Source organism: Trichosurus vulpecula, chromosome 6 (assembly GCF_011100635.1).
Source record: "Trichosurus vulpecula isolate mTriVul1 chromosome 6, mTriVul1.pri, whole genome shotgun sequence".
Lineage (NCBI taxonomy): Eukaryota > Metazoa > Chordata > Mammalia > Diprotodontia > Phalangeridae > Trichosurus > Trichosurus vulpecula.
In genome coordinates, this window is record NC_050578.1 from 73538061 (window position 1) to 73826418 (window position 288358).

The following is a 288358-nucleotide window of genomic DNA, read 5'->3' on the forward strand; positions in this document are numbered from 1 at the left end:
ATACCTACATCATTCTCCTGATCCAGAAATGCTTTCAAAAAAGGATACTCAATTAGTGCATTTTCATTTGTTCTTAATAAATTCACTCTGGTTCTTTGCCAATAAATCAATCAACATGCATTTATCAATTTTCTACCATGTGCCAGCCACTGTGCTAGGTGCTGCAGATACAAAGGAAGAAACGAAACAGTCCCTCCTCTCTGGGTTTATATTCTGTCAAGCAGAAAATATGTACATGCATAAGTATAAACAAAATATATAAAATAGATACACAATGATTTTGATGGAGGGGACTGAAATCTGTGGGGATCAAGAAAGGCCTCATAGAGAAGGTAGCCCTTAGGCTATGTTTTGAGGAGACTAGGGATTCCTGCAGCCTTTCCTAGGTGTTTCCTAATCATTTCTTTAAAAACACATTATTGATCAGAATTGGGGGTGGAACTGAAGTCAGAAAGGCTTATCCCCATGAGTTCAAATCTGGCCACAGACAACTTACTAGCTGTGTGACCGTGGGCAAGTCACTTAACTTTGCCTCAGTTCTTCATCTGTAAAATGAACTGGAGAAGGAAATGGCAAACTTCTCTAGTATCTTTGCTAAGAAAACTCCAAATGGAGTCACAAAGAGGGAGACATGACTGAAATGACTCAACAACAACAATTGTCATAAAACTTCAGTTGAGACCACTATGAGTCCCACATATATAGTAAAAGTGCATTAAATGTAGTGGACCTTAGTAATGACTCCAGAATCAGAGAACTTGGGTTGAAAACCTGCCCCTAAAGCTTGCCACTTGTGTGACTTTGGTTAAGTCACTTAATGTCCTAGGACCATGGTTTCCTCCTACATAAAATGAAGGTTTTGGACAAAATTACATCTTCATCTCCTTTTGGATCAAGTCTATGGCCCTGCGAGCTATGTGCTTTTAGGAAATGTTTTCTTTTTTCTGGCAACCCCAAAGCTTAGGAGTCCTGTTAAAGTAATGTTAGGAGGCTAAAGGTTTCCAGATTCATTGGCATGTGCTTTGCAGTCGGAACTCAGAGGCTATTCCTAAAGGCCCAATTAGGTTAGTCACATGGAAGAATTTTCTGAGAGTGAAAGATCATGGTGTAATACTAAGGTGATCTGGGAGCTGGCCCAGATACGCTCTCTTCTACCAATGTGGCCTTGAACAATGGCTTCACCTCTGTGGGCCTTAGTTTCTTCATCTGAGGATAGAACTAAGGTATCTTCTTGTTCTAAATCTGTGAAGTTACATTTGTGTGTATGAATAAAGAGGGCAGGGTTTTATAAAGCAATGAACCAGATCACGGCAAGGGAAACAGAAATACTTTTTATTTGACTATCTGAATATTTCAGGTGAAAATGTTTTTGAAAGGTACTATCTTTTTTTCTGTTTGTTTCTTTTTGTCTATGTATTCCAGGAGCCTAGTTCAGTGGTTAGCACAATATAAGTGCCTGATAAATACTTGGTTAATTTAACTGAAAGATTCTTTGTGTGCAGCACGTTCTAGAATTTCCATTAAGAATTGAGTCTTAAACACAGGCAAAGTAGTATCTAAAAGCTAAAAGTTCTTGATATTGATTTCACGGTTAGACCTTCATTCTTTCAATATTGTACAGGGATACTCCATGTTAGAAACAGGTTGTATAGCAAACGTTCACTTTTAAGGCAGTTATTTGGAAATTGGAACACATCTTCCCTTAGAAATACTATTACAAATGTTTATAAATCAGGCTACCTAGCAGGGCAGTATCTGAAGGGCCTGGGATGATTTGATTTTTGTCATTTTTATCTGCACAGACCTGGCACAGTACCTAATGCACATTTACCAAATTCTTGATAGTTGCCTAATAGCATCCAGAAGTCCATTTAACCCAAACTGTATCTAAAGTATTTGTATGAGAAGATGCATGAGGAGTTGGCAGTTAGAATGCTGGGAGCCCATGGCAGGGATGGAGAGTCAAGAAGGGTCAGGGAAAGGGACAATAAGGGGGCTGGGAGCATTTAGGACAAACTTTCCCTTTTTTTTTTTCAAAAATTTATCTCCCTATTAGAATGGCCTTGAGGATAGGGATTATTTCCACTTCATCCCTGTATGCCCAGCAAGCTGTTGTAAACACCATTCATCTTTAAGGAAGGCTAGACACGCTGCACAAAGCTAGTTAAAGCTTAAGAGCTATAACTTTTTATCCTAACTATCCCTCCTCCGTCACCCTCCAAAGAAAAGTCTTCTCTTGGCTCATTCCAAAGAATTTGTAAAATTAAGACTTCTTTCAAAAGAAATGTGGCCTGAATATCAGTGGAACAATGAGCATGTGTATGTGCGTGTGCATGTGCATATGTATGTGCGTGTGCGTGTGCGTGTGCGTGTGTGTGTGTGTGTGTGTGTGTGTGTGTGTGTGTGTGTAGCTTTGCCATGAGCTCTCTTTTGTAAAGTAGTAGTGTACTCTACATATGGTAAACAGGCTAGCTAGAGGATCAGCTATATTATTGTTCCATCTTTTGTTTTAGAAGAGGATCAATGACATCACAGGGTGATGTCTTGACTTTCCACTGAGTTGGATTTAAGTGAGGCAGTTATACAATGTCAGTAGAATCACTCTCTCTTCCAGAGTCAATGAAGTCCAGTGGTAAGACAAAAGTCAGGATGACTGGGACACAGTAGATGACCTTGTAGTTTTCCATGTCTGACCAAGTGCCAACAACTGCTTCATGGCCTTCTTGTGGTTAGGAACAACTGGTAAGGGTAGGGGTGGGAAGTCTTCACATGCCTGGAATAGACATCCCCTTAACTCATTCGTGGGTTTTAAGACCATTGATTATCCTGAATCCAGTTTAGCCTTTCTGACAAGATAGTTTTACAGGGGTGTGGCTGCCTCACATAGTACAGCTTCTTGGAGCCACAGATGAGAATATATAGCTACATAGGATATCTCTCTATAATTTAGCCAGGTCATTGTTTGTCCTTTTGCTCTTAAAGAGGACCATGGCATCAGGAAGGTGATGTCATGAAGTGAATTGGATTTAAGTGAGGAAGGGTCGTGCAAAGATAACAACCTCCCTTTCTCCTCTGGAGCCATCTGGGTCCAGTGGCCAGATATAGATCAGGAGGACTGGAGATGGCGATTATGCATAATAGAAGCATCATATTTTGCACAGTTGTTGTGAACATCACATGAGTGTTAGATACAATTTCATTGGCCTAAGAAGGGGATGCTCCTTCTACCAAAGCAGGTCTCTATCTTCTCTGCAACTTATAGACTTGTCTAGGGCCCCTAGTGGTCAAGTGACTTTCCCAGGGTCACCAGGCCAGTATCTGTCAGAAGCAAAACTTGAAGCCTTAGCACTCTCCGAAGCATGCAACGCTACCACTTTTCGGGTTCCCCTGGTTAACTTTGGAGGTTTCAGTACCTCCTCTGAGCTTCAGTTTTCTCATCTGCCTGAATACCAGCTGTCCCCCTGAAGTCCGTCCAGGCTCTCCATTCATGGCATTTAATGGTCCCTAGCACTCTTTCTCACCTCTCTCTAGCCCGGCCGATTTCTAACGCCTAGCCCAGAGGGCCCTCGCGGGGCTCAGTTTCGGGGCTCCAGGACATCCCTTCTACGCTCCCTTGGTAGCGCACATAAGCTAGTCGAATCCCTTTGGAGGGCGGGGACGGGGACAGGGGGTGGGGATTAGCGGTGCCCCTTCTCCCTAAAGCCGGACAGCTGTCACTGCCTCAGAAGCCTCCTCCCACCGAGGGGCCCCGGGGAGGAGCGCAGCGCAACGGTCTAGAAAAGTTGGAGTGCGCGGACGGGGCGGGGCAGCAGCCTGGGCCCAGCTGTAGGAGCAGTCCCAGGACCCGGCGCAGCTGTATCCCGTGCAGCAGCCCGGGCCGGGCCGCCCGGGCAGCCCGCCTTCGCGGTTGGCAGAACTCCTCTGGGGCGGAGGGCGTGGGCTTCTCCGCGGCCCGTCCGCCCGGATTTGGGACGAGGGCGGGGACTGGGCCAGGGGCGGCCCCGGCTCCCTTTGTCCTGCGGCAGAGCTCCTCCCGGGCCCGAGGAGAAGCCGGGCTCGGCTGGGCTGGGCTGTCCTAAGCTACGCTGCTGCGCCTGGGCTGAGCTGAGCTGAGCTGAGCTTCCGAGGCCGGAGCGGAGCGGCGGCGGCGTCCCAGGCTGGCCGGGATGGGGGCCCGTGGCCGTCCGCTCTGCTTTTGGCTTTGGCTCTGGTTGCTGCGGGGCCCCGGAGGGCCACTGACCGCCGGGCCGACCCGAGCCCAAGCCGAGGAGCAACCCTCCTGCAGCGGCGCCTTTGACCTCTACTTCGTGCTGGACAAGTCAGTGCCAACGCCAATGCCATTGCCAATGTCAATGCCGCTGCGGTTCGGAGGCGGGGGGGGCGGGGGAGCTGGGGAGAGGTGCGGGGAGCGGTTTGCGCGTGGTCAAGTGTGCGTGAATGAGTGCTGCGATGCAAACGGACTGTTGCATTTTCCTGGATGCTCTCTTAACTGCCTCTGTTAGTCCTAAGTGCTCTCCGGGTCTATGGAGGGCGGGGCAGGGAGCAGTACTTGGCCGGGTCGGTTCTGCCACCTTATCCTGGGGCCAACTTTCTGACCCTGAGATCATTGGGAAAGTGTGGGGTGCTCTTTGGCTGACCTATTGGGTCTCCTTGCCAGCAAGCGTGGAGTCAAGGTGGGGGTGGGGTGGGGACTCTCCGCTTCCTCCCTTCCTGGTACAACCCCTTAAAGTTGATCAGTTTGTAAATTCTTAGCACGGAATCTTCTCTAGAGATACATTAAAATCCAAACCCAAAGTGTTTCTCGTCTCCTAGAGAAGAAGCAAGAAGATAGATGGGTTGATAAGAGATAAAAGGGACCCGGGTCAGTACCGTTACTGGACAAGTCTGTCTGCTGGGAAGAGGAACTAGCAAGTTTCTCCCCACTTATCAAATCCCCTGCTAAGCACCCAAGGGAAAAGTCCCTCACAAATTGAAAGGCTGGGGTTTTGAAGCAACAACCAATTTGAAATGTCAACATGACAAACCTATGTTTTGATTTCTTCAAGGTCACATTCTAACTGGTTCAATTTGTATATTTTCAGATCTGGAAGCGTTGCACAAAACTGGATTGAGATCTACGATTTTGTTAAACAGCTTACTGAAAGATTTGTGAGGTATTTCCATTTCCCTCTCTCCAAAGAAAATAGAAATAGAAAGTTGCTGGAAAGAAATAGTTAAAAGGATGTGCGAAGTAGAACTTTATCTAAAGGAATCGATGACAACCCTCTTTCAGAATATTTATTTATATTGATTTCCAGAATCCTTAAGACATATTTGAACTGGATCCACTGATCACTTTCCCTGACGTTCACTAAAGAGATGGAGAGGGAAAACGAAATCAGTTTATCAATGCTTTTTATTAAGATTTAATGGGTCTTTGGTTGTTCAAGATTTTCCACTGGGTATCAGAAACTTGGCTAAGACTTTTGTAGCAGCATCTTCAATGCTACCTCAAATGTCTTTTCCTTTCCTAGTTTCCCTTTGTTTTATATTTCATTTACATGTTTTAAAATATTTTATCATTTAATACTTTCTTTTATCCAGTTTTTAGCATATTAGAGTTTCTAGATTAAAAGAAAAAGAATGTTGAAACATGTGTTGCTAAACAAATACCAAAAAAGGCCCTTTTTTTTGTGTCTGTTGAAAGAAAAGATTTATGTTTACTTAATGTGTGGGTGTGTTTAACTCTTAAAATTTAACTCCTCTGTATATGCCAGTAAACTGCACTTGTAAGGAATGACTTCTATAATAAGCATTGCTATTAAACTCAGCTTATTCTTTAGCTAAAATGTAGTTGCCTTTAAAGAAGGTAACTTCCTAGTACCATTCCTTCTTTAAAAGTAACCAACAAAACATATTTGATTTGGTTAGGTTTTCCCCCCACCCACTACTATGTTAAGTAAAATGCAATAGGCAGCTGGAACTTTAACCATCTAATGGAAAGGACATGAAGAGGAGCTGTATCATTAAATATTACTTCCTTCATTCTTGTTAGTCCAAATGTTTTCTGTAAAGCAGGCTTGGATGATCAAAACATTTTGAAAGTCATTTTGCAAGTAACTTCAAACAATCTGTAGAAGCCTAGGAAATCTATGCTTTCAGTTATTGGCAGCAGATCAGCCTGTCCCTGTTAAACAATGTATGCTTGTTGCTTGTCCATGAAAAGTCTTCCACACTTCTGCTTTGGAAAGCCAAACTTAATACTTTTTTTTAAATCAATTTCTGGAATACAATAAGGTGGCCTTGTGGAAATGCTTGAGAAAATAAAATAAATGGATATTTCTTTCAAAAAAGAAATCTAAAAAACAGGTCTATTGACTCATGTGAAAGGGACAAGGGACAGTTCCTGGGATCATAGATGTAGAACTAGCAGGGACCTCGGGACCTAGAAGGGAGCAAGAACGTGATCTAGTCCGAAACTGTCATTTTCAGATGAGGAAACTGGGGCCCTGGGAGCATCAATGACTTACTCAAAGTAATCCAGACAAGGAAACAATAGAAGCAAAATTTAAGCTCTGACTGCAAATCCAACATTCTTTCAATTGTACCGGACCTGATTCTATTCCATAATAATAACAGATTTGTTTAGTACTCTAAACAGGAAGAGCATTTTCCTTCCCATTAGCCTGGGAGGATTAAAATTCAAGACTTCTGCCTCCAAATCTAATATTTTCCACCATAGCAAGCTTTGATCCCCTTTAAGGAGCAGCCAAAAGTAAGCACCCGAGGAAAGGATTGAATGAGAATCAGACCACTTCAATCTAATCCCCAGTCTTCTTCAAAACATGCAACTGAGGTGCCACCTTCTAAATAAGGGCTTTCCAAATCTCCCCAGTTTTTTTTTAGCGTTCTTCCTCTTGAAATGACGTCAGATATACTTTGTAGTAACTTAACATATGTGTTGCAACACCTGGAATCAGAGGACCTGTATTTGAATCCCACTTCTAAAATGTATCACACATTGGCCCAATTAATTGCTTAATATCTGGGCATCAATTTCTTCATCTCCAAATGAGGGGTTGGACTATATCGCTTCTAAGGTGTCTTTCAGTTTTAAATCGATGATCTTATGTTGTATCCCTCCCTCCCCTCACAATAAAATGAAAGTTCTTTGAAGGGAACATCTTTTTTTTTTGGTCATTGTATTCCTAATGCCCAGCACTGTGTCCTTACTTGCAATAACTGCTTGTTGAATTGAAATGAATACTTTTTGTAAGAGGATGTTCTTTTCTGGTTTGAATTGGTCTGGAAATCAAACATAGAGTCTTTTATGCAATAGTCACTTCCTTAGCTCTAACTTTCTGTTGTAGAAAGGGGATGGGAACAGACTATACTAAAGAGATAAAAGATTGCTGAAGGGCATATCTTAATAATTAAAATGAGTTATTGAATCAGTTCACCACTTCCGATTTTCAGTAATGGTTTCATGGAGTCTCTCAGACGTAAGAATCATTCTATGAAATGTGGTTCCTATTGTTGGCTAGATGTAATTGACAGCAAGAATTGTTTCCTATGGGAAGCATAATTGCTGGGGATCATGAAGACTGGAAGAGTGTAATTAAAAATGTGTTTTGCACTTTTCTCTCATATTTTTCATTGTAGTATTTAAATGTTGGATTTCAATGTTCACTTGAATGTGAACAATTCAGGGAGGATTTTGTGAGGGTATTTGTTAGCATTTTAACAGTTTAGTCCAATTTGTTGGTCAGGGTTGAGTATTACTGGTAATAATTTGTCAGATGAAACAGACAGATTATTGTTAAAAGAACTCAGAGAAGAAAGAATTTCCTGCAAAAGAATTTGATGTTGGCTTGGAATTTTTTCTGGTGTAATATATTTCTGAGTTCAAGACTATGTGTCATAGAGAAATACTGGTTACAGAGAAAAATAAAACCACATAACTTAGGTAATGATAGTAACACAGTTTAAAAGTATACTTGGGGGAAGGGGAAGGATATAGGGTTGGGAGTCATCCATAGAGAGACTTCTCTACTGACAGAATTCAGCAACTCTCTAGACCTTAGACTCTTAGAGATTTGCCTGGGGCCACTGGGAGGTTGAGTGACTGTGAGCTAGCTCATGGTTAGGCAGCTAGTACATGTCAGAGGCAAGCCTTGAACCCACATCTTCCTGTTTTTAAGTCTAGTGCCATGTCTCTTCAATGTCCATTTACAAGACCCAAATCATTCAAGAAAGCATGTTTAAATGTAAATAGGTATATATATACATATATATATACATATATGCATATATGTATACACCCACTGTGAATGTCTGTACTATATTATTACCTCTTTTTCAAATATCTAACCATCTGTATTCTTATTTTTCAGCCCTCGAATGAGATTATCTTTCATAGTGTTTTCTTCCCAAGCGACCACTATTTTGCCATTAACAGGAGACAGGTTAGTATACTACCATTTCACTAGAAATCTTTTTAGTAAGGAATGATCTTAGTAGAATGATTGATGTCTCTAAATAATAATGTAAGTCTCTCAATGGAGTCAAGAAAATGTACACTCATGCCAATTATCTGTACTAATGGAGAAGAAAAGAAGTATGGATGATAATGAAATAACAAATAATCTCAAAATCATGTATTTAGTTTTGGAATTTTGTCTGAGATGTTGTATCATTGGCTATTTTTCCTTTCCTGTATCTTACCCTGTCTTGTCACACACACACACACACAGATGCACACGCAGACGACAACCCCCATGTACTCCTTAGTCATACCTTTCCTCTTTTCTCCTTAAAAAACCAGTAAACCAGACCCAGAAGGATGTTGGTAGAAACCAATCCATAGGTCATTTTGGATAATCCATTGTTAATCTAAACCAAATAGGTAATAAATTTTGAGCTAATTGAGTTGATTGCAATCATTTCAGAAAAAAAGATTGTGAATCAGTGAACATTATCTTACATTTAACCCAACTTATGCTGGTTGTAATCTTATTTATGTGTATGATACATTAGGAAGAGCTTAGTTGCTATTTTTAAAAAGTACAAGGAAAAATTCTGCATGACATTTAAAAGGTATGACTTTGATATAAACCATAGGCATAAGTTTTTTTTTTACTTCATTATGTTTCCAGGCCAATTGATCCATTTGAAGCATTCTAGAATTGGTTATTCATATTCTTTGAGTTCAAAATGTGTTTATAATACACTTTTCTATATGACTCATTAACTTATTAGTATAGCTTTATTTTTATTTTTTAACTTTTATATTACCATAATTTTCTCAATCAACAAGCATTTGTCTTCTCACCCTCCCACATCCCACCTCTTCCCAACAGAACAACAAAAATAGAAAAAGAAAATCCTTTTAACAAATGTGTGCCATCAAACCAAATTCCCACATTGGCCATAGCCAAAAAAAATCTGTCTCATTCTGCATTATGAGTTCCTCATTGTCAGGAGATGGGTAGAATGTTTCATCTTCTGACTTCTGGTATTGTGTTTGGTCAATATATTGATCAGAATTTTCAAGTCTTTCAAAGTTGTCTTTTTTAAAAATTGTGTTGGTCTTATATAAATTGTTCTCTTAGTTCTACTCAATTCAGCCTACTTCAGTTTGTATAGATCTTCCCAAGATTTCTCTGAAAATATATATTTTGTTTTTTCTCATGGCACAATAATAGAACATTCCATTCATCTATCATCATTTGTTCAGTCATTCCTAATTGGTGGGTACTTTTCTTTCTAGATGTTTGCTTTTAGAGAAAGAGCTGCTATAAACATTTCTTTGTTCTTTGATCTCTTTTGGGATATCAGCCTACAAGGAGCAGTTTCTCTGGGGCAATTCATAACTTCATCAGCCTTTTCTTAGTTTTTCTGTTTTCCCGTAACCTCTCTAGCAATTGTTATCGTTCTTTGTCACTTTGCTAACCTGAATGGTGTGAGGTGGAAACTCAGAGTGGCTGTAATTCGCATTTCTCTATTGTACATTTGTAGTGGTTTTTTCATATGGTTGTAGATATCTTTGGAACATATTCTTCGTTAATATTCTTTGACTACTTTTGGGGGAATGTCTTTTTCTTATAAATTTGTATCAGTTCTTTAAGTATGCGTGTTTGTTTATACACCCAATGTGAGACCTTACATACACATATGATATAAGAAACTTACCGTAAATATTTTCCCCAGTTACCTGTTTACTATATAATTTTAACTACATTGGTTTTCTTTGTGCAAAAAATTTCTTGGGTTTATATAATCCAAAATCTTCATTTTGTCACTTATGATTCTTTAAGTATCTTGTTTGGTCACAAACTCTTCTCCTATTTGTAGATCTGAAAAGTAATTTCTTCCTTGATTCTCTAATTTGCTTAAATTGTCACCTTTTAAGTCTAAGCGATGTAGCCATTTGAAGTTTATTTTGTTAAATTATGTGAAAGATTTGTGTAGTTGTAGAGGGACAATTTCCTAACCTGCAGGCTCAATGAAGAAAGGCATGTACATTCCAATTTGGACAGTATAAATGTCCTTGAAAAAAATGCATGTACATAAAATTTTTAATAGATTGATTTTTTTCAAAACATTCCAAGGAAGATTAATGGATAAAATAAACCCTGGAGTGGAACTTTGTATGGACCAAAGACTCATGTTTTAATACACCATCAGCCATTCCTGAATTTATCTATTTTGTTTTTACAAAGTAGGTGCTTGTCTTACCATGGACAAAGAACTTCTGCTGGTTTGCATGGTGCCCAAATCCTCAAGCTCTTGCCCTGGTACTCTGTCATTATATTGCCTTTCAGATTTCTTGGGACTATAGGTGCTCCCTGGTATTGGTCAGTCCATCTTAAATGAAAATTTAATTCATCTTTTGACTTGCATTCTAGGTCCTTATGTGAAGCCACTCTTTACAATTTTGACACAGTATAAATGGTAGGGAATTTAGACAATAACATAGAAGCCCTTATATTTATAACTTGCTAGAAGAAAACTACTACATAGCTTTAGAAACTTTGTTTTTTGCAAATTCTTAACTTCTACTTATAAAGAAACTGAGTGCAAAGAGAAACAATACTGATTAAATAGATCAGATTTAATCATTTCAGTTCTATAACTGGTATTTCTCAAGTGCTTTTTCAGATACAAGAAGCACTATTTTTACATTTCGCAATATAGCTACAGATAGTCAATAAAGACAAAGCAAAGTTAAGAAACTATAAATCCTTGTGGCAGGCCTTTGTCTCCCATCATGAATCAGTATACCATTGTCTGCTACAGAAGTACTCAAAATATCATATTAAACATAGAAAGAAGCCATAAGGAATGATATTTATATCATTTAGTAGTGTTTCAAATTCTATTCTCAGATATCTCCATTTGAATGTCCATATTTAGTGGGTGTTGGAAAGACCCTCATAAGAATTTGAGGTTATTGCCTGCACGGCAGTCCTTTTTAGCAACATTTTAATATAATTTTAGAAGTGATGAATTCTGTTTAGTACCTTTCAAATTTCCTTACCTTCTTTTCCTCCCTTTGCCCCTCTCCTGTACCAGCTCTAGCTAGGTAAGTGAGGCTACTTTTCCAACTCTTTGTCTCATAATATTCAACTAAACCAAGAGTGGGGAACTAACAGTCTTAAGGCCACACTGAAATTGGACTCAGCCAAAAGGCCACACTTAAGGACCTAGAAGGCCACATGTGGTCTTAAGGCAGTCAGTTCCCCACCCCTGGACTAAGCAGCAACACTAAACAAGTTCATAGATTCGAGATTCTCTTCTAATTTGTCTGACTTAAGCCCAGTGATTTAGGCCAACAGTTCTCAGAGTGGACATCTGCCAGACTCTCTCAGGATGTTTATGGGATCAAAACTATTTTCATAATAATACTAAAATGTTATCTTTCTCCCTCAGCCCACACCTCTTCTGAACTTCTCTATTTCTGTCATACAATTACATCAGAGCTAAAATCTTAGTATTCACCCTTCACTCTTACTCATCTCTCTTCTCTAATCAGTCACCAGATCTTGTTGCTTCTACCTCCACATTTCTTGTAGCTGATCTCCTTTCTGCATACATGGTCCCCATCCTAGTTCAGTTTCACATTACCTCTGGCTGAGGTACAGTTAATGCTTTAAGTGTTTCCCTACATCAAACCATCTTTCTGAAAGTTTAGGTCTGATTGTGTCATTTGTCTACTCAATAAACTTCCCTCCCTTTTTATTGCCTTGAGCATCAAATATCAACTCTGGTGTTTGGTGTTTAAAGCCCCAACCTGCCTTTCCAAGTCTTGCTACGCATTAGTTAAGTTCCTACCCTCCACATTTCAGGTAGAGTGCCTTTCTTCTTCCTCACAAACAGATACTTTATTTGCCATCTTTGTGTCTGTGCATTAGGTGGAACTTACTTCCACTTCACCTTCGCCTCTTAGAAACCTTTGTTTCCTTCCAAAAGCAGCTAAATTTATGCAACATTCAGTTTCAACAGTTAGTTCTATCCTCTTTGCTCCTCCCTTTGTTTCCTGCTCCCTCTCTTACCCCTACCCCCTGTCACCACACATATCATTAACATCACTGCTTGAACTGGGGAGAGGCCCTACTGTATTTGTAGACTAGCTGCCTTTCCCTAGATAAACTGTGAAATTTATAAACTCATGCTACTGGTGACAGGCATGACTTGTTTTGCTTCCATGGTTATGCAGCAGCAAAAGAAGCCACAGATGCAGGATCTTACCATGTTAACAGTTCTGTAAACAGTGAAGCCCTATGCAGGTATTTCACCACTTAGCTTTGTGGAAAAGCTTCTAAAGAATGACCAGTGGAAGACCCATCCACTTCTCCTCCTATTGCATTAATCTACAATATTTCATTTTAGTTGAATAGGATGCAAACATGAATTTCATTCCAAAAAGGATGTCATAATGATGAAAACTCAAAAGAACCCTTCAGTGGTTGATGCAATATTAAGTTCTGACTGTGCCAAGAGTTAAAAGCAAAGAATTCTTGCTAAGTGGAATTACCTTCAAGATGATCTGCCCATTGGCTCTGACTTACATTTTTGTTAAGTTTCTCTAGAATCAGTGATGGAAGTACACTTTACGTACTGATGATGTCTGGTCATAAGATGTATTGGTGAACTGACTAAGGAAGGTTATTTTTACATTGTGAAATCCGTTTATGTAAACTTGAATTTCAGTTGTCTTTTTTTTTCCCCTCTTTTGGCAGCAAAACATTAGTGCTTGAGGACACGCTGCCACTCATTTCTGGCAAGCACCAAATATTTGGTTTATAATCTGCATTCAGACATAGTCAGTTTCAAGTTGTTTCTGTAGATGCTGAACATAAATATTTAGATAAAACAAAATCCTACTGTATGTAATTGACTACTTCATCTGTGGAATAATGAATTTCTTCTTTTGTGGATTGTACTATTTAATGAACAAGTATTTGTCCTGTACTAGGGAGTGCATTATGATAGATTTTGGTGGATAACTGGAAGGAAGACAGAAGAAATAAAACATGGTCTCTCTGATTAGGAACTTAATATGAGGATAGGAAAAAGCAAAAAACAAAACAAACGAAAAACAAAAAACAACCCAGCAATTTGCAGAGAAGTTTCAGAGTGGAATATCAATAATGGCAAAATGATATCCTGAAGTAGAAGGTGAATAGAGAGAGGCTACAGTTACATAGAACCTTGATGGGGAGTTAGGGAAGGACTTAATGTAGAGAATAAAGTTTTAGGTCCACCTTAGTAGAAGTCTGCTACTTACTATCTGTGTTACTTGGATAACTCACTTAACCACATTTCCATTTCCTGCTTTGTAAAATGAAGAAGTTGTGGAGTACGTGATCTCTTAAATTTAACTCTGAATCTGATGATATTGTGTGTGTGTGTGTGTGTGTGTGTGTGTAATTAGAGAAAGTCAAAAGAAATTAGAAAGTTAACTTCATAGAACAGAATAGACTTTGGAATCAGCTTCTGTACATCTTCGGTGGAGAGAGGATGACAAGGGAGGTTTGCACTTCTCAGTCTTGTATTTGTTCCCCCAAATTGAGCATCAGCAGCCATTCTCCCATTCTTCCTGTGCTCAGTGTTCTAGGAGCATCCAAACTGCTGTACTCAGAGCTCAGTCAGTATCCTACATGTTGTTTGGATACCCTTGAAACTACTTTGCCCTGATGCTTAGCTTCCCATTCTCCGCTTTCCCTCTTCAGTTACCATTCCATCTCCTCCTCTCTTGAAATGTGTTTAGCCTCTGCTGTCACCCCTACATCCTGTTCCTGCTTCTGCCTCAGGACTCACTGAGCAAACTCCTGGTGCTGCAGCTAGATTTGATTGTTCTGTGCTATTTCTACTTCCTCCACACATATAGATACAACAGATTCAGTCCACAGATCATTTGTAATGAAAATAGATTATTTTAGAAATGTTGGAAAATCTATGTCATCTTTTATGTATTTGTTCTCTCTTTAGTTACCATCAGGACTGTTCTGATGTAGTTGTCCAGCACTCCAACTTTTTCTGCAGATTAATTTTCTTCTTCAATGCTTTTGATTAAAAAAATTGGATGGGCTACTGCTCATAAATCATCTTCATGGGTGTCTTTTTGCTTAGAGTTATAGTTAGGGAGTTAAGAAGATTGAGTTTGCTATGAAACGTTTTTTTGTTGGCTTTGACTATATGATAATTTTTGGCGACTTTCCTCAATTATTTTTGGAGATCTAACTGTTAAAATCCTTTATTCACCTCTTCAAGTAGAGCCTGTGAGCTGTGGGCCCCTAAATGGTGCAGTGGGTAGTGTGTTGGGCTTAGAATCAGGAAATCTAGCCTCAGACACTTACTAGCTGTGTGTCCCTGGCCAAGTACTTCACCTTTGTTTGCCTCAGTTTTCTTGTTTGCAAAATGAGAATAAAAATACCATCTGCCTCCCAAGGTTGTTGTGAAGATCTAATGAGACAATAATTGTAAAGCACAGTGCCTGGCACATAGTAAACAGTAAATAAATGTTTTTGTTCTTTTCAGTTTAGCTATAAATTATTTATACCTTCCTGTTTCATTTATACATCAATATGGAAGTGGTTCTTTTTTGTGATAGTGTATCAACTCATTCACTGGTCATTGGTAAAGGTACTAAAAGTTGAATCAATGCTTATATATATTAAAGGGAAAAAACCCACCATGATACTTAACGCTCTTTGCTTTTTTTTCTGCCCTTCTGCCACCATCACTGTTGAGGCTGCAGATATCACAGAACTTTGAGCCTTTTATAGTTTTTCTTTGTTTCATATGTTGTGATCCCCTGGTTGGCAGCTTGATGATTGATGAGCCTCTCAGTACTCAGTTATAATGCTCTTCAGATAGTAAATACTGTCTGTGGCCAGGGCTTCTAACTCTGTAGAGCCTTCTAGAGTGTTCCTTTGGCCTAGCCTTTGAAAAGCAGAGTGGTAGATATGAAATAAGGAAGACTGGGTCTCCAGTTCTGTGTCTGGCATTTGCTAGCTCTATAACTGTGGGGCAAGTCACTTGTTCTCTAAATCCTAGTTAGTTTATTTGTAAAATGAGGATAATAAAAAGGTAGCACATCAAATCATGTGCCTTTAAGATATGCAAGTCTACAATCTGAAAAAAACAAAACACTAAGTACTAGCAAGGAGAACATTGCCTCCATATCTCTGAGACCATAAGAGACAATTGGGGAGTGAAGGAGGTTAGGGAAATATTCCCCTCATGGGGACAAAGGGAAAGTGACATTTTTCCTGGTGGACCCCCAGCTGCCATAGCCCTCTTTGCTATTCCCTCTACCTTTTCCTTGCTTTATCTTCTGTGATTCTTTTTATCCCTTGGTCATGTTTCATCCTCAGCTCTTCCTTCCTCCACAGATCTGAAAGGCAAATTCTTCCCTTTTTTAAGCCATATATCCTGATGAGCTGCTCTGGAATTTAGAGAATTGTCAAGGCCCTAAGAGCTTAAATGACTTGTCTAGGTCTTCAATCTTTAACCTTGTTTGGGTCAAGGACTTCTTTGCCAAGCTAGCGAAACCTATGAACCCCTTTTCAGAATGTTTTAAATGCGCAATAAGTAAACAGTGAAATTTTCATAAGAAACCAATTATGTTGAAATATAGTTTTCAGATTATTAAAACAGACTCCTGACTAAGAACTCTTGCCCTTTGGTAACACAGCTATTATGTATCAGAGTCAGAACTCCAACCCAGGCCTTCCTGACTCCAAGGCCCATTCTCTCTCCATTGCACTATGGCTACCTCTTCTGTCAAGACTTTAATGTCCCATGTCTCACGGACATATAACTGTAATTTCTTCCATAATCATTATAATACTAATTTTAGAGATGAGCAAACAGTCCACATGGCTGCTTCTTAAGGTACTATATCAATGTTAATTATTATTATTATTATTATTAAATATCTATATAATTCAGCAGCTAGTACATTTATTGCAGGTGTTTGCAAATGCTAATAATAAGTTGAATATTTAGAATATATTATATAAATATTTATAAAAGCTATACAAAAATGAACAAGTTATATTTCTTTTGAAAATGTATTGTGTAGTTCAATTTATAAATTTCATTTATGTGATTTTAAAAATATATATTCACAGAACAAAAATCACTGAAGGCTTAAAAAATTTAAAAAATGTCAAGCCAGCAGGAGAGACATATATCTATGAAGGATTAAGACTGGTAAGTATGTTATATTTAAGATGATGGGAAAATGTGCTTTCTTCCTTTATCCAAAGTAAAACTTTTTTTTTCAAGGTGAAGGGAACAGACTTGTGATTTCATTGATTTAGGGAACTTCTGAAAAAAATTGAAAAGATACCACCAGATTGGATATGGACAAATATTGTCTTAATTTCCTGATTTTCAAAAAAGACAAAAAGAACAGAATCTGCAGACTCTTGGCCAGTGAGCTTGTCTTCAGTTCCTGGGGAAATTCCAAAAAGTAATATTAAGGAGATATTTGATTAATGTCTAGTTAGGGAAACAGGGGTCACAACGAACCAGCATAGCTTCTGGAATAGTTCATGCCAGACAAAGAATATGATGAATATAATTTAGCTAAATGTTAGCAATTTTTGGATAAACTTTCATAATTTTATTGTGGAGACGATAGAGAGATAATGATTGAATGCACAACTGCTTAGACAACCAAACTCCAAAAGAAGTCATCCATGGTTCAGGGTCAGCATGGCAAGAGGTATCCAGTAAAGTACCCTGGAAGTTTGTAGTTGGCCCTGTGTTATTCTAACATTTTTTCCCCAATGACTTAGAAAAAGGTCTAAGATGACATGTTCAACTTTGCAGATGCCATAAAGCAAGGAGAGAAAACTACCCCAGTGTTCAGCTCTTAGGGTCCAAAATAACCATGACAAGATGATGATCGTCCATTGGCCTGAATCTTTTTAAAACAATGAAGTTCCCTAGGGATAAATATAGTCTTGTATTTGAAATGCAAATAGGTGTTGTTTTATTCATTGTCCTTGCATTCTTAAGCACATAGTAGGTACTCAATAAATATGTGGTGATTTGTTAATACCAAAAAATATATTGCATTTATTCTGAAAAAGAGCTGGGGCTTTTAGTGGGCTTATGAGCCCAATATGCCATGTGGCAGCCAAAGTAGCTAATGCCATCTTGGTCTGCATTAAGAGGGGCATAGTGTCCAGAAATAGGGTGGTGATAATCCCAATATTGTGTTTAGTTCTGGGAACCAAAGTTTGAGGATATTGATAATCTGGAGAATTTTGTGAAGCAGGGAACCTCAGTGGTGAAGGGATTTGAGTTTGTGACATATGAGCTTGGGCTGAAGGAACTGGGCATGTTGAGCATGGAGAAGAGAGGTCTCAGTGTGGACATCATAGCTGGCTTCTAGTATTGGAAGGGCTGTCTTGTGAAGGAGCGTTTTGATGTGTTCTGTTTCAAAACAGTGGAACCAGAGGCAATAAGTGGAATTTGGAAAAAAAAAAGCTAATTTAGGTTTGGTATTTGGGGTATGTGTGGGAGACCCAAATGACCTCCTAACCATTCTCACCATGAGAGCTGTCCAAAAGTGGAATGGGTGGCCTTTAGAGGTGATGAATTTCCTCCCTGGAGGTCTTTAAGATGTGACTGGAGAACCACTTATCAGTTATTTTATAGGGACTTCTTTGTGTCGAGGTTTCTAACTTTTTGATTTGATGATTCTGTGGAACTCCCTCTACCAATATAGATCAGCACCAGTGCCTCTGGGTGCTGAGGAGTTAAATGATTTGCTCAGCATCATGTAGTCACCATGTCAAAGAAGGAGACCTGAACACAGGCTTTTCTGACTCTGGCGCTGACTGTCTATCTCAGGGGTGGGGTACCTGTGGTCTTGAGGCCACATGTGGCTCTCTAGATCCTCAAGTATGGCCCTTTGACTGAACCCAAACCTCACAGACCAAATCCCCTTAATAAAGGGATTTGTTCTGTAAAATTTGGACTCAGTCAAAGGCCACACCCAATGACCTAGAAGGCCACATGTGGCCTTGAGGCTACAAGTTCCCCATCCCTGGTATCCACTCTACCACATTACCCCTTAGGAAGGTAATAGTATTATGAATATTGTAGTTGAAAGTTACTTTGTACATAGTAGGGGCTTAAGGAATGGTTACTGAATGGATGGATGGATGGATAAAAAGTCTACTGTACTAGAAGTCAGAAGACCTAACCATGTAACCTGGCCAATGACCTAACTTCTCTGAATCTCACTTGTCAAAAGTGGAGATAGTAATACTTTTATTACCTTCCTCGTGGGGCTGGTTGTGAGGAAATCATTTCTAAATCATAAGCAATGTATAAATGTAAGTTATCCATTTTGTGATTGCTGTCACTTCTAAAGTTCAGAATATTTATTACATTGCAGAGTATTCCTTCTCTCATTGGTACCATAGGATAATTTTGAATTAGTTGTGATAATCTACGGTGGATCTAATTGTAGACTTAAATTGTGGAAGTGACAAAAAAAGTTCAGTTGGAAGAGCATTAACCCTGGAATTAGGAGAATGGGGACAGATCTACTTCTGGTGCTCACTATCTGTGTGACCTTGGCCAGATTGTTTCACTTCCCTGGGGTTTGGTTTCCTCATCTATAAAATAAGGGAGTTAGACTCTGAGGTCCCTTTCATCTCTATTTCTATGATTCTATAATCTGTGATCATTAAAGAGTTTTTCATTTTGTTAGGCACTTTATTCATAATAGCAAAACATGACACATACGCACATATGTAATAAGCATATGAAAACATATATTTATATATATACATTATATATAATGTGGTTATCTAATTAAATGTATATTAAATATATGCATCAAAAATAGAAAGGACATGATTTAAACTTTCAGCCATTTTCATTTTGATTTTGTCGAATTTTTGAGAATTCACTATAAAGGACCATTGGTAAAGAGTAAGTATTCAGTTATGAGCTGGAAATTTTTCTTTTCTTTTCATTTCCAGGCCAATGAACAAATTAAGGATGCAGGGGGCTTGAAAACCTCAAGTATAGTAATTGCACTGACTGATGGCAAGTTGGATGGCTTGGTGCCCATTTATGCAGCCAAAGAGGTGAGTCTGGAACTGAGATCCTGAAATATGTTCTGTTGCATTTTGTCATGGAGCTTTAACTGTGTAACCCAGTGTTTAAATAATGGTTTTCTTTGATAGGCAAACCTATCAAGGACCCTCGGGGCTAGAGTTTATTGTGTTGGAGTTCTTGATTTTGATCAAGCCCAGGTAAGTCTATCAGATTTATAGCTTTTTCTCAGTTCAGAGAGATGTCTCCCAGAATAACTGAATACTGAAGTATGGTGAAAACAGAATTCATGGAGATTCCTATTAAGATATTTTATCTCCTATGCCATAAATCACCGAACCCAGTGAACAGGGTCAGTGATTTAGAATGTATCCATTATTGAAGAACAAAAGAACTCAGAAATCATCCTTTCACCAACTGATGAGGCCAATCTAAAACATAAATTTGTTCATTTTGTTGTTGTTGCTGGATTTAAAATTTTTCTCCTTAAAATAAACTTTGACTCATATGGGTTTTGGAAAGAGCAGGGTTTTCCCAAATTTTCTGAGCTTTATTATCTTTTAATTTTCTTTTCCTTTTTTGAGTTTTGTAAGTTTGCACATTTGCAATAAACAAACCCAAACTTATCAATCTCAAAAGCACTTTATATTTAATTTTACAGCAAGGCTTGGCTATGACTCACATAATTTGATATGTCTGAGTCCTTCCTTAGTTTAGGGAGGGTAGTTGACCTAAATCATCTTGGTTTACAAACCAATTTTATGCCCATCTGTTGCATTCCACTCTTAATAAGTATACCATATCACTATCAGTGAATTGTGACTTTCTCTTATCTTAGAATCATGGCTTAAAACTTACTAGGCATTAAGTACATTTCTGTGCCCGCAGCCCTATCATATTTTTTTCCTACCTTTTCTTAAAGCTCGAAAAAATTGCTGATGCCAAAGATCAAGTATTCCCTGTCAAAGGAGGATTTCAAGCACTTAAAGGAATAATTAACTCTGTGAGTAATTCAACTGTGGGGAGAAAACTTTCATAATCATATGTATATTTTGAACTGGCATGAGGTGATCTGAAAAACAGTCATATTGCTTTTGTCTTGAAGAGGAGTTATATGGAAAGATCACTATTTATTGGTCATAGTTTAATACAATATTAAATTTCTGAGTTTCAGTTTGAAATGAGACTCTGATAATTAAGGCACAGTCTTTAGAGAAGTCGGTGATTTGATTTTGTGTTTTCAATTGTAAAATTTTTTGGGAGTCTTTGTTACTAATCATTGAGTATGAAACTCAAATAGAAAAGGGCCACTGCTCTGTGCACGAGTGTCCCTGCAGGCTGCATATTGAATTAGGTTTGCAATCTAATGTTATCTATGTTTTATTGTTCTTTGGTTTATTTTGTTAAATAGATCCCAATTAGCTTTTAATCTTATTGTAGTCACACTAGGCAGTGTTGTGGGGCCCTTATGGACCCGGCCATTGCTTGACACTTCTGAATCGCTAGATAGTTACATTAGATGATAGGGAGGGTAACGTGGAGAAGGTGGAATAATACTGTTTTGAACCTCAAAAGGAAAGAGTTTGTTGATAGAATGGATAAATCATTTATTAAGCTCTCACTGTATACAACTACTATGCTAAATGCTGGGTATACAAACAGAAAAGACAGTTCTTCCCCTCCAAGGGCTCGCATTTTAATGCAAAGAGGCAGAGCATGTGGAATGTTACAGCTGCAAATCATACATAAAGGTCCCATAATCCTTAAGGTGCAATGCCAAAGCACATGTTAATGCTTCTCCTTCAATGTCATTTGTCATGAGACAATGGCATCAGTTTCTGAAGTTGAACATTTTACAGTGCCAAGGACTTTGGAGGCAAGAATTTTGTTTTCTATGTCTTGGGTAGCTGTGATTGTAGCACCTGCTGGAGCTGTAGCAAGGCTACATCTATGCAGAGGGTTGTCCCCAGAGGCTAGAGCATTACTATTCCCAAGGCTTTTGGGTACAGGGTCCTGAGCTGTCTCCATCAGAGTCTGAGGGGAGATGGTGATCAAGACAGTGGTTGTCATGTGCCTGGCACATACTGCTTCCTGTCTCTCTCATCTTTGTTCTGCTCGTCTGACCTGTTGAATGACGGTAGTAGAACATTGGTTTGGAAGAAACTAGTCAGTAAGCATTTATAAATTGTCTTTTATACTCCTGGCACTATATTAAGCCCTGGAAATAAAACGACAAAAAAGGAAACAGTCCCCATTTTCATGTAGTTTACGTTCTTATGACACACATAACAGGTATATATGTCAAATATATACAAATACATAGAAGTATCTTTGTATTTTGAGTAAGGTTTGGCTTGCAGAGCTTCTTTTAGAAAGCATCATTTTCTTAAAAGTTTTCAGGGATGTATGAGAATGATGTAAGATAAAAATTGTTTTTTTACTGTGATTAATGATGTTGTCTTCTTAACGTCGAACTAACCTCGTGTCCCTGATATAAATACAACTAAGTCATAATAAGTGATTTCTTAGATGACTTGCTACTGTAGTCTGGTTGATAAGATTTTATTTAAAATTTTACTTATTAAGACAAATTTAATACAAAGGAGTTTGGTAGAGAGTCCTTTTTTCAGTTTTGAGAATAATTTATATATTATTGGTTTTATTGTTCTTTAAAAGTTTGATAGAGTTCTCCTGTAAATATATTAGGAGCATCAGACTGTTCTCCCCCTCCCTACCCTCTTTCCCCAGCCTCTTCCCTCTCCATGTCAACACACATGTAGTTATTTTACAACTAGTCGTATTTTCTTTTTTGAGATTGGATTATTCAAGCTATTTGATCTTCTGTTAGTTTAGATATTTCATATTTTTGAAAGTAATCCTCTATTTATTTTGTGTTCTCAGTTTTGTTCACATATAATTATTCTCTAGTATTCTCATTTTTTCTGCTTTTCTTGTGACTTTTCCTTGTTCAGTTGATATTTTGTTGATTTGATTGCCTGCTGTCTTCTTTTTAATCAAGTTTGCTAAAGTTTAATCAATTTTGTTAATTTTCAAAAAATGAACTTCTAGTTTCATTGATCATTTTTATAGTCTTTTTAGTTTCCAATTTATTTTTTTGTCTTTAATTTTCCAAATCTTTTCTTTTGTGGAACATAAAACATTAGGAATGTGTGGTTCCTCCCCACCCCCTAACTGTAAAAAAAATTGCCAGTGATGTGGGAATAAGAAACAAGGGGCTCAACTTTTTCCACTATTCATGTGCTTCTTATTTTAAGAATAATTTTATGGATCCCAGAGCTTTTTTGATTTGAAATTAAATCTCTCAATCTCTCTCTCTCTCTCTCTCTCTCTCTCTCTCTCTCTCTCTCTCTCTCTCTCTCTCTCTCTCTCTCTCTCTCCCCTCGTTCATTAGATGTACCTCCCTAAACAAAGGGAGGAACAATTTTGAAATAAAAAGCAGAACTCTCAGGCTTTTCTCAATAGAGGTTTTTTGTTTGTTTGTTTGTTTTACTATACTTATCTGTAAACGTTAGCAAAATTTCGTGTTACATATTTGTGACATCACTGTAACCATGAAACCAAAACACGAGTAAATATTGTGTATCTTTTAAGGCAGAACTTTTCCTTTAACCATTAATTCTTCAAGGAGCAACAATCTTACTTTCATCTGACCCTTAATTATGACATTAGAAAATTCCCTTATATAAACATTTGAAAGATCCTCCCCCCCAAACAAACATTATTCAGAGTGAGTTTTATTAAAGTAGATTTTTTGTAACTTTCGAAATGTATTTTTAAGTGGAAAGTATACGTTTCCTTTCTTATTTAGAGGAGACTTTTCATTGGTTTAAATAATTGGTTCCATTATTAAACAGTGCTTCTAGTGGAATAGGCAAGATATATTCACTAGGCAAAAGAGTATTGTGTGGTTGATAGGGATAATTAGTATCTAAAAGTCTTTAACCCTTGCTACTGTATTCATTGGGGAACAACAATGTGGCCATAGCATGGTTTTAATAGGATGGGCATTGCATTTGAGGCCAGTGCATAGTCTGAATCCTTGCTCTGGGACTTACTGCAAATGTATTATTGGGAAAATTGCTTACTTCTCTACATTTCAATTTCCTCATCTCTAAAAGGAGGAACATGAACTAGATGATCCACGAGGTATCTTTCAATTATCAGTCTTGTTGTCATAGAATGAGTTGAATACAGTACAATTCTTAGAAAATATTCCTAGGTAATTAGAAGGTTGTATCGACTAATCAGGAACACACACTTGCCATGTGCCATGCGCCGTGCATTGTGCTCAATGCTGACGATGTAAGCTAAGGCAAAATAAATAAACAAGCATACCACCACCAAAAGAGGCACCACTTAAGGAGCTTACATACCAATGGGGAAGACAACATGTAAATAACTTGTTGTTTTTGTTGCTGTTGCTTGTCCTTCATAGTTGAAGAGGACCAATGACCTTATGATGCTGAGGTCAAGTTATACAGTGTTTTCCACTGTGACCGATCAGTCCAATAAGACCTCAGAAGGCTCTACCACAGATTGGGCATTTGAATGTCCATTTGAACATTTGAGATGGAGATGTCTTTAGATTTGTGCATCTCACAGTTCCTTTGTGCTACTTTGATTTTACTTTGCTCATAGAGCACAGAATCTTCTTTGATGCAGGCATGCCATTCTGGATAGTCCTGTGCCAGCATCTCCCATGTCTCACAATCAGTTCTTCTGAGAGACCTTGAGAGTATCCTCGTATCACTTCTTTTGACCTCTGTGTGAGCACTTGCCTTGTGTGAGTTCTCCATAAAATAGTCTTTTAAATAAAAAGGTTTGGCATTCAAGGTACATGGCCAGTCCATCAGAGTTGTGCTTTCTGAAGTAGAGTACCTATAAAATATATACAGAGGTGAAGGTAGGGAAACTCAAATGGGAAGTTTCAGGTGACCAAGGGACTAAGAACTCTTGCAAAAGTTGATGTTTAATTGGAGTTTTAGAAGCCGGGGATGTACAGATTTTAAGGGAGAGGCATGGAAACATTTTAGGTATAGGGAGGGGGCCAGCTAAAGCAAATTCATGAAGACAGAAGACAGAGTATCATGAATGAGGAATGGCAAGTTGTCTGGTGTTGATGAGCCTTAGAATGTACAGAGGGCAGTACAGTGGGAGAATGCAGGTAGGAAGGGGCCAGCCAGGTTGTGAAGAGCTTGACAACAAAGAGGAGTTTCTATTCCCTCTTGGAAGTATTCAGAAGACAATGGAATTTATTGGGCAGGGGTTGACATGGTCAGAACTACACTAGCAAAATGACCATGGACAATGCACAAGAAGGATATAGTTTTCCCTGCAGTATAACTTCCTATGCATAATATACACTAACAGTTAAAATTATATTAGAAAGGTTCAAAAAAAAGAAATCCTTCCCAAGCTTGCCTTTAACATTCCACTGTTTCTCTCAATATAACATTGTTGTTTGACTGTTTAGAGGTTTACTTTTTAAAATTCCCACTGTCTTTGACAATAATTAAGCCTTCTTCCCTCCTCCCCTTCCCTGGTCAGCCTTTTCCTACCCTCCTAGATTTGTAGTCTTGAGTCTTCCCTTTCTACTGTTCCCTGGTCCAGTTGCCCAGTTTAAGTCATTTCTGTGACCACACCTCTTCTCTCATTTGTCCTTAGTTCAGCCACAGCTCTAGTTCAGGCCATCGTCACATATGTTCTGGATGGTGGCCTGATTGGTTTCCCAGTTTTAGTTGACACCCTCTCTAATATGTCCTTCCTATAGCTGCCAACGTCCTCTTCAACAATATTCTTAATTTTCCATGTTCTTTCCTCTCACTATAATGTGATGGGTTTGAGGTCCTAGTCAATATACAGATGCATGTTTGGTGAATTGTTTCTGCAAATAGCTGATGGAGAATTGTTTCAGAGCAAGTGTAGGTATCTTCTGATTCTTTTCAATAGGTTTATTCTGTGGTGATGTTAAACCTTTTAACTGGTGGCTGAGCCAGAACTGAATATGTGTACAAGAGTTTGGAATGGACAAACTCTTCCTCTCTTGCCTGGTAGCATTTGGGTCAGGAGGAGGAAATGCCATGGGTCTCAGGATTGGGGGTAGGGGGAAGGGGAGAGAGCCACTGCCTGCTTCAGCTGCTTTATTTCCCCAACTGGCTTCCATGTGTCCGCGAACATATGGCACCACTGTTTCTTTTGTCTCTTTGTATTTACCAGACTTGGCTACTGCTGCTACCAGCTCCAGTTGCTGGGGGACTTTTGATGGCTTTTAAGATGTTTCCTATGACTACAGGAAAGGACTTCCCTCCCCATGCCATTTATACCAAAGAAATCCCTTAGATGAATTCTACCCCCTCCCTTTTCCACCTTTTCCTTTTCATCTCATTTGAAATTCATGAGAGAAATGTAAGCTGTTTTCCTTCACTCTGGGAACTCTGACCAGGCCTTCTCCTCTTTCTATCACAGTTGTTGATAATATTTTATACTTTTACATTCCTTTGGAGTTCTTTGTTGAGTGTATGCTATGGTCTGCTCACACTTACCATGTGCCTTCTGTGTGACACTTATCTTTGGTTCTTCCCAGGCAGGGGTGTTTCAGGCAGCACTGTGGGTGAAACACCCTGTTGAAAAGACAGGCCTTGGCTCTTATGGGGGTGGAGTGAGAGTCAGAAAAAGTGCTTTGCAGCTTCCGAAAACTAACCTAGCCCACTCTTCTTTTGAGCTCATATTTCTATCGTGCTTTAAGATTTACAAAATGTTTTCCTCACAAAAACCGTCTCTAAGGTAGGCAGTGTAAATGTTAGCATCTCTATTTTAGAGCTGAGGGCATGGAGCCTAGGAGGGTTTGACGTGCCCTCAGCACCACAGCTAGCATATTAAAGAGCTGGGACTTTGGATTCAGATCTTCAGGGGTAAGTTCATGGTTCTTTCCACTGTTCCACACTGCCTCTGAAAAACCCAGCACAGTCTGGTGGCCTAACCTGCAAGGTTCTCTCTATTGTTATAATATAGTTTGTACAAAAATAATTTCTTGGTGCACCAGAGACAGGAGTTTTAAATTAAACCTGGTATCTTTCCAAACTATGTTTTAAAAAAAGAAAACCAAATAATAGCACTGGTTTGTCTAAATTAAAAGCAAGGGACTGAAAAACCCACAGTTATGAACATCTTGGCTTTTACAAATTTAGTTCCTTTTTCTGAATTTTAGTTGATTCAGAAGACTTTTAGATTTCAATTTCTTTTTTAACATTTATGTATATGTGTATGTGTAAATAACTATAAATGGCTATTTCATTCATTGTTAAAGGTTCTCTCCTGTGCTTTTGGTCATCATCTCTCTTCCTGGGACCACAATTTTTGGAAGGACCCCAGTAATGCTTCACTTTCCTTGTCCTCAGACTCATTCACCATGTCCTCCTCTGTGATGTACCTCTCCTTCCCAAAGCCCCACCTCTGGATTAGTTACCCCTTCCATGGGACTACCATTTTGGGAAGGACCACAGCTAAACTTTATCTCACCTATGTCTGGACTCACTCTCCAGTATTTTCCCCTCTATCTCCTTTCCTGCTGCATTGTCCCCTTTGAGAAAACCTCCGGCGAGAGGCCCTGCTCTCCTTTGCTCTTCTTTGAACCACCATTTTGTCCCTACATAGATGCCCTTTCCTTCTAAAAAAGTTTTCTAGGTCCCCTAGATTGGAATATGTGTTAGATTCCTTAATGTCTTCTTCATTCTTGAAAATCCTTGTTTGATCTCACCTTTACCACTATCTTGTGTCCTAGCCAGCTCATCTTTGTGGCTTAAATGCTTGAGAAACTAGTCCACAATGGCTTCTTCTTCTCTTACTCTCTTCTTAACTCTCTGCAGTCTAGCTTCCGATCTCCACTCTGCAGTGGAGATCTGCAGTCTTTGACACTGTGAATCTCTAGCATTTCATGACAGTTCATTGTCTTGGTTCTCCTCCTTCTCTGTTTTCATTGCTGACTCTCTATTCAAGCCATACCCACCAAGCATGTTATTCATCACCCATGGCTCTCTTCTGGGTCCCCTTCTCTATTTACTCTTTATTGCCTATCTTGGTCATGTTTTTGCATCTGGTATAATGGATTATGCAGATTCTGGAGGTTCACATAATCACTCCATTATCTATTTGTCTGTCTATGTGTACACACACACACACACACACACACACATACACAAACAAAGATCTTTATATCTCCCTACCCCTTGCCTCCCAGGTAAAAGCAGCTTCTCAAGGCAGTTGAAAAGCAGTTCATGAAACTAAGACCACTAGCAAGGAGATGAAAAAGTGAGCAGTAAATAAATGCCTTATATATCTAAATATCAATCCAGTAGAGTTAGTATATCAAGGTATATAGAAGACTGGTTCATTTTCCATTTATCTTACCCATTTGTGAATTTCCTTTGGAATTTCATGTCAATGAACTAATTAGGAACATTCTTTCCTACTAAGAAGTAATTGGTTGAAAATACTCTGCTTCCTCAGTTCTCTGCTAGGCACTGTGATAGAAGTACATTTTGTAGTTGAAGAAACTGAGGCATTTAGAGGCTGTGACTTGTCCAGGGTCATACAGCTACTAAGTGTTTGAGGCCAAATTTGAACCTAGGTCTCCTTGATTCTAGGTCCAGTCCTTCATCTATTGTACCTTCTAGCTGAGAGAGTCTTAAATACCAGGACTGAAATACTGAGATTTTATCTTGTAGGGACTGGAAAGACATTGATGTGTGTGTTTTTTAATAGCAAAGTGTCTAAGGCTGAATTAATAGAAATATAGGAGGATTATAATCTGCTGTGGTCAGACCCTTTTTGGAATCTTGTACCCAGTAGTGGTGTGGAATTTTAGGAAGAATGTTGACAATGTGGCAAGTGACTTGAGGAGAACAATTATGGCGGGGTATGTATGAGTGTATGGTGATGGTGGGGAACAGGGAATGTTAAGGTTTTGAAGGCATGGCATAGACGAGTTAGCTGAAGGAACTGAGGACATTTGACCTTGGAAAAGTGAAGATTTAGAGAACTTTCTCTAAGTTTTTGAAGAATTGTCATGTGGAAAAGTGGTTAGATTTGTTTTGCTTGGCCTCAGAAAATAGAATTAAGACAAGTGAATAGCTTTTTTTTATGGGGAAATAGATCTTGGCCTAATCCAAGGAAAATCTTCCTAACAATTAGAAATGTCCAAAAATGGAGTGGGCTGGTTCATGAGGTAATGAGTTCCTTGTCACTCTAGGTAGTATAGTTCCTTGGAATTTGCAGCAGCGGCCGAAGCAAAAAAAAAATATATCCTAAAAGACAAAACCCCTCAAAAAACAAAATTAGAAGGAATCTCACTGGTCATCTAGTGCAACCTATTAACTGTCCCCTCCCCCCTACAAGAAGTAGTAACTCAGCATTTGTTGGGAGACCAGAAACCAGGGGAAACCCACTATTTCCCAAGGAAAGCCTATTCCAATTACGAATGTAGAACTTATTGCTGACAATAAACCTGAATTTTTGTATCTTTGAAACTTCCCATTCTTTTTTCTTAACTTCTGGGCCCAAGTAGAGCGAGTATGAATTCCTCCTCCTCATGATGACCTTTCAAGTATTTGCCAATTAACATGTTTCCTCTGCGTCTTCTTTCTTCCCTAAGCTAAACATCTCTAGTTCTTCAACCACTCCTCCAAACTCAAATCTCTTCACTATTCTGGTTCTTTTGGCACATTCTCTAGTTAAAGATGTACTTATGAGAATCAGACACAATACTACAGATGTGGCCTGAGCAGGAGAAAATCCAGTGATACTGTCATCTCCTTGCTTTTTAAGCTGCTGTGTCACAGTTACATGTTAACTCATTCAAGATTGAAAATTACTGAAATACCTACCTTTTATGTCTTTTTTTAAAATTTTTGGAGACATTCGGGGGTAAATGACTTGCCCAGGGTCACACAGCTAGTAAGTGTCTGAAGTTGGATTTGTACTCAGATCCTTCTGATTCCAGGGCTGGTTCTCTATCCACTATGCCATCTAGCAGCCCCTATATTTTTTTTTCAGAGAACATAGCATTATAGCTTTGGAGAGCATAACATTATAGCTGTGGAGCAGGAAAAGACCTCAGAGGCTGTCTGGTCCAGCTCTTCATTTTATAGATGAGGAAACTGATACAGAGGGAGGTTAAGTGACATTTGTAACATGTGCTAGTGGGCAGCATCAGAACTGGGATCTGAATCCAGATCCTCTGATTTCAGAATTGGTGTTCTTTCCACTGTACTATTTTGTGTAATCAACTTCTGAAACCCAAGTATAAAACTTTATATTTATCCCTACTTAATTTTATTCGGTTCAGCCTAGTCTGTTAATGTCTCAACAACTTACTGGGTTCTGATTCAGTCAATCTTTGCCCTCTCCCCACCCCTACCTCCCCAGACTGTTCTCCTATGCAGATTTGATAAGAATGTCAGCTATATCTTTAGCTAAGTCGTTGATAAAAGGGACAAATATCATGGGACCAAGTCCAGTCCCACTGTAGATTTCAAGTTGGCTTTGAACAATGTGAACATTCACCTATTTCTATACAAATCCATCTAATTATACTATCAACTAGCCCACATTACCATTTTAAAAATATGAATTGTAGGAGATACTTTATTGGACACTTTGCTAAAATCTAGGTCAGCTCTAAGCACTTAGCTGATATGCCACTTAGTAACACAGTCAAAGAAGGAAATAAAGTTAGTGTGGCATGACCTGTTCAATGAATGCATTCTGGCTCTTTGTGATTTTTGCTTCCTTATCTAGATGTTTGCTAACCGTATCTATATGTTTTGAATCTTGTCAGGAATTTTCATCAAGCTTATTGACTTTTTTCATTTTCCTTCCTTCTTTCTTTCTTTCCTTCCTTCCTTCCCCCCTCCCTCCCTCCTTCCCTCTCTCTCTTCCCTCTCTCTCTTTCCCCCCTCTCCCCTTCCTTTCCCCTCCCTCCCTCTTTCTTTCTTTCTTTCTTTCTTTCTTTCTTTCTTAAAATCAGGACATGTCCTCTAGTTTTTTAGCTCCTCTCCCATTCTCAACAACCTTTCAAACATCACTGAGAGTGGTTCAAAAATTACATTCACCAATTCTTTCAGTATACAGAATTGTAGTTCTCAGAGGCAAGTAAGTTGAATTCAGCAAGAACAGCTAGGTGCTACTCTCAAATTATTCATTTTGGATGATTCCCTCTTGTCGATGTTGTAGGTGTTCTGCCTGTGGGTTAGACAATATGGCTTCTGAAGTCCACTTCAACCAAGGTTTATTTTTTTTTTATCCAAGTGCTGGTTTAAGATAAGAAATATAGAAATAGGGTTTGAGTTGGAGCAAAATGGAAAGAGGGTGTTAGTGGGAGACCATGTAGGAGTTTATTGCAGTGATGTCGGTGAGAGCTGATGGAAGCCTAAACTACAATGATGGCAATGAGATCATAAAGGAAGGGATGAAAATAAGATATTTGAAAGAAAAATTTACAAGGTTTATTAAGTAATGGAGGGTGGAAGAGAAACATCAGAGATTCTGAGTTTGGGTGGCATTGAGAGAAAGAGGATAGTGAGAAAGAAATAAGGTTTGGGTAAAGGGGAGATGACTAGGTATCTTCTTTAGAGTGAATTTGAAGTGATGATGAGGTGTCCTTTATAGAGTTAGAGATATGGGGCTGGAGCTTAGAAGACAAGTCCAAGGTTGATGAATTTGAGAACTGATACTTGCTACCCCCTTTTCCCACTTCATGTTTCCTGAATATGAAACTTAGGCAGCTGCTGAAGATGACTCAGGAGAAAATAGATTTTTTGAGGGTGGGAGAGGCAGTAATACACATACATACATATGTGTAAATATATATGTTTACAATCATAGGATTATAATGTCTTTGACAATGCCATTTTTTTTCATTTGAATCCTTATAGACTTAGTTGATATGTGAATACACCTTAGTTCCTTTCCATTCTTTATCAACAAATATTAGATAAATTTAAAAAGGGCAAAAATATGAGAGATTGTTGAATAACAATGAAAAATTAAATCAAAACCTGCCAATTTTTTAAAAAAGAAAATGAGAATGAAATGATTTATTATTTGGATCTATTTCCAGAAAATTATCATTTTTAAAGGGAGAATGAATAAATAAAGAATACTTAGAGGGAGATGAACCAAAAACAATTAAGTCTCTACAAAGCCTAGTCAAAATGAATTTTAGAATTTACCTATTCAGTGTATCACAGATGATGGCAGCCAACCCTGAGGCAAGTTAAGCATGAGTGGATTAAGTGTAATTAAAAAAAAGAACAAAACATGCTGATGAATATCAAGTAAGCAAAACAGCTAACCTTAGATAATTCTGTTTGTTTTAAAAAATATATTGAACATTTTTCCTTGACATATCATCACTTTTCAGTCAACACTACCTTTAAAGGTAAATAAAATTGTGTAAGTTAGTGATTAGAACTGACCATGTAATTTAGCATTTTTATAGTTTGCCCTGTGTTAGCAGGAAAGGTAGGGTGTTTGTTTGGAACTCCCATTGTCCTTAGAATTTGACCTGCTGTCTTGTTGTCCATTAATGTTGTCTTTATTTATATGGCAGAAATCATGTCTAATTTTCTTTTGATTTGGCTTTCTTTCCACTGCCTCAGTTCATCATGTAGGTAAACTTATTACTAAAAATGCTGAATTTAAATTAACATTCCAAAAAGAAAATTTTCATATACACAGCAGAATGCTAAGCAAATTTTATATGAAACTATGTATCTCCATTTTATACTACTTCCTTTTTAAAAAGAATTAATAAATCCTACACATTATTTTCAAAATTATCCTTCTGGCCTATGCTACCTTCTGAATTTCCTTCTGTTCTCTTATGGGCATAAACAGAAAAAGGTCATAATGTTCCTCTTTTTTGGCATCACTTTTGTCAATCTTGTTTACCCCCTCACTCCAATGAACAGAAAGAAGATATATACAGAATAAATTTTATGGAGATAATAAATAGAAGGAAGACAGTAGAATTAAGGAGGATCAGGAAAGGCTCTCTGCAGAAGGTGGAATTTTAGCTGAAACTTGAAGGAAGCCAGAGAAGCCAAGAGGAAGAGATGAGGTGGGAGAGAATTGGGAGACAATCAGTAAAAAGACTCAGATTCTAGAGATGGAATATCTTGTTAGATGAACAGCAAGGAGACCAGAGTAAATGGGGAAGGGAGGGGAATATGAGGTATGAGAAGATTGGAAAGGTAGGAGTTGGGCAGGCTGTAAAAGATTTTGAATTCCAAAGGATTTTATATTTAATCCTAAAGGTGAGAGAGAACGACTGGAGTTTATTGAAATGAGCTGGGGGTGGGGGATGCGGTAGGGTGACATGGTCAGATTTGCACATTAGGAAAATTCATTTGATGGCTGAGTAGAGAATTGTCTAGAGTGAGGAGTGAATGAGACTTGAAAATCAACCAGTGGGCTATTTCCATAGTACAGTTGTGAGATGATGGAAGCTTGCACCGGGCTGGTGGCAGTTTCAGAGGCTAGAATGGGGTCTATATGGGAGATATTATAAAGTTTAAAAGGGTGAGACTTGACCTTTGACCAGATACAGCCTTCACTATCATTTTTTAATTTGATATTGCTTGACATGATGGACATCATGGCTTAATCAAGTATTAATAACTTACCATTCAGTCTTAAAGGATTTATATGAAAACATACTCTGTTTAAGTCAGCAAGCATTTATTAAGTGCATACTATATGTGAGACACCGTGCTAGGTATTGAGGGTACAAAGTTGCCCATGAAGAGGTCTTCTATGTTCTAATGGGGAGAAAACCCAAATCACTGTGGCTCTCAATGACTGGCCAATAATAGGTCCCAGGCCAAGCCCTACTTGGTCATTGTTTGGGCCTTGATTGTCTCAGAGGAAATATAAATAGCAGTTGTTTCTGTTTTGTCCAGAAACCCTGAGTGTCTTCCTCTCCTAGACTGATTTTTTCTGACTAGGTAAAGAGGGCATTCTCTGCTTCATTTCTTGCCTAGCCTTAGTCAGTTGTCCTTCGTTCTTGAAGAGGACCAAAATGACATTACTATGTTAGAATCAAGTTACGGTGCATCTGATGGCTGATCAGACCAATATGAGCTTGGAATTCTCTACCACAGATCGGGCACAAATAGTCCATATGAACCTTTGGAGGGAGTTCCCTAAGTTTGTGCATCTCCTCTTTCTTTTGAGCTATTTTAGTTCTACTTTGCTCATAAAGCACAGCACCTTTTCTGATGAGGGCATGCCATACTGGGCAGTTCTGTGTCAGTGTCTCCCATGTCGTAAAATCAATTCCAAAGTTCTTAAAAGAGACCTAAAAAGTGTCTTTGTATTGCTTCTTCTGACCACCATGTGAGTGCTTGCCCTGTGTGAGTTCTCCATAAAATAGTCTTTTAGGCAAGCATATGTTTAGCATTTGAACAACATGGCCAGCCCATTGGAGTTGCACTCTCTGCAGGAGAGTTCACTGAGTGGGTACTGCCCTAGTCAAACAGATCTGTTAAAGACCTTAAATTAAAAAGGCCAAGGTCTCCTACTGCATCCAGGGCCATCTCCAGTTCTCCTGATGTGTATCTCTCCACTAGTCTCAGAAGGCTCTGGAGGAAAAACTGGGGCTGGTGACTTTGCACAGCCCTCCCCCATTTAAATCCAATTCACTTGCATATCATGGCATCACCTCCCTAATGTCATGGTCCCCTTCAAGAAGGTAGGACAAACAAACAACAGCAACAGCAGTAGCAGCAACTACTGAGGAGAAAACTATAGGTTAAGTATAGTATATACAATTAAATGCGAAGCAGTTTTAAGTGGAAGGGCAGAGCTAGCAACTTGAGGAATCTGAAGAGACCTGGGGCTGAGTAGTTTATCTGAAGCTTGAAGGGAGGTTGTCATTCCTTAGGGAAGAGGTAAGGAGAGGGATGTGAGTGACAGATATGAGTGACAGATATGAATGATAAGCCCATTTGCAAAGGCACCAAAGTGGAGAATTCTGTGTAGTGAACAACAAATGGGCCACTTTGGTTGGAACATACAATGCTTGATGGAAAGAAATATAAGTTCAGTTTCCAAAGATATATTCATGGGTTATTGGAATTAAATGTTAAGCAAAAAACTTAGGATTTTAACCTACAGGCAATTGGTAGACCCTGAAGCTGCCTGAGTCAAGGAGTATCATGGTTGGAGCTGTGTTTTATGAATTGCAATGTATAAGATGTGTTTAGGATGGATCAGAGAGGGAAGAGACTTTAGACAGGGAAACCTATTGAGAACCTAATGTAAGAATCTAGGGAAGAGTGTGAAATCCCCAAATTACTATGGTGTGTGAGAGGTTTTTTTTTCACTTGTTAAATAGTTTTTTACCTGTTGTCAGTAATATTCCATAACAGACTCTGATGTTAGAAAATCAGTGATGGAGGGAATATCTGTTATTCCTAATAGAAATTCTAAGGGTTAAGGCAGTTGAATAGGATATATGAAGAAAGAAATATTCTATCTTTTGAGAAAGCCATAATTATCAGGAGCTAAATGTAGAATGAGGTTGTAGGGGTAGTCTGTACCAATCAGTGCTTCAGATTCAAGTGAGCCCCTTTCTTTTGCACAGCCTCCTTGGAGCCAGAAAGTTTTGGGTGGAGATAGGGTCCTTCCCCAAGATCCCTTATTGTTGGGCTTCCTTTTCTAGCCCTCCCTCTCTGTGCTCTTTTGGCATGTAGACTTGTGGCATATGGATGCCATCAGCCACTACAGCCTGAACTTGTGGGAAGAACTCCCTACACTGTTTGTAACTAAAGCTGGAGCCTGGTGGTATTATGTGATTAATTAGGATAAGACCTCATTAAAATCTATGTTTTTATGCATGCCATAAAAGAAAAACAATGCCATACATTTACATCCCTTTTGCTTTATTTTTACATTTTAATGATTATTATAAATAGTATTAAACACCAATACAATCAAACATGTTTTATGACTATTTACATGTAATTAAATGAGTTTCAGCATGTAAAATGTCATAACCTTTTAGTAACTCTCTCCAAGCTTCTTTCACTTTATTCATTACCATTCCCTGTCCTGTATGTGACTGTAATTAGTGTTAACCTAGTTTTTTCTTATTCCTGTTTTATGGTCTCACATTATTTCCTAAAGTTCTTTCCATATTCATTTATATTCCTCACATTTGTCCATCTTAATTGTGGTGCATAATGCTAATGTACTGCAATTTGTCCAACTATTCATTTGTTGTTGGATATTTTTGTTGCTTCTGGGGTTTTACAATGTTAGATAACCCTATGAAAATCTTTCAACAGATAGTTTTAAAAATTTGGTGTGTGTGCACACATGCAGGCATGCATGAATGTATGTGTGAGATAATACTTTCAGGATTCATAGGCTCATAGATCTAGAACTGAAAGAGAGCTCAGTGGTCTTATAATCTAACCATCACAATTTACAGATGCTGAAATTGAGACTGAGTGAGATAGTAAGTGACTGATGCAGGATATGACCTTATCTTCCTGACTTTTAGTCCCATGCTCTACCCACTCTATCCCCTCCTCTAACTCTAGAGACAGTTTTTTTTCCAATGTACCAGGTCATAATTTTCAGCTAAGATGAAATCATTACGTCAATGTATGTGATTATTTTGGTAGCTCTCATTTTTTTTACTACTAGATTATTCTCTTAAGAAATACTGCTAATTTGCAGTTCCACCGGCAATAAATGCATTCCACTACAGCCTCACCAGAATTATTCGCTTATTATTTTTGCTAATTTGAAGAGAAAATTGTATCACAAAGTTGTTTTAATTTTGAACTTTTTGATTATTAGTGTTGCTGAAACTTTTCAAGTGATTATTGACTCTATTATTAACTCTAGTGAAAATTATCTGTTCATATTTTCGACCATTTGAAAAATTTTAGGAGTTCTTATGTATTTCAGATGTTAAGTTTGTTTTCCCTGAATTGATTATTTGTGTTGCACACTCAAAATTTTTATTTTAATTAAGTATTCTGTTTTGTCCTTAATGAACCTTTCTACTTAGCAGATCATCTTTCCATTATTAAGCTAAGTGAATTATTACATTTTCTTTTATCATTTTTATGACTATCTGTCATACAACTGGAATTCACTAAGATATATTGTGTGAAATGTGGGTCTAAATTGTTCTCCTGCCAATTTGTCAACCAATTTTCCCGGTACATTTCTTAAATAATTAATCCTTTCCCCAGGTTTGGTTTCTACATAGATTTGGCAAGCTGTAACATTTTATCAATGAATCTGGTATCTCTAGACTCTTCCATTGATTTATTTCTGTATTTTTTGGTCTACTACTAGATAGTTCTTCTTTTAAAAATTAAAAGTTGGCTGATTCTTTTTGTTTTTATATTACTATCATTTCTGTATTCCCTCCCTTCCCACCCTTATTTCCCCCCTCCAGTGAGCATTCCCTTTAAACAAAAAAGCAGTAAAACATCTAAGCCAGTCAATACAGGGCCTGTGTCTAATAGTGCCAAGTTTTGTTGATAACTGTTTTGTAATATGTTTTAAAGTCAGGGACATCCAGTTTCACTAAAATGGTCGTACTTTTTATTGATCAAGTTTTGAGATTGAGTTGAATATCCCATACAAAGTGTTCTTCAGCATTAAATGAGAGTTTATTTATTTACCCTAGGTCAAGTACTATTCTCATATCTAAACACTACATCTCTCAGCTCTCTCTTATAAATAGAAGTTTCCTTCTCTCTCACTTAAAGGCTGGATAATCTCTATGAGTTACCTGGTAATCTCAGCCTTAATTTAGCTTTATTGTAAAGCAGTAGGAATAGGAGATATTTGAACTATAATTTATAAATCTTAACCTTTTAATTTCATTGTGCTTCTTAACTTGGACTTTGTCCAATTTTACCTTGAATGGACTTTTTTCCACCATAGAGTACTCGGAGGAAAGGTGTTCAGTTTGACTACAGGGAGTAATCTTTAGGCAGTACCAGCATCACCAGCCATTCTCATTTCTAAACATACATGATTGTGCTATATCCTAGGTCATCTAGCCTTAAGTACAGTTAAGTACAGTATGGTCAGGTTTAGAGTTTCACGTCTGCTCATTTAAATATGACTTGATTTGGGTCCTACATTTTCAAAAGGAAAAAGGCTGTATTTACAGAATAAATAAATCACTTAATGGTAGCCAAATTCCTATGTAGATATAAGCTGTTAATTTCCATTTTAGGGCCTACTTCTTCAGTCATTTGGGTAGCACAGCTCTTTTGTTACAATCTGGTTACCTAATAAAGATGGTCCCTTTACAATCTGTCATTTGACAAAAAAAATAGTCACCTATTTACAATCCTGTAGTCAAAGTCCCCAACTGGAGAAATACATCATGATGCAGTCCAAAATCATGGCTGAAAGAGCAAAGCAAGAAATATGTTTGGAATCAGAGCCAACATGAGATTCTCTTTCATAGATTTTGTCGAATAATTTCATCCCTGACTTAATAGCGATTCTCAGACTTGTACAAATTTGACCAGTTTTGGCTCTAAGGTACCTCACTGCCACTTGTTGCCTAGTATGCAATTAAGGCATGTGATATAATCACACAACATGACTACATCACAGGAGATTACAGTTAGACTCAATCCAAATTAATTTGAAATGTGTCAAGTGTATCCATTGTGAAACTCCATTTTGGTCCTATGCTCAAGTCAAGCTACAGCAAAGGAACAACAAAATTTGCATCAACAGTGAGATTCACTTTCATGTTTTGCCAAACATCTGCACTCAACATGTGACACAATGACAGCTGGTTCTTGAGATTATATTCATGGTTAATGCTAACCAAAAGCAAATAGAGAATAGGGAACAACCATCTTTTCTTGTCTGGTCCCCTTGTGAAAGAAGTTTTGTGAAGTTATATACGGAAACTCTAATGGGTAAGAACATTTGAAATATTTTAGTATCAGAGAGAATATTCTGATTAAAATATATAATAATTGGCTCTGAATTAATAACATCTGATTAAAAGTGGAGAATATATAATCCTAATCTGTAAAGGATGAATGTTGTATTTCTATTAACATATTGAGACAAATACTTGTTTTTTGCACCTGTAAATTAATTAATTGAGATTTCCTTTCTACCATAAACTTTTTGGGGCTTTATTCAGTAAGAATAAGTTTTAATAACAACAAATAATTTCTATTATAAGAGAATTATACATCTTCTGAAAGAAATATAAAATGTAGTGGTTATGAGGTTAATGTCAGATATTTTTGTGGAATTTGGGACTCATAGCCATGAGTTACAAGTAATGAATGAATAAAAAATAATTTTAAATGCTTACTATCAGACTTTTCATGACATGGGGCAGCCTCCAAACTTCATAAGTACCCTACCTACAAATTATCCATATAATACAAATGGCTCTTCCAAGCAACCCCCAACTACTATTGCCATGAGAGGCAATTGAAGCTCATATAGAGCTTTGTAGTTGGATGAAAGAAAGACATTTTGGCATATTTTGACAACTAAAAGTAGCTAAGCCTTGAATAGGAATGCCAGTTAGATGGGACTTGAATACAGCATGTTTAATGACCCAAAATATCTTCCATGACTTCAAAAATTTTCCCTTTTTTTTTTAAAAATACCTTTGTTGATATCTTATGATTTAACATCATCTACATTTCCCATTGTGTCTCTTCCCTTCCCCCTTCTACTTCCCATTGAACCATTGCTTTTGATGATGAAGAAAAAAAAGAGGAAAAAAGGGAAAAAAAGTTCTACAAAACTAATCAGCAAATGAAAAATGTGATATTATATTTAGTATTCCAAACTCATGATCCCCATTTCTGCAAAGAAGCAGGGGAAGGTGTCTTCTCCTATTTCTTCTTTGGGGCCAACCTTGGTCATTATAATTTCACAACACTCAGTTTCAATAACTTCATTGTTGGGATTCTTTCTGACTACATTTTGTAAACATTCTGTATGTTATTTTCCCAATTCTGCTTACCTTTACTTTGTATCAGTTTGAATAAGTCTTTTCATACTTCCCTGTGTTCTTTATATTCATCGTTCCATTATATTTGTGTGTCACTATTTATTTAGTCAATTCCCAAGTCAATATAAATCTAATTTGTCTCCATTTCTTTGCTTACACAAAAGCTCTTCTATAAATATTTTTGGTATGGATGTAACCTTTCTTACTGTCACTGACCTCCATTGGAGTATATTCTTCTTAACAAAATCTCTGGGTCAGTGCATTTTGGTCACTCTATTTCCATAGTTCTAAATTTCTTTACTGAATGATTTTACTAATTCAGAACTACACAATCATAGCAGTATTCATTAAACTGGGATTCTGCATACCCATAAATCTGTGTTTCTCTGCTGGTTTTTCTTCCTTAGGGACACTAGTAAGCACAGGTTCACAAGCCACCCACTGCAGCTGGTGTTGGAGTAACAGATGAAGGAGTAGTGTGGGAGCAGGGGAAAGAGATGGGGCTTGAGTTACAGCTGCTGCTGTAGATAAACTTACTGTAGTAGTGGCAGTAAGGTTTGATTTTTGAGTTGTAGCTGGTGATGGTGCTGAAGTGCTTGAGATGGGTTTTGTCACCATGACCACCACAAAGGTTTCTTCCTCAAGTTTGTATTTTTTGAGAGTGGTATCATCATTGAGGATTTTGCCTGCACAAACTAGTTTTTGACCTGCTACTGGAAAGGCATCTTCCCCTTTTTCAGATTCAGTCTTCTCTTTCAATGCCTTAACTATCTCCTCAGGGTTGGTGCCAGTTTTGAAGGTCTTTTGTTGGCTTGTCTTCAGGTGATCTTTATGGCGTCTCTGCTGCCTCCAGACTTCAGGGCTCCTATGGGCTCAGTTGGCTGTAGTCCCCCTGGAAGGAATTTTTAAACAGGAATGAAGGAGATGGATGATGGGAGTAATCCAGGGTTGGAGTTTGGCAAGACATGATCAGCAATAGGACAAATGAACAAGAGATTCAGGAATAGAGGATAGTATAGAGTTGACCTGGCTTACTAGTGAGTCAAGATTGGAAGAAAGGGAAGAGGGTGTAGCCAGAGCAAAGGTGACAGTCTGGAAAAGCACTAAGGCATGGAGGAATTGGGAATCATTGTGAGGATGAAGAGTAGGTTCAGGAGTAATAAGGAATGGGGAGGGATGGAATGATACAAGATAGGTCAGATATAGAAATTTGGAACTCCAGAGAATAGAAGGGGAACATTTGTGCAACATCAATATGATCGTCACTGTGTGTAGCTAAGATTGAGGGGAGGAGTTGGGAGTAGATTAAGGAACTGGCAAGTTTGGGTATTCAAGGGCACCTTAATATGCATGGAGTCCCCTAATATAAGGCAGAATTTGGAGTGGAGACTGTGAGGCAAACACTGAGCTCATTGAGAAAGGAGAACGAATATTGGGGGATGGGAGGGTTGATTGGGAACAATGATCAGAATACGGACTGGGTTTATTGAACCTCAGAGGAGAAAATTGAATGATGCTGATAGAGGGAGAGTCTGGAAGTAGTCATTGGAAGTAACACGTATTGTGACTTATCACAGGTATCCCTCCATGGGGAGGGAATGAGAGAAAGCTCACCTGGTATTTGGATGAACAGTGATGAATTGTCTTTCAGGGGGACATGGACTCAACACGTGCCGGAAGACGTAAAGCACATGAGAGAAAAAGAAAAGGGTGTCAAGAATGAAAGAAATTTTGTTACCAGAGATTGGGAGTCCCAGTGGGCACAGTGGAGGGCACAGTGGAGGGGCCAGGCAGCTCTGAAGTGGGGCATCGGTAAGAAAAGGACTGATATGGATAGGGATGAAGCATTAAACAGCTGGTGTTGGGGAGAAGAGTTTGGTTTTTTGGCAGTCAGGCTCAGCTTCCCTGGGACAGGGAAAATAAGAGGAGGTGGGAGCATGTAAACTATTGGGGAATGAGTTCAAGTAGAGCATCTGCATATGGGAGGAACTCACCGACTGAAGACAGGTCATTAGAATTTTGAAGCACTTTGAAGACGCTTACTCCTGGCAGGCAAAAACAGGGCCTGGCAGGGTCATGTACTTGCATGTTTGGAAGCCCAGTCTTGATGGCAGTGTTGCTTTGTGGCAAATACAAGGTGAGCCTGGAAGGACTGGATTCTAGGGCATCTCAGAGTCAGCCTTAGGGGTGAGGGAGTGGGGTGTATTATTAGGTACCCATTTATGTCTTTGGGTTTGTTGGTAAAATTGAATCTTAGTAGAGTGCTGATCAAAATTCATCACTGATCAACCAACAGGCATTTATTAAATGCCTACTATGTACCTACTTAGTATTTATTAAGTGCCTATGTGGCTACTTAGCACTGCAGTAAGTACTGAGTAATAAATGCACAAAAATGAAAAAAGTCCCTGCCCTCAAGGAGCTTATATCTGAACACAGGAAACAACATGTACATATATAAATGTATACAAAATGCATACAAAACATTTGTTGTTGGGAAAAGCACCTGTAGCTGGAGGGATCAGGAAAGGCTTCATTGAGGAAATTTTGTGGTTTTAAACTTTGATGGAAGCTAGGCTTTCTAATAGGTGGGGATGAGGAGGGAGTACGTTCTGGACATTGGAGAGAATGAAAACAGAAGTCCAACAAAAGAGCCATGCTTCCTTTGGGGGGAATGGGGAAGAAATACAACAATTCTGTTTAGTTCAGGACTTGTGTTTTATGTCCCCAGCCCCAGGCAGGGAATGCTGACTCACACATGCTTAAGAGGCATGGTGAGGCAACAGACAGCAATAAGAGAGACAGCCAACTAGACACCAAATACGAATTTACAATGAAAGCATTTAGAGACTTACTGATAAGCCCAGGACATCTGTAATGGAAAAAAAAACTCAACAAGTATGGAGGCCTTATATCAAAAGAGGCGAGTTGATGGGGAGATTTCCCAAGTGGTTATTTATAGTGTCTGTTACTGTATGGACAGACAGCTGTGCCAGTGGTCTTCAGTGGTCCATTCATGGCCCTAGTAAACTCAACATGCCCATGTACTGCCTTTCTTGCAGTGTTGCTACTTAGATTCTGGTACACATCAGTATGAATTAGTTCAGTCAGATACTTTCCTCAGCTGAGACTGACAATAATGAATTGGTAGAATTTTTCATTTGGGGGAACTGGAGGTTAATGCTTTTGGTATGCATAATAGAAAATAAGCTTTAATAGTATTTGAAATCAACAGTAACAATATCCTTTTCCCTCTTCCTCTGACTCGGACAACCCCTTTGTCATCTTGCCTCATCCCATCCCTTCTGCAAAAATAAGAACACATATCATAATGAGATTTCTTTTTAAGTGGTCTGGTCATACGTTCAGCCTGTAGCTTTAGCAAAATGTAGTGCTGGGAAAAGTTGGTGACATAAATTGAAGCTGGGGTTACTCTTCTACATCTATAGGGGAGGCATCACAGTGCAATGGAAAGCACTCAATGTGGAGTCAAAGGGTCTGAGTTGGAATCCCAGCTTTTCCACTGGGTGTTCTTGGGAAAATCCCTTAAACTCTCTGGGTTACCGTTTTCCGTTTTGTTATATGATGGGGTTGGACTAGATGACTTTTAAGGTTCGTTCTGGTGCTAACAAATATCAGAATATTTAAATATATGTTAGGCTGTACAGCAAAGGAGAGCAGAGAGACACTTGAGTATCTTATTTATTTTTTCTTCTCTCCAATTGTCCATTGCACTTCATGAAAGAAAATAAAGTTGAATCTTGCTCAATTTTGTACGCCCTTTTTTGCTTCTTCCAAGATGGTATGGAGTATCAGAAAAAGGTACAGATGATGCTAAGAATTACAATTTTTAGACCATCTTTAAACATTAACTTATCTGTTAGTATTCTGAATATGAACTGTTTATACAGTAAATAGTGAATTAACACACTATTGGAAGAACTAAACCACACCTTTATTGATATTCTCACAATACATGAAACCAGAAGCCCAGAAAATGTTGCAGCTAAATGAAAGGATGATCCACAGGTTCTCCTTGGAGGGTCACACAAAGTAGTCGGCAGAGTTAGTTTCATTGTGTACCCAAAGGAAACAAGAAACATAATTTCATGGGACAGTTAATCATTTAATTTTGAAGTACATAATCATGAGCAAAAAGGATTACCAAAAAGATAATTTCTCAGTGCATGCATCAAACAGCTTAATAGCAATGATGAGGTAGAGAAATTCTATGTGGAAGTAGATAAGATATTACAAAGCGTCTCATTGATTAGAGAGAGAGAGATTTTTGTTTGAGATCAACCCTGATTTAGAATACAAGCACATTTGTAAAATACAGTAGAGGAGAAGGGTGGATTATTGCTAGCGTTATTATTTTATTAAAACAGCTAAAGCAGAGGAGGTGAAAATAAATCTATGGAAAACTTGGCTTGAGATTTAATTAAACAACATCATCCTACGAGTATTCACAGTTGAAGATGGAAGGAGGCCAAAAAATACATGGAAACTGGACATTTGTCAGGATTTCTAGAAACTTTTAGGGCAACTAGGTGGCACAGTGGATAAAGTGCCAGGCCTGGAATGAGGAAGTTCAAATCCAGCCTCAGATACTTATTAGTTATGTGACCCTGGGCAGGTCACTTGACCCTGTTTTCCTCAGTTTCCTCATCTGTAAAATGAGCTGGAGAAGGAAATGGCAAACCACTCCAGTATCTTTGCCAAGAAAACCCCAAATGGGGCCATGAAGAGTTGGACACAACTGAAAAATGACTGAACAGCAACAAGTATAAACATTTATTTCCATCAGTGACAATAGAACCATCACATTTTACCCTAAAACCTCAGTCCTTGGCACCTTAGAGCTATGAGATCAATGCCATCTAAGAAGATGAAGTCAAGAAAAGTAGCCTGACCAAATTAGATCCACACTGAAGATATTCGAAGGAAAAAAGAAAAATCATAGAAGACATTGCTATCCCAAAGGATGACTAATACAAACTGATGTGGATAATCAATAGCTACTCATCAGGAAGCATGTGCCTTGGTGCTCCTTCTTTGCTATGAAGCAAGACCTATTGGATATTAGAGGACAGAATATCACCATGTGATAGGAGTCTGAACCTCAGGGGAAGATCTGCCTTCTCCAGTGAACTTCGTTTCAGTCACTGATACTTTGCCTTGACCAATTTCTCAATGGTTCGCATACTGCCATCACTCAATAATAACTTTATACTCCCAGTAAACTTGAACTCCTGGCTGCTGCTGCTGAACAAACCCCATTCCAGATGCTAGACTCACCACTCCCATTAGCCCATTTACCCCAACCCTACCCCCACCCACAATCCTGCCCCAATGTCAAACTCCATATTGTCATTGTCAAACTCCTTGCATTGTATGCTTTGGATGCCTGCTCCAAAATTAAACTTTCCTTTATCTTAAACCTCTATCCTTCTTCACTCCTTCCATCTTCTGGCCCTTACTGAGACAATATAACTTCCCTTTACACTGTTTTCAGTCCTAGCTAGACTTTCTCTCATGCTGTATTATCCATTGATTGTGGTAGAGGAGTTGCAATATTCCTTGAACAGAATTGTCACTTCTAGAACCACCCTAGAACACCTTCATTCCCTTCTTCTTTGAGGTTCATCCTATTCAAAATCATCACTCAGCTCAGATCCTGATAGCCATTATCTATAGACCACCAAAGCATTCAATCTCCTTTCTTCTTCAAAGAGTCCAGGACCTGACTCAAAGTATTTCTCTTTTTCTCATCTTCTGCCCTTAAACATAAAAGTTAATATTCTCTCAATTATCCTAACTTCCTAATTCCTTTCTTACTTCATTCCCATGACCAACTCTTCCATTCAACCTTACTTATACACAGAGATGGTCACACCCATGACCTTGCCATTATCCATAAGTTCCAAGTTCATAAATACTGATACTTCCAAGTTTATAAATTCTGAAATTCCTTTTTATGATCATAATATTTTGTCATTTGATCTTTCCCTATGCCTTAAGAACCCTAACTCTGGCCTATGCTCTAGACATAACCTCCAATTCCTCTACCTCTTGGTTCTTTCCAAGGCTATCACTTGCACTGGCCACATTCTTTTTGAATCAACTCAACTCAATACCAACTCTACAACCTTTGCCCTCTTGTTCTTTTGCTGTTCACACCTTGATTAGCACCAATCCTGGATTCTTCCCTACTCTCCTTCTTTTGTTCCTACTCACATGCTTTTGAATGGAGCTGGAGAAAGTCACCTAACCATTCTTACTGGATTTATTACAAGTTTCTGTTAGCTCAGCTCACCTGGCCCTTATTGTTGCAAGGCAGTCAGTTTAATCCTCTTGAATTGATTTGCTCTCTCACTTTCCATGATGGCTTTTCCAAACCTTTTTGTCTCTCTTTAAGTCTATGTCAACCCTCTTCCAACCCTTTTCAGCTAAGGACTTTGCCTCATATTACATTAAAAATATTCAGACCATTCTTGGAGATATCTTCTTTTTCTCCTCCTTATCTCGCATCACATTGAATTTCCTTTCATTTTCTTCCATCCTAATGTCACCCTAGTGTCTTTCTCCTTGCCAAGGCCAACCTCTCACATGCACCCTTGGTCCCACCCCTTCTTGACTTCTACAGCAAGTTGACCTTGCTATCATTTCCATTCTGTCACTTAGTTTCTACCAAGTGAGGAATATTGAGTCATCAGCTATTCTAATTCAGCAACAAATCGTCGGGGGTGGGTGGATAGGATTCAATCTGGCAAGTTGTCCTGCTAGCCAAAGTAGATAGAAAATGTCTGTGAATATTCTGTTTATATGTTTATATGTTTGTGTGATTTGTTAACGGTATATACACGGTAATTTAAGCACAGAAAGAACTCTAATAACTAAAGGGATCAGCTGAGCCCTAAGTGAAGCTAGGGATACTAAGTGGGGGCATATATAGTGGTGGGGGAAAGAGAATGTATCCTAGCTATGAGGGAAAGCATTTACAAAGTCATAGGGCTGAGAGATGGAATATCACATTTGGGGAACATGTATGTGAGTTTGGCTGGAATGTAGAATACATGAAAGAAAGTCATTTGTACAAAGACCAGAAAAAGAAACTTTATCCAGACTCCAAATGATTTTATATGGCTAACCGAAGAGTTTACATTTTTGGTTTACATGCCAGAGACTATAGGGTGTGTTTGCATGATGATATGGTCAAATGTGTCTGGTTTTAGCTTGTTCACATCTGAAGAAAAGGGTATAGAGAATAGGCTACACATGAACCCCATTTCCATCTGAACTGGACAAAGGAGGATTGAATACATACATGCATACACTCACTGTTGGATATAGAAATACTTAAATTCAACAGAGACTCAGGTGGGGGCAAGAGAGAGGAGAGAGTAATATTAAAGGGGAGGATAGGTGAAGTGGACTAAATTAGTGTAAGCAAAATAAACTCCCATCTTCCAAGGAGAACTCATGAAAGGAGAAATAAAATGAGAAAGCAAAGGAGAGCAGGAAAAGGAGCAAGGGACTTATGAGTAGTAGTATAGAGTTGAACTGACCTGGTTTTCTAAGGATTCAGGGTTGAGAAGAGAGGAGAGGATACCCAGAAAATGGGTGATAGTCTAGAAAACTACTAAGAGGGAAAGAATTGGAGGTAACTCTGTGGTACAGTGGATAAAGTGCTGGTCCTGGAGTCAGGAAAACTCATCTTTCTGAGTTCAAATCCAGTGTCAGATACTCGCTAGCTGTGTGACCCTGGACAAGTCATTTAACCCTGTTTGCCTTAGTATCTCATCTATAAAATGCAGCCAGGAAAACCCCAAATGGGGTCACAAAGTTGGACTCAAAATGACTCAACAAGTGAGGATAAAAATAGGTTCAAGAGTAAAAAAAACATGGAGGGAGATGGAATGGATGATAGAAAATTATGATCAGAGAAAACAGTAGTACCAGCATATGGAAGTGCGTGATTGCAAGATCAAAAATATGACCATCACTGTCTATAGCCACCTTAGATTAGGTGATGGGAGTTGAGTTGATTGAGAAACCATATTGTTTATAAGAAATAAACTTGAAGTGGAAAGATTATAGCGTAGCAAAATCTATTTTCCATCAGCTCAACTTACAAAACAGGTGTAGAAATCATAATTTCAGACAAGGAAATAATAACATAGACTTGATTAAGAGAAATAAACCTAGAAACTACATTATACTTAAAGGCATTTTAGACAGCAATATAATATCATTGCTTAATACATAGGCACTAAATGACAGAATCTAAATATTTGAAGGAAAAGTTACCTAAATTATGGTTTTTCTAAACAATAAAATTATAATAATGGTGAACTCGAATACTCCCTCTGAGACAAGTCCAACCAAATATAAACAAGAAAGTCATAGATTTTTTTAAAACAAATTCTATTCAGTAAGGGGCTTTTGAAGAAAGAATTAACAATTATTTTGAGGTCAAAGAATTTAGTCCTAAAGAATTTGCTAGTCAAAGAAAAAAATCATAGAAGTGACAGTTAATGAGAATAATGGAACCATATTCCAAAGTGTTTGAGAAGCAGCCAAAGCAGTCCTGAATTGAAGATCCATTTCCAAGCACTTTAATCAACAGAAAAGGTAAAAGAATAGATCAAGAAATTAGGTATACAACTAAATTAGCAAATCAAAACGGTATAGGTAAATACCAAAATAGAAATTCTGAAAATCAGAGATTAACAAAATGGAATGCAAAAATACCATTGACTTGCTAAATAAAACTAGAAGCTTTAAAATTAATAAATCTAAAAATATCAATAAACCCTTAGCTAGTCTGATTTATTTTTTAAAAAAAGGAAAACCAAATTATCACTTTGAAGAAGAAGTGGAAAAAATATTAAAATTATTTTGCCTAACTATATTCCAACAAAAATGATACCTAATAAATAGATAGCTTCATATATGTATATGTATGAATATGTGTGTAATACATTTATAGAAATTCTTTTATTTAAAAAATCATAGATATTCAGAAAGATTGAAATCTTTCAAGTAAATTTTTACCAATTCCAACAAACACAATTGTACTACTCTTGGCCCAGGTATTATTTGAAGTGCTTGATAGATTTGTTGTTCTGTTAGACACATAGATTTAGTTAAATGCTTATTTAAAAGTAATCCAGCTGAGTATTTGTCAAGAACTGGTTTATTATACTTTCTATTGCCCCCCAAATTTAAACTCAGGCTCAGCAGGCTCACTTGAACCTTTGCAACAAATTAACATTTGACCCATTTTATTATTTGCTTAACAACATCTCATTATTATTGTTGTTAGTTGTTGGTAATGTACGTTTTTTTCTTCACTCTATGAATATGGTATAAATATAATGAACTATTACAAAACATATGAATACAAAATGAATTAGAACAGCTGAGAAGTAAAAATATTGACTACTTTTGGATGAATAAGCATCATGGTAAACAGTTAATTTTTTTCTTAATGTAATAAAAGGCTGATAAAGTATAAATGGAAAACATGGAATTATGAAACTGATGTTTAGTTACTAATAATGCATGAGTTGTCTCATATCTCTTTGGATTTCTTTGCACTAGAAAACATATTTGGCCATCTGTATTTGTCCCAAACTGTGGGTTTTTGTATTTTCAGCATTTATAATTAATTGCAAGGCTAGATGTTTTTTCATGCAAGGATAGCTTCTTTTCTACTTTTCTAAATCCTGATATGATAATTGAATTAGCAACTGTATAGCCCTTTCAATTTATTCAGCTGTTAAAAAGAGTTTAAGGACAGGAGTCATAATCTTATTACTTCACAAGCATTTTCAGACAGTAATTTCAGGATGCATATTTTAGATGCTGGCTGCCCAGGTCCGAAAGGTTGGTGAACCAATGCAATTAATTTCAATTCATTTAGCATTTATTAAATACCTGCTATTTCCCAGGCATTACATATACAGAGATAAAAAGAACAAGACCCTGCTCTCAATGAGCAGCTTATATTCTGCAGCAAAAGTGTCAAACTTGTGGTCAGATTGAGACCGCTGTTCCATAGCACCAGGGAAACCAACATGTATACATATAAACAAATACAAAACATATGCAAAGTATTTTTTTGTGTGTGAGTGTGCACAGGTCTAATATGAAGAGTAGTTCGTTAACAGTAGAACATGGGTTCCAGAAAGTACAATGGAAGGGTAGAGAAGAGAGGAAAGATCTTAGATGACATTAAATTTTATTCATGGTTTCTCATACAACCAAGACAGATTATCAATAAAGTTCCTTGAGTTTACATATGTATATATAAATATATAGATAGATATAGATATCTCTATATATCCACATATATCTATCTATATCTCTATATCCCCATATATACATATGTGTATATATATATACACAAATATGTAAACACACACACACACACATATATATGTATGCATATATATATATGTATATATATATTCTCTCTCTCTCCCCTCCTCTCCTCATCACCCCTGTCTCTCTTCTCTACTCTTCTCTCCTTTCTCCTCCTCTCCCTTTACCTCTATCTTCCATCATAGGTTAGAGTAAGGTATGTCATCCTCTTACCCCCACCCTCATCTATTCTTCTATTTCAGTAACTTTAATTCATAATGAATCTTTCTAATAAATTCTCTTTGAGTTCTTCTCTTCTTATTACTCCTTCCATGTTCTAGGATACTCTAGAATCCATTCTTAAAACTGCTAATTCCTGAAGGTGTAGTGAGAAGTGCTCTGTAATCAACGTCCATGGGTTCGGATCCCATTCTTTGCCTTTTCCCCATCTCTTGCCTTGTTGATGTCATTCCCTCCTCCATTTGAACCTCTGGTTCCCTGTTCATTCACCTCTGAGTTCAATTCTCTGCTTACCTCTGGGTTCTTTTGAAGGAATGACTCAAATTCTTTCCCATTACTGGATATCCAATTATTTTCTTTCATACATAGGCTCTGATTTGCACAATATCTTATTTTTGGGTGTAGCTGATCTTCTTTGTTTTTTGAAATGTTATATTACAAATTTTTATTTTATTTCATGGAAAAAAGCTCAATCCTGTGGTATTTTGATTATGCTTCCTTTGAAAGTGAAAATTTTTTCTTCTGCTTTACAAAATTTGTTTGATGTTATAGATCTAAAATCTGATTATAATTTTCTGTGATGAATTGAATGTAGGTTTTTTCACTGTTGTGTGAATTCCCTTGATATATATTTTGCCAATCACCTTAAATATTTCTGAAGAATTTTCATGCCTGTTTCCCTGAAGTATCATATCAGGGGTGTTTTGTGTGTGTGTGTGTGTGTGTGTGTGTGTGTGTGACTTCTTTCCCTCTGCAACCTGTAATTCAGAACTTATCTTTTCACAGTCTCTCTTCAATTTATGTTCTTAATTTGTAGAGTTCTCATGAGCTCTTTCAATCTTGCTGTGTTTTGGTTTTATTAAATTAATTTTCTTTCTGCATTTGCATTTTGCATAGACATAAATTATTTTTTTCTTTATCAGAGAATCTATTGTTTTAGAGATATTCTGTCTTGTTTTTTCCTCTAAATTTCCTACTCTTTTAAAAATTTCTTATTTGTCTCTTGTGAGGCAGTGTGATGTAGTGGATAGGAGCTGGGCAGCAGTCAGGAAAACATAAGTTCAAGTCCTATCTCTGGCAACATAGTGGCCTTGTGACTCTGAGTAAATCACGTAACCTCTCATGGGCCTATGCAACCCTCGAAAAAGTTGGAAAGCAGCTTTTGGCTTGCTCTGGCAGAGGAAGCTCCTCATTGATTTTATGCTAGACAGTGAAATCACAGGTCCAGTAAGGAAAAAAAAAAACATGTGTGCCAATTTCTTCTGATTTCATTTCTTTGATACTTTCACTTAATTTTTGATTGCTCATATGAACCATTCTGTAGATTCTTAGAGTTTTACTCCATTGTCATTTGAGGGGAGTTTACCCTTCCTTGACTGATTTTGACTGTGACTCTTGGTGTGAATACTTGTTCATTGAGATCACTTTTTTCTTTGAATGTTGGTTCATTTCTTCTCCTCCTTTAACTTTATCCCTATCAGTCACTCTGCTGATTTATCTATGGTGTCTTTCTTGCAAACATGTTTTTTAACCTCAGTTTTCTTTTCCTGGAATCTTTTTATTTTAATTTCTTGCTTAGAAAACTTACCTGTTCAATGGATTCTTTCCTTCTAGCTTTTTCCTAATGTTGTGCTAGCTGTTATGTTTAAATCAACTTGTCTTAAGGTATTAGATGATGGTAATGTGTTAAGATGTTGTCTCTCCCAGAAAACATGCTTGCATTTTAAGAGGGGTATTCAATTACAGGAATTAACATCCTATGATAGGTGGCCTTTTGTGTTCCTTAAATCACACTTATCACTTTTGTGTACAGGTAGAACCGGTATTGTTTCTTAGGTACAGAAGCATATTCATTTAATGTTTTAAAAAATCTTAATCATTTAATCTTCATTTGAAAAATATGAAGGATGAACTAGAGAGAAACTCTAAATGGTGTTATTTTGGCAAATAAATATATGTTTACAGACATAACTCCACGCAGTTTCTTTGGGGGTAAATGATTGTTTCCACTTGTGTCAAAGGAAACACTTTACTATGTTAATACACTTTTCCTACTTTAATTCTCTCCTCATTCCCAGTTTTATGCATGAAAAACTTGGAAACTACTCTAGATTATGTCTTATGGCAAGAAGAGATCATCATCTGGAATTTATGAACCTATGACGCTGGAGTACAGAGCAATCCCAGCAATAAAGCAAGGATTCTTGCATTCTTTCCAAACAGCTTGCTTCATCATGTGTTGTTGCTGGTTTTCCTTTTTTTTTTTCATTTGGATCCTTGTATAGTGGGTCCCTGTTTCCCTGAAGGAACTCTGTTGAGTCATTCTCCTGCCCTGATCTTGTTTGGGAGAGGATACAAGTGTACAAGATGCAGGGTCTGTGTTTTGTGAGAGTCATGTTTGGATCATGACTCAGGACTAGTATCCAAGGAATTAAGCCTGGAAAGTAGAATATAAACTCTATGGCCAAGATAATAGTCATTAATTTATTGGATTTAGGCTTCATCTGTAAGTGGAAAACAATCTGTTTGGATTGTGACTGGTTTGCTAGAGTTTGTTGACCCGACAATTCTGGGGACGGCTGGCACTGTTCTTACTGCTGATATTGACCAGGTAGAGTGTAATTGTATGCTTTCTTTTGGTTATATTAGCCATAGAGTATAAGAACATAAAATGTATCTTAACAGAACAAAGAGTGTTAGTGAAAGCATCATAAATATGTCTAAAGTAAACATTTTTAGCTGCTAGGTGGTCTTGGAATCAGGAATACCTAAGTTCAAATGTTGCCTCAGATACTTAGTAGCTATTTAACCCTTGGCAAGTTACTAAACCCTGCCTATCTCAATATCTTCAGTTGTAAAATGTTTGGCATAGCTTAATAAATGTTTGTTTCCTTCCTTTCCTTTATGAAATCAAAAGTCCAAGTGTTATCTGTCATGTTAAAACTCCCTGATCATTATGCAGTTTAATCTATATATCACTTCCCTTTTCTCCTTTGTAGATACTAGAAAAATCATGCACAGAAATACTGGACCTGAGACCATCAAGTGTCTGTGTGGGCCGTAAGTATCTTTTTTATTTGAATTAAAATAAAAAATTTAAAACATGTTGGAAATAAAAAATAACTGAGTTCCATTTCATAATTTTGCTATCATACTCAACAGTTTGGATAGCTATAGTGTTCACAGTCACAAAATTTTGGAGTTACATAGGACTTAGCTGGCATCTAGTCCAACTCATTCCATAAAAGATTTTTGCCTTTGCTTGGAGAGCTCCAATGAGGGGGAATCCACTGCTTTTTGCAATAGCTTAGTCTGCTTTTAGGCCAGCTAGGCAGCATTGTGGATAAAGTGCTGTGCTTGGAGTTAGGAAGACTCGTCTTCCTGAGTTCAAACCCAGCCTCAAACATTTCCTAGCTGTATGACCCTGGGCAAGCCGCTTAACCCTGTTTGCTTCCGTTTCCTCATCTTTAAAATGAGCTAGAGAAGGAAATGGCAAACCACTCCACTGTCTTTGCCAAGAAAACCCCAAATGGGGTCATGAATAGTCAGACATGACTGAACAACAAGTCAACTTTTGGAGAACTTTGATTGTCACGAAGTTTTTCCTTCTATTAATCTTAAGCCTTCCTCTTTGTAGCTTCCACCCATTGTTCCAGGTTCTGCCTTCTGAAGTCAAGCAAAACAAGTTAAATCTCTTTTTCACATAATATCCTTTCAGATACATATAGACAGATGACCTTTATGTTCCTCGAGTCTTTATATGTTAAACATTTGCAGCATCTTTAATTGATCCTCATATAGCATAGACATGAAGCCCTTCACCAAACTGGTTGCCTTGACACTCTCTAAAGACAAAAAGGCAAAACTCCTAAATATTTATTATTTTACACATCATTTTGGTACTCATATTAAAAGATGCCTGTCTTGATATCTGGAGAATTACTACTTTTGATTAATAATGGAAACAGTGGTCCCTCCTGCCAGTTTCATAGAACCTGGATAGATCAAATAATTACTATTTCTATTGGCATCATGAAATTCTCTAACTATTAAAGTAAAATTAGTTTTAATTGTCTGCAATTTAAAAAGTAAACATGTGCCTTATGATATTCCATGACACTGGAAGGTGCACATATACCATCTTTGAGTTGGCTGGTGATTCGTTCTCTGGCTTTTATCTTCCAACAACATGGGAAGAATCCATTTGAGTCTACCAACTTTTTCTATGCTGGTTTTTCCTAGGGAAATTTCTATGAATTCAAGCATTAAAAATTTGGTTTATATTTTAGAGAATGTGCTAAATAAATAAAAGAATGCACAGTGGAAATAATATCAGATTTGGAGGCATAAGACCTGAGTTCAAATTCCAGCTCTATTGGAGGAGTGATACATGAGGTTTACCCATATCATCTTATACAAATTACCTTCTAGGTACAGGTGTCCTTATATGAAAATGAGGTAGTTGGATTAGAAAAGGAAAGTCTCCTTGAGCTCTAAATAATATGTTCCTAAAGTGGTGTGTTAGATTTTTTTTTCTTTTTACGGGTATTTGGTGGGTTTTAAAGAATTTTTCTATGGCTCAACATATTTTTTTTCATAAAGTGACTTCTTTTTGCACAAACAAAACTAATGCAGCTAAAATTAGAGGGGAAAATGGTAACTTGGAAAAAAAATCTTTGCAGCAAACTTCTTTGAAAACGATTTCATTTCCAATGGTGAATCCAGTACAAAAATTAATACCAGAGCTTAATAATTATAAATGCTTATTCAAACAAGAATCAAATCTCAGTCTAAGCCATTGCACATACACATTGAAACAGAAAAGATAAGTCCTGAAAAATTGATCAGTGGCTTCTTTGGGCTAAATATAATATTAAACTTTTTGGTATAGTTTTGTAAAATAGCCATGGAAATCACAATCATTTGTAGGATGCTGTAGCAAATCAGGGCAGTTCTCTTGGACCCCAAGCTTTGAGAGCTTCTGAACGTTTATGATTGACATTTCAGCAGTAATTCAGTGAGGCATCCTGTGAGGGAAAAGGAAGTATGCCTCATATTTACATTTCTACTCTCAGTTTAGACCCTTACCCTTCCATCATTCAGGAAAGATTTTTGGGACTATCCTTCCTCTATTTTGTGAATTCTTGCCTTCTTGAAGTATACCTCAAATATTTTTTAACCTTATATCATATGTATGTAAATAGGAAGTAGGTTTCAGCATACAAGTGTGATTTTCCATTGGCTGCCTCCTCCTTCCTTCCTATCCTCCAGCTCTTTAGCGAATGATAATTAGTAGGAAACTTTTTGTTAAAGAATAAGATTAAGATAGAGTATTAAGTATATGGCTTATAGAAAAAATAATTAAAACTTAGAGTGAATAGTATTTGATAGCAATCACATATGTTTTATGTAAGTACGGAGAGGCAAGAGGTACTGTTGACAAGGTTATAGTCTTTAATATTTTCCCAGGGTTAGAGAATAAATTTCAGGTTATACTGAAATTAAAAAACTAAAAATTAAAAATAAAAAATTTAAAATAAAATTAAAATTAATGATTAATAACTAAATTTAAAAATTAAAAAAAAAACTGTTTGCTCTATCTTTAGTGTTCAGGGAGTATAAAGTATTGGTGGAAAGAGGGAAAGCATTATTTTTTTTTCCTTGGAGTTTTCCAGGTAATTTCCTGTGCTATCCAACTTAATTAGATTGTCTGCTGTTTCTTATCTGTGACACTTGTAGCAACTTCATTGCATAAATCATATCCCTGGAATCATTTCCTAGTTGAAAAATGTTTACTAATAGCCACATGTATAATTCCTGAAGGAAACTTTGGAGATCAACCAGGTCATCAACCACCTTATTTTGCAGATAAAGAAAGTAGCAGTGAAGTGATAAGCCACCCCTCCTTATGGTTAAGGAGTTCAAACATAAGTCTTCGATTACTAGTCCATATAATTAGAGTTAACAACACTTCAGATTTTTTAAAATTTAAAATATTGCTTTTATTTATTTTACTACCTACCTTATACAAGTTAGAATAGTAATTTTTACACAGAGGCAGTCAGTAGAAATGGATTGATAGTCCACAGTTGGATGATGAAAAGGTAAAGGAATCACATGTGTTCCTGTGTTTCTTGACTAGAAGCTGATGGTATTTTGAACACTTCTCACAGGGGATCTACATTGGTCCAAAGTAGTTTTACTTGTGTGGAAACAGTCCCCACTAGTGCAAATGAGTAGTTCACCTGTAAATTATAGTCTTAAAGAACTTGAGTCCCTGATGTATTATGTAACTTGCTTATTGTCCCACACCTAATACATGTCCAGTAAGGACTCAAAGCCAGGTCTTTGGAATTCCTAATCTAGCTCTCTGCATACTATTGCCTACTGTGCTCCCTCTCTGAATCCAACCTAGGAGGGAGAATATTAGTCCCCTGAAGCAGGGATTCTTGACTTGGTATCCATGAACTTGGTATTTTAAAACATAACCATATAATTAGTTTCCTGTTTAATTGGATATATTTTATTTTGTACATTAAAAAAAGACATTCTTAGAAGGGCTTCACCAAATTACCCAAGGTGCCCATGACAAAAAGAAAAGAAAAAAAAAATAGTAAAGAACTCCTGCTCCAAATGATTGAATGAGACAATGTAGGTTAGCAAAAATCATTTCAAACCATGAATCACTATATGAATCCCAGATGTTATTATTTAGAAGGGGACCCAGAGAAGTTCATTTCCTCTCGGCTAATATTTGATGCTTTGATGACTTCAGTTCAGTTCTATTAACCAGTCAACACTTGAAAATTACTTTTAAGTATTTCAAGGGTATGTAACTTCTCTGGTGTAGGCAATTCCTCCATGGACATTTCTGGCAGTATCATTCTGTGGCTCACCTGGTAATGAGCTTGTTTGGGTTTAGGTTGGCTTGTGTACAAATAACAGAAGTCTAGTTGATCATTTAACCAGTATTCAGTCGCTGCTTTTCAGCTTCCAGATCTTGGATTCTGTTGTCAAGAGTCCCAGGTCACTTCTACTCAACAACTCCACAAATATTTTCAAGTTTGTTTTTTTTTTTTTGCCTGGTGAAATTATTGGCTACTTCACTGAGAATATAAGGACTTTGTTAAGACAGAAATGGAACTATTTTGATATTGCTAATTATTATGGGGCAACTAGGTGGCATAGTAGCCTGGAATCAGTAAGATCTGAGTTCAAATTGGCTTCAGACACTTACTAGCTGTGTGACCTTGGGCAAGTCACTAAACTTTTGGGCCTCAGTTTCCTTAACTGTAAAATGGAGATATTGATAGTACCTACCTCCCAGGGCTATTGTGAAGATTGAATAAGATAATATTTGTAAGCACTTAACAATGCCTGGCACTTACTAGGCATCATTATCATCACCATCATCATCACATGAGGACATTTAAAACTGCTTACTTGATACTTTCAGGGTCTTTAACTATTATTAAATTTTAAAAAATATTAAAGTAAATATTTATTTTCCTTTTGCTTTTTTAGAGGAATTTCAAATTGTGCTGACAGGAAGAGGGTTTGTAGTGGGCAGAAGTGAAAACAGTGCTTCATGTACCTTTACTGTGAATGAAACATACACCATCAGTAAGTATTCCCATCATCGAAGAATTACTTCCATATTAGCAGAATAAAGGAGAATGATATGTCACAAAAGGTTTCCTATTTATTAAAAAGAAATGCTATACTGATTTTTCCCCTCACTTATGAAGGAAAAGGAGAATTTCTCCCTTGACTCCAATGCAGCAATTCCTGTAATTGATGGTTGTACAAGGTGATCTGTAGCATACCTTCTATTTTTAAGATTCAGATACTTAAAGCTGGTTTCAAAGGGCAGGCATAAATAAATTCTATTTATTATATTTGCTTTTTCATTTCAAGTTCAGAGCTGCAGTTGATCCCATCTCCTGCCTTTTCCAGCAAATTGCGACTTTAATCATTAAGCCTCCCCCTCAAGTGCTCACACCTCTCTCTAGCTTCTTTAGACATTGCTTCTACCTCCTACACTCTATGGTCTCACTAGATTGGCCTTCTCTCTTTCTTCCCCACACATGACACTCCTGCTCCAATCAATCAATAAATATTTATTAAGGGCCTATTTACTGAATGCCAGATACTGTGCTAAGGGTTGGTATACAAAAAGGGGGAGGGGGCAAGAAGCAATCCCTGTCCTCAAGGAGCTCACAATCTAAAGGGGAAGACAATATGCAAACAACTACATGCAAAGCAAACTATATACAGGATAAATAGGGAATAATTAATAAAAGGAAGGCACTAGAATGAAGAGGCATTGGGAAAGGTTTCCTGTAAAAGTGGAATGTTAGGTGGAACAAATAAATACATATATATCTATATATATACACATAAATAATATAAAAAGAAAATATAAATAATATAAAATAATAAAATGAAATATATGTGTATGTGATGTAATAAAGGAAGCCAGTGAAGTCATCTCCAGTTGCCCTGGCTGTCTCCCATGCTTGTAGAATGTATTCCTTCCTCTGCTTCCTAGAATTTCACTTTTCCTTTAAGATGTAGCTCACCTGCTTTCATGGACCTCCTTATTTCTAGTGCCCTTCTTCCAAACTCCTTTTTATATATCTACCTCATATTTATTTATATTCTCTTTATATATACTGATATATTTTTTGCCTTTGTATTAGAATGTAAACTCCCTGGGAGTAGGGAGTGTTTAATTCTTTGTATGCTTAGCACAGTGCTTGAACTATAGTAGATGATTAGTCTACTGGTTTTTGATTGATTAATGCTGATTTTCATATATATATATATATATGTATATATATATATTATATACACACATACACTTTATGTATGTATATATACATATCCAAAAACATACATATATACATATGTGTATATGTATGTGTCACAAGAACTACCTTGATCTAATTTTTTATGCATGTTATTTTCATTTATCATCACCAGAAGTGGTCTCTTATTTGTATTTGAATATATGGCAAAATATGAGGCATTGCTTTCAGAAAGAATTTCATGTACATCAGACAAGGGAGACCTCTAAATTCTGGCAGAATCTAGCCTTTGATTTAATTTCTTGCAGCCCTTGTAAAAATCACTCAGGTATTTATATCTATAGGTACAGAAACATAGCATAGCTTTGACATTCTTAAGTGACAGTACTTAAAAAGCCTTAGGGGTACCATGCTTTCTGTTAACTTTTCTTTGTCCTTTTAGAGAGAGAGAAGGAGAAAGAGAGAGACAGAGACAGAGAGACAGACAGAGAGACAGAGAGAGAGAGACAGAGAAAGAGACGGAGGGAGGAAGAGAGGGAAGGAGGGAGGGAGGGAGGGGAGAGAGAGAGAGAGAGAAAGAGAGAGAAAGGGGGAGAGAGAGAGAGAGAGAAAGAGAGAGAGAGAGAGAGAGAGAGAGAGAGAGAGAGAGAGAGAGAGAGAGAGAGAGAGAGAGAGGTATATCTCAAAAGATGTTTCGATTAAATTAAGATTTAAAAAAACTCATGTGACCCTTGATTGACTTTTCCTGTGGGTCAGTGACCCTTAAAAACATTTTTCCATATCTGGCTTCTTCTCTCTTGAAGTTTATGCTTTGTGTCAGCTGGGTTACTTTTGCTGTCTGGCACAGGTTTTTGAAAATGTCCAGACAGAATGTTTCTGTTTCTCTCTGTTGGTACTAATTGGTGGCTGGTGAAAGCTCGAGAATATTAAAGTTGATGCTTATTTCATTCCTTACCATCACCGTTTTGGTTGTAAAGAATCAGTACTAACATTACATTGAATAGTCACTTATTTAGATGAATTAGACATAAAATAGGCATGTTCTTTTCATAGGATTTGAAGAATGTTGAGAAAATCGTCTTTGTATAGCATTAAACAACTCAGCTTTAAATGAGATTGTGAACAGATCCAACTTTTAAACCCTCAGCCAAATGCTGCTTTCTCTGGTCTACTAGACTGAAAATAATTCCTTTCTCCTTGAAACTCTTTGTAAGGCTCTTAGGTAAATAGTTCTATTTTTATTATGATGATGACTGCTTGTTTGAGCTATGATGTAGACTATGTTGCAGGACCATGTGTCCCTCACTCATTCAACATGCCAAAAATATTTCTTCAGTAAACTTCTATGTATTAGTAATGGGAACAGAAATCCCAAACCAGAATAATTCCTGCCCTCCAGAAAGTTACTTATATACATGAAAGTAAATACAAAACATATTCAAGGTAAATGCATAGTAATTTTGGAGCAGCAGCTGGGGGATGGAGATAGGCCTTATGTAGGAGGTGAGATGTCGAGAAAGTAAAAGGCTTTCAGGAGGCAGAGGTAAGCATAGCATTCAAAGTCATGGAGACAAGGGATGAATGTCACAGATGGGACAATTAGTAGGCTAGTTTATCTGGAACACAGAACATGGAAGAGAGACTAATATGGAATAAGTCTGGAAACATTCCTGGAGCCAGACTGTCAAGAGGGTTTAAATGGTTAACACAAGAGTTCGTATTTTATTCAGGAATCAAAACATATTGGGACTGGTTCTGCCTATCTTGTCCAGGCTGGAAGTTCAGTGGCCACTCATGGGCTAGTTCTCACTAGTGATTTGTGACCTGGTCATTCTGGCCTTCCTTAGGCAGCCTGGTGATGCTCCATTCTTGGGGAATCACCATGTTGGTAAAAGACTCTGTACGGATTCCTGATTTACTTAGCCCACTTCAGCTTGGAACTTCTGAATTCAAGCAATGTACCAGTTTTATCCCCTTTAGCAACAGAGACTACAGATGTGGACCACCACACCAGGCCTGGGGAGCTTTTTAAGCAAGGGCTGGTTGTCAGACCTTTGCTTTGAAATCTCAGTGTGGCAGCTGTGTGAAGGATTGCTTAAAGGTGGGAGAGACAAGGCAAGGAGATCAATTAGGTGGCTACTGTGGTAGTAATGGTGAGAAGTGATGAGGATTTGAACTAGGGTGATGACTGTGTGAGTAGAGACTGGGGGTACACACACATATATGTACATATATGTGTAAATAAAGGAGGAAGCGTGCAAAGAAGGAAGAAAGTGAAGGAAGGAAGGGAGGAAGGAAGAAGGAAATAAGGGAGAAAGGAAAAAAGGGAAAGGAAGGAAGGAAATAAGCATTTATTAAGCACCTACTACGTGCCAGGCAATATCCTAAGCACCTTACAAATATTATGTCATTTAATCCTCATCATAACCCTGAGATGGGTTATCTCCATTTTATTATAATGATTTATTATAATTACAATTGAAAATATTGAGATAGAGGATAATTGACTTACCCAGGGTCACTGAGTTTTTAAGTGTCTGAGGCTAAATTTGAACTTGGGTCTTCCTGCTTCTAGGCCTAACTTTCTATTCACTGTACCACCTAGTGACCTCTAAGAAGTGGAATCAGTAGTATTTAGTAATTCATTGGATATGAGAAATAGGAAAAATCGTAAAGCCCTGTGATTATGAATATGAGAGAATGGTATATGGTGGTACCCTAGGTAAACATGGTGTTTCAACAATCTGGCTAGCAGCTGTTGTGGGGGTGAAAGACCAACACAAGCCCAACAACAAGCATGCTACCAGCACGCTTCAAAAGCGCAGGTTCTTTTGATCTGCTTTACTAAGGAAAGCAACATTAAGGGGTTGACAAGTTTACTTTAATTCGGCATACAAATACCATTCACTTAGTTAAGGGGAAAAAGCCAGCATCCTGAACTTCGGAGCAAATACTAACAAATTACAAACATCAACAGACAGACCAAATACAGATTCATAGTTACCAACATCTAGATTCAGCCTAGGAGCTCATAACAAGGGCTGGCCCAGAGTTATGCGTGCCACCACTGCTGTGGGTAAGAACTCCAAAAAAGAGAAAGCTAGCCCTGGTTTTATATCTTTTTTCAGGGTCAAGGGTGAGTCACACATGTGACTCATCCACATGACCTGGAATCATCACAAAGAGGCAACTTAAAGCCATGTGGCCTAAAAGTCTCTGATGTCCGAAACATGTCACTCAAACTCATGTGTAAACTCGGCCCTCCCCTGAGGCGAGGAGGCCACCAAGGACTGCCAAATCTAATCAAGGAAACAAAGGCCAAACTCTTCAAGGACACTTGGTTGAACTGAGTGCTAAGAGCCTATTTTGTTTACCAACACACATGCTGAAGGTAGGAGACTTAGGGGAATAGATATTTTGATTTTTCAATTTTCTGAACTTGGAGTACTGAGGGGTTATTTAGGTGAGATGTCCTATAACCAGTTGGCAATGTGAATGAGGTAAGAAAATATTCAGTACTAGTCCTATAAATTTATAAGCCATCTGCTTAGTTGAAGTAGTTAAAATGTTCTGAGTGAATGAAAGTATCAAGTGAGAGTGTAAGGAGGAAGGAAGTGAGCTGAGGACAGCCTCTTGAGGAAGTGTTAAGTGGTCAGGAAGATGTTGAGAAGACTTTGAAGAAGACAAAGGAATGGCTAGAGAGAAAGGAGATAGACCAGGAGAGGCTTTCTCATAAGTCAAGCCAGTGATTATCTAGTAACAGGGAGTGGTCAGTCATACCAACAACTGTAGGAAGACAAGTACTAGGGGGAAAAAAGCCCTTGTATTTCATGATTAGGACATCCTTGATGATCATAGCATGGTTCTACTAGAGTGTTAGAGGCTCATGATCAATTGAGGAGGACTAAAGAGAAAATGGAAAGTGAGGAAGTAAAGAAAACAGGTATATATGATTTTTTTAAAAAGAAGTTTTTCTGTGAAATGAAAGAGAGATCAGCAGTAACTAGATCAGGTATAAGAGAAAGTCTTTTTTTTAGGTTTGTGGAGACCTCAGTCTTAGACAAATTCAAAAGATGCAATGAAGAGGGAATGATGAAAGATACATGAGAGAAGGGTGATTGTTGATGGAGGATCATCTTGGGGAAAGTTGAAGGCCCGTGGGATCAGGTATGTGGGTATAGAGGAATTAAGATGTACCTCATCTGTAATAAGAGGAAATCAGGAGAAGGTCATCAATGATGTTGAGAAGTTTTGAAGCATGGAGGAAGGAGTTGAGAGTGATTATATTGGGTGTCACCAATCTCAGTGAAGTAGGTGGCTGAGTCACCTGGTGTGAGTGGGTAGGAGAAAGTAGAGATTTATAGGGACAGGGAAAATAAAAGGGAAGAAAAGTTTAGTGTTGATAAAATTTTTTTTAAATCTTAACTAAATTTTAAATTAAAATTTTTTCTCTTAGGTCATTTGCCCTCTTTTTCCTTTCTATCACTATTTTCATGTTATAAAAATATGTGTTATGGAAAACATTGGGCTCTCATCTCAAAATTAAAGAGAAAAAACACATGTAATTCATATAATTTCACATTTTCAGAAATTATGTATCAATTTTATCTTATAGAAACAGGATAATGAATAATCTACTGGTGCTGTTTATTGATCATATGATATATTATCTCTCTCTCTCTCTCTCTCTCTCTCTCACTCTCTCTCTCTCTCTCTCTCTCTCTCCCCCTCTTTCTGTTTCTCCCCCTCTGGCCCTTTTCTATTATTTTCTTACTATTTCCTTTTCCAAAAGCACTTCTTTTTTTGGAATAAACTGGTCTACCCACATTTCTGCTGGAACATTTATATTTTCCAACAAATTTGACCCTGTTTGCATCATGCCTTGCACGTGAATTCATGAGATTGTACCACATAGTTATTTATTAATTTAGCAATACCTTATTTTCTAGGTGTAAAACCAGTAAGTGTGCAGTCGAACTCTATGCTCTGTCCAGCACCTGTCCTGCATGAAGTTGGAGAGTAAGTCTTCTGTAAAAAAAAATAAAAAAAATATATACACACACACACACACACACACATATATGTAAATGTCTATGTGTATATATACTCCCACACATATATATGTACATACACATGTATATATACATATCCCTCATATGTATGTATATATATATGTATGTGTGTATATATCATATATGCATATATTTTTGTAGTCATATTTGGTAAAAATAATTATGCCAAATGATAAAGATGGAATTTTGGTTAAAATATTTCCTTTATTCCTCATGTAAATCCTTTGATGTATATTAAACAGCTCTCTCTGAGTAAAATACTTTGATTGCACCTGAAACACCCATTCACTTGTTAAAAATGGAAATGTCTGTGTAAATTGGTCAATGGGGCATAAACAGATTTTTTTTTAAATTTTGGGGCAAGATTTTGACTTATTTCAAGTTCATATACACTTATAGTCATAGATGTTTTAAAAAAGAATTCCCAGTGCAGATAAGTATAATTGCGATTCTGCAATGAGATCTGATTTGGTATCTTCTATAACATCTTAGAAATATTAGGGCTAATGGGCAATGTGTGAGCCAGAAGGCACTTACTTAGGCTAGGAATCCCATGGGCCACCATGAGCCAGCCCAGTGTTGATAATGTCTATGTGGCTGTATGGTTCTAGATGCTGAGATGTTATAGGACAAGAACTTCAGTTGTTTCAAATATGATGTGGTTGTAGTTTTCTCTCTTACTAGAACAATGGCTTTTTGCTGACTCTCTCTTCATGTAGAGAATTTAGTACTTTCTGAGCTGTGAAATTCTGCATAATGAACCAATCTCATGACTTTATCTTGGTATAGGAGAACCTTTAAGGGAAAACATTGAAAAGATATCACTCTTTAATGGTTTCATGTATTAAAATTCAGGATAAAATACAAACATCTGTTTGGCATCCAAAACCCTTCATATCCTAGCCTTATCTTACCTTTCCAGTTTTCTTACACCTTACACCTTACACACACACACACACACACACACACACACACACACACACTCCAGTGATACCACCCTCTTTGCTCTGGGCATTTTCTCTGGCTGTCTCCCATGCCTGGAATACTCTTGCTCCTCATCTCTACCTTCTGGCTTCTTTCAAGTCCCAATTAAAATTCCATCTTTTACAGGAAGCCTTCCCCATCCCCTCTTAATTCTAGTGCCTTCCCTCTGTTCATTATTTCCTATTTTTCATCTGGTATGTAGCATGTCTGTGTGTATTTGTTCGCTTGTTGTCTCCTCTGTTAGACTTTGAGCTCTTGGAGGGCAGGGACCGGCTTTTGTCTCTTTGTATCCCTAGTGTTTTAGCACAGTGCCTGGCACATAGTAGGAGTGTTTATTGACTGACTAACTGTACAGTTTCTTCAGAGATGGGAAAAGTAAAAAAATAACGTATTAATTGTATAACTACGAATTAGATATGCAATGAGCCTATTCCCAAACAGAAAAATGATTTCAGAGCTTAGAAGATTCATAACGTATATGAATAGTTACCTTACCGGTACTAGTACAGTCAGTTGGGAAGGCTAAATTTGAGTTTGGTTAGGACATAAATAGTTTTGGAAACATTGTTAGTCATTTTACATTTCATTTCAATTGAAAAGTCAAAAGTGAGAAAGAATTCCATTGGCCATTTTTTGAGGTTGCTTCCTCATTTGGCACAAGTCTTCTCCTACTGTTGCTGTTGCAATTATAATGACTGAATTGCCTGATTCAGTCATGTCCCCCTTTCTCTCCACCATGGACATTTGAGCAGGGGATGTCCCTGACTCTGACTTGCTCATGAGAGATGCTATCACTGAGATTGTGAGCCTTCAGGACTTCCAAGTTCTTACAGGGCCCTGTTACAACAGAAAGAACACAGAAGAGGAGGCAGCCCTTACCCAGGAGCAGGCTTGCTTAGGCAGGATATGTGCTCACAGCTTGTAGTTGAGTATCCAGGAAGGGCATCCCCTTTCTGACCTTCTGGAAACCTCAGAGTCATCCTGATTTATTGAAGTTGGAAGGAAGAGTAACAGCCACAGGATGAGTTCCATCTTTAGCATACTCACAGAATATTGTGTCAGTAGCCTGTCATGTGGACTCAACCCAGCTATGAGTCACACCTTTCAATAACCCTTCCTTTTATTAGGGTATTTCCTGGTCTAAATAAATAAGTGATTTGGGAGGAGGGATGATTTCTGATGAAGTGTGTTAAATAATGTTTCAGCTTGCTATTTTTACTTCCCTTTGCCTCAAATAATCCTTAACCAGTCTGCTTCTCCTCACTTCACTAGGTTAGAGGTTGGTTTTGGAGTCTCAGGAAAGGATGGCCAGAGCCAGGGTGAAATATGGATGGGGAAGAGTTGGGTGACAGTAGAACTAGAGGAGTGTTATATAGGGTGGGTCTTTGCCTAGAGTAGTGGTGGCTTTGGATGACGGTGATTAGGGAAGCAGGGTATGTCTAACATCTTGTATACATTAATATTTTTAGAAAACTTTTATGCTAAATTTATAGGTATCACAAACACAGATATATATATATATAGTTTCAATAAATATTAGTATGAAAAAATATTTCCCACTAAGTAGGAAATCACTGTGGGGATCCTTCTGCAAATAAAGCAAATTAACTTACTTTGGGAGGCCCTTTTGGCTTCCTATCAGAGTAGCTTTTGAGGCCTTAAGTAAATTTTTACATCCCAGGGGACAGTTTTCAGCCAACTCAATAGCTTCTTCAATAAGAGAAGTAACCCTGAAACCCAAACAATAAGAATTCACAAAAGAAAATAAAAATTCTGATAATATTGGTTTAAACCTTAATGGAGATGAGTCAATATTTGGAATATGTAGACATTCATACACACACACACACACACACACACACATATATGCATATACACACATATTTTATATATATATATATATACATACATATACATATATTTAGTAGATAGCAGTGGGGAGTAAGAAAAGGGAGCTATGTACTGTTCTCAAAATGTCTTATTTTTTTAAAAAATAAGAAATAACTGTAACTTGAGCCTTTATTTACATTTGCTTGGTTGTCACACACACACAAACTAAACTGTAACAAAACTTTAACCTTCATAATTCATCATCTTGATAGCCAAATTCAAAAGCTCTTGTTAGAAGTGTTATATTTGAATGATAATTTTTAAAATAAAAGTCAAAAAATGAAGTTGTCCTAATGAATTGAATTGCTAGTAAAATAGGTTCCCTGAACATTTGCTTATTTAGAAGCCACGCTAGGTAGAGCTTAGAATGTATTCAACTATAGTGTTTACACTTTATCCCTTACTCTCGCAAAGGAGAAAAAGGATATTCAACCTAGCATATACATGTATGCATGTTTATATGTATTCACATACCCTTGTGTATATGTATGTATGCATGTATGTGTATACACACATATATGCATGCATATACAAATGCACACACTTTGTAGGGTAGCTAGGTGGTGCAGTGGATAGAGCTACAGGCCTGGAGTCAGGAAAACCTGTATTCAGATCTGACCTCAGACATTTAACTAGTTGTATGACCCTGGGCAAGTCACTTAACCCTGTTTACTTTGATTTTTTCATCTTAAAATTAGCTAGAGAAGGAAATGGAAAGCTACTTCAATATCTTGGCCAAGATAACCTGAAATGATGTCACAAAGAGTTGTACATGTTTGAAATGAAAAACAGAAGTACTTTCCATGCACACAACTGTTGTCATTGGCTAATTTTTCTGTATGATATTTTCAGAAAGGTAACATGATCTCAAACTCAGAGTCTAAAATGGTTTAATATCCATCCTGTTTTATTCAAATATATTTTCATATTTATCATTTCAGCAACAATTAAGTAGCTCCCTCATTGAAGCTCATGGTACTGTGTTGCGAATGAAAATCACAAAGTAATTAAAAAGCAGAGTAACTTGGGATCTGAAGCAGAAAACGAGTTCAGACTTAATGAAAAGACATAAAAACACTCAGGACTTAAACATCAGACCAAATATATAACTGGCTATAATTACACGGTTAAGTATGTCATTATAGTCACTGAATGCTGAGTAAGTTCCAAGTTCTCTACTGTTCTCAGTCATCGACTGTTTCTCCATCAGTTTTGACTCTCTAGTCTACAGGGTATTATGGATTTGCCTTGTTCTTGAGCTTCTGCCTGCTGATTCACCATTACCATTTTGAACTTGATGAAGAGCGGTGAGACCTAATTCACTACTCAGCATAGTCCGAGTGGTTGCACACAGAAATGCAAACAAATATATTTTGATACTGCATAGAGTTGCTTTTCCTCTCAGCCTAGAACCAAATAAGTAAATTAACAGTACATAATAATGAAAATGCATCAAAATTCTCAAATAAAAATGAATCTAATACTGTCTTAGATTCTAGAATCATTGCCTTTATCTTAAATAGTATTTTGAGCCTGATCTTGTGAACCGAGGCATACTGAGGAAAAAAAAAACACATGCGCAAACTTTCTATTTTATTTTTTTTTATTTTTTATTTTTAGTTTATAACACTCAGTTCCACAAGTTTTTGAGTTCCAAAGTTTCTCTCCCTCCCTGTCCTCTCCACTGCCCCCACCAAGATGGCATGTAATCCAACATAGGTTCTACATATGCCTTCACATTAAACTTATTTACATAATAGTCAAGTTGAAAAGAAGAATCATAACCAATGGAATAAATCATGAGAAAGAAGAAACTAAACTAAAGACGAAGGAAAAAAAAAGGAGAGCAAACAGTTTGCCTCAATCAGCATTCAGACTCCATAATTCTTTCGCTGGATGTGCATAGCTTTTTCCATCATAAATCTTTTGGAGTGGTCTTTGAACCTTGCATTGATGAGAAGAGCCAACTCTATCAAAGTTAATCCTTACAGATACCTTATATACTCTATATAATCCTATATAATGTTCTCCTGTTTCTGCTCCTGTCACTCAGCATCAGTTCATATAAGTCTTTCCAGGTAATAATCGAGTCTGTCTGCTCCTCATTTCTTATAGCACAGTAATATTCCATTACATTCATATACCACAATTTGTTTAGCCATTCCCCAATTGATGAGCATCCTCTTGAATTCCAATTCTTTGCCACCACAAAAAGAGCTGCTATAAATATTTTTGTACATATTGGTACATTTCCCACTTGATGCACAAAACTTTCATAGGATATTTATTTGACTTATAATTCTAATAGGATTAGTTATCTTGGAAACTCTGGGCTTAGAATTTTGGCCTAGCACAAGGCATGAATTCGGTGAAAATTGATGCTTATGGGTACCCTAAGACCTTTTGGGTTTTAGCTATCCCTTTATGAATTAGAATTAATACTCATTGGCTGGCCCCAGCAAGTAAGTGCCTGCCACTACTGTCATTGGCCAGTCTCTTTCTCCAAACTCTAGTGTTATTTTGGCTTTTGTATACTTCTTCTTTAACCTCCTGTATGAAAGCCCTTGCCACTGCATGTAGCAGGAGGAAGGGCGGCTCCAGAGCAAAAGATGTAGAAAATAGCTTGCTTTCTAGTAGCCTGTAACCCTTAGATTATAGTATGCTCTTATATTACTCTTGACTGGGCCTTCCACCACACATATCTTATTGATTCCAAGCCTTTCCTGTGCTTTCTTTATCTAATGAAGGATGAAGAAAGGATGTGGGGATTTTGAATACATAGATTATTAAAAGTTTCTCATTTTGAATTTATTGATTTATTGGTTCATCTTTGTTAAGGCACAACTTGATGAAAACACAGATCCACTCAGTAGGAAGATTTTCTACATATTCCTCCAGTGAAATCCAATTCTGGTGCCCCAGTGGCACCAGTTTGGGTCATTATTGCAATATGTAAACTTAGAAGAACAGGCTTGAATCGATTAATTTTTCTCGTGTCTCCAAACTAATTTTAAGCAGCTCTAGGATCGGGCTCCATTTTAACTAGAAAATTAAACACAGATTTTCCTTTTTCCCACTTCCTTGAGGCCTTAATCCTTTTCTGTCTTATCTGATTGCCACCCATCACTTCCTGCTCCAAATTGATAATGATTCACTTTCTCTTCTCTTACTCATATGTGTATATGTTGTTTTGTCCAATAAAATGTAAGCTCTTTGAGAGCTTGGACTGTTTCATTTTTGTCTATAAAGTCCCAGACACAGTGTTTGGCATACGACAAACATCTAGTAAATGTTTGTTTGGTTTACTGAATAATCAGAGGCAGTGTGGTGAGCACAGAAGTTGTTTTCTGAGCATGATAAAATCCCATTACTTTCTAGTCCTTACTTTTACTTTCATTATGCCACACTTAAGTATCATATATACTTCAGTACCATATTTACTCAAATAGCATATTTGCCTAAAAATAAAATCAATAATTGCAAAGTTCTTTGTGACAATGTAGTCATCAGTAGATTTGATATATTGGCCACTCTGAATTGAATAGAATTCTTCAGTATCACTTCGTCCTGATTTTATACCTTCAATGTAGATGAAGTACATAGTAATACAGTCCATGTTTCTGCACTGGTAGTTAGAGAGCAAAATTAGTTTTTACCTCTATGGATGCTGAGAAAATAATTTTTGGAACGTTGAGTTGATCCACATATTTGAACATTGGTGGTTGTTTAAATAGTTCCAGTTGTCTTTGGGACACTGAGTTATTTTATTCACCTATAGCATCTTGCAACAATAACAGCTTTTCATTTCAAAGGGATCGGGAGGGGCATCATTTTATGACAATTTTTTTGCATAAATGCTATTTCTTCTTCTATTCTTCCAGGAAATACCTCCCCCATTTATTTTTGGATCTACTGTATGCTCTCTATGAGCAGCTAGGTGCTACAGCAGATAGAGTGCTGGGCCTAGAGTCAGGAAGACTCATCTTCATGAGTTGAAATCTGGCCTCAGACTCTTACTAGCTGTGTGATCCTGGGCAAGTCACTTAACCCTATTTGTCTCAGTTCATTATCTGTAAAATGAGCTGGAGAAGGAAATGGCAAACCACTCTAGTATCTGTGCCAAGAAGACCCCAAATGGGGTCATGGAGAGTCAGACACAACTGAAAAGATGACTTAACAACAACAAATATTCTAACTATATGGCTATGACTAAATTAAATATGAACTTGAACAGCACATGTAACCCCCAAAATGGAGCCATCTTGGAACACAGGCAGAATCAGATCACAGATTTTAGAGTTTGAAAGAGAGTATTTAGTACAAACTCCTCATTTTAAACTTGAGTAAATAATAAACTAATATGCTTGACTCCTTGCCTCATAGACAAGCCATATTGAATCAGTTGAATGTTTTAATATCCATACTTACATAAACATGACCATTAACATTTTTATTGTGACTTTCATGCATTTATTTGGATAAATCAGTGGAAACCAGGAAAAACAAGAATTAAAGAAAAGCATGAATGACATGTAGAAGTGTGAATACTAGATAAAGTATGTAGCAGACACTCCATTCAAGCTATAGGTTAAATCTTCAAAATCAGATAGTCTTCAGGCACATAGTTAGAAATAGTCTCTTGGGGTGATGAAGATATTTGTTAATGGAGGAAAGCTGTCTTTATTTGTCATCAGTTTAAGCAGCGAATTGACTACTCTGTCAATGATTTCCCTTGGCACTTGGTTTGATATTAAGGGCTTTATCTAGGGGATTCAGTTGTAGAACATTGCTTAGCTGGAGAATTCCCAGAGGAAGACAGCCAGAATGGTGAAGGGCCTTAAGTTCAGGTCAAGATGAATTTGTGAATCTTGGAATGGTTTGCTTGGAGTAGAAAAGGCCGAAAGGGGAATATGATAGCTCTCTCCAAATATCTGAATGACTATAATTTGGAGGAAGGGTTGTCTCTAGAGGGCAAAATCAGGAGTGATTAGTGTGAGTTGCAGAAAGACCAATTTAAGCTTGAAATCATTATGAAAATAAAAACAAATCAAATCAGCCAACCAAACAAAAAACACATTAACAGTTAGAGCAGACCGAAAGTGGAATGCACTACTTTGAGAAATGGTGTCTTACCCCTTTTTGGAGGTCTTCAAGCAGAGGCTAGATGACCAGTTGGGGATTGCTTTTGGATGTGGGTTGGACTGGATGTCTACTTAGGTCCCCTTAAACCCTCAGTTTCCAAGATTCCAATTCTTACTGAACAATCTGCATAGTAGTTCATTGCATTAAAATTTATCTATATCTATATGTATATTTATATCTATATCTATCTGTCTATCAGCAAGCCTTTGTGAAGTGCCTACTATACACTCCAGTTACTGTGCTAAGTACTGAGTTAAAAGTCCATCAGTTCCTATTCTCAAAACCCATACATCCTCTCAGAGGAAGCATCAACCCAGGACAGGTAACCTCTTTCCCACTGACAAAAAGCTCAGCCTTGTTTCTAGCTCTAGGTTCCTACACACAGACCACGTTTATATCCTGGTGAAATCTGACCTTTTAAGGGAAGGAAGGACTGCTGAAGAGATAGTGCACTTTCATCTCTGACCTACACCGTCTGTACAATTCAAGTCTAGAGATCCTGGCTTGCCAAGACAGAGCTTGGGTATTTTTAGTTCTTCCTTCTGTGATGTCTTTTTGGTGATGGCCATCCTCTTCCCCCAGAGGCTGTCGTAGCCATTACCTCCTGATAGAAAATCAGTTTAACTTTAACTTTCACACATGAGATTGCTACCAAGGCCAGAAATATCCATCTTAGGCTCACTTCTCAGTCACCAGTGCTCAGGAAAAAGGAACACAATGCAGAAAAGGCAGTCAGTTAAATTAGGAAGCATTTGTTAAATGCTTACTATGTGCCAGGCATGGGAGTATGTATGTATATATGTGTATATATGTATATGTACATATATACACATACATATACATAAATATACACACATACATATACATTCACACACACATATACATATACACACACATGCACACACACACACATATATACACATATACACAGTAACTTACTCTGGAATGGGGGAAGACACCACATAAAAGATAATTGAAAAGTGGGGAGAGGATAAAGGTATCTGCTATGGGGAAATGTGGAGAAAATCTTATGGAGATGTGTCAGCAGCACAACCTGGAAAGGAATGGCATGGCTAGTTTGAACCCTCTCCTTAAAGTCAAGGTTCTAGCAGGAACCAGCCAAGAATTTGAGCTTCAGTATCTAGCTTGTCCAGGCAAGCACATGTACTTATTGCCATGTGCATACATTCAGCATTGCTGCTGGGAGATGGGCTGCTGGAAGTTGATGGGATAGGGAGAGAGTGATTCTTTTCTGGCTAGAAATCTAAGAGAGATGTGCTTAATTCCTAAGCTTCAGCTGTAGGGGGAAAAAAGACTAGAGATAATTACAAGAAAATCTATTCAATGGACTGTTCCCCCTGGCTAAGTGGTCAATTCTCTTTGGCACAGTGGTCCCCCTTCCCACTCAGCTGGAGCCTAGCTGTATTCTGAAAGCCAGAATAATGGTCTGTGAGACAATGAGAGGCAGTGGAAAGAATGTTGAATTTGGACTCCTATTGAAAAAGGAGTCAAGAACCTTAGACACATCACTTAATCTCTCTGGGCCTCAGTTTTCATATTTGTCAAATGAGCAGATTGGATTAACTGCCCTATGTCAGTTAGGCCTTTGAAAGGACCTTACAGCCTCTGATCTAGTTTCCTATCTATGATAAGAAAGAGGAAGGAATTTGGAGTCAGAAGACATGGGTTCAGATTGCAGCTCCTCTGCTCTCCGTGTGACTACAGACCAGCCTTTTAATTTCTCTGGGCCTCTCTTTCTTTATCTATTAAATTATCTATTGTCTATTAAAGGATTAGGTGACTTCCAAGTTCTTTTCAAGCTCTTAAGTCTATGATCCTCTAATCTTCTCTTTAGATTATATGAAATGCAATGAATGATTATTTTTAAGGCTTCCCCCACCCCATAATCCTTCACTTGCTATCTCAGAAAAAAAAATTAGGAAGGAGACATAGCAGTGATGAGTTGAATCTTTTCTTTGCAGGTAATTTGAAGAACCTCACTGAGTCAAAGCACTTAGCAAATGAGATTTCTATGTTTGTGTATGTTTAATGTGATATTTCTAAATAGCTGATGGTTTTGACTTTTTAAATTAGTTCAGTGCATAGGGACATTATTTTTCATTGCAACTAACACTGGCTTTAACTAATCAAGCTTCATCCTTTGTGGTGAATTTATATTCTTTAGTGGTTTTTTTGTATAGATGACAAGATCTCTTATGAGATTTGATTAAAGTCAATGAAACTATACTAGTTTATACTTGTAAGGTGATGGCTATTTAATGTCTGCTTAATTAGCTTTTGGCCAAGGATTCCAGCCCATTAAGTAGCTAGTTAGTATATGTTCCACATAAACACATCTGGCTCAACATTCAATGAAAGTTTTTCTTGTGTGAGGGTAACAGATGTGGTGATCATTCCTCCTTTCACTTAAATAATTAGCAGCACTCTAGTGAAATAACCCTAGACAGCCTGCCACAGAGCCAACTGCATGGTCTCAGAGCTGTCTCTGTGGACATGTGCCTCTTATTCCATCAGTCTGGTCCACTGATAGCACTCCCTCCTTTGTGATGTTTCCTCAGTTGGTTTTAGTTCTATCATATAATCTCCTAAATTAACTTTGGAGTCTTGCCTTTCATCTAAAAACAGGTTTGATAAGAAGAGAGTAGAAAAGGGACATAAGGATCATGTATTGTATCAGGTTACTACCCCTGATGTGAGGTCTGCCTGAGACATTTTCAGGGCTGCTTATCCACCTTTGGTGTCCACCTGGCACTTAATGTTCTCCTGTGGCTTCAAAAAATTGTATCATGCACAGTGGCCATACCCTGGTAAAAACCATATTGACAGATAAGCTAAACCAGGTTGAAGGTAACCGGCAGGCTTCAAACCCATCAGTGAGTTAGGGGGATGTGTACCCCAAGCATGTGAAGACTTCCTCTGGCAGAAAGGGCAGATGAGAACAACCGTTCCAATGGTCATGAAGGTGGCTGAAGCAGATTCTGTGGAGCTCTTAAAACTTGGCTAGACATCAAAGCCAAGGTTATCCATTGCATCCTAGGCCATCACCAGTCTTTTTGACTTTTGTTATACTAATATACATGATAGGGGGTCTAAAGGATGGATACCGATATTGTGAACTTGGGGGATTATAAGGATGGCAGTGCCTTTGATAAAGGTAGAGAAGTTCAGAAGAGTTTTTGAGGAAAAATCTGAATCCTGTGATTTATGATCTTATTCAAGAATGAGACCTGTGCAGTCAGGAGGCAGGGTAAGCTGTAAACCCTTAGCTACTGTCAGTGAATACAGAGCTATGACCACCAGATGATGGAGTGCAGGGTGTGGCTACCCTTGGGCAATTCAGTTATAACTTCCCGGAGGAGAAAGGGACATTTTGAGAGTTTGCTTTGGGTGGAGAGGGCTGAGAATAGGGGTGTGGGGTGGTATTGGAGACAAGCACTGGGACTGGTATTTGGAGGAAGGTAGTATGTGAATTCCCCACCTCTGATTCCTGTACATCTCTATGAGTCATCACAAAGCCCTTCTGAAGGGGGGAGGTGTCTCATGCTCCTTACATTGTAGACCATTGTTCTAGACTAAGGCTCTTAGAAATTTTTAGCATTTACTGCAGGAGACAATCATTTTCAATATTACAGGAGAGATTTTTTTCTTCTCTATTCTTCTCATCATATATTCTACACCTAAAAAAAAGTCTAGATTATTTGGAGGTTCATTATTTTATGAGGCTTGTTTCCATATGAATTAAGTTGATGGTTCTTTTTAAATTTATTTTTTATATTTAATTTATTTATTTTCACTTTTTAACATTCACTTTCATAAGTTTTAAATAGTCTCCTACTCCCTCCCCCCTCCCTCCCTAAGATGGCATGCAATCTGATATGGGCTCTACACATACATTCCTATTAAACACATTTTCACATTAGTCATGTTGCACAGAAAAATTATAATGCATAGGAGAAACCATGAGAAACAAAACAAAACCAAAGAAAAAAGAGTCTGCTTTGCTCTGTATTCAAACCCCATAGTTCTTTGAATGTGGATGGCATTTTCCATCATGAGTCTTTTGAAAAAGTTTTAGGTACTTGCATTGCTGAGAAGGGCTAAGTCTATCAAAATCAGTCCTCACATACTGTGGCTGTTACTGTGTATAATGTTCCCTTGGTTCTGCTGACTTCACTCAGCATCAGTTCATATACGTCTTTCCAGATTTTCCTGAAGTCCACTTGCTCGTCATTTCTTATAGCACAATAGTATTCCATTACTTTCATATAACACAACTTGTTCAGCCATTCCCCAATTGATTATCATCCCCTCAATTTCCATTTCTTAGTGGCCACAAAAGAGCTACTTTTCCCAATTTTATGGTCTCTTTGGGATACAGCCCTAGAAGTGATATTGCTGGGTCAAAAGGTATGCAAATTTTTATAGCCCTTTGGGTATAGTTCCAAATTACTCTCCAGAATGGTTGGATCAGCTCATAGCTCCAACAGCAATGAATTAGTGTTCCATAAGTTGGAGGTTATTAAGAGAGGTGATAAAGTTGTTTAGACTTTTGTAGGTCCAAGACTCCACCTTCTTTTCTGGTCATTACTCACAGTTAATATGCAGCTGTTATTAGTCTTTATAAGAGGGGCTTATTCTGTGACCTTTGGTTGATAAGCCATCCACAGCTGCCCCTGCATAGTTGACATCTAAACCTGTAACTTGGCGAGCAGAACAGAGCAAATCAGATAAATATACTTAAACATGTTTCAAAGAAAGAGAAGCAGAACAGAATGATCCAATTGCCTCATCCTACAGCTTGTTTTATAGAGATAATTTTAGTAGGCATATGGTATAGTAAAATGTGCTTTCAAAAACATTGGCCACAACCTTCTGGCAAAAGTGGAATAAATATCTAAATAAAATGATAGCTGGTAATATAATTTCTTATAAAAGGCAAGATTGGAAGGCTTTTTGTCTTCGTGTTTGGGGTAGAAAGTAGGACATTGGTATATGTTGACAGTTTTGTGGTTTTGATCATTGAGATGAAAAAAAAAATCAAGGCAAGCAGCTTATGGTTAATTAGAGTAAGAAACCTTTTCATCATCCCCCTCCCCTACTTTGGCTAGTCATCCTGAATCTGTTTTCCTTAAAATGAAGTTTTGCTTAAAATCAGATTGGTAGGTTGATTGAATGCTTCTGTTTCTATTTCTCAGGCTAAAAAAAATGTGACTTTAATTTGCACATCCTTTCAAATAAAAAAAAAGAGATAATCCACACGACAGTTACAGATTCCATTATCAAGAGAGCAAGTGACACATCTCTAATATTTAATTATTTCTTCTGATTTTTGCATTTAGATAGGCTTGGAAACGTATTTTTAGGATGCTAGAGTCCTATGATAAAACAATAAATTGAATAGGTGCATTGGAACATTGGGTTAAATGTTACTGCTTTGTAAATGCAAAGTAGGGATTTGTTACAACAATGTGACAAATTGAATTCTAATGGCTTGAAAGAGCTAATGTGTCTCCCTAGTGCCCAATACACAAAAGAGATTGGAGAGACTGGAGCCCATAATATTGAGCTAGTTAGGTAATAATCACTTGTAAGTATAAATCACTTTTCACATGATATTGTCAGGATGTGTCAGCACTATTGATGGCTACATTTTCACATCATCCCTGATTGGCAGCATGCATCCATCTTGTAGTTAGGGGTCCTAATGCTCTAAGTAAACACTGAGAGGCACACAAGGTCCCAGGGTAATAGAATTGAAAACTGTTGCTCAAAAATATTATTATTATTCTCAAGCTCTTTAATACATTTCAATATCTATTTGCATTTTCTAGGAATATTTAATTGATATGTTGGTTGTTTTATGTTCCTCAGTGTTGGACATTCTTGTTTGGGAAAAAAGGCTGAGTCTATAAAATGAGATTACAATTGAAAATAGAAGAGTTTGGAAAAAATCCAAAGTTTGAAACTGTATAGTAGTCAATGTAAATTTGAAAACAGTAATTTTCAAGAAAGGTTAATTTCAATGTAATGAAATTGTTTACTGACAGAAGCAATATAAAAAAATCTCTGAACCTGATGTAATTTTTTCTTCTTCTAAAGTTACTGTATCATAGAGGACCAGAAGAGTACTTTGTTTATCTTCTCACTCCTGGCATTGTGGAAGACATGCCACTTAGAAATGTATTTGTTTGATTTTTGAACTCTGAATGCAGTGAATTTCTGATGATGTGATAGCCAATTGATTACTTGAGCACTGCAAAATTTGCATTTTACATTCTAGTGTATATCTCTATGCTCATAAGCTTTTCTTTCATTTTTCTCCCATCATGACATTTTATGTTCCTGAGGTATCATAACTTTTGGGGAGCTCTGTTTTAATGAAGAGGCGTTTTTGACAATAGCACATTAAAAAGCTGAATTTTCTCAAATGAAATTTGGTGAAATTGAACAGACCCACTCTTTGGCACTGAAGGCATCACCTTTTTTGTTAAGTTCTCTATTGATTTATAATGCAAGTCTGCTCTTCTCTCAGTGTTCCCTACATTAGGAAAGACTGCAGGAACAGAGGAAAGGTGTGAGCATTATGCAGTGACTGCAGGATCTTACACTGAATTGATAGACTCATTTAACATCATTGTGACATTTTGTGGTGGTACTGCAGTTTTAGCTCCATGTGCCAGGTCAGTGAGACACATTCAATTTTGGATGTGTTTCTTTATTTCACTCCATAAATAGTGCAAACACAAGAGAACAGATTTGCACAGAGATTGAAAATTTATTGTTTTAAATTTTAGAAATGAATGTTGTTAATAATAATGAACCATAAATAAAACTAACAAGTAACAAGCATGAATTAAGCACCAATTTTTGGCAATTACTGTCCAAGTAATTGCACAGGGACAAAAAGACAAGAGCAAAATAATCCCTACTACCCTTGATGCTCAGATAGGGAGTCATGAAACTCTTAATGCAGTGTTAAGTCTTTTAAAGATATTCTGTTGTTGGAAACAGAGTGCTAGATTTGGAGTCAGGAAGACTTCAGTTCAAATACTGCCTAAGACACTTATTAACAGGATGACCCTGAGCAAGTCACTTAATTTCTCTGTGAGAGGTTTTCTTTGTTGTCTGCAAACCTTTACCTTCCCTTCTTTCTTCCTCCTGAACCAGAGTTCCTGAGTTGGCATTGACTCATCAATGATTATTCATTGGTTCTGGCCATTCAATCAATTCCAAATAAATCTAACTGATTTCAGCAAAATATTTGATGAAGCCTCTGGTAGGCTAGATAGGAGTACAAAGTAGATCGTTTCTGCAAGCATTCTTTACTTCCCTCAGTTTATTTACCATGAATAAAGAAAGGAAATGAGGCTACAATGGCAAAATCTATTCTTGATTAAGCTGTGAGGATGCTTAATAATCACTACTTCCTTTGTCTTCTTCTTTGTCCGATCTTCAGTACATTTTCCCAGCATTAAAAGAAAGGAAGTTTATTTTCCCAATACAATGTCATATTTATAGAGATATTCTCTACTGTCTTTTCGAAGAAGTGTCCGCTAAAATAGATATACTGATTGTTACTAAGAAGTGATATGACCTACTACCATGTCAGTGAAACTGTGGTTTAAAAAAAATTCATACACTGTGAAATATTGCTTGCATTTCAACTCACAGTAACCAATGTGCAAAATATTAATTTGCTCCTTACTTTGTGAATATCTAATAAAATATTTCCACTTTATGATCCATTAAAAAATGAAAAAAATTAAGTAAAACTGTGAAAGACATTTGCTGGAAGTAATAAATAATTTACCTCCAGTTTTCACAGACTGAAAATTAAACTGGCAACTACTCAAAAAGTTATTAAAATTATGGTGACTAAAGATATTTTGAAATCAAGTGCTGGTATTTAATACTAAGCATAGCTTTTAAAAAGTTAGTTTTATGAACAATAAAGGGCATAAATTGTTATAAAGGGGTTTTATATTTGTTCATGTTTCAACATTTTACTTCAAGTTTGGCATATGTAAATTTTCATCCCACAAATCTGTATTTTGCCTATCATCATGCTACCAAAGTGTTTAAATATATACTCTAATACATTAGTCTATTATAGATGGAAATTAATATATAAATTAATTCAGTGTTATACTGGAAGTCACCATTTTTGTAACTGCTTTTATATGAGTCAACAAATACAAAACATGTCAACAGAATAAATTCTATGTAACAAAGTGGAATCTTAAGATTTTACAGAAAGAAGTGTCTTTTAAAGTCATCTAGTCCAATCACCTAGCTACTAAAAAGGATTTTTCTTCAGCCTTCTTGACACATGGTCATCTATTGTTTTTTTTAATTTTTAAACTTCCAGTGATAGGGAGTTCATTGTTTCAGATGGAAGCCATGTTCACTTTTGAAATAGCTTAGCTGTGAGAAAGGTTCTTGTTTACAGTAAGCTGAAATCTGCATTCCTATAACATCTACCACTGATTCCAAGTCTGTTCTTAGGAGGCACATGGGCAAAATATAATCATTATACAGTCTAGCAACCATTCAAGTAGTTAAAGACTGGTTTCATGTCTTCCTAAAGTCTTAAGTGATTATAAGGTACTTATGGTCAGTTACTATATACATATACATATGTACATACACACACACATATACACACACATATACATATATATATATATATGTTCACCCATAGATACATACACATACATATTTCTTTGTATTCCAGAACTTCCTCCATGGGGTGCTCACAGAAGGTATTTAACAAATATTTGTTGAATTTAATGACTTCTTGAATTCAAGGCAAAAAATGCCCTTAGGTCTTTTACTATATTGATTTCATATAATTTTAGATTCATAGATTTGGAGCTGGAAGGGAAGATAAAGCTCATCTTCTCTAGCCCTTTCACTTTATAGACACTTCCCAATCATAACCTACTCTGGATATATTCTGGTTTCTAAATATAACTCTGAAATATATGAGCCTTAGGACTAGTTAAAATATTCTAGATGTGTCTTGGTCTATACATTGTCCAGTAAATCATACTCTCATAAATTTATATAGTGTTGGGAAATAATTCCCATTTATAAAAATGTAAATTACTTAATTCCCTCTCTTGGACAGAAAAAAAAAACTTACGAATAGTGTTTAACTAAACTAACAGTTTTTTAATCAGAGATGCTTTAACTTTGGTAAAGCCAGAACTAAAACTCAAGTTCTCCAAATCACTGATTTCCTACTGTGTTTCAGGGTTCCATAAGGTGGACTTTTTATTCCTTTAAAGAAATAATATTTTTTTCCAGTTACATCTAAAGATAATTTTTAATACTCATTTAAAACATTTTGAGTTCCAAATTCTCTCCTGATATAGTCTATACGTGTATAATCATGCAAAAGATATTTCCAAATTAGTCATACTGTAAAAGACACAGACCAAAAAAATCCACATAAAAAATAAAGTATGCTTTGATTTGCATTCAGACTCTATCATCTGAATGTGGATAACATTTTTCATCATGTGCTCTTTGGAATTTTCTTGGATGATTGTGTTGCTGAGAATAGCTAAGTCATTCATAGTTGATGATCATACAGTATTGCTTTTACTGTGTACAATGTTCGTTTGGTTCTGCTCACCTCATTTTGCATCAGTTCATGTATGTCTTTCTGGGATTTTCTGAAATCATGCTGCTTGTCATTTCTTATAGCACAGTAGTATTCCATTACAATCATATGCCATAATTTGTTCAGCTGTTCCTCAATTGATGGGCATACCCTCAGTTTCTAATTCTTTGCCACCACTAAATGAGGGGCTTTAAATACTTTTTTGTAGAACTAGGCCCTTTCCCTTTTACAAGAAATTTCTTTTGGATACAGACCAAGTAGTGGTATTGTTGGATCAAAGGGCATATGCATAGTTTTATAGCCTTTTGGTCGTAGTTCCAAATTTCTCTCCAGAATGGTTGAATCAGTTTATAACTCCACCAACAGTGTATTAGTGTCCCAATTTTCTCACATTCCTCCAACATCATAGACTTCTCCTGCTGATCTCTCAAGCTTTCTTAGACCAAAAAAGTCTCTCTTCAACCTTTTTTTTCACTCTGAAACTCCAAAATTTGATATGAAGCTTTATTTTGAAGTTGTTTGGAGGAGAATGTTGGGAGAGTTCACTGAATGGCTGCCCCTAATCTGCTGTTTTGGCTCCACCTTTCCATGATTTTGCTTCCGAAAAGAACTTGTTATACAAGAGAAAGAAGACCTTCCACTTCCAGTTTCTGGGGTGAAGACTTTAAGAACCTCAGTGAAGCCAAGCTCTTATTTTTCTTCTCTAAAGGAACATCTACAAGTGCTGGAAGGGGGAGATCATGGATCATTTCTTTTGACCACTTGTCCCACCTCCCTTCAATTTTTCTGTGAAATAAAAAAAAATCTTTTTTTATTTACCTATTTAGCCATGTAGGCCTACTGTGTTTTTAGGGCTTGGTTGTCAGAAAAATCAAAACCTAAAAGTAACTGAACGAAGTTAAAAAAAAACTCTCCACCTGCTTACATCCTGTTTCCTTCTGCAGCACACCCTGAGTGGTGTGATGGGATGTGGGTTGCTGCTAATGGGGGTTAGAGGAAGATGCAGAAAGAGGAACCTGAAGATAGAGATGCTGAAGTATTGTGTCAGCTTCCTGGCTGACTTCACAATGTTGCTTAGCATCAGTCCTGTTTACCTCTAACGAGGCAGGGACAGGAAGAAACTGTGCCAGGAGATACACTTGTCACGTAGTTGCGCACTGGCTGCACTGCTTCATGGATTCTGGACTTTTTTTTTCTTTTTGAAACATGGCCAACTTCATATAAAGGAGATTGTTCTCCAGGGGATATGTTAATCAAGGTATCACTGTGTTGTAACTAAGCTTGGTCATCTTATGTCAGGGCAGAAGATAAGTGAGAAGTAATTATTAGTTCATGATTTTTGCCTCTTTCCATACTCTTTCTCCTAGTAAATAAAAAGAGTTTATGGATTTCTTAAATTTCTTTGTATTTTTATTTCTATGACCCTTTTCTCCTTTCCCTGCCTCCTCACAATCATATTGAGGTTAAAAGAATTTTTTAGCAAACTATCTCTGAGAGTGCACTTTTGCCAGAGAGGTAAATACTTTTTTTTTTCATAGACCACTTTTGCCTTGTATCTTCCAAAAAAAATCAATCAAAAATATCATAGTGATATCTAAAGTTTGTTTCCAAAAGTTTAGTCTCATTCCTTTTACTCACAATATTATAGATGTAAAAATATTTTTGTCTAGGGAAGTCTCAGTCAATTAATAGACATTTATTAGGTACTTGCTATGTGCCAGACCAGGAACTAAACCCTGGGGACACAAAGACACAAGCTTCATTCTGTTGGAAGTCAATAACCAGTTTCATTAATAATAAAATATAGCTATGATTGAAGGTTTGTTTGTCCTAGAATCTCATCATGGACTTAGCTTACTATTGTTCTTAAGTCTGATGTTGTACTTTCTTTGAAAACTTTAATTAAATGCTACCTTTACTTGGCCCCTTTTTTCTGTGTGTACCCACTCACACATCTATGTAATTCACTACCAAAAAAATCAAGAAAAAACACCAAAAGGAAGCAGGTCTGTGCTTTTTTCCAGTTTTTTTAGTCCATCTACAGAGAAAAAGATGCTTCACTGACCCAATATGAAATATTTTGGGAGTTGAGGTAGGCACAGAGTGCAGATTTTATTGACCTTTTTAACCTATATATAAGAAAGAGCTGCTGGTTTGTTAATATGAAATGGGCTTTATATCTTCCCACTTGGATATGTATTTATACAAATGTGAATAGTTTTAGAGAAACTATTATTTTAAAACAACAGATAGTATTGGAAATTAGGTATAATTGACTCAGTTATTCAGAGCCAGAGCTTTCATTCCATGGATTATGGGATCATGCTTAAGGCCTCTTCTTAGATACCAGGGAACATGTATATATTTTAAAATTTTTGGTAAACTAATGATAATTAGGACCCTAAACTTATAAAAGTTACATAATACATTCCAAAGCCACATAGAAATTACTTTCGAATTATCTATTGTTCGTGGATATGTCATGTGTTTTCCCACCTTGATGCCTTTGGTTATTCTACTGGGAAAGCCTTTTCCCACTCCTGAGCCATCTAAATCTCACTTCTTCGTTAAGACCCTAACTCTTCTACAGAAACCTTCCTTTCATCAGGCTAGTCTGATTTTCTCTTTAGTCTTCAGAGTCTTTCCTCTGCCAGGACTGGCTGAGGCTGTTTTGGATTAGAAGAAAGGAGACACCTGTAGATCGAGTATTAACAAAATAAAGCTTACTTAGCAATTACATGAAAAAGCTATTCAGCAAAGATGTCACATTGATTAGTGTGGGCACAGCTTCTCTTCCTCCACATTTGCCACAGTGGCGTGCCTGATCAGAAGGTTGTGTTTGGTCTGAGGAGCCCCCAACTGCTTATGCACTGGGCTTTTATTCAAAGGTGACCACCTCAATAATCCAGGCCTTAATCCCTGAACTTATTAAGACTCAAGGATGGTTTCATTTACATTTTAAGGGGGAAAAATAGCCTGGCCTGTAGGGAGTAGATGTTGCTCCCATAATATCCCACCTTTTGGTGGAAAGGTCCTAAAAGCCTTGTAGGGTACCCACCACCACTTTAGTAATCATAAGTACTGGAAAACCCTGACTTTAGGGTTGTAAGAAGTCTGGAATAGGCTTCCATGGAGCAGAAGCTTCATTCAGGTAAAGGAAAAACAGAAAACAAAAAAAGACAACAAGCAATGTAATGACCCTTTCAAAGAGCACAGACCAAGTGTTGGTGGTGGGCAGGGGTGATTTCAGGAGAAGTTCACAGAGGGTTTCCATACACATAAAGGGAAGATGATTAGCTGGAGCAGTACTAGGAACATCAGGGATTTTCACTGGCTATACTATGCCTAGAATGGCACACAATGACACTTCTGATTTGGCCATTGATCCTTATCACAAGTCAGGGACATTTATAGTTAGGTACAGAAAAGGTCATTACCATCTCGAATGTGATATATCTCAGGGCTATGGTATATAACAAAATGGCACCCTGTACCACTACCCTCTCAGTGTTTCCCAGCCCACCAGGCTGGACTTTCCTTGGAAGCCCCAAGGGGTAGCAAGGACCCCTTTGTACCTTTAGAGGTCTCTGCTGAGGGATTTCCTTCTTCTTACTGGAACTGGGTGGTTACGCGGATGTTTTGTCAACAATCATTTATCAAGGTTTACTATGTGTCAGGCACTATGCTAAGCACTGAGGCTACAAAGAAATGAGAAAGAATAGTCCCTACTCTCAAGGAGCTCACAGTCCAATGGGAGAGAAAACAGAAAGAGGCATTTACAAACAAGTTACAGATACGATCAGTCAGAGATTACCAAAAGACAACAGGCACCATTATTAAGGGGGATAGCAAAATGCTTCCTGCAGAAAGTGAGATTTTAGCAGGGTCTTGAAGGAAGGCAGGGAGAGCTGCTAGGAAGGAGGCTAGAGGAAAGGGAATTCTAGGCATGGACTATACCCAGTGAAAATCCTGGAGTCAAAAGAGTGTCTTGCTCAAGGAACAGAAATGAGGTCACTGTCCTTGGGTCACAGAGAGCATGGGGGTAAGGTGGAAGAAGATACTAAGCGGGGAGAGCATTGATCATAAAACAGAGGATTTTATATTTGATCTTGGTGGTGCTAGGGAGTTACTCTAGCTTACTGAATAGGGGTCACACCTCCACTGAGAGAACAGTCTGATAGCTGAGCAGAGATTAGACTAGAATGGGGAGAGACCTGAGGTTAAGGAGGACAATCAGTGAGTTATTGCAGTAGTCCAAGTGTATGAGGTGAGGACAGTTTGCATCAGGGTGTTGCCAGTATCAAAGGAGGGAAGGGCATCTTATACAAGATATGTTAGAAAGGTAAAAATGGGCAGGACTTGGCAGTGGATTGGATATGAGTGGGGAGAGAGAGAGAAAGACAGAGAGAGAGAGAGAGAGAGAGAGAGGCAGAGAGGCAGATAGACACAGAGAGGCAGATACAGAAAGAGACAGAGACAGAGAGAGATGGAGAGAGACAGAGAAAGAGGGAGGGAAGGAGATAGAGAGAGCAAGAGAAACAGAGAGAGATGCAGGAAGACACACAGAGAGAGACAGAGACAGAGAGATGTAGAGAGACACAGAGAGACAGACAGACACGGAAGGAGAAAGAGACACAGACAGAGATAGAGAGAAACGAGGAGAGACAGAGAAAGAGGGAATGAGATGTGAGAGAGAGACAGAGTCGGAGACAGAGAGAGGCAGAGAAAGAGGGAGGGAGGGAGATAAAGAGAGAGACAGAGAGACCAGACAGACAGAAAAAGGAGAGACAGAGATAGAGAGGATGACAACCAGGTGGTGAGCCTGGCAGACTGGGAGGATGGAGGTGCCCTCAACAATAATAGGGAATATAGGAAAAGGGATATTTGGGGGGAGGATGAGTTCAGGCCTGGATCTGTTAAGTCTAACATTTCTGGGTAAAGGCAATTTGAGATGTCCAATAGACAGTTTTACCACTCTGCTGTTAGAAAGCAAGGTATCTTGCAACAATTTTACCTTTTGTTCCCCAAAGACTGCCTATCCCCTCTAGCTGTCTTTTGACCCCAGGGTACTTTAGTGATGGGCATGTACAGGGACCTTCCCAATTCCAGATTACATTAAGGGAAGGGCAATTACAGATTTGTTATCTAAGCCTTTGCCACTCTTCCTCCGCTGGTGCCTGCGAATTGCCCTTTCTACTGGGCCTGCTGCCATCCTGTGCTGGAGCCATGCTATTCTACCCACTGCACATTCCTTTAAGCCAGGATATCACACTACCCCTGGCTGGCTCACTATGTTGATGAGATTAGGAATGGCTCCACTGAATTGCTAAGACAACTGTATCCAGCCAAGCCAGGGCTCTGGCTTTTCTTCCCATTACAGTGGTCAACTCTGTCAATACAGAAACTCTTTTTTTTTTTTCTAGTTATGTCTGTCTGAAGGATCCAGGAACTTCTAACCTCTCAAACTCATGAGGCTTCTTTCAGAGCTAGGGATGGCCCTTTTAGAATTTCTATTCTGCATCTGTGCTTGGGGAAAGAGGCAAAAACCAGAAGAGGCAGACAAGTCTCAGGCTCATTTAGGCTAGTACGTGTGTTCTAACAACAAGTAGTCTGTTTCTGCTGGGGTGGCGGAAGGCATCGGGGCCCTCACTGGGGCCCTGCACTAGAAGTCTGAGAAAGAGAAAGTTATATACCACATGTTCAGGACTGAAAATGGAATGTCTCTCCTTAGACTCAATCTCACCCACCCCTCATCCTCAGCAAATTAACTGGGGTATGTTTGCCATACTTCTCTATATATTCATTTTTGGAAAATTCTCTAGGTTTCTGGGGTGGTTAAAAACATTGTCCTTTCCAGATGTTCCCCCAGTGCCTTGTATTAAAGTCTCAAAAATCCATATGGTACAGTTCTTAAAGGCCTCCTAAATACCATATTAAGTCCCAAGCAGTTTATTTAATAAAGTTCTTAGAAAGTTGCAAAGTCACCACTCTTCTGTGAGAACTGAGGCCTTTGATAGCTGGTAGACCTGGAGATCACAGTCATACAAAGTTTCCCAAATTCAACAAATGATATTTTACAATGTTTATCACAGAGAAGATTCACAGAAATCTCTCATTCCTGAATTCATAGGAACAGCTTACTTGCTAATTCTCACACCCTCTAGTTAGTGGGTTCCTCCATACTGTCCCATTGAGAAAGACTCGTGATATGCCAACAGAAGCATGACCAGGAACATGTTATCCATGAGGTAGGCCAGGCATATGAGGGCATCCAATCATCTTGGTCTCCTTCCCTTCCTACTTCTTTTCCTCCACTTAAGCTATGAGGTCAGCCATGAGGTCATTCCAAGCCAGTCTTGTTGCCTATGCCCAGTTTTCTAGGCCAGGTCTGGTTTGGACTGTTCTGCTATTTCAGGGTTAGGATTGGAACAAAATGAGGCTGTGGTATACCATCTAACTTTTAACAAAAAATAAGTATTTGCTAAGCGTGTGAAAAGAATTTTCAGCAAGGATATGGATGGGGCCAGCTTCCCTGCCTTTACATTTGTGGTGGGAGTGTACCTGGCCGGGAAGGTACTCCTTACTTCTTGTCCTGGCTCCACATAAGTAGTTTGAGGAATAGAGGGTGTTTTTATTGCTTTTTATGGAAAAGCTTGCCTGGTCTCTACAGAGGAGATATTGTTCCTACTCATGGTCTCTGTCACACTTACAGTTTGTAATATTAATCTAGTACTTACTATGTGATATTTTATACTGCTCGCTATCTTTTTCATGTATGTGTATGTGTGATCATAAGTTCCTTGAGAAGAGAGCCCACATTTTTAATGTCTCTGTAGCTTGGCATAATGTCTTGCTCACAGGCAGAATTCACTATTTGCTAATCGATTGTTCTGCTCCTTTGGAAACCCACAACATTCCTACTCTGTGTAAAAGATATATATTTATTGTATATAATATATGCGACACACCTATATGCTATGCTTTTATGCATATAATTCATATGTATGCAGCTGTATATATTTTCAGTTCAATTAAATATTGAATTAAATTATTCAATTAAATGATTCATTTAATTCATTTCAATTAAATAATTAAACTACAATATACACAGTGCTTATTCTATGAAAAAGATGAAAAAACATTCACTGGGCTCAAATAGCTTATAGTCTATCAGATTGGATATAATGTGCTTATATGTTATCAAAAGAAAGTATATATAAAGCAATACAATATGATTTCAAGAAGGAGAGGGGCTTGTTGAAATGGGAAATCAGAAAGGGGACCATGTAGAGGGTAGTACCTGAGAATTTTTTTAAAGGAATCCAGGGATTCTGTCAGGAGGAAGTGAGGAGGAAGTGCATTGGAGGCATGTCTTTCTCGCACAAAGGCAGAGAGATGGTGGTAACATATATGGGGAACAGCTAATAAGCTAATACAGAGACAGCTCAGAACTCCTCAACCCAATAGCAGGTACCCCAGAGGAGGACTTTTCAGTCCAGCTCCATGAAACCATCATCCTAGCACATGATCTGATAATTGCTTCTGTAGGTATGCAGCTATTGAAGATCCAGAAAGGAAGTCATTGGTCCTCGTGAAGTTCTCTGCATCAGAAATTGGTGTGATTTTGTCAATATTAGTGACATAAAAGAAGACACATTACCATTTTCTTTGTCACTACAGTCTAAGAACTATGGGACCTTTCACCTAATTTTTTTTAAGGTTCAAATTATTAGCCAGTGGCAGTTTCCAAGGGCAAAGAAAAAGACAGTTGTTGAAGAGATACTGACGATGCTTGACTTTTAGGAAACTACAGTAGCCTACCTTTACCAATACTTTCCTCACAGCAACCATACGAGATAGGCAGGACTAATATCCTCATTTTATGGGTGAAGAAATGGAGATGCAGACAGATTATGGTTCCTCAGGGGCAAAACACAGACCTTTCAAATGTCATATTGATTTTCAGTCCCAAATTTATTCTCTCTGCATGTGCACTGCTCCACACTAATTTGGTCTCTCTGTCTGTCTGTCTCTCTTTTAACTGATTCAAAAGCAGTCAAGCAGTCAGTTGATTTTTGTGGAATCATCATAGATTAGGAGGTTGTTCTGAAGCACAGATCTATGCTCAAAAATCTTCAGTGGTTTCCTATTGGTTCTAGAATGAAATATAAATTCCTCACCTTGATAGTTATGGCCCATGACAATCTGTACTGACTCTCCCGGATTTCTGTCTGCATAGTCCTCGTCACACATTTGACTTTCTAGCCAAAATGACCTATGTATTGTTTCTTGAATTCACTATTCTATCTCCCTACTCCATCTTTGCATGTTCCTTGTGTAACCTCCTACACTTCCACCTCTCTCAGAAACTGACTTCTTTAAAGGTTTAGCTGGGCTGACTCTTCCTACTAGAAGCCTTTTGTGATTCCCCCTAGCAATAAGTTCTTCCTTCCTATTAAAAATATTTAGGTACATGTGGTATCCTCCAGTAGAATATAAGCTCTTTAAGGTCAGAGACTACGTATACATATTTGTATATGTGTGTATCTTTGTACCTCCAGTAATTAATCACATTGAAAACAAAATACATGTATTTTGCTTTAATTAAAAACAAAATAAAACATTTTCGATAATCCCATTTTGAAAATATTTTCAGAGAGTAACACAAGAGAAGCAATGTTGTTGCTATTATCAGCACTATAGGCATTTTATAAATGTTTGCTAAACTGAATCGAAGTTTTTAAAGTTGAGAATCCTTGGCATTTTCTTCTTTCTCAATGCCACTGATTAAACCTGTTTAGCCTATATTCTCTTTATAAGTAGAATAATTGCTTTATTATTTCATTTATTATTTGACCTTTGCTTCTGTGTATTTGCATTCTCAAACAGTTCTCTCTTTGTTTCTCATGTAAGGTTTGTCATTGTAGAATCATGGTTTTCTAGCCTTCAGATTATTTATGCTGTGTAGGCCACATATTCTGCTTTCACAATTCCTACTTCTCTTTTAAGCCATTCAGGAACATCTGCTGTGGTTTCATGCTCTTGGGAATTCACAAGGTCCTTTGCCTCATCTGGTTTTGATTAATTTTCCTGTATCTTGCAATATTTATTCTTAGATGTCTGGACTCATTTAGCTTAGGTGGAGGGTATCTTTCCTTCTGTTATTAATATCTTCTGTATTCATTTATCTGCTTGTGCTCAAGGTCTGTAAATTAGTTTTCTTCCTTTTGATATCTTTGGCAGTTTCAGTCCTTTTCTCTATATTTCCCTATCACTCACTTTTTGACTCCTTCCTCTTTGATGAGGCAGAGTCAAAGTTGGAAAGCTGTCACTTTGTGGTTGCTCTTCAAATTAGAGCGTCTGGGGATAAAATAGCCATTAATTGCTGATGAAAAACCTTGATCTATATGCAAAATAAAATTTCTGATTCAATGTAACCTATATCAGTTTATAACTTTGTCACAAAGTTAATAGAGTTTTATTTAAAATGCTTTCTCATTTTCTTTCAGAACTCTTGAGGTTTCTGTGAGTTTGAATGAAGGGAAATCTGTCCTCTACAGCTCGTTGACAGTCACAGCTACAGAATGTGTAAGTAAGCAAGAGAATACTGTAGAACTTCCCTTTGGGGATCTGGATATTATGCTAGATTCATCAAGTCCTAGAACGTGGCAGAGACAACTAAATTAGATGTGAATTACGCCAAACTCTTGTTTCATGTCTTCTAGGAATTCTAGTTGAATTTGTGCTCAGGATATTTATTTCATATATGTGTATATGTATGTATGTATATATATATATATAATATATGTATGTATACACACAAATATATATATATATATGTGTGTATGTGTATATATATTTTTTTTCTTTCAGATTTTACTTAGGGATGTTCTAGTGTCATTCTTTTCTTCTGTGTGTCTGTCATCACTGTCACCATAATAGCTTTTTATGATAGGATTATTTTTTGTTCATTCTTCGAGCCTTTCTTCCCAACTTGCCTTGTTTGGTCCTGTTATCTATGCCTTTGGTTTCTGCTGCTGCTGCTTTCTCTAGTTATTGATAATTGTGTTTTTCAAGGATTTCAGTGCCAATTCAAGCTGGAGTCTTTCAATGCTCCCAAACCTGTCTGATCTAGGGCAAAGTCTTCTTACTGCAACCCTCATGATCTGAACTTTATAAATACTTCAACTGGTGTTCAGTCCAAGAAATACGACTGTGGTCTTTGCTCTTGGTTCATGCTCCAGTAGAATGTTGCTTGACTCAACTAACATTAACTAGCTGGAAAACTCCAAAGCTTTATATCCAAAAATGGTAGGCTACCTCTTAATCTAAGCTTCCTGCTTTTGTTGTTTTTCTTTAGGCTTCAGATTGGCCTGAAGCCTGGAACTGAAATCTTGTTCTACTCCAAGGATCAGAGCCTCATAGCTATTATTTTTTTCTGGTACACTTCAGTTTTATTTCACATACATATGTACACAGGGACATTTAGTACACAGATAATCTATGAAGTGAACCGAGGTGGACATTTCTGCTCATTTGTGACCCACATCAATTTTAATCATCACAACATTTTCATACAGGTGTCCCATCATGTCATCTTTTGCTTGTAAGCTGCCAGTGAAGTCACAGATGTCTCTACATTTACAAGGACAAGTACAAATACAGTACTAACAAATCAATAAAACCCTAAAAGCTTACACTGGAGTGACAATATGAAGTTTACAGCACTACTGAGAGATCTAAACTGCGATGAATTTTGGGTCTATGGTTGGCAAAGTGATGAGGAGGTTTATTTTTAACTAATAGCCCAATTTTAGTTTAGTAGTTAGGTCTAACAACTAACATTACTCCACTCCAGAATTTAGTAATGGCAACCTGCTTCTGGCCCATAACTGACTGTCTTCTTGGCCAGAGATTGTGAGAGATGAAAAGATGTTAACCTCTGGAGCATTTTTACTCATTTTAGCTTTCCCAATTTAATTAATATCTTCCCTACACCACAACTGTGTCTGGAAGAGATTTTCATTGCCCAGTACATTGTCTCTGGCCTATGATCACTCCTTCCCTAGTTTGCATGAGATCAGCAATCCTGCTTAGAGGTGTCATCTCCTTCTGTTCATTGCATAGTGTTTTGCCCCTTTTCTTGTATCCAGGATGTCTTACTGCCCTGGTGCCTAACCAAAAGCCCTATTTAGAACAGTGCCTTCGTAGCTAAACTGACTCCATTGTTTATAGACTGCTGTCTCCCTATGCTACTCTGGGGCTGTGGGTGGAAAAAAAACTGTGAATTTTCCTTGGATTTCCTCATCAAGACTTATTGTCCATTTTCTAGGTCTTTGTGGAGTAATTGTAAAGGGTATCTGGGCTGTATTGCTTCCTCCTATTGTGCCAGCTTGGTTGGTTTCCTCCAAGGCATTGTTAGTTAGCAAATTTTGCCTAGTTATTTTCCTGTCTTTAGTTTGCTGAAAAGTTGATTCCCATTTGCACCCAGATTTCTCCTTTCTGTTTTCAGCAATCATTATCATAAAATGAATTGGTATATCACTTTGTATTTCCTTTATTGCATTTTCACATTATACTTAGTATGATAGGGGATTTTTGTGTATATTTTTTCTCTCCTCTAGACCAAAAATTTTATGACTTCAAATACTGTATCATCTTTTCATTCATCCATTCCTCCATCCATTCATCCATTCATCTATCCATTTATCTATCCATCCATCCATCCATTCATTCATTCATTCAATCTCTCAACTCCTTGTTGCTATTGAGCACTCAACAAATATTTGTGTAATGAAGATATGCCAGGTGTCTTCACATTGAGTACTGTTTTTGTCCCTATAGTCACAGTGAATTGTTAGCTGTGATTTCATCATGTCTGTTCTTCATTACCAGGCCCCAGTGGTTCTATTTTCTCCTACATTTCAACATATTTTTTAGAAGATCTATGGCACATGCCCGGAAGATAAAATTAACTTCTAAAAGTTAAATCAGAGTTGGGTTCTCAGATTTCATTTCCTTCTTAGTATACAAAGCCTGGATTTTCAGAAAAGAGGAAATGTGAATGTTCTGCAAGCTTTGAAAATCTTCATTGTTGTTTCAGTTCCTACATTTAGGAAGTTAAGTAGAATATATATATATATATATATATATATATATATATATATATATATATACACATTTGTTTGAATGGTCAGTGCAATTCAGTTCTGCAAACATTAATTTAAGCTATTACTATTTGTTGTGTTGTGTAAATGGAGCACTGAGTTATTAAGTGACTGCTAATTCCAGTAATAAATTTTGTTGTACAGTAGCATTCAATATTTGTGTCCTTGAGTTCTTGAATATTTATATATTCTTAAGGTATTTTATCTCTTTGACAAGTCCTTTAGATCTTATTTGTTCTTGGAGTGGAAGAACTTAAGTTCAGCTACCATTTAGTAAGCAGTCTTTGAGGCTATGTAGCTTACTGATTATTTGACAAAATTCTCATGGCTAAGAGAAAGCAAGCCATTATAGGTATTCCATATGAAGATAGACTAATACAGGGGTGGGGAACCTGCTGCCTCAAGGCCACATGTGGCCCTGCAGGTCCTCAAGTGTGGAATCAAAGGTCCTCGAGGCTGTAGGTTCACCACTCCTGGACTAAAACAAAATTCCAACTTCATGCAGAAAGCTAAGGGCTGAGAAAGCTTAACAAAACATCATATAACCTTAAAAAGCAATATTGACTGGCTTGTTTATTAACCATAAAGAATAGTACTTAGAGGAGTTCCTTGAAGCTTCAAAAAAGTTTTAATTTTAGGGATAAGTATCAGGCCTCTGATTTAACTGAAATAGACAAATCCCCAGTGAAGTTTCCTACTCTGCTAAGCAGGTTGGAACTTTTTCTGCAGTTTATAATCCTAAAAGATTATCTAGATCACAGGTGTCAAACTTGCAGCAGCTGGCAAAACTTCCGAGTGAGGCTTGAACCAGGTTAAATGTTTAACAAATTAAAAATACAATGGACATAGATGATGCTAATCTGTGATTTTCTAAGTCAGTAAGCAGCCAGCAGGGATCTAGTTCTATTTGAGTTGGATACCACTGGTCTACTCACCGAGAAGTTGTGCTTGCTGAGGGTCACACAACTCATATGTGTTTGGTGGGGGGTTTTAAACTCATCTTTCCAAGTCCTAGGCCACTTCTACCACTAATATTGAATTTGGGGTCAGGGTACTTTGGTTCAAATCTCAGTTCATCATATAACACTTTGTGAGCTTGGGACAGTGTGTAAGGCGCTGTGTAACACTGTACCTTACTTATTGCACATCTTCACGTGTCATTTATCTGGGAGAAGAAAAGGGTTTGGATGGAAAGTAACAACAAAAGAGAAATGCAGTTTGGAGACAGTTACACTTTTGCGTTGCACTTTGCTCCTTCCTTTAAAATAAGTCTATGCTTGGATTTGGATTTCTGTCTTGCTGAACACAGACTTTTCTCTTGCAGTCCAATGGAATCGCAGCAGTCATTGCTATCTTGGTGCTACTACTTCTGGTGGGCATTGGCTTAATGTGGTGGTTCTGGCCCCTTTGCTGCAAAGTGGTAAGTAAGAAGAAATCAAGAACACCATTCTCTTATGAAAAAACGTCGGAAAATATAGGCTAAAAAGATATTCTTGAATGGTATCAAAATGACCAACTGGAAAAAACCTTAGTTTTCTTAGTCATTATTGTAGTTGGTCGTTAATACCTCCATGTGTCAATAAGAGTTAATGACTGAGTTTTCTATGTCACTTGATTTTGAAAATTTGGTTGGTAAGGACGGGTAAAGTTGGAAGGCACAAGGAAGCACAAGGAAAATTGAGAGTTTAAAAGAAATGGGATGATGGCAGGTCCATCAGGAAAGCTTGGTAATCTCTTCAATATTACTGTTGAAGGTTTATAAGGTTTATGTTTTCTCTTTATGAGGTTTATAAGGTTTATGTTTTCTCTTTAACGAGTCAAGCATGTTTACTGTATCAGGGCCACTTTCCCCTTTAATTTGGCATTTTACAAATACACCGTGGAGTTGACATAAGTCTCCCAGAAGCTCCCAGATAGGCTCTTGAGGTATCAGAATATCTATGAATCCATTAGGGGATAGTTTCACTTTGCATCATTTAAATAGCATTCATGCAAGCATTCTGTGCTAAGTAACGTTGGGGCAAAAAAAAGAAGCAAAAGGAAAGAACCTTTTTTTTTCAGAGGTATCCAGCCTATTTTGGATTCTCTTTTGTTTCCATAAATACCAATATATAAATGATTTCATGTAAAAGCATTCCTTCAGTGTCCATACTGCTAAATTTGGGAAAATGGTTATTGAGTCAGAAGAACACCATGTAATGCTCCATAGTAGATCATGTTTCCCTCACCTTTGATGACTGGTCTGAGATTTGTTTTATTTTAAATTATCCTTTTTAAAACTCCACTTTGGATTTCAATAGTGTGCTCATGGTTTCATAAGGCTAAGAGTTTTAGCTGTCAGAACTGTGGAATAGAAGCAGATAACGGTGGAGATAGTAAACATCCTGAACTAATCCATTTCCTGCTTTACTGTTTCATATTTAGTTTCCTGTCTCAGGCCTCTTGAGTACTTTCATTGTAAGTACTGACTAAAGTTCTGAGATTCTTAGTTCAAGAAGAAATAACAGGTGCTCTGATACCATACTCTTATAAAGACAAGATTTTTTTACCCTAATAAATCGTGTTGCTGAGCAGTGGGTTTCCTGTTCTTCAATATCACAGTTGAATGACTGCAGTGCTCAAAAATGTCATTAATGCCAGACTTCTGGGCACCACAGCTTAAAAGGACCTTCTTAAGCCAGATTGCATAGAGAGGAGGGCAGCCAAGACTTTAAAGAGATTTGAGTCCTTGTTGGATGCTCTGTAAGGAAATGATCATATTTAGCCTGGAGAAGAGAATGCCCAGGTGGACCATGAAAGCTATGTCCAAGTATTTGAAGAACTATAGAATGGAAAAGAAGGGTGACACATTTTCTGCTTGTCCTCAGAGAGCAGAACCAGGAACAGTGGGTGGAAGTTTTGAAGAGGCAAATTTAGGCCCTTTGTCAGGAAAATTTTGCTAATAATTATATTTGCCTAAAAGTAAAAGGAGTTGCCTTTGGAGGAAGTGGGATTCCCCCTCCCTGGAGGTCTCCAAGCAAAACCTGGACAACTACTTGTCATGCATGTGGTCATGGCTATTCTTTTCCTGTTTATGTTGGATTCAGTGGCCTCTGAGGTCTTTTCTGTTGCAAAAATTCTATGATTCTGAGTTGTTTTGTCATTTTTCCTGGAAAAAATATTTTAGTGTTGGAATCAGTATAGAGGCAAGATGGTTGCCTATGCTAGACCTGCCAGACATGTAACTGGCAGATCACATGTGACCCACAACACTCCTGAGTGTGGCCTGAACCAGATTAAAATGTAATTGGGACATATTTAACAAAATATATGAAAACAGAATATAACATTGATGATGTCAAGATGTGGCTTAATAAGTCAAACTCCTGTGGCCTGCAGGATTCCTTATGTGTAGTTTATTAGCCTCCATTTCTATTTGAGTTTGACATTGCTTGGCCTACACTAATTTCAGTGATGCCAGGAAAGACCACCACCTTTCAAAAGATGTTTTCCACCTGCTTGCTAGTACCTGAAATTCCTTCAACTGAGAACAAAACTCATTAATTTTAAGGCTGAAAAAATGAAGTACATCCTTGGGGAGATAAGATATTGATTGAAGTGAATGATACCAGTCTTCTTTTCCTCGAGAGGATTTTGGCAAGAATTGGGGGAAAAACATTAAAACATTGGAAGTTTTAAGGTTATAAAAAAAAGGGAAGCCATGGAAGTAGGAGAGAGGGATTTTGGAACAACTAAAAAGATGTATTTTTCCATAGATCTTGTCCTGACTAGACTGCAAAGGCTTCTTTCCATTGTAGTCCCAAGTACAAATGAATTAGAAGGCTAACAGCATGCAATGGATGTAGCTGAACTTGAATCCTTACACAGGCTGGAGAACTAGAATCTCAATTATGTTTCTAATTGAGTACATGGGAAAAGAAGACTATTTGGAAAGAGGCTGAAAAGGCCAAAAAGAAGGGGTTTAATGTGATATCTAGGGGAAAGAGAAAGGAAATAAGCATTGTGGTATAAATTAAACAGATCTTGGATATGATATACCTATCCATATTATAGAGATAACTGAAAATGTGTTCTTTGCTCACATGCAGAATACTGATCCTGGTGTTTTAACTATCGCATTTAAATTGAGATGACCTTAGACAATGCAACATTTATTAAGTTCAGGCCTTTACAGAAGCCCAACTCTGATGCTTCATCGATTGATTGATTCATTGATAATTCATTCTCAAAGAGACTTTTGACTCCCAGAGCCTAGTTTTCAAAAGACTTTGAGTATGATTGTTTGCTGTCTAAATCTTTGTAGCTAATGCTAGAGAAATTTGTCATCATTTCTTTGGGCATAGGAGTTTTGGCCATAGTGACACTTAAAATAGGTTTCAAATGCATGTTCGCTAAGGCCTGTGTGGTAATTTTCTTTTTCTGCAGGGACAGCACTAGTAGAAAAGGTGGGGAAGAGAATAGTAAAAATCATATCATTCTTAAATTATTTAAAAACTTTGACTTATTTTCAAGTACTTTCTAATGTGTGATTTTGCTCAATGATGAATAACTATTAGAGGAGTTAAACCACATCCATAAAGACATTCTTGCTATAAATAAATCCAAATGACGCCAAGAAGTTATGGATAAATGGAAAATAATCCTGAGGTTCTCCTTAAACATATTAATGAAAGAGTTCATCATGTATTCAAAGACACCAAGAAAAAAACATTTCTCGGAACACTTGGTCCTTCTGTGTTTCAGGGCTGATGTTGAGTAGAGCAGAGATGTCACCACGAAGATATTTGAGGCTTTGAGCCTAGCATCTGTTACAGGGGATAGAAAATCAGAAATTTTGTTGAAAAGTTTGCAAGTTGGGAAAGAAATAATTCTGTAGGGGCAGCTAGGTGGCGCAGTGAATAGAGCACCGGCCCTGGAGTCAGGAGGACCTGAGTTCAAATCCAACTTCAGACACTTGACACATTTACTAGCTGTGTGCCCTTGGGCAAGTCACTTACCCCAATTGCCCTGCCAAAACAAAAACAAAAAAAAAAGAATATATAAAGTGAAAAAAAGAAATAATTCTGTAAAGGTTTCAGTTTATCCAGAGAGCACGTACAGATTAAAATGGCAGAAGGTTATAGAGTGGAGTGGATGTGCTATAGTTCTATGGGATTCTGTTTCCACCAGTGAATAATAGTGTAATCACCACTTTTGGATCCCTCCACTTTGGTATCCAAAGTACTGTGCTAGGAAGTTGCCATGATATATAAAGATGTTAAGAAGGAAGAATAGCTGAATCTGACCAGAAACATACTGAAGAAAACTTTGCTCTAAGCAGAACAATCTTAAAGGCAACCTGCACTGATTTTTAAGATATTTCAAGAAGGGTGATATTAAAAGCAAGGAAAACATTACAGACAAAGGGAAAAAAGAAGGTAACTGGAAGATATTGGCAGCTATTAACTTTTCTCTAAACAATCTTCATGACAATGGTCCAAGCATTTGTTGAGAATACTCTTGGTGAAAATGTGGAAAGGGAATGGGCAGGCTTTTGCAGATGGTTTTTCTACGTCAGACCACATCTTCATAATCACTGAGTTTATTGAGAAGTATGCAGAAAATAAGACCCCACTGTATCTGTTGTTTTGTTGTTCAGGTATTTATGTTCAACTCTCTGTGACCCCATTTGGGGTTTTCTTGGCTGAAGTACTAGACTGATTTGCCATTTCCTTCTCCAGTTCATTTTATGGCTGAGGAAACTGAAGCAGACAAGGTTAAGTGACTTGCTCAGGGTCATACAGCTAATACATGTCTGAGGCTGGATTTGAACTCAGGTCTTCCTGATGCCAGGCCACCACTCTGTCTACTGTGCTTAGCATAGTAAGATTTCTTTTGTTTGCTGATTAAGTATATAAGATGTCTATTGCTTGCTGATTAGCAAAAAAGAAAAAAAAGATATACATTAAGATTATACAAAATTACATGACAGATACAACTCGATGTATTGATTACTGTCTTCATATATTTTCTCAGACATCTCCCCTGGCTGCACTCATTTTGGACTATTCTGGCTTCATTATGCCTCTGCATTGGCTATCTCTGACCATCCCCAGTCCTTACAAGTGCTCTGATACCATGCCCTTCTAAAGACAAGATTTTTTTACCCTAATAAATCATGTTGCCAAGCAGTGAGTTTCCTCTTCAAATATCACAGTTGAGTGACTGCATTTAGTGGCTGACATAGTGGCTCCTTTATAAAACTTTATTGACTATTGCCTTTTACTGGGGACATTATGAGCAAAGTTCAAACAAAAGAGAAATTCCCTATTGATGGATATACTATTCAAATACACTGGTTGCATATAATACTCTGTTGATTGCTGGATACTGTAGACCACTTCAGGGAATTTTCAGTGAGATTCATTGTCAATCAAACTGGTCCTAGCCATCAATTGGGGAACAAACAAACAAACAACTTAAGTGATAAGGAAATATTACTCAGATATGACATGCAGTTGAATGGACATCCTGTTAGTACATATGAACCAGCCTCAGAATTTAATAGAAAGAGGAAGATTCAACCCTACCACATTTTGGTGATTGTGATCCTTTCAGTGGCCTTAAGTTTTTCACTACCCTGGAAGTTGACTTTTTTTTTTATTTTTTAAACACCAGTGTACTCCGGTGTTGCTACACAGCTATGAATTGCAGAATACCAGGATCTCAAAAGAAGTGAAATTACCAAAGAATGAATGAATAATAAATACAGCATTCAAATGCTTACTACTTAGCAAAGTCACTGTGCTAGGGATACAAGTGCAAAGTTGTATCTAGCAAAGGGAATTTTGGTGTGGGGATTTACAAGGGTGGTGAGTTGATTCATAGAGTAGTGAGTTGACATCTTTCTAGAAGCAGTGGTACTATTGATTTGCTTACTATGCTAAGATTGAGAGGTAGAAATTAACTGGCTGGAGTATGAAGGTAAAACCTGAATTGGTCTGGGGCCTGATAGCGATAATGGACTAGTAAGTTTAGAGGCACTCATCCACCAATAAAAATGATTAGGAGCCAGGATAGGAGTTCCAATGAGAAATTGATTTACTTCTCCAGGATCTGAGGGCATGGATTCTGGAATATGTTGGAAAGATGAATGATGGGTACAACATTTTACCAAGGATTAATGTAAGCAGTAGTGTAAAAGACATCACAAAGGATTCATAGGGTTCGACAAATAGACAAATAAGTGTATTGGTCATGTATTAAAAGTATAATGAAGGGACCAACTGCTGCATTGTAGTTATGAAATATCAGAAGAACCAAAGGAAACATTGTGGTTTACCAAATAGATAATCTTAGGGGGACTAATCGAGAAAGGAATAAGACAGGATGAGAATACATGAATGAATTATGATTTATACTCACACAGTAATGCTAACATCAAAGAGATTATGGAATCATTACAATATATTGTGAAATACTGTATTAGGTGTCACTCTTTCTTCTGTGGAAATTTTGCCAATACAAGCCCATGATATATAGAAACTATGTGAGATATTAGAAAGAACATTAGAATTATAGTTGAAAGAATTAGGCTCTGCATGTGAGATATTAAAAAGAATATTAGAACTACAGTCAAAATAATGGGGTTAAAGTTTTTCTTTCAGACCTGCTCCACTATTAACTATCTATCTTGGGCAACTCATGTTAAATTTTTGACCCTCAATTTCCTGATCTTTAAAGGAATACTTGTACTTCCTACTTGATTGAGTAAATCAAATGAGTAATATATGAAATGAATTTGTAACTATGAACTGTATATATGTATTTGTTGTTAGTGTTATATTTCTATAAAAAGAGGTAACCAAATGACTTGAATCCCCAATCCTATTCTTAGCATTCCAGTCATGCACTGTGCTAAGTATTGGGGATACAAAAACAAAAATGAGACAGTCCCAGTTCTTAGGAGAATTCCCACTTTCCTAGAATTCTTATGTTTGAAGAAATTATCATTTTGGCATCTTTGCTTAAAGGAATTGGTCAGACAAAAAGAATGATAAATTCCTTCAAAGTTATCTGATTGGCATTGGAAAATAAATCATAAGAAAACATTATAATGAGTTAAAGTTCCTGTAGTCAAAACAAATGAGGGTAGAGAGTAGCTTGGTGCTCTGATTAGTTTAAATGAGAGCTTGTTGGAAGTCAGACACAGGTATTGTGAGTGGAATCACAGGGCAATAGGTTGTTGCATTCTTTATAGCACCAATAAGAATTTGATTTGAAGTTGAAAGAGGAGGATGGCACTTGGGGGAGAAGGTAGTTGCTGAATTCTTATGCTGATTCTTTTCCTATACTTCTTCATGACAACTCTAAAAATCCTGCTCACCCCAGATCTTCTGACAACTTCCCCACCTTTCTTATTAACATCTTCCTCCTTTTATTTTTCATGAGAGCTGGAAGGAGGGGTCATTTGGTTTCACTCTTTCATTTTACTTGTAAGTAGACCGATAGCCATAAAAATCAAATGACATAGATCCTGGTTTCAAAGGGACACACCAACAAATTCCTTCTTCCAGTCCAAGAGTGCAGAAGAAGATCAGAAGCCTTTGTAAACTCTGATTGGGGGATCTGAAGCAATGTGATCTTTGGTAAATAGAGCTCATAGCATTCAGGATCTACAGAATGGAACAAAGTCAGTTCTCTGTGGCCTTGTGCAAAAAAGAAGGTAAAGATGAGTTGGATGCTGTGTCTTTGCTTTGGGGCCATTCAAGAGGCACAATTGCCACTATCCTGTCTGGGTTGTTTCAGGGAGCATAGTCAGCTTTCAGTTGATGAATGTACAAGGAAAAAACCATGGAGACAATAGAATTGAGACATTTCAAGCATTCTTAGTGAAAAAAACCTGAATCAGGTTGAATTTTTGAAATATAAATGCAGGAGAAAAGAAGAGCATTTGGAAGGAGTTAAATAATTTTTAAATACTAATTGGAGGGAAGGAGGCTAGGGCTCTTTGAGAATTCCATAGTCTTCAAGGGTCTCAGAGGGAATAAAGAAAATCACATAGGGCATGGAAGTGGATTTATTCTGTTTATTGTTTTTAAGAGAAGAAAGTAAAAAAAAAATAGGAAAGAGGAATACTCTACAGAAGGAGGAGGTACTTACTTTTTGTCATTTTCGTGCTCCAGAAAGTTATATAGATAACTTGTCTTGGAAGTTTGAATTAAAAGGGAAGACACTGATTGGTTGATTACTTGATAGTATGACACAATCAAATGAAGGTTATTTTGTATTTATTTTTTAAATACTTGACTCGTTGACTCCATGATAGGGGAGACCTGGAGGTATTTTTATGTGGCAGAGAATAAACCAGTAGATAAGGAGATATTGAAAACCAGAGATGGGGAATGGTTAAAGAAAGCAAGCTCCAGAGGGTTATGGGAGGGGATAGCATGAAGAGCACAGATAGAAGCTTTTGTCTTGGCAAGGAGATGAGCCATCCCTTTCCCCGTGATCAGAATAAAGGAGAAGAGATTGAGAAAATGTGTTTAAAGAAATGATTAAAAAGATGATTTCATATAATTCTGGGAAAACTTGTATGAGTTAAGGCAGAATAAAATGCACAGAACCAGGGAGAATAATTTAGACAATAAAAATATCGCAAAGAAAAACAACTTTGAAAGATTCAAAAACTCTAATCAGAGCCATGACCAATAAAGAACCTAGAAGACCAGTGAAGAATCATGTTACCCGTTTTCTGACAGAGAAGAAAGGGATTCAAGAGGCAGAAAAAAAGCATACATTGTTAGATGTGGTTTCTGCATTGATTTGTTTTACTTATTCATTGTAAGGGATTTTTTCTTCCTTTTTTTTTAGTTGGAGGAGACTTGGGAAGGGTAGCTGTAAAAATGCCAAAAACAAAAAGGCGGGAAAAAAGAGGGTCATTGAAATATTCTAAATGGAACAGAAGAGAAGAGAAGGAAGTTTAGAAAGAAGCATAAACAAGCAGGATGGTTTTCAAAGTAACCTGTCGAATTAATTATATACTGTAAAAGAAAATTGACCTGTATTGAAATTTATAGTTTCGTCTAAAATTTATGTCCTTTTAATACTTAAATTTAAATTCATGGTTTTAATGTTTACAATTAAGAAGTAAGGAAGAGGAAAGAGAAGAAAGGTGGAAAGAAAAAAAAGAAAAGGAAGAAAGAAAGGAAAGATGAATGATATAGAGGGATTTTGTTTTATGGAACAGGGGAAAAAGTAAGACTCATAGCAGATGATTTGTATTTGTGATGAGCACAAAGGGGAAGGGAGGAGAAATGTTGTAGGAGGCTTTGAGAGAAGTTTTTGACTAGCTGCTGTTGAGAGTGTGACAGTACATCAGGTAAGAACGGAAGGTTTGCTTTAAAGCATTGAGGGTCCAGTTGAAATTAGATAACATAACTTTGTTGTTGGCCAGTTTGGAACTTTATTCAGTAACCATTTACAGCATATGAGTAACAGCAGAGAAGGTCAATGGTAGAGGTAACCTACAATTGGGGATATGACAAAGAGGCAAGGAATTTAAAGTAGAGGTGTAAGACTGTGAAAGGAGGAAAGTGAATTTATACTTAGTTCTTTTCACTAGGTATACAAAAGAGCAGTCTCCGTATGGACTATCTTACCCCTCCTCCCTCTTCCTCTTTTACCCTTTTCCATAACCCAAGCTATCTCATAACTCATAACCTATCATAGACTGCTGGACTTTGTGAAGAGTTGCTTTCTTCTTGGGCTACTTATCTGTTCACAGTATTTTAATGAAATGGAAGACAACAGCTCCATTCCTTCTGATGACAAGTACGGGCATCAGGCCATGCTATTTGCCCCAGCCTTGTCATCTTCATGACTTAAATAACTTAAGGGTCTCTGAGCCATGCAGTCAGTCACGCTCAGGTACTCAGGAATTTGGGGCCTCTCCATACACCCTGCAGCTGAGTATTATTTGGTGTTTTCTCCCCCAATTAGAATGTGAATCTCTTGAAAGTGGGGAGTTTCGTTTTCCTATTTTCATCCCATGTGCTTAGCACAATATATGGCACCTAGTAAGCCATTACCTTAATGCATGCTTTGTCATTAATTCTTATTCATTTATGATCAAACAGCTTCAAACAAACACATGGGTACAGAGCTTCAACTCTTTTATTTTACAGGTTAAGAAACTGAGGCTCACAGATGCTACCTGACTTGTTCTTTAGTATACAGGTAATAAGTGCCAGAGCCAGGCTTGGAACCAAGATATTCTGCCTCCCAATCAAACACTGCCCTGCACCATGCTTCTTACATAAATGTATTAGAATGATAGAGAGCTACTTTCCTCTAATTTACTTTCCCAGAGTTGCTCAGTCTTTAGCAAAAATCAGTAGTCTCTTCCTGCTCAGGGAATTTTAGGTATTGCATATACAATACATTTTAATTTGAGAGTCCATTCTAAAAGTTGTCATTTGGAAGCTGAATTTACTTATTTTAAGTGGAGCTTTCACAGGAGGAACTATCTTATCATGGCTCTATAGAATCATTTCTTTGGCTAGCAACAGCTGTGCTGCGTTTTCCAAATAGCAATAATGATTCTACATTACACTTCCTTTTATTGTTGAAGAGGGCTTATGGTGCCTTTATTGAGTTACATAGAAATCAGCCTGATTTTTTGAATGAGCAATAAAACATAAGTATTTAAATTTTTAATATGCTATCTTTGCACCATTAATTAAAATAATTTATGTTCTGTTACTTCTTGAAACAGAGTGTTATCTTAGGACCTATTGCTTCCATGTTGCTGACTTTGAACAAGCTCTCATTTAAACTGAACAGAGCACCACATACTTTCTACCCTAGTTTTTTTTTTTTTTGATTACAGGAACCTTAACTCATTATAAAGTTTTTTATGATTTATTTTTCAATCCCCATCAGATATTTTGAAGGAATTAATTATTCTTTTTTTCTGACCAATTCCTTACTTTAAGCAAAGATGTCTAAATAATTATTTCTTCAAAGATATAGGAAAAGAAAGGGAGCATGTGAGATAACCCATTGTTTACTTTGGTCTTGGAAACATCTAATTTCATTTGATTCAGAAAAAATAGCACTTCCTAAGTATTAGTCATTATAGAATTTTGTGTTTATATAGTGCTCTTCCTCTTCAAGGCACAAATGCTGCATCTTAATTTTTTAAAAAAAGATAAAAGGGATATAAAATAAGCCCACATAAATAATTACCATTTCTATAAATTACCAACGAAGCTCAACAAGGAGAGATAGAAATAGAAATTCTATTAAAATGAATATAGACAATATATGTAGACAATGTAGACAATGGGAGTTTACTTGCCAAGAAAAACCCAGGAACTATATGAACACAATTACAAAACACTTTTGGCACAAATAAAGTCAAATCTCAGCAACTGGAAAAATATCAATTGCTCATGGGTAGGCTGAGCTAATATAAAAATGCCAATTCTACCTAACTTAGTTTACTAATTCAGTGCCGTATCAACCAAACATTATTTTATAGAGCTAGAAAAAAATAATAACAAAATTCATCTGGAAGAACAAAAGGTCAGGAATATCAGGGGAATTAATGAAAAAAATGCAAAGGAAGGCGGCCTACCCATAGCAGGTCAAAACTACATTTTAAAGAAGCAATCATCAAAACTATTTGGTACTGGCTAAGAAATAGAGTGGTTGATCAGTGGAATAGATTAGGTGCACCAGATACAGTAGTAAATAATTATAGTAATCTACTGTTTGATAAACCCAAAGACTCCAGCTTCTGGGATAAGAGCTCACTATTTGACAAAAACTACTGGGAAAACTGGAAAATAGTATGGAAGAAACTAGGCATAGACCAATAGCTTACACCTTATACTAAGATAAGGTCAAAATGGGTTCATGATTTAGATAAAAAGACTGATACCATAAGCAAATTAGGAAAACAAGGAATAGTTTGACTGTCAGATCTATGGAGAAGGGAAGAATGTATAACCACACAAGAGATAGAGAACATTATGAAATGTAAAATGGATTATTTTGATTATATTAAATTTAAAAGGTTTTGTACAAACAAAGCCAATGCAACCAAGATTAGAAAGGAAGCAGAAAGCTTTATAGAGAACTGAGTCAAATTTATTGGACTACAAGTCACTTCCCAGTTGATAAGTGGTCAAAGGAAATGAACAGGCAGTTTTCTGATGAAGAAATTAAAGCTATCTATAGTCATATGAAAAAATGCTCTAAATCACTATAGATTAGAGAAATGCAAATTAAAACAACTCTGAAGTACCACTTCACACCTATCAGATTAGCTAATATGAAAGAAAAGGAAAATGATAAATGAAGAAGATGTGGGAAAATTGGGACACTAATGCATTGTTGGTGGAGTTGTGAACTGATCCAGCTATTCTGGGGAGCAATTTGAAATCATGCCCAAATGGCTATAAAACTGCATATCCTTGGATCCAGCAATACCACTAGGTTTGTATCCCAAAGAGATAATAAAAAAGGAAAAGGAACTTCATGTACAAAAACATTTATAGCAGCTCTCTTTGCGGTGGCCAAGAATTGGAAATTGAGGGGATGCCAATCAATTAGGGAATGGCTCAACAAGTTGTGGTATATGAATATAATTGAATACTATTGTGCTATAAGAAATGATGAGCAGGCAGATTTCAGAAAAAAAAACCTGGAAAGGCTTACATGAACTGATGCTGGTAAAATGAGCAGAACCAAGAGAACATTGTATACAGTAACAGCAACATCGTGCGATGATCAACTATGATTCACTTAGCTCTTCTCAGCAATACAATGATCCAACGCAACTCCAAAAGACTCATGATGGCAAATGCTATCCACGTCCAGAGAAAGAACTATGGAGTCTGAACGCAGATAGAAGCATACTATTTTCACTTTTTGTGGCTTTTCCCTTTTGTTCTGTTTCTTCTTTCATGACATAACTAATGTCGAAATATGTTTACATGATTATACATGTATAACCTATATCAGATTGCTTGCCATCTTGGGGAGGAGGGAATAGGAGGGAGAAAAAATTGAAACTCAAAATCTTATAAAAACGAATGCTGAAAATTATCTTTACATATAATTGGAAAAATGAAGTGCTATTTACCAAAAAAAAAAGAAAAAAAGGGGGAGAAATATTTTTTAACAATTTTATGTGCATTCAGAGATAGCTGTTTTATTGGCTTACGACACTTGCTGATGGCTTGGGCAGTCTTTTTAGTTACTGGCAAGAATCAATTCTGAAATCCTACTTCATCTGCAGCCCTTGTAGAGTATCTTTATTTTTTTTCCTCCAAGGCAGTTCACTGTTGACAGTTCTTTTCACTCTTCTCCCAATATCAGAACATATGATTGTATCAAGCTGGCTCCAGGCTCGAGTGCTGACATTTTCTAGCGCAAAGAATGCCCACATCACTCGAACATTTGAAAAGTGTTAATGAGCAGATCAAAAGGACTGTTGCCTGAAGCAACTGACTTTTTTTTTTAAAGAAATCGGCTCTCCTCCAAACTGAAATCTTCATTCTTTCAGCTAAATAGATGAGATGTGATTCTCCCTGATGATGATAATAACAAATAAAAAAAAATTGGAGAAGAATCAAACTCTACATATGGTTTATAAAGTGGTGGAAGTATTTTCCAGAATCTTCAATGCAACACTAAAGTATGCTAAGTGGAAAAAAAATACTGGCAATGTTGCAATATTATGCCTTTTAAAATCTCCAAATTCTCATAAATTATAGTACATATGAATACATGTATTTTTGAATTACCAGTGTCCTTATATTACTCTATAACATAAGAGTAACATTCTTACTGATTTTTTTCTTTTACAATTCATCAGGATTTAGTACTGAAATTTCACTTTCTTCTGAATAATTTTTTTTAATAAAGAAAGGGGGCACTTTTTACCTTTCTTTGGCAATATTTTTAATGTCTCTGTTCCTAGAAGTGTAAGATTTAGGAGTGGAAATACCTTAGAAATCATGTACTCAACCCTTGTGTTTTACAGATGAGGAAACTAAAGCCAAAGGGGTTAATCATGTGACCTGAGATCACATAGGTCTGGGGTCTGCAAATCCAGGAACATTACAATTGGGATTCAGATCAGATCCTTGAGTTCTAAGTCATTATTATCCAACGATTAACAAACTCTTACCTCCTCTTCCTACTTTCCTAGTCCCTGTGATACTGTGATACTGAATCCCAAACTCCTGAAGAATAAACCTTCTCCAAACCCCGCTACTCTTCTCTCATCTCAAACTTCTCTTTCTTACTGTCCCAATTTCTATCTGTTTGCTCCTTCCACTGTGCCTTCTGGAACTCCTCTGTTGTAAATGAATAAGTTTTCTTTTAAACCTCTTTTTGTCATGTTCTTTCCATCTTCTGGCAGTCCCTGAGACTTTACTCCACATACGTGAAAACTGCATCCCTGGCCAGTTTTTCTAGTCCTCTATTTCATTGTTTCCAGAGGGAGTCAGAATATTCTTTGCTTCCCATCGCCTCTTTCAGACTCTGCGTCTTTCAGACTCACCTTCTTCCACCATCACTCAGCAGGCCCTTGCTCCTTAGTGGTTCACTCTATCCAAATTTGTCACACAATCTAAATCCCTCTGGCTCTTACCTATTGACCACCAGCAGGAAATTCTTCTTCCTGTATCAGTGAAGGCAGCGCCTGGCTTTTTCTCTACCCTATCACCCATCAAGAGGGTGTCAGCCTGCATTTCAGCCTGCATTTCAATGTTTCCTCGAGTGCCTTAAGCTCCCAGGTCCTCAGTTTTCTCAACTCCCAAGACTTATTTTTCAATTTGCATGGGATGGATAATTGTGAAGACTTCACAGGGTGTGTCTAATGGAGAGGTTTTGGGATTTGGCCTTGTAATTTTGGAAGGCATGCCCTTCCCTCTCTCTCTCCCAGATGTTAGAAGATAATGAAGTTCCTGTGAGCTATTTGTTCTCTGCTCCAGGAAGGGTCTCCCCTTCCCCCACCTAGACTTTCAGACGTCACCTTGGCAGTTGAGTTCTGATAGGGAAAAACCTGAACGAACCGGATCAATCTTGGTCCTCTGTGTAGTTTTCGGGCCTAGACTGTAAGCCCGCCTCCCAGCCAATGGTGAGAAGGGAAAGAGGTGGGTGGGAATCTTTTTCATTAAGACTATAAATTAAGGCAGGTTCCCTTTTACCTCACCTCCTCCCTTATGGAGGTGTGCCCGAATCTTGCAAGGTTTGTAGAATAAACTTACTTTGTTTCTCTTAAAGATATCTCTCCTATTATTTAAAAATTCTGTCCCATACAAATTCCACCTCAGAATCCCACAGAGATGGGCTTGCTTTTGATCTCACCATCAACCAGAAGTGGTGTTCTACTTCATGATCAAGAACTCTGAAAGAACCAATTGCAATCCATCTAGTCTCTGCCAAGGGCAAGGCTAGAAGGGAAAAGAATAAGAACAGGGGCTATGATGAGCATTGGAAACTGGAACAGGTGGTCAGGTTTATCCTTTTACTCTTCCCCCTGGTATACCACTTTCAGCTGAGTAGCTTCTGACCTAAGGGAATCAGAAGATAGGGAAGTTTTTACCCACCAAGGAATTGGGAAGATTTCAGGAGATATTTAAGCAGTAAATTAATGAATCATTAATGAACACTGGCTATTGTCAAATGGGGGCAACTCAGAACTTCTGGCAGTTTCAGAGTTCTGTCATCTTCAGTGGCTTACAGAGGATTTGCTCTTCCAAAGGCAGCTGAACTAATTACAAGCCCATGATGTCTCCTGTTAGGTGGATTAAATGGGAAATCCTACTCAACCCATAAAAATGAATTCCCTCTGAAGCCAGTTCCTCAATGGGTAACAGCACGGAAGAGGGTAATTTTTTAAAGAGATGGCTTTATTGGACTGGGCTGGGTTTATTCTTCTTCACCATGGCCTTCCTCTCTCCTTCCCATCTACTTTAGTTACATAGATAGCCTGCCTGCTCGGTACAGTAATCCCTAATCTTTGGGCTTCCCCGATCACACTCTCTTATAGGTCTGGACAGATTAACTGATGAAGTTTGAACAGGAGATTGGAGCAGCTGTCAGTTCAGACAGGCACTAAGTAACTGACCTGATGCAAAATGATGGGTATAGAGTGATAATATTTTTTGTAAGGAACTTTGAGTATGGCTTTTTAAAGGTCTCATGCTCCAAGATGGGCCTGTTTAATCCTGGTTTTTTTTTTTTTGGCTAAAACTAGGTCCCATCTTCTGGAAGAATTGTCCAGCCTTGCCTCTTGTCCATCCCCAGCTGCCTGGTTCTCTCTCCTGCTAGGGAGGATGAAAAGGTCCACAGGTCACTCCCTGATGTTGTTGGGTGCTGGCCCTGGCCCTTTAGCCTTCATCAGATAGGGAAGAGACCCCCAGGTTACCCCTTGCTATGCTGGGTTCTGGTCTGTCTCTTCCTTTTTCCTATGGAAACTGGAATACTTTGCATGTGACATTCTAGCTTCTCTACAATGCCAGATTCTGCTAGTCCTTTCTGTGCAGCCCTGGACTATTTGAAAAAATTCATAGGTGATTTTTTTTTCTTTTAAAAAATCATTATTTCTGAAGGATTTGTGAAGAAACTAGGCCCTTCTAAGTCCTAGCATGTTGTCATTTCCCCATAAACCCCTGTTCTAAGGTGATAAAAACAGTTTTTAAAAGGAATTTCTGCGTTGTAGTAGTATGTACCATGGATTGAAGACAAATGGCAAGGGCAAAGATGGTTACTATGATCCAGGATGTGAATTGGTGAGGGCCTGGATTAGGGTGGTTACAAGGTGAATAAAACAAAATCAGTATGTTTGCATGAAAGAGAGTTTCAGGTCTTACTGGACTACAAGACAAATGTGAATCTAAAGTATGACATGGTGGGCATAAAAGCTAATGCAATTTTAGTCTAGAATAGGATCAAAATCATGTTTAGGAGTAGAGAAGAGATTTCTTCCTTCTACTCTACCCTGGACAGGCCACATCTGAAGTACTTTTCAGGAATGGACATCACATTTTAGGAAGGACATATATGGGTGGGGGCGGTAAGCATTTATATAGCACCTATAATGTATCTGCTATGTACTGTTCCAAACATTTTACTAATATTATCTCATGTAATCCTCACAACAACCCTTAGGGTAAGTGCTATTATTGTTGTCATTTTATAGTTGAGGAAACTGAGGAAAGTATATAGGTTAACCCATTTGTCCAAGATTACATAACTTGTAAGTGTCCGATGCTAAATTTGAATTCAGGTCTTCCTGACTCCAGGTCTAGTGCGCTATCCATGGTGCCACCTGATACCTCAGCAACATAGATTGGAAGGAGTGTGAAACTTGTCATAAGTCAGCAATACCCACTGCACCACCTAGCTCCCTCATTCTTCACATTTAGGTCTATCCAAAAGTGTAATGAGCTGCCCTGAGAGTAGGAAGCTTCTGCTCACTGACGGATTCGAGTAATGACTTCATTACCACTTGTCTCAGAATATTGTAGAGGGGATTCTGCTTCCATTCTGCTTTGGAGTTGATGGGCTCGGAAATCCCATAGAACTCTGACCATCTGTGATAGATCACAAAGAGAATATATAGGATATGCTGACTGACAAATCAGTCCATCACTAAACATTTATAAAGCATAGTGCCAGCCTCTGTCTTATATGATGGGGATAAAAAGAAAGGTAAAAGACAATCCCTGCTGTCATACAGCTCACAATCTAATGGGAGAGACATCATGCAAATAACCAAGTACAGCTAAGCTATGTACAGGATAAATTGGAGATACTAACAAAGGGAGGGAACTCATATTAAGGGAATCAGGAAAGGCTTCCTTTAGAAGGTGAGATTTTAGCTGAGATTTGAAGGAAGCCAAAGAAAAGAGGCAGAGATGAGAAGAGAAAGCATTCTAGGCATGGGGGACAGCCAGGGAAAATACTCAGAATACGGAGATGGAATGTCTTTTTAGAGGAACAGCAAATGCATCAGTATCATTAGATCAAAGAGTATGTGTGTGTGGGGGGGGTGGGTGGGAGGTAAAGCATAAGAAGACTGGGAAGGTTGGAGGAGGAAGGTTATACAATGAGATTAAGGCCAGGGAAAAATGAAAGTTTATGACTGAGACTGGGGAAATGGTGCCACACAGGTATGTGTGGAAGGAGAACTTCTGGGAAGGAAGATAATGAGGTTGGTTTTGAACATATTTAATTTGTTGTAATAGCAATGATATCCAAGTAGGAAAGACTATAAGTTAGAAGTATAGTCATAGAGTTAAAAGTGTAGAGGTCAGTGCTGAAGATAGAGATTGATAGATGTATTACTACTTCATTTGTAAAGCAAATGTGCAAAACTGAATCTATTTCCATTTTTGCTGAAACAATCTTACATATTTTTGCCTTTTACCCTGATTTTTAATTTCTTTCCAGGCTTTTCCAAAGCTAGTTTGTGACTTATGTTTCTGAGAAAACTGAGTCAATGATCACATGAAATCTTGTCTTATAAGATTGAAAAGAATCTTGACAGGCCTCTATATTGAGATGAACAAATAAGATAAGACTTGATGGTATTGGAGTCAAAATAAGTCAAAGTCTTATACTTGGGTTGAAAAAATCCATCTCATAAATATGAGACAGGGGAAGCATGACTAGACAGGAGTTAATCTGAAAAATGTCTGGAGGTGTTAGTGGACTGCAAAGTAAATATGAACCAGTGGGATGTGGTGCCCAAAAAGTGCATAGTAAGAGAGGCATTACTTTTGGAAAGAAAAACATGATAGTCCTGCTGTGTACTCTGTACAGACCACATCCAGAATATTATTTTCCGTCTTGGACAATGCAATTCATGAGTGAGATTGTCAAGTTAGAAAACATCTAGTGTAGGGCAGCCAGAATGGGGAAGGAGTTTGAATCATTGATATAAGGATAGAGGGATGATTAGCCTGGAGAAGAGAAGATTGGGAGGGGTAGGGGGAAGGCAAGAAAGAAACATTCCTATAGTGCCTACTATGGGCCAAGCACTTCACAAGTATTATCTCATTTGAGCCTCACAAAAACTCTAGGAGTCTAGAATGCTGCTATTATTTCCATTTGACCATCAAAGAAACTAAGGGAAGCAGAGACTAAATAAGTTCCCTGGGTTGTCCTGCCCATCTAGGAAGTATCTGAGGCTGAATTTGAACTCAGGGCTTCCTAACTCCGGGTCCAGCATGCTCTGCACTGAATTGTACCATGATAGCTGTGGTATAGGCATTTGTTCATGTGGATTTGGGATTAGTTTAATCCTGTCTGGCCATAGAGGGCAGCCTTAAGAGCATTGGGAAGAAGTGGCAAAGAGCCAAATTTGTCCAGGAAAAACAGCAGCAAAGACAACAAAACCCTCGGGAGTAATTAGAACCATATCATTAGGTAGAGTCAGCTGTCCTGGGCAGGACATGGCAGCTTTCCCCTTAGTGATTTTCCAGCATAGGCTGGCAATCTCCTTGTCAGGTATGTTATAGTAGGGATTCTTTTGGGGGGTGTATCTGGGATTGGATGACTGCTGAAGTATCTTCCAACCCTGAAAAGCTGTGACTTTGGGAATATGGTTGAAAAGAGGAATTATTTTAAGCTTTTTGATATGACTATTAAAATTGACTTATTAAAGGAATGTCATTATATATATATATATATATATATATATATATATATACATATACATATATGTATATGTATATATATATATATATAAAGATTGTCAGCTAAGCTAAACCTCTGTCTAGTGAGTTGTACATAAATTGCTTTATTTATATTCTTTGCATGTTTCTTGATTTGTAGTATTTGAGAGAGAAGAAAATGTTACCAACTCAGCCAAATCAAAGCTATTTCCCTCAATACATCCATTCACAGTGACATGGAAAATTCAAAACTTCTAAAATTAAAAAAAAATAATAACCTGAGATGGAAGGCATTCTGTGTAATACTCAAGTAAGGAGATATATTTTCAAATCCTATGTCCCAAAATATTAAGACTTAATAAATTAGATTAAATAAATAGCTTAGAAGCCTGGGGAAGGGCATATGAGTTCCTAAAGCTACTTCACACTTGTCACTGGGTAAGGAATTTTCTAGCATCTTAGCATGAAGGTGCAGGAAAAGACAGCTCAATTTAGGCTTCAGGCTGTGTTTCTGCTTATTTATAGTAATTAACTACATATGATTTCATGAATGGAGATGAATAGCAAACTACATCCATTAATTATTTAAAAAGGGCTACTTGCTTTTTTAATACTTGCCCCAAAGAGTCATTGTCAACAGGTTGATTTTGATTGATGGTAAAAGCCAAAAGAAGATAGAGTGTTGACTTCTACATGATCTTAGTTATCAATAGCCAAGGGAGCTGACATCTGTAATTATCATTAATGAACAAACATGGATGAGTCATAGCAGAAGGCTTCTACCAGCAAAAATCTGCAATTGGATCTGAGCATCTATGCTTGCCTTCCCATTTTACTTAAGCTGTCTTTCTGATGTTCTTATCACAGGTTATCAAAGATCCTCCTCGACCACCACCACCACCACCACCACCCAAAGAGGTATGTAGTTATTGGTTATTTTACATGATTTTGTTATTATTGATTATTTTAAATGGCTATATGTGTTATGCCAGGCATTCAGGTACATTATATTCCAGTTTTGTTTTGAGAACCACAATTATATTCATGTCATATAGAAAATGGAACAAATAGTATTAGGTTTCATAGGTCAATTTTTATTTGTCTCAAAAGCGATGATTTCCTACACATAAGGATTTGGAGCTTTATGCAGTGAGAAAATGTAGATTAGGATATTAAATTCAAGCTAATGTAGAGTTTCAACAAATTCTAACGATTCAATGTCAAAGTTTCTGAAATTACTCTTTCAAAATAATAAAACAGAATAAGGCAGTAGCACCTGGAAATCTTTTAAGTCTTACCAGTCATCTTAAAATACTGGCTATTTTAAAATTGGCTTCAGTTGACCCGCAAGCATGTTTTGCAATGTTAATAGGATTAGTGTTGGTGAAACATGTATGCTTTTATTCTCCAAAATTTCCTATCTTTATAGTTCAGTTTCATGAAGTTGTCTTAGATCATTATATTTCCATAATTTAACTCCTTTTTGCTTTAAAATGTAAATTGATTTTAAAAAAGAATTCTGAAAATCAAATTTTATCTTTTTTAATGGCAAAGCAGTGAGGTTAGTATAATAAGGAAAGATGGAATTTGGGGGAAGGGGATAATAATCTTGACCTCTACAACTCACTTGAATGAAGGGGTTATTAACTTTTCTAACATCATGGGTTCCCAGGCAGTCTGGTGAAAGCTATGGCTTAAAAGCAATACTTTGAACCTGGGCCATAGTATAGAGAAGATGGAAGCAGGCTTTCCATTCCTTCTGACCTCCACATCTTCTTTGATATCTTTTAATTGAAAAGTCTTACTATATGTAGAAAGACTTTTATAGCCCATCTCAGAATGACATTTTTTTCCCCATCCATGTTCATGGACCTTGGATTAAGAAATCTGCATTAAAATTTCTGCATTGGTCTCTCTGTCTATTTTTCTCTCTTTGACTGTATTTCTTCTCCATTTCTCCCATTTTTTTCTGTCTTCCTTCTTCCCCCTCTGTGTGTGTGTGCTTGCGTGTGTGCTTGCGTGTGTGTGTGTGTGTGTGTGTGTGTGTGTGTGTGTGTGTGTTGAGAGAGAGAGAGAAAGAGAGAGAGAAAGAGAGAGACAGAGACAGAGAGACAGAGAGGTATGGGTGTGTGTGTGTGCGTAGAAAGATAAGGGTAGGGGAAGACAGTGTGGCATAATGGACAGAGCAAATTTTAAAGCCAAGTGCAAGTGCAAGTCCCACGTAACAACACACACACACACTATACACACACGTGCATACATGTACACACATACATATATTGTATATCTGCATGTATGTATTATATAAGTAATGTAAGTATGTGTGTGTGTGTGTGTAAAATAAGTGTGTATATATGCAGAGACACACAAGCATACCAAAATACTTTAGAGTCTGAGTAATTATGACATATGTACCTGTAACATCTAGCTGTAACATTTCAAACTCATATGGGACTGAATTTGTGAGTAAACTTTTATAAAACTTTTATTATAAGAAATTAAATAAATTCTTTTTCTTTAATGTTTACCTAGGAAGAAGAACCACTGCCTAACAAAAAATGGCCAACAGTAGATGCTTCCTATTATGGAGGTCGAGGAGTTGGAGGAATTAAAAGAATGGAGGTTTGTACTATTCAAAACCAAAAAAAAAAAGAATTAACTGTAGTATGTTTCTGGGACAAAAAAATTCAAAATCTATCCTTCTAATTCTCTTCATTCATGCTATCCCTTTATTAGTTTTAAAACTCTTTATGAAGAAATTAATTTTATTAATAGAAGAACAACATTGCTAATTGCTCTGAACCAAGGACCAAAATGGAGGAAGTCCTTGGGGAGAAATTATCCCATAGTATCAGCTCCTCAACACTGAAGCAGGAAATACTTTGGAAACAAGGACATTGATGAGATACTGAAGGAGCCTGTAACTGTAACACTGCTTCTTATGTGTCTTTTGGAAGGCATGACAGAAAGAAAGAAATGTGGACTCAGAAGCCCAGGGCTTCTTTGTCCCAACTCCCATCTCCATTACCTCTTTTTCTTTATACTGTAGATTGTACATTATATTGTCCAATAGATTATAAACTTCTTGAGGGGAGGGTCTAAATGGATTTAGTATCTTTCCCACAGTTTTTGCTTGCAGTGGAAGTAGGAAAGCAAACAAGGAAAAAGTAAAATTCTCTTTCTTATACCTGTTAGTTCAAATCTGGAAAATATATCACTTGGAAAACATTTAAAATTAAGTCAAATCAATAAAAATTATATCAAGACATAAAGATTAGAAATACTTATGAACTGAAGAACTAAACATAGTAAGGAGCTCCTCAAGCTGAGGTTATGGACTTTGATCTCATGCTGGCTTCTCCCCAGTAATTCCTCCATAACCCTGATTTCTGGCAAGCATCTCACCACTTTTATAATGGCAATTTTCAGGAAAGCAGGATATAAATGTACTATGATGTTATTAACAGCTGTTAAAATAGCTCATCAGCAATACATAATGACTTTAGGTTTATCTCCCACCAAACCACAGGGGGGAAAATGCTTATTTCTTTTCTTCTAACTTTGCAATTACTTCATCTTCAATTATTTCATTTGCCTCCAAATTCTCTACAAATTTTAATGGAAACCAAGTAAAACTGGCAGACCTCAGATTTCAAATTTCTTGTTTCCCTTTATAATCAAAAAGCCAAGTATACCAAATCCCCTAGTCCCCGCCCCCCCTTTTAGGCGGTCTTATTCTTTTCTTCTCTATTTCATCTATTACTGATTTTTGAAAAAATATCTCTTCTCACTCTTACTTCTAAGTTCTCACTAGGAGGTTTTGAATGCAACAGCAAACACTGAACTAAAAAAAGGTGTGAGTGTGTGTGTGTGTTTGTATGTAGAAACTTATGGGTGTGAATGATGCTAGTCTATGAACTGTGTAATCATGTATACACACGTATGTAGAAACCTATGGGTGTGAATGATGCTAGTCTATGAACTGTGTAATCATGTCCAAGCACACCAACCTCCCACCCCTCGATCTGATACTAGTGAATCTCTTTAGATACTTTATCTCAACAGGTTCTTCAGAACCAGTTTAGTGGGTATGATCTGGAATATTTTCAAAATATACAAAAGTTATAAATACTTTCTCTTTAATTGGCTCCCCTAATTTGGAATAAAACAGGGGAGTCTCTTCTTCCATGGGTTAGTTTCCTTTCTCTCAATCTCAAACCACAAAGCTATTGGCTTAGGAAAAACAAAATGTTAATCACCATGTAATTTATTAACAGTATCATATATTAAGCAAATGTACATAAACATTTAAACAAAGCATAGAAGTTGGGATACAGCTCTCAGTCAGAGTTGCATCTGTGTCTTGGGAAAGTAGGGAAAATAAGAGTCACAGACTGAACTTTACTATTTGCAGTTGTCAAAACTGCTGTTTCAGTTTAATCTCACCTCCCATTATCTCTTCTGCCACATTCTCATTTTCTCCTCTCTTATTCACATGCTCTTCTGCTTGCATATTTCTCTCTCTCTCTCTCTCTCTCTTCTTCTCTCCTTTCATTAGTGGACTTTCCTCAAAACCACTGGTTACCATAAAGAAATGTACAGAACTTTCATCCTTGGCTCTCCTTAGAATCTTTATAAACAATCTAGCCCCAAGAATCTCTGCCCTAGCTAAGTTGTCCAAAGGACTCTGTGATCCTATTAAAAGTATAGCATCAGTATCCAGTCACTGTGATCTCATGTTTTGACAACCCAGAGATATGTATATTATATTTATGTAGGTATATTATAAGTATGTATATTATATTTATGTATATGCACATAGGTATATATGCATAGGCTGGACTGGTGATTTCATCAGTGTTTGGAATGCAAGGTAAATAAACTTTCACTTCTATTCAGGAATTGAACCTTGTAACTTAGTAAGCTGGCCAGACTCAGTCAGTCAAAAAACATTTATCAAGTGCTTACTAGGTGCCAGACACTATGCTAAGTGCTAGACATTCAGCGAAAGGCAAATACATTCTCCTTATCTTCGAAGAGTTCACATTCTAATAGAGGAAATAAGCAAATAACTGTACATTCTATCTGTCTATGTATGCATTTTTATGTATGTATGTGTGCATATGTATATATGCGTGTGTGTGTGTGTGTGTGTGTGTGTGTGTGTGTGTGTGTGTGTGTGTGTGTGATGGAAGACTATCTTATAAGGAAGGAACTAGCATTCAGAGCATTTATGAAGGGCCCATTGCAGAAGGTGGAAGTTTAGCCAGGTCTTGAAAGTATCCAGGGCAGATCAGAGGTGGGAATAAGGGGAAGAGCATTCCAGTCATGGAGGAGAGCCTATGCAAACACGCAGCCTCAGGTGGAGAGCCCATGCAAGGAACAGCAAGTTGGCTGCTTAGGCTGGATTGTAAAGTATGCCTAAGGGAGTAACATGTCCAAAGTTTAGAAACAAAGGAAGGGTCTAGGTTGTGAAAGATTTTAAATGTCAAACAGATGACTTTAGATTTAACCTGAAGGGGTGGCAGAGTGACATGGCCAGGTCTACACTTTAGAAAAATCACTTTGGCAGCTGAATCAAGAGAGTCTTCATGCAGAGAGACCAATCAAAATGTATTGTAGTCGTCCAGTTGTAAGATAATGAGGACTTGCATAGGATGGTAGCTACTATAAGTAGAGAAAAACAGAAGAAATGTTGTGAAGGTAGAAATGGCAAGATGTGATAACAGATGGGTTGTGTGAGGTGAGCATGAGTAGAGCTGAGGATGAAATTGAGGTTGTGAGTCTGGGAAAGATGGTGGGACCTTTGACAGTGATATGAAAGTTGGGAAGATGAGAGATTTGAAGGGGGTACTTTCCCTTGGACATATTAACTTTGAGATGCCTATGTATATCCAGTTTGAGATGTGCAATAAGCAATTTGTGAAGCAGAGCTAGAGTTCAGGAGAGAAATTAGGGCTGGATACATAGATGTGGGGATATTTTCCATTGAGATGGTCGTTGAACCTGTGGTTGCTGATAAGATCAGGTGAGATAATATGGAAAAAGAGCAGAGGTCCATTTTCAGACCCTTGGGGGACAGCCATAGTTAGAGGTTGTGATTTAGATGAAGATCCTGCAAAGGAGACTGAGGAGCAGTCAAACAAGTAGAAGAATGAGAAGGGAACAGTGTCATGGAAACGAGAATGTGGCAAGGAGAAAAGGATGATTACGAAAGGCTGCAGAGGTGAAAGTCTGCTGGAGATCAGTGATCTCTCAATTACCAATTCTAATGGCCTCTTCTCAATCATCACCCTTCTTGACCCTTCAGCAATTTTTTTGGGATCATTCTCCAGGTCCTTCCCACTAACCAGGGGAGACTGCCAACATTTGATCCTAAGCACTCTTCTTTTCTCCCTCTATACACTTTTCCTTGTTGATCTTATCAGCTTCCACTGGCAAATGTGTCATCTCTGTGCTGTAGATTTTCAGATCTATTTGTCCAGCCCTAAATTGTCTCTTGACATCCAGTCTCGTATCTTCAACTGCCCTTTGGATATCTTGAGCCAGATGTCCTCTAGATGTTTTAAACTCAACATGTCCAAAACTGAATTTGTAATCTTTCCTACTAAACCTTGATTATCAGAGTTGAGAGCACTACCATCCTCCTAGTCACACAGATTCCCAACCTAGTTGTCATCCTGTTATCCTTGTCTCCTGACTCTCTCTCACTCCCCATATCTAGTTTGCTGTCAATTCTACATTTGTAACATCTCCTCCATGTCCTCCCTTCTATCCTCTGGCACTACCACAACCCTGATCAAAGCCTCCATCACCTCACTCCTGGACTATTGCAACAACCTAGTTGATCTCCCTGCCTCTAGAATCTCCCATCTCCAAACCATTCTCCACTCAGCTGTCTAACTGATCTTCTAAAGACTAGGCATGACTATTTCACCTCCACCTTCATTCAATAAACTGCAGTGGCTCCCTATTTACCTCCAGGATAAGATATAAAATATTTGGTTTGGCTTTTAAAGCCTTTCATCTAATCTTGCCTTTTCAACCTTCTCAGTCTTTTTATACCTTATTCCCCTCTGCTAGCCTTGTAGTTCTTTGCACAAGATATTCCATGCCTTTTCATGCTTGGAATTCTCTTTTTTCTCACGTCTGTCTTTTGTCTTCCCTGACTTCCTTTAGTTCCCACCCAGCAATCATACCATTTTCTTCAAGCAGCCTTTCCTAGTTGCCCTTGATACTAATAACTTTGTTCAAAGATTATCCCCAACTTACTCTGTTTGTATCTTGTTTATACATAGTTGTTTTTACATTATCTCCTCCATAAGACTGTGAGTTTCTTGAGACTAGGGACTTTTTTTTTGCTATTTGCATCCTCACTACTTAGCATAGTGTCTGGAACACAGCCAGTGCTTAATAAATGATCGTTGACTTGGGTTTTCTGAATTCTTTAGGATACATGAGCTAATTTAATCACAAAGCTCCTTAATAGGTAGGCTTCCACTGTTGTTCAGCCATTGTTCAGTCCTGTCTGCCTCTTTATGACCCCGCTTAATGTCTTCTTAGCAAAGATTCTGGAGTGGTTTACCATTTCCTTCTGTGGCTCATTTTACAGATGACGAAGCTGAGGCAAACAGGGGAAAGTGACCTACTCAGAGTCACACAGCTAATAAATGTCCAAGGTCAGATTTGGACTCAGGAAAATGAGTCTTTCTGACTCCACGCCCACCACTCTATCCATCCACCATACCACCTAGCTGTCCTAGGCACCCAGTAGCTACTTGTCTATGGACCTTGTTTATTTTGACAATTTTAGAAATTTATGAATTTTAGAAACACCATCATAGATCAGAAGAATGGTACAATAAACTAAGCCACCCCCCTCTGAATATAGTGAAAGTCAAGTTTTATAAGAGTACATGGTTGCCCTAAATGACTCTCACCTGCAAAGCTTAAATACATGACAATTAGTGTTCTGTTTTCCTTAAAATGTCTTTACCTTTCATCCATGGGTGTATCTAACACCTTCTTTAGCTAATTTACATTTTTATCATTTACCCCTTTTGGAGATAATGACTTTCCTAAGTTTACTTCCTCTACAAAATGTACTGTTTCTTTTAACTCCATTACTTTCAGGCTTTATGGGATAAGTGGCTCTACAGCCCTTGACACTCCTTTGGGTATACAATTTAACCATCACCTTAGACTTCATCTGTATTTGTTTCATCTAAATAAAGGTACTTCAAATTGAAGGAGAAATGCCATTTCTTTGGAAAGGAAGCCACTTGCTAAAAACCTAACAGTTTTAAAATTTTTAAAACACATTTTAATAACCTCATTAAAAAACACGAATAAAGTACAGTTGATCACACTGAAAGATACAAACTCATTTTAATAGCTTAGTAGGGTCCACTTGAAAAAGACAAGAGATCAAGAGAAAGGTAAAAATACCCAAATAAGACTTAGGGTGGGTAGTTCTTTCTCTGAAATACAATGAGGTACTGATAGTACAAATAATGAATGCCCTCAACATCATATTATTTGGATTCACACTGTGTAATTCCATTGACCTATAACCAGTTTGCATCTTTGAAATAATTATAATTTTAACTTGTGTAAATTTAAATACAGGCAACCACTTCAGGGTGTTCATTAGTTTCACTAATCAGGACCTAGTTGTATTTGCATTATCTCCCACTAACTGTGGTCCTTAAAATACTTAAATGTGTATACACACCTGCATGTGCGTGTATTTTAAAAAATCTTTAAAACATCACTTTTAGAAAATTTAAAATTAGATTAAATTTAAATTGTTATTATTATTAGTTTTCTTCCCTCCTGCTGAATTTAGCCTATTTCTTTATTCCTCAGAGTTCTGATATGTCTTTGTTATCTTTTTATACTTAATATCTCAGGATGCAATTTTATTAAAGAGTATAGTAAACACCAGTTTGACTCTATAATGTCACATGGGTAGAGGATCTTCTGAGGAAACCGTTTGTTTTGGAGTAATAGAATGGTGACAGGAATTGTTTCATTTCTCTTTGTATCCCTAATACCTCTTGCAATGCCTAACACATAGTGAGTGGTTGTTTAATAAGTATGTATTGATAGATTGCCAGATGGTGGTCTCTGAGTCCCTGACCTGAACAAGATTGCCCTATGTGATCATCAGAATCAATTCCTCCTGAAAGAGGAGCCTTTTCAAATTTGTCTTTTCTGCATATTGGAAAGACATGGTGTCTGCTGCTCTGCTAGGTGAGCTGAGGGCGATGATGTATGATAATTTGTATACATACCCTTAAATATGTGTGTCAGTATTAAAGACTGTGTGCGGTTTAATATCTGAATCAATGAAAAATGACAATAATTTAATTGTACTTCCATTTATACTTAATTTTAAATACATGTTGAAATTATTCTTTGATGGAAGATCACAGAATCCCATTAACCAAGAATTGAAGGGAACCTCAGAGATCATCTGGTACAAATGATGCATAAGAACCCTGTCAAATCTCCACTTGAAAACTTCATTTGCTCATAATGGCTGGTATCTACATCAAAATTTTGACCAAGTGATTCCTTTAGGTAAAAATATAAGGCTTGCAAAATAAAACATGCTTGATAGATACAAACAAATAAATCAGTAAGCATTCATTAAATTCTTACGAGGTGCTAGGTACTGTGCTAAATGAAAGACTGAAGGCAAAAGGAAAGGGTGATGGCATAAGATGGATACATGGTGTCATAGAGAAAATGAACATGAACTTGGACAGACTTCAAGAGAACAATGGAGGGTAGAAGGGGCTGGTGTGCTATGGCCCGTGGGGTAAGGAGAAGTTAGATGCAACTGAACAACAACAAGAACTCTGCTAAGTAAAGGGGATCCAAAGATAAATTTTAAAAAGCCCATTTCCTCAAAGAACTTAACATTCCTTGAGGAAGAGATAGCATGTTTATAAATGGACACTTAAAAGCTGCATACAAGGTAAATGGAAATCAACCATAATTTAAAAAAGCTTCTTGTAAAAGATAGCATTTCAGTTGAATCATGAAGGAAGCAGATTCTAAGAGGCAGATTTGAAGAGGTGGACTATTCCAAGCATGAGGAACAGCCAATGAAGAGGTGTGGAAGGAAGGAAAGAAGGAGGGAGGGAAGGTGTTTCAACAATCTGGCTAGCAGCTTCTGTGGGGGTGTAAGATCCACCCACAGCCAGCACCCAGAAAGCTGCCAACAGCACAGGTTCTTTTGATCTGCTTTAATAAGGAAAGCAAGGTTAAAGGGGTTGACAAGCTTACTTTAATTCAGCATACAAATATCATTCACTTAGTTCAGGGGAAAAATCCAGCACCCTGAACTTCAGAGCAAATTACAAACAAATTACAAACATCAACAGACAGACCAAATACAGATTCATAGTTACCAATATCTAGGTTCAGCCTGGGAGCTCGGAACAAGGGCTGGCCCAGAGTCACGAGTGCCACCACTGCTGTGGGTAAGAGCTCCAAAGAAGAGACAGCCAACCCCTGGTTTTATATCTTTTTCAGGGTCAGGGGTGAGTCACACATGCGACTCACCCACATGACCTAGATTCATCACAAAGAGGTGACTTAAACCCACGTGGTCTAAAAGCCTCTGCTGTCCCAGACATATAAACTAGGCCCTCCCTGGAGTTAACCCTACCTTGGGCCCCACCTTAGTTGACAATCCACACCCACTAAGGTTTTGCACCTAAGAGGGGTTTGGGCCTGGGGCTTAGCACTTAGGAAGGCTCAATGAAATACACTGAATTACTCAAAGGGAACAAAAGCCAAACTATTCAAGGGCACTTGGTTGAACTAAGTGCTAAGGAGCCCATTTTGCTTACCAACACAGAAGGAGGGTGGGAAGGAGGGAAGGAAGGGAAGGAATGAGGGAAAGGAGGGAACAATGGAGGGAAGGAGGGAAGGAAGGAAAGAAGAAGGGAGGGAAGGAAGGGAGGAAGCAAGTAAGGAAGGAATATTAAATTCTTCGAGGGAAGGAACTGTTTTTTGTTTGTCTTTGGATCCCCATCACTTAGCATAGTACCTGGCACATATAAGTATTTAATAAATGCTTGCTGATTTATTATTGTTTACATGTTTTCAAGCATATTTCAGTCCTTCAAAGAAGAAAGGAACAAAGAAAGGGAACAATCATTTACTAAATTCCTACAATGTACCGAGCACTGTGCTTAGCACTTAAAAAGTATTATCTTATTTGATCTTCACAACAATCATGGGGAATGATGGCTATAAATATACCCATTTTTCAGCTCAGGAAACTGAGGAAGACAGTGGTTAAGTGACTTACTCAGGGGTAGCATATCTGAGGCCAGATTTGAACTCAAGGCTTCATGACTCTTTCCACTGAAGTAATATGGGAGGAACATTTGAGGTTAGGCTCCAGCCAGATTCACTTTTTCATTCTGATATAAGCAACCAACCACCTGTTAGGTAACATAAGAATCTCACATTATAAGGTGCTGCTAGATATCTGAAAACACGTATCTGTTTGTTTTTTCTTCAGGTTCGTTGGGGTGATAAAGGCTCTACTGAAGAAGGTGCAAGGTTAGAAAAAGCCAAAAATGCTGTGGTGACAATTCCTGAAGAAACAGAAGAACCTGTCAGGCCTAGACCCCCTCGGCCCAAACCTACATACCAGGCCCCTCAGACAAAGTGGTACACTCCAATCAAGGTAACCTTCCAATCTGCCATCCTGCCTCACCTAGGCCTGTTGCATATTCAAAGATTCATTTTCATTTAGTTAGTGTTTTCTGTTGGCTGAATTTTGTTTTAAAAACCTCAACCATATGTAGCTCTTGTGTCAGAGATGCTTATGGTGCAAAGAGCCTAGGAACATTTTTGGAAGGTATTCAGCTAGTTCTGGCTCTGACTCCTACTCAGAAATCCCTGGAAAGTATCCTAATTGGACAGGCCAAGATACTGGCTACATCTCTATACTTGCAAGTATGCTGGCCATATTTATAAAAGTTTCATAAGTTTTATTACAAATTATTATAAATATTATTCTAAATTATTATTTTGTAAGTGTTACATTTTTATATCCAAAAGTTTTATTAAAGAGGAAAGAAGAATCAAAGAATAGTGTATACTCTGTACAGGTGAACTATATTACACCCAACTCCACCAAAGTTCCTCCTTAAGTATTCCTCAGCTTCACATGCTGTGGCCTTTTTTAGATCTGATGCCTCTGCCCAGTTCTCAGATGATCATAGCTGCAGCTGGGGCATTCTCTCATCTGCGTCATTCCACGTCCATTACACCATTCCTTTTTCCAATTACAGTCCGCACTAGCTATTGTGAGTCTTAGGAGGATGTCTCTTACTCTGGCTTGGGTTCTGACTTTCACCACCAGAGCTTATGGCTCCATCAACTTATTATTCTCCTTTCTGTAGCTCAGTGAGGAGGAGGAATGAGGAAGTATTCTACTCAGAATATTCTCCATCCCTGTAGGAACTGTCTTTCCCAATTGAGTTATGTGAAATTTTAGAATATAGACTCCCTATTCAGATGACCTAAAATCCTTTCATCCTTCTCTCCCTGATACTAAAATAAGCATCCTACACCCCAGAAGTTTCTCTCTTCCCCCACCCATCTCCCTGCAGTGATCCATCCCATGTAACAGAGAAACAGGTAAGCAAAACTACATATAGTGGTCTTATATACCTGGAGGCCGTCATCTCCCCAATGAAACCAAGGAGGAACATTTCCTTATCTATTGTCAGGGCAGGAATAATCATTACAGTTACATAATATTCCATTTTGTTCTGTTGTTCTATACATTCATATTATTGAAGTTAGAGTGTTTTCGTTGTTGTGCTTAATTCCTTTGCCATAGTTCATAAGTCTTCTGATTCTATCCAATGGATGAACAAAAAAAAAATGAATGCAAATATTTATAAAATGCTGACATTTGTGTGCAGATTACTTGAGCCAGGCAGTAATTTTGACATGGTTTCATTTTGTCATACATGTGTGCTCCTACTGAGATTAAGCTGACTCAGAACATCTGTCAGCAAATGAAACTGGATCGAGCTGGTTTCCTTCCCTTTCGTTAGTTCTCCATTAATTGAGTGGTGGATTTCATGCCATCTACACGTTTCCTTGCTCTCATTTGTTGTGTTTTTAATTCTGTGGTTTTTGAGAATGGCTATATTACTTCAGGGCTGTTAGTTAGTGGAGTTCAAATCTGGCCTGAAACACTAATTGTGTGATCCTGGGCAAGTCACTTAACCCTGTTTGTTTCAATTTCCTCATCTATAAAATGAGTTGGAAAAGGATATGGTAGACCACTCTGGTATCTTTGCCAAGAAAACCCCAAATAGGGCCACAAAGAGTCAGACATGACTGACTGGACAACAACAACATAGTACTTCAATGAAGCATGAGCAAAAGTTCTGGCTCCGAATGAATAAACCTCAATGAAATTGTAGGACGTATTGCAGTGCTGTTGATAAGGAGAAATAAAAAATTTCAAGGATCCTTTAAGCTTGTTGATGAAATACAATCAGCTGTACAGAAGCATGAAGGAAATTGTGGTCACCATTGAAAAACAATTCAAGGAACTGAGTAACTGTTATTGCAAAACAGTCTCTTAGAAATCATCGGAGAGACCTGATAGCTAAAGGAGATCTTCTTAATTCTTCTGCAGTTTCATGTTGCCTTCTTGAAGTGTGAACAAGAGTGAAAAGACTATTTTCAATAAAGAAAATCTGCTAAATATTTCCATGGAAAAAAAAATGCTTGTCCTGGACAAGACAATTCAAAGACTGGGAGGGGTTAGATAGAGCCTGGATCTGTAAATTCGGTGATATAGATAATACCTGGGAGAGGAAACTCCTAACTGTGCAAGTCAGCATTTCCAGTGAATGTGTAGTCTTAGAGAGTCTCCTGGAGTACTGAGAGATTGCTTGTTGAGTCCAAGGTCACATGATGAGCATGGGTCAGAGAGAGGAAGAGAACTCAGTTCTTATTGGCTCCAAGACCAACTCTAGCTATTGTGTCATAATGGCATTACCTTGACAAAAGGTAATTTTTCTGATGAACTCACTTTCATTCAAGGCTATACTATACCTGTTATTGAAGAAGTTCAGAAGACACTGTAAGATCTGGATGTTTTTAGCAGATTGTAATTTATCCATTCTCCAAAAAAAGTCTAACCATAATACTTTAGATATATGGAAATTTTTAAAATTTACATTATTTATAATGTAACCTACAGAGTCTGAAAGAAAATACTCAAATTACTATGTGATGCAAATATAAGGTATTTCTGAAATATAGCAAAAAGTTCCATTTGATGATGTTTTCAATATGATGAAAATAGCAATAATAAATAATAACGATAGCTAGCACTTAGTGCCTATTATGTGCCAGGCACTCTGCTAAGCACTTAAATATTATTTCACTTGATCCTAATTATCCCTATTTTAGAGTTGAGCAGACAAATAACAGTTAAGTGATTTGACCAAGGTCACACATCTAGTAAGTGTCGGAACCTGTATGTTAACTTAGGTCTTTCTGACTCCGGGTCCATTGTAGCATTGTACCACCTAGGTGTCATCTCTCAATATTGTGATATATAATATATATAGATACATAAATATACACGCATGTATACATACATATAACATGCATACACACATACATACATATATACACACACATGTCCATACATGTATACATATATACATATGCATATATATGAATACATCTATACATTTATATTTATTTAAATATTTATATTTAATTTAAATAAATTTAAATAAATATTTATATTTAAATAAAATGTATAGATGTATATGTGTACATATGTATGCATATTTGTGTATATGTGTATGTGTGTATGTGTACATGTATATACATATATACAAACACATGTACATATATATTTATACATGTGTGTATGTATATGTGTGTGTATATATATATGTATAATTTCTACATTGTTATAAGCAATGAATGACATGGATAGATTCTTCTGCTTCTATACTGATTGAGTTGGGGGAGTGATGAGGAAATGAATGACAATGAACCAAAGGAGAACAAAAGAAAAGAAGGGAAAATCAGATGTTTAAGTGATCCATTTCTTAACCGTTATTTCCAGGGCTGGGGTTTGGGGAGTGTCACAGAACCAAGTAAACAAAAAATGAAGCATAGATAATAGTAAATGTCATACTAAGGAGCAGCACAGGTCCAAATTTCCACATTAAAGAATTTATTTCTTTTTTATCACAAGTCAGAAATCAGAGCCAGTAGTCTTCAGTTGTAGTACAATTATTTTTTTTAATTTCCCTTTTTTTCTCTGAGCCATTTATTCAACAGACACTAATCATTTGCTTTGTATTAGTCGCCATATGATTTTTCTGTCATTACAGGGCCGGCTTGATGCACTCTGGGCTTTGTTACGTCGGCAGTATGACAGAGTTTCTTTAATGCGACCTCAGGAAGGAGATGAGGTTTGTATATGTTATGGTGATGGTGCAAAGGGAATGTGAAGTGTGATCATTTCAGGACAGTAAAGGCAGAAAAATCTTAAGTGAAAAACATTTCAAAGTTCTCATTTTATCTATTGAAGGAATGATTTCTATCCCAAGAGAATCTTTAATGAATTATCATCCATGATAGTGGGAAATAGAACTACTAAGTGACTGCATATTAAAATATACACTTTCCATAGATTTTTGTTCAAGCCATAGGCACCAATTGTGGTGAAGTTCCCAAGAAATAAATATAAGTACATTCATTGAATTCACTCTTTGTCATTGAAAGCACTAGAGTTATGTAAAGGTCTGGCCAATATAAGTTTCTGTACTTTCTCTTGCCCTATTTTAAAGTAGAAACATTAATGTTTAATGAAATATGACTTTGGAAATATAATGCTAAATATTTTTATATAGTACAATAGAGGTCATTTGAAATGAGAATCATGAAATCTTAGTAGAGTTTTGTGATATTGAGGTTACTTCATTTTATGTTTATTTATTTGGCTTCAGAAGTGTTTTCTTCGTCATATTCATCAAAACTGGATCAGTTATTCTCTTTTCAAGGTAGCAGAACTGATTAAATTTAGTTTAATAAACATAGACATTAGTTTTTTTTAAGTTATATGTCTTTCCCAGAACATAGAATAGTACCTTCCTTCAGAAGTCAGATGGTATAGAATCCTAGAATATTTGATAATCATATAGTTTAATCATCAGCCAATTGCAACCCTCCTAAAGTATCCCTGAGAAACAGTAAAATAGCCTTGGTTAGAATACCTCTAGGATTTTACTCACTACCTTATGAAGCAGCTTCTTTTTCATCCATCTGGTCTCAGGCCTTCCTTTTAGAGAAATTTAAAATGCTTTCAGACATCTAACCTGTATCTTCTTAGTCTTTTATTTTGCAGAAATATTAAAGGTACTAGGTTTCTTCTGTAGTCATTTCTACATTCTGATTCCTAGACCCCTTTGTCAGGATCCTCTGGACACACTCTAGTTTGCCAAAACCCTTGAATTGTGGCATGTATAACTGTTTGCACAATTATTCCTATGTTGTCTGACAAATATAGAGTACTATGAGACTGTTGATTCCCTTGTTTGAGGTGCTGTATTTCTATCAATTCAGCCCGAGATAGTGGTAGCTTTCTTGGCACCCACATCACATTCCTGGCTCAAATTTAGCTGACGAACAACATGAACCTCTGCAAACTCAAATGTCCCTCCCATATGTGATGCAACTGGTTTTCTGAACTCAATGCATGTCTTCACATTTATCTGTTAAATTTCATCTTGCTACTTTTCTTTTATCAATCTAATCTATAAAGATTTAATTAAATATTATAAATATTTGTTAAGTACTTACTAGGTACAAAACACTATTCTACATACAGAGATAGAGCAATGAAAAAGACACAGACTGTGTCCTAAAGGTATTTACAGTATAGTGGAAAAGATGGGACAGGCATACAAGTAACTGTGTTCTTAATTCTAATTATCTACCATATTAATTATCCTCTTAACTTTCTATATTCTTCTTATTTTATAGTGTCTTCATGTGAGTAATTGATAAAAATGTTCAATAGACGAGCAGGAAAACATTTCTCTGTAGCATTCCATTAGTTATCTTCTTTTAGGTTGATGTTGAATGTTTAAACATTCGTTGGATTCTGTTGGATTTACCTAACATTTTCACCATCTTAACCAGAAGAATATATCACAGAAGATTTCATGAATCTTTTCCATTAAATCTAGATGTTATATATGCACACATACATATATACACACTCACATATATAAATATATACATATATGTATATGATATCCTGATTCGCCAACATTTTTAAGAAGAAAACCAAATAAGATTAGGTTGGCATAACTTATTTTAATAACCCTATATAATCCCCATTACTCATCTTATTTGTTTCTAAGTACTCACAATCCATACATTCACTAATCCCTCTCGAATTTTACTGAATGAGTCTTAACTTTTAGACTATTGGCCCATAGTCTTGGGAAACTACCCTGTTCTCCTTTGTTTGGAAATTAAGAAAACATTTTAGCCTCATTAGTCATTTTCTATCATTTCTCAAAGATAGTTAAAAGTGGTTAAAACATTGCATTTATGAATTCCCTAAGCAGCCTAGGACACATTTTTCTTGGACTGAGGACTTGGATTCATTCAAAACACATTTATGTTCTTTACTGGTTCTACCTATTTTAGCATCATAGGATCAGAGATTTAGAGCTGAAAGGGACCTTGTAGGCCCTTTAGTTAAACCTACTCTCTTCACAGGAGAAATTGAGGTCCCAATTCACAAAGACAGTAAGTATTACAGCTAGGATTTGAACTTAGATCCTTTAATATCAAATTCAGCACAGTTTCCACTGGGCCAGGGTATACTTGAACTACAATTTCTATTTTGAGGGGTGTTTGTTCTGTCCTTTCCCAATTGAAGACCGTTATCCTTAGTGGAGAAAACAGAAACAAAGCAGGAGTTGAGTAATTCTGCCCTCGCTTAGCTGTTACAGTGTTAGAGCTGTGATATATCCTCACCTTTCCCTGAAGAATTCCTTGTTTGTCCCCTTTTTTGGACTCTGAACAAAGCTAATAAATTAGTGCGTTTTAAAATTTTTTTTCACAGTTCATTCTGAATATCATTCTTGTAGGTGTTGATTATTGTTTTTAATTCATTAATTCAGTAAATTAATTCATAAAAACCACACATGCAATCAAAAATGAATACTTCAAAATTATAAAGAACAAGTATGGCTTGAAAGAAGAGAGATGAGAAGTCACCGCCTTGTCACAGAGGTGGAAGCTCCAGAAGTGTTACACATTGCACATGAAGTTTTTAGATATCCTCAATATAATGATCAATTGTGCTGACTTTTTTCCTCTTCTTTTTCTTTTTGTCTTAAAAAATGTAATTTGTTATATCGGATGACACTCTAGAAGGGGGAAGAGAAAGAATACTGGGGAAAACTATGATGATGTTAAAAAAAACCCAAAGAAGTCAATAAAAGCTTATTTTAAAAAAAAAGAAATTGAATTACATAAAAAATCAAACATGGATTTTCTGAGAAAATAATTATATGAAATGTTTACTCACCTCAATATTTTGTAATAGGCCATAGTTAAACTAGTTAACTAGTTAAACTAGTTAAAGTTGCAACAATATTAAGGGAAAAATGGCAAGAGAGAAATAATAGTCATTGGATATTTATATCCAGTGAGTTGGATATTTATATCTAGTAGGTTGAACATTTAGCCTTAGTAGAGGTGAGAAGATAATACTGAACAGGCTTCTTCTCTCACAAGGGGTTGTTCTAGAGAAGCTTGCAAAGAAACCTAGCTTGAGTTTCAAAATTTCGATTTTGTTAGATACCATATTTTGAAAAACACTTCACTAAAAAGAAAAAAATTAACTGATGCATCAAATATTTTTGGAAAAACAAAGCCACAGACTTTAGCAGCATTTGTTAACTACTTGCTGGGATTGTATTGCAGAGGTAGCTTTGTGTAATATTTGACATTCTGATGCATAGGAAAAGCTTAAAATGTTAGTGAGTTTTATATTGGAAGCTTTAGATATTATCTCATTTTAAAAATTGACTTAAGATCTACTTTATTATGAGAACAATGTATTCAAATCATATCATATTTGGGGGGGATGTGCTTATGTTTTGATCCCTGTTTATGATGAATTGAGAGTATTTGTTATTCTCAATCTCCTTAGTTTTTATAGGTGTTAAGAATATCAGATATGAGTATGATGACTGTTTCCCAAGTAGAAGTTATTCCTAATATTAGATTTTCAACTCAGATCAGTTAATATTGAGCATGGGGCACCATCTAGACAGACATCTTAAAATCTTCCTCTAGCATTAAAATATTTCCTGATTATGTAGAAGATATTACATTCAGCCTCTTTGAAGGTTATTTTTTGTAACTTAAAACTGCATTAAGACTCTTGGGACACCCTGCATGTCTAAGTACCATTCACTGCTCATGTTTAAAAACTCTGGTTTATTTTAATTTACTTTATATTTGAACTTTCTTTAGAGGTAAAAATCATGTCTTCATTACATGCTCTTTCCCCTTCTTCTCTTGCTTGTTTGATCATTAAATTTTTGATGGCAATTTATAGAAACATTTCCAACGTTAAAACATGGTGAAGATATAGTTTATTTGAAACCAGGTATAGGGAGTCAGAATTTTACTATCCCATTAATTCCTATTTTTCTTTCACAGTTCTTTCTTCAAGCCAGTCTAAGTCCCAACATTAGTCACTAGGCTATGTCCTGAATTTGTACTTGCTACAAGAATAGGAAAGTTAAACTTGCTTGAAGAGAAGCTTTCTTTCTTTCTTTCTTCTTTCTTTTCCTTCCTTCCTTCTTTCCTTTATTTCCTTCTTTCTTTCCTTCCTCCCTCCCTTCTTTTTTTCTTTCTTTTTTCTTTCCTTCTTTCTTTTCTTCTTTCCATTTCCTTCTCTCTCTCTCTTCCTTTCCCTTTCCCTCTCCCCCTTTCCCTCTCTTCCTTTCTTCCCCCAATGTTTACCAGCATGTCCATTCAAGAATTGTCACCTCTTTTCTTGGGATCCTGAGCTAGCTATCCCCCTTGTCATACTCTCTTTAGGCACGGATGTGAGGTCATACTAAACTCCATGACATAAGAGAAGGAACATTCTCCTTTGTGCTCCTTTGCATCCCTATAAAGCTGGTCTCCAGCCACTGAAGAGAGAACCAAACTCATTGTGACACTTCAGAATTTGAGATTTCAAATAGTCACCTTTATGTGTTAACCACTCGGCATGCCTCTTGCATACATGAAACACTGACAACAGCATTTACTGAGCATTTACTATGTGACAAGCACTTTGCTGAGCACTGAGGGGAGAAGCTGAAAAGCTAGATAGTCCCTGCTCTCTCTGAGTTCACTTTCTAAATAGAGGAGGCAACATTTAGAGGGAGGTCAGTTGCCATGCAGATTGAAGGTGCTTCAGAGCATAGGACAATGCCCAGAAGTCCTTACAAGTCAGTGGGTAATGCCTAGGAGTCTGGAGGGGCTGCTGCAATATATCTGGTAAAAGATCATTCATTTGCTGGTTGGACTGTGACATTGAACCTCCCCCACTCCTTCTCTTTAAGAAGGATCCCAGAATTCCTGCATTGGCTGGAAGGTTGCCAGGTAGGGCAGCCTGAATAGCCTGTTTTCTAGTAGGCCTGTAGAGTCTCCATTTGGGATGGGAGGGGGAAGTCAGCTCATGATCCTTGTTTGTTGCTGGGCTGAACTGCCAGCTGGTGGGCTGGGCTGATAGAGAAGATAGCCTGGGGGCAGATATTAGGATACTCAATTCCAGATTTCAATATTATTTTCTCTTTTAAAAAGTTGTTTGAGGGGCAGCTTGCTGGTGCAGTGAGTAGAGCACTGGCCCTGGAGTCAGGAGGACCGGAGTTCAAATCTGGCCTTAGATACTTGACACACTTACTAGCTGTGTGACCTTGAGCAAGTCACTTAACCCCAATTGCCCTGCCTTCCCCCCTCCAAAAAAAACATTAAAAAAAGTTGTTTGTAACTCTCATGCAAAATAATCCTTTAAAAAAAACCAACATTGAATCAACATTTTAAAAATATATTGTAATGTAAATCATACTGTACAGGCTGTCCTAAAAGTCTTATTTTGTACATATACTGTTACCAAAAAGTCCTTCTTTTGGAAAAGTATAAACCTAATCTTAACAGTGAGGCAACTGTGTCAAGAGAAGTGTTTCTTTGTGATGCCCTGGCAGCCTTTGCCTTGTTGACAACTTATGGAAAATCCTATTCTATTTTTGGGGCCACAGAACAGGCAGGTGGGTTTATCTAGCACCAGCAGCAGAGAATAAGTGTTCTGCCTCCTGTGAACTTCAAAAGCGAGATTAAACAAAATTTTTTTAAAAAATCTGTAGAGATGTTTGTTTAAAAAAAAAAGAGAGACAAGCATGTTGTTAGCAAGGTAGGAAATACATTTGTCATCTTTAGGGTGTCTGACCCATGGCATCAAAATAATACCACTCTGCCTAGTTAACAGCATTTCTTCTCACCTGAAAAAAAACATTTATTCATAAGTTGTTCACTGCAGATAAGCTTCAAAACCCTCAGGAGAGTTCAGTTCAGTAAATAGAATCAACACAGAATCTCTCAACCTCCTTCCCTCCTTCTCTCTCTCTTTCTCTCTTTTTCTCTTTCTCCCCCTCCTTCTCTCTCTCTCTCTCTCTCTCTCTCTCTCTCTCTCTCTCTCTCTCTCTCTCTCTCTCTCTCTCTATTTCTCTCTTTCTCTCACACCCTCTCTGTTTCTCTCACACCCTCTCCCTCCCTTCCCCCCCCCCCCCGTCTCCCCCTCTCCCCCTCTCCCCATCTCCCTGTCTCCCTATCTCTCTATCTCTCTCCCCCACTTACTCACTCTGGAAGTCTTGTTATGCTACATTTCAAGCCAAACAAATGTTTTCCTTCTCCTGCTCAGAGGCCTCTTTGTACTAGTTTTCAGAAGAATTCACTGCTGAATTAATGTCCTTGATCAACTAATTGAAGTTTAGGCATAAAGTATCAAAGCAGAGAGAGAGAAAATCCCTGCCCCCACCCCCCATCCCATGCTGCCTGCTCCTACGGAGGGTGGCCCAGTTTGAGGGCTGCACACAGACAAGGCACGAAGCTTTGATTGTGAATGGAAGTCCTCAGAGTCATCCATTTTTCATCTCACAATCCGCAAGGTTAGGGAAGCTTGTACAGGTGTGAGTTAGCAGGTTGTCTCTGACATCTGTGGAGCAGAGGCACAGGTCCTTCCCAGCCTGCAGGGAGGCTGCTGGATTGTCAGTGGACGTAGTTGATAGTGGCAGAACAGTTTTGGTCCCACATTTGCTGCCTGGGGGTCCGAAACACCAAAGGTAGAGCTGGGGTGGACACAGCTGTGCTCCTAAACTTGCCTTAGGCACAAATAAAGAGATCTAATATAGTTTGACTCTGTTGTGGTGGGGAGATGAGGACAGAGAGCCACTTCAGAGACAACTTAGCACAGCAACATCTGCCACTAAGTTTCCAGGGAGTGACAGGGGACAGCAGGTATGGATCGAAGCCTCCACGTAAACAGCCTCCATTAGGCCATGAATGCTTTTGAAGGGCTCCCATCAAACATGCTGCGTCCACAGCAGGAGTTGGTTTTGTTTTCAAAGTAATGTTTGGTTTTGTGCAATTGCAAAGTAATTTATAAATGATGCATCACCAACATTCTCGCTTTTGTTTGAAGAGAGTGAGAGAGAAGGAAAAGAGACAGCAAGGCAGGGGGAAAAAAAAGCAAAGCAATAGTTTTTGGAGTTTTTCCACAAACCAATTAACTCTCTAAAGAGCTTCTTGGCTTTAATTGAGGTTATGTTAACCTTCAGATGGCATCACTACATCCAACCACTCTACATAGGTAAATTTACGGTCTTCAATAGTGGGACCTAAATGCCCAACATCATTTTAGTTTACCAATTCAGTTATTTCATAGGATTTTAAAAATCATATTAAAAAGGAAACTGGATTAAGTTTTATATGTTTTTATTAAAAATTTTACTTAGAAAGTCGTCAGACCATTCTTGTTACTAAGAACAAAATTTACTGACTTAAAATGCTTCTGATTTCTGAAAAATTGTTGTAATTGAAGAATTTTTAAAAAATCTACTATTTTGAAAGCCTGTGCAAGAAAACTTCTTGTTATTTTTGCTATTTATCTGATGAATTTAGAATTAGAGCAAATTGTTTTTAAATTTCAAAGGAAACTTTGTATAAATTCATTATTGTTTGACTTTATGTCTTATGATAGAATCCATCATAATAGGCTTTTCAAATAACAGCTAATGGTTCGTAGTTTGATAACAGATATGAAATTGCTCCGAAACAGTTAAAATCTCTCTATAAACATGTCTTATTGAAAGTTGACACATTGTATATCAGTTAGTACTGATGGTACCATCATTATATGTAAAGAAAATAATTAAACCTATTACTTTTTCAATGTGGATCATTTGAATTTCTTTCCAGAGTTCTGGCATCGTGAAGGTTAGCACTGCTTAAAATTCTAGGTCTGGGTGTATGATCATTCCCTGAACCTATTTCTGTGTTATCAGGACCAAAAAGTCAGTAAAATATAAATTTACATGACAAATTGTGGCTCTGTGAATATGGCTTTATCTCATTATATTAATAGTTCCTTCCCGGAATCCTCTGCCTCTCAGTCATTTCTCTCCTTTCCTCCTTTTTTTTCTTTTTTGCACTTAGACCTTGAATTTTGAACAATGGCCAGGGCATATCTGTTATTTTATCATTATTCTGGGTTGCTCTTTTGTCTTCAATTGGATTGTAGGCTCCTAGGTAGCAGAAGGTGTCTTATATTTCCCATATAGTGAGTGTTCATTCAATACATCCTGGTGTTTTCAAGTGCCTCAGTATTTGGGATCATCTAATAGTGTTGTGAAAAGCCTGTTGGATTTTAGAGTCAGTTTGGGTGTAAATCATAAGACTCCTACTTACCACTGGTTCAATTTTGCTCTCTGTGCCTCAGTTTCCACTTCTATAACTTGATGGAGTTGTGCTAGGTGATTGCTAAGGCCCCTTCTAAGTCTAAATCTATGATGTGATCTAATTCAGGTTTTATCGGGGAGTTTTATATCATGTAGACATATTTTATTAAATTTTATAAATTATTAGAATATCCATTGTATTTGAACTCAGTTGAATGCATGTGTATCTTTTGCCATATTCACATTGCAGGATCTAGTGCTGGAAAGGACCTCAGTGACCATCTACTTTCATTTTACCAATGTGGAAACTGAGGTTTAGTGAGATTGTGATTTGTATGAGATGACTTTACAATTCTTTAATTCCATTTCTTAAAATTTAAAGAATTAGAAAATGTCAGCTTTTCAAAGTATTTTGACCAGAAGTATTTCAATATAATGTTTCCTTTGTATTTTTATGTATTTTGTATCATGAATTTCAGAATATTATTCTGAGAAAGGGTCAATAGGTACCCTATAGTCCATACTGGCAAATGGTTCTAACACACAGACACACAGACACACACACATGCATATATGTTAAGAATCTTTGCACTAATCAGATTATTTGCCATCTCTGCTTGTAGTATAGATGGATCCTTTGGGCTTACTATGATATAAAATCATTGGAAAATGTATTAACTAAATATTTCTATCTTTTATGTTGCTAAGTATCCTTTACTCTTTATTATCTCTCGTCTTTTCATTACAAAGCACTCATAAAATATCATTATGTCCTGAACAAGCTAGGAGATGTAATTGACTTTGTTTTACATGTAATTGAAAGATAAAATTTTTCCAGTGTAGCCTAGGGCATGAGCCTTCTATTATTAGTATAATATCTCACTGACTATAAATTTTTAGCTGTATACATATGTTCATGCAGAACATATTTTCTGAATATCTATATCTATATATGTCACCAGTACAAGGGAAGAATAAGTAACTAATTCATAAGTCATATATCAGAGTTCCATTTATGCTTTTATTTGCAAGATTTGAGACTTTAAAAACATCATTGTTTTTATTGATTGTTTACCAATATGAGTCCATAAAAGTGGTGAGTGGGTCTGGGTCCCAAATTCAAATAAGAAGCTTGTGAAATTCAAACACCTGGGCTGTTTATAGTGACTTCTGTCAAGAAAGAGCATCTTAATTTACTGAAGTAAGTTTTATGGTAAAAGTAAAAATTAGGCTCTAATTCATGAATTTACTCATCATTTTCACTCCCAGATATTAGTTGATGTTTAGGTGTGCCATGGGATTATGAGATCATCTAACCATAAGTTTTGGAGTTTCCATGGAAATCATTTAATCAAACTCTGGATTTTACAAAAGAGGAAACTAAGGATCATAGGATCAAAGACCCTTAAGGCCAGCCAATATAACTCCCTTATTTTGTAAATGAGGAAAGTAAGGCTTTCAAAAGGTTACAGTAACATGCCCAGGTTCACACAAATGCTAAGTGTTAGAGGTGAGATGAGAAACCAAATGCTCCTGTTCCAAATCTACTATTACAGATATGTTACTTATTTTTTGCTTTTGTATAGCTGTGTCTGTGCCTTGATTAAGAATCATTAACCTGAGCTAATGATAATCAACAATCAAAGCATTAATAGAGTGTGCATTTTTAAAATCCCATTAAATTACTTTTAAAAATTAACTCGTTCACAATAAAATAATATTTTTTAAAGTTTATGTTAGCACTGAGTATTAAAGAGTCAACAAAAGGATAGATGTGTGTGTGTGTGTGTGTGTGTGTGTGTGTGTAAGCACGTTATATAATTTTGTTATGTTTACCAGCTTACATGTGATGCACTGGTTGCTCTAAAAACAGAAGACAATAAATACAACCTTCAGTTGATTTTAGAAATTTTGATACATATACAGCATAGTAATGTGCTTAGTCTTGATGAACATTACCTCTCACACATGTGTGTAAATATTTTTGTAATATCAAAGGTAAATTTGATTATATTATGATTCAAAATAAACTTTTATCCGTTTGTGTCGAGTATGCAAATTCCAGTTTAGGACTCTATGAACTAAATGTCCTCTCTCCAAGTGAGATACCCCTGAGTATGTAGTCTGTGTGACAATAAACCATTATAACTACCAGGAAGCCTGTTATAAGTTTCATTTTTAAAGCTTTATAAAATAGGTGCTCTAAGAGGAAAGAGAACTCTTATAATTCAGTTAAGAAAATATTCAGTGTGATTAAGGGAGGGGCTTTGGTGAGAAGATTTTATTTAGTTCTTACTCCATTTTCTTTTTAATTTTGAGTATGGTTTGTGTAAACTCCTATTAAAATAAAATTGATGACATCACTCTCTTAAGGGAGCTTGACAGATAAAAGGCCATTATGTTTTTTGTTTAAATTGAATTTTCATTTTCCAGTAACTTGAATTGTTCCATATGTAAAATAGTAGCAGTTAAAATATGTTGAATATCTCTAAATGATTTTGAACTTTGAAAAGGAAAATAATTGTTCATGTACTGCACCAATTTTCAGCACATAGATTATTGGAAATGAAAAATTAAGATAGTATGTTCTTCCATAATCTGATTTAAAAAAATAGTAATAAACTCTAAAAGTTTGATTTGAAGTTGAAAAATTTAAGTTGGCACTTTGTGGTCTAGCCTTAAAAGTAATATGTTTTTTGAGATAGATCTATGTCTACCAGGGACATTCCTAGACATAGAATTTATTGACAATTTATTGTAAATTTGTATTTTAGCATTTTGTAATTTTTTTGCAGTATTAAATGAACCTTAACAGCATTAGTGATTTCAGAAGACACAAGTTATATCTTAAATTAGTTGGATTATTGGGGTTTGTTCCCCAGATTATACTAGCTCCAATGATTTTCTTTTTCTTTCCTTTCATAAATAAAACCTTATTTGTTAACTAACAAAGATAATTCCCCCCCTCCCCCCACCTTGTCCTCACACCCACCAGTAAGGGAGGAAGGGAAGAAAGAAAAATAAAAACCTTGTAACATATATATATATAATCAAGCAAAACCAATGTCTGCATTGGGCATGAATATACATACATGCATGCATACATACATACATACATATATAATGTGTACATGTATTACATGTATACATACATTATATGTGTGTGTATATGTACACACACATTCTATACCTTAGGTCCATCATCCTTTTGTCTGGAGGTGGGTAGCATGCTTTATCTTCAGTCCTTTGGAAGCCTGGTTGAACATTGCATTGATCCCAGTTCTTTCAAAGTTGTTTGTTTTTATAGTATTGTTGTTATTCTATAAATTGCTTTTGTGGTTGTATCTGTTTCACATTGTATCAGTTCATAGAGATCTTCCCAGGTTTCTCTAAAACCACCCCTTTCGTCATTTTTTATAATAATTGTTTTACATTGCAATTCTACAACATATTTTGTTCAGCTGTTAACTCATTTGATAGGTACCTCTAAGTTTCCAGTTCTTTGTGGCCATAAAAAAGGGGCTGTAGATGTATTTGTACTTATGGGTCTTTTCCCTATTTATTTGGTCTCTTTAGGCATAGGCCTTGTGGTGGTATTGCTGGGTCAAAGGATATTCATAGTTTAGTAACTTTTGAGGCATAGTTCCAAATTTATTTTCAGAATGCCCAGACCATTTCATAGAAACACCAGTAGTAGCATTAATGAATCTGTTTTTCCAAAGCCTCTCCTGCACTTACCATTTTTCTTTTTTGTCAATGTTGCCAATCTGTGTGTGAGGTAAAACCTCAGAATTGCTTTAATTTGTATTTCTCTGATTATTACTGATTTGGAGCATTTTTTTTCCATATGACTATTGATAGCTTGCATTTCTTTTTTTTTTTTGAAAGTGAACTGTTCATATGTTTTGAATATTTAACATTTGGGGAATAGCTCTTATTCTTTTAGATTTGAATTGGTTCCTTGGAAATGAGATCTTTATTAGCAAAACTTGTGGCAAAGATCCTCCCCCAATTAATCATTTCCTTTCTAGTTTTCTGCATCATTATTTTTTGTGCAAAAAATTATTTCAGTAATCAAAATTATCCATTTTATCTTCTATGATCCCCTCTGTCACTTCTGTGGTCACAAATTATTCCCCTTTTTATAGAACTTAAAGATAATTTTTCCTTGCTCCTATAATTCATTTATGATATCGTCCTTTATGTCTAAGTCATGCGTGTATTTGGAACTTCTCTTGAGATATGATGTGATATGGAACACTATCTAGTTTCTTCCATATTATTTTCCAGTTTTTTCAGCAATTTTTGGCAAATAGTGAGTTTTCCCCTAGTATCTAGGACCTTTGGTTTCATTAAACACTAGGCTTCTGTATGATTGCTTTTGTATGTGGTATACTAAATCTGTTGCACAGATCAATCTATTTCTTAACCAGTGTCAAATTATTTTCATTAGTGATTTGTTGAATAATTTTACATCTGGTCCTGCTAGGCCCCCTTCCTTCTATTTTATTTTCACTTTTTGGAGATTTTTAACTTTTTGTTGCTCCAGATGGATTTTGATTTTTTTCAAGGTCTGTGCAATAACCCTGTTGTAATTTGATTGGTATGATATTGAATACCTAAATTAATTTAGGAAGTATTCTCATTTTTCTTATATTGATTTGGCCTACCCATGTTCAATTAATGTTTCTTCAGTTATTTAAGTCAGTCTTTACTGATGAAAAATGTTTTTTTGTAACATCCATAGAATTCATATATATGTCTTCATGGTTGGACTTAAGTATTTTATTCTGTGCTTATTTTAAATATAATTTATTTTTCTATCACTTCCTGGTATGTTTTGTTGATAATATACAGAAGTACTGATGATTTATGTGTATTTATTTTGTATCCTGAAACTTTTGATGGTTATTAATTGTTTCAATTAATTTCAGTTGACTCTCTAGTCCATCATCATGTCATATGTTCAAAGTAGTCATTTTGTTTCTTCTTTGCTTTTGCGTATTTCCCTAATTTCTTTTTATTGTCTTAATCACTATAGTTAGCATTTTTATCACTATATCAAATAGTATTGGTGATAATGGACACACTTAATTTGGCTGTGATCTTATAGGAAAGGATACTATTTTTTCCTCATTGTATATAATTCTGGCTCTCACTAGGTTAAGGAAATATTCATTTATTAAGTTTTCTAACATTTTAATAATAATGCATGTTGTATTTTGTCAAAAGATTTTTCTGCATACATTGCTATATTATGTAATATCAACATATTAAACATATTGATATAATAAATGTTACATCTATTGGTATAACAAAACACATTTTTAAAAATTTTTCTAGTTATTTGTGTGCCCAGTTGTACTTTCAAATATAAAAACATTCCTGCATTCCTGGTACAAGTCCAAAATAACCAAAATGTATAATCTTTGAGATATGTTATATCTTCCCTGCCAAAATTTTATTTTTAAAAATTTGTAGCACTGTTCGTTAAGGATACTGGTATATGGTTTTCTTTTTCATTTTTGCTTCTCCTTCATTTAAGTATCATAGAAAGAATTTGGTAGGATCTCTGCTTTTGCAATTTTTTGAAAAGTGTGTATAATGTTGTAATTAAGTATGCTATGATTACTGCATAAAATGCACTTGTGAATCCATCTGGTGTTTTTTGTGACTTGTTGAATTTTTTCTGAGATTGGGTTGTTTAAATTCTCTTTTTGTTTTGCAAATCTGGGCATTTTATATTTTATTAAAAAATTCATATCACTTAAGTTATTGTTTTTATTTTAATATAGTTGGGTGAAGAGTTTCGATATACTCCTAATTTCTTATTATTTCATCATGATTTGTCCTTTTTCATTTTTTATACTGGCAATTTGATTTTCCTTTTTCTTTATCAAGTTACCTAAAGGCCTATTTATTGTTTTTTTTTAAATGCTCCTAGTTTTATTTATTTTATAAATTTTATTTTACTTTAAATTTTAAAAATCTCTTCTTTGATTTTTAGAACTTATCTTTTGCTGTCTATTTGTAAAATTTTATTGATTTTTTTAGTTTTTTTAAACTAGTTGCAATCAAATTTGGTGATTTTTTTCCTTTTCTTTATAAAATTATTTAGAAATTTAAATTTTCCCCTAAGGAATGCTCATTCCCCAAATTTTGCTATTGTCTCTCATTGTTGTCATTATTTTAAATGACATTATCTAGTGTTTCTAGAATTTATTCTTTGGCCCACTCATTCTTTAAGTTACTTAGGATTCAAGTTAGTCTCCGGTTAATTTTTAATTCTATATTCCTTTAAATCCATTCATTGAATACGTTTTTTTTACTACATTATTATAATAATGAATGTGTAGGTCAGGTGGGGAGCAGTTTATTAAGGGGTTTGAACAAAAAAAGAATTTTATATTTGATTTTGGAAGGAGCCACTTGAGTCCATTGAGCAGTGCAGATGACATAATCACACCTGTGCTTTATAAAGATCACTTTGACAGCCAAGTAGAAGACAGATTGTAGTGAGGATAGACTTCTGGCACCAAAAACATACTTCCTGTTTTCTTGCATCTAGACCTTTTCCTGAACAAAGGCCTTTTTAGCTAATCTTATTTACACACCATTGCATGGTATGTAATCATCTCACCACCTTGGTGTGTGCTGGGGCTACCATGACAAACTTGGGACAGACCATTTTATTGAGGGAAAATATGTGTATATAGAAGTAATATAAAAGATATAAAAAGTAAATTTAAGACAATGGGGGTGAAGAACTTATGATTAAAACAAAACAGCAATTATAAAATAAAATTCCATTTTTATTTGCAGATTCAATTGTGTCTACTGATGCATAGAATTAATGGCTAATAATGGAGACAGAAAATCTACCCATTTGGGATAGTCAATGGATTATTTTTGTTTATAGTTGCTATAGGCCTTAAATATATTATTTCTTTTTAGATTCAACTTTAGATAGAAGTAGGGGGAGAGGGTGCCTACTTTTTAAAGACTTGATTTTTTTTCAGAATTTAACTTATATTCATTTATTTATCAGTTTATTATATTTTCCTTTCCATTCCTATTTTGATCATTATTTAAAGAATATTTTAGTTTTGTGTTTGTTTTATATTGGATAGAAAAGGCTTTCAAGAAGAAAACCACTTCCCCTAACCCAAGCCTCAGCAATCTCAGGCAGATTGTGACCCCATCACCTTCAAAGTGGCCATGGACTGTGGAGGCCTAATGTGACATGTTAATAGCAAGTATCTCATTAGTCTGGTTTACAGAAATGCTGGCTAGCCTGAAGAACTAGCAAGCAGAAAGCTGACAGTTTAATTCAGTTGCTTCTCTTTAGAAGAAATGTCAGATTTAACTGTCCTCTGCACCCAGATTTATGGACTAGACCTATACTCTTAACCAGATTACTTCCTTTTCCATTAACTGCTTAAAGTAGGGCAGCTGTCCTAGAAGCTGGTAGTAAATTTGATAATGTTCGCTATGTTAATCTATGGGCTTTTCAGACTGAGAAGGCCTCAGATAATAGGATTAAAGTTTCACAACTTCAGGTTTTTTTGTCCTAAGATAAGGATGGAATGAGAGTGGTGGAATGTCTTAGGGAGGGAACACATGAGGAGTGTTGTCCTAATGAGCAAAACAAGAAAAAAGGAATTGCCCCTGTGATTGATATTAATTACCAAGATTTTAAAATTGGTTATTAATTATGAAGTTAAACCTTTAATACCCTGTTCATACATTAGCATCAGATTATTTTTTATGAGATAGGAAAGTTAGCAGGTAAAGATAGCAGATAGTCTTCTGCATGTCTGTGTATCCTACATAAATATTTTCATTTGCATCTTTCAAACGTTTCCCTGAGTTAATATTCAGTCCTTCACCTTTTGACAGTTACTTGTAGGGCAGTTAGGATAGATAGACAAGTAACAATAAATCCAAATAAAATCTCTGCATAGAGCAACAGCAGTAAATCTTGATAATATCACCTTCATGTTTACCTGAATACAAAGTACTTTGCTCAAGACGAAATGTGAGTTTATGAGCTGAACATGTTAAAGGTACATTGAGAGAGAGAGAGAGAGAGAGAGAGAGAGAGAGAAATTGAGAGATTTCTTATGAGGAATTGAGGGGAGGAATGAAGTGTTTCTATAAATGCAGAGTTTTAAATTATGGAATCAATAAAGTTGAAAATCCATGACTATATTTCCAATTAACCTTATTCATTCAGACTTAGATTGAATCTTGAAATGATGAGGGAGCCTTTGTCTTAAGAATTTACTTTTAATTTCTCATTGTATATTTCTATGTAATAGGATCATTTTACTTAGTCTTCTTGGATTAATCCTCTTTGATAAATTTATTTCTCTTATGATTTCCAATATGGAGTACCAATTTAAAGAAATTAGTCATATTTTCTAGCTATAGAAACTTATCTGATAATTCATCAAGGAGAGATATCAATCAGGATTTATTGAATGCTTCACCTGTTCATGCACTGGGATAACAAAGACAAAAAATGTGAAACAATCCCTTTTCTCAAGGAGTTCTTTCAGAGGAGACAGCAGATGCAAATATAAATAAATACAGAATACATTTAAAAAATAACACATAGTAGCTGAGGAGAGGGCATTAGCAATTAGGGGGATCAGGAATGACCATGCAGATAATGGTAGGTGAACTGAATCTGGAAGAAAGTGAAGAGGTTCTTTGAGGTAGAGGTAAGGAAGGGGTGCATTTCTGGCACAGAGGATGGTACTGTAAGTCATAGAGAAGGAAGATGGAGTGCTTTGTGTAAGAAATAGAGAGAAATCCATTTTTACTGGAGAGAGCAAACAATATATTATGAAGCTTGAAAGATCAGTTTGGGGCCAGATCACAAAAGACTTTAAAAGCCAGACAAAAGAGTTTGCATTTAATCCTAGAAGCAATAGGAAGCCATTAAGGAGTGTCATGGTAATATCGACAGATATTACCGACAGGTTAGGTAAATAACTTTGGTGGCTATGTGGAGGAAAGATTTGTCTGCAGTGAAACATGAAGAAGGAGACCAATTAGTAGGCTTTTCATGAGAGGTGATCAGACCTGACCTGTGGTAGTGGCTATGAATAAAGAGGAGGGGAAGATGTGAGATGCATTGTGGAGGGAGAAATGGCAAGCTTTGGCAGCTGTTTAGATATATGGGGTGAAGGAGAATGAAGAGTCAAAAATATCAAGGTTATCAGAGAGTAGGAGGAATGGTGGTACCATTGACAGATATATGGAAGATTGGCAAGTGGGAAGTGCGATGGAGAGATAGTGAGTTATGATTTGGATAAGTTGAGTTTATGGTGTCTAAAGTGTGTACCACTCTCAACATCCATTCGCCAGTAAAATACTTCAGCTGGATAGACTGACCTATGAGTCATTAGCATAGAAATGATAAATTAGTAAAAGCCAGTACAATCACCAAGAGAAAGAGTATATAGACAATAGGGGGCTCAGGACAGATCTTTGGAAATACATCTACAGTAAAGCCACATGTTATGGATACAGAGCCAGTAAAATCAAATAACAATGATCAGACTGATGGGAGGAGAACCAAGAGAGGGTAGTGCCACAAAAATCCTGGAGCAGAGAGGGGGGAGATTGGAAGCAGGGAGATTAATTGGCATTATATTACAATATTCCTGGTGAGATTTCATGAGGACCTGAACTATGGTAGAAAGGGGACAAATATGAAAGATCTTATGGAAGTAGAGTTATCAAGACTTAAAATGATGAAACATTTGAGGGAGGTGAGAGTGAGTGAAGATTCAAGGATTCTCAAATTTCTGTCTGAGTTACTGAAAAGATGGTATCAGTCTTCACCAAAATAAGGAAGACCTGGTTCACATGCTGCCTTTGCTATTTATTTGACCTAGGGGTAACTCATTGGGTCTCAATTTCTTGGTCTGTGAAATAAGGTGAAAGGATTAGAATGAAGTTTTCCTAATTTCTATTTTCCATTTCTACACCCTAAGATGTTGAAATTGCTGCAGATACTTCACAACACTTCAAATTGTATTTGGATGACCGTAGCAGCATGTTAACCCTGAACCATTAATTAATATCTTGCCAATACCATGTGGAACAATCTTTTAAAAAATTAATATAGATTGATGGTGATTAAAAGTGGATATAACAATGATTATAGCCTGTCTAAACCAGTAGATTTAAATCTGTCAGTTTTTTATCCTTATAAAACCATCTACTTTTTATTACCTTCTATAAGAAAGGGGAAAAAAAGATAAATGTGAGGTAATGGAACATATCAAATTTTAGCATAGAAGCTACTGCCTTTCAATGTGTCATTTTTTTATTGATTTCTGCTTTAATAGGATTTAAAAATAATATCTATTTTGATTATAAATGATGTTGTATTAATATGGCTTACTGTCACTATATATAGATATTGATATGTGTGTTATCTATTATTCCACACATTATCTCTGCATATATACATTGTCTCTCTGTATAGACACAGTACACATATATATGTATATGTATATGTATATGTATATGTATATATATACATGTATGTTTAGTATATATGGAGTGTTCTCATTTTGTTTCATTCTAAAATTGATTTTGCAACTTGTATAGTTGGAAAATATTAAATGAAAATCAATCAATCCTAATTTAAATCTTCTAAGCTTTTATTATTAGTCTTTATGAGACAGCTAAGCCTATAATAAAGTTTAAATGCTTTTTAAAAGACATAACACTCAGAGCACAGTAGGTTTTTGTTTGAATTTCATTCTTTTTGGTCCTAATGTTCCTTTACCTTATTTCTTTGTTGTTTGTAGGTACATATTTTTCTTGATATTTTTAAATCAGAAAAAGAGTCACTAATTGAAAATTTTCGAAAGATTAATTATTTTGATCTAAAAATTAAATTTTTACCTAAAAGTTCATATTTCAAATCTGATTTAATCCATGCAAACAATGATCAATCAATGATAATTCATTTGGATTAGAAGAGGATGTGTGCCGACCAAAAATCCCAAATAGCTGTGCTGTCATTTTCATCGTTCTTGTCATCACCTTCTTCTTCTTCTTCTTCTTCTTCTTCTTCTTCTTCTTCTTCTTCTTCTTCTTCTTCTTCTTCTTCTTCTTCTTCTTCTTCTTCTTCTTCTTCTTCTTCTTCTTCTTCTTCTTCTTCTTCTTCTCCTTCTTCTTCTCCTTCTTCTTCTCCTCCTTCTTCTCCTTCTTCTCCTTCTTCTCCTTCTTCTCCTTCTTCTCCTTCTTCTTCTTCTTCTCTTCTTCTTTCTTCTTCTTCTTCTCTTTTCTTCTTCTTCTTCTTCTTCTTCTTCTTCTTCTTCTCCTTCTCCTTCTCCCTTCTCCTTTTCTCCTTCTCCCTTCTCCTTCTCCTTCTCCTTCTCCTTCTCCTTCTCCTTCCCCTTCCCCTTCCCCTTCCCCTTCCCCTTCCTCTTCCTCTCCTTCTTCTCCTTCTCCTTCTTCTTCTTCTTCTTCTTCTTCTTCTTCTTCTTCTTCTTCTTCTTCTTCTTCTTTCTTCTTCTTCTCCTTCTTCTTCTTTTTCTTCTTCTTCTTCTTCTCCTTCTTCTTCTTCTTCCTCTCCTTCTTCTCCTTCTCCTTCTCCTTCTCCTTCTCCTTCTCCTTCTCCTTCTCCTTCTCTTTCCCCTTCCCCTTCCCCTTCCCCTTCCCCTTCCCCTTCCCCTTCCCCTTCCCCTTGCCTTTCCCCTTCTTCTTCTTCTTCTTCTTCTTCTTCTTCTTCTTCTTCTTCTTCTTCTTCTTCTTCTTCTTCTTCTTCTTCTTCTTCTTCTTCTTCTTCCTCTTCCTCTTCCTCTTCCTCTTCTTCTTCTCTTTCTCCTTTTCCTTCTCCTCCTCTCCTCCTCCTCCTTCTCTTTCTCCTTTTCCTCCGCTTCCTCCTCCTCCTCCTCCTCCTGCTCCTTCTCCTCCTCCTCCTCTCTTTTGTCCCCTTTTACTGGAAGATAAACAGCTAACATGGAAAATATTTTTTGGAAACTGATACAGCTGAAAAGTTTGAGATACTTCAGATGTTGTTATGAAGCTTAAATAAAGCAGCATGAAGTGCCATAATGTTTTGGCTTTCTGAAGTCTTCTGATTGTCATCCCATGTCTACCCTTAGCATTTAAATCAGAATAAAATATCTCTAACTTCTTTTTTTTAAACTTATATCTTTTCTTGAAAAAAATTGAGTCTTAAAAATTTGTATTTCTTACCAGTTTTAAACTCCTATTACCAATTTCATGGTAGTATCCATGATTTAGGTTTTTGTTATCCAATTTTGCTTATATATGATTTATCTCTCTATCCATCTATCTATAACCATCTCTGTTTCAATGGATATAGATATATTGATAGATAAATAGCAATTTTCTTTGACGGAAGGATTTTATGGGGTCTGCTTAAATGGACCAAGAAGAATATAAGCAATTTAAATTTGTGAGAATATTTTTTGGATATTCTGTTGGCAACTATGGTAGATTCCCTTAGCTCAGATCTAAATTATTGACTCTATATGTAAACTATTATGAAATAATGTACATACATAAACATATGTGCATATTAGAATTTTTCATTTTAGTGTTAATGTTCATTTTAGAACTTAAAGCTCATGATGTTTATTTTAAAGACTACAACATTAATTCTATGATACCTTAAAATAAATATTTATCCAAGTATCATTGTTTGATAATAAACACCATGAACTTAATTCTTTGGCAAGCATCTCTAAAAGTGGTTGCATACATAGCTTTAATCTTTTAAAATACTCTATTTAAAATTTAGAATTGGGGTACTTTACATCAATTAAATTGATATGTAGTTAGTAAATACTAAAAGCTGCTAAAAGATGGATATACTCAGTGTCTTTGAGATAGAAAAATGAAAGTTAGAAAGATAAAGGAAAAAGCTCTATCCCAAGAACTTGGTGTGCTGTTTCTTGGAACATTTTGACAAAATAACACAGCTCCTTCAGATAGCTGTATGATTTGCCAGTTGTGTCAGGTAATTGAAGGATTTGTAGTGGTAGCTTTCCATCTCCCCATGCCAATGCATATTTCCTTAAAAGGCTCTAGACTTGGCTGGTTCATGGAACTACATCTCAAGCTGTTGAGATCCATTCCTGGTTTCCTGAGTACCAAGCAATCACCATTAACTTCAAGAGCTCTCTGGTGTTTGACTGGTGGGTCATGATTGGCATCTCAAGAGAGAAAGCTTCACTCAGCTTAATCAACTTGAGTTTTCCTTAATGCTTGTCCTTTATGAATATCTTCTCCCTGCTGTGGCTAAGTAAATTGTCTTAGCTCTTGAATGATCTACTAGTGTCTCATGTTGTTCCGATATCAGACATAAACTACCTGAGTCAGGCCCAATCCAGAACCTGATTCTGTATGTAATGATATGACAGTCATAGGATATTAAGCAGAAAAAGAAATAGAAGTTGCTGTTGAACTAGAGGTAATTTTTTCCTTGAAATAATTGAAAAGGACCTAAGTATGAGAGATAAGTATGGTAAAATTGCTGACATTGTTATAAACACATCTTTTTGCAGTCAGAAGTTGAGTTGTAATTGTTTTATTCAAAGTACTGGAAATAGAGAGCTGAGCTATGAAAATATCTGCAAAATATATAGTTTTTCCTAATGTGGTATTAGGGGTAGGAAGTAATTAGATCCATTAGTAATTGATTATATTTAGCATAGAAAAACAGATTCCTCTTAGTAGGTAAGGTTGGTATCAAGAAAATTTCCCTGTGATGAGACATACATTATGTGAAAAATTCAAGACAATATTTTGTAAGTGTAGTTGCATTTTTGAATTTATTATTTTTCCAATCTCTGTTTTACATTCCCATGTTGGTATGTGATACAAGTAATTATGCCTGTCAAATTTTCTCTGTGATCTAATAGAAAGTGACTATTATCAAAACAATTCTAAATATATTCCTAAAAAATACTCTTCCGGTTTTATTTTTTCCTTTGTTAATGAAAATGGATATAGACAACATTTCTAATAACTCTGGTTATGGTAAATATGGTGTTTAAAGGGTGAGAAAGTAAAGGGGATAAAGCTTCTTTAAGTTCACTTTTTATCCTGTTTGACACCAGGAGTTATTCATTTTTACATTTCATATAGTAAGTTCAAGATTTTTCAACGTGCGTGTGCATACACACACACACACACACACACACACACGCACACGCACATACACACAAGCACACAGGCACTTGGAATGTGACATATGGATGAGACATCTCAAAAGACTTTCTTATGACTTGATAAAAATGTAAAACATATTTTGCTGAAATAGTAGCTCATTCCAAAGCTATTTCTACTTTTACGTCTCCCCTAAATTTCCCTTTCTCTCCAGTTATGTAACTTATTCCCTTAATAAAAGGATTTTTTTCTGTAAAACTTAGACCCAGTCAAAAGGCTGCACTTAAGGACCTAGAAGGCTACATGTGGCCCTGAGGCTGTAGGTTCCCCACCCCTGATAGGGACCTCTTTGAACTCTTAAAGTACTAAAAACACCTTTACACTCTTAAAAAAAATATTGAGTACTCCAAAGAACTTTTCTTTATTGATAATTTACTACATCAGAAATTAGAGCAGATCATTTCTTTAAAATGTTATAAATTCATTTAAAAATAAGGACAATAAATCCATTATTGGTTAATGTAGTTTATGAAAAATAACTATTTTCCAACACAAAAAGTTAGTGAGCAAAGTGGCATTGTTTTACTTATTTTCACAAATACCTTAAATCTGTAGCTAATAGAAGACAGATGGAATCTTATATCTGCTCCTCCATTCAATCTGTTACAATATGTTATTTTGGCTTAAACATGAAAAAAATCCAGCCTCACACATATATGTAGTTGGAAAAGGTAGGAGTATTTTAATAGGTAAATAAGTCTTAGCATTATCTTAATATTATGTTAAAAATACTTTTGACCTTACAGACCCTTTGGAAGGTCTCAAGAACCCCCAGGGGTCCATGGACCATATTTTTGGGGAACCCCTGCTTTATAGAATGTCCCAGCTTTAAAATTTTTAAGAAGATATGTCTATAAAGTCAAGAGATCATTTTAGGAGAAAAAATATGTTAAAACTTAAGCAACTGCAGTTGTAGAAAATACAACAAAGTTCTAATTAAAGATTACAAATAGTGTGACCAAACTTTAGATTTTCTGTAGAGGACTAGGGAGGGTTGGTTAAAAAATCTATACCATCTCATAAAAGAAATTATTTTCAATATAGATATTTCAATGATTTTAGGTTCCCTTTTTTCTCTTAATGTGTAGATTAGTTCTTTCCTATTGGACCAAACAAAACAAAACTACATCCTTTTTTACATGACAGACTTCCAGATTGATGAAGATATCTAGTGTGTCCAGGCTGAGTCATCTTTTCTATAAACTTAGAATTCCCCGTTCTTTGTGGGATTAGACTTCATGATCTTGGTTGCCTATTCCTGAAAGCCATCTAGGTTAGTAGTCTCAAACTCAAATAGAAATGGAAGCCACTAATCCATCCCTGTGAACCACATATTGAATTAGTTTTTAAATGAAATATTATCTGTGTTTTACTGTATTTTTATTTACTTTGTTAAATATTTTCTTTTAACCTTGTTCAGGTAGCCCTGGGATTGTGGTGTTTGACACCTCTTGTCTAGGTTATCAGTGCCTTTCCCAAAAGGTGATACTTAGAACTGAACACAATGTTCCCTGTATGGTCTCAATAGAGCAGAGAATAATGGGACAGTCACCTGGAAGCTGCTGCTTAAAGCGTCACAGGATAATATGAGTTCTTTGGGCCTCTCTATCACCCTTCTGATTCATATTGATCTCTTAACCCACCAAAAGTTCCAGATCATTCTTTTTCAGACCAAATTGTTGTCAAACTAGGTCTTTCTTTATCTTATACTTGGAAGTTGATCTTTGGAACCAAAGGGTAAGATTTTACATTGTGCATCATAGCCACTGTACCAAACTGCCTCTCAAAAAATGACCAGAATAGTAATTAAGACATCAGAAAGAAAATTGGCCAGTTTCTAATGGCTATACTACCTACAGTAAAGGAGGTGATGAAGAGTAAGATCAGTATTTCTGACATTTTTTTGAGAAATATTGCATATATACATTATATACGTGTATGTATGTGTCTGTAGATGTATATGTATGAGTGTATGAATATGTATATATACATACACATATACGAGAGAGAGAGAGAGAGAGAAAGAGAGAGAGAGAGAGAGAGAGAGAGAGAGAGAGAGAGAGAGAGAGAGGGAAGGAGGGAGGGAGGGAGGGGGAGGGAGAAGGAGAGAGAGAGATTTAGTTTGGGGCAAAAATTTAATGGAGTGATGTGGGTGGTGAGGGAAGCTTTTGTGTTTCTGTCTTCTAAAAGATAATTTAAATTCCCTTTATGCTTCAAGAAATGAACAAATGATAAAATGATGATATTCATGGTTGGTGTTGTCATACAAGAATCTTTGTAGCATTTGTTGATGATAGCTGACATTTTTGTAGGTATTAGTGGGTTTTTAGAAGTGCTTGATGTAAATATTTAATATGAGCCTCACAATAATACAATGAAATAAGAAAAGAAAGAAATTATAATCTATATTTAATAGATAAGGAGAATGAAGATGAGAGAGATTAAATGACTTTTTCAAGATAACCAGGTTTTACATTCCAAATACAATCATTTGTATTTAGAGGGCAGAGCTAATGTAGTAGCCATTCTTGTCTTTTTTTTTTTTCTATAACATAAAATACTTTATATCATTGTATCAGCTGGTTAGTTTATTTGTAACCGTTGCATTTTTAGCTTCACTTTTAAAGCTTTTTATATTTTAGCAAAATGTTTTGCAAAGTTTTCTGCAAAAGAAAGCCATTTTAGGCTGGATCTGACCAGCTTATGAAGTAAATAACTTCGAAAAATATACACCACCCTCAGAAAGTAGATTATTAAAAACATGGAAGCTTTATGCTTTATATTGCTTTAGATGCTGTTTTAAAGTATATGCCTTTTCAATGTGCTGTATTATGACTGAGCTAGGTATGCCATCAAGGATTATGGCAGTGAGGGTCAGCCCACCTGGGAGGTAGACAGATGTTAGAGCTGACTCCAGCTCTTGTCAGCATTAATGACCTGCATTTGACACTTCATCCCAGCCATTCTTGTTTAGTGTACAGTGTACTGTATTAGAATAATTACTACCTGTCATCCTCTATTTAACAGACATCCTTCTCTTAGTCAGCCCAGACATGCAAGTGACATGTGATAGTGTATTAAACAATGTTGACCGCTGATGCGTCATCCTGTTTGTGGCCTCCTGTGTCTCCTGTCTTTCCATCTTTGTCTCTCTTTTCAATGTGATTAAAGAATGTTACATTTTGTCTTAAGCTGATATATCCTAAGGTTGTCATATATCTGTCACTTACTTTGAAAGTGCAGGTTATAAAATTAAGAGCTTTTTAGATTTCATGATTTAAGACTACATATTCTGAGTGCTTTATGGAATAACAGTTAAATGTTGTCCTTGCTCATTGAGCTAATGCATGGATAAGGTATAAATATTAAGACTAAATTTTAATAAAATATGAAAATGTATACCCAGTGGGAGAAGGAAGGGTGGTAAAGCAAAGGGCAAAAATGGCTAGATTGCATTTCAAAAGGATAATTCCATAACCCTACTCATAAAAGGTTTGCCAAAATGTAGTTTGAGAACTCTGAAGGTAAAATAGTGTAAAAGCAAAAGAAAGTCTAGACAAAGGCATAAAAAAATTAAGAACAGATCACTTTCAGCTGTACTCAAGGACCAGGAATATTTCAGAACTTAGACTTACATACAGTGATTTATAACAAAAGGACATAAAAGTTCTTTTGTCAGGAGGTTCCATGAATAAATACTTTTCCAAATGTTTCTTCACAGTATCTAGTGATGCTTCCTGGTTCTTCACAATGTGTAATAGCTTTTGGATTTTTTCCATTGCTATTTTAGTTTATGAACAACTATGTGGATAGAGTGGATAGAGTGCAGGCTCTGGAGGCAGGAACACTCATCTTCATGAGTTCAAGTCTTGTCTCAGACTCTTACTAGCTCTGTGACCTAGGACAAGTCACTTTACTGTATTTGCCTCAGCTTCCTCGTCTGTAAAATGAACTGGGAAGAAAATGGCCAACCACTCCAGTATCTTTGCCAAGAAAACCCCAAAAAGGTCACAAAGAATCAGACCTTGTTGAAAATAATTAAACAACAGAAACTTTAGTTTATGTCATCCCAATTATTTTTGTCAAGCTATTTTTTTGAAGATATTGAGTTTAACAAAATCCAAGTAAAATGTGCTTTTTCAAAGGTGCACTTATATAGAGAAATATTATACACATGTGCTTGTCATTTCATGAAGCTGTGATTTAAATGATTGACTTGTCACAAGCAAGAAGGGGGTAGATAGAGACAGACAGAAGGACAGACAGACAGAGAGGTGTAGGTATAGATAGACAGCTGTATCTATCTATATCTATTTTCAAAGATTTGCTTCACTGGTAAGGATACAGTTGTCAAACAAAGATGTTCACCAGCAGGGCATTACTGTGTCAATTCTCCTAAAGCCCCTCAAACTTTTTTCATTTTCTTGTCAATCTTACCAATCTGAAAAATTTGAATTATGATTTGGAACATTCTTTCATATGGCTATTGTTGGCTTTGATTTCTTCCTTTTAAAATTGCCTATTCATAACTTCTGATTATTCATCTTTGTGGCTCTTATTCTCTTATAATTTTGGGTCAGTTTCCTATATATCATAGAAATGAGAAGTTTACCAGAGAAACTTGCTGTAAAATCCCTCTCCCTCCTCCCCAGTAACTGTTTACCTTCCAGTTTTTAGTTATATTAATTTTATTTGTACAAAATCTTATTAATTTAATATAATTAAATCCTTTCTATTCCACATGTGGTCATGAATTCTTTCCTCTTCATAGATATTAAAGTTAATTTCTTTCTTCTTCATCTAATTAATTTATCATGTGACTTTTTTATAGATATAAAAATTTGTGTATCCATTTGGTGTTTACTTTGTTTGGTCTATACCTAATTTCAGACAGATTGCTTTAGAATTTCCCCTGAAGTTTGCTTATTGGTTCCAAATATTGTGTCCTTACCATAGTAATTGGGGATCTTGATGTTCATTTGTTTCTGTATATCATGTGCCTAATCTGTTCCACAGACTTACTGCTCTTATTTTTTTACCAGTAACAACTAGTGTTGATATTTATTGCTATGTACTATAGTTTGTGATCTGGTATTGCTAGACCCCCTTTTTCCCCTTGAGATTATTGATATTTTGGTCCTCTATATGAATTTTATTCTTATTTTTCTAATTCTACAGTCTAATCTTTTGATGATTTATTTGGTAAGGCACTAATAAATTAATTCATTAAGATGGTAAAGTCATTTCTATTATATTGGCTCAACCTATCCATGAGCAATTTATTTCTCTAATTATTTATGTCTTTCTTTCTCTCAAGACTGTTTTATAGTTGGATTCATAGAGTTCCTCTGTGTGTGTGTGTGTGTGTGTGTGTACTCACTTATACATTGTGTAATTTTTGTGGATGGAATTTATCTTTCTATCTCTTTCTACTGGATTTGTTGGTAATATATAGCTAGTTTCCAATTAGTGTGAATAATAAATCCCATGAAGTGGTGGTATAATTTGAATTCATGCCATATATTCACACTGTGTATGCACATTAGGCTGGAACCAATTACCTTATTTGATGTAATTATAACTTTTAATAGTTTCAATTAATTTGTCTTTTAATGAATTCAAGTATATGTGACCACTTGATAGGATTCATCATTCACACTAATCAAAACCTAGCTGTATAGGCATGCTGATAATTTGCATGGATTGATTTTCAGCAATTTTACTGAAGTTATGTTTTATAAGAAACTAATTTTTAGAAACAAAGCAAGAAACAGACAAATTTATTTCCAACTTCAAAAATCTACCCACATTGATTTACAATGTGTTAATAATTTAATGTTCTGACTCATGTTGAGCTTATACTGTTTCTGGGCCACCTTAAATATTTTGGAACCAAACATACATTAGATCTATCAGTAAATCAATCAAGAATTATTTATTAGATGTCTCCTATGAGTTGTCATGGGCATGGGATATAATTGCAAAAGTGAAACAGTCCCTGGCCTCATGAAGCTTATAATCTATCAGGGAAAACTATGTTCACATATACTAATGAATATTCAAATAAGTTCATGGAAATTTAGATGTGGGAGGTATTAGCAGCTGAGGGCATTAGGGTAAGACCTCATGAATTTTATTGAGCAAGGAAATGCTATGATCAGATTGTGTTTTATAATGTTACCTTTGGCAGCTTTGTGAAGGATCGATTGGAGAGGGGAGAGACTTGAGACAGGGAGTGCATGACATGCCATAGATATCTCAGTTTAATTGTGACCTATCTCAAACCTAACTTCCCTTTGCAGGGATGCAGGCTGAAAGATGATTTGTTCCATCATTTGTGTCAATTTCTACTTCCTTGGTATCTGCTATAGGTCAAAATCATGAAATGAATGCCTATCTCTTCATAAAATTAACACTCCTTGAGTCTCTCATTTTGTCTAGATGCAAACTCATTTTATTCAAAGGACATTTATTTAGTGTCATTTATGTGCATGGCATTTTGTTGGATGCTACAAGGAGGAACACAAAACTCATTAAGTATGTTGTTAGATGCTAAAAGATAAGAGTTATTACTTATTTTTGAATAAAGTATGGAAGGTAATACAGAGGCATAAAGAAGTAGCATAGTCTTATGTCTATAGCACTGAGAGTCATCTGGAAGTAGATATCCTAGACTTGTCATTTCATACACACACATATAAGTAATCGTGTAAAATATATATTTCATATATGTACATATATGTGTGTATATTTACATGTATATATGCACATATATAACCATATATGCCATACATACATGTATACATACATACATACAGTTATCCCTTTCATATCATAGGGGTTAAAAGCATAGCACCCCTGTGGTCTTTAAAGTCTTCGTAAAAATTTTTGGCCCTCCATACCAGAGAAAAAATCTGAATTATGATACTAAAAGATGAAATATGTTAATATTATACAATATTATACATAAATATTTATGCATTTCTGAGTTTCTAAACTTTTTCTTTGTTTTCTGCTGGCCTTCATATGTCATTGTCAGCTTCTGCAAAACTCCTCAAAAATTCCCAGTTAACTTTTTATGCCAACCTTAGATATATAGAAACTATGATGAAGAAAGTCACAATGTGGAGGTGATAACTCTATGTGTATACAAACACACATATTATTGATTCAAATATGCAGTGAATCACTCTTCCTATCCCGAAGTGAAGCTTGTATAAAACCTGAGGGCCACTTATTATGGTTAAGAAGCCATGATGCTACACAAGAACCATCCAGAAATAAGAAACCTTGGTAATTTTGTAAAAGGGTTAGACAAGCCTAGAAGTTAAACATTTTTCTTTAGATTTTAAAAATATGGCTGATCATGTGGATTATTTTTTAGGCTTTTTAAAAACGAATTTTGTTTTGTCTCAAAACAGATTATCTAATAAATACCCAAACAAGCATGGTGCGGTAGAAATAACAGTCTCTAAGAGGAGACTGATGGAAATGTAGATTCAAATCCCCCTTCTAGAGCTTATTGCCACAAGTTCCCTTACCCTGGGACTCAGTTTCCTCTTCTGTAAAACAAGGGGCTTAGACTAGCAGTCTAATGTCCCAGTCAATCAATCAGCATGCATTTAAAGTGCTTACTCACTTGTGCCAGGGTACAATTACTGAACAAATTTGCTTTTTTCTCTTTCTTTTCTTTTTTTTTTTCTTTTTTTATTTGAAAGCAGAAGGCAGGGCAATTGAGGTTAAGTGACTTGCCCAAGATCACACAGCTAGTGTGTCAAGTATCTGAGGCTGAATTTGAACTCAGGTCCTCTGACTCCAGGGCCAGTGCTCTACTCACTGCTCCACCTAGCTGCCGCAACTTGCTTTTTTCTAATTGGTCAGTCACTTCATTCCTGTTTCCTCTAATTTTTTGTATGTAAAAAAGATAAATAAATGACTAACCCCGCCCCCTAAAAATTGGTTAGTCAGGGATTGAGATGAAATTACAGTATAGATTTTGAACCAATATTTATTAACAGGAAAAATTATATATAACAGGAAACATGAAGAACATGTAATGTTGATGAAATTAATGTGGAGATCAGAGATAATAATAACAATGACAACTAGCATTTATATAGTTTTTAAGGTGTTCAACACACTTTGCAAATGTTATCTCCTTTGATCCTCATGATAACCCTGTGGGGTGGGTGCTTATAGTATCCCCATTTTACAGTGGAGGAAACTGAGGTTGAGAGAGCTAAATGATTTTCCCAGAATCCCAAAATTATTAAGTCTCTGAGGTAAGATTTGAATTCATGTCTTCCAGCGTCTAAGTCCAGTGCTCTATGGACTGTAGCTTCCTTTTAAGAAAATACAGAATACCAAATCATTTGTGAAAATATTCTGGAATCCTAAGCTTGATTGACATCAATAAACAGATGGGAATTTATTTTCCTCTGTAAAACAAGAAAAAATAAAATGGGTTTTTGCTCTGTCATGGCATCGTGCAGTTGAAGGCCTTCTGGTCCTCACTTGATGCTGGAACTAAAAGTCTAGAAAAATACTCTTTAAAAGCAAGTGGCTTCTAATGAATGAGTGTAAGCCTTAACTGTAGTCTGCAGATAGTTTTATGAAATAGTGCTCTTATTTTAAGACAGAGAATTTGATTCAGATTTTCTTTATATATTGAAATCAGCAAATAAGTATACTTTGAAAAATATGTACACATTTTAACTCCTTAAAACAACTGTTTGGTGATCAATGTCACCCAGAAGTTACTTCTTACTAAAGTATGGTGATGGAACCTAGCACATTTTAGATGGCATCTCTCTCTGTCTCTCTCTGTCTCCGTCTCTTTCTGTCTCTCTGTCTCTCTCTGTCTGTCTGTCTGTCTCTCTGTCTCTCTCTCTCTCACACACACACACACACAGACGCAGACGCAGACGCAGACGCAGACACAGACACACATTAATCTTCAAAGAAGGAAAGTTTACCATTCCATATAAATATTTAATTAGGTGATTAGTTCATTTGGTATTGTTCTCTCTAGGAGTTCTCCCTCTGTTACTGGGAAAGAATCCAGGAAGGAGGTTCACACATTCTCCTTAGGAAGTCTTATTTCATTTTACTTTGGGAAATTACTAGCTTATTAGTGCTGAAAAAAGGGGAAAGTAGTAATGAATAGGCTTTACTGTTTCCATATTAGCAACCCTCCTTAGCCCTTGTCCTAGAAAGGTAAGTTTTGGGAAACTCTTTTAGCATTAGAGTGGGGCTATGTGAAGGTCTCATCTAATTATGGAAAATCTGAAATGCAGATAGAGATTTTTATAATATATTTAATAAGTTAAGCTATACAATAACATTTAGAGGTAAAAAACCAAACAAAACATGAGTCATAGAGGTTTTCTTAAAAAATAAGCAATTCTAGTGCAAGAACTATTTAGAGAGCAGCCTCCCTTAAAATTAAGAAGATTGGATCAGCAAAATAATCATTATCTTCTCCTTCTTCTCCTTCTCCTTCTCCTTCTTCTCCTTCTCCTTCTCCTTCTCCTTCTCCTTCTCCTTCTCCTTCTCCTTCTCCTTCTCCTTCTCCTTCTCCTTCTCCTTCTCCTTCTCCTTCTCCTTCTCCTTCTCCTTCTCCTTCTCCTCTTCCTCCTCCTCCTCCTTCTCCTCTTCCTCCTCCTCCTTCTTCTTCCTTCTTCATCTTCCTTCTTTTTCTTCTTCCTTCTTCGTCTTCCTTCTTTTTCTTCTTCTTCTTCTTCTTCTTCTTCTTCTTCTTCTTCTAATTCTATTCTAATTCAGTTCTAATTCTATTACATCTACTATATATGTGACCCTGATTCCACCTCTATGATCTTTTCATTTAGAAATGGGGAGAATAATACAAAATTTGCTTTGTAAATAATTGTAAGGAAAGTTCTTTGTGAAATGTGAGTTTGTATTATAATAACTTCATAGTAAAGAATAGCTCCTGGTCTTTCTATGGCCTTTCTAATCCAGTAAATGGTAGGTAAAATGGTATTAAACAGATATTGTTAAATAAAAAGAAATTAATGATGAAAAATCAACAAAACATCTTTATTTGAAATGAAAAAAATTTAAAAAGTGATCAATAAAATTCTGAAATGATTATTTGGTATAAACAATTATAAATGTTATTTGGTTTTATATATATGTATATATATTCTATAGTAGTGCATGCATATTGTCTGTGTATGAATATAGACATAATTATAGATAAATTATATATTATATTATATATATTATATATATATTATCTGTGTATCTATATATGTGTACCTCTGTGTGTGTGTGTATAAAACAAAGGTGTGTGTGTATGTGTATGTGTATGTGTGTGTGTTTGCCTTTGAAAGAGATCTGGTTTTGGGATGAGGCTTACATTCTTAGGGCAATCTATAGTCTTACCAATAAGATACTTATGGTGGTTTTGGGGTAACTGTGAGTTTTCCATCCCAAGGACAGTAAGCTAAACCAATAGGCTTAAGAATATTATGAAATTCACAGGACAACTGCCTTAAGATGCTTTGAAAATAATTGTAAGGCCTATAAAATGAATTTTCATTTTATGTTTCGATTGTTTTCCTTTCTGATTGGGAAAAAAAATAGTTTCTCATCTGCAAACAAGTATTGAGAAAGACAGTTCTTAAGCTGGATTCATTTAGCTATGCTGTACTATCTTCTAAGTTCCAGGCTATTACTAAGTGAAATGAGATCAATACAAAATTATAATTAATTCCTTAAATCTTGACTTTGGGAATCAACTTCAAAATTAATTATGCTAATTAAAAATAGATCTAATAAGCAGTTATTAAGTGTTTTTCAATGCTCATTGTTGCTTTTATGTTAAAGATTTTTATTTCTCTATTTCTTAATTGTTCACCACCTTGTTATTTTTCCTAAATTTTCATACATTTCACATAAGATATTTCCCAATAATTACAGAAACTCCCCACAAAGCATATTATCCCCAAAATAATTAAACAAAACTTTAAGTGTGTCAAAAACCCATGATGTTTCTTTATTTTTCTAAAATGGATATTTAAGGATACATCAGGTGTTTTGTTTGAGGAGTCCTTATTTAGTGTTCTGAAAGATCTGCTGAGGAAGTAATTACTAGTAGATATTAATTAATGAATGTCCCTATACATATTCTTTGATATCTTATATCATCACTGGAAAGTGACCTTGTTCAGAGAGGGAGAAGGAAAAAGAGAGAAGTACAGTGCCTCTTGAGATCAAGTGGAGTGATGCGTATCAGAAGAAGACACTAAAGATTTATTGTCTGTGGCAAAAGAAACACAGATCTCTGCTTGTTCAGTAAGCGTTTTTGACATCACACACAGTAAAGGATGATTAGATACTGTAGGTTAGAAAGTGCTCTGCTAAAGGGAAATAATAGACATTTTTATGTTGTTATTTATATTACTAATGTGCTTACTTTGCACTACCTTCATTTTTATGATAGTTATGTCAAGCTAATATTGATTTGAGTAGGGTTTTGCATATATCATTTAAGAAATTAAAAACAGATTCTTTGATGTGATTGATATAGCAGAGTGGTGATTTTTGCACAAACCTCCCCAACCTAAAATCCTCAAAACAAGCAATTAAGTGCTAGGTGTAGAATAACTAAAGCTGAAACACAAGATAAGAAAGAGATACAACATAAGGTAAAGCCTCATGAAATAATATTGGAGAACTAAAATACTTAAAACTCCTATTGAACATGAACTCTAGTAACAGTCAATGTAAGCTGTCTCACAGGCTTCTGCTTCATAATGCAGCTGTTAGAGTCCCCCATTCATGTCAGTCATTTAGCCTAAATTCCTCCTTCACAAATCTGGAATGGATTCTGCCAAACCTTTTCAAAGAAATAGAGAGCTACTGGAGAAAATGAGTAAAAGACAGCAGTGTAGGACTGACTAGAGAAGAAAAAGGTTCTGAACCTAACAGAATGGAGATTAGAAATCTCTTTGGGGTTAGTCGTTGGTGGAGTAAGGGAGGCATAGATTCAGAAAGAAAAAAAAAAGGATAACCTGGACTTATGAGTGGTGAATGATCATTGTCTAAACAAGGTAGGACCAGACCTCATTACTTGGGATGCAATGACTCATAATACTTGACATAACAGTGGTGATAATGGACATCCTTGTTTCACCCCTGATCTTATTGGAAATGCTTTTAGCTTGTCCCTGTTTTATATAATGCCCACTGATGGTTTTAGGTAGGTGCTACTCACCAGTTTAAGGAGGACTCCATTTATTCCTATGCTTTCCAGTGTTTTTAATAGGAAAGGCTGTTGTATTTTGTCAAAAAGCTTTTTCTGCTTCTACTGAGATGAGTAAACTGTGAGGATGGGTTAAGACCTACAAATACACTACCATTGCAATGGAATAGAGAAGGAAGGTCACATATTCTCTGGGAGGCAAAGTTGGGGCAGAGACAGATAGAAAGAGAGAAAGGGGGGGAAGAAGTAAGAACAAGAGTTCCAGGGGTAGGGAACCTGTGGCCTTGAGGTTATATATGTGGCCTTCTTGGTCCTTGGGTGTGGCCTTTTGATTGAATCCAGTTTTATAGAACAAAATTTTTTATTGAGGGGATTTGTTCTGTGAAGTTTGGATTCAGTCAAAGGGACACAGTTGAGGACCTAGAAGGCCACATGTGGCCTTGAGGCTGGAGGCCCCACCCACAGCCCATAAATTAGACAATATAATTCAGAATAAACTGAAGAGAAGAGAAAAAAAGAACTAAGCAAAGGAGACCTTAAAAATCACAAAAGAATGCTAAAAAGATAGCTAAAATTTTGGACCACATGTTCCTCTAGAAAGATGAAGAAAGCCAAAAGTAGGGGAGAAACAGGTAAAAAAATAAGCATGAACAATTCAAGTAAATTCTGTGACCTTTATGTAAGACAAGTAAATAGGAGCAGAGGAGAACTAGAGTAGCCACAGAGTAGTGTTAGGGAAAATTATCACAGGGACAAAGTCCTGAATTGAAATTGGGAGATGGTAAAATCAAAACAAAAGACATGGAGCAAAACATAGGGTTAATAATTGAGTATCACAAACAGATGTAAATTGATCCTGGTTTTTTTTTTAAGTGATTCTTCATCCACTTTGGACTTAAACTGAACTTGGCTAGGGGGAGTTTATGAACTCATTTTAGTCAGTTCATGAGACATTATTTCAGTATCTCAAAGGAAATGAAAAATATTTAAAATGAGGTTCTTTCCTCTGATTGTTCCAGTAACTTCAGGCTACATTTAGAGGATATTATAAAATATTCTTCCTTTCTTATTGTTTTTGATATTGTACTCTAATATTGAGGTGCCAAGTTTGTGTTTGGCAAGGGAAGTTAATGTCTTATATCCTTTACTTTCTTCATTAGTATTTTAATAATATTCTAAAATTAATCACCTGCATCTCTCAGATACATATTTGTTCCACATTTGATCTATCCCATCCCATGAAGGGCTTATTTTCTTTCCATTTACTTTTTATGTTTTTTGGAAGAATAAATCAATTCAACTAAAACATTTAAGTACAAAGACAAAAATGAAAGAGTCTTTGCCCTGAAGAAGCTTCTATTCTACTGGGGAGATGCAACACATATCCAGACAAGTAAATATAAGGCAATTTGAAGAGGAAGAAAATATGAAAAGCTGAGAGTATTCATCAGATTTGTACCTTTACAAGATTTAAGCTTAAATTCATGTAAAATAGAGACAGCAAGAGGCAGGGGAGAAGAGGGAATAAATCAACAAAAGAATACATCTGTTGTTATACTCAAATAATAAACTAGATATGGGGATTATGTAAATGTTCCCTCCAAAGATGATCCCAAATCCTATCTGTTCATCCTGTGCACCTCTTGCCCATGTCTTCCCATGAGTTCACAAAAGAATATGTCTGTTTTTATACTCAAATAGGAAAAGAGATCTGCTGGAATGTGCTAGATGCCATTCTGGTTTCCTCATGACACTGAAAGAATCAATGAAGCACTTATCTTTCTGACAGTTATTATCCCTTGTTCTGACCATATGACCGCTGTTTAAAAAAAATGACATTTTCTTGATGGTATTCTTTATTTTTTCTTATTTGCTAAAGCCTTTTTTACTTAACATCTGCCTCTCAGTTGCCTTCTGAGCCAAACTTTTTTTTTTCTCAGTCATTTGAAACTTATTGTGTTCTGTGTCTCATAGCCATAAAAAACCTGGTATGTAATTGAATTTTTTTTAAACAGGTCTTTATTTAAGGGCATAGTTTGGAACTGTTGAAGGAGTTCTGAAATCTCACACAGTCATTTCTCTTGGTTCTTATCCTCCTGTTTCATCCTGGGCCTAAGTCTTTAGGCCCATTAGTATATTTACTTTATCTGATAAGGCTCTCTCTCCCTCCCTCTCTCTCTCTCTCCTCTCTCTCTCTCTCTCTCTCTCTGTCTCTCTTTCTCTCTCTCTCTCTCTGTCTCTCTCTCTCTCCCCCCTAATATGATATATATAATATGTATATATACATATATATATATATGTATACACAGATGGACAAAATCTGTAGGCTGTCCCACCACTTGTTTTTTGTCTCATTACAACAAAGATGGAAAAAGTAGCTAAATTATATGTTCATACATCCATACATATTGAAGGTGACATAATTATGAAGACTTTTAAAGTATCATTTTGCAAACTATTTGACTGAGAGAGTATCAAAATGGTTTTATTAATACTCAGGTTGATTAAGAAATCATCAATAGTTATGGATCTATAAAAGTATTTTAAAATATAAAAATATTTCTGACAATACTATCAAGGGCATTTTCAGTGGGGGTATTTGGAGGAATCAGACAAGTTTTTGCAAGCAATATTCTATCACACACCAAATCTTTATAATCATATGATTGAATGAAAGATATAGAGAATAGAAGATCCTACTATGCTAACTGTTAAAGGAAAAAAAAAAAGCTTTTGTTCAGCAGAGGCAGGGGGAACTATCTTAATAGGTCTCTTAGAAGAGAATATCTCCTGTCTGTATCTGAAAATTATCCAAGATTTCATGGATAGTATAAAAGAAATAACTTTATTTAATGATGCATTTATCATTAATGTCAGGAAGAGCAATGTCCAAAGATATTTGCCACTGTCCTTAAGAAGATTCATGGCCTAATGTTTTAAAGGGGCATTCTCTAATTTAATTTGTATGCCTTGGCAAATCGATCCCCAGATCTTATTCACCTTATAGTTATCTAATTATTTGGAATGTGATTTATTTATCTATTATTGCCTTATATTGCTATTATTTCATAGAAATGCTGCTGATTTTTAGGGTTTATTTTGTGGGCTACAAATTTATTTGAATTATTAATTGTATTAATTAGTATCTTTGTGGCTTCCCTAGGATTTCTTGGGGACTTTTATATATTATATACATGTATATATATATATATATATATATATATATATATATATATATATATATATGTGTGTGTGTGTGTGTGTGTGTGTGTGTGTGTGTGTGTGTATACATTATATATTTTATATACATAATCCTATATTATTATCCTATATATTATAGTCTATATATTATATCATATATTATAATATATTATAATCCTATATATTATATTTGTATTTATATATTTTATATATTTGAAAGAGGGAATATCATAGACTTTTTGGGGGCAGGGGGCAATATTTTGGACCAACTGTTCCTACTATACCACATTAATAAACATATCTTTCTAAATGCTAATTAAATCTGGCTGATGATCAATGGGGAATAGAGTGCTATGGGTTCGTGAATGAAGATTCTAGAAAATCGCAGCTCCTCAGGATTACCTCTAGAAGCTTGAAAGGACAAGTAGTTAGTTCCCTTTTCAGGCCCCAAATATTACATTGGGAGTCAGGAAGTAATTATTTAATGATGCATTTATCATTAATATCAGGCAGAGGAATGGCCAAAGATACTTGCCACTGTCATTGAGAAGATTCATATCCCAATCTTTTAAAGAAACATTCTGTAATTGAATCCAAACAAGTATTTTATATGCTTTAGTGAGCATCCCACAGAGAGGATATAATGCATGAAATAAAAGGGAAAAAAAGCAGTTTAGCAAAATTGACCAACACATCAACTGAGTTTGACAACATATGAAATATTCTACATCCAAAGTTTCCCATCTCCACAAATAACATATTTTAAAAATGTTACTGTTGAGACTATAGTGATTGATTTTAATTTTATAACTTATTTTATATGTTAAAAGTTTATTTTTGTGTGCTTTTTTGTTAGACTTTTTAAATAAGGCTTAATTCACTTGTTTCCTTTATAATCTCTTTATTTGTTTTCAGTTACATTTTAAGTTCTAATCTATCTGTCTCCCTCCCTCTATACCCTGCACTAGAGAAGCCTACTATTTGACACAGACTTATAAATAAATGTAAACTCATACTATGCCTACTTCTATTTATCAATTCTTTCTCTAGAATTATATAGCATTTTCCTTCCTTTATAGTTGATTTAAGTATTTATAGTACTCAGAATAACATGCTTTCACACAATTGTTCTTTAAACAATATTACTGTTACAGTATCCAATGTTCTTTTGGTTTGGCTCACTTCACTTTTCATTATTTCACGCAAGTCTTTCCATTTTTTTCTAAAATCAACAAGCTCACCATTTCTCCCAGCACAATAGTATTCCATTACGATCACATGCCATTTGTTTAACTACTTCCCAATTGATGGGCATATCTGCAATTTCCAGTTTTTTGCTACAATAAAGAGAGCTACTATAAATATTTTGGAAGATATAGGTTCTTTTCCTTTTTCGCCAATCAACTTGGGAAAAGGACCTAATAGTGATATTGCTGAGTCAAAAGGTATACATACAGTTTGATAATTCTTTGGACATAATTCTATATTGCTCTCCAAAATTATTAAACCAGTTCACAATCTTACTAACAGTGTAGTAATGTCCCAATTTTTCCACACCCCCTCCAACATTTGCCATTTTCCTCTTCTGTCATTTCAGCCTTTCCAATAAGTGTATGATATCTCAAAGTTGTTTTAATTTGCATTTCTCTAATCAATAATGATTTACAGCATTTTATATGATTATATATGGTTTTGATTTCTTCATCAAAAAACTGCCCCAAGTTGAATGGGGAAAAAGGAAAAGAACCTATATCTCCCAAAATATTTATAGCAGCTCTCTTTATTGTAGCAAAGAAATGGAAATAGCAAATATGCCCATCAATTGGGAAGTAGTTAAACAAATGGCATGTGATCGTAATGGAATACTACTGTGCTGTGAGAAATGGTGAGCTTGCTGATTTTAGAAAAAAAAAAAACATAGAATATCCTTTGACCAATTATCAATTGGGGAATGACTTGTATTCTTGCAGATTTGACAAAGTTCTCTTTGTCAAATATATTTTGAGATATGAAATTTTATCCAGGAACTTGTCTATAACCCCTCCAACCCTACTTTTCTGGTTACATTGGTTTTATTTGTACAAATATTTTTAACTTAATGTAATTAAAATTATCCATTTTATATCTTGTAATACTCTTTTTCTCTTGTTCAGTCATAAATTGTTCACCTATCCATAAATCTGATAGGTAACATGTTCCATATTCTTCTAATTTTCTTTTAATAGCTCTCTTTATATTTAGGTCATGTATCCATTTTGATCTTTTCTTGGTAAATCCTGTAAGATATTGGTCTGTGCCCAGTTTTTGCCAGACTGCTTTCTAGCTTTACTGACATTTTATTTTACCAAATAATGAATTCTTCTGCTCAAAACTTAAATCTTTATACTTGTCAAACACAAGGTTCTTATGGACATTTGCTGCTGTAAATTTTATGTCTCCTCTGTTCATTGCTCTACCTTTCTATTTCTTAGCTAGTTCCAAGGAGTTTTGATTATTACTGCTTTATGATATAGTTTAAGATCTGTACTGCTAAACCTCCTTCTTTTACATTTCCCTTCATTAATTCTTTTGATATATTTGACCTTTTGTTCTTCCAAATGAATTTTATTATTATTTTATCTAGCTCAATAAAATAATTTTGGTGATTTAATCAAGATGGCATTGCATAAGTAGATTAGTTTAAGTAGAATTGTCATTTTTATTATTTTGGCTCTGTCCACTCATGAACAATTAATATTTTTCTTGTTATTTAAATCTGACTTTATTTGTGTAAAAAATATTTTATAGTTATATTCATGTAGTTCCTGTGGTTGTTTGCCAGACATACTCCAAGGTGCTTTATACAGTTTGCAGTTATTTTAAATAAGGTATCTCTTATTATCTCTTCTTACAGGGCTTTGTTGCTGATATATAGAAATGCTGATTATTTGTGTGGGCTTATTTTATATCCTGCTACTTTGCTAAAAATTATTCGTTTCAACCAATTTTTAGTTGAGTCTTTGGAATTTTCCAAGTATATCATCATATTATCTACAAAGATAGTTTTATTACCTCATTGTCTAATTCTGATTCCTTCATTTTCTTTTTCTTCTCTTCCAGCTATTGTTCATATTCATAATACAATATTGAATGATGTTGGTGATAGTGGACATCCTTGTTTCACTCTTGATCTTAATGGGAAGGCTTCTGGCATTTCCTCATTACGAATAATGCTTGCTGATGGTTTTAGATTGATACTTCTTATCATTGTAAGGAAAAATCCATCATACCTATGCTTTCAAATGAGTGTTGTATTTTCTCAAAAGCTTTTTCTGCATCTATTGATATATCCATATGCTTTTTGTTACTTTTGTTATTGATATAATCAATTATATTAATGACTTTCCTTAAAGCCATCCTGGCATTCCTGATATAAATCCTACTTGCTTACTACGCGTGATCTCTGCAATATACTATAGTGACACTTATATGTTTTTAAGGAACCAAAGCAAGGAAGGGAATAGGGGCACATTTTCCTACTTTGTTGTAAATTTTAAATTGAGGGATATCTGCATGTGATGATTTATAGCATGGAAAACATATATAATTTTAGTTTTCTTAAAAATCAAAGAAAAGGAAAGAAGGAAAAATCAGTGTTGCATTCACTAAAAGACCTAAAATGAACTGGAATAATCTAGGGCAATAAAAAGTATAAGTTGGTCTGGCCTCAGATACGTATTAGCTGTGTGACCCTGGGCAAGTCACTTAATCGCAGTCTGACTCAGTTTCTTCAACTGTAAAATGGGGATAAAAATGAAGATTTTTAGTACAGTGCCTGGCACATAGTAGGTACTTAGTGAAGTTGTTCCTTTTTTCCTTTCCTCTTCCCTTCAACCTCCTCCTCCCCCTACCCCTGGTAGTTCATCTTTACAGAGCATTTTGACATTTTCAGAGTACTTTCCTCACAGCACCCTTGGAATCCAGTAAAAAGGATTGTGCCCATTTTGCAGATGATGAAATAGTGGCTCAAAGTAAAGTGATTTATCTATGCACAAACCACTAATAAGTGCCAAAGCAGTTACTTGTCCCTAAGTCGCCTGAGCCTAGGCCTTTGTCCCTTAAATTGCACCATTTGTAGCTTAGGCAGTGTGATATGGTGGGAAGAACATATTCAGGACTGAAAAGACCTGAGTTTGAATCCTGTCTCTGATGCTTATTGACTGTATAACCTTAGGCCAATCATTTAGCCTCAGTGGGCCTCCATCTCATCATTTGTAAAATAAGGGGTTTGATCTAGGTGGCTTCTGATCTCCCTGTTAGCTATAGATCTAAGATCCTATGGTACTCCTAGAGAAGGAAGGTACTGGAGTTAACAAGGTTATAATTGAAGGGGTTATGTGTGAGACAACTAGCTTAGGAGATGATTGTACAGCTTTGCATGAAGAATGGCTTGTCCAATTATCTCCCACTGTTCAGCAGATACCAACCACTTGTGAAGCTGTAAGGGGAGGAAAACTCTCCCTCTACCACTTCTGCAAAGGAGAGGAGACAAAAGTCCCTGTTCCAGAAACATGTGACCAGCTCCCTTTCTTAGAGAACTACTATAATTCAATCCTCAAAAGTGTGGTATTTGTGTTCTCAGTTTTCCTTCTTTTCGGACAGCACTGAACAGTATACTAAATATAGTGAGAAGGGGAGTTCACACTTGTGATTTCATTAATGTTGTGATATTTTCCCTTTGTGAGCTTTTTAGTTTTTTTTTTTAATGTACTTGAATTAATTTAGTCTTAGTTTTTCTAATACATAACAAAAATAAAATGCATGTATGTGTGCATGTGTCTAATTTTAAGGATTAAAATGATAGCTTATATTTATATAGATTTCAAGGCTCGTAAAGCTCTTCATATACATTATCTTATTTAACCCTCACAACAATCCTATGATTTAAATTTAATAGGTATTATACCCCATTACAGATTGGAGACTCAGATTGGTTCAGTGATTTACCCATTGTCACACACTAGTACCCAAAGATACAAGGAACTTTATGAAATGAAATAGAGAAATTAAAACTTTTGGTTGTTTCAGGTTTTCCAGTTTCCCAGGCTAGAAACTTTAAAATCATTCTTTGATTCTTAACATTCTTTTATCCACTATATGCCATCTGTCACCAAAGCCTGGGATTCCATCCTTCAGAATATTTCTTGGATTGATTCCATTAAAAATGTCCACCATATCAGTCTTGACCCTTTTCACGTCATGTCTGAATTGATACAACTTCAAAGCTAGTTTATCTTTTGCTGGTCCACAGAAATAATATCTACTGACAGACCTGCCTTCCTACATGCTTTCATCTTGTCAACCTCCACCTAAGAATACGGAACAGTTTCCAATTTCCTACTCCATCAAATTCAAACTCTTTTCTCTAATTGTCCAGGGCTTTGGCCAGCTCTATGACCTCCCCTGGGTACCTTTCATTCTTATAAAGTTCATTCCTTGAGGATCCCTCAGATATTCATTCCTGCCTCTATGAATTTGTTTGTACAGTACCTATTTCCTGCAATGACACGCTTATTTCTTCTATCTAACTCCCACCCATCTCTTTAGGTCTTTCTCAATCCCATTGTATTGCATTATGTGATGTTTCATTGCATATACTTTTGGCAATATATATATATATATATATATATATATATACATATATATATATATATATTTATTCACTGAACTATTTCACTTTTTATTCAGTCAATAGTTATTGATCCAGTACCTACCATTTACTCAATATTGTGCTAGTTGTTGTAGGAGGGAAAAGGAGATTAATATAAGACATAATTCCTGTTCTCAAAAAACTTATAGTCTAATTGAGAAAACAGAAACATACAAAAAATAGAGAACAATGAAGTATGACCTAGTTATTTCATTCCTCTGGCCCTGTGGTGTTTAGCACTCCTGTCAATGGCATAGTTACTTAATTTGTTGTTTGTCTGGACTTATGTGTGAATTGGATTTAAGTAAGACAGAGTTGCACAAAGTCATCAGCCTCAGTCTCTCTTCCTGAGTCATTGAAGTCCACTGGCATGACAAAAATCAAGATGACTGGAGATGGCCAGAGATGTAGTGGACGACCTTGGCATCCCTAATAAATGACCAAGTTCTTAGCTCTCCACAGTGCCTGCTTTAGCCACATTTACGTCCATTGGAACAATTGGTTCTTATCTGCCCATTGTGCTGGGGAAAGTCTTTACATCCTTGGGGAGAATATCCCCCTAACTCACCAACAGGTTTGAGGCCTATTGGTAGTTACCCTCAACCTAGTTTAACCCATCTGTTGAAATGGTCTCACCCAGGTGAGTAAATCCATTGGAACCTGTGCTACAGCTCCTTGGAGCCATAGATGAGAGTCAGGTGAATTAGGTGGACCCCAGAGTAGATGAGCAGCCCTGAAAGGGGCTCAGCAAACCCTCACACCAGAGTTGCTCATCCTCCTGAACACTCCATGCACCCCAGTTACTTAACTAAGTTACTTAATTTAGAAGCACGACAAAGTCAGGAGGGAGAGTTAACACACAGGATGAAAAGTTAGGACTTAGAAGAATCTTAACAGTCTATTACTCTACCTATCACTTCCAGAAACAGGGAAATGAGGTGGGTTACTTCTCCTTGCAGGCTTTCAAATAGAGGCTAAATGAATACTTGTTTGTTTTGGTGGGATTCCTTTTGTGTGTGTCTTAAACTAGATGGCTGCTGAGGTCTCTGAAAACTCCCAAATTCTGTGATTCTCGCTCCTTGAAAGATGTTCCTCGATATAAGATAATCTGACATTTCTACAGCACTTTAATGTAGTTAAGCACTTTTTGCAATTCATTTCATTTTATTCTTTTACAACTCAGTGAGGTGTTATTATGCCTATCAGGAATTGAGCCTAGAGAAGTCCATAGTCGAAGACTCTTAAGAGTTAGAGATATGACTCGGGACAGGTATCTTCTAACCCCATTTCTAGTGTTTCTTCTTCTGTGCCATATCAATGATACATGTGACATGGGGCTCAGTAAGATCTTGCTGTTGCAATATCTTTATTTTCTTTAAAAACAAATTGTTATTTTGGTATATGGTGTAAGATATTGGTCTATGCCCAGTTTCTGCCCTACCGTTTTCCAATTTGGGTTTTTTTTTTTTGGTTCTGTTTCTTCTTTCTCATGATTCATTCCATTGGTCATAATTCTTCTCCACAACTTGACTAGTGTATAAATTAATTCAATATGAAATTATACGTGGTAGTGATATGAGATTCCATGCCATCTTGGGGAGGGAGGGGGGAGGGAGGGGAGAAAATCTGGAACCCAAAATTATGTAGAACCGTCTGTTGTAAACCAAAAATAAAAAAAAATAAAAAAACAAATTGTTAATAAAACATCCATTGGAACCTGTTCCTTGTAAAAAGAATTCCTATAGTTTGAAGACAGATTTACTATTTCATAAGCTTTCTGGAAAGATTGTGTTTTATTCATATTATATATATATATATAATATATATATACACATATATAAAGATATTCATAAAACTTATCAAAGAACAAAATTCCAGATTTTGTTAATTGTAATTATTATCATAATAGCTTTGTTTTTCTTAATAGTTATCCCCTAGAGTAATTTTATGGGACTCAGAGTCGGTATCTTTATTGTCAACTTCTATTTTTTATAATTCCCCCCCCAAAAAAACCCTCACACTGCAAATATGTCTTCCATTTTTAAAGTATCTTCATTGATAAAGGTGGTTGGCTGGCCAGAACATTGGTGCAGTATGTGAATACTGTCAGTTTTTCTGTCCCAGGAGGATTCTTCCAGTAAAATGTAATCATGAAAGTTTGATGATGTTTTTGATGACAGGTGCTTTGTCATTTGTCAGGGCATGGCATGCCTGGCACACCAACCTCAGGTCAAATTGTCTCCTTACGTTTGCTGCCAACCCTATTCCCATGGCTCATTGAGGTGTTCCTCCAGTACCCCCTTGCCCCCATTTCCATTCTCTTGAGTCAGACTTTTATGGAAAAGATTATTAAGGTCTGAAATGTTATGAATCTCCATGTTATTAGAGATCTCAATAGAAGCATAAGTACAAAATCACCTTCTAAAGCTAAATGTAAGTCATTATAAAATTTTCTTCCTTTTTTGATTATTTGCATCGCTGATTCCTTTCATTCATATAAATAATGGAAATTTGGCTCATGTAAAGATGTGATTCTAAAGTGGTTACATTGATTGTTTTTTTTAACAAATATGTCATAATTTCATTCATATAAATAATGGAAATTTGGCTCATGTAAAGATGTGATTCTAAAGTGGTTACATTGATTGTTTTTTTTTTTAACAAATATGTCATAATTTATTTGGTCAAATGAGTGTTGAACTTGAAAGAAGTTATGTTGGTATTCCACTGATGCTCTTATTTCATTTAATATTTTTGCAACTCTGAATGGGAATTTCTTTTAGGGGCACACACAATCAGTTTCAATTCCTGTATAGAATACAGAGTGAAAAGAAAGGGTTCAAGAAAACTGGGTTATAATTCCAACTCTGACACTAATTAGCTGAGTGACCATTTCATTTCCCTTGATTTTAGTGTATGTAACTGGATAATCAGAGGTTGCTTCTGGCACAGAATCCTAAAATTAATGTGTATTCTTTCTCACCAAGCCAAAAATCTTTAAAGCTCTTTATTTTGTCTTCTGAATAATTCGAAATATGGCTAATAGAGCAAAATATTTCAATGGGGTATACATAAATACTCATTGATAATGGAAAATCAGTAAAAAAAAAATGCCCACCCTACCCTCCATGTAAGGTCTTTCCAAAGTTATAATTAATCCTTTCCTTGTGATTTTATCCAGTCCGAGAATCCCAAGGGAGGGATTTTGAAGGAAAGAGGAAGTTGTCTTAATGAGCAATGAATAGATGACTCAGTCCCTTTTAGGAATAGGTAGCAATCCTATTCACCACTAGATACTGCCTTGAGATGTTTGTAACACACAAGTTAAATAAAAGTATTATTATTTGTATTAAATTGGTCCTTTACTGAAACTGTCATCCCTTCCTCCCCATATACATCTATATATAATCTCCTAGTGTCTCTAGTCTTTACAACATCCAGTTTTTGAATGCCTTTCTCTCCCTGAGTTATTTAAGAACACACACTTAAATTCTAGCATGGACCTATAATACAGCATCATTCAATAAAGTGCATTGTGGGATTTAAATTTTCCCCCAAAAAAACCCAATCATAAAATTTTTCTTTGCTTACCCATGTGGAGAGTTGGTACTGATTTGGTTTGAAGAGAAAAGAAATAGGTGGCCTATTTACTATCTAAAGGAAGATTTAGAGCCAATAATTTACAAATGCTAAATACAAATGTGCATTGGAAGAGTATTTTTATTCTTGTGTGCATGTCTTATAAGGGTAAATGCCTATATCTAAATATCTCTTTGATGAAGATTGTGAAACTTTGACTCTATATCTTGCAGAGTAAGTGCCAATTTGCATTGGTTGAGGAAGGTCCTCACCAGGCACTCCCTACACTGATAAAATCATTTGCAGATCTGCCTTAAAAAAAAACAAACAAACCTGAAGGTTGCCTACAAACCTCAGAATGCAGAAAGGAGCACTAACTCGAAAATTATAGCCATTAAATGTTATTATTTAACAATATATATAATCTATCTAAATAACATCTAAATTAATACGTTTGAGGCAAGCAAAATAAATTAAATATGTTCATTTGTTTTAGAATTTCTATTGTTGATCTGGGAACAGTAAGCTCTCACAGTTGCAGCTTTAACCTTGCCAATCATAGAATCCCTGTAAGTGCACTGCAGTTATTTGGAAGCTTTTCGGAGTTGGCATTGGCATCCTTTTGCTAGATTACATTTATGCATTAGTACCATCTGTGCCTGCTGTACCTTCTGTGAGTTAGCCCTGGCCAAATGACTGGCATTTATCTGAAAGTGGAAGGGGGGAAGGGAGTGAAGGAGAGAGAAAATGAGAGAGGTTGAGAGAGATCGAGAGAGAGAAAGAGGGAGAGAAACAGAGACAGAGAGGGAGCAAAACGGAACCTAGTTTTCTACTAGCTGCTGGAACAGATAAAGCCAAGAAAAGGAGGCACATCACTGAGCATAAAATATTTGTAGCTGGTGTCCTTCCTTTAATCTTGATGAACTGAACTGTTTTCTGTCTCTCGGCAAAAAAGAAAAAAAATGGAAGGGATTTATTTTAAATGTGTGCTATACAAAAGAAGTTTAAAAACAACAACACAGCCTTTAAAGGAAAACAGAAGATGAGGCCTGTTTGCAAGATTTTAAAATTTAAAGAAATTATATATGATTTAAACATTGATTTCATGCATTTGTGAATTTCAGCGTCTATATCACAGGCTTATGTTCACTTCATTTAGTTGAATAGAGAACTTCATTTCTGTCCCTTTAATGTCTAGAAAATATCTAATGTGATTGAAAGTTTGGATTAGGAAAAACTTGAACTTTTGGTCAGCTTATGACTAGAATTATATATTTATTTTTTTCATCTCTTTGAAGTGATATGCAGAATACACTGATCCTTCACCTACCTAGTATTTAATTAGCTGGTAGTATTGTTGAAATGGAAGGAACACAGCTGAAGAGTAATAAGAAATTCCAAACACTAAAGTTTGTGGACTTTACTGATAGAATAGTTCTTCATGTCCTCACTCTGAGCTTATTTTCTCTTACTTTACAGACAATTGTATGGCTTGTATCTGATACTCCTGCCAACCATAGATTTAAAAGTGGGAAAATAAAAGGGGGAGAGGATAAAACTGTGAGGAATAAGCACACTGACAGCAATGACAGGTGACAGCTGGCAGTCTGACAAGGGAAAAGACAAAAAAAAAACTTAAATGACAGACAAAAGAACTCAAAAAGCACAGACCATTTCAGTGTATGGCTGTATACACCTCAATTAGCTCTGAGCCTATCATTGTCTTTTAATATGGCACAACAGTAATTAGATGTGCTTATAGTTTCTTGAATATATAATAAATAAGTTAAATCATATTCAATGTTTAAGAAGGCAGAGATATTTTAATAGAGATTTCCATAGAGAATGGCTAAAACATTATAAATGTTGCCTAAAGTTGTAAGCTCTCCACTAGCTGAAAAATTCATATAGATACATATCTACAGATAGGTATATCTATGGATCTAGATATGGATATATAGCTATCTACCGGTATATACCTATTGATACATATAGATGACTATATATGTAGATATATCTGGTTCATATGCTGTGTTTATCTCTATCTATCTACCTTTCTGTCTAACATCATGTAAATGGCTTATTCCATGAAGAATAGCCAAAGGTGCACTGTGCTCTGCTTGCATTTCAGAGAGGGAGAAGGCATGGAAGGTGGACTTAGAAATATAATTTTGAATTAATATCTGGTATGGGTGACATGGGGACTATGTCTGACAGGAATAATCTTAACCAGTATTTCTTAATTAATCTCTAATATTTAAATGCATGATCAAATCAAGGTGGAATATTTTGAATAAACCTTTGGTTATTGAAAATGAATGGACTAGTGTGATATGATAATTACTACAAAATATTCATGAAGAATACTCTGAAGTTTTTATTCTTTTAATCAAATTCTTTGATAAAGACAAATTTGGTGTTTACCCTGCTAATTTTTACCCTGATTTTTTAAAAATAGCTTAATCATTTTCCCCTATGTTACTAAAACATAGTAGTCTCATAGCTTCATACCAGTAAGAAGGCTATTTGGACTTTTAGCTTCATAATGGAATGTCTACGTTCATATACTTAACTCATTCACCTTTCAGGAAAAGACATTTGTCTCTTAGTCAAGTAATCCTATGTAGGTGTAATTCCGCATCCTTCTGGGCACTTATTTTCATTCGCTTGCATAAAATCAAATTATTTCTTAGCATCCCTATAACATCCACTTTCATTCTATAGAAGATTTTACTACCAACTCTAAGGAAATTTGTCCTGAACTATCTTGCTGTAAGAACTGTTTCTTCTGTTTGATAGGCAGAAAATACAGAATTAAGACCTATAGTTTTGAGAATCAAATGCAATAATGCATGTTCAAGAACTTTTAAAAAGTACTATATAAATATTAGTAGAATTATTTAATATATTTTCCCAAATCCATGGTTGAGAAGACACTACCAACAATGTTTAACTTGACTCTTTTCAGCTATTGGAAGGGTTTGAGCAGTAATCTATAGAATATAATGCAGTTATATGTGTGTGTTCTATAGAATGTAATACAATAAACTATCATTTTGGTGTATTGCCTAGGAATGGCATTATGGTATTAATTGAATGTTCAGGGTAATGAAATTGCTCTATATGCAAAATCTTTCATATGTCAGGGGTTTGGACTCTAATGACTACAAATAACAGACATCTAGTAAATATTTGTTGCCTTATTGAAATCTAATTTTTGATTTTGCTTTGGGATGTGGGAGGTGTTTAGACTGATCCTATTTGTATCCAATGACATATGCTGGAGTAATTTACTTTCAAAAAATTAAGATAATTTTGCTGTTAGATTGCTTATCTCAAATTTGTCCCTTTTGCATAAAAGTTGAATTTTTCAATTACCTGGATCCTCGATGAATATGATTTTTCCCATTCTTCATTAGACTTATGTTGCCTATTTCTTCATTAATATCAGTGTTGCTTTTGGGTTAAGTGTATAAATACAAGTTATATAAATATACAATATTAGAGTTAGAAGGGCCCTTTGAGATCATCTAATCCAACCAAATGGGGAATCTAAAAGCTGAAAGTGAAATCACTTGCCCAAGGTCACATAGCTACCAATTAACAGAACTGATACTTGAGCATAGGTCAAGCTACAAATCCAAGACTTTCACCTTGGACTTCATGATGCACGTGCTTTAATAGTCACTACTGATGTGTTATTTTTTAATGATTTTATGTTATAAAAATATTCTTCTTAGAAAGGTACTGTAAAAATGATTGCAAATCATATGAATACAAAAAAAAATTTAAATAATCTTGCATCAAGTTAAGTAAACTCTAAAGATTCTAAGTAATATGACAGCAACAAGAAAAAAAAGTCTTAAAGGACTGTGATTTTGGCAGAGAAAACGATTCCTGTATTAGTTTTCAAACCCGATAACCCACATGATTTGAGATTGCCTTCTATCACTACACATATACACAATGTTAGCTTTTGAACCAATATTTGTGCATGGAATTCAGACTTTGCTTTTTCTTATTTCCATATGCTATGTGTTAAACATATGTTAAGTCATATATTTAAAACCAGAAATATCAGGAAAAAACTAACATAAAAATATGTTTTCCCAATTATCAAAAGTTTCACTGCTATCATAATTTAGATGAAAAATAACTGTGAAAATACATTTTTAAAAGTGATTTTAATAGTACAATAGTGAACAAACATTCCCTTCCAGTTACAAGGTGTACCGATGACAGAAAACAAATGGAATCAAAATGGTAGTATTATTTAAAGTTAGGGTTTACCAGTATAAGATTATTTTGTGCCTTCAATCTGATCTTATTTCCACAGATTAGTCTTGGATATGCTGAACAATTACAATGCTATGCATTTAGAATCTCCATTCTGTTTTAAATGAATGGAAAAATATGCCACTATGATTTTTCTTAGGGATGTATTTGGGCAAAAGGAATGCATGTATACTATTGTTATCTCCTGTAATTTTTACACCTGTGGTAGTAAGATGCCAGAATGCAGAATGATAGCTCAGTACTCTGGCATTTCTAATGTTCTGTATAACTCCAACCTAAAAATAGAGTATTATATTTAAATTATAATGATGCAGCCTCTTTGCTAATATTGTATTCAATATTTTTGCACTAATATTCATTAGCTATATTAGTGTTCAGTTTTCTTTCTCTGCTTTATCTCTCCCTTGTTTGGATGTCGATATCATATTTGTCTCAGCACAAGTTTTAAAGGATCACTTCCTTCCCTATTTTCCAAATAATTTAATTTTGAAATTAATTTTTATTTGTGTTTCAATGCCTTATGTTTATTTTTTCTGTGATTGATTTAAATTTTCTATTTCTTGTTCTGTTAATCTGTGTATTTTATATTTAGCACTTATCCACTTAATTTAATTTATTGACTTATTAGTATATGAGTATATGAAAGAATTTCTAATAATTTTATTTATTTCCTCTTTAATCTGCTATGAATTACATTTTCATTTGGGCAGTTAGGTTTTCCTTTTCTTTTTTGTTTATTAATTTAGCTTTCTTTTGTTTTATCAGCTTAATTAACCTCCCAAAAAAATCCTCATACTTTTATTTAACAATTCAGTGGCTCTTTTGTTGTTTTTAGTTTTATTTATCTCTTTTTTGATTTTCAGATTTTCATTTTTTCATTTAGTTGGTTTTTTAAATTTATTGTTTTACCTCAAGGGAAGGCCTCCAACACACTGTATGTATCCTCTCTCTAGTGGACACATGGGAGGACATAGGCAAGAATCACATAGGATGAGAGGGCATGGATAAGTTATCTGCACTCTTGGAGGGAGTACCCAGATTATTTTTTCTATTTCTGAGATATGAATGTTTTCCAAATAGTACTTGCGTTTCATGGTGAATAGAGGATAGATTTATCTTGCAGCTAATGAAGAGCAAGACTACTTCTTGGAAATTTGGTGCCTATGTTCAGAGTGATCAATTAAGCAATGATCTTTTCACCTATATTAACAGATCAAGATGTGGCCACAGTAACACTGCTAACAGAAATACATAAAAATACAAGCTAAAAATCAACCTACTCCTTTTGGGCCAAACCCACATGTCTTTAGTAACCCACTTTGTTAGGAGCTAACCATTTGCAGAGATTATTGAACAATCTCTGAAAGAAGTTTGTATTCACACTTAGGAGTAAAAGCATTTTCCTCTCAAAAAAAAAATTTATTGTCTTATTGTTGGTACACGCCCATTTCCTTGATTAGTTCTTTCTCTTCTCTCTGGATAAACATATTTAGGGGTATACATTTTCTCACAAAAACTATTTTGACTACATCACAAATTTTTCTTTGATGAAATTATCTACTGCTTCTATTTTGTTCTCTTACCCTCCAGTTCTTTAGGATCAAATTATTTAATTTACATTTCAATTTAAATCCTTTCTTTATTGATTTTAATTTTTATTACATTGTTGCTAGGCAATGTTAAATTTTCTACATTTGTTCATGAAATTTTTCATGTTGTAGTGCATGATCAGTTTTTGTAAAAATGTTATGCACACCTAAGAAACATTTGAATTCCTTTTTTAATCCCATTCTGTAATTACTAAAGCACTATCAAAACTAATGTGTCTAAAATTCTCTTTAGGACCTTTCTTGTTTTTGTTTTTATTAGATTCATCTACCAGGGGTGGGGACCTTGCGGCTTTGAGGTCACATGTGGCCCTCTAGGTCCTTAAGAGCAGCCCTTTCACTTAATCCAAACTTCACAGAACAAAGCCCCTTAATGAAAGGATTTGTTCTGTAAAACTTAGATTCAGTCGAAAGGCATCACTCAAGGGCCTAGAAGGTCACATGTGGCCTCCAGGCTGCAGGTTCTCCATGCCTGATATTCTAAGCCTTTTAGGAACACTTTTACACCCTCCCTTATTATCATTTTACTATCTATTTCTCCTCATTATTCTATTTGTTATTCTTATTTGGATTTTATGCTATTCAATGTGTGTGTGTATACATAAATGTGGGGGGGGGCATGTATACATACATATGTATATAATATGTGTATATATATATATTTGTGTGTGTTTATGTATATATAATATGGATATTATTTTATCACCTATGTTTCTATTAAGCATAATATATTATTTATTTTGAAAATATTAATTTTTACTGTTGATATATCTGATGTCATGATTGTCACTCCTACTTCTTTATAATTTAATTGAGGCCCAATAAATTCTTCTCCAACCTTCATTTTAACTTCCCCCAAATTTTTGTTTCAATATGTTTCTGTGAGTAATATATTGTTAGATTCTGCCTCATAATCAGTTCTACTATCCTTCTCTTTCTCATGGGTAAAGCCATCACATTCATAGTTATGATTGATAATTGTTTTTCCCCTGCATCATATCCTCTTAGAATCCCTCCAAACACCCATGGAATTTAACATACCAAACTATTTTTGTGTGTTCAACCCTTCTTTGTCCATTTCAGAGGAGCAAGCTTTGGGAAATGCCTTCTACCTTGATCCCCTCTTTGGTGCTTGTATGCTTTTTTCTTGCACACCCCAACTATGAGAAATAACAATTTTCTCCATCATCTTCCTTACTTCCCTTTTTAAGTTCTCCTGTCTTTCTTCTCTTAAAACGGACATTATCAGACTGAACATCCCCTATGCCTTGTGTTTGTCTTTTCTTTTTTTAAAACTATTTCTTTGATCCTAGAAGCCAGTGGGATTCTGAAGAAATACTTCTCTCTTCCTCCTTCTACCTCTGAGCATTAGAATGTAAGCATTTCATTATCTTTTATTCCTACAGTTACTAAAATGGATTTGCCTTTCTAGATTTCCCTTAGCTCCATTGTTTACATTTCAAAGATTCTAACTAATCTTTTCATCAGGAATACTTGAAAGTTCTTAAATCTGTTAAAGGTCCATGGTTCACCCATAGAATTATACTCAGCTTTCCCCCCACTTTCTTTGTGTACCCAGCACTTAGCACAGAGCCTGGCATTTAATAAATGTTTGTTGACTGATTAGTTGTAAGCAGTTTTCCTTTTAGAATATTGTATTTCAAGATTTCACTCCTAAGTTGTGTGTTATCCTAAGTATAGCTCCTTTATGCTTGAGTTCTTTCATTCTGGCTCTTTTGGGTGTTGGTTCTTTGACCTGAGAGCTCTGGATTTTGGCTATGACATTCCTAAGAGTTTTCTTTTTGGATATAACCAGTAGATTCCTTATATTTTCCTCTTGTTTTCTGATTCTATTAGATCTGAGCAGGTATTCATAGCTTCTTGAAATATGATATCCAGATTTTTCTCTTTGTTTATAGTTTTCAGGTAGTCTGATAATTCTTAGATTACCTCTGCTTGACCTCTTTCTAAGTCATTTTTTTTCTATAGATTCTCCATATTTTCTTCTTGTTGTTGTTAGTGAATCATTTCAGTTTGTCTGACCCCATTTGGGATTTTTTTGGCAAAGATATTGGAATGGTTTGCCATTTCTATCATCAGCTCATTTTTACAGATGAAAAGAACTGAAGCAGACAGGATTAGGTGACTTTTCTAAGGTCTTACTGCTAGTAAGTGTCTGAAGCCAAATTTGAACTCAGGTCTTGCTGACTCTAGACCCAACACTCTATCCATTCTGCCATCTAGCTGCCTATATTTATTACTATAACCGTATTTTCTCTTATTTCTTGAATTTTTTTGAATTTATTCTAATATTTACTTTTCATGAAGTTATTGATTTCTGATAGATGCGTTTTTTAGGCAGTCTGCTACTTGGATAAGTTATAGCACCTTCTGTAACAAACTATTCTCTTGGTATTTTTTTTCCTTCCGAGTTCTTCATTTTTTCCCCTCTTCTTTAATTTACTTTTAAATCGAATTCCTGTTGTATTTGAATTTCTTATGGCCAAACCTTTCTTTTGTCTAAGGCTCTCTTTGTACTTGTGGAGTTACTCTTTCCTGGGTTCACCCCTTTGGCTTCTTTCAGTCCATAGGTTTCTCTATTTCATTAGATATTTCTTACTATTCGCTCAAAGCTCAGAGTCAGTGTCTGTGGGACTTTGTGCTTAGGGAGTACTATTCCTTCCATACTAGTAGATGGACTGGTCAGGTCCTGCTTGAGCCTTTCCCCTCTGTATTCTTTATAGAAAGGTCTGCCTTACCTATTCTACATGTGAAAACTAAGATTAGGTCGCACCTTCCTTAGGAATCTCTAAGTATTGGCTCCAGCATCCGGGGACTCAAGTCAAGTTTTAGATTTAGTCATTCCTTCTTATTCCTTCCCAGGCAGATATTCCCACTTGAACTGGTGTCAGCCCTCCTGCAAGACACTGATTGCTGTTGTAATTCTACCTTAAGCTGGGCCACCTGGGTGCCAAGCAGGACTTGTCTCCTGATTTTGCTCCTGCAAGTGCTCCCTGACTGCTATGGCTTTTGTCTCTTTTGTCTTTGCTCAGGACAGCTACAAGCTTCTGTAAGTCGTCTATTTAGTCCTGCTCTCAATCAAGGGGATTATTAAAGTTTATATTTGGTTTTCTTCATCATTTCACCTTCTGGCAAATTTTTAGAACTTTATGGGAATTTCATGAGTTATCTCAGTTCCTCTATCAGCTTGTCATCTTAACTAGAAGTCTGATATATGTATGACTTTGTTTTTTATGTCCTATAAAGTTTCAACAAAGAAGCTAAATTGGTTAGAAAGATAGTGAAATTCTATTAATGAAAACTAAATTATCACAATATACCATCTAGATTTCTATAGAGGTCAAGAACAGAAAAGAAAATGTCTATCATACTTCTAGAAGGAAGACTCAGGCTAGGTAGCTAGGTAAGATGGGCCCTTGTATCAGAGACCCTGGAACAAGCTGCATGTGGTTCCTTGCAGAGTGTTGAGGATGGCTGTTATGGATGCAAGTGTATAAGTTCATATATTTGACCTTCAGAACCTTTTAATTCTTAATGTAGTCAGATTAATTGAACATCTAGGAATTTTTTAATTTTCCTCCAGTTATTCTAGGAGAGGAAAGTGACATATGACAGGTTCATTGGAGCAGTAAAACTACCTTTGTTTCAGGAGAAAATAGTGTACATTTATATTCTTTATGTGTTCATGTTCAATCATTTCAGTTGTGTCTGACTCTTTGTGACCCCATTTGGGTGTACTTGACAAAGACACCAGAGTGGTTCACCATTTCCTTCTCCAGCTCATTTTTACAGGTGAGGAACTGAGGCAAACAGGGTTAAGTAACTTGTCCAATATCACACAACTAGTAAGTTTCTGAGGCCAGATTTGAACTCAGGAAAAAGAATCTTCCTGACTCTGGGTCTGGCACTTTGTCCACTGCTCCACCTAGCTGCCTCTAGTCATTGTCATTTACTTTGAATTCATCATTAACTATAAAGTATCCCTATCACTGTGAAGAAGAAGAATATCTAGAATATATGTAGTACCTACTATGTGCCAGTCTGTGTGCTTAAATGCTTTACAAATATTATCTCATTTGATCTTCACAGAAAACCTGGGAGGTAGGCACTATTATTATCCACATTTTACATTTGAGAAAGCTGAGACAGGCAGATATTAAATGACTTGCCCTGTTACATAGCTATTCAGTATCTGAGGCTAGATTTGAACTCAAGTCTCCCTGACTCTAGGCCCAGTACTCTATCCATTACATCACCTAACTGCCATCACGAAGGTTTCAGTTGGTGGCAACTAAAGTTATGGCTAGATGACAGTGGTTTTTAGAGGGCTTTTATATACAGTAGACATGCATATGTTTTATGCACAAAATATCTGAGCCTTGGAGTTATCTCATATTGATACAAAATATGTTATCCAATTCTTGAAGTTCTCTTCACTGTTGTATCCATATAGAAGAAGCTTTATAGATAGAAGAGTTACATTCTGTCCTCTAATGAAGGAGAAAATTAAAATAAATACATATTTTTCATTATAGAAAGCTAATTCCCACACCTAGACAGATAAGCAATCTGGTCAGTTTCCCAAATCCTTTCAGTTTATGACAAAAGAAGCAGAAAGTACTGAAGAAAAAGGAAATCTAGCTTGTATTTTTACCAATGGGTAGAGTGAGAAAATAATGTAAAATATGAAAGTGTTGATCCTAAAAGATTATTATGATAATAAACATTCATACCTCTGACTCCTAAATGTTGACAAACCTTCTTCTCCTCTCAGCTCCGTGAAGAAGAGAATACATTGTTCTCTTGAAAAAACCAGGATGTAAGAAGTAAGGGACTTATGTTGGGTAACATGACTGATTAAAATAGTCTAGGATTCTGGCAAAGCTTTGAACCCATATTTCCATTGCTTATATCCTATTATGGTTCTGGGATAGAGTGCTGGACCTGGAGTAAGGAAAGCCTCAGTTCAAATCTGGCCTCAGACACTTATTAGTTGTGTGGCCCTGGTCAAGTCACTTAACATCACTCTGCCTCAATTTTCTCAACTATAAAAAGAGGATAATAATAGCACCTACCCCAGAGGCGTTTTGTGAAAATCAAATTTTAAAAAGTAATGTATTTAACACAGCATCTGGCACATTTTTGTTGTTGTTCAGTCATTCAGTCATGTCTGACTCACTCTTCATGACCCCATGGACCACAGCACACCAGCCCCTTCTATCCTCCACTATCTCCTGACATCTGTCTAAGCTCATGTCCATTGTTTCCATGATAATATCCATATATCTCATCCTCTGTTGTCCCATTTTCCTTTTGAATCTTTCCAAACATCAGGGTCTTTTCCGGTGAGTTCTGTCTTCTCATTATATGGCTGAAGTATTTAAGCTTCAGTATTTCACCTTCCAATAAATAGTCTTAATTAATTTATTTATGTATTGACTGATTTGATCTCCTTGCTGTCCAAGGGACTCTCAAAAGTCCACTCTAGCACCACAATCTGAAGAGCCAATTATAGGGCTCTCAGCTTTCCTTATAGTCCAACTTTCACAGCCTACATTGCTATTGCTACTGGAAAGACCATAGCTTTGATCATATGGACCTTTGTCAACAAGGTGACGTCTCTGCTTTTTAGTATGCTGTGCAGATTCTCCACAGCCTTCCTTCCAAGAAGCAAGCATCTTTTAATTTAATGGCTGCAGTTGCCATCTGCGGTAATCTTTGAGCCCAAGAATAAAAAAAAAAATCTGACACTGCTTCCATTTCTTCTCCATCTATTTACAAGGAAGTGATAGGACCAGTTGCCAAGATTTTAGGGTATTTTTTTATGTTAAGCTTCAAGCCAGCTTCCATACTCTACTCTTTCATCCTCATTAAGAGGCTTCTTAATTCTTCACTTTCTGCCATCAGAGTGGTATCTTCTGCATATGTGAGATTGTTGATATTTCTCCCAGCAACTTTAATTCTGGCTTTTGATTCATCCACTGGCATTTCACATGATGTACTCAACATACAAGTTAAATAAGGTGATAATATATAGCCTTATCATACTCCTTTCCCAATTTTAAACCAATCAGGCATTCCATGTTTGGTTCTAACTGTTGATTCTTGACCCACATACAGATTTCTCAGGACACAAAATGATCTGGTACTCCCATCTCTTTGAGGAGTTGCTACTTTTTTTGTGATCCACACAGTCAAAGTTTTTAATGTAGTCATAAAGCAGAAGTAGATGTTTTTTCTGGAACTTCCTTGCTTTCTCAATAGTCCAATGAATGTTGGCAATTTGGTCTCTATTTCCTCTCTCTTTGAAAATCAGTCTTCTCTTCTAATAAGTCTTGATCCACGTGTTGCGCAGGCCTAGCTTGCAGAATTGTAAACATAACCTTGCTGGCCTGTGAAATGAGTGTAATTGTTTGGTAATTTGAACATTCAATTGACCTGAATTAAATCCATCCATTCCCATCCATTTAAGTTCACTGACATCCATGATGTTGCTGTTTGTTCTTTCCGTCTGCTGTTTGCCCACATCTAGCTTATGTTGGTTCACAGATCTTACATTCCAGGTTCCTATGCAATACTGATGTTTAAAGTATCAGACTTTCCTTGGCATTGCCCTTCTTTGGAACTGGGACATAAATTGATCTTTTCCAATCCAGTGGCCATTGTTCAGTTTTCCAAATGTGCTGGCATATTGAGTATAGCACTTTAAGAATATCATCATTTAGAGTTTTAAATAACAGCTGGAATTCCATCATCTCCATTAGCCATATTGTTAGCAATGCTTCTAAGGCTTACTTGACGTCCTTCTCCAGAATGTATGGCTCTAGATCAGCAACTAAACATTGTAGTTATCAGTTATGTTAAAAATCTTTCTTGTATAATTCTTTTGTATATTCTATCTACCTTGTTTTAATCTCTTCTACTTCTATTAAATCTGTATCATTTTTGTCTTTTATCATGACCATTTTTGGATGAAACGCTCCCTTTATATCTCTCATTGTCTCAAAGAGAACTCTTGTCTTGCCCATTCTATTGTTTTCTTCTATGTCTTTGCATTGCTAATTTTAGAAATGCTTCTTATCTCTCCTTGTTATTCTGTGGAATTCTGCATTCAGTTGAATTTATCTTTACCTTGCTCCTTTACCTTTCACTCTACTTATTTCCTCAGTTATTTGTAAAGCCTTGTCAGATAGCTATTTTGCTTCCTTGCTTTTCTTTTTCTTTAGATTATTTTTGGTTTTGTTTTGTTTTTACTGCCTCCTATACAATATTGTGAACCTCTGTCCATAGTTCTTCAAGAACACTATCTACCAGATCTCATCTCTTAAATCGATTCACCATTTCTACTTCATTAATAAAGGATGTTATTGAAGTCATACCTATATGGTCTGATAGTTTTTCTTTCTTTCTATAAGTCTGAATTTTGTAATAAGAAGCTCAAGAACTGAGCCAAAATTAGTTTCAGGTCTTATTTTAACCAGCTGTATAGAGCTACTCACCTTTGGTTGCATAGTATATGATCAATCTGATTTCAGTATTGATCATCTGGTGATGTCCATATTTGGAACTGTCTTTTGGGTTGTTGAAAAAGAGTGTCTGCTATGACTGCCATAAGTTATCTTGACAAAACTCTATTCGTCTCTGTCCTGCTCCATTTTGTAACCCAAAGCCATACTTGCCCATTATTCCAATTATCTTTTGATTTCCTACTTTAGCATTTCAGTCCCCTGTGACAAATGTGATATCTTTTGTGTGTGTATGTTATTTCTAGAAGATATTTTAGGTCTTCATAGAACTGATCAATTTTGCCTCTTTGGCATCAGTGTTAGAAGCATAGACTTATATTACTGTGAAGCTGAATGGCATTGGATTTGAACAGATGTAATTCAGCCATTTTTGAGATCATAGCCCAGTGCTGCTTTTCTTACCCTTTTATTGACTGTGAAGGCTACTCCATTTCTTCTAAGGGATTTGTACTCACAGTAGTATATGCAATGATCACCTGAATTAAATCCACTCATTCCTATCCATTTAAGTTCACTGACATCCACAATGTTGCTGTGTAATCTTTCCCTCTCCTGTTTGCCCACATCCAGCTTATGTTGGTTCACAGATCTTACATTCCAGGTTCCTGTTCAATATTCATCTGTAAAGCATCAGACGTTCCTTTCATCACCAGACACATCTGCCACTGAGCTTCTTTCAGCTTTGGCCCAGCCACTACATTAGTACTGGAGCAACTTTTAGTTGTCCTCTGCTCTTCCCTACTAACATATTGGACACCTCCTGATACAAGGGGCTCATCTTCCTGTGTCATATCTTTTATCATTTTAATACTGTCTGTGAGTTTTTCTTGGCAAAGACGCCAGAGTGATTTGCCAATTCCTTCTCCAATGGATCACATTTTGTCAGAACTCTCTGATATGACCTGTCCATCTTGGGTAACTCTGCATGGCATAACTCATAGTTTCATTAAGCTACACAAGCCCCTCTAGCACAACAAGATAGTGATCCAGGAGGGTCCCAATACATAATAAGGGATATGTAAATGCTAGCTATAATCATTATTGTTAGAAATGCACATTTCTGGGAGAAGGGGGTAAACTTGAACAAATTAAGGGGGGAGATAAGAAAGGAATACTCCACTGTGAGAAGCATTACAAGGATTGTAGTCTTCTACCAAGGTTTCTATGGTTATCACCTTTACCTGTTCCCAGTCATAGTAAGTAGATTTTATTTGGAGAGGGAACAAAACTGTCTCTCCATACATAAATATGCCCTTGTGTTTCCTAGTTGGCTATTCCTTTGCAAATAAAAAATGCTTTTGGTTTTGTGGTCAGTGGATCCCTGGATTTTTGAAACAAAACTATAATGAAAAATGCACTGTGACTGTTTCTTCATGTGCTCATCTGATAAAGGGGGGTGGTGAGGACTTATATGAGTTTGCAGCCAAAAGAAAGCATAAGAAATTTTAAAACATTTTCATGTAGACTTTCCATTTTGCCAAAAATTAATTCAGATCAAATTTTTGATACTTATCCTGTTTCTTTCTTTATATTATCTTTATTCCACCTCTTTAATCAACGTATTTGATTGAATTAAGGATTCTCTTTCTTTTATCTTCTTGCTATACCTAAAACCCTAGAGAATTGGAATCCCCATGGAAAAACTGTTGAGTCAAGATTAGCTCTTTGAGTACTATCTGACACTTGGGCAATACATAAATGTCAATCTATCCAAGACTCTGAACTTTTCTGCAATTAAATAGTGTATGCATAGTCACTATATGACCACTGGTGCTATGGCTCTCTAATGAGATCACGTTTATAATTAGAAGCTATAGTTATCAGGTATAGTACTGAATAACTATATGGTACATGATCCCCTATGTGTAATAAGACATGTACAGATTAGAAATTGAATAACATAATCTATGCTAATTTACCTAGATTTTCATGGAAGAGATGAATATAGCAATTGTGTCTCTGAGTGACAATATCAGCAAAACAAAACAAAACAACTTGCATTTTTAAATTTTATTTAATTTTTGGATTAGAGAAGAATAGCCTTGAACTCAACCTCTATGCATGCATTACTACAGTTCCTCTGCCCTCTCATTAGTTGTGCTCTTGTTGACTATGGAGGATCTTCCCTAGTGCAGTCTGTTAATCTGTTGTGCCCTCCTTTTAAAGTCCATTTCAGGTTCCTGCAATTCTTTATCCATCTTCATGTGCATGTGCATGTTGGAATGTGTGTGTATCGAACTTTAAACTTTGAACACTGTTTACTCTTGCAGAGGTTTAGTAACCTCTTTAAGAAGTAAAGATATAAATAAATCAGCTATCTGTATTTTAAAAACGCTAAACTAAAATGCAGTTGTATGCCTCAGCTTGTCAACGGATATTTATGAGGTGAGCATAATATTATAACTGTTATAGCAGTGAAATATACCCTGTGCAGAAAACTAGTAAAGGAGCATGAGAATGTTAATGCCAGCAGAATTTTAATGCTCTCAGAAACCAGGAAATCTGACACTGGCTTTGGTTAATGCTGCCTTTACTGTCTATAGTGAAAGCGAAGCAGTGGTATCTGTTTCCAAATGTAGTAGCAAGGTTGGATCCCAGATTCTATACATACAACAGATAACAACAACAGTAAATAATACTACCACTAATAATAGTAATAATATTAATAGCATTTATTTAGCATCTATTCGATACTAGGCACTGTGCTAAGCATTTTACAAATATCATCTCATTTGATTCTCCCAACAACCGTGGGATATAGGTGCTATTATTATCCTATCTTATACTTAAAATCACCGAGGCAGAGGTTGTGACATGCCCAGGGTCATAGAGCTAGAAGTAGATGGCTGGTTTTGAATTCAGATCTTCTCAACTCCAGACCCATCTGTCATCTGTCAGCATGTACTCTTGTCCCATTATTACCTCTTTAACTTAACTGGAAAACTAATTGGGGGAAATGTATCTTTTTATTCTTTAAATATCTACTTGTTTCCCACTTGTGAGGCCACAAGGAGCCTCATCTCTTACCCCTTTTTAAAGAATTCATTTTTGGATCTTTCATGTGTCTGAAAGTCTTTTGAGCATTGGCTACATTCTGCCTGGTAGACTCTGGAGGTGAACCAGCTCAGTGATAATTGTGACCAAAATTCTATTTGTGACATTACCTTTCTCAAATCTATTCCATTTTATCCCAATAGAAAGATGTTGCCATGGTAAGCTTTTCTGCAAAACTGTTACATGGACCATCTTGTTGGAGAATTCAAGGCCAGATGAATGGCAAGAGGTTGTTATTGTTCAGAGAATCCCTTTTTTGTTACATAACAGAAGCATGCAATGCAAAACAAATGAATGAATGAATGAATGAAATAAAGCCAGCTGTTTTGGCCAGGGTATTTTGTTTTCCATTTGACCCAGTGAGTTAGGTATTCAGGGAAAAACTTGTAGATTTAATTGAAGAGTAGTGTCATTCAGGCATGCATGAATGCAGGCTTTCTCTTCACTATTTCGTTCATGGTTTTCCATCAGGTTAGCATTTCATAAGCACCTGTACCATGCACACTACAACAGAAATGGCAAAGGGAGGAAGAGGAAGAAAAAGAAATAGAGGCAGATTTTCTATTTCTTTGGTACAGGAGAGAAGTGAGGTCTGCAGAGAAGGAAATTCACAATTAGTAGAAAATCATGAAGGTTTACATGAAGATCATAAATTTAGAGCTACAAAGGGCATCAGAGGTCATTTAGTTTTTTATAGGTAATAATAGTAGCAATTATTATCAATTATTAACATTTAATAATGTTAATTAATAATAACTAATTAGTTAATAATTATTATTAATATTTCTATGGTGCTTTAAGGTCTGCAAAGCACATGTGTGGGGGTGGGTGGGTATGTGTATAAGTAAATAAAGTGATGGACCTGGAGGCAGGAAGACCTAAGTTCAAATCCTGCCTCAGATACATACTACTGTGTGACTCCAGGCAAGTTGCTTAGCCTTTGTTTGCCTCAATTTATTCACCTGTACAATGATGATAATAATAGCACCTACCTCTCCAAGTTGTTGTGAGTAGAAAATGACATAACATTTAAAAAGCTCTTTGCAAACCTTCAGGCTTTATAGAAATACCAGTTATTATTATCTCATTTCATCATTACAAGAACCCTGGGAGGCATGTGAAATTATTATCACTATTTTACAGATAAGGAAACAGTTGGGAGAGGTAAAGTGACTCACCGGGGTCAGGTAGCTAGGAAGGGTCTTATCTAGGTTTCAAAAAGTAGTCTTCCTAACTCCAAGTTCAATGTTCTATCCACAGAACTATGTCAGCAGTTGAGGAAATAAAAATTATATGGCTAGAAGCCAGGATTTGAACTCATGTTTTTGACTCCAAAGTCAATGCTCAAGAGTTTGCATTTGGTATGATAGTGATTTTATGAGTTCCTAAGTAGAAAAGTGACATGATTTAAAAAAAAATTAAAAAGTACTTAAGATTATTCAAGGAGCTACACAGAGGATGATATGACCACAGACAAAAGTCAAATATAGGTGACTTACAATGATGTATGCATAAGGTAATCATAATTTCGATTGGGGTGATGTGTATGAACATGGAAAGGAATGGAGAGGAATTTAGTAGCCAATTTGGTGCAAATTTTGTGAGCAAAATTTTGAATGCAGCTGTTGGCAAGATAACAAATTTTTCATTTATTCTAAGCATTATATAGATACTGAACTAGAGGGGGAATAAAAGTACAGTGGCCACATGGGTATACAGAATAGTTGATACCGTGATGATCTGGCAATAAGAAATACAAAGGGGTTTGGCTTGAGGCTTGTGAATACTGTTTAAAGATCAGCCATAGGAAGAAAAGGAAAACCAAGAGGGCACCATTACATAGAAACCAAAGAAGGAAAGAAATTTACAGAAACAGTGGTCAAAGATATCAATCAATCCAATTCAGTTCATTTTAAAGAGAAAGAGAGAGAAAGAGCTGGGAAAAGACTATTAGTTTTAGCCAAGAGTTAATCAAGGTGACCTTGGAGTAGTTGTGATGGAGAGATGGTGGCTAAAGCCCAAGTAATAGAGATTTAAAGACGATTGTTAGAAATTAAAGATAGCAGATATAGACTGTCCACTCAAGTATACTTTGAAGGGTGTAAAAGAGATGGATAATAAAGTTGAGTGAGAAGTTCTCCAATAAAGCTGAGAGAGCAAGAGACACTTCAAAGTAAAAAGGAAGGAGTTAGTAAAGGCAAAGAGGTTATTGATTTTATTTACCCAGCTCCTGATTAGTGAGGAACCCACAAGATTCATGAATAAAGGCAGAAAAAGCAAGTCTCTCCTTTTTGGAAACTTCACAATTAAGAGAGAAAATGCAATGATAAAAATGCAGTGATAGTAAGGGCGGCTTGCAATCCATTACCCTAAGTTGAGTGTGGAGGAAAAGTAGTCTTTAAGGACCGAGGTGCTTATGGCTACTTTTCAGTCTCATGCAATTCTACTAAAAATATCCCGGAATACTAGGAGCTGAATCTAAGAGATTGGGACTATTTCTTTATAAACAATGAGGTCTAGTAGGGTGAACTCTATTTCTTATTCTGAAAGATTGTTCTTTGTTCTTCTATGACTCCCTGAAAGTTTTACATTATCAACAAATCCATTCTTTGCTTAGGCCTTTTCAAAAATTATAACCAAGTCCAAACTTATGAGCTAGTTCAGCGTTTTTTTCTTCACAGAATTATTTCTATTAACCATTAATTAATCACTTCCTGTGTCGTTATAGAATACAATCTCCTTTTCTCAAGATGATTTTGACACATTTGTAAGTTATTATATCTGTACTTATAAAAGCATTTCCTATTAATGTATGACCTCCCAGCATGACATGCTTACATCAAAAAAGTCACTGTACTCTGTGAGCAAAGCAGAATTGCAGTAGTTGAGAAGAAATACGAGATGTGCAAATTTAGAAACATCTCCACTCTAAATGTTCATATGGACAATTTGTGACCAACCTGTGGTAGAGCTTTCTGATTTTATATTGTTCTGATTGGCCACAGTTAGACACACTTTCCTTGACCCTAACATAATGATGTCATTTTGGTCCCCTTCGAGCATGAAGGACAACAACCAACCAAGCACAACTTCCAAATTAATGCAAACAAAAAAAGCAGACTTCTGAGTTATAACCAGTTTGATTTAAAGTAGAAGAAACTCTGCATTCAGAAGCCTTTAGACAATCACTTTCAGTCTTTTGACTGCCTCTTCGATGAAATGTGAATAAATACCTGCCAAAAGATGGGAGATTGGGCAAGGTGAACTATTGAAATTCTATGGTTTCTGACATTTTCTTCTCATTTTCTCTTCTTTTTAAATTAAAAATAAAGCACATGAACTTTGAATAGAGATGAATTCTAGTCCAACTCCATAATTTGCAGCTGAGGAAACTAAGAAGGTAAGAAATTAAGTGACACGCAGGAAGGGATTTGAACCCAGGTCCTCTGAATATGAATCTGCTACTTTTTCTACTATACCAATATCCTTTAGAGGCAGCTACGCATATTCAGTCGATAGAGTGCTGGGTCTAGAGTCAGGAAGACTCAAATTCAAATTTAGTTTCAAAAACTTACTAGCTATTTGACCCTAGGAAATTTACTTAACCTCTACTTGTCTCAGTATCCTCAACTCAAAAACAGGCATAATAATAGCACCTACCTCCCAGGGTTGTGAGGATCAAATGAGATAATTTTTTTTGTTGATACATTTATTGTTTTAATTAAGAGACATTTATTGAGTACCTACTATATACAAAACATTGTGCTTAGTCCTGGAGGAGAGTCAAAATTAAATAAAACATATTCCGTATTCTAGTATTACAGAGAGTAGAGGCAACTAGTAAAACAATGGTTAGAATGTGAGCCTGTAGTCAGAAAGACCTGAGTTCAAATTTGATCTCAGATATTTACTAATTCTGTCACCCTTAGAAAGTCACTTCACTTTCTGCCTTCCTCAGTATTTTTTTTTCAACTATAAAATGAGGATAATAACAACACCTATCTCACAGTGTTGGGAATATCAAATGAGATTATATCTGTAAAGCATTTAGTGCAGTGTCTGGCACATACTAAGTACTTTAATGAATGCCTTTTCCCCCTTTTCTTCCCCCTTCCACCCAAAGCATATAAACAATGTATATCTAAAAGTAATGCAAAATAAAAGAAAATTTGCTGAGAACGAAATCATTCCCAGCTATGAGGATCAAGAAAAATTCCTGGAAAAGGTAGCATTTGAAGGAGCCATGAAAAGTCATATAATGAGTCAAGAATGGGAAGGAGGATTCCTGCCCCCCATAGGTAATAACCTATGTATCACAATACCATCCATGATATGTTAACATAGTCAGTATAACCAGGATTATTCTGGTCAATTTAAGCTATGTCACATTGTAGGGAATTTCTGCTTCCATAGAGGCATTTCCATAAAGGGTGGATTAGGCTAGAATTTCTAAAGGCATCCTGGCTAGATTTGCAAGGGCTTTCCATTTTTTAATGATTTTTTAAAAATTTGATATTTTTTAGTTTTCAGCATTGGTTTCCACAAGATTTTGAGTCACAAATTTTCTCCCCATTTCCACCCTCCCCCCCACTCCAAGATGGCATATATTCTGATTGCCCTGTTCCCCAGTCAGCCCTCCCTTCTCTCACCCCTCTTCCCCTCCCCCCCATGCCTTTTCCCCCCACCTTCGCATAGGGCCAGATAGATTTCTGTGCCCCATTGCCTGTATATCTTATTTCCCTGTTGCATGCAAAAAAACAACCTTTTTTTTTAGCATCTGCTTTTAAAACTTTTGAGTTACAAATTCTCTCCCCTCTTCCCTCCCCACCTATTCTCCCTAAGAAGGCAAGCAATTCAACATAGGCCACACATGTGTCATGCAAAACAGTCCCATAAATAGTCATGTTGTGAAAGACTATATTTCCCTCCCTCCTATTGTGTCCCCCTTTATTCAACTTTCTCCCTTGACCCTGTCCCTTTTCAATAGTGTTTGTTTTGATTACTTCTTCCCCCTATCTGCCGTCCCTTCTGTTGTCCCTTTTTTTTATCCCATTCCCCCTACTTTCATGTGGGGTAAGATACCCAATTGAGTGTGTATGGTATTGCCTCCTCAAGTCAAATCCAATGGGAGCAAGATTCATTCATTCCTCCTCACCTGCCCCCTCTTGCCTTTCAATGAACTGCTTTTTTTGCCCCTTTTATATGAGATAATTTACCACATTCTATCTCTTCCTTTCTCCCTCTCTCAATATATTCCTCTCTCATCCATTAATTTGATTTAATTTTTTTAGATATCATCCCTTCATATTCAACTCATCCTGTGCCCTCTGTCTATGTCTATCTATATTCCCTTCAACTACCCTAATACTGAGAAAGGTCTCATGAATTACACACATCATCTTTCCATGTAGGGATGTAAGCAAAACAGTTCAAGTTTAGTAAGTCCCTTATGATTTTTCTTTCTTGTTTACCTTTTCATGCCTCACTTAATTCTTGTGTTTGAAAGTCAAATTTTCTATTCAGCTCTGGTCTTTTCACTGAGAAAGCTTGAAAGTCCTCTATTTTATTGAAAATCCATATTTTGCCTTGGAACATTATACTCAGTTTTGCTGGGTAGGTGATTCTTGGTTTCAATACCAACTCCTTTGACCTCCAGAATATCATATTCCAAGCACTTTGATCCCTTAATGTTGAAGCTTCTAGATCTTGTGTTATCCTGATTGTGTTTGTTTCTTTCTGGCTGCCTGCAGTAATTTCTTCTTGACCTGGGAATTCTGGAATTTGGTGATAATATTCCTAGGCGTTTTCTTTTTGGGATCTTTTTCAAGAGGTGATCAGTGGATTCTTTCAATTTCTATTTTACCCTCTGGCTCTAGAATATCAGGGCAATTTTCCTTGATAATTTCTTGAAAGATGGTGTCTATGGTCTTTTTTTGATCATGGCTTTCAGGTAGTCCAATAATTTTTAAATTATCTCTCCTGGATCTATTTTCCAGGTCAGTGGTTTTTCCAGTGAGATATTTCACATTGTCTTCCATTTTTTCATTCCTTTGGTTCTGTTTTATAATATCTTGATTTCTCATAAACTCACTAGCTTCCACTTTCTCCAATCTAATTTTTAATGTAGTATTTTCTTCAGTGATGTTTTGGACCTCCTTTTCCATTTGGCTAATTCTGCCTTTCAAGGCATTCTTCTCCTCACTGGCTTTCTGGAGCTCTTTTGCCATTTGAGTTAGTCTATTTTTAAGGTGTTGTTTTCTTCAGCATTTTTTGGGTCTCTTTTAGCAAGTCATTGACTTGTTTTTCATGATTTTCTTGCATCGCTCTCATTTCTCTTCCCAATTTTTCCTCTACTTCTCTTACTTGCTTTTCCACATCCTTTTTGAGCTCTTCCATGGCCTGAGCCCAATTCATATTTTTCTTGAAGGCTTTTAATGTAGGCTCTTCGACTTTGTTGACTTCTTCTGGCTGTATATTTTGTTCTTCTTTGTCACCAAAAAAATATTCCAAAGTCTGAGTCTGAATCTGGGTCTGTTTTCACTGCCTTTTCATGTTCCCAGCCAATTACTTGACCCTTGAGCTTTTTGTAAGGGTATGACTGCTTCTAGAGTAGAGAGTACTTTGTCCCAAGCTTTAGGGGCCTTGTGCTGCTGTTTTCAGAGCTACTTCTACACATCAAGCTCTGCCACACCAGTGCTCCTCCTCCCCCAAGAACCTCCAACCCAGACCATGACTCAGACCAAGCATGTTCTGCACTCCTGCTCTGATCTGCTGCTGAATTTCTCCCACCAGGTGGGCCTGGGGCCAGAAGCAACTGCAGCTGGAAGCAGCCACAGAGCTGCACCTCTTTTGTGCCCCCAGGCCTGGGGCTGTCCACACACTCCTTTCACTCAATTCTAGCAGTTCTACCCACTAACCTTCTCTGTTGTCTTTGGCATTTGTGGGTTGAGAAGTCTGGTGAGTGCCACAGCTCACTGATTCAGGGTGCTATGCCTGTTCTGCCCAGCTTTCAGTCTGGTTGGTCCTGGCGTGGCCCAGGCTGGGCTGTGCTTCGCTCTGCTCCCAGCTCCATGAGATAGACCCTTCCCCGTGACCATCCAGGCTTTTCTGGGCTGGAGCTGTGCTTCCCTCTGTTATTTTGTGGTTTCTGAAGCTCTAGAATTTGTTCAGAGCCATTTTTACAGGTGTTTGGAGGGGGACCTGAGGTAGAGCTCAAGCAAGTCCCTGCTTTCCAGCCACCATCTCTTGGCTCCACCCTCGATAATGTTTTTTTTTTTTAAATGCTTGGCACAAGGTCCGGCATATAGTAGTTATTTGATAATTGCTTATTTCCTTCTTTCTTCCTACTTAAAACTATTTTTACTTGTTTTGGGAAAAAATAAAATTAATAAGTAAATTAACTTTAAGGCAATAGATCTAAACTGGAAATGTTTAGACCCAGTGATAAATTCATATCAGTGATAAGTACTCTACCAAACCTTAGAGAGACTTGTCAATAGAAGATTGGGCACCAAATTATTTTGGCTGTGGTAATTCCTGAGAATATCTACTCAGGCATGGAGTTTGTATCCACATGGATGAAATCTCTGATATTTTAAAGTGTTGTAGTAATTTCTAAGTGTTCATCATTAAAATAACATTTTAAACAGTAAGGTCTCATTAATTTATGGGTTTAATATAAGAAAGTAAAACTTGATTAAATGAAATCCTAATTTCAAAACATGGGTAGAGTCTCCTTTTGTCATGTGTTTGGAGCCTGTGGTACTACAGTATGCTTTCCCAAACCAGATTTGTGCATCTGAAAAGAATCCTAAGCTATCAGCACTTTTGAAATATGGTGAATTGATCTGCAAACTCTTAAATAGCCGTTCTTCCTTATATATGGTCATTCACAAAGCACTTTACCTAGGTAGTTCACATTTTATCTCCAGCTGCAGATGAGCTCTCTTCAGATCTTGGATTTTGAGTAATAACCATAAAAAACAACAAAATTTTTAAGTGCCTGCTACATCTAAGGTGGTACATCAGCTGCTTCTAATGGACTTAAAAACAGTTTGATGTTGTAAGGAGAAAATATGTTCCTGTAATCTCAAGTACTATTAGTTTTCTTAGTAAGAAAGTTCTAAATTAATGAAGCCTTGTTAATTAGATATTATTGTACTATAAAAATCACCCCTACTTTAAAAAAGTCTTTATGTATCTCTATAGTTAGATCTTTTGCTTTAAACATCTGAAATGCTGAATTTCCAAGAAAATTGATACAAGAGATAAGACTTGCTTTTGAATTCATTTTATTGAAATAATGCTAATTTTCCAAAGTAAAATCATAACTCATTTTTCAGTTGATGTAGTCCGAAGCCACTGATTTGGTCCAGTTTTATTCAGACTATATGTTTGTATTGTTAAGTTTTATGACTCATTGAATTACAGGGTATGATATGTCTGAATTCAGATTGACTGTATTGATTAAGAAGCTAACCTAACTGACAGTATGAGAGTGAAATACTGGTGTTCTTGGGTTCTTTACTAGGGAATCCTTTTATGTCATGAATAATTAAAGAAAAAAATAAATCAAAGCCAAGGATGAGAAGGTAGCAGCCAGTGGCTCAGTGGAAATAGCACTGGGCTTGGAGGCAAGCAGACTTGAGTTAAAATCTGGCCTCAGATACTTACTAGCTGTGTGACCCTGGATAAATCACTTAACCTCTGTTTGCCTTAATCTACTGAAGAAGAAAATGGCCAAACACTTCAGTATCTTACCCAAGAAAACCCCATAGACAGTATGGTCCATAGGGTCATGAAAAGTCGTTCAATACTGAAAAATAATAACACCAAAGATGAGAAAATGTTTTCTCATAGCTTTTTGGTTTTTTGTTTCCTGAATAGGTTTTGGACCTGTCACATCTTTGCTATAGGGAGTCACCATCTAATGAAACTTCCTCCATCTATACACAAAAGCACTTTCTCTACAACTTAGTCTAGAGTCTTAGAGATGATCTACCTCCCCGAAAGGTTAATTAACTTGCCTAGGGTCATGAAGTCATCATGTGTCAGAGGTTAGGACTTGAACCAAGTCTTCTTAGCTTGAAGTGAGTCCTCCATGTACTACTGCACACTGCTTCTCTGAATGGTTTTTATGATTAATATTCTTCTTAATGTTAATGAATTAACTCAAATAGAATTCTTCTTAGGTATGTATTGGGATAAGGATCCAAATGAAAAGTTATCGTACCAGTCACATAGCATTTCATTTATTTTAATTTTATAGCCTTTATTTCTCTTTTTTAATATTCATCTGTTGAAATTATTTAAGATGTTAGAAATCAAATTTGTTTTTTATTTGTAATATAAAAATTTTTGGACCTGATTTCTTTTATCAAGTCCTATTTTGTGTATTTTACCAGTGAATACTTTACAGATCATAAATGATTTTTATCTAGAATCACTCTAGGCTGAGTGGGAGCTGTTTATAAGGCTCCCAGGATCCAAGCCATTAGGTCTTCATTCACAGTGTACTTGTGAGATATAGTTTTGTGTCTTGGGGTGCTTAAATATTTTGATAGCTTTCATTTTTGGGAGTACATCTTCCAACCATATGGATTGCAAACTCTGCCTCCCTTCTTGTCCAACACAATTCTTATTCAGATCCCTCTGTAAATCCTTCTTACAGGATCTAGTCTATGCACTGGACACCTTTGTCTTGTGTTTTGTTGTTGTTTGTTTTTGGCTTAATTTTTATGGATGTTCCTGCAGCACTTGAGTTTTCTGTCTGTTATACTTTCCTCAATTGCATTTTCACCTTTGCTGGATGCCGTCTGTCCATTATCCTTTGGGTGATACACTATTTTGATACTTCTGAGAATATGGTGTTCAGTGATTCGGAATCATCTGCTATCACCAAAAGAATATTGATATTAAAAAATTGGGCATCTGAACATATTTTCAAGTTAAATTAAGTCCCATGTCTTCCTTTTCAATCCCACTTCATTGTCTTATCTTCAGTCCCTGTGCAAGATTTTAGGGACTAATGGTCTCACTCAGAAGGTTTCCTAGCTAACTGTGGGCTGTCATCTAGACAGTATCATTTTTTCCAAATCCACTTTGTTATCTTCTGTGTTTTCCAGTACCACATCTTTGGATGCACTATTCCAAAAGAGATAGAAAATTAGAAATTGAATGGTTACTTACCTTGGACAATTCAGATACCCAGTTGTTTTTTTCTGATCTTAAATAACCAAATTGACTCTCTATTATAGTTGTCAGATTAACCTTGTTAGTTCTCCATTCTAGTGTTCATTTTATGCAGTGAAGATACAGATTCTATGACTTTGGTTATATTTTACTTCATAAAAGTAGTATTGTCAAAAAGTGCAATTCTCACCCTCCCCAGACTTCTAATTTCCATCATAACACATTAAAGTGTAATTTTCCAAAGTGCTTCTGGGGAAAAATACTTGGTTAACTGATTTATATTATCTTAAATCCACAGGAGGAAATGAGCCAGAAAAAAATACATGCTTTATAAAGTAATTTTAGAATGAAATAAAACATGTTAAAATAAATTTTAATATGATACTCTCAATAGTTAATAGATTTCAGGACTTTAGAAAATTTTTTAAAAAATCTTTTTTCAAAAATTTCCAAAAAAAAACCTAAAATGTCAAATTCTACAAAACTGTGTTTAACTATATTTAACAAGTTTTAATGTGATGGAAGATGAACTTTCTTAGTGCTTTTCTCTTAAGATATGTTATTTTTATTTAGTTTACAAAAAACACACTTAACAAAACAACCCAAACTGGATAGAGTTATAGATTAATAAAAAAAAATATTTCCATAAATCTAGACATTATTGTTTGAGTAGTAAAAATCATGTGGAACAATTTCCCTCTCTCTGGTTTCCAGTATTTATCGGTATCGCACAGATAAAACAGAAACTATATTCGTCCCATTAAAATATTTTTGTTTATTTTTTAAAGTTCTTTCTTACTCAATGAACTTTTTGTAAATTTACACTAGAGCAGTGGTATCACACTCAAATAGAAAGGTGTCTCTTGGGTCTCCATATTGGAAAAGCACAAATTAACATTATCTAGGTTCTATTGTATTTTTATTGATTTTTAAGCATATAAAATAATTTACTTAATTATTATATTTTTATTGATTTTTAAAACATTTATAATTAATTAAACATTTCCCAATGACATTTTAAGATGGTTCAGCTGGGAGTTTCCCTACTATATGCCACCATCAAGTTACCTGTTTGCCTCTTCTATCATAGAAGGTCAAAAGAAATCCTAGCTATTTGTAGCTAGGATTAAAAAAAAATAATTAAAAAAATTCTTAGTCACTAATAATTAGAGAAATTTGAATTCAAAGCATCTCTGAGTTTCTTCCTCATACCCATTAGATTGGCAATGTTGACAAAAAGGAAAACGACAAATGTCAGAGGGGCTGTGGGGAAATAGGCACATGGATACACTGTTAGTGGAGGTATGAATTTGGTCTAGCCATTCTGGAAAGAAATTTGGAACTATGTCCCTAAGTCCCTAAGCTCTTCATACCCTTTGGCTCAGTGCGCTCACCACCAGTGGAGGCAGCTTGTAGCAACAGTGGATAGATCTCTGGGCCTGGAGCTAAGTGACTCAAGTTTAAATCCAACCTCTGGCATTTACTAGCTGTGTGACCCTGGGCAGGTCATTTAATCTCTGCTTCATTTTCTTCAACTGTAAAATAAAAAGAATAAATAGTACCTACCTCACAGGATTGTGGTAAAGATCAAATGAGATAATTGTTTTTTTAAAAATGCCTAGTAGAGGGAGTGGTGCCAAGTAGGCACTACATAAAATAAAATTATTCTTGTCCCTTCCATACTCTGGAAAGATCACAGAAAGAGAAGGGCCCATGTGTTCATTCACTTTTTTTCCCCACAAAGGTAGATGGTTATGCCAGTCTCTTTTTCATTACTGAAACACTGAGGAGACTTTGTAGTGTCCTAGGATTTGATGGACTTAGCATAATATTATGTATGAATAGAGATAGCATAGCATTCTGGATAGAGTTGGCCAACAGATCTGGGTTCAGATCCCACCCCTGCCACATATTGGCTTTGTGACCCTGGACAAGTCACTTAACCTCTCAGTGCTCTTAGGCAGGTCCCAAAGACTATACAGAAGGTGGTTACCTGCAGTGATAGATGGTGTTGCCTCATACAGGGGTTCTTGATATCAGTGACAACACTGGTCCACTCCCTATCTCTATCCCATCTGTAAACAGGAATGTTTGTTTAATCTCATCATTAGAAGGAAATCCTCTTTGGTTTAGGCTCTTTATAAGACACCTTTAATGATTCTGGGCAGTTATATCTAACAGGCATTTAAAGTGAACAGGCTTGTATCACTCACGTACATATGTTTTAATTTTGTATGTTTTATTTCATGTTTTCATTCATATTCATATGTATGACAGGCCAATGAGGGTATCCTTTGATATGCCCTTCCTTGTGACTTATATAAGGTATTAAATATGCAGTTAATATATGTAGCATTGATTTGGAAAGAATTGTTGATTTGGGAAGCTGAGAGGAGATCCTATAATCTATCCCATCCCCCTCATTTTACAAATAAGGAAATTGTGACATTGAGAGAAGCCACCTAAAACAACTAGAAATTAACTAGTGGCAGGATTGCAATTTAACCGTCATCTAAAGTAGAAAAGAGAGAACTTTGAAGACTCTTAAATGATTCACATGCAAGCGAATATGCCTTCTCTGAACTAAATGGTAAAAAATAAGCTTCAGTAGCTTAAGGCAGTCTTGATGCTAAATCAGAGCCTGCCTCACCAGATACGCTTCTGGCCTTCAGCTTGGTTGAATGACTTGGCCATCACCTATACTGTTCAGTGTAACGACTGGAAGAAACAAAAGGAGAGAAACCCATCACTAATCAGAAACACCGGGACAAAAATGTATTGAAAATGTGAAATACATGGAAAGTGCCTTTGCCAAAGTGGTATTGTGTACTAAGTGGAAGAAAATCCATCAGCAACAATGGAATATTTCCCTTCCTTCTTCCTATCTCACTCTACACATGTACCCATTAAGAAAGGCTTAAATTTTGGGTTTGAAATGCTTTATCTGTTTTATAAGCAATCTATGATGTGAAAGATATTTTTATTTCAGTTTATTGCACAGTGTACCTTTCTATAACATTATCATAGGAATTGGAATGCTTTATCTTAGACACTAAGGCAACAGGTTTAATGAAACTGACTTAGGTGAAGTTTTTTTGAGGGCAAAGAATCACATAAACTGCCACAGTTTGATACGTGGAAAATAAAAATTATTTAGGAAGGATCTTATTATTTCAGATTCTTGGAAAAATACAAACTATGGTAAATAGCTCATTACATGTTGCGAAAACAAAACAAAACCTTGAAGGTGCGTGTGTATCTGTGAGTGTGTGCAAGTGTGTGCATGTGTGGTATGTGAGTATATCTTTATTATGCTACAAAGCAATAAAACTTTCTGCTTTTTTCTTTCTCAGGGTCGATGCATAAACTTTTCCCGTGTTCAATCTCAGTAAGAAAGAAGACAGGAAAAACAGAAGGTACGAAGATGGAGCTCTGTCTCTCTACCAGTTTCCAAACAAATGAAGATCATGAAGCAATTTTTTTTCATTACTTGGAAAAGCAGCTTAATGCCTCTCAGCCTAGATTGTTCTTTGGTGATTTCTCATCTTTTCAGATTTCACAAGCCAGCCTTGCTTGCACCAAGCTGTTTCAGTCACTTGTTCCACCATCTAGGTAGGAGTCCATTACGACATAGTGGTAACCCATGATGAATGGCAGTGGAAATGAAGAGGAACATTAATTTGCAAGCAGCATTTTGACAGAAAATCCAGTATTTATATGTAAAGAGAGGGAAAGCCATAACAGAGGAAACAACATACCGTGAAGATGTTATCTACCACAAAAGAATTGGCCATGGTGTATCATTAATAGAGAAGTAAGTCTTCTCCGATGGAAACATGGCACTTGTAATTAATATAGAGAGATTGTTAGCCATAGGCAGAAGGTATGGAAGAGTCCCACCAGGCTAAGCAAATTGAAAAGTTCATTCATTGCCTTATAGCGATGTCATATCATAAAATCCTTGTGAGTCCCCTATCACAGTGTGCCTTTCGGGAAGTTTCTGACTGGAAAATCTTGTCATTTTAACACTGAGAAGTGCACATGCATGACAAAATGTAGACAGGATGCCTTAAGGTATTGGTAGCAAGGAAGACTTTGCCCTTTAGTTTTCGAAGACACCTTTCTTTCATTATGCACCCGGGACAAGAAGAAAATTAATAGAGCGTTATCCTCTAGGAAGACAGCCCCGTAACCAAAGATATCGAGCAGATTTTGAGAGACTGGTGCTTCAAGTCCTTGACACTGTGGCTGGGAGATTTTTTTCCCCTTTTTCTATTTTTAGATTTTAATAATTCTTGTATCATTTTCCTCTATAACATACCTGGCTGATCCAGGCTTATACATTAGGGTAGGTTTTTCCTTCAAATTTAAAAGAAGGGGTTGCCTTAAAGCTAGTATCTCAGGGTCCCCCCTTCAAATCTCCAAGGGCTCTTCAGCGTCACAAGCCAGCAATTCTCTTTGCATGAGAATTTCAAAGTTTAATTAATATAATTAAAGGCAACAGCAAGCAGCAGCCTGTGAAGATTTTGCTCATCTTTTTTATGCCTTTTGACATTGAATGACCTATTACTATATGCGCATTACTTGGATTTTGAGGGGCACTCTACATTGGTTTTGATTCAGCAGTCAAAAAAGACCTCCTCTCCTCAACTTATAAGCAAAATTTTCAAGAGCGTTAGCTATCACAATTCATTGACAATGTATGTATTATAATTTTTTTAGAAAAACCATCGTCATGTCACGGTGACGATGCCAAATTATGTTAGTGTGAGCAGAAACACTGTGGGGGAGGAAGAAGGGAGCAGCTGAAGAAAAAGACTCAAATGATCCAGTCACTTTTGATACTGTACTTCAGATGCAAAATGGATATTCGAGTCGAAACCTGACAAAGCGCGCCTGCTTTGATGTGAACTGGTATAGACAATGACCAGTGGCTGGGTCAGTGGGATGTCTCTCTGTGAGCAGAGAAGCTTATCAAATGACACTAAAAATAAGTTCAACAACCATCACATGGCGGGGGGAGGGCGCAGGCGAACACTTCCCGTTGGGTGGGCACGCTGCATGCGCGAGATGGAAACAGCGATGTGGAGCATCCTGTTCTCACCATCCCTTTGTGCTCATCGTGGAAATTTCAAGGGATATGAATGATTCCCTTGGTCAGTCTCCAAACTGGTGGCACTGCTCAAAGACGCCATATCTATATATCTATATGCCTATATATGGAGATATAGATATCCATCGCCTTTGCTTAAATTTCTTGCTTGAGTTTATTTCTGTCACTGGCTGAAGCCAAGCCATGTGTGCAAGTATTTCATAAATAAAAGTTTTACCTAAGCCTATCTGACAACTTTCTTTTGGTCCACTGAAGGAATGTGCCTTGTTTCAGTGCATTTAAAGTTGTATTTTGTATCTGAATGTAGTAGTGCTCTCCACGTGCGGAGGGTTGACCAGAAAAAGGATCATGTGACCTGTCCATACCTGTATAGTTATCAGCCTGTGATTTGGAGTTGTAACTGTGGTTTTAGGGTCTATCACTGTTGTCACTTCTGCCTCTTCAGTTTACCTTTGGCTGGAATGAGCCAGTCCTCACTAGATTTACTTACCAGTATACTGTCTTTTGAACTTCAGGAAGGAATGTTAGTGATGTCAATGCAAGAGGTTGATGATTCTTTGATGTTGGCTTTAAGTTTGTCTAATAATAACATGTTTATAAAATGGTGGGTGAACAATGTACATAGCCCCCACCCCAATGACAAGTGGCTTTTCATAAATTGTCATGCAAAAGGATTTTGAGCTTGATAGCACTTCCTGGAGTACTTTTTGAAGAAAAGAGGCAATAGTCTAGTCCTAGATTAAAAAAAAAAAGAAGAATTCATAAGGGCTTGAATAAAACTCTGCTTAGTGATATACCAGATATTAGAATTTCTCAGGTAATGTTTAAAATAAAAATCATACATTTTGGAAGCAGTATTCTTTCCACAAAGAGAGCACACCAAAGTAGAACAGATTAAAACCTTCTACAACATCAAAGGCTTAGGATAACAGGGATAAATCTTATGAGTATTAGAAACAAACATAGCATTACCTGGAATATAATGCATTTTAAGAACACTTTAATGGAATGTGTTTAAGAGGCTCTGTCCTAATTGGATGATTAGATATTTTCAGAACTTTTAGTCACCTCTAACATGTACAAGTCACCAAAAGCTGACAGTGATCAGGGAGAAAAATATTATTTTTAGCATACACATCATGCATGCAGTTTTCCCCTCTTAGAGGATATATTTGTAAAGATGCTCACAATTACAGTATAACTATGTCTTAAACAATCAATAAAATTCTGTATTTATTTCATGCATGAAAAAGAAGAAAATCTGCTTTATTTACTGGACATGATGTCAATCCAATGCTATTTTCTCAGCATATACCAATAAACCCATATCCATTATCCCAATTGTGTTGCATAAGGTGGTAAAAACAATTAAGTGGGAAATGACTCTTAACTTATGTGTCTACTCTGCCTAGATAGAAAGTTTTGAAGGCATCTATATATATTTCATAACAGTGTCTGTTCTTTATGGATTTAATCCATAAATATTTATCTATCTGAAAACTTTGATACTTGGAATGTTTTCCTTGAAGCATTTGGTGCTCAGAGGGAGGAAAAAAAAAACATTTGGTGCTAAGCATTGCACACTGATTCCTTTCCCCAAGTTTATTCTATTTTAAAAAAGTTATATTTTGTTTCCAATGAGATGCAGAATAAAATTTGAGGACTTCCATTAAGCAGGGAACAGCATCTGTCATCCATGGAAAGTTCCTGTTTTGGCAAAATAGACAATATGAGTTTTACAGTCTCTCCAAATGAAGATGGTAGAAAATTAAATGATTTGCTTTGATTACCCACTGTACCCTTTATCCATACATAATTTTAAGCCATAAATTATTTAATAAAGTTTTTTCTATAATAAATGTCTAGTTGTTAAGGTGTATCTATATGAATTAAAGTGTTCTGCTATCCTGTGTATCAACCAACTATCTCAACGCTCACTAGAAACAATAACGTTTTGCATAATACTGAATAAAAAGAGCTGTCAGGTTATCACTGGATGGGCAAACAACAGTGTAGGTTCAGTATTATAATTTTAAGCACGAGAATAGATAATAGAGATATGTTGCATTCATGAGTATCATACATCAAAATTTCCTCATGAATGTGTACATTGCAACGGCTAGTTTTGTTTTAACAATGCTAAATTTTACACAGCAGCAAATTGCTGTAATCCTGGCTCCTTTATTGCTGTGAAGAAATGATGGAAGGACGGAAGTACACAGAGAACTTCTTTTTTTCCCATCCATTTCTTTATCAAAGCTGTATACAATAACCCCAGTGTTTTACCTTACTGAAATATGCAAGGGGATCTGGGATTTTACCCATTTGGGAGTTCTTTCCAATGCTGCAAATCACAACCCATCCATTTCTGCCTGTCCCATGGAACTCTTGTCCATTCTTTATCATGAGTTCTCAGATTACCCACCCCAAAATCTGCCTTTCCTCAATTTCTCCTGACATTGTAAGCATGTATACCTATGGAACCTTCTACTCTGGCTTTTTAATTTGTCGTTCTTCCCTCTTGCCATATGACCACTCTATAGCTTCGTATCAAATATTTCCATTCTTACTTTCTTCCTTTACTCCTATTTTTTTTTAATCAGGCAGTCAATAAACATTTATTAAATGTCTCTCCTATGTGTCAGGTACTGTGCTAAGTACTAGGGATACAAAAAAGGAAAAAGACAGTCTCTGCTTTCAAGGAGTTCACAATTTAATGGGGAACACGACATGCAAACAAATCCACAAAAAAAGCTATACACAGCATAAATTGGACATAATCAACAAAGGGATGACACTAGAATTAAAGGGGAGTGAAAAAGGCTTCCTACAGAAAGCAGAATTTTGTCTGGGACTTAAAGGAAGCCAGGGAAGCCAGAAGGTGGAGATTACAAGGGAGAACAGTACAACATGAAAAATTGCTAGTGAAAATGCCGTTTTGAAAGTCAGAATATCTTATTTAATGAAGAGAAAGGAGAGAAGCACCACCACATTAAAAATTACATTAGTGGAAGAGCTGTTGTGTGGAAGGTGGAACCACCTCATTGTTTATATGTTGGAGTTTAGTTACTCCTACAATGCTCTTTTCCATCTCCCCCTGTGTTGATATTCATTTTAAAAATATTCAGGGATTATTATATTTTATGATTTGATGCCATATGTTAAAATGTATGGCAACATAATATTGATATTAAAGGGGTTTGCGGGGGCAGGAGGAGGGGAAGTGTCAGGTGAGTTGAGGGTCAGTATATATGCATATATACATATATATGCATTTAAATCTGCATGACCTTGTATAAGTTTATTCTTTTCCGGTGCCATTAAAATATATGGTAAATATGGAGATAAGAAGTTGATAATGATTCAGTTTGTCTTACCTTTGAACACCAGGTTTCATTTCAATATTGGGTGAGTGTGGTCTTTTGGTGAGCTATAATCATATCGTATATTGCATATTACACACAGTGTTATACAAAATAATTTCAAGATTGAAACTAAGTTGGGAAAGAAGATCAAGAAAGGCTTTGTGCTTTGACAGAGGTGATAGAGGTACATTCCAGACAGGTACGTAAGGGACCACTTGTGCAAAGACATGGAGGTGGTAGATTTGAAACTTCAGAAAACAGCTAGTGGACAAATTTCATTAGAACAGTGGATATGAAGGGAAGTAATATGAGACAAATCTGGAAAGGTAGATTGGAGTCAAATTGTGAAGAGCTTTTAATGCCAACATAAAGATTTTTCATGCAATCTGAGGGGGGAAAGGGAGCCAAAGATTTTTGAGTAGGGGAGAAAATGGTCATTGCTGAATTTTAGAAATGTCAGTTTGACAGATGAGTGAATGTCAATGCAAGTCAATTCAATGGGTGAAAGGTGGTTTGGAGAGGGTCTAGACCAGGGCTTCTTAAATGTTCTCCACTCATGACCCCTTCAGCTCTTCTTAAACTTTGGGTTGCCATGCCATGATTATGACCCATAGTTTAAGAAGCGTTGGCGAGACAAGAAATAGACCACTTGGGAAACCATTGCAGTGGTCCTCTTAAGAGGGGATAAAGGCCTTTCCTAGGATATAGGATCACAGTTCTAGAGTTGTAAAAATCTTTAGAGGATATCATGGACCACAACCTCCTATTTTAGAGATAACTGAAGGAAAGGGATTCCTCACTGGAATGTGACCATTGTTAAGATGGCATTGTATGCAAAAATCCTTTCCATTTCAGTTAAGTTTAGTAAGAACTTCAGGTATCATTAAATATGAACATATTGAATTTAAACAAAGAGATTCAGGTCATCTTTGTTTTGTGACAAAAAAAAAGTTAATTGGGGCCTCTAAATTTAAAACAAAATGTTCCACATAGTACTTAAGAAATGGGGAAAAAAGCAACTTTCCTAGTAGGGTCTTTTTGACCTTAAAAGGCCAATGGAGCTCCCCAAAGACCTGGAGTTTCACCCAGGAAATTAGGTCAGAAATAGGTGTTCAGTATTAGGGTAACCCTGAGGACCCCAGAAGTTCCATAGTCATAGATGTTGAATGCCATAGACGGGTACTGCGATGCCATGTGCCAAGATACTGAGGATGCCAAACCTTTCAAGATGCTTTATGCTATGTCACCAGAATCTTAGAACTGATAGAAAAAATATTTTCAAGTGTTAAGCAAGATTGCCAATGATAGCTTTAAACAGATGACACCTGTAAACAGAAATTCTGGTTGATTTGGAATGCTGGTTTGAAACAGGTTGACATGCTAGTTTGAAAAATGCTAGGTTGAAATGCTAGTTTGTGATTTTGTTTTTGTCATTTTAAAAACCTTGTTCTTTAGTTCCAAAAATCTCCATTAATTAAACATAGCAATGACAGATCTTCATCTTTAAATACTTTGTTTGTGTGAGGCTGTCACACGGGGAAAAAGATTATAATTTAAACAATATGTTCAAGCCTAAAAAATCTTCAACAAATTCTTAATGTTTAAAAAAATGGGGAAATTTTCCAGGACTTCTGGAATTAACATTTTGTACCTCTTCACCAAGAGAACCTTAGAGTAAAGGAATAAAATGAAGTCAAAATTACCACCCCCACCTAGTTTCACTTGTCATGAATAAAAGGCATCATTTTGTTCCAAAAAAGGCAGCCATTGAGCTCACAAAATAGCAACCTGATAAAACATGTTTAATATGTTTAAATGATCATTCTTAGCTTGAAAACCATCTTTAAAATCAAGCAAACTAAGAACAGTAAAATAAAAAAAAATCATTTGCATCTCATTACATTTTCTCTTGGAATCATTAGAAAAACCTAAACAGAAACTGTTCCTGATAGTTACCTCTTTCATGACTAGTTTCTTGGCCTGCAATCCGTGGATTCTGCAGAAGTGGTTTTACTTGGTAGACAGTAATCCCCTTTAACATCCTCCCATTGGTTCTTCTGTTTCTCTACTCCTGGATTATTAGCTTGCTCAGTACACCAGGGAGACAGCGAACTTGTACCCAACCTGAATGTTCTCATGATGTGGGGGAGACCTCCACGTGGCAGCCAGGTTGTGATTGGAGGACTCATTCATGTCACATGTACTTTAATGGAACATGGCGTGTTCCATTTGTAATGAGCATTAACAAGTGCCATGGGTAAAGGGATTTAAGGCAATGTTAGACTGGCTGTTTCTTTCTCATTCAAGCTCCAAGGCTTATAAGATTAGGCAGAATTGCATCTGGTGTGAATGCATGGTTGAATGTAATATTCTGGTCTTTATTTGCCTCTCTTATTTATTACCTCAGGATGGCTTAAACCAAGGTGAACCCTGGCATTGTAGAAGGGACAGTTCATTTTGTCCCTGCCTCTTTAGCCAAGAAGTTATCCCCTGAACCAAGCACTGAATGAATATATTGTCCCCACTCCAGACCAACTCTACCTCCAGCCTTCCCCACATCCAATACTGTCCAAATAACCACAGTCAAGCCAAGTACACTAATGAAATAAAAGAATGTTTTTTTTTAATCCAGGAGGATGGGTTAGAACATAGAAAGAAAGAAAAAAAAACCAAAATTAATTTGGGTTGAGAGTGGGTAGCCGCTGATCAGTGCAAAAGTATGACAGGTATTGCCTGACTTTAGCGAGGAAGATGAACTTACAGTTACAGAAACACAAACTTAGATTCTGGCCTCTTTTGAAGAGCACCTGAGAATCTAAAATTAGTTTATACTTCTTTTGACCTTATCTTCCCCTTTGGAAGAAGGAAGCCAGGAAGTAATTGCCCAAACACTTAATTGGGGACTAGATGCCTGTGAACTAAGCTACTATTAAGGAGAAGTAGAAATGAAAAAGGGTTCTCAGAGGCCTGTGTTATTTCCATTTATATACTTTTTGGATTCCATTGATTTCTTAAAGTGTTTAGCTGTAGTTTCCCTTAGCTCCTGGTCTTCAGCAGCTCACCTTGGCTTCCTACAAGTCCCAGAGAGGAGGTAGAGCTAATATGGTGGAATAAAGGTGGGGACTCACTCAACCTCTCCCAAACTTCCATTTCAAATGACTTCAAAATAGTTCTTCAAAATGAATTTCAGAGTGGCAAAACCAACAAAAGTATGGGTTAAAAAAATATCCCAGATCAAGACAATTTAGAAGGTTGTCAGGAAAGGTCTGTCTCACTGGTGTAGGAGGGGAGTACAGTTAAGCATACACTATGGCAGTGAGGCCCTTAACCTGTGACAACCCAGCAGCAATGCCCTGTGCCCCTGCACAAGGTAGCAGGCCTTGAGAGCAACTGAATTTGCCACAGTAACCTCCAGAGCTTTCAATCCACAGATTGTAAGGAGGTTAGGCAACTGATCAGAAAAGGTTACAAGAGAGCCTCTCCTGACACTAAGTGCAGGAATCTGTTGCATTGACCATACTTGTCTCCAGATAGCAGTCCTAGGGTGAGGAGGCACACTACCACATTACAGTTCCCTGCCTCAGGAGAGCAAGGATGCTGGTAATAGTTCCAGGACAAAAAGCAGTACTTGTGGTCACTTACAGACCAGAGTACAGGTCAGGAGATCAGTGACCACACCCCTCCTTATATCATACGATCTTGGAATTACTGACATATTACAGACCCCTAGAACAAGCTCTGATAACAACAGAATAAAACCACTCTAGGAAAGAGCCCAACTTTAACAAAAAGTTAAAAGTCAAGAAATAGGCTGGAAAATCAGCAATTACAACAAAAAAAAGAAAGTGACAATGGAAGTTATTATGTCGACAGGGAAGATTAAAACATAAACTCAAAAGAGGACAGTAATGTCAAAATGGCTATATGGATAGCTGCAAAGAAAAATATGAATTGGTCTCAGGCCCAAAAAGAATTTGTGGAAGAATTCAAAAAGGATAAAAATAGGCCGAATGGTAAAAATGGCACAAAAATCCACTGAAGAGAAATCTTTAAAAAGTAGAATTGACCAGATGGAAAAAAAGAGGCACAAAAATTTAAAAAAATACCTCATTGAAGAAAGCAACTCCTTAAAAAGTAGAATTGGACAAATGGAAAAGGAAGTTTAAAAAGCTTACTGAAGAAAATAATTCTCTAAAAATTAGAATTGGGCAAGTGGAAGCAGATGACTTCATGAAACACCATTAGCAATAGAACAAAATCAAAAAATAAAAACATGGAAGAAAATGCGAAATTTTCTCATTGGGAAACTATAGACCAATTTCTCTAGTGAATACTGATGCAAAATTTTTAAATAAAATGTTAGCAAGGAGATTACAGCAAGATCTTAGACTTTAATCAAGAGGAATTTATATGAGAAATGCATGGCTTGTTCAAAATCAAGACAATTATCATTATAATTGACAATATAAACAACAAAATAACACAAATTGCAAGATTATCTTATTAGATTCGGGAAAAGACTTTGACAACCTACAAGAGTCATTCCCATTAAAAACACTAGAAAGCAAAATAATCAATGAAATATTTCTTAAAATGATTAAGTGGGATCTGTTTAAAACCAAGAACAAATATTATCTACAATGGGGATAAACTTGAAGCCTTCCCAACAAAATCAATGGTGAAGCAAAGATGCTCTTTATCCCCACTATTGTTCAATATTATACTAGAAATGCTAGCTAGAGCAGTGGGACAATAAAAAAGGAATTGAAGAAATTAGAACAGGCAATAAAAACCAAAACTATCACTCTTTGCAGATGATAGGATCGTACACTTAGAGAATCTCAGAGAATCAACTAAAAAAACTAGTAGAAATAATTAACAACTTCAGCAAAATCATAAGATATAAAATAAACCCACATAAATCATCAGCACTTCTATATATTACTGACAAATTCTGGCAGCAAGAGATAGAAAGAGAAATTCTATTTAAAATAAATAGAGACGATATAAAATATTTGGGAGTCTACCTCCCAAGACAAACCCAGGAACTATATGAACACAATAACAATCACTTATCCCACAAATAAAGTAAGATATAAACATATGGAAAATATTAATTGCTCATGGGAAAAATTAGCCAATATAAATAAAACTGACAGTTCTACATAAATTAATATACTTATTCAGTGCCATACCAATGAAACTACCAAGGAATATTTTATACAACTAGAAAAATTAATATCAAAATTTGTCTGGAAGAAAAAAAGGTCAAGAATATTAAGGAAATTGAAAAAATGGAAGGTGGCTTAGCAGTACCAGTTCTCAAACTGTATTACAAAGTGGTAATCATCAAAACAATCTGGTACTGGCCAAGAAACAGAGTGGTGGATCAATGGAATAGATTGGTTACGCAATACACAGTAGGAAATAACCAAAGTAATCTGGCATCTTATAAATGAACAGATCTAACCTTTTGGGACAAGAACTTATTATATGACAAGAACTCCTGGGAAAATTGAAAAGCAGTTTGACAGAAACTTGGTACAGACCAACACACAGTATACCAAGGTGAGGTCAAAATGGGTACATGATTTAGACAAGGGTGATACTATAAGCAAATTAGGAGTGTGTGGAATAGTTTAACTATCAGATCCATGGATAAGGGAATAATTTATTATCAACAAGACATTTAGAGTATTATGGAATGTAAAATGGATACTTTTGATTGCATCAAATTAAAAAGATTTTGCCAAACAAACCCAATATTAGAAGGAAAGCAGATAACTGTGAAAACTATTTTACAACAAAGGTCTCTGATAATGGCCTCATTTCTCAGATATGTAGAGAACTACCTCAAAATTTATAGTGCTGTTAGTCATTCCGCAATTGATAAGTGAGCAAAGACTATGAATAGGCAGTTTCCAGATGAAGAAATCAAAGCTGTCTAGAGTCATATAAAAAATGTTCTAAATCACCATTGATTAGAGAAATGCAAAATAAAACAACTCTGAGGTACCACCTCACACTTTTCATATTGGTTAGTATTGCAGAAAAGGAAAATGACAAATAATTGCAGGAGTTGTGGGAAGATTGGGACACTGAGGCGTTGTTGGTGGAGTTGTGAACTGATCCAATGATTCTAGAGAGCAATTTGCATCTATGCCCAAAGGGCTATACAGTCATATACCTTTAGACACAGCAGTGGCCCTACTAGGTTTGTAACCAAAAGAGATTTTAAAAAAAGAAAAGGACCTTTATGTGCAGTTCTTTTTGTGGTGGCAAAGAACTGGAAATTGAGGGGAAACTCATCAATTGGGGAATGGCTGAAGAAGTTGTAGTATATGACTATGATAGAATACTACTGTGCTATAATAAATTATGAGCAGGATGCTTTCAGGAAAAAAAAAAACCTGGAAAGACTTACATGAACTGTTGGAAAATGAAGTGAGCAGCGCAAGGAGAACAGTTTACACAGTAACAGCAATATTGTAAAGATGATCAACTGGGAATGACTTAGCTATTCCCAGTAATACAAGGCCTAAGAATTCTGAAGGACCTTTGTTGAAAAATGCTCTTCACATCTAGAGGAAGAACTGATGGAATCTGAATGCAGATTGAAGCATACAGGTTTTTTTTTTATTTGGTTTACTTTTTTGTCAGTTTTTTCTTCGCAACATGACTAATATGGAAATATTGTGTATAACTGCATTTGTGTAATCTATATCAGATTGCTTACCACCTCAGGGAGGGAGGAGAGAAGGGATGGTTGGATGAAATTTGGAACTCAAAATTGTAAAAAAAAAAGTTAAAATTGTTTTTACATATAATTGGGAAAAATAAAATATTAAAATAAAAAGAATTCTGGAGAATGCAAGTTTTCCCCAAGCAAAATGTCTCAGCCTATCCTAAAGAATTGCTTCAAAATATCCTAATTTCCAAATGCAAGTAGTTGTGTGATTTCTTTTCTTTAAGTAACTCATCCTTTTGATGGATAAAATAAAAAAGAAGTCCTAGAGAATAGGGTCTGTCAGTCAATAAAGATTTATTAAGTGCCTACTATATGCAGGTATTATACTAAGTGCTGGGGATACAAAGAAAGGCAAAATATAGTCCCGGCTCTTGAGGAGATTACAATCTAATGCAGGAGGCATGTAAACAACTATGTACAAACAAGCTAAATACAGGATAACTAGGAAATAATCAATAGAAGGAGGGTATTAAAATTAAGGGATTCTAGAACCAGAGTAGAAAGAGACTTGTGAAAGAAAAACCAACCAGTAAGCTATTTTGACAGTGTATATACCCTCAACAACAAAAAAGAAGTTAGGAAAAGGGGAATGTTGAATGAGGAATTGAGGGGGGAGGTACTGAGTTCAGCTTTGAATATCTTGAGTTTAGTGTGTCTATGTGTAACCAGAATGGCCTTTGTTTTCTTTGAGTGACTCAATTTATCTCAGTGAGCTTTACTAGGTGCTAAGCCCCAGGCCCAAACCCCATTATGTAATCCATGTGGATGTGAACATCCCAGGGTCCTAAGGGGAGGGGCCAACTCAAGAACCAATCACCAGAGCCTGAGCTCTGGTGATTCAGATGATGTCTGATGATGTCTGAAGCCCTATAAGAAGGGAAGACAGAGCCATTGGTGTGGGGCTCTGGAGATGGTGTTGATGAGGAGACTCCGGGCAGCTGTAGTTAAGGAGCCTTCCAGCTTGTAAACCCAGATGTTGAAACTTTGTTGAACTCTGGTAACTATCTGTTGGGACTTGAATCAGACAAAGTCTGTTGATGTCTGCAATGTGTTTGCATTTTGTTTTGAAGTTCAGGGTGCTGTTTTTTTCCCCTGAGCTAACTGAATGATATTTGAATTAAAAGTAAGCTTATCAACCCCTTCACCTTGCTTTCCTTAATTAGGCAGATTGAAAGAACCTGTGCTGTTGGCAGCTTTCTGGGTGCTGGCTGTTGGTGAATCTTATACCCCCATAGAAGCTGCCAGCCAGGTTGTTGACACATATTATTAGAACATTCTGTTCTAAGTTTATAATAGGCATAGTGGAAATATGAGAACGGAGGTCATCAGAGCAGATAAATAGATTTGGGAATCATCAACATAGAGATGAGAATAGAATCCGGGGAGGCTGATGCAACCACAAAGAAAAAATAGTGTAGAGGAAGAATAGAAGAGGACCCAGGATGATGCCTTTAGGGATACCCATGGTTAGCAGAGATGAACTGGATGGCCATCTAACAAAAGATATTGAGAAAGAATAGTCAGGCAGGTAGGAGACGAATCAGTAGAGAACAGTTGTCATGAATATCTATAAAGAAGAGAGTATAAAAAAGAAAGAGTGATTGATTGATAGTGGGAAAAGCTTCAGAGGTTAAGAAGGATGAGGACTGAGATAAAGCCACTAGATTTGGAAGTTAATTTCAGTTGAATGATAAGGTCAAGAAATGAATGAATGAACGAGTGAATGAAACTCAATGAATGAGTGAATGAAACTCAATGAATGAATGAATGAAACTCAATGAATGAATGAATGAATTCAAAGTCAGTGAATGAATGAAACTCAAAGCTGTTCAGTTATAATGACCAAACATGACTCCAGAGAAAAGATGAGATAAGATACCACCATCTCCTCTTTGCAGAGGTGAGAGCCTCTGGATGTGGATCATCATATATAATGACATAAATACTTAGTTGATATGTTGATTAATCTTGTTTACCTGCTTTTTTCTTCTTTTTTGTACCAAAAGATACAAATAGGGACAGAAGGAGGGCTATATTTGGAAATGAAGATAACATAAAAACAAAACATTATTATTAATATTAATCATCAATATTTGTTATTAATATTGCTTGTATAGTTAACAACAAAAGTATTGACAAAATTATTATAACAAAATTAACAACAGCAATTATTATTATTGTTCCTATAGAATGCAACATCTAAGCTGAGACTTCAGGAATTTTCATTCCAGGCATATGGACAACCTTCTCTATGGTACAGAGATTGGAGGCACTGTTGAGGAACAGTCCAAATTTGATTGAATCATGAAGTATACAGAGGTGAGTAATGTTAGTTATTGGGCTGTAATAGCAAGTGTAGTGGGACTTTTTATTGTCTTTTGTTTTGGAGTGCTTCTCAGCACTAAGGCAATCAAATGCCTTTGAGTCTTGCCTTTGTTTAAATCAAGAGTCTTTGATTGAATCAAGAGTCTTTGATGACCTGCTTAAGTCACAAGAAAGTCTAAGTCACACGAGTTTGAGTCACATGGTTGTGACACCCTCTGTAGACTGACCCTGAGGAAGTGTATAAATACTCTGAGGTTAGCATTTTTCTTTGGGGATCACTCACTAGAAGAGTGCTCCTGTGATTTGACCAGACGAGACTCTGGGTAGCCATTAAGGAGTCCCCTGGCCTTGAAAACCCAGATGCTGGTGTTTCTCTGTCTGGTAACTATGTATGTATTGCTATGGAAAAATGGCTAGAAGCTCTGACTGCTGGTTTGTGTTATTTGTTCTGTTTATATAATTTCTGCTTGTAATTTTTGTTTGTGTTTTCTCTGAAGTTCAGGGTGCTGACTTTTTCCCCTGAACTAAGTGAATGGTATATGTATATTTAAATATACATATATTTAAATATATTTAAAGTGAGATTGTAAACCCCTTTAAGTTAGAAAAGGAGATCAAAGGACCTGTGCTAGCAGCCCTCCTTTGTGCTGGTGTTGTTGTTGGTCTTACACCTCCACCTCAGCTTCTAGTAACATTGTTGTTACACAGGCCTTCTTTGGAGAGGCCAAAATGAAGAGGCATAGAGAAAGGAAGCCAGTGTAGTGTATTCAAGACTGTTGAGATAGACATACTCAAGGGCTAATTGTTAATGATTCAACATCAGTGTGGCAGGAGGTCTCCAAAGAAGTACTCTAGGGAACTTTTTCTTGGTTCTGGATACTTTACCATTTTAAAAACAAATGAAGTGGATAAAGACATAGATGGTGTACTGACAAAATATGCAGATGGCACAATGCTGGGAGGGTGAGCTAACAAAATGGATCACAGAAAAGATCTAAAAGCTTCTTTAAAGGGTAGAGCATTAGGGTGAATCTAACAGTACAGAATTTAATCAGGTTATGTGGACACAAAAATCAGCTTCACAAGTATAATATTGGAAAAGTATAGATGGGCAGCAATTCTAAAAAAGATCTGGGGGGAGGGAGGATGGTAGATTGCATATTGACTGAATAGGAGTCAAGAGTGTGATGTGGCAGGCACAAAAGCTAATGAAATCTTGAGGCTCATTAAGAGGAGCATGGCTTCCACAAATAGGGAGGTGATAGCCCCACTGCTCCTTGCCTTCATTATTTTTCATATGGAATATTGTGTTTAGTTTTGGGCACCATGGCTTTAGAAAGACATTGATTAGCCAGAGAGTATCTGGAAATGGGCAGTCAGGATGGTGAAGTGTCTTGAGTCCATGTCATATAAGTATTGGTTATGGAAATTTGGCATGTTTAGACTGGAGAAGAGAAGACTTCTGAGTATAATGGGACATAATATCTGTCTAGATGTATTAGAAGGACTGTCTTGTAGGGGAAGAGTGAGTCTTGTTCCATTTGGCTCCAGAGGGCAGAGGCATAAGCAACAGGCAAAAAGCAAAGAGCAAAAATCAGACTTGATGTCAGGAAAAACTTCTTAACAGAGTTTTCAGAAAGTTGATTGTGCTTCATAGAGAAGTAGTGGTTTAATCATCCTTAGAGATCTTTAGGTAACTTGTCAGGTATGACTTCACCTGAAATGTGACATTATTTCTTTTTCTCCAATTGGTGGTTGTCCACTTTTACTTTGACATAACAAGATATGCATTTCTTTCTATTGTAGCTATTAATGGAAAGCCTCAAGAGTGGTGCTACTGAAGGTGGCTATTTCATTAATATATAAATCCAAATATCTAAATTCCCCTGCCTCTTGCTTGTAGATTTCAACTTGCTCAGCTCTGTTGGAAAAGTGGAGGTTATTTAACATGCCAGTTACTTAGCAAGAACTAACTGCTCCACTCCATAATGACCAAAGTGTTCTCTTTAGGGAGTTCATCTTGCATAATATGTGTTTATACAAGTCTCCGACTGAATATTTATAGGATAAGTTGTAATGGCTCTGCCAGAATATATTGGGTCAATTATAGAACTGTATATCAGTGCTAGTAAGACTTTGTCATCTCATTTTGAGAGGAAATTACAAAATCTTTTGTGCCTCTCTGGTTTGAATTTAAAACTAAATGCTTTAAAAGTGTTTTTATGGCATTATATGGATGTATTTTTGTTTATGACTTAGCCCTAAGTCAATATGATGCTTTGGTGAAAGAAAAATTCTGATTAACTTTATTGATAAATATGTTCTTCTCTTAGGACAAATAACATAAAAGCAATAATCCTTAATCTTTGTATTTTAAGGGGAAGATAGTAGAGACTTGATTAAGAGATGGCTAGATAGCCACCAGAGGACAGCTAGGTGGCAGAGTGGATAGAGCACTGGGCCTGAGGTCAGGAGGAGCTGAGTTCAAATCTGGACTCAGACAATATCTATGTGACCCTGGACAAGTCACTTAACCCTTTGCCTCAATTTCCTTTGCTTCAAAATGAGCTGGAGAAGGAAATGGCAAAGCACTCCAGTATCTTTACCAATAAAACCCCAAATGGGGTCACAAAAAGTTGGACACAACTGAAATGACTGAACAACAACAAAAGATGGCCACTAATGTCTCCCCATGGTTCTGGGAGTAATCAAAGTTAAGGAAAGGAAAGTAATTTTTCTTTCTATGTGGTTGTAAGGTACATTATTTGGGCATCAAGTAACAGCTTGTGGTATATCTCAATGATTACAAAGGAGGATGACTGGGCGCTAGAAATAATTTCCTCTGAACAACAGTTTAAAGGATTGAGGATGTTTTTCCTGGAGAAGAGATGTCTACTATGACGACTGATTTTCTATCTTTATATATTTGAAAGGAGGCAAAATCAAATAGAAGCAGTGTGAAGTAATGGATAGAAAAGTGGCCTTGGAGTAAGGAAAAGCTGAGTTACCAAGTCCCACTTGCAACATACTTTACTATCTCTGTGGCCTCAGGCAATACTCTAAAGAGTTTCAGAAGAGTTTCTGATGCATATTAGGAGAGACATTTCTCATTCTTAGTTGGCTAAAACAATGAAATCAAATAGAAAGTGATGATGATGATGATGATAATGGAGAAGATTTATTCCATGCTGCTTCAGTCTACAAACATTTATCAAGTACTTACTATGTCTCAGGCCTTGCGCCGAGTTCTGTGGAGTGATTACTTATCCTGTGAACTAAATGAAATTTAGGGGAATATATCACAAATCTGGCATTGTAAATGAGTAGAAAATTATGCTCTATGGACTACTCCTTATTTGACTTCTCTGAAAGAAGGATATAGCCCTTCCACAGAGGCTTCTAATGCTGAATGGATCATGGTATTGGGAAAGCCTAGGTATCAACTTAGATGTCAGAATGGGTTGCATGCAAGAAGTATGACCTCTTAGCTACTTTAGTACAGCTGACCCTAACAAATGGTTACAAATTATTGACTGTGGCAGAGGTGTCATTATCTGTGCTGTGGCATTGATGTTCTTGGTGCTTCTCTTGCTCATTGTCATCACCTTCAATCAGGAGATCAACAGTAAACTGCAAAGATTTGGTATCACTCATCAAATGGAAGGGATTGGCGAGATCCAAGACCCAATCCTTCTGAAGAGTAGAGGAAGAGCCCAAGATTTGTAGGTTTTATGCTCCCCATATTTTGTTTTCCTTTTTCCTTTATGGTAACACTTTCAAGAGCAAGGGTTACTGCTAAAATTCTGGTTATTGTTTCTCTGTTTATTTTGCTTTTACTTTTGAATTTTTTTCTTTCCCCTTTTAGTACTGCTTTTGTCTGAAAGATTATCCAGTTAAAGGTCCAATAGCATTTAAATGATGCTAAGTACCTCTAGAGGTACTTAGGATCTTGCCACCTATGGGGGGTGGTATGTGATAGCACCACCCTCAAACAAGACTCCAGTCCCCTCCTTCCTTTCCTACCTCTCAGTTGGGTAAGATAGATTTCAAAATTCAAATACATACATATATGTCTATCTACATACAGATATATGTGTATATGTGTGTGTGTGCATATATATGTGTGTATCTGCATGTATGTGTGTATGTATATATGTGTGTGTATATAAATATATATATATGTGTGTATGTGTGTATATGTATAATTTCCATTTTTAATTTAAATTTATTTATTTAACATATTTAGTTTTCAGCATTGATTTTCACAAGAGTTTGAATTAAAAATTTTCTCCCCATTTCTACCCTCCCCCCCACTCCAAGATGGCGTATATTCTGGTTGCCCTGTTCCCCAGTCAGCCCTCCCCTCTGTCACCCTACTCCCCTCCCATCCCCTTTTCCCTTCCGTTCTTGTAGGGCAAGATAAATTTCTATGCCCCTTTGCCTGTGTATCTTATTTTCTAGTTGCATGCAAAAACTTTTTTTTTGTTTTTGAACATCTGTTTTTAAAACTTTGAGTTCCAAATTCTCTCCCCTCTTCCCTTCCCACCCACCCTCCCCAAGAAGTCAAGCAATTCAACATAGGCCACATGTGTATCATTATGTACAACCCTTCCACAATACTCATGTTGTGAAAGACTAACTATATTTTGCTCCTTCCCAACCCATCCCCCTTTATTGAATTTTCTCCCTTGACCCTGTCCCCTTTCCAAAGTGTTTGCTTTTGATTACCTCCACCCCCATCTGCCCTCCCCTCCATCATCCCCCCCTTTTTTTAATCTTCTTCCCTCTTCTTTCCTGTGGGGTAAGATACCCAATTAGGTATGTATGGTATTCTCTCCTCAGGCCCAATCTGAAGAGAGCAAGATTCACTCATTCCCCCCTCACCTGCCCTCTCCCCTCCTCCCACAGAACTGCTTCCTCTTGCCACCTTTATGCGAGATAATCCACCCCATTCTATCTCTCCCTATCTCCCTCTCTCAGTATGTTTCTCTCTCATCCCTTAATTTTATTTTATTTCTTTTAGATATCTTCCCTTCATCTTCAACTCACCCTGTGTCACTCTCTCTCTCTCTACATATATATATATATATATATATATATATATATACATACATACATACATGTTCACTTATATATATACATAAACATATATATGCATATTCCCTTCTGCTACCCTAATACTGAGGTCTCATGAATCATACATGTCATCTTTCCATGTAGGAATGTAAACAAAACAGTTCAACTTTAGTAAGTCCCTTGCAATTTCTTTTTCTTGTTCTTTTTCTTGATTACCTTTTCATGCTTCTCTTGATTCTTATGTTTGAAAGTCAAATTTTCTATTCAGTTCTGGTCTTTTCACTGAGAAAGCTTGAAAGTCCTCTATTTTATTGAAAATCCATATTTTGCCTTGGAGCATGATACTCAGTTTTGCTGAGTAGGTGATTCTAGGTTTTAATCCTAGCTCCATTGACCTCCATAATTTCCATTTTTGAATGAATTTAGATGACAGTGAGTTTCAAACATTGCCTGACCCTATCTCCCAATTATTTTATCCTCCATTGTAAAATTTCTTCCTTGCATGACTTTTATGTAAAATAATTTTCCCCATTTTCCTCTTCCTTCCCCCTTCTCCTAATAAATTCCTCTCTCTCCCCTATCCATTTTTTAGATCATCCCAGCATAATTGACTCACTCCCATGCCGTCTGAGTACAATTCTTCTAACTGCACTAATAATGATAAAATTCTTTTGATTGGTAAGAGAAGTAGTCACTTCAGCACTATTTGCAAAATATCCTAAAATGACACTTTTGGAGGGAAAAGGAGATGGGTACTGTTCCAAGCTCAGTGTAGGTCCATTAATCAGTGGGCCTGGAGATCAATTGTCATCCCTAAAGACACAGTATATTCACATTGTTCATTCCTTGCTGAAGGGCCACAGATAGTTTACTGTCAAATCTCCCAGTGGTATAGGAGACCTCATCCTAAGCAACTACCATCTCTGGAGGTGTCATTAAAGGAGAATCAGAAACATGAACCAATCCAGGTTCACTGTCCTCTGTACTACCCGTTTCCCAATTTAACAAAAACATTCTCCTCCAATCCTACAATAGTTATTCCACTTGTTCTGGGTTAAGCTGTGCTCAGGCCATTGCCCTGGTACTTTAGGTTTGATATTAGAATAAATTGAGACACACAGGCCATTCAATTATTAACTAAAGCTATAGCTAAGGGAAAGATATTCAGTAAGCATATACATTAAGAATACTATGAATTGAGACACCTGATGGAAGCTCCCTTGCTTCTGAGTTGCCTTCTAGTCTTCAGACCAACCCTAAAGAGAGGTTGGAGCTTCTTGTGGTTCTTTTGAAGGTATGTCAATAGCTAGAGACTGTAGTCCATTAAGTCAATCAATTCCCAAGGACAGTTTCAATATAATTTGAAGAAATACTAGCCTTCTTTTCATGGAGATAGGGAGATAGGTTATTCCTCCCATCACAATTACTAACAAGAGGAAGAACCCCAAGTCCTAGCCTGACTTCTCAGGACTACATAGGAATTGTTCATACAGTACAGAGCCAATATGAAGGTAAAATAGCAATTCAGCTGTTTCACAAAATGGCTCAAGCTTTGGTGTTTTCAGTATCAACCTTCTGGGAGAATATTGAGATAGTTATGTTATTGCTTCTTGTTTAAGTTTCTTTGGTAAGGTGTACTTGTGAGTCTTTTATGTCTTTACCATTTTTTTTCATAGGGAGAAATTAAGTAGCTTCCTATATCTGATTGATGATGATAATGATGATGATGATAGCTAACTTATATGTAGCAATTTGTAGTATAAGTAATCTTCTAGTCCTGCGTTTTTGAAGAGAACTTAGTCCTGAGCCATTCCTAGGTCTTGACTTATTTTCCTTAAACTTTGTGGTACAGATGTGAGGAGCTAGAGAGTTAGAAAAAAAAGAGCCCAATATTACTTAAGGTGTCAAGGTCCCCAGTGAATGAATCCAATCCATGGATGTGAGTCTAGAGGCACGTGCTCTACATTGAAATACATCAAGTGCCCTAGCTTCCTTGGGACCTACAGTGACCCTTGGGGACTCATCCAGGACCTGAAAGTGATTCCAATCAACCCTGAGTGCTTAATCCCTTTTTGGTAGTACCACATATGTTCTGGGCTCATTTGAATATATTTGCTCTCTTTTCATACTAATCCTACTTGTTTATTGTCAGGCAAATTTGGACCTCCATTTGAATCAATCAGTACTTTGGCAGAGATCCATTGGAAAAAAAGTGGAGTGCCTTATGTGTTGACCCCAGGGAGAATTTTTCTGAACATCCCTCTGAATTTACCCTGTGCATTAGCAAGCAATCCATTGGTGAAATATATGTGTTGCCTGATGTGCTGCAGGGACTCAGAGAGGTATTTTCATCCAGTACAGTTCAATTTATGACCTAAGGGTCATGGAGAAACTTTCAGTCAATCCCAGATCCCTAATCCCTGAACTTGGTCTACATGTCCTATCCAAAGGCAGTTTCAAAATTTATTTCCCTTTATTTAAGTAATCCTTCTCTTTATGAATCTCATATTTTGAGGGAATAGATTTCTAAATGGAGGCCTTAATTGTTTCCTTTTTTTCCCCCATCTGGGCTACCACAGATTCTCATGTACAAACTTCTATTTCTAAGTCTCCATACTCTGAGTTATTTTTTTCCACTTTCTAACTCTCCATGTTTATAACATTATAAACAAGCAAAAGTGTTCTAAGAAAAATATTATGGGATACATGAGAAGCTCATCTTTGGAAAAAGAAGATAAAATTATAAACTGGCTTCATTCTTTCTCTAGTCATTGTATTATTTCATGTTATATTGTAGATTTTTATCTTCTATGTAATTATTCAAATGGAGATAGAAACAGGCTTGAAATGTTAATTATTTAAACCAAAAATTACTTTATTTTTTTTCTCCTTTAAATGGACTATCTCCAATCAACTTTTTTGAGGGGAGAAGAAATCTCTCGAAGAGAAACGGCACTTAACACAGGAATCAGCCAATACATCTGTCCACGGAATGTTCCAAGTTCTCAATATTAACAATGAACAGAACAAGCTATTAATCTGACCACTAATGTTTGCCAAGGAAAATAGAACTATGAGCCATATACAGGAAATTGTGTCATCAGCTACTTTATATTGTTCGAGCTCAAACTAACAGCAAACAAACAAAGATTTAAAGGAAATTGATATATAATAAATGAAATGTTGAAAAGGAACCTGTAATATATATGGTCATTTTTCTGCCTACTATTTGGTGGTAAATACTACTAACTATCTTCATCTATAAACATTAGTCAAGTTGACTCCATGGCACCTCCATCAGAAGTTAGCAAAGTGATTTATAATCATTCGTAGTTGTTGGTGGCCAGAGAACTTTTGTTGATCCTTCCTGCACCTCATTCTACATACTAAAAGATAATTTCTCATGTTTTTCCCACAGGACTGCTCACATAAGGATTTCAATGTACTGATCTCTTAAAGCTTTCAAATTCTATCACTCATTGACTTATCAGGCACAAAGAGGATGATTCTTTCCTCTCAAAAATGGCAAATGTCCAAATTTTACACATGTGGATTTTGACTATAATAGAGATTCTCATGCTTAGCTATGTGAGTTTGTGATTGTAAAACACTTTGAAGATCAGCTAAAGGCTGAAGTGTTTAATTAGTCAATATGACTAATTCTTTTAGGTGAAGACATTTAATTGTTCTTTTTATCAGCAAGCAACAGGGAGAAATGGGGACATATGTAGTATATGCTTCCCCTAAATATTTCCTTTATTGGATACTTATTTCCCATAAAACCTGGAATTGCTGTTAGGATTTAGGATCAAACATTACAGAGTGCTCAACAATATTGTTTCCTTTGTGTTGACCATGGCTCTTCTTTCCTTGCCAATCATCAATACTGATAGGTAAATTGTTGTTTTCAGTCATTTGCTGCCATGTCCAACTCTTTGTGACCCAATTTGGGGTTTTCTTGGTAAAGATATTGGAGTGGTTTGCCACTTTCTTCTCCAGTCCATTTTATAGATGAGGAAACTGAGTCAAACAGGGTAAAATGAGTTGCCCAGGTAATATTGGTAATACTGATATGTTTCTAATTGTATGAATGTGAGAAAGCCTCTTCATTTGCCTTCCTTCTCTGATAGTCAGTTTGGTAGGTCTTGAGTAGAAAAGGCATTGTTCTGAATGGTATGATGTTTGGGTTCTCATTTAAATTAAAAAATTTAAAAACTTTAAGATTTCCTAGCTGTGTGTCTTCAGAGAAGTCATTTAGCTTTTCCTTGCTTCTATTTCCATTCTTATAAGAGAAGAGGTTGAACTGATTCATCTCCTAAGGCCTTTTGTAGCTCTAAGGCCTGATACACTTATGACAGGTATAGAAGCAGATTGATCAATGTGACCATTTCTTATTAAACCAATGTTGCACATCAGCACAGCTCTGTAAAATCCAAGAGCTGAACAGATTTTGACTATGCTTTTAAAAAGACAGTCTGTGGGCAAAGCAGAATTTTAAGGACTGAATACATTCCCTTTGACCTAACTGGTCAAAGGTATGAACAAATAATTCTTTAAAGAAGAATTGCAAACTATTAACAATCACATGAAAGAATGATCCACATAAATAATGAATGTTATGCAAATTAAAACAAATCTGAGTCTTCACTTCACACTAAGCAAATTGGCAAAGATGATAAAATAAGAGAACAATCAGTGTTAGATGGGCACCCTGATACATTGCTGGTGGAGCTGGGAATTGATCCATGCTAAGAAAGTGGCTAAATCATCTAGAGATCCTGCTGCCAGGCATATACCTCAAGGAAGTAAAAAACAAAAAAAAGTATCATATATATATATATATATATGCCAAAATATTCCTTGTAGTAATGTGTGTGTGCATACTTGTGTGTGTGTTTATGTGTGTGTGTGTATATGGAGTGAACTGAAAACAAAAAAGAAACTCGTTGAGTAATAAACAAATTTTGATATGTAATGAATCTAATGGGATGTGGCTGTTCTAAAAGCAAGATAATAAATATGAAGAATTCTGAGAAGCAGGAGGAGATTTAGATGAATTTCTACAGAATAAAGTGTGCCAAACCAAGAAAACAATAGGCACAATAACTATCACAATGTAAATGGGAAAATAAAATTAAATGGAAAGTCAACATTGTGCAATGCCAATGATGAAGTTTGGCTCCAATGAAGAGATAAGAAGATTCAACTACCTTCCTTCTTCGTGGGGAGGTGGAACGCTGGGTATGGTATGGAATTATATATGTATATGCATGTATATACGCATATGTACTTATATATATACACATATAGGCATATGTATACACATATGTTTATGTATACATGAATATATAAATATATATGGAGAGACAAAGAGAAAGAGAATGCTCATTAGTTTTATGGAATTGCTTTTTTTCACTTTCTTTTTCCTTAGCATTAATTTTTTTAATTAAAAAGAAAAGTACTAGATTTAGAGTTGGATCTGGGTTGGAATCCCAAGTCTGACATTTACTTACAATTTTGCTCTTACTATTGTATAATTTTTGTAGTTATTTTCAATTTTTTGTGTATACTTACTTGTCTTGCAAGAATTTTGAAAAAAAAAGTATCTTAGCACATTGCCTGACACTTAGTAGGTACTATATAAATGCTAGCTGTTGTTGCTGTTATTATTATTACTGTCATATGGTCATTTAAGCTTTGCAAAGCTCTATAAAGATGTCCTCTTTTATCTTCACAGAAGCCCTGTGAGGCAGGTATAAGGCCAAGCAAAGTGGACTTTTTACTGTTTTTTTCTTTTGAGTGCTTCTCAGCACTAAGACAATCAAGTGCCTTTGATTGAGTCTTGCCTTTGTAGGAAGGCCCACACCCTTTTGTTAATTAGGTCATGAGAGGTGTGAAGCCCTCGAGAGGTATGAAGCCCTTGGGCCCTGAAAAAGGATATATGTAAACCCAGAGGATAGCCATTGAACTCAGAATCAAGAATTGAGAACTCTCAGAACTGAGGAGAGTTTTTTTTTGGGGGGGGGTGGGCAGAAGGAGGGAGAGTACACTCGTTGGAAGAGTGTTGGTGATCTGGCCAGAGGAGACCCTGGGTAACTGTTGGAACTCCACCTACCCTGCGTGCTTTGGAAACCCAGATGTTGGTGCTTCTCTCTCTGGTAATTATAGACATATTGCTATGGTCAGACAGATAGAAGCTTGTCTGATGATTTGTGTTATTTTGCTCTGTTTATATAATTTCTGCTTGTAATTTCTTTTTGTGTTTTCTCTGAAGTTCAGGGTGCTGACTTTTTCCCCTGAACTAAGTGAATGATATATGCATGTTTAATTAAAGTAAGATTGTTAACCCCTTAAAGTTGCTTTCCTTAGTAAAGCAGATCAAAGAATTTGTGCTAGCAGCCCTCCTGTGTGCTGGTGTTACTGGCCTTACACAGCCACAGTAGTGGCAAGTAGCATTGTTATTATGGCAGGTGCAATTATTCACTCCATTTCACAGATGAAGAAATTGAGACAAGCAGAGGTTAAGTGACTTGCTCAGGTTCACATAGCTAGTGAAGAATCTAGATCTGATCTCAAGTCTTCCTGTCTACAGTTTCCAATTCTCTATCCCCTGATTGACCAAACATCCTTAAAAGGAAGAAAATATGGGCTTTGCTTCTTTCTGTCTTCATGAGGGCCTTATTTGGTACTTTGCCTGCAGTACATGTTTGAGATACACTTATTAATTACTTAAAGAGTTCTGTAAGTTATCATATCATTTCCCCTATTTGACCAAATAAACGAGAGCAAGTCTTAATATTTGTTGGAGTTGACATCCTACTTACTAATTTTTCTTACTATTTTCTTATTTATCTTGTATAAAACTAAAGTGAAATTTAAGGAAGCAGGAGTGAAGCCTGAGCCTTGCTTGGCCTTACTGAGAAAAGCCCACATGGATGAGACCCAAAAGACTGAACCATTCTGGTAAGACCAGGCTTTGCTCTACTAAAGGATACAGACCCAGCTCAGCAGCAAAATGCTGCCTTGACTCTTCAATGTTAGTCAGTATTAGTTAGTGTTTTCTAGTCCTGGAGAAGAGCAAAAGACAAAACTAAAAATATGAGCCATTTCTAGTTAAGTCTCCTGAGGAGCCCGATAGCTTTGGTCCAACCCCGGATTTGGACTCTGTTGAGGGGCGGAGGAAGGGAATTTGTGGGTGGTGACGTTTTGGAAATAATTTCTCTTGTTTTTCTAGCACAGCCTGAATCTATTGACCTTCAGTGCACAGGGGAAGGCCCATCTGTTTGCCCTCTTTATTTAGGGAGGAGATGGTTTTGGGTCTCTGTGGAATGGGTGGGAACATAATTGTTTCTGGTTTATGTGTTAATCATACGTAAGTGATGGTGGAAACTGAAAACTATCATTTAAAATTTCAAATAGCAATAGTTATCATCTACCAAAGTTCTCCTTTGAAGCCTTCACTTGGTGCTGAGGGGAACCTGGCTTCTTCATATCTAAGTTAATATAAGCTTTAGTTACATGTCTACATGAGAACTAGCTTTTCTAAGTTCAGAGAACCAGAAGGTCACCTATAAGGTCACACCTTTTTTCACCCACAAAGACTACTGAACGTCATCTAAGTGGTAGAGGGTTTGTGACCTATGACACTGGAAGGAACACCCATTTTGATGAAACCATATAACCTGGAATCATTGAAATAATAGTAACAATAGTTCACATTTATTGAATTTTATACCAAATAAAAGCTATAGTTTTCATCTTCCTTCAATTCCAGTTGAAGAGGTTTTGTATGCCACTAGATTCTTTTCATGTGGCAAAGCACCTGGTGCTGATTCTATTCCAGCTGTGATTTACAAGGTAGAGGTCCATTGCTCATGAAAAAGCTGACTGAAATTTTCCAAGTTATATGAAAAGAGAAGGTTATCCCCCAGGAGTTCAAGGATGCCTCCATTATCCGTCTCTATAAAGGTAAAGGAAATAGATTGTCCTGTCGCAATCGCAGTGGAGTCTCTCTCTTAGTTATTGCTGGCAAGATTCCTTAATTGGCTGATCCTGCACCTTTAAGATGGTCTTCTACCTGAGAGCCAGTGTGGCTTCATAAAGGGCAGAGGAATGGTTGATATGTTGTTTACTGCCCCACAACTCCAGGAGAAATACCGGGAGCAGAACAGAGGTCAGTAAACATTATTTATAGATAGAACCAAGACCTTTGAAACTGTCAGTTGTGAAGGCTTATGGAAAATTATGTCAAAATTTGGTTGCCTGGAGAAGTTCATCACCATTGTATGTCAATTTCATGACAGCCTGCTTGCCAGGGTTCTAGATAACAAATAATGCTCTCATGCCTTCTGAGCCATGAATGGAGTGAAACATGGCTATTTCCATACTCCTGTGCTTTTTAGCATGATATTTTCAGCCATGTTGTCAAATGCTTTCAAGGAGGATGAACACAGTATCAAAGTTAGCTACCACACTGATGGTAAATTCTTCAACTTGAAAAGGTTAAAAGCCAAGACCAAAATGGAGGTAGTGTTGGTGCATGATTTCCTATTTGCATATGGTTGTGCACTCAATATGCAGCCTCTGAAACTGAGATGCAACAAAATATGGATCAATTCTCTGACAATTGTGCTGATTTTGGCCTGACAATTAACACCAAAAAAACACAAGGGCTCCATCAGCCACCAGCACACCATCTATACATGGAACCATCGATTACAGCAAATGGAGAAGTTTTGAATGCTGTGCATAAGTTCACTTACTTTGGCAGTGTGCTTTCTAGGGATGTACACATTAATAATGAGATTGACAAATTGCCGAAGCTAGCTTAGTATTTGGGAGGCTGCAAAGGAAAATATGGGAGAGAAAAGGTATTAGACTGACTACCAAACTGAAGGTCTACAGAGCCGTTGTGCTGCCTTACTTGTCTGCCTCTACCTCTCATATGATTTTCAAAATTCTTTCAGGAATTTATTTTGTGACTAAGACCAATTTGTATTTTTTGTGTGTTTGCATGTAGTTGTTTTGACATTGTTGTCCTCTTCTGAGTTTGTATTTTGATCTTCCCTGTCACCATATTAACTTTCTATGGTCAGGTTCTTTTTTTTTGCTCATTTTCCAGCTTATTTCTCAACTTTTAACTATGTTAAAACAGGGGTTTTCCTCCTGGGATATTAGGGGCACTCCAAGGTTCCGGTTTTTTGTATTGCTGTTTTCAGAGCTAGTTTTAGGCGTCTGTATGTTTTTAGTTCTTTCAAGGTGGTATGATCTAAGGAGAGGTGTGGTCACTGCTCTCCTGGCCTGTGCTATGGTCTCTGAATGACCATTAGCACTCTTTTCTGCGCTGGAACTATGACCAGGGTTCCTGATCCTGCTAACGCTCCTCCTCATTCTGGGACTGTGATCAAGAACCATGTATGGGAAATGCAACAGACACCTACTCCCAGTGCCAGCAAAGCATCCTCTGGAATCTCCTTCTGAACAGTTAGTTGACCTCCTTACTATCAATGGGCTGAGACCTCTGGAAGCCACTCCTGCAGGTTCAGTCACCTTCACTGTCTGTTGCTGGTTTTCCAGGCCTGCTCTGGATTGTACTCTACTCTTACCCCATTGAGAGACATCTTTCCTGACAAGCTTCTAAGTTTATTGGGCTAGAAGATTGTCTTATCACATCCATTTTTTGGTTCTGCCATTCCAGAATTCATTTTGAGGTACATTTTTAATATTGGAGGGGAACTGGAGAAAGGTCAGTTGAGTCTCTGCCTTATTCTGCTCCCTTCCTCATAGCTTTGTGTATGCGTGATTTTTTTGGCAATGTTATGAAGGAAAAGTTGGAGGAAAGAGACTGTGGAAGATCCATTAGAAGTCTGTTATCAGAGTCTTGAATCAGGGTAGTGAGGACTGGCATGAGAGTGGTGGTAGAGCAAATAGAGAGGACTGAGACAGATGCTGTAGAATTTGGAATTGACTGAAATTGGTGAGAGGTGAAGTAGAAAGTCAAGATTTCTAATCGAAGCAACTGGAAAATTAGAAGATTGTTGATGTCACTGAGAGAAATACTGAACTCTACTCTCCCTATCACTGACAAAGTATAAAAGCTGTCCATGACCTCACAGGCCTCAAAGTCTAACTGCTTTTATATTACTTTCTTAAAATTCACACCTTAAAAAAATAAAAGCTTAAATTCATAATAGAAGAGGTTACTGATAGCACTTCTTTGCCTTCCTTCCCAAACTTCATATCTCAAAATAAAAATGCTGAGGAGGTGGAGAACCCTATTTCCATTCTAGGTTTTACACTGTTTTCTCTTCCTAAGCTACAGATTCTTATGGTGGCTAGTAGCCCCCACATTCTCTGGAAGAAGGAAATGGAGTTCAAAAGAAGTCCTTCCCAAATAGCCATTGATCTCTTACACTCAGCAGTTGGGATTTAGAGAGCATGGCTCTTCTTACATATTGAAGAGAGGTTCTAGGCCTCATTCCATTCACCTCCTGTATGCTACTAAAAATTGTCCATAGGGGTGCCTGTTTAATCTTGAAAACAACATGTCTATCTTGGGGGGGGGGTTGGAGAAGAATCAGATGACATATTATCCTTACAAATACTTTGGAATCATGTCGTCAGGTTTTCTAAATAGGTAGAGTACTTAAAAACAAGATTCTTTGACAAGTAAAATGGAGTGGAATGCTTGAAAAAACACTGGAGAGGAACATGGGAGGTCTGGGTACAGTATCAAATTAATTATTTATTTGCTGGCTTATCACAAGAAAGTGATTCTTGAGCTTCAATGTCCTGATCTTTTAAACTTGTAGTGTGGAGACAAAAAAGAAGCCTTGGAAGAGGTTGAAATAGATAATCATTAAAGTTCTCCCCTGAAAGTTCAACAGCTTTGATTTTCTATGATTATATATAATTAATTAATTATATAATATATATATATCATATATAGATATATCACACTATATATACTTTTTTGAGAAGATTAAAAGTATATTTGGCATATGGTAATTTCTACTCTGTGTCTACAATTCAATAATAAATATTAAAATGGAAAAAAGGACATTCATAAATTTTGTCATAGATTTCCCCATTTTCGTAATATTTTATTTTTTCCCCAATACATGTAATACAGTTTTTTTTGATGGTTCCTGGATTACTTTATTTTGACAACAGTCACACAAACACATTGAGAGATAGGAAAAGCAGTCAGGGTTTCTTCATCATGGCTCCTCAGGCTCTGAGTGGCTGAGGGACCTTCCCCAAGCTCTCTTGCCTCCTCTCCACAATCTAATCAGTGCTCCTACTCCTACCTCACCCCCATAATTCAGCCACTCATTTTTGCCCCAAAAGAAATTGCTGAAATTCTTATAGTAGGCATTTAAAAAAATTTCTTTTGCAAGGCAATCAGGGTTAAATGATTTACCCAGGGTCACACACCTAGCAAGTGTCAAGTATCTGAGCCCAAGTTTGAACTCAGGTTCTCCTGATTTGAGGGCTGGTGCTCTACCCAATGTGTCACCTACTTGCCCGTAAGATAGTTTTTTTTTTCTTTCAAGGAGATCACATTTTAATGGGGGAGGCAATACATATGAAAGGTTTCAGCTGCAAGTCAGATCAAAAGGTCCTATGATCCTTAGGGTACAGTAATGATTCATATGGTAATGCATTTTCTTTAATGCCACTTCCACAGATAAAGCCATACCATTTTTGTTGTTGAGTCACTTGGCAGTGCCAAGGTTTTAGGTCACAAGCATTTCCATAGGAACTTCTCCCCAGAATGATAACTGAGGAAAGAGTGCTGGAAATAGTATTATTACAAAGATTCTTGGGTTCAGGCTCCTGGACTGTCTTCATCAGAATCTGAGATAAAATGATAGTGGTGGTGGTGATGGTTAAAGCTTCCTGGCACATTCTGCCTCTTGTTTCTCACCCAGGGGGCCCTGCTGCATCAGCAAGGATGGCTTGTCTGCCCTGTGAATGGCAGTTGGTCAGCAATTGGTGGAAATAGCTGATTCCAGCATTTGAGCCACCTCCCTAAATGATGGTCATGACAGCTGGGCTGGAGGCAGAATTTACCACTTCTGTGGACCTTGTGCCAATCTGTCTGTTTATGGCAATTGGTGAGCAGTTGTTAGTGCTGGTGATGAGGAAGGTATGCCCCTTCTTTGTAATAATATCTCTCTTCAAAGATGGCTGCAGGGGCTAGGAAAAAGGTTTTATGATTTGGGGAACACTGCTATTTCCAAGGCTCTTGGTTTCAGGGTCCTAGGCTGAGTCCATTAAAGTTTGTGGGAGACGATGGTCAAAGTAGAGTTGGTGATGGTGATAGTCATTTGATTTACTTAGCCTATTTTGCTTCTTATCTCCCCTTCAGGGTGCCATGATACTTCAGCTAGGGTAGCCTGACTGTACCAAAAATGGTAGTTGATTGGAGGAAATGGCTAACTCCTTGTCTGTAGGAATTACCTCCCCAGATGTTGGCTGTAAAGGCTGCAATAGAAATAGAATCTGTGATCCAAAGGGTGCTTACACTCTGAAGCGTATGCACAGACATAGACATAGACATAGACATAGACATAGGTTGGTTGATTGGTTGTTATCCTTCATTCTCAAGGACCAAAATGACAGCACTATGCTCAAGTCAAGTTTCAATGTTTCCAACTATGGTTGATCAGACCAATATGAGCTTGGAATGCTCTGTCACAGGTTAGGTATAAATAGTCTGTGTGAACATTTGCCTTCTCCCCTCCAAAAAAAAAAGATGAAACATATACATATACATACAGATACACATATACATATACATGTACGTGTACATGTACATATACATATACATTGTGTATGTGTTTGCCCTTTGTTCTCTATGAGATGACGATGTGACTTGCAGTTGACTTTGATTTGACTGAGGGAGGGCTGTGCAAGGTCACCAGCCTCACTTTCTCCTCCATAACCATTTGGGTCCAGTGGCCAGATATTCAACAGAATGACTAGAGATGACCCAGGAGCAATGGGAGACCCTGGCCCTTTTAAGCTGAGGTCTTTTCAGATTCTCACTTTGAGTGAGGTAATGCCCATTCAGTGAAAAGGGCTCTTTAAGAAGTGAGTCAAAGTAAAAAAAAAGAAAATAAATAAAGAAGTAAGTCAAGGGATGGCCCTTTTAATTAAAAAAAAAAAATCAAACTGGGTGGGGAAGACCCTCAGGGTTTCTGGCCAAAAGAGAAGCAGCTACTATTTACGTTCACTCTGAGCCAGGAGGGCCCAAACATAACCATTAAGTGGTGCTTGGACTTGGACCTATTGTTGTCAAGTTTCAGAGTGAATTGGGTTTAAGATTTTGTCTTTGAGAAAAATCTAGCCAGTAAACTCCAAGTGAGCTAGGCAACTTTCGGCCTTCAAAATTTACCTTCCTTGGGAGAGGGGGAGGGAGAGGGAGAGGGAGAAAGAGAGGGAGAGGGAAAAGATGAACTGAGTTACCCAACTAGCTGGGTCCCCATTCAGGCAGCTCAGGCTACTCAACAGGTCCTTCATCCTGGAAGAGGGCCATAACATAAGAGACATGGTGACATGACTTGCAATTGACTTTGATTTCAGTGAGCGAGGGCTGTACAAAGTCAACAGCTTTACTTTCCCCTCCAGAGCCATCTGGGTCCAGCAGCCAAATATTCAATATACCTATATATCTTTGCTGTGTGTCCATTTCAAGCTTATCAATATAAGCTTTATGTTGTGAAATGTATGTGGGGTGAGATATTAGTTTAAACCTAATTTCTTCCAGACTTCTGTCCATTTTCCCCTGAAGTCTTATTTAAGGAAAGAGAGAAATTGTTCATTTAAAATATTTTTAAAAGGATAAAACACAAAAATTGAAGTGAAGATAAAAGAAATAGAAATTATTTTGTTCATTTATATGCTAATAAAATACTGATAGGGGAAATAAATGAATACTTATAAAAATGCCCAGATTTACCAAAAATAAAAAGGAAATATCCTACTTAAATAACCCAAATGAGAAAAAGAAATTGAACAAATTATAAATGAGCCTCTCCCCCCCAAAAAAAACCCAAAAATACCCTCAAGGGATAGATGGGCTTACCAGTTAATTGTATTAAAAGTTCAAAAAAAATTGTTCCAAATACTTCAAAAATTATTTTCAAAAATAAGAAAATAAGACACCCTTCAAATATGTTTCTATACTACAATTATGATCTGAAAATCTAAGCCAGGGAGGACAAAAGAAAGAAAGAAAATAAGAGATCAACTTCCCTAAAGAACATTAATACAAAATTTTCAGATAAAATATTAACAAGTAGGCTAAAACCACATAAAAGAAAGATTTTACACTATGCCCAGTTTGATTTTCTACAAGAAATGCAAATCAAAATAAAGATTATTATAAGATAATGATCCATATTCATAATATAATCTATATCAACAGTTGCTGAAAAAGGTTTTTGACAAATTCAATAGCCTTTTAAAAAATACTATTGGAACCATAGAAACAAAAAGATCTTTCCTTAACATTATAAATACTATTCATCTAAATTCAAGAGCGAACATTATGGAGGAGTGTTAGAGGTCTCTCTAATAATATCAGGCATATAGCAAAGGTGTCCATCATCACCATTAATATTTGATATAGTGCTAGAAATACTACCTATATAATTAAAACAAAACTGGAAATTCATCTAAACATAGGTAAAGAGTAAATGTTTTACTTTTTTGTAGAAGATATGATGCTGTACTTAGATAATCAAATAAAATTTTATTGAAACAATTGATAACTTGAAAGTTACAGGATAAAAAATCCACATAAATCATCAGCATCTATTCTTGTATATGGCCAACAAAACATAGCAGATGTAGATAGAAAGAGCAGTGTTATTCAAAGTATCTGTAGAACTCATGAAGTATTTGGACATGAATCTATCAGGTTTCACCCAGGAGCTATAAGAAGACAACAATAGAAGGGTGGAGCCAAGATGATGTCTGGAAAGCAGGGACTTGCTTAAGCTGCACCCCAGGTCCCTCCAAACACCTATAAAAAATGGCTCTGAACAAATTCTAGAGCTGCAGAAGCCATGAAATAGCAAAGGGAAGCAGGGCTCCAGGCCAGGGCAGCCTGGATGGTCGCTGGGAAGGGTCTATCACATGGAGCTAGGAGCAGAATGGAGCAGAGCCCAGTGTCGGCCATGCCAGGACCAACCAGACTGAGAGCCAGGCACAACAGGTGTAGTGCCCTGAATCAGTGAGCTGTGGCAATTACCAGACTTCTCAACCCACAAATACCAAAGACAACAGAAAGGTTAGTGGGAAAAGCTGCTGGGACAGAGTGAAAGGAGTTCCCAGTAGGCCACCACCCTGGGGGCTGCAGAGTTGGTCCAGCTCTGAGGCTGCTTCCAGAGCTACAGCTGCATTTGCTTCCAGCCCCAGGCCCACCTGGTGGGAGGAATTAAGGGGCAGATTACAGTGGGACTGCAAAGCATGCTTTTCCCCATCTGGATCTGGGCTGCAATCCTGGTTGGTGCTTCTTGGGGGAGAAGAAGCAACGGTGTGGCAGAGCTTGCTGTGTAGAAGTAGCTTGAGAAATAGCAGCACAGCCCCTCAAGCTTGGGACAAAGTACTCTCTACTGTATACTAAGTCATACCCCAACAGAAAGCTCAAGGGTCATGTAGTTGGCTGGGAACATGAACAGGCAACGAAAATGGTCTCAGATTTAGACTCAGACTTTAGATTCTTTTTCTGGTGACAAAGTAGACCAAAACATATAGCCAGAAGAAGTCAAGAAAGTCAAAGAGCCTACAACAAAAGCTCCCAAGAAAAATATGAATTGGGCTCATGCCGTGGAAGAGCTCAAAAAGGATTTGGAAAAGCAAGTAAGAGAAGTAGAGGAAAAATTGGGAAGAGAAATGAGAGTGATGAGAGAAAACCATGAAAAACAAGTCAATGACTTGCTAAAAGAGACCCAAAAAAACACTGGAGAAAATAACCCTTAAAAAAATAGACTAACTCAGATGGCAAAAGAGCTCCAAAAAGCCAATTAGGAGAAGAATATCTTGAAAGGCAGAATTAGCCAAATGCAAAAGGAGGTCCAAAAGATCACTGAAGAAAATATTACCTTAAAAATTAGATTGGAGCAAGTGGAAGCTAGTGACTTGATGAGAAATCAAGATGTTATAAAACAGAACCAAAGGAATGAAAAAATGGAAGACAGTGTGAAATATCTCCTTGGAAAAACCACTGACCTAGAAAATAGATCCAGGAGAGATAATTTAAAAATTATTGGACTACCTGAAAGTCATGATCAAAAGAGAGCCTAGATACCATCTTGGAAGAAATTATCAAGGAGAACTGCCCTGGCACTCTAGAGCCAGAGGGTAAAATAGAAATTAAAACAATCCACTGATCACCTCCTGAAAAAAGATCCCAAAAAGAAAACTCTTGGGAATATTGTTCCCAATTTCCAAGCTCCCAGATCAAGGAGACAATATTGCAAGGAGTCAGAAAGAAACAATTTGAGTATTGTGGAAGCATAATCAGGATAACACAAGATCTAGCAGCTTCCACATTAAGGGGTCGAAGGGCTTGGAATATGATATTCTGGAGGTCAATGGAGCTAGGATTAAAACCAAGAATCACCTACGTAGCCCAACTGTGTATAATGCTCTAAGGCAAAATATGAATTTTCAATAAAATAGAGGACTTTCAAGCTTTCTCAGTGAAAAGACCAGAGCTGAATAGAAAATTCAACTTTCAAATACAAGAATCAAGGGAAGCATGAAAAGGTAAACAGGAAAGAGAAATCATAAGGGACTTACTAAAGTTGAACTGTTTTGTTTACATTCCTACATGGAAAGATGATGTGTATAATTCATGAAACTTCAGTATTAGGGTAGCTGAAGGGAATATACATACAAGGGAAGGGAAGGGAAGGGAAGGGAAGGGATGGGACTCACTCACTGGAAGGGTACAGTGTTATTTAACGAGAGGAGACTCTGGGTAGTCATTAAGGAGCCCCCCAGCTTTGGAAACTCAGATGTTGGTGCTTTTCTCTCTGGTAACTGTGTATCTATCGCTATGATCAGACATAGCCTGTCTGTTGATTTGTGTTATTTTGCTCTGTTTATAATTGCAGCTTGTAATTTATGTTTGTATTTGCTCTGAAGTTCAGGGCTGACTTTTTCCCCTGAACTAAGTGAATGATATATGTATGTTTTATTAAAGTGAGTTTGTAAACCCCTTTAATTTGCCTTACTTCAGAAAAGTAGATCAAAGAACTAGTGCTAACAGCCCTCCTGTGTGCTGGTGTTGTTGGTCTTACATCTCCACAGCAGCTGCTAGTGGCACTGGTGTTGCAAAGAGGTAGGGAGTGAATTTTAGAAAATGACTATTAAAAACATGTTTACATTTATTTGAGAAAAATAATATATTAAAAAAAGAGATAAACATAGAAAATTATGGTAAAAGGTAACATACACAATGAATGGGTATCAAGTGTTATATATATGTGTGTCTGTATGTTTATGTGTTAATATATGTATGTGTATGTACATATACAATGTAGTATAAAAAGGCCTAATTTCTAAAATATGTAGAGAACTGAGTTAAATTTATAAGAATGTAAGTCATTCCCCAAATGATAAATGGTCAAAGGATATGAAGGAGCAGTTTTCAAAGAAAGAAATTAAAGCTATCTATAGTCATATGAAAAAATGCTCTAAATCACCATTGATTAGAGAAATGTAAATCAAAACAACTTTGAGCTACCACATCACACCTATCATATTGGCTAATGTCACAAAATAGGAAAATGATAAATATTGGAGTGTGATGGTAATGTGATTGAAGATCTTTCCCACCCATTCAATAGGCCTCAGGTAAGGCCAGTTAAGACAGGCAGGCCCATACTTTTGTGATGCCAATGAGTGATTGAAGTTCTTTCCCCACACTCTTTTGCCTATTGGGCGTGAAGACCTCAGGCCCTAAAAAAGAACATATACACCCAGAAGGTAGCTGTTGAGAACAGAGAATTCAGAAGTCAGAAGAGAAGCTAGATTTCACAATTCAGCCCAAGGAGAAGGAGTCAGAACTGGAGTCCACAGAGCTGCAGAAGAGGGGGGTGAGGGGAGAGTGGAGACCAGAGAACTGCAGACCAGAGGACGGAGGGGGGAGAAGACACAGGCAAGCAAACAGACTTCATGAGTGATTGTTTATGGGAAGGCCCTAGCAGGGGGGGAAGGGTAAAGGATGACTTGACTCTTTGCTGTAATACTATGTTTTAACCTCCTTGTTGCCACATTGATGTGGGCTTACTGCTTCTGGAATACAATTACTGCTATATTGAATTGGAATTACTGGTTCTCCAATTTATTCTTTTGTGCCTAAATAAATGTTATACTTCCTCTGCCTTCTACCTAGAGAATTTTTCATACTTTGCAATTCTGAACCATACAGGCATGTTCATGGTCATCCTCCAGGTCAGGTCATGTATCTTGACTAACTGATATATGGAGAAGATGTGGGAAAATTGGAACACTAATTCATTGTTGGTGGAGTTGTGAACTGATCCAACCATTCTGGAGACCAATTTGGACCTACACCCAAAGGGCCATAAAAATGTGCATACCCTTTGACCCAGCAATACCACTTCTAAGATTGTATTCCAAAGAGATCATGAAAATGGGAAAAGGACCCACATGTAGAAAAATATTTATAGCAGCTCTTTTTGTGGTGGCCAAGAACAGGATATTGAGAGGATGTCTATCAAATGGGGAGTGGCTGAACAAGATGTGGTACATGAATGTAATGGAATAGTATTTTGCTATAAGAAATGATGAACAGGTGGACTTTAGAAAAACCTGGAAAGACTTATATGAACTGATGCTGAGTGAAGTGAGCAAAACCAGGAGAACATTGTACACAGTAACAGGCACAGATGATTAACTTTGATAGACTTAGCTCTTCTCGGCAATCCCAGGGTCTAAACTAATTCCAAAAGACTCATAAAGGAAAATCCCATCCACAACAAGAAAAAGAAATATGGAGTCTGAATGCAGATGAAAGCAGACTATTTTCCTTTTTTGGTTTTGTTTTGTTTTATGTTTTTCTTTCTCATGGTTACTCTCATTCATTCTAATTCTTCTATACAACATGACTAATGTGAAAATATGTTTAATAGAAATATGTATGTAGACCCTATGTCAGATTACATGCTGTCTTTGGAAGGGGGAGGGGAGGAAGGTGGAGAAAATGTATGACTTACGGAAGTGAATGTTGAAAACTAAAAATAAACTTATTTAAAAAAATAGAAAAATGAGCAAATGGCAGAAAAAGATCCTGACTAAAGAAAGTTACTATGGTGACAGGGAAGATCAAAACACAAACCCAGAAGAAGATAAATGTCACCATTAGGTTTTTTCTAATTTCCTTTCCCCACTCTGGGGCCATTTTCATTCATAATTTCTCAAAATCAAGAATTCAGATTTTATCTTTATTGTGGTTTTCATATAACATAATAATATTTAGATTATCTCTCCTTGATCTGTTTTCCAGTAGATTTACTCTTTTTTCCCCCAGTTCTCATTTTGAATACATTGGTTCTCTCTCTGGAGGTGGACAGCATGTTTTATCATGAGTCCTTCAGAATTGACTTTAATTATTGCATTGCTTAGATTAGTTAAGTCTTTCACAGTTGATCGTAATTATAATACTGCTGTTACTGAGTACAGTGATTTCCTGGTTTTGTTAATTTCATTCTGCATAAGTTCATGCAGACCTTCTCATGTTTTTCCAAAATTGTCCCCCTCATCATTTCCTAGAGCACAGTAGTATTCCATCACAATCATATACCCATGATAGGCATACTCTCAATTTCCAATTTTTTGCCACCACAAAAAGAATTGCTATAAATATTTTTAAATACTTATGTCCTTTTCATTTTTTCTTTGATCTCTTTGGAGTACAGACCTAGAAGTGGTATTGCTGGGCCGAGGAGTATGCCCAGTTTTATAGCCCTGTGGGCATAATTTCAAATTATTCTCCAAAATTTGGACCATTTCAAAATTCCATTAATGGTTCATTAGTGTATCTATTTTCCTTCATCCTTTTTAGCATTTGCAATTTCTGATAAACATGAGGTGACATCTCAGAGTTGCTTTATTATATTTCTCCAATTAATAGAGATATAGAGTATTTTTTCTTATGCCTATAGATAACTTTGACTTCTTCTTCTGAAAACTTTCTGTTCATACCACTTTAAAATTTATCAATTGGGGAATTATCAGTTTATAAATTTGGCTCTTTCCTCTATATATTTGAGAGAAGAGGCCTTTATTGGAGAAACTTACTGTCATTTTTTATGTTAGTTCATTGTCTATGATACCTTTCATCAGAATGGAGATTCTCTGCTTCTTTCTTTCATTGTTGTTCTTCAGTTGTTTCAGCCACTACTCTTTTTGACCCCATTTGGGATTTTCTTGGCAAAGATACTGGAGTGGTTTGCCATTTCCTGCTCCAGATTATTTTGCAGATGTGGAAACTGAAGCAAACAGGGGTTAAGTGACTTGCCCAGGGTCATGCAGCTAATTAGTATCTGAAGCTGGATTTGAACACAGGTCTTTCTGACTCCAGGCCTGGTGCTCTATCAACTATGCAGAATTATCTATTTTTATTAAGTTTATTTTTGTTTTTGCTTTGTCTAAAATCACGATTGCTACTCCTTCCATTTTTTTTTACTTTAGTTGAAGCATCATAGATTCTACTTCATCTCCTTATTTTAACTGTGTGGTCTTTCTGTTTCAAGGATGTATCTTGTAAACAACATATTGTTAGATTTTGATTTCTAATCTATTCTCTCTGCTTCCATTTTAAGGGTGATCTCATCCCAGTCACACTCACAGTTATGATTACTAACTGTATTTTCCCCTCTATCTTATTTTCTTCTTTTTGTTCTACTCTCTTTTTATCTTATCCCTCTTCAAAAATCTGTTTTTCTTTCTGACCACTGCCTACCTTAATCCACCCATCCTTTTATCATTCCCACTTCTTTTCTTATCCTTTTCGCCTCTTATTTTCTTGTTGAATAAGATAAATTTCTAAACCCAAAAGAGCATATATATTTAAACCAAGTCCAATGAGAGTAAGGTTCAAGCATTGCTTACCAGTTTTCCATCTACTGTAAAAGCTCTTTCTTGTGTGACTTTGATATGAAATAATTTTCCTCATTCTACCCCTCCCTTCCCCCTTCTCCCAGTGTATCCCTCTTTGTTACCCCTTCATTCATTTTAAAAGATCTTTCCAAAATAATCTAAAATAATCAACTCGCATCCATGCCCTCTGTCTATTTAAACTCCCTTTCAATGCCTTAATAATGATAAACTTCTTAGAAGATTCATGCATCATCTTCCCATATAGAAATGTACATATTTTAACCTTATCGTGTCTCTTGTGATTTCTCTTTCATATTTACCTTTTTATGCTTCTCTTGAGTCTTGTTTTTAAAAATCAAATTTTCTATTCATCTCTGGTCTTTTCAACAGGAATGCTTGAAAGTCCTGCATCAATTTCCATTTCCCCCCCAAAGGATTATACTCAGTTTAGTGGTATAAGTGATTCTTGGTTGTAATCTCAGCCCTTTTGCCTTTAGAATATCATATTCAAAGCACCCTGCTCCTTTAATGTGGCAGCTGCTAAATCTCTTGTTATCTTGACTGTAGCTTCTTTCAATGGTATTTTTCTGGCTCCTTAAAGTATTTTCTCTTTGACCTGGAAGCTCTGCTATAATATCCCTAGAAATTTTCATTTTGGCATCTCTTTTAGGTGGTAATTGGTGGATTCATTCAATTTCTATTTTACCCTCAGATTCTAAGATATCACATCAGTTTTCCCTGATCATTTCTTGAAATATGATGTCTAGGCTCTTTTATCATGGTTTTCAGGTAATCCAATAATTCTTTAATTTTCTCTCCTTGATCTAGTTTCCAGGTCAGTTGTTTTTCCCATGTGACATTTCACATTTTCTATTTTTTTCATCCTTTTGACTTTGTTTTATTGCTTCTTGGTGTCTCATTAAGTCATTTGCTTCAATATGTCCTATTCTAATTTTTTAATTAAGATTTTTTATTTTTAATTTACAACACTCAGTTCCGCATGATTTTGAGTTCCAGATTTTCTCCCCCACCCCACCCTCTCAAAGACAGTGTGGAATCTGACATGTCTTCTACATATAACTTCGCATTAAACTCATTTACACAATAGTCAAATTATAAACAATTATGACCAATGGAATGAATCATGAGAAAGAAGAAACAAAACTAAAACCAAAACAAAAACAAAAGAGAGGAAAAAAATAAAAAAAGGAGAGCAAATAGTTTGCCTCAATCTGCATTCAGACTCCATAGTTCTTTCTCTGGATGTAGATAGCTCTCCATCATGAGTCCTTTGGAGTTCTCTTTGAACCTTGTATTGCTGAGAAGAGAAAAGTCTATTAAGGTTAGTCATCACAGAATCAATATATCTGTGGTTGTATATAATGTTCTTCTAGTTCTGCTCTGCTCACTCAGCATTGTATTGTGTAGGTTTTTCCAGGTTACTATGAAGTTCGTATCTTCCCCATTTCTTATAGTACAATAGTATTCCATTAGTTTCATATACCACAACTTGTTCAGCTGTTCCCCAATTGATGGGCATCCCCTTGATTTCCAGTTCTTTGCTACTACAAAAAGAGCTGCTATAAATGTTTTTGTACATAGGGGTCCTTTTCCCACTTGTGTGATCTCTTTGGGATGCACAACTTTATAGCCCTTTGGGCAAATTGCTCTCCAGAATGGCTGGATCAGTTTACAACTCTACCAGCAATGTAACTGTTCCAATTTTCCCCCATCCTCTCCAGCATTTGTCATTTTTCTGTTTTGTCATTTTAGCCCACCTGACAGGAGAGATGTGTTACCTGAGAGTTGTTTTGATTTGCATTTCTCTAATCAGTAGTATTTAGAGTGTTTTTTCATATGCTTATAGATATCTTTATTTTCTTCCTTTGAAAACTGCCTGTTCATATCCTTTGACCATTTCTCAATTAAGGAATGACTTGTATTCCTATAAAATTGGCTCAGTTCCCTCTATATTTTAGAGATGAGGCCTTCATCAGAGACACTAGTTGTAAAGACTTTCTCCCAATTTTCTGCTTCCCTCCTAAACTTTGTTGCATTGGCTTTTTTATATAAAACTTTTCAATTTAACATAATCAAAATTATCCATTTTGCATTTTGTAATGCTCTCCATCTCTTGTTGTATCTTGAATTCTTTGCTTTCCCATGAATCTGATAGGTAAACTATTCCTTGCTCTCCCAAATTGATTACAGTATCAGCCTTTATTCTTAAATCATGAACCCATTTTGACTTTCTTTTGGTATGTGGTGTAAGATAATGGTCTATGCCCAGTTTCTGCCCTACCATTTTTCAATTTTCCCAGCAATTTTTGTGAAATAGTGAATTCTTAGCCCAGAAGCTGGATTCTTTGGGTTTATCGAAGGGTAGATTGCCATAGTCATTGACTACTACATCTTGTGTACCTACCCTATTGCAGGGATCCACAACTCTGTTTCTTGGCCAGTACCAATAAGTTTTGATAACTGCTACTTTATAGTACAATTTAATATCTGGTATAGCTAGGCCACCTTCCTTAGCATTTCTTTTCATAAATTCCCTAGATATTCTAGACTATTTGTTCTTCCAGATAAATTTTGTTATTATTTTATCCATTTCTGTAAATTATTTTTTGGTTGTTAGATTAGTATGGTGCTGGATAAATAAATTAATTTAGGTAAAATTGTCATTTTCATTATATTAGCTTGGACATGAACAACTGATGTTTTTCCATTTATTTAGATCTGACTTTATTTGTTCGAAAAGTGTTTTGTAATTATGTTCATATAGGCCCTGAGTTTGTCCTGGCAGGTAGACTCCCAAATATTTCATAGTGTCTACATTAACTTTAAATGGAATTTCTCTTTCTATCTCTTGCTGCTGTACTTTGTTAGTAATGTATAGGAATGCCAAAGATTTACGTGGGTTTATTTTATATCCTGCAATTTGCTAAAGTGGTTTATTATTTCAAGTAGTTTTTTACTTGATTCTCTAGGATTCTCTAAGTAAGTCATCATATCACCTGCAAAAAATGATAATTTAGTTTCTTCTTTTCCTATTCTAATTCCTTCAATTTATTTTTCTGCTCTTCTTGCTACAGTTAACATTTTTAGTACCAAATTGAATAATAGGGATGATAATGGACATCCTTGTTTCACCCGTGATCTTATTGGGAATGTGTCTAGCTTATCCCCATTACACATAATGCCTGCTGATGGTTTTGCATAGATGCTATTTATAATTTTAAGGAAGGCTCCATTTATTCCTAAGCTTTCTAGTGTTTTTAATAGGAATGGGTGTTGCATTTTTGTCAAAGTCTTTTTCTGCATCTATTGATATGATTATATGGTTTCTGCTAGTTTTGTTGTTGATATGATCAATTATGCTGATGTTTTTCCTAATATCAAACCAGCCTTGCATTCCTGGAGTAAATCCTAACTGGTCCTAATGTATTATTTTCCTGATAAGTTGCTGCAATCTTTTTGCTAATATTTTATTTAAAAGTTTTGCATCAATATTCATTAAGGAAATTAGTCTATAATTTCCTTTCTCTGTTTTAACTCTTCCTGGTTTGGGTATTAGAACCATTATTTGTGTCATAAAAAAGAATTTGGTAGGACTCCTTCACCTATCTTCCCAAATAGTCTATAAATTATAAGAATTAAATGTTCTTTAAATGTTTGATAGAATTCCCATGTAAAACCATCTGGCCCTGGAGATTTTTTTCCTAGGGAGTTCTTTGATGGCTTGCTTAATTTCCATTTTTGAGATGAGGCTATTTAGGTATTTTACTTCCTCTTCTGTTAACCTGAGCAATTTATATTTTTAAATATAGTCATCTATATCCCTAAGGTTGTCAAATTTATGAGCATACAATTGTGCAAAATAATTCCTAATTATTGCTTTAATTTCCTTTTCATTGGAGGTGAATTAATCCTTTTTATTTTTGATACAGGTAATTTAATTTTCTTCTTTTTTCTTTTTAATCAAATTGACCAAAAGTTTATCAATTTTATTCTTTTTTCATAAAACCAGCTCTCAGTTTAATTTATTAATTTAATAGTTTTCTTGATTTCAGTTTTATTAATCTCTACTTTGATTTTCAGTATTTCTAATTTGGTATTTAATTGGGGATTTTCAGCTTGTTCTTTTTCTAGCTTTTTCAGTTGCATGCCCAATTCATTGATCTCCTTTTTCTCTATTGTATTCATGTAAGCATTTAAAGATATAAATCTTCCCTTAAGAAGTGCTTTTGCGGCATCCCATAGTTTTGATATGTTGTCTCATTATTGTCATTCTATTGAATGAAGTTATTAATTGTTCCTCTGACTTGTTCTTTGGTCCACTCATTCTTTAGAATTAGATTATTTAGTTTCCAATTAATTTTTAGCTTATTTTTCCATGGTTCTTTATTACAAATAATTTTTATTGCATCATAATCTGAAAAAGATGCTTTGACTACTTCTGCCTTTCGGCACTGGATTGTGAGGTTTTTATGCCTTAGTACATGGTCAATTTTTGAATATGTGCCATATACCCCTGAGAAAAAAGTGTATTCCTTTTTATCCCCATTCAGTTTTCTCCAGAGGTCTATCATATCTGCCTTTTCTAAAATTCTGTTCACCTCCTTAACTTCTTTCTCATTTATTTAGAGGTTAGATTTATCAGGTTCAGAGAGTGGGAGATTGAGGTCTCCCATTATTATAGTTTTGCTGTCTATTTCTTCCTGTAACTTCTTTAACCTCTTCTCTAAGAATTCGCATGCTATACCACTTGGTGCATATATGTTAAATAATGATATTGCTTCATTGTTTATGGTGCCTTTTAGCAGGATATACTGTCCTTTCTTATCTCTTTTAATTAGATCTATCTTTGCTTTTGCTTTGTCTGAGATTAGGATTGCTAGCCCTGCTTTTTTGACATTAGCTGAAGCACAATATATTCTACTCCAGCCTTTTACCTTTACCCTGTGTCTATCCCCCTGTTTCAAATGTGTTTCTTGTAAACAGCATATTGTAGGATTATGGTTTTTTTATCCATTCTGCTATCTGCTTCCATTTTATGGGAGAGTTCATCCCATTCACATTCACAGTTATGATTACTATCAATGTCTTTTTCTCCATCCTATTTCCCCCCGATTATTCTTTTATATTTCCCTTTTCCCTTCCACTCCTCAACAGAGTTTTGCTTTTGACTGCCACCTTCCTCATTTTACCCTCCCTCTTGATTCCTCTCCCTTATCTTACTTTTTTCCCCTTGCTACTTCTTCCCTCCCTTCTGACCACCCCCCTCCATTTTTTTTCTTCTTTCCCTCCTACTGCCTGTAGGACAAGTTTGATTTCTATGCTTATCAGGGCATGTTATTCTCTTCTTGAACCAAATCCAATGAAAGTAAAGCTCAAATACTGCTATTCTCCCTCCCTTCTTTCTCTCTACTATAATATGTTTTTGTGCCTCTTCCTGTGATATAATTTACTCTTTTCTACTACCTCCTTACCTCTTCTCCCAGAACCATTAATTTATATCCTTAATTTTATTTTTTTAATCATTATATTGGTTATTTTATACTGACATCCACGGTCTATGAATATCCCTTTCAATTATCATAATAATTGTATTATTCTCAAGACTGACACACACACACACACACACACACACACACACACACACACACACATATATATATATGTATATATATATATATAACATATATAAGCAAAATAATCCTATATAAGGATGTAACTAATTAGCCTTATTGATTAACTAGGGTCCCTTCCTCCCCCCATATACCTTTTTGTGTCTCTCTTGAATTTTTTATTTGGAGACCAAATTTTCCATTGAGCTCTGGCCTTTTCATCATGAAGGTCTGGAATTCCCTTATTTCATTGAATGTCCATCTCCTTGCCTGGAAAATTATGCTCAGTTTTGCTGGGTAATTGAACATTGGTCGTAGTCCAAGCTCCTTTCCCTTTCAGAATATCATATTCCAATTTCTCCTGTCATTTAATGTAGATGCTGAAAGATCCTGCATGATCCTGACTGTAGTTCTGTGATATTTGAATTGTTTCTTTATAGTTGCTTGGAGCATTTTCTCCTTGACCTGATAGTTCTGGAATTTGACTATAATATTTCTTGGAGGTTTCAATTTTGGACCTTTTTTCAGGGGGTGATCAATGGATTCTTTTGATGACAATTTTACCCTCCAGTTGTAGAACCTGTGGGCAATTTGCCTGAAGGATTTCATGGAAGATACTATCCCGCCTCTTTTTTCATCATAACTTTCAGGTTGACGAATAATTCTTTTTTTTTTTTTTTGGAAGGGGGAAAGCAGGGCAATTGGGGTTATGTGACTTGCCCAAGGTCACACAGCTAGTAAGTGTGTCAAGTGACTCCAGGTCTGGTGCTCTACTCACTGTGCCATCTAGCTGCCCCATGACCAATAATTCTTAGATTGTCCTTTCTGGATCTATTGTCCATGTCAGTTGTTTTTCCAATCAGATATTTCACATTTTCTTCTATTTTTTCATTCTTTAGATTATGTTTGACTGATTCTTGATGTCTCATAGAGTCATTAGCTTCTACTTGTCCAATTCTAATTTTTAATGTTTTGTTTTCTTCCTTTATCTTCTCTATCTCCTTTTCCATTTGGTTGATTTTGCTTTTCAATGAGACATTTTCTCCATTCATATTCTGCTTCTCTTTAACCATTTCACCGATTTTACTTTTTAAGGATTTGTTTTCCTCAGTAATTTTTTTCTGTTTTTTTTTTTCCTTTTTTCTTTTACCTTCCTAATTTGGTTTTTAAAGTCCTCCTTCAGTTCTCCCAGGAATGCTTTTTGGTCTGGAGACCAGTTCACTTTCCCATTTGAGGTTTTAGATGTGGGTATAGTGTCCATGCTGTCCTCTTCTGAATTGGTATTCTGATCTTCCCTGTCTCCATAATACGAATCAATGGTCTTTGGCTTTTTAGCATGTTTTTTCATGGTGTTTTTTTTCCTCCTGGCTTCTAAAGTGGATCTCTCTTTCTGAGGCTCAGGGGGCTCTGTCCTAAGTTTCTTGTGTTGGAATCTGTGGGCCTGCTCACTGGCTTCATGTTCTATGGACTCTGGTTTTGTGAAGTGTGGGGGAGGGGTGGTCTGGCTACTGGCTCCTCTTTCCCAGGACTGCTCTACAGCCTGGGTGATCTCAGCTATTATCTGTGTTTGTGTCTGCCACTTCCCCTGCCTATGCAAAGCCATGTCTGGGGTCCAGGCATTGATGTTAGTTAGCTCCACCTCGTGGGGCTCAGTTACTCTCCTTGTTCTGCTGAGGTGAGGGCTGCTGGGACACCTTTCTTCTTGTACTAGTCTCCTTCTGCCACCATAGGAAGGGCCCTCTCCCAAAATTCTGTTGCTACTGAAGCCCCCCTTCTGGGTCCTCTGTTTCTCCTGAGGTAGTATTCTCTGGGTTTATTCAAGGGAGCAATGAGACACATTTTACCTAGACATCATGGCTCCCGGAAGTTCAAGAAGAAGAGTTTCAAACCTTTAGACTGTGGGTTGGAGGCCTATGCACTAGCTGTTCCGGCAGCTGCAGGCTCTGCTCTATGACAGACTCCTGTCCTGGGCCAAGAGGCCTGGGGCTTGATTGTGGCTGTAGCCAGTACTTCTGCCTTTGACCTGTTCCTGCTCCAGCTTTTCGCTCACCCAGCGATGTCCCAGACTCGCATGCTGCCTGGATTCCTCTCCCTATTCTAATTTTTAAGGGATTATTTTCTTCAGTGAGCTTTTGTACTTCTTTTTCCATCTGGCCAATTCTGCTTTTCAATGAGTTCTTTTCTTCGGTGAATTTTTGTTCCTCCTCTTACATTTGACCTATTCTGTTTTTTAGTGTTATTTTCTTCGATATTTTTGTGTCTCTTTTATCAAACTGTTAATTCTCTCTTCATAATTTTCTTGCATCACTCCTTTCTTTCCCCTATTTTTCCCCTAACACTCTTATTGTTTTCTCTAACTTTTTTCTAGGAATTCTTATTGGTCTTGTGTTCAATTATCATATTTTTTCTTTGACACTCTGGTTGTACCTGTTTTTGTGTTGTTGCTTTCTTCTAAGTTTGCATCTTGATCTTCCCTGCCATTGTAGTAACTTTTGATGGTCAAGTTTTTGTTTTTCTTTTTTGCTCATTTTTTCCTATTTCTTGTTTTTGAACATTAGGTTAAAGTTGGGCTCTACTCACCTGGGAGTGGAGAGGCACTGTCCCAAGCTTTAGGCTTTTTCTTTGCTATTCTTTTCAGAGCTAGTTCTGGATCCGCAAGATTTTGGTGCTTCCCAAATGGTATGATCCCAGAAGAGATATGATCAGTGTTCTCCCTTCCTTTCCCTTCTACTCTGGTCTTTACTCTGGAGGGGTCCCTGCTTCTTTCCAACTTCAAGTTCTAATTTTCCTCTCTTCCTCAAAACTTATGACCATGGCCCCTGTTCCTTTGTTACTAATACAGAAGTGCTCCCCTTTGCCTTACAACTGCAATCCAGAACTGTGTGTATAGGTAATCAAGTTGCCAATCAGTGCTAGTAAAGGTTCCCCTGTAATCTCTTTCTAACCAATTGTCAGACCCCCTTACTATCTCTAAGTTGAGAATTCCTGAAACTTCTGCTGTAGCTGTCACCACTGGCACTATTCCAGCATGTGCTCTGGTGTATCCCCCACCTTGGTGTTACAGAACTTTTCTCTCAACCTCCTAAGTTAACTTACAGTGGAAAAATATCCTACTCTGACCTTTTGTTGCCTCTACTGCTACAAAATTCTATTTGAAGTGTCATTTTATAATTATTTGGGTGGAAATGTTGCATGAGTTTGGCTGGATTTCTGCCTCTAACCCACCATCTGGGTTCCCTAGATTAAAATCTTCAGTATTATATATCTTACCTTTTCTTCCTTTTTGGGGGAAAATATTTCTTGCTGTCTTATTGACTTGTTTTCTCTTTGACCCATTCCACATTTTGGGCATTCAGTTCTTTGGTGAAATTATTAGCATCATGTTTTCAGTGATGCTGTTGGACAGTTTCAATGGGGACAAAAACAGCATCAAGGTCAACTCCTGTACTGATGGTAAATTATTTGACTTGAAAAGGCTACAAGCCAAGAATAAAGTGGAGGGGGAGTTGAAATGTGACTTTCTGTTCTCAAATGAGTGTGCACTCAATGCAGCCTCTAAGGTTGTGATGCAACAAAGTATGGATTAATTCTCTGTTGCTTGTGCTAATTTTGGCCTAACAATTGACACCAAGAAAATAGAGGTTCTCTGCCAGATGGCACCACAGCTTCCATACATGGAACTAATTAGTGACAGCAAATAGAGAAATTTTGAATGCTTCGAATAAGTCCTCTTACCTTGGCAGTATACTTTCCAGGGATGTACATAGAGATGATGAGGTTGGTACATGCATTGCCAGAGCTAGCTCAGGGTTTGGGAGACTGAAGAAAAGTGTGGGAGAGAAGAAGTATTAGTCTGCCTACCAAACTGAAGGTATACAGAGGTGTTGTGCTGATCTCATTGGTGTATGACTATAAAACCTAGACAGTCTATGAGCTCCATGCCAGGAAATTGAATCCCTTCCATCTTAATTGTCTTGAGATGATTTTGAAGATCATATGGCAAGATAAGGTACTGGACACTGAGGTCCTTTCTCAAGAAAAACTCTTCTGCATTCAAACTCTACTGTAGAGAGTGAAAATCTGATGGGCTGGCCACATTGTTAGAGTGCCAAATGTATATTTGCCTAAAAGACAATTTTATGGAGAATTCATACAAAGCAACCACTGACAAGGCCAAAAGAAATGATGAGGATAGTCTCTAGGTCTCTCTGAAGAACTCTGGAATCAATTGTGAGACATGGGAGACATTGGCACAGGACTGCCAAGTATACCATGCCTATATCAAAGAAAGTGCTGTGATCTATGAGCAAAGTAGAATTGAAGTAGCTCAAAAGAAACATGAGATGCATCAATTTAGAAACATCTCCACTCCAAATGTTCACATGGACCATTTGTGCCTGCCCTGTGGTAGAGCCTTCCAAACTCATATTGGTCTGATCAGCCAAAGTCAGACATACTGTACCATGTCCCTAACATAGTGATGCCATTTTGGTCCTCTTCAAGAACACATGACAACAATCAATCAGCCAACCAACAAAACTTTCCTACTGTCTATTTTAAGTTATCAAATTTCCTTGTCATTTTTCCTCCCTGAGTTTTCCATTCTATATCTCTTAGTTATTCCAGGGATTCCTGTAGTTCCTGTGGTCAAGATATTGCTTTACTGAGGTACTAACTGGACTTGTTGTGTTACTATCCTTCTTGAGATTTACCTGCTGACCATCTTTCAAATCAAGTTGATATTTCCTCATAGTGTTCATAGTTTTCCTTGGTTTCTACATCTCATATATTCCAGTTTCCGACTAGAAAGCTGATGCTTGGGATAATCTACACAATTGAATGGTATGTGACTGCAAGGGCTGGGTTTTGCTTACTGCTTTTTTCCTTCCACTGGGCTTTAGACATTCTCATAGCTCTGTATTCCATCTGTAATGCTCTGAGGCTTATTTCTTGGTCTAGGCTGTTCCAGCCAAGGGCTCAGGGCTTCAGGGTGGCTTGAGCTTGGCTCAGGTCACCGTTGGGATCAGACTCCTAGATGAGAGTGGACCCTCCTGAAGCTATCTTTACTCTACTTTTCCATCTATCCTGGCTAGCCTATCTCCATGCAGAAACAACTTACATTAATGTAGATCATCAACCTCCAATTTATAGCAGCACCTAGGGAATCAAGAAGTTAAATGATTTGCCTGTGATCACACACAATATATGTCAGAAGCAAGATTTGAACCTAGGTCTTCCTTATTCCAAGGCTGGCCTTTTCCCATGATGCTAGCCTTCTATACATTTATATCTCTATCCATCTATCTATCTATTATTTCTGTCATTATAAGTCTATAATTCACTGGCTTCTTTTCCTTTTGAAGGTCATGAAAATTTAATAATAATTTTATTTTATTCGGTGATATATCAATAAAGCATTTCCTGTTTTGTTTAATCTGCTCTCTCTCTCTCTCTCTCTCTCTCTCTCTCTCTCTCTCTCTCTCTCTCTCTCTTGCTCTCGCTCTCGCTCTTGCTCTCTCTCATCTCTATCTCTCTCACTCTAATTATACCTTCCTACCATTTTCTCAATGTGATTGGTTAAGTGTTCAGTAACATGCCCATTTGTTTGTTTGTCACTGGCTGCCTGGTGACAAGGGAAAAAAAAAAAAAACACCTCATAGCAACTTAAGGAGCCTGCAGTTCCTTTTTAGTTCTATCAAGATGAGCTGCTGCAAATTTTTTAAACTTCCTCATGAGCTTGGACTCCCTTATCCAACCTCTCCCTACTCCCTCCCTCAGCAATGAGAGAAAATTATTTGGGGATTTTTCTTTTTTCTTCAATGTTTTTCCTATACTGACAGGATTTTCTTCTGCTCTCTCTCTCTCTCTCTCTCTCTCTCTCTCTCTCTCTCTCTCTCCCCCTTCCTCCCTTCTCTCTCTCTCTCTTTCTCTCTCTCTCTCATAGAAAGTTAGCACAGTCCAGTCTCAGTTAGAGAAGACAGAATGTTCTTGAATTCCCTTGTAATTTACCAGATGGTATTAGGCTTCAGAAAACAAATGATGAATTTGGCCCATTGTTGCTGTTGTACTGACTGACAGAAACCACAAGCTAGGACAGCTGATGTTTGTGGTTAAAGAGGAATGTGTGTGCGTGTGTGCATGTGTGCGTGTGTGTGTGTGCGTGTGTGCGTGTGTGCGTGTGTGTGTGTGCGTGTGTGCGTGTGTGCGTGTGTGCGTGTGTGTGTGTGTGTGTGTGTGTGTGTGTGTGTGTGTGTGTGTGTGTGTGTAGCCTGAGCCCTGAGTCTTCAGGAAATGAAAGAGTTCAGGAAGAGGACAGTTTGAACAAAAGACAATATTTTGAATTATATTTGGCTCCACTCTTCCAAACAGGTCTTACCTTATCCAGGTTTAGAGATAGCTCAAGGGCTCTTAATTGCTACACCTACGGAGTAAAAATTTGGGGACATTCCACCAAGATGGAAAGACTTAAAGAACAGGCCTGGAGATGGGCCATATACCTGATCTCCAAGAATTAGCCAAGTTCATTTCCTAGAGGGCCATTAGCATGTTGGCTTTGGGGGGGTCATGATTTTTGTTTAACAACATTCAAAGACCATCTACCTATAGAAGCGATGTGATCTCCACTGTACAGTGACTAGATTCTAATAGGTACTTAATAAATGTTGGTGGAATTTAATTGAATTGGTGGAAGAAGTATTCACATTAATGAAACCTTGAAATCTTAATTTTAAAATCTTTAAGGCCATAGATTTTAAAAACTCAAATCCATCTTCAGATTTTAGTTATTGAAATCTGTTCACACAAATGCAAAACAATTTGAATTTTTCTGCAAGCATTCTTCTCAGTGCAGTGTGAGCTGTCTTTATATGATGCTGCAAAGGCCAGTATCCTACCATTAATTCTTATTAGCTGTGTGACACAGGATAAGTCTCTTTGCTCACCCAGGACCCTTTTGAGGAAATTACTTTGTTTACCTTACAAAAAATCTTTTTAGAAAGTATCTGCAACTTTTAGTCTTAAAGAGCTGTCCGGGGGGGTGGAGCCAAGATGGTGGCTGGAAAACAGGGACTCGCTTAAGCTCTCCCCCAAATCCCTCCAAACACCTGTTAAAAATGTCTCTGAACAAATTCTAGAGCTACAGAACCCATGAAATAACAGAGGGAAACAGGTCTCCAGCCCAGGATGGCCTGGATGGTCACTGGGAAAGGTCTGTCACACCTTGCTGGGAGTGTAGTGTAGCCCACCAAGGACCGTACCAGGACAGAACAGGCATGGAGGAGATCCTGTGGAGCAGGGCTCAGGACCATGAATCACTGATCTATAGCAGTTACCAGACTTCTCAACTCACAAACGCCAAAGACCACAGAGCAGGTCAGTGGGAAAATTGCTATATCTGGGTGAGAGAAGTGCACAGTCTGTCCCTAGCCCTGGGGGCTGTGGAGGTGGCCCAGCTGCAGCATCAATAAGCTCTGGCAGCAGATTCTGGAGCTCCAGGTCAGGCTTCTTCCAGCCCCAGGCCCACAAGGTGGGAGGAATCAAGCAAGTAGATCAGAGTGGTAGTGAAGGGAGCCCTTTGTTGGTGCAGAGGCAAGGTTCTTTTGCTTTGCTCTGCTTGGATCTGTGTCAAGGTCCTGGTTGATGGTTCTTGGGGGAAGAGGAGCACTGGTGTGACAGAGTTTGTGGTGACTGTGGAGAGGGAGTCCTCCTGGTAGCTACACAGCAGAAAGGAGTGCTTCCACTCACCAACCAGGAGAGGATTATCATGCCATATCAGAATAGAAGTAGCTGTGAAAACAGCAGTGCAAGGCCCCTGAACTTTGGAACAAAACACTTTCCACTCTGAATGCAGTCATACTCAGACAAAAAGCTCAAGGGTCAAGTTTCTGGATGGAAACATGAGCAAGCAGTGTAAAAGGACTCATACTCAGGCTATAGAATCTTACTTTGGTGATAAAGAAGATCAAACTATACAGCCAGAAGAAGTCAACAAAATCAAAGAGCCTATATCAAAACCTCCAAGAAAAATATGAATTGGTCTCAGGCCATGAAAGAGCTCAAAAAGTATTTGGAAAAGCAAGAGAAGTAGAGGAAAAATTGGGAAGAGAAACATGAGTGATTCAACAAAATCATGAAAAACAAGTCAATGATTTGCTAAAAGAGACCCCCCAAAAAAACACTGAAGAAAATAACATCTTAAAAAATAGACTAACCCAAGTGGCAGAAGAGCTACAAAAAGTCAATGAGGAGAAGAATTTCTTAAAAGGCAGAATCAGCCAAATGGAAAAGGTGGTCTAAAAGGCCACTGAAGAAAATACTACCTTAAAAATTAGAATGAAGCAAGTGGAAGCTAATGACTTTATGAGAAATCAGGAAATTATAAAACAGAACCAAGAGAATGAAAAAATGGAAAACAATGTGAAATATCTCATAGGAAAAACCACTGACCTGGAGGATAGATCCAGGAGAGATAATTTAAAAATTATTGGACTACCTGAAAGTCATGATCAAAAAAGAGCCTAAACATCATCTTTCAAGAAATTATCAAGGAAAACTGCCCTGATATTCTAGAGCCAGAGGGTAAAATAGAAATTGAAAGAATCCACCAATCACCTCCTGAAAAAAAAATCCCAAAAAGAAAACTCCTAGGAATATTATAACCACATTCCAGAGTTCCCAGGTCAAGGAGAAAATATTGCAAGCAGCCAGAAAGTAACAATTCAAGTATTGTGGAAACACAATCAGGATAATACAAGATCTAACAGCTTCTGCATTAAGGAATTGAAAGGCTTGGAATATTATATTCCAGAAGTCAATGGAGCTAGGATTAAAATCAAGAATCACCTATCTAGCCAAACTGAGTATAATACTCCAAGGCAAAATGTGGATTTTCAATAAAATAGAGGACTTCCGAGCTTTCTTGCTGGAAAGAGCAGAGCTGGATAGAAAATTTGACTTCCAAATACAAGAATCAAGAGAAGCATGAAAAGGTAAACAAGAAAGAGAAATTATAAGGGATGTACTAAAGTTGAACTGTTTTGTTTACATTCCTACATGGAAAGATCATATTTGTAACTCATGAGACCTTTTTCAGTATTAGGGTTGCTGAAGGGAAGATACACACATACATACATACATATATATATATACAGAGGACACAGGGTGAGTTGGATATGAAGGGATAATATCTAAAAATAAATAAAATAAAATTAGGGGGTGAGAGAGGAATATATTGGGAGGAGAAAGGGAGAGATAGGATGGGGTAGATTATCTCACAGAAAAGTGGCAAGAAAAAGGAGTTGTATTGGAAGGGAAGAGGGGGCAGGTGAAAGGGAATGAGTGAATCTTGCTCTCTTCAGATTTGACTTAAGCAGGGAATACCATACACCCTCAATTGGGTATCTTACCCGACAGGAAAGTAGGGAGGAGGAGGATAAGGGAGGGGAGATGATAGAAGGGAGAGCAGATCAGGGGAGGAGGTAATCAAAAGCAAACACTTTCAAAAAGGGACAGGATGAAGGGAGAAAATTGAATAAAGGGGGACAGAATAGGATGGAAGGGAATATAGTTAGTCTTTCACAACATGACTGTTATGGAAGTGTTTTGCATAATGATTCTTGTGTGGCCTATGTTGAATTGTTTGCCTTCTCAAGGAGTGTGGGTGGTGAGGAAAGAAGGGAGAGAATTTGAAATTCAAAGTTCTAAAAACAAATGCTCAAAAAAAGGTTGTTTTTACATGCAACTGGGAAATAAGATATACAGGCAATGGGGTACAGAAATCTATCTTGCCCTACAAGAAATAGAAAGGGTGATGAGGGAGTGGGGTGACAGAAGGGAGGGCAGACTGGGGAAAGGGACAATCAGAATATATACCATCTTGGGGTGTGGGGGAGGATAGAAATGGGGAGAAAATTTGTAATTCAAAATCTTGTGGAAATCAATGTTGAAAATTTAAAATATTAAATAATAAAAGAGAGGGGGGAAAAAAGCAGTAATCTCAAACTTTTTTGGTCACATACCCCATCAATTAAAAAGAGAGCACCTACTCCCACATATATTCATATATTTTAAATTATACGCATGTGCTAACAATTTTCTGTCATAAAATGTATACAAAACATAAATATAAAAATATCGCAATAAAGTTTAACTAAAATTTGATCCTAGAATCAATGGGGAACCACTAAAATTTATTAAATTTTCAGTAATACATATATAATCTATATCAAATGGTTTGCCTTCTCAGTGAAGGAAGAGGGGATGGAGGGAGAGAATTTTGAACTCAAAAACAGATAAAAATGAATGTAAAAGACTGTAAATTTGGAAAGAATAAAATATTGCATTTAAATAAATAAATAATTTTCCTCTGATACGGACAGATACGTGCTTTATTAAAATCACTTTAGGAGATGTGTGGAGATTGGATTAGGAAGGAAAAGAGATGTAGGCAGGGAGACCCATTAGCAAGTTCCTGGAATCCTCCAGGTAAGGGATAAGGATATTCTGAACTAAGGTAGTAGCTATGTTAGTGGAGAGAAAGGGATAGATGCAAAGCATGTGTTGAAGGAAGAAATAATAATATTTGTCTACTGAGAAGGAAAATCTGAGAATCTGTATTTCATCACATGATTGTTGCAGATTTTATGCCAAATTTTTTTCACAAAAATGTGTGGTGCAACCATTATGTGAAAGTTTTTTTTAATTGTATGGATATTACTTAAAAATTATTTATTATTAAACTGTCTTTGGTGCAAGATTAGGATGAATGTAATACTTGTGAATATACATTAAAATTGAATACTGAAAATGAGCTTGTGCTAATAGATGTGTATCCATATGCCACTGATGAATGTATTGTTACTTTGTTTACCTTTTAAGTGTCATGATGAACAGAATTTTACCATATGACAATTATGCAAAAAAAGGTTACAAACCAATTTTTGGACTGAAAAACCAAAAAAAAATAAACAAACAAACCACAACAACCAAAACCAAGTAGGGTGAGATAATTATGCGGTGAAATACTGTAATTGTGAGGGGGTTAACTTAGCTGCCTAGAAGAATGGTGATGTACTTGACAGAAATGGGGAATTTAAGAAGAGTTCGTAAAGAAATTTAAGAGAAAGAAAAGTTTTCTGGGAAACACAATTTGTTAAGATCTGATCATAGTCCTGCTTGCTCATCCTATTATACTTACTCAGTCCTAAATGAAATACTAAAGAGCTCCTTCCCCAGGTGACCATGGAATGACTCCAAAGAATTTGTCATCAACCAACCCGAGGGTGACAAGATGAGCTGAATCTCACACTCTCCCTGTGATAACCAATCTCAGGACTTCAACAAAACCACATTAAAGCCTTTTCCCATTATCTAAAACTTAGTCCCTCCAGTCTCTACCCCTTCTGGCCATGGCTATGCAGATTTCTACCCTGTCCCTTTCTTTATCAGATGTGGGTCTATCAGGGTAATTATAATCTAACCCAGAAGTCACCTTAGTTGTGAGCCTGATGACTGGGACTATGTTAATAAACTCCAGTGAGACATGAGTTCAATTTTGGACACATTGAGTTTAAGATATCTACAAGTTTAAGATATCCAGTTAAAGATGCCCAGTAAACAGTTGGAGATGCAAGAGTGGAGGGCAAGAGGGAGGTTAGGGTTGGACAAGTAAACCTGAGAAGAATCTGTATAGAGACAATAATGGAATACCTGCGAGCTGATGAGATCACCAAGTGAAATAGTGTAGAAGGAGAGAATAAGAATAACCAGAACAGAGGCTTGGATGACTTTAGAAGTTATTTAGGTAATCTAGAGGTTGTCTATCTGGGTTATTTTACAATTGAGATAACTGAGACCCAGGGATAGTAATGATAGTAACAATAGTGTTTATAATAATATTAGCTAATATTTGTATAGCACTTCAAAGTTTTTGAAGTACTTTATATAAGTAATCTCCTTCGAGCCTTAAACAACCTTGTGAGGTAGATATTTTTATAACCATTTTACAGACGAGGAATCCCAGGCAGAAAAAGGTTAATTGACTTAGCCAGGATTACACAGCTAGTAAGTATGTGAGATCATATTTGAACCAGGTCCTCCTGACTCCAGACCTGGTGCTCTCTCCACTCTATTGCTTAAAAATGAAACTATTGCTGAGCCACTTCATCAAAAAAGAAGTTCCATGGCCTGGACACAATCTCTTTTTCTTTTATTTTGAATATGGAAACACTTTATTTAATAATTATTATGTTTAGAGTATTAATTACTTCAACATCTGTGTTCTGCAGCTAATCCTTTATTGTACCACAAGAATTCACCAGAGGCTCTGGACTGGTCAAGTGAGAGAGGAAATGATGGTGGCTTAACAGCAGAAAAGAATGGTGGTAAAGGTCAGAAGGAATTTTGGAATGGGATGAAAGGACAATGCTGATCCCAAAGAGACCACAAAAATGGGAATAAGGCCCACACATACAAAAATATTTATAGCAGTTCTTTTTTGTGGTGGCAAAGAATTGGACATTGAGTGGATGCCCATCAATTGGGGAATGCCTGAACAAGTTGCGGTATATGAATGTAATGGAATACTACTGTTCCATAATAAATGATGAGCAGAAAATCCTGGAAAGACTTACATGAACTGGTGCTGAATGAAGTGAGCAGAACCAGGAGAATATTGTATACAATGACAGCAACATCGCATAATAACTAACTTTGATAGACTTATCTCTTCTTCGCAATTGCAAAGATCTAAGATAACTTCAAAAGACTCGTGATGGAAAACGCCATCCACATACAGAAAAAACAACAATGGAGTCTAAATGCAAATCAAAAATCCAAATCAAAGGATGTTTGCTCTCACTCTCTCTATCTCTCTCTGTCTCTCTCTGTCTCTCTGTCTCTCTCTCTCTGTCTCTCTCTCTCTGTTTCTTTTTTCTTGTGGCTTCTCCCATTGGTTCTAATTCTTCTTTACAACATGACTAATGTGAAATTATATTTAATATGGATGTATATATAGAGCCTATATCAGATTGCATGCCATCTTGGGGTAGGGCAGGGATTGGGAGAAAATTTGGAACTCAAAATCTTATGGAAGTGAATGTTGAAAATCAAAAATAAATTAATTTTACAAAAATAAAAAAAGAAAGGACAACAAAGGCATTGCTTCTTTCCTGGTCATTCCATTAACTTTGCTCCATGATGGATTAACTCTAGCCAGATGAGGTCAAAGACCCTAGCCTCAGCAAGTCAAACAACCAATGCTTTTGAAATCATTTTTGCACTGGATCTTGAATTTCATCCGCTGCTTAAGTCAGCAGAGACCTTTGAGAGAGAATCAACTTTCTAGAAATGGTAGAGAGAACAGTATTTATTCCAGACTGAAAAAGATCTGGAGTATTTGAATAATAACAAGATTTGCATGGGTCAGAAAAATAATGTTAAGGTAAGTTAGCATTAAGAGAGGTATAGTGAGTGGTCAGAATGAGGGAGATAATATTCCCCCTGTGGTGGTGAAAGATTTTGTTCCATCATTGTTGAATCATTTGAGAAAGGACATTGATGAATTGGGCAGAAGGATGAGGAACTTCAAGAGCATGGCATATTCAGTTAGATTCAATGAGCATTTAGTTACCACAGGGAAGTGGAATAAGGAAAGAGAACAAGCATTTTCTAAGTACCTACTATGATTGAGGCAGTTTTTTTTTTTTACAGATATTACCTTGTCTTACTAAAACCAAGACATTTGAAAAAAAGTAATTTAGATTTATTACATTTTAAAGTTTGTGAAACTTTTGAAGTAAGTGCCATAAGTTTTATTCTCCCAGTTTTACAGCAAGGAGAAACTGAGGCACAGGGAAATTTAAATAACTTGCCCAGAGTGTAAGAGAGAGATTTTGACCCCATATTTTTCTGGCTCTAAATCCTTTATGTTTACCAGTACTTCCTGCTCCCTCTCTGGAGGTCCATAGGAGGAGTAATAGAAAGTATTTGGGATGTTTAGCCTGGTAGTTTTAATGCATTTTAGGTGACGGGACCAAGGCTCCCTGGGAAGGTGGAGATTACGTGAGTGGGGGTGGATTAGGGAAGGTATTTTTTCTTGGCCGCTTGGCTAGTTGGGATGATCTTAAACTTAAAATTATATTAATGTTCGTTACTTGATTTTCTTTTCTTTTTATCTATGCTTTCAAAGCATTTGCTCTGTATTCCAGAAGGTAGGGAAGAAACGCCATGATAGAGCCAGGTGACAAGTGAAATTAAGTAACAAAGGCAACCAGAAACTTTTGCCCAAGTTAGTTTATGGGGTACCAGCCTGGGGAATTGAGTGGACCATTGGGTGTTTGTTTTCAGCAAATGGTTATATAGTTAGACTACCCCTACAAGTATAGATCTTGGAGAAGGGAGAATTGCCCTCGCAGTCCTATATTTCTAGAGAGTTTGCTGATCTGGGATTGAAGCCAAAGCTGAGGTATTTCATCATGAGATCAGATTGCCTTATCAGTGACTATTTATGCAATGTCCAAAGACTACTTTTATGGTTTCCAGCTGTGCTACTTAGGATTTTTTTCCTTCAAGAAATTTCTGCTTAATCATCAATCCCTGTTAGATTAATATCAGAGTAGAGCACAATCTTTTGTGATTTTTCTTGTTTGTGTTTTCCCTAAAAAAATTAACTTCAGAAAATGGACCAGGAGTGGATAAACAAGCATTCTTTCTTTGGAATAAAGAGAACTTTAACCCAGTTCTTTTTTGTAATTATTGTTTATTTATTTAATATTTTTAGCTTTCAGCATTGATTTCCACAAGAGTTCGAATTACAAATTTTCTCCCCATTTCCACCCCCCACACTCCAAGATGGCATATATTTTGATTGCCCCATTCCCCAGTCAGCGCTCTCTTCTGTCACTCCCTATACCCCCATCCCCTTTTCCCTTACTTTCAAGTAGGGCAAGATAGATATCTATGGCCCATCGCCTGTATATCTTATTTCCTAGTTGCATGCAAAAACTTTTTTTTGAACATCTGTTTTTAAAACTTTGAGTTTCAAATTCTCTCCCCTCTTCCCTCCCCACCCACCCTCCCTAAGAAGGCAAGCAATTCAACATAGGCCACATGTGTATAATTATGCAAAACCTTTCCACAAATATTCATGTTGTGAAAGACGAACTGTATTTTGCTCCTTCCTATCCTATCCCCCTTTATTCAATATTCTCTCTTGACCCTGTCCATTTCAAAAGTGTTTGCTTTTCATTACCTCCTCCCCCTATCTGCCCTCACTTCTATTGTCCCCCCTTTTTTATCTCCTTCCTCCTTTTTTCCTGTGTGGTAAAATACCAATTTGAGTGTGTATGTTATTCCCTCCTCAGGTCAAATCCGATGACAGCAAGATTCACTCATTCCCCATCACCTGCCCCCTCTTCCCTTCCCCCATTCTATCTCTCCCTTTCTCCCTCTCTCATTATATTCCTCTCTCATCCCTTAATTTGATTTTATTTTTTTAGATATCATCCCTTCATATTCAACTCACCTTGTGCCCTCTGTCTATATATATATGTATACACACACATATATGTATATATATGTGTGTGTATATGTACATATGTATGTATGTATGTATGTGTGTGTATGTATGTATGTATGTATGTATATTCCTTTCAGCTACCCTAATAGTCAGGTCTCATGAATTATACACATCATTTGTTCATGTAGGAATGCAAACAAAACAGTTCAACTTTAGTAAGTCCCTTATGATTTCTCTTTCTTGTTTACCTTTTCATGCTTCTCTTGCTTCTTCTGTTTGAAAGTCAGATTTTCTATTCAGCTATGGTCTTTTCACTGAGAAAGCTTGAAAGTCCTCTATTTTATTGAAAATCCATATTTTGCCTTGGAGCATTAAATTCAGTTTTGCTAGGTAGATGATTCTTGATTTTAATCCTAGCTCCACTGACCTCTGGAATATCATATTCCAAGCCCTTCAGTCCCTTAATGTAGAAGCTGCTAGATCTTGTGTTGTCCTGATTGTGTTTCCACAATACTTAAATTGTTTCTTTCTGGCTTCTTGAAATCTTTTCTCCTTGATCAGGGAGCTCTGGAATTTGGCGACAATATTCCTAGGAGCTTTCTTTTTGGGATCTCTTTCAGGAGGTTATCAGTGGATTCTTTTAATTTCTATTTTACCTTCTGGCTCTAGAATATCAGGGCAGTTCTCCTTGATAATTTCTTGAAAGATGATGTCTAGGCTCTTTTTTTTATTGTGGCTTTCAGGTAGTCCAACAATTTTAAATTATCTCTCCTGGATCTATTTTCTAGGTCAGTGGTTTTTCCAATGAGATATTTCACATTGTCTTCCGTTTTTTCATTCCTTTGTTTCTGTTTTATAATATCTTGACTTCTCATAAAGTCACTGGCTTCCACTTGCTCCAATCTAATTTTTAAGGTGGTATTTTCTTCAGTGGTCTTTTGGACCTCCTTTTCCATTTGGCTAATTCTGCCTTTCAAATGTCATTGGCTTTTTGGAGCTCTTTTGCCATTTGAGTTAGTCTGTTTTTTAAGGTGTTGTTTTCTGCAGTGTATTTTTCAGTATTTTTTTGGGTCTCCTTTAGCAAGTCATTGACTTGTTTTTCATGGTTTTCTCACATCCTTCTCATTTCTCTTCCCAATTTTTCCTCTACTTCTCTAACTTGCTTTTCCAAATCCTTTTTGAACTCTTTCATGGCCTGAGACCAGTTCATGTTTTTCTTGGAGGCTTTTGATGTAGGCTCTTTGTTTTTGTTGACTTCTTCTGGCTGCATCTTTTGGTCTTCTTTGTCACAAAAGAAAGATTCCAAAGTCTGAGTCTGAATCTAAATCCATTTTCACTGCCTGTTCATGTTCCCAGCCAACTACTTGACCCTTGAGCTTTTTGTTGGGGCGTGACTGCTTGTAGAGGAGAGAGTACTTTGTCCCAAGCTTGAGGGGCTGTGCTGTTGTTTTCAGAATTATTTCTACACATCAAGCTCTGTTGCAGCAACCCTCCTCCTCCCCCAAGGACCACCAACCATGACCGAGACTCAGATCCAAGCAGGCTCTGCACTCCTGCTCTGATCTGCCACTTAATTCTTCTCACCAGTTGGGCCTGGGCCTGAAAGCAACTGCAGCTGTAGCTCTGGAAGCAGCTTCAGAGCTGCACCACCTCCACTGCACCACCTCCACTGCCCCCAGGGTGGTGGGCCCACTGTGAACTCCTTTCACTCTGTCCCCTGCAGTTTTTCCCACTAACCTTCTCTGTTGTCTTTGGTGTTCGTGGGTTGAGAAGTCTGGTAACTGCCACAGTTCACTGATTCAGGGTGCTATGGTGCATTCCACCTGGCTCCCAGTCTGGTTGGTCCGGGTGGTCCACACTGGGCTGTGATACACTCTGCTCCCAGCTCCATGAGACCTTACCCAGTGACCATCCAGGCTGTCCTGGGCTGGAGCCCTGCTTCCCTCAGCTATTTCATGGGTTCTGCAGTTCTAGAATTTGTTCAGAGCCACCCTTAAGTAATATTGAGAAAGGGCTATTTCCTAAAGTGACATAACAAAAAAGTTGATACAAAACATCCCCAACAAAAGTCTGTGATATATTCTTCTACAAATATATACAGAGAATAAGAGAAAGTAGGCCCAATTTTAAAGGGTACACATGGCAAAGGGTTAATTCACAGCTCTTGGCTACTGGAAGTTCTTTCCTTCCATTCATGGGATGTTCAGCTTGCCTTCAGCATGATATACTTTCTTTTCTGGTCTCCTAGTACAGCCAGGAGTCTACTTCCATTTTTAAACTCCCAATGCACACTTTGCCAACAGTTTTATCTGGATGCCACCAGGATACTGACGGGAAGTAGGGAAGTCCAACATCTTTTGGACCATTTGAAGCTCACAAGTTACTCCTCTAGACAAAGGAAAGGAGATAGTGTCTATTTATAGGAGAATTTGCCTCATATTTATGAATGTTTTGCACTGTCTCTTCTTAATATGCCAAGTGAATAAATAAAGGCCTTTGCTAATAATTAATTATGTCTACTTGAAAATTGTTAAACAAACTTATTGAAATATAATGGTAGGTATTTGAGATGTTTAGTTTAGTAGTTTTAATGCATTTTAGATGATAGGACCAAGGCTCCCTGAGAAGGTGGAGATTAGGTGAGTGGGAGTGGCTTAGGGAAGCTATTTTTTGTGTACTACTAAAGCAAATTGCTTTAGCTGCTTCCTAGAAATTTCCATATATCATATCATTATAATTGCATTTCACATAATTATTGTTCCTGTGTTTTTTGACCTTCTCATTATATGAAATTTCATTATTAGGTTTCTATTTACATCTGTAATCATGTTTTTGTGATTCCTTAACTGATTAATACCTTTCTTGTACTATGATCTATAAAGGATGTCAAGTATTTCTGCGTTTAGTATCTATCTGCAATAACTCTTGTGCTACAATACATGGTTAATTCGGTATGTTTTTTACAAAAATTCCAAGAAATAAGTAATTTTTGTGGTCTTTTTCAGAAAAATCTCACAAAGCATTTAACACATTTTTTCACGAATATTTTTTTAAAAAAAATATTTCTCTTATGTTTATCTTTCTGTTAGATTTGCTCAACTCTGAGAAAGGAACATTAAAGTTTCCTATTATTATCGTGTTGCTATATGATTTATTTTTCCTTTATTAATTTAAATAGCCTACCATTTGATACTTATAAGTTTGTTAATGGTATTGTTTATTGCCTATGGCTCCTTTAAGCATCATGTAATCCACTTGTGGATATCTGCTCATATTTTGCATTTTTATTTACTTTGTCTGATAGCTTGATTTCCACTACTGCTTTCTTTTAAAAGCTTTATCTGACACATAATTAATTTTTTTAGCCTCTCATTTTATGCTATGTATGTCTTTCTTTTTAGATTTGTTCCTTATAAGCAACAAATTGGGGGAATTTGTTTTCTTATACACTTTACAACTTTTTCATGCTATTGGATTGTTTGATTTATTCATATTTAACTTATGAGATTTAGGTTCATGTTTTTCTCCATGCCTCTAATATTGTTTTAATTTTCCTGTTCTCTTTCCTCTTAGATGGGACAGTGGATTAAGCATAGGTCTTGGACTCAGAGACAAAATTTGAATACTGCCATAGTCACTTACTAGATATCTGAACTGGTAGAAGATACTTAATCTCTTTGTGTCTCAGTTTTCTCATCTGCAAAATGGAGATAACACCCACTTCATAGGGTTGTTGGTAGGATCAAATGAGCAAAACAGATAAAGCATTTTGCAAACCTTAAAATGATATACACATACAAAGATGCTAGCCATAATTATTTTTCTCATAATCATCATTTACTACTGTTATTATTTACATAGTTTTTATTACCTCGTATATCTCTACAATTACTTTTGTTTATTTTACTTTAATGGAACATTTATTACTTCCTCCATCTCATTTAGTGGCTAATTAAAAATCCCACTTCCTCCTCTGTCCTGCAATTTTGTTTGCTAATTTCATTTTTCTGTGCCTATTTTCTAAGAAAGATGGTTTTATGTTGTTCTTTTAACTCTATTTTTGTACCTTTTAAAATAATTTTAATTTATTTTATTAAATATTTCCCAAATATATGTAAATTTTTAACAATTATTTTTCTTACAAAAAAAATTGACTTCCATGTTCTTTCCCTCTTGGCCCCTCCCTGCCCCAAGAAGGCAAGCAAATTACTATCAGTTTTACACATGGAGTCATGCAAAAAATATTTCCATATTAACTGTTTGCAAAAGAAAACACAAACAAAACAAAACAATAACAATAAAGAGAGTTTAAGGGGCAGCTAGGTGGCACAGTGAGTAGAGCACTGGCTCTGGAGTCAGGAGGCCCTAAGTTCAAGTCCAGCCTCAGACACTTGACACACTTACTAGCCGTGTGACCTTGGGCAAGCCACTTAACCCCAATTGCCCTTCCTTCCCCGCTGCAAAAAACAAAAAACAACAAAACAACAAAAAAAGAGAGTTTAAAAAGTCTTCTTCAATCTACACTCAGAGTTCATCACTTGTCTCTCTAAAGGTGAATAGCATTTATCATCAAGGGTCCTTTGGAATTGTATTGTATCATTTCCTTGATCAAGGTAGCTAAGTCTTTCACAGTTGATCATCCTTATAATACCACTGTTCTTGCCTACAGTGTTCTCCTGGAACTGCTCACTTCACTTTACATGAATTTATATGTCTTCCCAGGTTTTCTTGAAGCCATCCTGCTCACCATTTTTTATAGCACAATAGTATTCCATCAAGCATTTACCACAACTTATTCAGCCATTTCCCAATTAATGGGCATCCCCTTGATTTCTAATTCTTTACCACCACAAAAAGGGCTGATATAAATATTTTTGTACAAATACACCTTTCCCCATTTTCTTTGATCTCTTTGGGATACAGACCTAGTGGTGGTATTGTTGAGTCAAAAGGAATGCAAAGTTTTATAACCCTTTGGATGCAGTTCCAAATTGTGCTCCAGAATGGTTTGACTAGTTTACAACTCTCCCAGTAGTTCATTAGTGTCCTAATTTTTCCATCTCTCCTCCAGCATTTTCCTTTTCTATCATGTTAGCCAATCTGATAGGTATGAGGTGGTATCTCAGAGTTGTCTTACTTGCCATTTCTTTAATCAGTAGTGATTTAGAGCATTTTTTTATGTGACCATTGATAGCTTTCTTCTTCTGAAAACTGCCTGTTCATCTTCTTTGGACATTTATCAACTGGGGAATGGCTTCTATTTTTTTGAAATTTGCCTCAATTCCCTACACACTTGAGAAACGAGGCCTTTATCAAAGAAAATTGCTCTATTTTGCCTCATCTTTCATTTTTCCTTATAATGTTGTCTGCATTAATTTTACTTGTGCAAAAGCTTGTTTAATTTCATGTAATAAAATTATTTATTTTATAATTCTGGGAGTCTCTCTATCTCTTGTTTGGTAATCATCTCTTCCCTTTTCCATAGATGACAGGTATGTTTTCCCATGCTCTCCTAATTTACTTATGATATCACCCTTTATCTGCAAATCACTTATACATTTTGACCTTCTCTTGGTACATGATGTGAGAGGTTGGTCTATGCCTAGTTTCTGCCAAACTGCTTTCCAGTTTTTCCAGCAATTTTGTCAAATGTTGAGCCCTTACCCTAAAACTTGGATCTTTGACTTTATAAAACACTAGATTAATATGGTCATTTACTACTGTGAATTTTGTACCTAATCTCTTCCACTGACCCCTATATTTCTTCAACCTAGATCCAAGTATGGGCAATGTAACAAAGTCCTGCCCCCAGTGCCAGCAAAAGGACCCCTATATTCTTCTGACCAGTTATTCAACTCCCTTACCATCTGTGGGCTGAGAGGTCCAGAAGATGCCACAGTTACCACTGAACCAGTGGGCTCCGAGGCCTACTGCTACTTTTCTGGGCCTGTTCTACACTGGTGGAGCCTGCACTAGACTGTACTTCACTCTTACTCTCATACAACAGACCTTTTCTGCCAACCTTTTAAGTTGTCTTGGGCTAGAAGATGGTTTTATCCCATCCTTTTATTGTTTCTGCAACCACAGAGTTTGTTTTGAAGGGTTGTTTAAAATTGTTTGCAGCTGAGATTTGGGAATGCTTAGGTGAGTCACTGTCTTTTCTCTACCATCTTGGCTCTACCCACCTCCCTTTACTTTTTTGGAGGAGAGACTCACTACAGTAATTCTGTTTTTTCCTATTTGCTAATATTTCTAGTGAGTATAACATGGATTCTCCCAAGATTCTATTTTTTCTTTTGAACTATTCTGTAACACACTACCATGGTTTCATGGCCTCTTGAAAATGCATGGCAGTTCTTTGTTTCATCAAATGTTATTTCAGCTTTCTTTATTTTATAATATTTATTTAGAGGTTCTGTAATCTTTTGGGTGTTTGGGTACTCATATTTCCTTCTCTTTCAATGTCTTTTACATTGCTTTGCTTGTGCTCTAGATTTTTAAATTATCTTTCTTTTGAAAACTGTTGTGGTTTTAGCCTTTTTAAAATTTTCTGTCATTCACTTTATGATTTCTCATCCGTTGATTGAAGGTAATTCCCAAAGCTGGACCACAAAAAGGAGCAGGCTTTCTCAGCCTGTTCTCATATTGATGAGCTTACTTTTTACTGAATTTGGTCCCTACTCCAAGTAATACCTGGGGAGAGGGCTTGTTTTTTTTCATTCTCTGGTTGGACTGAATCAAGATTTACACTTTTTGCTGGGTCAGAGGTGTTTTGCATGAATGTACACTTGTACAATACTTAGTATATACCCTAGCACAATAAATAACTCATTTCAAGACTCGAGGGACTACAATAACCTGTAAGGTACATGTGATTCCTTTTCTGTGGCTTTTCTAAATTTATTTTAGACAAAAAAGTTAGAAGTGTATGGAAATTCCTTTGATCTAACAGGTAGGAAGTTTCCTAAAATTTAGGCAGAGATTTATCTCTCTGCCTTAGTTTATATTTATATCTGTTTGTAGTTAACTCACAGACTCTTTGTGGTGGAAGAAAAATTCAGGTTCCCAGATGTGGTTGCTTAATGAGGCAGAAGATTATATTAATTTGTCTTTATATAGACAGGCAGCAGGAAAATAAGTTGGGGAAAGAGCTATTTCTTGGGACTTAAGATTTTTTTTTCCCTTTGGTATTCCTATAGAGCCAATGATTCCTCTTAACATATCCCTTTTCTAATGAAGTTCAATCTTCCCTTTGCTCCTCAAAGGCATGCTGGAAGTGTTTTGTTTTCTGAACCTCCTGTCTAGACCCTCAGTTTCTCTCTCTCAATTCTGAGATATCTTCTTCCTTTAAGATAATTGCTTAGGTCAAGACCCAATCTTTTATACTATCACTTTGATTTCTTCAAGGAGGCTGAAGTCTCTGTTCATATATAATGATGATTGGTTGACTCAATCAAAAAATATTCTTACTTTTAAAATGTAACTATTTTAAGCAGAGTACAATAATCAACAGAGCCTCACACTTGAAATCCAGTGCCCCAGATTTAGTATTCACTATCCTCAGAAAAATCTGAAGTTTTTGGCAAAGTCTATAGTTCCAAATCCTGAATAGTTCTTTATTGACTTGGAGAGTTTCTGCATTATTCTGTTTGGAAGCCTTTCAAGAGAAATATCTATGTTGCACAATTCACATATAGTCATTAATATCCTTCACTTTCTAAAAGATTTTAACTACCATTATAGTGAAAGGAAAACTACATTCTCTAGTTATGATTCTAGGATAGATTACTCTCTTCCTAAGCTGGGAAGAAACACAACTCTCAGGGTCTTTAGCAATTTAAGTCATCTTGCAAGAGAGTCAGTTGAAGACAAGACAGAATGACTGTTGAATTCAAATGACAAGATAAGTTACATAATTAACAAACTCTACAAACATGCATGATGCTAATGCAAAGCAAATTAGTGTTCAAGAGGGAAAAAAGATTAGATATAGTGAATAACATGCATCAATAAAGAAATTATTAATGCAAGGTGAACAGTGCAATGGTTAAATGTAGGCACTATCATTTGGCTGCACATATAAGTATTTCCTAATTTTTGTCTGGAATATCCTAATTTAGTCTGGTCACTAGTAATATAGCCCTTGCTTTTCTGTGACCTGCTGACCTATGCCAATATTAGTTGCTATCATAATCCTGATCAGAAGTATAATCCTGCTTCCCTAAATCCCTAAATTTGATCTTATAAAGGGTCCGGGTTACCTAGCAGTCTGTTATTATAATTCACTTATGGTATCCAAAGACTTCTTTATTTGAAACATTTATTTCTCAACCACTACCTAGATGCGGCAGAATTCATTTGACTGGTAGGTAGTCTCTTTGATTTTGAGTCCATTGAGATCAATGTCCATCAGTTTCAATTTGATCATCAGGAGTTCAAATAATATACCTATTGACAATATGTAATTAAAATCTATTATATTTCCAAGTCCTTTGTTATCCTCTGGGACTATTTTATAATCTGTTTTGTTTCCCAGTCTCTCTACTACTAAGTATTGAGTGGCCTTTCAAATATCTGGTAACTTGTATCCTATGAAAACCAAAAATTCTCAGCAGAATTCTTTCACCTTATTGAAAATCTTGAAAATGAACTTCAGTATCCATAGTGTTGTTTATGTCAGAATTTTTGGAGGGATGAAGTTGCAAGCAGATGGTACTCTTCCTTTGGTTTCTCTGTGAGGTGAGAGATGGACCAACTGTGGATGTCTGTGAATGTCTCCACCTTCAGAGATTTCAAAACAAAGCAATAAGTCCACAGGACTTAGGGTCAAACAGCAGCAAATAACATGTAAAGACAGTGGCATCATTCCTGATAGAGTTGTATAAATGTACCAGAAACAGAATACATTGGCCCTATAGAGATTTCTGTTCTGGTCTCTGGTACCTAATGTGTTTATCAGTGCACAGTTGAAATATTCACGTTGTAGGTCATTTTGAGCATGGCAAAATATTATTTTAGGCTTCTAGATCAAAGATAACAAATCTCTGAGCAATATACTTTCAAAGTCTCTGCCTTGGTGTCTGGATGATCCTTGGCAGGAAGTCAGTACACTGAGAAATATTTTTCTGTTTGTTGTTGGTTATGCCTTTGCATAATGGTGGTGATGATGATAGTGATAATAATACTAGCTAGCATTTATATAGGGCTTTAAGGTTTTCAAAGTACCTTACAAATACTATCTCATTTTATCTTCACAATAATCCTTGAAAGTAGGCACTATTAAGATTACTATTTTACAGATAAAGAAACTGTGACAGATAGCAGTTAAGTGACTTGCCCAGGGACACACATCTATTAAGTGGGGCCAGATTTGAACTTAGGTTTTCCTGGCTTCAGGGTTGATGCTCTACTCACTGTACCACCTAGCTGCCACCTAAATATGTACAGTGATAATTTGCCACTAGTGAGACTTACATTTTCACTATGTCTTTCCATAAAAGTCAATGCAGACAAGATCTAATAGTTTTCTAGTATTAATATTTTCCAAATATGCAGCATGAGTTGCTATTTCTCTTTGCATATGCCAAGCAAGAATCTCACACTACTTGGCCATCATAGGGAATGTAAAATGTTTAACATCTATAAGGACCTTTCTTGTTTGATTTGTCCAAAGGCATCATCTAAAGCTTTCACAACCGTAGAGTAATATGCCAATTGCTTCTTGGTACCATGTATGCAGTCAGTGACAATGGGGCATACATTACAGACCTCCAAATTTTGCAATTGTCTCAGTAATAATCTTCAAGGGTTTAAAACTGGAGTCCTTTGACTGCATTTCTTCTTGTCTTATAATCTTTCCAAGTCGTTTATCAGCCATCTGTTCTCTTCACTAGTCATCCACAGACAACTGAGGTAAAAGGAGCTGGCTCAGTGGAGCAAGGTTCACATATGCTGTTGGCATGCTATCTGGTGGAAGTCTCAAACTTTCAGCTGTACTGCCTAGGTTAGGGAACCACAAGGCAACAGAAACTTGGAAATGCCATGTGCAGCCCATATAAGTTCCAAGGATATTTAACCTAACTTCCATACACAGGAATAAACACAGGGTTCATCTCTCCCTTAGGGTTCTAGGTGTACCTCTGAAGAGTCAGATATATGTGACTTTTTAATGCTATTGAAATGAGCCTCAACTTATTCGAGTCTCTCTAAAAATATTAAAAATCAATTCAGTATGCCAACTTTAAGTAGCTTTTAGGGAGGGATATTTGCACAGGTGGTAAAGGAAGAAGAGTTGGTAGAAAACATCTTTCCATAAGTATGTGACACACTATTAGGAATAGACCTGACTCAGGCCAGTATCTTGTTAGATCAGGTTCAAAGATGGGATGAAATGAGACACTTGTAAGTCATTGAATGGTTAATAAGAGGTTTACTTAACCCTAATACAGAAAGGATAATCAACAAAGATATAGGAACACTTAGCTCAAATAGATAACCCCCTTCCTTTCCATATAGAGACAAACCTGGTCATCAGGGTTGTGTAAGATGAGTCACATAGGCTTGGGCCAAACACTGAGTCTGAAGGGAATCAACCCTACATGGGTAGGTCTTTTTATACCCATTGTTGATTAGAAAGTCCAGTCAAAGAAGGCATAGCTTGAGTCTTGCCTCATGCCCTGGGAAAATCAAGTACTGTTTTTTTTTTTTGTTTTTTGCCTTTTTGAAAAAAAACAAAAAACAATCTACTGAGTTCATGCTGTGGAGGAAAGAGGAGAACCCCAGGAGATAGTGATCCTATTACATGCCACTCCATAGTGACAAAGTTTTAAGGTTTTTCTAGTAGACTTTCTTTGATTTAAGTGTTTTTAAAATTTTGTTTTTAATTTTTCAATTAACAAGGATTTAAAGTTGATCTGTCCCTTATACTGAAACCCCTTATGCTCACTGAGCAAAGAAAAAATAAAAAAGGAAAAAAAGAAAGCCTTCATCACATAGCTGTAGTCCAGCAGAACAAATTCCCACATTAGCCATTTCAAAAACAAGTCTCTTTCTCAATTTTACATGCATTATTTCTATGACATCTTCATTCTTTTGGACTCAAATTGTATCATTGTATTGACATGAGCTTTAAAATCTGTCAATTTTCCCCTCTATAATGTTGTATTTATTGTATTAATTGCTCTCCTAGTTCTGCTCACTTTGCTCAAAATCAGTTCATAGAAAATTTCCCAGTTTTCTTTGAAACTTTCTATTTAGTCATTTTTTGTGACACAATAATATTCCATTATGCCAAAATTTGTTTAACTGTTCCTTAGTAGGGTTTCCTATTGGTTTTTAATTTTTGACCACCGTGAATGGAGGTGCTATAATATTTTTGTATATATAGTCTCTTTTATTGTTTAAAATTTTTTCTGAGGCACAGATTTAGTATTACATGAATCAATGCATATACACCTTAAAACAACCCTTGGGGCATAGTTCCAAATTATTTTGGGACTAGTTAGAATAATGCACACGCTTCTGGCACAGTGGATAAAGTGTCAGGGCCGGAGTCAGGAAGACTCATCTTCCTAAGTTCAAATCTGGCCTCAGACACTTAACTAGTTGTATGACCTTGGACAAGTTACTTAGCTCTTTTTGACTCAGTTTCCTCACCTGTAAAATGAGCTGGAGAAGAAAATGGTAAACACTCTACTATCTTTGTCAAGAAAACCCCAAACAGGGTCATGTAGAGTTGGCCATCACTGAGAAATGACCGAACAATAACAGCGCACAGTTCCGCCAACACTGAGCCAATTTATCTTTTTTTCTCCACAGCCCTTACATTTGTCATTTTGCTCTTTTGTCACTGTTGTCATTGTTCCCAGTCTATGCATGAGGTGAAGTCTCAAAGTTGCTTTGATTTTCATTTCTTTAATTATTAGTGACAGAGCATTTTATATGATTTTGGAAAGCTTGAATTTCCTTTGAAAATGACTTTTCATAGGTTTTAATTATTTGTCTATTAGGAAATGACTCATGATACATTTGAATCAATTCATTATATATGATGGACATAAGACTTTAGTCAGAGAAATGTATTGCAATTTTTTTTTCCAAGTTCTTGTTCCTGCTTGCAGTTGTTATGGATTTACTTGCTTCTCCTTTGAAGGATCTTTGGAGTCATAATAAATTCTGATATTAGTTAGTATTTGCTTTCATTTACTCAACTATCTGCCTTTACTTCCTGAATTAGGTCTTTGTGCCTATGCCAGGATTCACCCAATGCTTCTCTCTGCTTGATCTTAGCCTGGGTCTCCTGGGTTTCTGATCTGACTACTATCTTCTTGGCTTACACAACCTTGAATTTCTGAAGTTCAGAGAATTGGATTTTTAGAGTTCACTGGCATCTCAGGACAAATCATCAGAGACCTCAGACCCTCTGGTCTTTGTCCATCTGAGTCTGAGGACTATGGCATCATGCTGGTTTCTGATTGCTTCATAGCACCTACTACTCACTGAAATACTCAGGGCCTTCCATCAGTTTGTATTGCTCTGCTTTGGACATGAAGTAGTGTAATAGATATAAAAACATCTCATTAACAAGATAAATCAGAGATATCTAGTAAACTTTTTTTCATCCTCCCCCATACCTCCTCCCTGTCTCCTTCCTCCCCACCCCCCATTACTGAGGATGGAAGAAAAGAGGAATGGTACTTCGTCTTGGATAGCTCAGCAAAGTACAAGGCCATTTTTAACCAAAAATAAAATTACATAAATGCATATGCACAGAGGCAAGGAAATTACTGAATTCTGAAAATTAGAATAATGATAATATATTTAGAAAATTAGAATTTAGAAATTAGAAAATTAGAATAATTAAAGTGTATCTTTTAAATATCCTTATTCTATTCCTATCCTTTCTGTGAAGAGTGATCTCAGAGCCACCACCTTTCATTAGCTTAGAAGGAGAGGGCTTCAATGACTATTCCCTTAGCTGATTATTTTAGAGAGCAAGAAGGCTAGGATCAAACATTCCTTGAAGATGATTGTCTTAAACTATTGAAAATCAATATTAAAAAAAGAAAGCCCCAACTTATGTAATTACTGTTCTTTTTTAAAAATATATATTTTATTGTTAGCTTCTGGAATAAAACAAGCATTTCAATGACATAGTATAATTACAAAAAACATAATTTCACATACAGCTGCAAATCTATTATGTACCACTTACTATTTCTTTTAAATATATAACAAAGTTATCATGTAAATTTCTTTTTTGCTTCCCTCCTTCCCACCCTAGACATGGCTACCATTAGATATGAATTGGGTTGTGTGTGTGTGTGTGTGTGTGTGCAATTATCCTAGAAATCATTTTTTAAATCAGTTCTTTTTTTGGACACAGATAGTATTTTTCTTCATATGTCCTTTAGAGTTAATTTGGTTATTTATAATAGTCAAAATGACTTATTTGCTCAAAGTTGTTAAAATATTGCTGTTATTATACACAATGTTCTCTTGTTTCTGCTCACTTTGCTCTTCCTTATTTTGGACAAATCTTTCCATGTTTTTCTAAGATCACAGTGAGCTCATAATTTCTTATACACAGTAGTATTCCGTCATAATCATATACGACAACTTGTTAGCCATTCCCCAATTGATGGGCATATCCACAATTTCCAGTTTTTTGCTACCACAAAGAAGCTGCTATAAACATTTTAGACCATAAAGGTTCTTTTCCTTTTTCCCTAATCATCTTTGGAAATAGATCTAGTAGTGGTATTGCTGAGTCAAAGTATATAGGCAGTTAATTAACTCTTTGGGCATAATTACAGATTGCTCTCCAGAATGGTTGGATCAGTTCACAATTAAACCAACATTGAATTCGTGTCCCAATTTTTCCAGATCCCCTCTAACATTTGTTACTTTCTCTTTCAAGCATTTTAGCCAATCTGGTAGGTGTAAAATGATATCTCAAGGTTGTTCCAGTTTACGTTTCTCTAATCAATGATGATTTAGAACATTTTTTCATATGGCAATAAATTGTTTTGATTTCTTTACCATAATACTGCCCTTTCATATTCTTTGACTATTTATCATTTGGGTAGTGACTCATATTCTCATGATCACAATTATTATTGCTTTGTAAGGATGACTGAGTGAACCTAAAATGGGAGGAAAGGGGTTTATTTTGAGAGTAAATGTGATGCCATGTTCCTGGAGAAAAACAAAACTGATCCCCAAACAATTCTTTCATATATGATAATACACAGTTTATTTTAATGCTTTGCACATGGTTGCCCCATATCCATGAGATGGATCAATGGATTAAAAAAAATTAAGCACAATGGCCCTTAGAGCTTACTTGCACAACCTGCACTGGCACTATTGCAATCCCAGAGAGTTAGTTATTACTACTTTTGCTCTGTGGTTGGCTAACCTCCTAACACTAGCTTATGAGTCTCCATTGCTGTGGTTCCTTTTAACAATCAACCAATAGACTCCCTTAATTCTTTGGCAAAGACATTTACTCAGATGGCATGGCAAGAACAGTAGCAGTAGAACAAAGCATTTACTTCAACATCAGGGGAACATTCTCCCATAATTACATCTGGAGCCTGGGATGATGGGGGGAGGGTGCACACAAACTTACAATACAGTGATAGTATGGCACACATACAGGGAACACATGGGACCAAGACAACTCGAAACTGTGTAACTATAGGACCCCAATATCTTACTTACAATACTTGTGGCAGAGTGTACTATTGGTGACAGATAAGTCATTTTGAAATTCATTTGGACTAGTTCTGCCATTCCGTGGTATCTCCATAGAACTGGTAGCTCAGCTGGGTTTGCTCCTCCTAAGCGTGTAGTATCTTTGTTTGATGTTCAATGCCCTGCTGGGCTGGCCTGAACAGATCAATTGGTGGCTGTGCTGGGTCCTCATGAAGCTCAGATGCTGCTGAACTAGACCTGGCAGTGACCATCAAACAGTGTGGGGGAGGCTGCACAGCCATTGAACAAGGGCTTCTAAATGTACTGGGCAGGCTGCCCTGCCATTGGGCAACTGCCAGGCTGGGCTAGGAAATTAGCTTGGTTTCTGGACTCCTCTCATTGCTTGGTGACTCTGGTGGACAGATTAATACTGATAATAATAATAGCTAGCATTTATAATGCCTACAATGTGCCAGGTCACTGTGCTAAACACTTACAAATATAATCTCATTTGATCCCCACAATAACCCTGAGAGATAGGTGCTATTATTATCCCCATTTTACAGTTGAGAAAACTGAGGCAAACAGAGGTTAAGTGATTTCCCCAGGGTCACACAGCTAGTAAGTGTCCGAGTCATATTTAAACTCAGCTCTTCCTGATGACTCCATGCCCTTTGTTTGATCTACAATGGGCAGCTTGAGGGTTTTTTTTCCACCTGCAGCCTCTAACTGGGGTGTTAATGTGCTTTTTGTTTGCTTATTTTCCCAGTTAGCCACTCCATCTTGCCTTAGGGTGATCAGTTTCGTTTCAGTTAGTCATACCTCCCAAACCCCAGTGGGAATCTTATGCCTACGAGTGACAAAGTACAAAGGTATTAATGCTGTCTGTGCCCTGGAGGCAAGTTCATTGGATTGTTATCTACTTCATAGGCAATTGAACAATTCAACCTTTCTACCTTAGCAAACGTTTATTTTGCCACTGAAGACTTACCTTTACCATTAAATGTCTCCACATCTGAAGGCTTTTCCCTTTATGATTACATGGCTCTGTGTTTTAGCCTCTGTATACTTAAGTCTCACTGAAGCTCTCTCTCTGTCTCTCTCTGTCTCTCTGTCTCAGTCTTTCTCTCTCTCTCTCTCTCTCTCTCTCTCTCTCTCTCTCTCTCTCTCTGTCCCTCTCTCTCTGTCTCTGCCTTTGTTGTGGTGGGTGGGTGGGTGGGGGGGTTCAGGTAGCATTTTTTGGACAAAAGACACAGGTGAGAGGGATAGCAGGAATCCCTTTGGCCAGAGCTCAATAGGCCAACATGCAAAGCTCATAGAGCACTGCAAGTTGCCCAGGCCTGTCAACTGAGGGTCAGGTTTATATCCTCAGGCTTCTCCACTAGGCTCAGTTTCACATACTGGAGGATGGCAGCACGTGCAATTCCCTGGAGTGAAGGACATGAAGGTCTTATTTGCTCAGAAGGCCCCTTTCTCATCCAGAAAGTTGGTCAGGTCTTCTTCTTCCTGGGGAGGGGACCTCAAAGAGAAATAACTTGACCCTTGGGCCTTAGGACCTCCAGGGCCTAAGAGTCAGGGCCCGGTAGTGAAATGGTAGATGGCTTGCCTTGGTGATTCTGCTGCCTATATGATGATAGGATCCCCAGATCCTGTTGCTATTCCCACTTTAATGAGGGTGAAATAAAACTCCTTTGGCAGCAGCCCTAATCTTTCTTTGGCATTTGGGAGTTTCTTCTGCTCTGGATAGCAAAGTAGGGAGCAGTTAGGTGGCACAGTGGTTAGAACACTGGGCTAGGAACTAAGAAGACTCATCTTCCTAAGTTCAAATCCAGCCTTAGACACTTACTAGCTGCGTGCCCCTGGACAAGTCATTTAACCCTATTTGCCTCAGTTCCTCAGTTAAAATATCTGTAAAATAGGCTGGAGAAGGAAATGCAAACTAGTCCAGGATCTTTGTCAAGAAAACCCCAAATGGGGTCACAAAGGGTTTTATACAACTGAAATGACTGCACAAAATAGCAAACTAAAGCTGAATCAATAAATACTTGTTTGTGGTTTGAATGATTAATGCTGGTTAGAAGATGGGAAAGGAGGGACAAAGGCCTCTCACCCATGCTTTATGGCCAAAATTTCTGGGTACAGGGAAATACTTTGCTTTTTGTAACTTCGTTAACTTACCTGTCTGCATGCTAAAAATGTTAGTCAGTCTTACAATTTAATCTCGATAGGTGGTGCATGGGATTAAATGGCTGGTCTGGAATCAGGAAGATCTGAGTTCAAATTTGGCCTCAGATACTTACTAGTTGTGTGACCCTGGGGAATCACTTAACCTCTCTTGTCTCAGTTTCCTTACGTGTAAAATGGGCATGATAATAATACCTACCTTCCAGGGCTGTTGCGAGGATTAAATGAGGTAATTATACAGTTCTGAGCACAGTGCCTGGAACAAAGTAAGTGCTCTATAAATGTTAGCTATTACTGATAAAGGCAGAATTCTAAACCACGGAAATCTGTGATGTACTTGTGTCTTCTTGGCATTCTAGAAAATAGAGAAGTGTCAGGATGAAAGATCTTAACAATTTTGTCTTCTGATTTTTGCTTCTGAAAACTGTCCTCAGGGTCTTGAGTTATAAACAGTCTGTGAGGATACTATCATCTCAGTCAGGATCAAGATGCCAGACCATACCTAGGACACTAAAGCATGGCTGCCCTCCAACATTGAGGAATCCAATTGTTATCAATTAAAAATTTTGTAGGTTATTAATTATACATTTGTTTATAATAATGATGGCTCATAAGAGCTAGCATTTGTATAACACTTTAAGGTTTGCCAAGTGCTTCACAAATATAATCTCGTTTAATTCTCACAATTCTGTGGGGTGGACTGGGCACTATTTCTTATTCCCACTTTACAGATGAGGAAACTGAGGCAGACACTGGTTAAGTGACTTGCTCAAGGTAACACAACTAATAGATCTCTGAGACTGGATTTGAACTCATCTTCCTAATTCTGGGTCCAGTGTTCTATCCACTGTGCCAACTCAGAATAAGCAAATCACTTTATAAAAACACCCTGGTTTTGGTGATTGAAACATTTCAGAGAGGTTTTCCCACTTTCACTGAGGCTCAGAAGTGTAAAAATATTTCCTCCAGTCCCTGCTTTTGCATGTAACTTGGTGGAGAGGTCCAGAAACAAAGTTGCCACCTAGTGGAGCTAAGAATCTGTAATCTGTAAATCTCTGGGGATTTTTTTTTTGCATATTTTCTCCTTAGAATAATTTTATAACATATGAAATTTAATTTGATCAGGAACCAAATTATCAGATCCTTAAAGTATTTTATCAATATACCAATATAATTATATATATATATATATATACATGTATGTATATATATATATATATATATATTTAATGACTTGTCTTCCCTTATATTTCCAGCATTTTTTGAAGGAGGACATACCCCCTTACCTTAAGCATGTGCCAGATTACTCGTAAACCTAGACCATATGCCACTGCAATTTGCTGATGGGCCCAAGCTGTTTTGGTAGATAAAAAGTCTGAGGGGATTAAAATGACTCAATCCTCACTGTGTTCAGGGTAAAAGCAGAGGGGCAGCTGCTTATTCTAGTCTCAATCTCCCTGAATATATAGTCATAGTTGGCCTCAAAGCCTAAGTATTACAAAGAAGCACATTTGCTCACAGAGATGGTACTTTACCAGGTTTTACCAAAGTTTTGAGGTCATGAAAGTATGATATATTGAAGGGTAAATAGAGAACCATGACTATTTCTCATTAGTTCAAGCATCATGGTGAAAATATTTCTATATTTCAATGTCAATTAAACAGGCAAAGGTAACTTCCCTCTTTCCTTGCTCCTCATTCTATTTTATGTGAATTAGTGAGAACAGTACTGTCCTTGAAATTAGGAAACTTAGGCTATAGTCACTGACCATATAAGATTCCATCACTTAGGGTGTGACCTTGGATAACTCACCATACTGGCCCCCATCAGCCCTCAGTTTCCTTATTTATAAAATTAACAAGGATCATTGCTTTTGTTATATATCAACCATTTCATTGAACCATTCTACCTTCATGCTATTCTGCCTGCCTTTTCATGACCCTTTTTTCTCCTTGTTCTCATCCAATCTGTCTGACCACTCTTTCTCCATTTCCTTTTGAGATCTTCATTCATGTCCCATCCCACTGGCATGAGGATATGCCCTTACCTAATTCTGGGCTTTTCTCTTCTCTCAGCTTCCGAGTTCCCTCTTTTGGTCATATAAACCACATACTTCACAAAGTTTTCATGACAAAAGTGTTTTTTAAAGCACACTAGAAAAATGTCAATTATTATTGATAATGATAAATTCTACATGAAGGAAATTTCTGTGATACTTCTCATATGAAGTTAGAAACAGAAGCCTA

General features: G+C 36.6%; 1 protein-coding gene across 1 annotated transcript; it reads left to right on the top strand.

Annotated features, from left to right (window-relative positions):
- Positions 1-3715: 3715 nt before the first annotated feature.
- On the top strand, positions 3716-211287 carry ANTXR2 (ANTXR cell adhesion molecule 2). Its single transcript, XM_036763092.1, has 17 exons — positions 3716-4318; positions 5082-5153; positions 8373-8444; positions 16620-16701; positions 19497-19604; positions 19704-19772; positions 20495-20575; positions 53236-53296; positions 57761-57859; positions 63996-64065; positions 91293-91371; positions 95275-95370; positions 115499-115549; positions 117164-117253; positions 126177-126344; positions 130048-130128; positions 207669-211287. Exons 1-17 carry the CDS (start codon positions 4167-4169, stop codon positions 207705-207707), a joined length of 1470 nt encoding a protein of 489 aa, XP_036618987.1. The 5' UTR covers positions 3716-4166; the 3' UTR covers positions 207708-211287.
- The last annotated feature ends 77071 nt before the right edge of the window (positions 211288-288358 follow it).

What these genes read in the sequence shown, in the direction of transcription:
- ANTXR2 (XM_036763092.1), top strand. Translation starts at nt 4,167, where the DNA reads ATGGGGGCCCGTGGCCGTCCGCTCTGCTTTTGGCTTTGGCTCTGGTTG. An exon ending in GGCCCCTTTGCTGCAAAGTG is followed by an intron (nt 95,371 to 115,498) that starts GTAAGTAAGAAG and finishes TTCTTATCACAG; the next exon opens with GTTATCAAAGATCCTCCTCG. An exon ending in GAGGAATTAAAAGAATGGAG is followed by an intron (nt 117,254 to 126,176) that starts GTTTGTACTATT and finishes TTTTTTCTTCAG; the next exon opens with GTTCGTTGGGGTGATAAAGG.